This window comes from Sceloporus occidentalis, unplaced genomic scaffold (genome assembly GCF_023333645.1).
Source record: "Sceloporus occidentalis isolate IW3139 unplaced genomic scaffold, rSceOcc1.0.p SCAF_2, whole genome shotgun sequence".
Classification (NCBI taxonomy): Eukaryota; Metazoa; Chordata; class Lepidosauria; order Squamata; family Phrynosomatidae; genus Sceloporus; species Sceloporus occidentalis.
This window is the reverse complement of record NW_028316982.1, coordinates 38,484,381-38,728,751: the sequence shown is the minus strand read 5'-3', so window position 1 is coordinate 38,728,751 and position 244,371 is coordinate 38,484,381. Positions and strand designations below refer to the sequence as shown.

General features: G+C 40.6%; 3 protein-coding genes across 13 annotated transcripts; 1 reads left to right on the top strand and 2 right to left on the bottom strand.

Annotated features, from left to right (window-relative positions):
• Nucleotides 1-13,572: 13,572 nt before the first annotated feature.
• LOC149318178 (E3 ubiquitin-protein ligase TRIP12) lies at nucleotides 13,573-154,518 on the bottom strand. 5 transcript variants are annotated; one of them, XM_089509148.1, is made up of 42 exons: nucleotides 154,041-154,518; nucleotides 131,023-131,169; nucleotides 112,760-112,885; nucleotides 110,988-111,796; nucleotides 101,040-101,145; nucleotides 94,128-94,264; nucleotides 92,015-92,098; nucleotides 90,931-91,026; nucleotides 89,520-89,668; nucleotides 81,577-81,612; nucleotides 72,717-72,812; nucleotides 70,710-70,802; nucleotides 70,393-70,554; nucleotides 69,973-70,041; nucleotides 69,716-69,881; nucleotides 64,836-64,953; nucleotides 64,547-64,703; nucleotides 64,145-64,298; nucleotides 61,485-61,713; nucleotides 60,756-60,874; nucleotides 59,482-59,689; nucleotides 57,957-58,057; nucleotides 53,814-53,988; nucleotides 51,636-51,777; nucleotides 50,446-50,637; nucleotides 49,682-49,833; nucleotides 45,752-45,924; nucleotides 43,672-43,745; nucleotides 43,384-43,583; nucleotides 41,801-41,928; nucleotides 41,480-41,631; nucleotides 35,820-35,962; nucleotides 34,163-34,319; nucleotides 33,002-33,100; nucleotides 25,873-25,987; nucleotides 24,736-24,890; nucleotides 23,175-23,339; nucleotides 20,313-20,477; nucleotides 18,785-18,898; nucleotides 18,048-18,142; nucleotides 17,789-17,892; nucleotides 13,573-15,696 (listed from the first exon to the last, which is right to left on the bottom strand). In XM_089509148.1, the coding sequence occupies exons 2-42, from the start codon at nucleotides 131,118-131,120 to the stop codon at nucleotides 15,500-15,502; spliced, it is 6,210 nt and encodes a 2,069-aa protein (XP_089365274.1). In that variant the 5' UTR covers nucleotides 131,121-131,169; nucleotides 154,041-154,518; the 3' UTR covers nucleotides 13,573-15,499. The 5 variants fall into 5 exon arrangements, with proteins under 5 accessions (XP_089365274.1, XP_089365277.1, XP_089365278.1 ...); XM_089509151.1 differs by having other exon boundaries at nucleotides 45,752-45,909; XM_089509152.1 differs by having other exon boundaries at nucleotides 69,716-69,866.
• Nucleotides 154,518-205,625, top strand: LOC149318177 (F-box only protein 36-like). Of its 2 annotated transcripts, none has more exons than XM_089509154.1 (4): nucleotides 154,518-154,911; nucleotides 194,511-194,619; nucleotides 199,879-200,024; nucleotides 205,208-205,625. In XM_089509154.1, exons 1-4 carry the CDS (start codon nucleotides 154,816-154,818, stop codon nucleotides 205,397-205,399), a joined length of 543 nt encoding a protein of 180 aa, XP_089365280.1. In that variant the 5' UTR covers nucleotides 154,518-154,815; the 3' UTR covers nucleotides 205,400-205,625. The 2 variants fall into 2 exon arrangements, with proteins under 2 accessions (XP_089365280.1, XP_089365279.1); XM_089509153.1 differs by having other exon boundaries at nucleotides 199,852-200,024.
• Nucleotides 205,626-214,683: 9,058 nt separating this feature from the next.
• On the bottom strand, nucleotides 214,684-243,680 carry SLC16A14 (solute carrier family 16 member 14). 6 transcript variants are annotated; one of them, XM_089509143.1, is made up of 6 exons: nucleotides 243,595-243,680; nucleotides 228,889-229,062; nucleotides 228,216-228,492; nucleotides 222,337-222,480; nucleotides 217,806-218,807; nucleotides 214,684-215,961 (listed from the first exon to the last, which is right to left on the bottom strand). In XM_089509143.1, exons 3-6 carry the CDS (start codon nucleotides 228,475-228,477, stop codon nucleotides 215,810-215,812), a joined length of 1,560 nt encoding a protein of 519 aa, XP_089365269.1. In that variant the 5' UTR covers nucleotides 228,478-228,492; nucleotides 228,889-229,062; nucleotides 243,595-243,680; the 3' UTR covers nucleotides 214,684-215,809. The 6 variants fall into 6 exon arrangements, with proteins under 6 accessions (XP_089365269.1, XP_089365268.1, XP_089365270.1 ...); XM_089509142.1 differs by lacking the exon at nucleotides 243,595-243,680 and adding an exon at nucleotides 243,113-243,184; XM_089509144.1 differs by lacking the exon at nucleotides 243,595-243,680 and adding an exon at nucleotides 243,113-243,184 and having other exon boundaries at nucleotides 228,902-229,062.
• Between the last annotated feature and the right edge of the window lie 691 nt (nucleotides 243,681-244,371).

Here is a 244,371-nt window from a genome sequence, read left to right as displayed (position 1 = left end):
ACAACCACAACCACCACAGCAAACACTCGCATCCCCAGTCAACGTGGGCTGCTGAGAAACAAGTCGCACCAGACTTAGTCTGGCATGATTCCCTTGGGAGAATGAGCTAGAGAGGGAAAGAGCTGTAGGGGGATTGGATGGGGAATGGGATAGAGAGGGGAAAAAGAGTAGGGAAACTATTCAAGTAAGGAGGTCCATAGGGGAACAGTTGTATAGGAATGAGGTGGATAGGAGAATGCTTATAGGGGAACAACAGTATGGAGAATGAGGTAGAAAGAATGGAGAACATATGGAGAATGAAGAAGTAAAGGTTCAGGAAGATATTATTTCAAGATGTAGCACACAGGGAAAGTATTTTATTAATCAAGTTGGTCAAGCAGAGGGATTTTACTGTATTCATTTTATGACATGGATTTTTTAACATGGCAAACAGGCCAGCAAAGCTTTTTTCTTTGCACTGATACCTCCGTACTAAAGCTGTAGCCTCCATGAGTGTAGCTTAAAATATAAATGTTGCATATAAAATTTAATGTAGAAAATGTTAATGAAAGAGACTTGCACACAAAAGAAAGTTGTGTGCTTTGTCTCAGAGAGTCTTTCTTGTTTCCTCTCACTGTCAAGAAGTTCCTCCTAATGTTGAGGTGGAATCTCTTTTCCTTTAGCTCCAGGTCCCTTTCTATGGAGCAGCAGAAAACAAGTTTGCTCCATCTTCAATGTGACACCCCTTCGAAGGAGGAGGTGAAGTGGGATGGAGTGTAAAAAAGAGAGGAGACTAGGAAGATTAAAGAGTAATAAAGAAAGAAGAACAAGAGGAAAGGATGAAGAGTATGTGAAGAGAATGTAAGATCTGTAGTTTAATGTTTGTGTGATTGTTTATTGAGATATGAAATATTTTATAAATGAAATTAATAAAGAAATATTAAAGCTAATAAAACCTAATGTGACACCCCTTCAAGTACTTATACAGGGCTATCATGACACCTCTTCACCGCCTTTTCTCCAGGCTAAACATACCCAGCTCCCTAAGTCTTTCCTCATAAAACATGATTTCCAGACCCTTCACCATTTTTGGTCACCCTCCTCTGGACACGCTCCAGTTTATGTGGAAGCAGAGGATGATCTAAGTGGTGCACAGGCTTCTTTTCTTATGGGCAAACCCAACCCTGTGCACAGAAGGTTGTACATGTGTATGTCTCTGCATTCCTTTGTCAGCTTGCCCTGAAATGTAGGCAGGCAGGCACAGCCTGCGGCATTTTGCTAAGATAGTGAAGGACAAAAAAAAGAAAGAAAAGAAACCCCACCGGTAGTTGAGTACTTCAGTCCTTGTAATGGCAAGGTTTCCTTCCCTGCATCTACAACAGTAGAAAGTACAAAGTGGTCCACATGGCACTCAGTTCTTTCTTCCAGCACCATTGTGAAGCTCCCATCCACTTACCTTCTATCACCTGAAAAGGTTAACTAATTTGGCCTTTTTAGTTTTAGTGCCATCCTCACATTTTTGTTATTGGGGTGGAGGTACCGTATTTGTGGCTCCTGCATTTCATCATTCTATGCAAAGATTTTATTGGTATTTAAATCTATGTAAACATAATTCATGAGTAGCAGTAGACCTAGCTCTGACAGGTACACATATGTATGTAGAGTGAAAAGGCTGACCCAGGCTGCTTTGCCGAATGGGAAGTCAGAAGAGGAGTTGGACACCTCCATGACCTCCATATCAACACTGACTCTGATCCAGTGAGAGGAGCCACAGAGGAAAGCTAGGTGTTCAATAGACCCAGGTGTCCTTCTGCTCACCAGAATAAAGAAATTGTCAATGATGGTGTAATCATTCCTCCCTTTTTCTTGATTGTGGAGTCAAAGCATTGTAGCTGGAATGAGGAACCACAGAAGAAATGAAACTCATCTGTGAAATGAAAAGTATTTGTGAGATGGAACTGACGTTAGATAAGTTACATTTTTAGACTACAACTGCCAGAACCCCCCAGCCATCATGGCCTTTAACCATGCTGCTTCTGATGATAAGAACTTGTAGCATAACACATCTGGAAAACACCAGATTGGGCAAGGCTGGCTTAGTGATCACATATCTACTTTACCTGCAGAAGATCCAAAATATTCCTCTGAAGGACTGGGAAAGACCTCTCCCTAAGAACCTGAAAACCAGTTGCTAGATACACAATTATGGGAGAGGTGGACCAGCAACCCAACCTGACTCAGTGAAAGGCAGCTTCATATGTCCATGTTGTTATGTCCATATAATCACAACTTTTCTGTGTGATGGAAACTGGATTTGCTTGCATTTAGCCAAACAGATTGCTCAAAATGAACATGTTAAATAGTTTTCTCCCGATGCAGTCCTGCATTGTACCACCAAGTTGATGTGAACAACAATGCAGTTTTTTCTCTTACATCTTAAATACTTTCACTGCTCATCTGTTGAATTTTAATGCTACACACTTGGTGCCTTACTGACTCCCTCTGCTGGCTGTATGGTATCTTTAAAGCACATACCATATACTGTACATGTTTTCACTAAGCCTCTATCTGTTCCTAGTGCCTGCTGTCATAATTCCTAGGGGGGGGGGGGGAATGGAATATAGATTTACCTAATCCAAAATTCTTCAATAGGATTTACTGCAGTCTCTCTGTTCAGCATTATTTTCTTTTAAATGTATAATATTCGAAATGAAACTACTAATATGAACTAATATGAGCCTTCAGGATAATTCTTGTAGTTCGTGAGCAGTCATGTAATGACAAGACTTGACATCCAAGCAGTCATTGTGACAACCCCCAAGAAGAATCCAAAAATGCAGCTGGTGTGGAGATACAGATCAAGAAATCAGTTCTGGCAGCAATCCAAAAGGAGTGGGTCTTTTGTAAAGCTAATATGTGTAAACATTCAAGATATAACCATGTTAGTCTGTAGAATCAGTATGTAGAGAGATCTTGTAGCACCTTTGAGACTAACTAAAGAAAGAGATTGGCAGCATGAGCTTTCATAGACTTAAGTCTACTTCCTCAGATGCACCTGAACAGCAATTTCAGCTTCATTTATTTATTGCTTCATACAACACTAAGCAGTCTCTAAGCAGTTTACAACTGTAAACTGATTTCTCCCAACAACCTGGATACTCATTTTAGCGACCTACGAAAGGATGCAAGGCTGAGTTGACCCTGAGCCCCTGGCTGAAATTGAACTCACAACCTTGTGATTTGTGAGTTAGTGGCTGCAGTACTGGCATTTAACCACTGAAGGCAATTAGTCACCTGAAGAAGTAGACTTAAGTTTATGAAAGCTCAGGCTGCTAACTTTTTTCTTTAGTTAGTCTCAAAGCACATACCATATGTATGTGTAGACATATTTAAGAAGGATAAAAACAAACTGGAGCACATCCAGAAAGTGCCAAAGATGGTGACTATTCTGAAAAGCAACACTTATGAGGAACAGTTGGAAAAAAGGAAGCAGATTTCAGTTAAACATTAGGAGAAATGTGCTAAAGGTAAGAACTGTGTTCAACAATGGAACAAGCTGTCACAGAACATGGTGGACTCTCTTTCTGCAAGAGTTATTTAAACAGACTGGGGAGCCATCTGTCAGGAATCATGTTGTTTCGTCCAATGTTGCATGTCTTGCTTCACACATCCTGCATTCAATAGGAAATCAGATTATAACCTACAAATCCAGCTCTATTAACTCGTTTGATACTCATAGAATTATAGAATCATAGAATCGTAGAGTTGGAAGAGACCACAAGGGCCATCCATTCCAACCCAATTCTGCCATGCAGGAGCTCTCAGTCAAAGCATCCCCGACAGATGGCCATCCAGTGTGTTCCACTGTCAAACAGCCCTTACTGTCAGAAAGTTCCTCCTAATGTTGAGGTGGAATCTCTATTCCTGGAGCTTGCATCCATTGTTCCATGTTCTAGTCTCTAGAGCAGCTGAAAACAAGCTTGCTCCCTCCTCAATATGACATTTCTTCAAATATTTAAACAAGCCTATCATATCACCTCTTAACCTTCTCTTCTCCAGAATAAACATCCCCAGCTCCCAAAGTCTCTCCTCATAGGGCATGGCTTCCATTTTAGTCGCCCTCCTTTGGACACACTCCAGTTTCTCAATGTCTTTTAAATTGTGGTGCCCAGAACTGGACACAATATTCCAGGTGGGGCCTGACCAAAGCAGAATATAGTGGCACTATTACTTCCCTTGATCTAGACACTATACTTTTATTGATGCAACCTAAAATTGCAATGGCCTTGTTAGCTGCCGCATCACACTGTTGACTCATGTTCAACTTATGGTCTACTTGGGCTCCTAGATCCCTTTCACATGTTGTCTCCTTAAGCCAGGTGTCCCCCATCCTATATCTGCGCATTTCATTTTTCCGTCCTAAGTTTATGATTTGTGTTGTATCTAGAGAAACTGTAAGCATTCAGTCTTTTCTTTGTTTCTACTTTGATAGATACTTTTATTAGTAAGTATGTGTTTGCAAAGCTGAATCAAAAGGAATAATCAAGTAAACGCCTGATATGAGTTAAATGAACAGAAAAATACCTCTTTTTCATGGGAGCAAAACCTGCTTCTGGCACAGGTAGCTTTTTCCCCCAAGTGCAAAGTATGCAACATGGATTGAATAAATGTGTGGGCTGAAATGGAATTAATGAGAAAATAAAATCGCATTTGAGGAGTATTTGGAAGACAGAATGTAAAACTGCTATCTATAAAAAAACCCAAGTCAGAAACCAGTTGGGTGTAAAGTTATCAATAGTTCCTATAGTTCCTTATTATTTTACTTAACTCACAGAGTTTATTTACCTTTTGCATGATTATATCTTACGCATAACCTCTCTTTAATGGTAAATGCAGATAACTGTAGGAGAGATTTGGGGCAATTAGCCATGAACATATTTATTCATCCTATATTCATCCGGGAGTCAGGTTTCTCCCTTTATTTACACTCACTTGATTTTCCAATGCATTATTAGTCTAATAGCTCATTAGTGCAGCTTGAATTGCTGACAGTCTTAACCTGATTTCAAAGAATTATCCATATCCTAGCAGCTGAAAAAATGAGAAATCATTCTGCTTTGAACAAACAACAAATAAAGGTATTCTAAAATCCCCCTAATATCCTCATGGAAATATCCGTAGTCAGGCATTGCTTCCTTCAGTGAAACTATGTTAGAACATAAAATGTGGATGCTGTGCATTTCACACTCCTTTGAGAGACTCCTTTGACTTAAATATGGATTTTAAATAGACATATCAGAGCATAAGGCTACGCTCTTAGAGCTATACAGGTTATGCCTATCTGCAAACAATGTAATTTTCTAGCCATCGGCATGTCTAAATCACTTCATTATTAATACTCTTCAGAGATGGCTTGTATTATACAGATTGTTTCAGCATAAGCAGAACAATTGAGCTGTTTTCCTCATTGTATGTCTAGATGCTCCTTTTCTTTAATGATGGCCAGTAGGGGACCGTGTATGTAGTTAATAGGTCAAGCAGTCGCAACTAAAAAATGCAAAAACCACTCAGATGTTATTTGGTTCTTTGTTTCTGTTTTATCTGCCGATTTTAAATGTTGGTGGATCTATAAAAACAGTGGCAGAAAATGACCTCCAAATGGCTCCCTGAGGTGAGGAGCCACATATTAATGTTTTGAGTATATATGCATCTTTTACTCAAGTAATGAGAACTCTGACTAGTAAAATCTAAGCACTCCTTTTAAAGATAGATGCATGTAATAATCTCTCAGGATCCAGCATCTATAGTTTTCCTGCTTCATTTGCATGCTGTTTTCTTACATCTGACCTACTCCGTCAAGAAAGAAATGGATGGGGGTTGAGCTAAAGGAGAACTCACTCTGGAAGATGGCATCCTTGTCCCCGCAGGAGAATCACAGGAAAGTCTCCATACATTGCCCAGGAAAGAAATAGCTATGGAGAGTCTGCTTCATCCTTTCCGTTTAAGAATATCTATAATGCCTTGAGTCCCTATGTTGAAAGAAAGGCAGGATATAAGTACTGTAAGTAAATAAATGAGAACTATGTATTTTTTAAAGTCCTCTTTCCTTCTTCCTTTCTAGTACTGTCACCTCTGTGCTGAATGATTTAGATTATAAGCCTAAAGTAGGGCTCTATTCTTAGTAATCTTTGTAAGCCACACTGCAATTTTTCTTTGATTCAACAGTGGGATGGCAATATTTCACATAAATAAACATGAGGTTAGACTCCTGTGAAAACCAATCAGCTTTCCTATCAGGAGACAAAACATTTGGGATTGCAAATATCAATATAAGAGATGGAAATTGTGTAATTGTGTTTTCACCAGCCCTCACCACCATAGCCAATGATGTGGAATACTGGGAGTTGTAGTCCAAAATAATAATAATAATAATAATAATAATAATAGATGTGTTTTATATTTAGGTGGGTGGAGGGCTGGGGATTGCTACAATTTATGATTTATTGTATTGTATTTTATTCTGTATTGTAACCCGCCTCTATCCATAGGGAGAGGCAGGCTAGAAATAAATTATTATTATTATTATTATTATTATTATTATTATTAAATTATCCAAAGGCCTTCATATTTCCTTCCCCCAAGGTGTATCTAGCCACACATTAAGGAGAGCAACACTTTGTCTGAGGGAGATAGTAGTAGGAGGATTTATCCTTCAGAAGGCAGTATGGATACACCAGTGTCTCTTGTACTATATGCAAAGCATGAAGGGGACACATGAATTTCAGATACCATGCAACTGTGTTGAACATCCAACAAGGGCCCATGTTTAAGAAATATACTACATTTTTGGACACAAATGCCTAGTCGTGCTTACTATGAACATTGTCATGCATCATGAGTGGATGAGGAAAATCATGCATTTCCCCCAAATCCATTTACATCTTAGCTAGAACCAGAATTATGTTACATTTTATATGGGGCTTCTTTAACCTGCAGGCATGTGCCTTGTAAGATCAGATGCCCTAAAAGTATATAGAACTCAAATGTGTCCTTAGGTTAAAAGAGTGCACCTTCCCCACTATTCATTACTGGTTGCTGTGTGTATCGCTCACATAGACAGACACAGTACCACCACATAAAGACAGAGGTAAGCTACAGAAACCATTTTTCAGTAACATGTGTTGCTGCTGCTGTTTGTTATTGTTATTGATATGTATGTTTACCTGTTCCCAGCACTTGCTCTAAATATTTTAGGTTCTAAACATTATGTCATGGAAAAGGAATGGTGTGCTAAGCCATTCAGCAGAAAGAATGAAAAGATTTAAAATAGTTTTTCATGGGCTTTTCAGGCTATGTGGCCATGTTCTAGAAGAGTTTATTCTTGATGTTGCACCAGCATGTTAAAAAAGATTTAATGGATTTTAACAGAAAGAATTAAAAGTGTAATGTGATGAACCCTATGGAGTGATAATAATATTGCATCAACAGTCCTTTCTTACCTGAAAATCAGATGCATCCAACTCAGGATATTGAATGGCATTCAGTATTTGATTAGCTCTTATAGCGATATAGGAAAGGGGATTACATCGGATCAATTGGTACAACTGGCGTCGAATCTGACAGCAGTATTTGGACAGAAGTCTCTGCCATCTGTAACCCACTTATCCTTTTAATTGGCAAGATCAGAGATTGAACCAGAAACTGTATGCATGCAAATCCTTCTTTGAAACAAGCATGGCAGGAACTGAATCTATGACATCTTGCATACAAAACATGTCATCTGCCACAGAACCCCCATCTTTTCACTTTTAAAAATAGGGTACTGGAAAGAAGGTAACTCCTCCAACTGGGCATTGCCTAGGAAATTATCATATACCTGTATTGGCTCACACTATTTGCTTGGCATACAAACCACATGTTCTAGCAGTGAATTGTGGTCTTCCTCCATACAAAAAGATCTAGAAGATTAAATTCTGTATCTTTTCTACTTAGAGCAGATTAGAGAGTCAGCATGGTGCAGTGGTTTGAATGCTGAAAAAGGACTCCAGAAGAGCATGGTTTGAATTCCTGCTCAGCCATGGAAATGCACTGGAGCACCTTAGGCAAGTCGTAATCTGTTAGCCTAAGAGGAAGGCAATGGCATATCATCTTTGAAGAAATCTTGCCAAACAGGGCTGTGGAGTCAAAAGCAATTTTGAGTGGAGTCAGAAGAAACATACCAATTTGTTGCATATACCTCTATAGGAATTTAGGACATTTTTTCTTATACAGAAATTTTATTCAATTTTATGTTCTATCAATATTTTATGTTCTATCAATCTAAATAGCCTGGTGGTTAATGTGGTGATGACAAAATGCCTCATCCTGCCAATTTTCCTAGTCTAAATAAAGTATTGTGTGTATGCATGTGCCTTCATGTCACCTGTTGACTTCATTATTGTAGGGTGTTCTTAGGCAAGGAATACTCAGAGATGGTTTTGTTATCTCCTTCCTCTGAATTATAGCCTAAAGCACCTTATATTCATTGGCAGTTTCCCATCCAAGTGGTAACCCAGGCTGACCCTGCTTAGCTTCCAAGACAAGATAGGATCTGGTGCCTTTAGGCTACTGAGGCTAATTTAAATAGTGTTATTACTAATTAATATGTTTAATATATTAAAAAGGGTTTGTTTACCAACACTACAGTCCTATTGCCAAGAAAAGCCTATGAATGGGTTGCCATAAATCAAGATTCAATTTGAAAGGACATAAAAAGAAAAAGTGGATTAACAGAAATCAATGGGCTAAATCCAACTGTTAGTTCCAATTAGAAAAGACCAATGAATGGGACTTAAAACTTGTATATGCCACAATGATTCAGTGATTCTTACTATTTAGTTTAGCTTACCAATACAGTACTTATGTCATTTAGAAGCAACACATTTATTGCAACTATACTTGCATTGACTGTGTTTTTTTTAAAAAAAATATTAGTCTTGTGACACATAAACTACTGTGAATTACAAAGTTTTCTTTTCTAGATATTGGTGATAAATTCAATTGTACTGAACATGTAAGTGTAAATATAAGTGCCTTTATTATAAAAGCAATATACATTTGAATATGGTACATCGTTCTTTATGTTTATTCATATCTTCCACTCATAATCTTGGTCTGTCACTTACTACGGCTCTATTAATTTTAATGGGTTGATTCTACAAGGCCTAACACTGGATTTAGGACATAACCAGCCACTCATAAAAACAATTTAAATCAAAATAATATATATATATATATATATATATATATATATATATCAAAAAGGGAGAATTTCACAGTAAAGTTTGAAGAAACAACTTTCACAAGACATGTTTGCCTGTAATGCCAGACTATTCGTATCAAATTTAAATTGAGACTTCACAAACTGCGATTTTCACATGTCAATTGAAATATGTGTTTATGGTTGTGGTATGTACAAGTCCCCAGAGAGATAAAGTGAGTAGCAGATTCTGCTCATCTAAGCCAGTGGTTTGAGTGTTGAACTACAACTATGGAGACCATTCCCAGCATCACCAGGAAACCCAATGGGTAACCTTGGACAAGTCACATTCTCTCAGTCTCAGGACAAGGCAATGGCAAACCTCTGAACAAATCTTGCCAAGAGAACCCCATGATACAGTCGCCTTAGGGTCACTGTAAGTCGGAAACATCTTGAAGACACACAACAAACAAAGCCACTCCAACTTTATAGTAATGATCACACCAAGGTTTTTGAAGCATAAGACGACATGGGCAACAGGCTTTAAAACTGTGAGCAATATTTGCTTTCAAAGAAATCTTGTGATATTATTTATAATAATTTCCAGAATCCAGTCATCCAATGCTCTTTTTAAGGCACCAAGATTGCTTGCAACACTTTGCAATAGCCTGAATGTTAGAGCAAGAGCATTGGCTTGCTCTTTGGACTGAAGGTTCAAGCCGAGCTTATTTGTCCCTTGTGACCCTAGTATTCTAAGTCCATAAAGGGATTAAAAAACAGACACACTGGCGCTCTAAAAATATGCTCACAGAATGGTATCTGAGAAATTAGACCTAGTCAGAATTACTATAGCCTTTGGCTTACCTATCAAGTTTCACACACCCTCAGCATTTCAGCAATTTTAAGCAAGGCCTTCTAAGCAGCTCAGGGTACAACTGTTTGTTTCAGTTAGGAACATCCTGATAATTTATCAACTAGGATAATGATAATCAAACTTCCTTAGTTTACAAATCATTTTAGAATAATATGGTGAAGGGAGGCAGAAGACAACTGCCTTAGCTTTTGTAACATTCAAGAGGACATTTCCATTTCAGAGCTAGAATTCAAAATAACTTTGTCAAACCAAGTGACAAGCATAGAAACGAACGGTCCGGATAGCTTTCATACTTTTTACTTTGATATTTGAAATACAACCTTTGTCATTTAAAGTTGTGTATCTGCAATTTAGATGAAAAATGCAGCCAGTTATACAACTAAGCCACATGCTGTATAGGAAGCGAGCATAAAATGTTGAATGGAAGTGTTGTTAACTGCCTACGAGTCAACTTTGACCCATGGTGACCGCATGAGTGAGACACCTCCAAGCCGCCCTTTCCTGAACTGCTTGGCTCAGGGACATGGCTCCTTTGAGGGAATCTATCTAATATGTGGCCTTCCTCTCTTTCTACGTTTCCTAGCATTATTGTCTTCTCCAGTGAGCCATCTCTTCTCATGATGTTGCCAAAGTACGACAGCCTGAGTTTGGTTATCTTGGCTTCTAGGGATTGCTTAAGCTTGATCTGTTCTAGTACCAATTTGTTTGACTTTCTGGCTTTCCACAGTCATCTCAGCATCCTTCTCTGATTTCAAATGAGTTGATTTTCTATCTGCTTTCTTTACTGTCAAATTCTTGCATCTGCATATGGTGATAGGGAAAAGAATGGCTTGTACTATCCTTACTTTAGTGTTCTGTTTTATATCTTTGCACTTTTGAGATTTTCTAGCTTTTTCAGAGATGAATAAAAATGAATAAAAATCCATGCAGAGAAATTTTAAAAGGATTGTGCTAAACTAGACAAGGAGCCAAAGGAGAGTCCAATGAAAAAGATGCCAAACCATCACTAGAATAGCAGCTTAGGAAAGTAGTGGTGACAGTTGATTTTTATTTTCTACAAACCCTTTAAAAACTTCAAGGATAATGTAAGGATGGAAAAATAAGATTCTGTAGAGGGCTTTAGCTTCAAGTAACTAAATAAACAAATGGCAATTGTGAATGTGAGGAATCTTAGCAAAGGGGTGTAATTCTTCACTACGTTTCTTTCTCAAGGTAGCAGTGAATAATTTCAGCAATTCCTGCTGCAAGGAAGTTCACAATTTGGGACTTTGCCCAAAATTTGCACAAGGTTGCTTTACACAAAAAGCAGTATTATTTACATGGAAAATATTTCAATGCAGAAATATAAATTCCTGCACAGAACATGCAGTTTTCTATACAAACCAACCATGTGTGAATTTTATGCAGAGTAAATCCCCAATTACAGCATTTTGTGTGATAAATATTTCAATGCAGTATTAATTTCTGCACGGAAAATGCTGTTTTCTATGCAAATCAACTATATGCAAATTTTATGCAGAGTAACTTCCCACATAGCATTTTCTGTGCAAGCATTTTATTATTTCTGTGTTGAAACATTTTCCATGCAGAAAATGCTGTTTTTTGCACAAAAACACATGCAAATTTTGTGCCAATTAAGTCCTGAATTGTGAAGATTCTTGTATGTCCAGAATTTTCCTTGTTAGGTTTCTCAACACTTAAAAAATATTCTGATTGTTTTCCAAATATTTTTTAATATTCTTTCCATCGCCTTTTCAGCATCTTTAAACAGATATTGTACTTTTTAATTGACATTTTTATTGTAGTTCTTTTAATAATTATGTATTATATGTATGTAATGCTCTCACAGTTTCCATTTTTATTTCTTGTTGCGAGCCACTGCGTGTCCTGGTTTGGGAACCGACACTGGATATAAATAAATAAATACTGCTACAAAATCAATGGCAGCACTAATACAAAGAGCAGTAGTGACTCCCTAAAAACTGAGAGTGAAAAGAGGGACCGACTATTATGAAAACAGACAGCAAAGTCCCATTTTGTGTCTGTCATATCAACAGAAAAACCCTACTGGATCAGATTAAGAGGCCATACAATGCAATACTTTGGCTCCACAAGTAGATGGATAGTGAGATGTGTTTGAATTATTTTGAAATTAAATTTCCATTGACCTGGATAGACAAAGGCACATTAATAGAGTTATATTTGATCAGGTATGGAGGAAGAGTGCCAGCAGTGAGTCAAGGCATCCATGGACTAGAATATTATGCATGCATAAAGAGATATTGGGTACAGAACAGCTTGCTGAAAGGCTTTTTTTGTCAGAAGCATTAGTTTCTAGCTCCACAGATATCTGTCAAAGCAGGGGTGGGAAACCTATGGGCTTCCAGGTGTTGTATAGCAGTTTTTCTGTCCCAGTCAGCATGTCCAAAAAGAACTGCCAGTGTTCAGATAGCTCCTTCAAAACCAAGGATGGAATAGTGGCCTTCCAGACATCAATGGACTAAAATTGCCATTGCATCCAACATTTTCCATGCCCCAGGTTGCCCCACCCAGGCAATAAAGTGTGCTGTCAGTGCCTGAAGCCATAAAATGAAGAGTGATTTTTTCCCCCTGTGAACAGCAGAAACAAAATTACAATTGTCTCTTAAATATAGCATTCAAATTAAACTGTATAGATTAATCTGATTTACAATGTTTTGCTTAGCCTAATTTTCAGAATCAGCTGTGCACACACAAGAAAAATCTTGTACATCTGTTTAATTTGCACACTAAATTGATTTTGCTTGGGCAGAACTGAAAGTCTTTACTTTTGTTGAGGGATTTTGTAACGCCTTTGAGACTAAATGAAAGAAAAAAGTTTGTAGTATGAGATACAGACTCAGACTAACTTCCTCAGATCAACACAACTATTGTCCTTTAATTTATATTGATTTTTATATTTTATATGAAGTCCTTGCTGGATGTATTTATTAAAATGACAACTAGGAGCAAGGAAGTAGCTATCCACTACTGTACTTCATATGTTACAGCTAAATTATAGTACTTTTATTCTGGAAACAGTAGCAATCAGCTACAGAAAACTGTTACTGTGACAACTCCATGATCTCTAAAGCAGTTTTTGTTGGTCAACCATTTATTAGCTGACGATGTGTATCATTCAGGTTATGCTGCACTATTTCTCACATTACACATTCAGAAACCAGTCTGTCTGTTGTATTCTATAAAACTTCATGATGCCATAGTCAAGATACTTCATATGCTGTTCTATATGATATCTTTTATACGCACGCACGCACACACACAGAGAGGCTTAATGTATTGCTTAATAGTTCCATGATCCCAAAGAGGTATTTTTTGCTGTTCTCAAATGGCAGCTCCCCAAGCACATGGACTTTCAGGCACCAGTATAAACTATTTAAATTTAAGAACTACAAAACAATCAAAGCCAGATTCTATAGGGAGACAACATAGTAAAAAAATATCAATACAGATGATATTTTAATACAAAATATTTTTTACATAAGTCAGTCTTTTTAAAATATAGAACCTTAAAAAAAGAACAAAGTTGCTATCAACACACTATAAACACGAGTCATTGTGCCGAGTTTGATAGCATTATCAGAACAATTTTAAATACCAGTCCATACTTTTAACACTGCCTTTATGTTTCTAAGAAATACTAGCCATGTTCTGCATGACCAATATTATGTCCACTGTGAAGCACTTCCATTCAGGTCTAATCTGACAGACTGCTCAGGGTCTTTGCACAATGATTTCACATTCAGCTTCTCATCACAGTTCAGTGGTGCACTGTATGGCCAGTCCAATTAACTTAAGACAATGTCAGTTACATGTACTGAAGTACATTGTGTAGTTACAGGTTCTTCATCTGAAAAGGAAACTTGTTGAGGTTTAATATATGTTCTACCCTGATCATCCAACCAATTAAAACAGCACCCAAGTGTTTATTTTGATTTCTCAAAGTTGAATAAAGTAATCTGTCAGATTTTCATTAAGAGATGAACTATATAGCATGAACATCTCGGGAATGTTTTGGAATAGACTGTTTTTGAACTCTTATGAAAATAAAAGAATACCAGATCTTGCAAACTCTTGTTTTAATGGTAAATCATCCATGACAAAGTGGCTAGGCAGCCAAAGAGATTTAAGATGATTTACTTGCATTGGAATAATTTACACAATTGAACTTATGCATACAGTACAGAACTATGAACAAAAAGGTGAAGCAAACTTTATTTATATTCAGGTAAAAACATTAACCTGATGAAGTAAATTATTGCAGATTTGAGAAATCAGCACAGAAAACAAAATGGACAGAGCATTGCTTACAGGTGCTTTATCTGTGTCAAAAGAAATGTTGAACTGTTTTGATCCACACCAGTGTTGGGAGACAAGGTGGTAGGGGAGGTCAGAGGAAAGGGAGGAAATACAGGGGGGAAATACCACCCATGAACTTAAAATCAAGGAGGAAGGATTGAACAAGGCAGGAAAATACTAATTTGACTTTATATAAAAAACTTTACATCAATTCAAAATGCTCTGGCCACACAATAAATATTGGCCAGACCAATCAATTGTTGAGTTTTTCAACTACGCAAAAAAGAATCAATTCCTCCTAGCCCCTGGTTAAGAGGCTGTTGCCTAAATCACTGTGTGAACAGTTCTAGAATATCTTCTGGTAAAGAATGTTGCCAATATATCCTACTACTACAGTAAAACTAAGCTATAAGAAAGAGTCTACCTACTTACAAAGGCGGAATTATTGACAATATATTTAACAAAATTAAATTATTTCTTAATTTGAGAAAACATGGAACAGTAAATGCCCATGTCCAAAATGTAACAATTGTTGTGAGTGGAGCACACAAAGAGAGCCATGTGGATTGCACATCAGACAATACATGAGGGAGGGCAATTGGGGGCAAGTGATGGTACACAGAACTAGTCTACTTAACTAGATGTGCCAATACATGTTTTCAATTTCTGTACTTATGTACAAACTTGTCTTTGGGAGGAAAAAAATTGCAGACTTGGCTAGATGGATACACACAGCCCAGTATTAAACTGCACAGCAACATTTATTGTTCCAGCCTGAAAAAAAACATCCCTTTTTAAATTTCACACAGCAAAGCAAGTTAAACTTCACTCATCGATAAATGATAATTTAAAACAAGAACTTGCTAAAGAAACCTTGTCACAACAACTTTAGGGCCTGATCACTTTTAAGTCCATGGGGCCTTTAATGAATATCAACCTAGTGTCTTTGTTTATAATCTGCAAGCCGTTTCTACAAGGCGTAACGTTTCCTCGACTCAGATGATACATTTAGAAAAGAATCATGATTCTCTTTTTGCTGTAACAGGCAGACATTGCATTTTTCATTGTGATCAGGAAAGATGGAATGACTGCTGCCCTTCTCTTGCAGCTATCAAGAGTTTTTCACGCATTATCTCAATACTTGAATAGTCTGGCAATTTGAGATAGTTTACACAGGTCATTACTGAGGGTAAGAAGTCATCTGGATTTTCTGTAGACTCAAACGTCTTGCGTACAATTGTAAGGGGAGGATTCAAACTTCGGAAACCTAAAAAGCACAAAAACAACATTCACTACAAATTTATTGTGAAACTTAACACATTAAGTTATCAACATTATTAAAATGTTATTTTACTTATTTATAGCAAAAACAATGCTGAATAGAAAGGTTAAAAACAATAAAGCAAACTAATTAAAAATATAGCACACCCTATTAAAAGATCCTTTTGCTACCTTCAATGAAAACACAAAGGCCTATGAAACCCCTTTTGCAAAGATTCATGTAGGCTCATCAAATAATATAGAATTTTTAAAATTAAAAAACAACACTTTGACCCATGCTTGGAAAAGTGTGAGTTATTATGGCCAGATCTGACATACCCAGGATTGGATGCTACTGATGCACTAGCATTAACTAGTGCACCACTAGCAAATGCAATCCAGAACACCACTGAAACCCTGGCATCAAGACTCAGAGCTGAATCCAGGAGTACACTCAAGGTACAAACCTGAGATTTCAGGGAGAATGTAACCTCATCCAGCTCAGACTGAAACCCCTTTCCCTGATCTGCCTTACAACTAACCAGTAAAACCTGGATAAAGCTTCAATTGTGTGGCTTTATCCACTCTATTAATGACAACAGACATTGGTTTAGTACTGAAATAGCTTGCTTGGAGTTGGATAAAGAAGAGATACAGTCATGTGTCACTGTCTTACTGGTAAAATCAGTATGACACTTAGGCAATTATTAAGGTGACACTGAGGCAAATACTGTATTCTTCATGCTGCTTTAATATCATTAAGCGGCTATACAAATGGGCAGCATGCAGCTGCCCCTTTTCGCCCCGAATCAGTGCCACGGCAACCACACGCAGCAGTACTGATCTGGTCCCTGAAGATAGCAAAAAGAATCTGCGAACAGCGGCTTCTTTTTAGCACCCTGAAAGGGACATCATAGGCACGCCGTCATAGGCACTCCTTTGATGCTGCGCTGTCTAGAAGGGTGCATGCCAAAATGGTGCCTGGACGTCATCGTTAGGGCTTAGAGCGTGCGGACATTCTACCCTCACCCCGCCCACAGACTAGTACAAAGTGCCAGCAGTATAGCCCCTAAGGCAGATTAATGTTGCTATCCAGAAGCTGGGCTCCAACATGAGAAAAGATGTATCTGTAGATTCTGCAGTGCTGACATTTCATATGATTAGCAGTGTACTTCTTTCTAATGCACAGACTGCTAATATTAATGTAATGTTCTTCATGCCTCTTTATCAGATAAAAGCTTTGGAAGCTGCTTTCAACATTAAAGCATAATAGAAAAAGAAAGGTGCACGCAGACAAGCATGTGTATACATCACTTCTTTTCTTCCCTCAGTAGCCAAGAATGCTAGCGTCTTAACAGAGTAACTGACACAGACAGTAACCTAAGGGCCACTATGATGGTTGCATGTGCAGATGTACTACTGATACAAGATGGAGATGTTTGCATGGTGATATCAGCCATTCACCGCAGGCAAGTAGTAAGCATAACTATAATCTTAACACTCTTCTTTTTGCGTGTGTTAACAAAATACAGAGCAGCTGTGCTTTCATTATAGGTTCCAGCAAGCATGTCTAAGGCTGCATCTGCACTGCAGAAATAATCCAGTTTGACACCACTTTAATTACCATGGCTCAATGCTATGGAATTATGGGAATTGTAATTTGGTGGTGCTAAATGTCTCATAAAACTACAATTACATAGGACTGAGCAAAGGTGGTTAAAGGTGTGACAACCTGGATTATTTCTACAGTGCGGATGCAGCCTAAGACCATAGTCCAACACATACCTATCCAGCAGTAAGCTGTACTGAATTTAATAAGCTTTACTTACAGGTACAATCCAAGTAGAATGAAATGAAAGATTGTTTAAAGACAAAGCTTTCATATCTGTTAATAATTAAAAACAGCATATAGAATTGTAGTTTACAGCATGGGCATGATCAGTTTGCAGCTAAAGATTTGTTGGGGGATAATGTAAATAAAGAATAATGTTAATAAAAATATAAATCATGTTAAATAAAGAAAATATAGAATATTTTCGAACACAAATATGTAGCGCATATGTGTGCACTTTAAGTCAATACAATAAAAAGATACTCACCTCCTACTGGCAGTCTAGGACTACCAGTCACAAACTGGAGAAATAATCTTTGCTGCTCACTATCAAAACTACTGAGAATTTCAAACAGGAACTTCACAGCACGACTAGAATTTTGTTAAAAACAAACAAACAATTAGAAGCTTTTTAAAGACACATCCATTAAGAAATAGAAGAGTCACAAATTTTATGTAGCCACAACAGAACAAGTTGTTTGAAATATTCTACAAATTATCACCACTTAGTGACCAAATCATAATACCTGTCATGTGTGTAACCATGATCTGGCCTGCAACATTCCATTAATGTCTTTGCATCCCAAGTATCTGTTTTGCTACCACACAGCAACTGATCCAGCTGTAATAAAACAGAAGGCAGAGAGAAAATGCGAGGAATGATGAGAGCGAAATCTTAAGTCAACTTTTTTAAACAGAATGATGATGCAATCAATGCAATTAGTTGTACCTTAGCTATGTATCACCACCAAACAAAATCTCAAGAGATTCAGTTTCTATTAATCTTTTCTCCTAGTAATGAAATACTTTAACCTAAATCCTAACATTTGATGGTCTCTTTTTTACCATACTAAGAGCCTTCCATTATTTTTTCAAATCCTTCATTTCTAACAGTTCTCAGTCTGAAGCTCAGTAATTCTTACTCTACTGAGCTTCAAAATATATTATCTCCAGAATAAAACTCTAAGATACAGAATTGTGCAATATCCTGTTAACAGTTGTCCTCTCCTCATGCATGGACTGCATGTTTCTTTTCCTTGGTACAGAGAAACATATGAGCATAAGTAGTACAAACATAAAACTATTTTAAATTTCATGACACCCTCAAGAAGCCTCGACATTTTAGTTGGTTGAGAATGTGAAATTATTCCATTAGAGATGCCTAAGCCCCTTTACAGAACAATGATTCCTTACATTCAAACAATAAAAGTAGAATATACAGGCATGAGTGCAAAGTTACTCAATTTCTCATGAAGGTACTAACCTCCTCAGGATAGAAGTACTGAAGGTGACTAAGGGGGAAGACAGATTCAAATCCATCTCTGAAGGAATCAAATTGCCTCGAAACACCTTCATTTAGTGCCCAGAATATAACTAGCTACAAAAAAAAAACCAGAGAAAATTGTAGAGTTATCACATTATTCAATACAGTATTAGCAGCATTATGTAATATGAAGCTTTGAGTGGATCCATGAATTAAACTATAGGCCAGAAAAGGCTACAAAGTTAAGAATTTGCCATTTAAGCTAATACTCTCATTTATTTTTCAGTCACTTAAAGATACAAAGTTAGGAAGAACCAGCAATTTCACAAAGCCTAACTGTTTATTAGGTGGCACTAAACTGGTTTATTGATGTAGTCAAAGAGTATGAATGCATTTTAGATACCCATATTACAGTGGTAATTTGATGATAAACTTGTACAATGGTTTTATGCACAGCAGATTATAAACCAAGCAAATCATAGAATTGTAGAGTTGGAAGAGACCACAAGGGCCATCCAGTCCAACCCCTTGCCACCAAATATCAATGAGGTATCAGTCCTAGAGGTACAAACTGGTTTAATTATTTGTCCAATAACGTCTCCATATTCTTTATGCCAAGATACTTCAACACAGAGGCTACATAATCACTATTCAAAGACAAAAAACGTGCAAGTGTTTGAGCTCCATTTCAGAAATAATGTTTTAATGAAAATGCTGAAGAGACCTATTGCACAGTGTTTACCCATTAATTAATTTTATCATGTTATCAATATGAATATATGTACTGTCTTCCTCCCAGTATGGAACTCAGGGCAGCTTATGACAAAGATTAAAACAAAATACAGGTAAAATCTAATAATGAAGTATAAAAATAAGAAACAAATTTTCCTGTTGGTTTCAAACACATTTAAAATATTGCTGTTTTTGTTGTGTGCCTTCAAGGAAATTTCAGCACTAAGGAACATATCACACAGGGTGGTTTTTTTTGGCACATTTCTTCAGGGAGAGTGGGGACTGTGCCACTGCCATTCTCTGAGGCTGAAAGATTGTGCCTTGCCCAAGAACACCCAGTAGGTTTCATAGCTCAGCAGGGATTCGAATCCTGGTCTCCAGAGTCATAGTCCAACACACAAACCATTACACCAGTGGCTAAAAAGTGCAGTACACCCCATTTTTTAAAAAAAAACTCCTCTGCTACATCCAGCTGTCAACCAAAGCTTTTTTAAATAAAAATGATTGCTGGAAGATAGTACAGAGGGGTCCACCTGAACCTCTCATGTGAGTGAATTCCAAATCTTTAGAGTAATAATTCGATTATACATCCCAATTATACATCCTTCAATTTCAGTCATGTAAAATTGCAGTTTTTTTTCTACATAAATTTTATTTTTTAAATCACCACTTTAGCTTCACCTCATTGAAAGCAGTACAAATTATGTCACAAGTGTAACACATTCTAAATATTTTCAGTTTTTTCATTGAACAACAAGGAGTAGTCTATGTCCAACAAGAATCCTGTGTCACTTACTTGAAGATATTCTTCTAAGTTGTGGATGGTGACAGGTATATCTTTTCCTCCTTTTTTCAACTCAATGTTTGGGAATCCTGGAAGTGTGAAATCCAATCCTAGATCTTCTACTGAACAACCATTCATGGTCAGGGTTTCCAATGCATACTGTAGACTCTCTTTGGTCTAAAAATAAATATGGATGTTAGTAACAACTTGGAAAATGTTAGGCTTAAACTATATTTTAAAAATTAATGCTACATTCTGTAGGTTAAATTCTGCTTAAGAGTACCATGTTCCACAAGTTCTCAACAAAGGTAAGTGGAAGATATTTTAATAAATGAAACGCCTTTGCTCCACCTGCCATCCTGAGACTGAAGTCTATATATCAGGAACAAAAATCATATGGAAGTGATAAACTGTTGTATGTTTAATGACTGCATTTTAAACATGAATACATGACATGCTGCAGTCTCATACAAGGACATCTTTATGGATAAAGCTATGAAAATTAAAACTGATGAAGTACTCATCCAATGTGCACTGGTCTGGTTTAGACATCAAACAGAACACATACCCAATATACGCTGGCATAGTTTGCTATTACCCATTTATTGGATTTATAAACTGCTCATCTTTATTTTCACATGTCAAGATATGAAGAGCAGGACAAAGGCTTCTGTTTATAGACTGAGCACACCTTTCTGACACAGCCAAACTCAGGAACTGGATTTGTTTAAACTATGAGAGACAAGTCATCATGTGATCTTGGCATACTCTTATTCCACAGTTTAATCTTGTTTTTTTCCTCACTAACTAAATTATAAAGAAGCCACAATTCTCAAGTTCAGCTGTCACAGGGATCTTCATCCTGCATTGTGGCATGCAAAGCAAGAGCAGCATAAGTCCAAAGCTTATGCAGACTTATTTATATAAAAGGAAATAATGGGCTTGTTTCTTCCAGGGCGCGCAATGGGCTCTTCTGGCGCGGCTGCATAAAACACAGGCGCGCTGTAATGTAATATAATACAAATGTAAAGTGGAAGTGTTGTTGCTGTTGTTGGTAACTGCCCTCGAGTTGACCTCAACTGATACTGACCCTCTGGATGAGACATGCCCAACACTCCCTATCTTCAACCGCTCTGTTCAGGTCCTGCAAGCCCAGGCCCATAGCCTCCCTAATTGAGTCCATCCATCTGGCATGTGGTCTTTCTCTCTTTCCTCTGCCCTCTACCTTTCTTAATATTATTGTCTTTTCTAATGATTCACGCCATCTCATGTTGTGGCTAAAATACAACAGCCCCAGTTTAGTCATCCTGGCTTTCAGCAGGAGTTCAGGCTTGATCTGTTCTAGAACCAATTTATTTGTCTTCTTGACCATCCATGGTATTCTTAGCACTCTTCTCCAGCACCAAATGGGTTTATTTTCTTTCTATCAGCTTTCTCTCCACTGTCCAGCTCTCACATCCATACATGATGATGGGAAATACAATGGTTTGGTAGATTCTAACTTTAGTGCTCTGTATATCTTTACACTTTAAGATCTTGTCTAGTTCTTTCATAGTTGCCCTTGCTAGTCCTAGTCTTCTTCTGATATATTGACTGCAGTCTCCATTCTGATCAATGTTTAACTGAACTCTTGACTATTTCAATTTTCTCTTGTCTAGGATGAATTCTTATAGATCTTCCATGATCATTGTTTTGGGTTTGTTGTTGTTGTTATGTTCAGCATTGATCCAATCTTGGCACTTTTCTCTTTGACTTTCTTCAGTAATTGTTCTAGGTCTTTGTTTCTGCCAGTAGCATTGTGTAATCTGTGTATCACAGGCTGTTAATGTTTCTTCCTCTTTTCTTCACTCCTTCTGTCCATGAGTCTAAGCCTGCTTCATGCAATGTTTTCTGCATGCAGGCTGAATAGATAGGGTGATAGGATACAGCCTTGCCTGACCCCTTTTCCAATTGGCATCCATTTTGTTTCTCCATACAGCGTGCCCGCATCATACGTGGGCGCGCTTTACGCGGACTTGAGCTTACGCGCTCAAGCCGTGGGGCGCGCACGGGGCGGAAGGGGCGGCATGTCCCATTCATTTGAATGGGCGTGCACGCCCGTTGCGCCCTGCGCGCTGCCGCACTGCCGTGCACAAGCCCCATTGTTTCCAATGGGGCTTGAGCATAGGTGGAATTCGCCTTACGCGGAGGGATCCAGAATGGATCCCCGCGTAAGGCGAGGGCCGACTGTACTCAGTTCTGATGACAACCTCTTGACTGGAAGCAAAAGTTTCCACTATCTTTACAGCCTGCTACAGGAGGCTGGGTGAACACATGAGACCAAAGCTAGTTGCAATATATATTCTTGTAAAGTTAAGCCATTGTTTAGCATTGTATCCAAATACAGTTCAGTTTCCAGTTGTGTTTCAACTGAACTATTGCAACCAGTAGGGATTTTACCAGAACTTTTATTACTCTGAGTAATATCTAATGCAGCTTCGTGGGTAGACATTTCAAGTACAGCAATCAAATGTATAAACAGGGCATGACAACTACCCGTTGACTATTTTTGCTGCACATCTCTACTATTTAAGCAATGGACAGTGTGGCCATGTAAATACAGTGGAGCCTCCCATGTATAACAAAATCCGTGTATGCTCAAGTCCCATTGAATATAGTGACATAGCAAAATGGTGTCCCTTATAAAAAATGGAAAATCAAGGTTTGATAATTGAAATGTATACTTTTTTTGAACATTTTCAAACCGTGTATGCTTGAATCTGTGTATAAAAAAATCTGTGTATAAGGGCTGACTGTATTAACTTTTGTCACAGTTCTAGCCATCATACTAAGGAAAGAGAAGTTTGGCATTTCCTACCCTATAATTACACTTACCTGTGATTTATCCTGTTCAAGTCTTTTTTTCTGCCTCACAATTTCTTCAAGGTGGTACACTGATCTGGCTACTACAGGATCAATATTGAACAAGTCATGAGATGTTAATGATGTCTCCTGCCGTAGCATCCATTTGTAAAAAGGAAGGCCAAGGGGAAGATCCACCTAAAGGCAAAAGCACCATTTTTCTTTAACTGACGGTGTGCAAACCACTACCTCTCTAGGTAACGACTGGAAGAAGATAAATATAATACAGATTGAGCATCCCTCATCCAAAATGCTTGGGACCAGAAGTGTTTTATAAAATAATAATAATAAAATTTTATTTATATCCTGCCCCTTTGAGGTCAATCGGGGCGGCTAACAATAATAAAATACAATACAATATATATCAAAATCTACTTCCCTCCCCCCCTTAAAAAGTTATTAAATCAATCATAATTAAAACCAACAAATTAAAACAACATAACACATACACACCATTACAAAACAGACAAAAACAAAACAGCAAACTTTGGCAGCATTCCACTCAAATTTCCAGAGAGGACCTCAGGGACTCTCACGAGAAGAGGGTTCCTGAGGCTGGGATTATCTATCCAGGAAAGGCTGCCGGAAGAGATCCGTCTTGACAGCCTTTTTAAAGCTGTCTAAAGATGTCAGTTGACAGATCTCGTCCGGCAGGTCGTTCCATAATCTGGGGGCAATAACAGAAAAAGCCCTCTGGGAGGTAACCGAAAGCCTATATCTTTGAGGCTGCAGCAAATTCCTCCCAGAGGACCGGAGTGTGCGGGGAGGATTATATGGGAGGAGGCAGTCCCTGAGATAGTTTGGACCCAAGCCATTTAGGGCTTTAAAGGTGATAACCAACACCTTGTACTGGGCTGGGAAACTAATAGGCAGCCAGTGGAGGGACTTTAATACCGGAGTAATATGGTCCCTCCTCAATGTTCCTGACACTACTCTGGCTGCCATATTCTGTTTTGGAGTTCAGATAATTTATTTTATTCTAGGGGTGATTGGAATACCTGTATTTGCATACAAGTACCTAATGAGAGTTATCTTGGAAATGGGGCCCAAGTCTAAACACAAAATTTGTGTACAATGAATCATCAGAAAGGAAATGTATCATTATCTCAGCCACCCATGAAAAATGTTTTGGTTTTTTGGAGAATATAGTATTTTGAAATTTTGGATAAGGAAGACTAAAGCTATAGTATGAAAAATGCCGGTAAACACCATTTATTTATTTATTTTATTAGAGTACTTATACCCTATGGACTATGGATACTCTTTTTGAAATTTCATATTCTTCTATTAGTACACTACTTACTATGTTTACTAGGCACAGGACAGTTTTAACTTTTCAATATTAAGCTAAGGACTATATCCCTGCATCAAAGAGCTATAACTCTATGTAGCTAACAATCTGATGGTCATAATATGACTTAGCTGCTAGTTCTGAACAGAATGTTTTTTGAAACTGCTACTTAGAAAACAGGTTCTTTAAACTGCAATTTCTGCATGTGACAGAGCCTTCAATTTAAATCTGTTACTTTCTTACCAATCTAAAATCCATGATTGCTTTTGCCATCAATTTCCCAAGAAAACGGAACTTCATTTTAACTTTAGCAATATGGGCAGGTTTTGCCGTTCTGCCAAAGGGAAGTGCAAAGAGGCCTTGAAGATTATGAATATATTTGGTCCCTTCTTGGCTTCCTGTTTAAGAATAAACAAACTGGTAAGAAAATAGACAGTTAGACACAAATCAAATTACTACACTGATGCTCAAAACTACATCCAACTTTGAAACACTAACTCAAAGCATGAAGGTTACAGGAGCATCTAAACACATGGAACCGTTTTGAAATGCAAACAGCTTTTCTTTTCTTTTTAAAAACTAAACAGGAGGGCAAAAATTGTCTTCTTCAAAATGGAGTTCAAGGTTTAAATATGCATTAAGTGTTTTTAAACATTCTTATTTAATTCTTTTTTTAACTTTGGTACACTTATGGTTCAGCATAAACTTTTAAAAATTATTGTAAGGTGAGGTATAATGTCAATAAATATATAACTAAATAAAGTTAGTGGATTGCCCTATGTCTCCAAAATATCCAGAAGACAGGTGTACAGACCAGTCCCAATAATGAAATCTGCTAGCTGTCAGAGGTTAGAAGAAATCAGGTAGCCCCTTCCACTGGCACAGAAGAGTGGGTTACATTTACTTGGGAGGTCCCAATTATGCCTGGAGATAGCTGTGGAAATATATGTATACCGCTGACAGTATTAATGCCAGTAGTAGGGATTCAGTATTCCCCCTGCTTCTCCAGGAGTTGCTCAGGATGATTTTTTTGTCACCCTGGAGCAGAAACAGATCATTTGCTCCACTGATTGCAATGATTTTTTAAATAAAGACCACAAAGTATACTTAAACCCCACCTTCCACCAGGCCCGTAGCTAGGCCTTTAGGGGCCCTGGGATAGAAAGTAGGGCCCGGTAGGGTGGAGTGTTCACACACTCCCAAGTCCTACCACATGCCGTGGGTACCATCTCCGTGTACCGCCATTTGCGCCCCCCTTTGGCTGGGGGCACTGGGGCAGTGCCCCAGACTAGCTACAGGTCTGCCTTCCATTCCCTCACTGCTAGACAGTAAAGCTTTGGAATTTGCTCCAAATCCGCTTACAACTTCTCTCTTTCTTACCTTTAGGATTGGAAAGAGTAACTTCTTCACCTCTCCACAGGCCCAAGTCTGCTCTCTGTAGTTCCTGAGATACAAGTGCATAAAACTCCAGTGTAGGTCCTAAACCTGTGCCAACCTAATAAAAAAAGACTACTTGAGGTTTTATGATTTTGCAAAAAAGAAAAAAAAAGGAGGAAGAGAAAAATGTCTGAACATATTTTCTGCAAAAAATATAATTTAACTTCAGTGGGCCCTTCCCATCCACACAAGTTCAGTTGCAGGGTCCCCTGTGGAAGGGGGAAAATGTGGAAAGTCAAGCCCCATATTACTCAATGGATAGCAATGTATGTGCAAGTGCATTTGCATACATGCGGCACCACTGGATAGTAGTAAAATTTTAGTAAGTAGGCACCACTGGATAATAGTTGGGACTAGCCAACAGAGGATGTCAGCTGTAATTTACTGTTCACCAAACAGAAATGAAAAAGAATCCACATTTTTTTTTGTTTCAGAGTAATACAACTGTAATTGTAACTGTAATAAAAGTACAGAAGATCTACTTTACCCAAATGTCTTTTTGATTTCATACTCTGCCCTACCAGAATAGGACAATAGTCCTAAAACGAACGTTGGGTACTTACCGTGACACGTTCATTTCCAGCAGACGAGGGTCCTGGCATCCTGAATCCTGGGTTATGCACCTCCCATTAGCTCCTGTAGGCAGGGACAAAGAAAAGACCGGCCCCCTATATAAGGAGGGGCTAATCCCCCTTGGGCCTCAGTCAATAACAAGCCAAGCGAATAGCAAATAAACCAAGACCTGGACCTTTACTGGTGAGAAACAGCACAACAATTATGAACCCTAAGGGCCGACTCCGGGGAGTCAGGCCTCTGAAAGAAACAAACAACCAGCAAACAGAAAACATTAAGCAGAGACAGTCAACAGGCTGGGCTGGACCGCAGGCGGCACCCTGGGTGGGCAGGATGCCAGGACCCTCGTCTGCTGGAAATGAACGTGTCATGGTAAGTACCCAACGTTCGTTTTCCCATCAGAGAGGGTCCTGACCTCCTGAATCCTGGGATTTACCAAAGCCCTCTCAAGCAGGGAGGGAAGGTGCCTAGCTAGAACCTGCAGATCCAGCCACCACCTGTTGGAGGACTCTCCCTCCGAAGGCCGCCTCAGCGGATTGGAACACATCCAGCTTATAGTGTCTAATGAAGGTGGAGGGCGACTTCCATGTCGCCGCCCTGTAAATCTCGGCTAGAGAGGCATTGGTGACCAGGGCCGCCGAAGTGGACGCACTCCTCGTAGAGTGGGCCATCACCCCCTCAGGTGGAGCGACATCAAGAGTAAGGTAGCTCTCTTGAATATCAGACCTGATCAATCTACTCAGAGTCGAGGCAGATACCTTGAACCCCAAAGAGCCTGGAAGAAAGGAAACGAACAACATTTCAGATGACCTTAAGGTTGAAGTCCTCTTGATGTAGATTTTGAGGAGTCTGCGCACATCCAATGTGTGCCAGGTCTTTCCCAAGTCCTTCTTAGGATCGGGGCAGAATGAAGGCAGGAGAATGTCCTATGACACCTGAAAGGCTGAGTTGACCCTAGGCACGAAGGTAGGATCTGGATGAAGGCACACTGAGACCGGCCTAAAAATACACAAGTCTTTACCTACTGACAGGGCCCCAGCTCTGTCTGGCGGAGGTAATGGCCGTGAGGAGGAAGATCTTGAGGGAGAGGTGTTTGAGGGAGGCCTCCCGAAGGGACTTGATCGGCCCAACCGTCAGCGCGTTTGAGACCGTGTTCACACCTCAAGTTGGAAAACGATGTCTGGTGGGCTGGCCCTGTTGGAACTCTCCTCAATAACCTATTAATGTGAGGATGGCTGCCATTCTAGCTGCTCTCGTATGGAGCAGAACCAACATGATGGCCGACACCTGCCTTATAACCATGTTGGGTCAAGTCCCTTTTTAATGTCATCTTGGATGGACTATAGCAGGTCAGCCACTGAAAATCTGAAGCTGTTGATGAGAACTTGTCTAAAGCGGTGGATTATGTGATCAATCAGAATGGAGCCTGATCTAATCTGGACCTATGGCAGCTTCCAACCTATCACTGATCACCCTGTCAACTGGTTATAGCAATGAAGGTGATATTAAGGTGATTTAGCTTGTAGCAATTAAGACTTACCACTCTGAAAGAGGAATGTTAATGTCAGACCTCAAATTAAAATTTCAAAACAATGTGCAGTTCTTTACTGGAACATCTGTCAACCTGTGTAAAATAAGACTAATCCCATGGTTAGGCAAAGAAGACACTGGATTAACCTTTATCTCACAGACATTGGTGAATCCATGCAGAAACATAGATGCACTGAAAGAGGAATGTTAATGTCTGACCTCCAATTAAAATTTTAAAACAAGCTGTGCTAGCAGAAAAAACAAGGCATAACCACTAGGAAGTCCATTTCCCCAGCCTCAGAAGGCAGTGGACAATGGTGTTGTTTGGGCCAGACCTTAGCATGAACCTAGTCAGGGATAAGACATTCACCCTCACAGCAGGTAACCTTATAACAATAGAATCATGGAGTTGGATGAGACCACAAGGGCCATCAAGTCCAACCCCCTGACATGCAGGAAATCACAACCAAGCATGCCCAACAATATGCAAAGGAATTGTGTAGCACCCTGAGACCACTAAAAGAAAGAGATTGGCAGCATTAACCTTCATGTCATTGAGCCCAACTCATCATGTGCATGATAGACATTGTTAAAATAGGTCTTAAAAGCCAGGCAGCAGCTGAATGGCAAGTCCATCAGCAGGCATTGTTATTTAAAAAGTAACTATCTAGCCAAGGTAAGAGGTAATTGTGATCTTTGTGGCAGACTCTTCAGGGCTCTGCAGGATGTCTGAATGGGATTTGAAGCAACCCCTTAGCAGAAAACCCTGATTACACTCGTCCCCCGGGTTACGAAATTAATTCGTTCCGGCGCCATTTTCGTAACCCGGAAGTTTTTCGTTAGCCGAATCCCCATAGGCGCTAATGGGGAAAAGCCGCGGCTCCGCCGCGGCTCCATTTTAAAAAGCGCCGGCTTTTTTTCGCAACCCGGGTAAACCTTCGTAACCCGGAAATAATTAATTAAAAGAATTTTTTTCGTAACCCGGAAATTTCGTATCGCGGCGCGTTCGTATCCCGGGGTAAGAGTGTATATTGTTTTAAAACACTCATGGAGGAAGCGGGGGGGGGGGGTCTCTTCCCCATGGAGAGGAGGCTGTTTGTCTGTTTGCTTTGAAAAGAATTTCTCTTAACTCCCTGAATTAGTGAGGGAGAGCCCTCTCATAGAAGAAACTGGTTTTTTTTTTGGGGGGGGGTTATTCTCCTATGAAAAAAGGGAAGGCAAGGGGAGCCACCTCTCCTGAGGCTAGCTGACTGAGGTTCCCTGTGTTTTATAACAGGAACATAACCCTTTGCCAATAAAGTGGAGCTTGGTTGGTCACCTTAATCCAATATATATATCACCTCTCATGAGATGTTTTTACCAAAGATCCTCAATGCATGTAAGCATTAGAGGTCTGCTGAGTGACCAGAGGCCTTGTCCTTGGTTGGGTCACCCTATCTATTAGCATTTACATGAATCTGAATTGTTAAAGCTTATGCTCTCAATGAGAAGTGCTATGGCTGATAACAAAGGAGGTAGAACCATATGGTCATCTTATGTCTTAGGCTGTTCCAGCTAAGGCAAAAAGGCTCTGGCCCCAAGGGAGACAGAGATGGAGGCCCATGAGGAAGGAAGAAAAATCATAATGTTGGCTTATGACTAGCCCCTTTTCTTGTTGAATTAGTTTCCAGGCATCTTCTCTGGCCTGGAGAAAGGAGAGGGGGGGGTGAGCAGAAACAGCACCACTCAGACTTATTTATGTTTGAAACAGCCCCAACTTCAAGCTGGGGTTTATAAGCTTAGCCCTTATTAGCTCAGGCAGGCTTTATAGCAACCTGGCTGCATGACAGAAGCTGGCTTGGTCCTCAACTACCTTCCCACTTGCATAGGTAGCTGGGAAGGGCAGAGGGGCTGCTGTGGGACATGGCCCCCCATTTACCTGAGGTATGTCTGTGTGCTGAGAAAGGATAATCTCTGATGGAAAGGAGAGGCCAAGCGCTCAAGCTGGTCACTCAAGAGCATCATAGTTTGGGGCAGCCAAACATAGTTGGGGCTGAAGGAAACTCTCCACCCATGATATCCACAAGTGGCTTAACCCTTTTTGTTGTTGTAATTTTTTGGGAGGGAACACAGGAGGATTTGTATCCATGTGCTTTCTCATAGTATCCTTGGGTTGGAAAAGACCCCAAGGGTCATCCAGTCCAACCCCATTCTGTCGTGCAGGAACTCTCAATCAAAGCATAACTGATAGATGGCCCTCCAGCCTCTGTATAGAAGTGGGTGGCAGAGGCCATGCTCTCTCTGGGGAGGACATGAAGCCACTTTGTGCTTTTTTGTGGGGTGCTCTGTGGCAGCCAAAAAAGACCATTTTAGAATTGGAAGCTTCAGCTCCTGCTGGGCCAAGTCTAGCTTCCTTACAGCCATGCGGCTGTACAACATAGAGGAGGAGTCCTCTGCCTCCTTATACACCATCTCATTATAAGAATTCAAAATGAAAGTGCAGGAGCCCTGGCAACACCACCATGTGCTTCCCAGTCTGCAAAGGGATCCCCCACACCTGTTGGGGTCCTGGGTGCTATTGGGGCCAGAGATGGGAAGGAAGGGGGAGACCAAGGGTTTATGCCCCCATCTGCCCTCCTGGCAGAGTCCCAAACCTTATGCTAGGCATAGTGCCTGCAATGGCCAGGACAGAGGCCTCATGGCAATGCCTGCCCCGAGCGAGGGCATTAGATCTGGCAAAGGTTATTTGGTGGCTGGAGAGAGCGGGCCCCTGGTACTCACCTTTCTCCTGTGTCTTCTGGCTGGCTTGTCTCTCTGACCTTGGCCCTGTTTGAGGCTGTGCAGAGGTGATGTAGAGAAATCCCTTGCTTTTGGCTGGCTTGTCCTCTGTAATCTGACCCCAATGGGCTGAGCAGGGATGTTGAGAAGGGAAGTTTCCATAACTTCCGGCCAGTTTCCTCACTGATCCCTGGCCTTAAACAGGCTGGGCAGAGGTGATGCAGAGAAATCCTTTGCCAAGGCTTTGGCTGGCCTGTCCTCTGAACTCTAGCTGGGCAGAGATGCTGAGGAGGGAAGGTTCAATGACTTCTGGCCAGTTTCCTCACTGATCCCTGGCCTTAAACAGGCTGGGCAGAGGTAATGTGGAGAAAACAGAGACATGGCGGGGAAACCCCTCACCATCTGTTCCCACGGCTCCCATGTGCTGCAAAGCTGTTTGCAGAAATCTCCTGTGCTCCCACCATGAGAGGGGGGCAGCTTGGAGGAGAGGGAGAGTCATTGGCAAAGCCAAGACCTTTCTCCAATCCTGGGAGCTCTTGCCATATTAAGTCCTTCTTCATGCTCCCAAGGCAGCATGAGAAACGAAGAGAATAAAAGGACTGGAGTGGCAATAGTGAAGAAGCTGCAGAGCAACAGCAAACACATCCCAATGAGTCTCCCTCTGAAGCCAGCTCCCTCTGTTGAGCTGGCAGACCCTGAGCTAGGGAAGCCTGGGTTAAGGATGGCCCATCACCCATGCTCTCGAGGTCCTCTGCCATAGCCACCACCAAGAAGGGGGGAAAGGCAGGAGAAAGGAGAAGGGAAGGCCAAGAAAACTCTCAAACCGCTTTTGGAAAAGGAAAAACCTTGCTGGCTCGAAGAGACACCTCTTGTAGGAGCATAGGCAGACCTGCCTTGCCTGGGAAATGTCCCCCAGCCCCAAAAGCTCGCTGCCTCGCGGGTGAAAATGGCCCTGACAAAGTCACCTAGCTCCCAGTCCGCACTCACCTCGGTGAAACCAGCTGGCGCCGGGGCCTCTTCTATGCCTTGGGGACCTGGGAGGCCCGGGTGGAAGGATGGGGCCTGATCACTGCCATGGAGGGGAACCCTCTCCTCTGGCTGGCCCTCTACCTCTCCCTCTGTCGCCAGCTCTCGCTGCTGCGCCAGCAGACCCTGAGCTGGGGGAGCCTGCACTTGGGGAGGCCCTTAACCCATGTTTTAGGGTCCTCTGCCATAGCCCACCACCAAGAGGGGAAGGGAGGCAGGGAAGAGGGAGGCCAATAAAAAACAATACTGACCGCTTCGACGAAGGAAAACGTATTCGCTGGCGAAGAAGTATGTCCTGCTAGGAGCTTAGGCAGGAACAAGACTGAGGCCCAAGGGGGGTTAGCCCCTCCTTATATAGGGGGCTGGTCTTTTCTTTGTGCCTGCCTACAGGAGCTAATGGGAGGTGCATAACCCAGGATTCAGGAGGTCAGGACCCTCTCTGCTGGGAAATGATATATTGTAAAGGAAAAGTAGCAGCTTAATGCTTTAGACACACACACACACAACAGCTCATGGCTGGTACAGATAGGCATGAAAAGCCGGCTTCCAGCCAGCTTGGAGGCATGGTGTACGCACAACCCCATGACGTCCAGCTGCCCACATGGCAGCCAGCTTCCAGGCACTCTGACGTTTAGATGCCACATGCCGCCGGAGTACCATAAAGCTACAGTGAGGCAGGAAAAGATGTCTTTTTGTGGGTGCAAAAAGAAGCTACATTTTGCTGCTTCTTTTGGGGGTGGCAAAAAGGCAGATTAGGGCCATGATGTGCAGTTGCTGCGGCCCCAATCTGGATTTCTGAATGGCGCCTCCAAGTGGTTTGTTCCATCTCTAAATTGGTGCAGTCTGCACTAAACCATCCTGAACAAATCCCATCTCATCTGATTTCAACAAAGTACAGTGGAGACTGGTTAGCATTTGGATACAAGACCACCAGTAACCTACGGAATCTTGCTAAGGCTAGAAAAGAATTCTGCCTGAAATCCTGAAGAACTACTTGCTAGTCAGAATTGATTATATTGTGTTGAATGGACTAATGACTTGAATCAGTATAAAACATCTTCTATTTCTAATGTATGAGTTGAAGAAGCCTGCACACTCAACCCACCTCTTTTATGCATGTAGTTCTTGGAACTCAAAGATAAAGATTACAAAGGCATGCAGAGGCAGTTCACCTGTCATTACTTACTTCATTTTCATACTGGATTTCCAACATCGCTCTTGAACTGCCCAGATCCTGCATCACCGATTCTGCTTGTTTCAATAGTTCCTCTCTGTTCACAGTGCGCTGTACGTCAAAGTAAAGTACAATTTTTTTTATTTTTTGCAATCTAATCATAACACTGAAAGCCAAAGCCACAGACGGGAGTACCAGTCTATTGCATTAATCACACCCCAATCTATAAAGATTGTATTGCAGGAAATTTAACATAATACAGTACTCATATTAGATATTAATGTGATTGCCAAAGGCAAGGAAGCACCTTTCCTTCTGCATTACATATAAAGCACTTTTAGTATTTAGTGTTGGTTACAAATTCTTGTCAGACTGGGGGCTAAGGTTTTATAAACCTGGCTGCAGACAGAGTATAATTGTAAGAAGAAATGTAATTCTTTTAAGAAGGAGCCTCCCAAATTATACACAGCCTCCCAAATTATGCTTGCAATTTATCTTAGATCTGCAAATTTATTTGAAACTAGAACCAACTAGGACCTCATGAATTAATTTCAGCCCACAGTTGAAGCCCCAGAGGGCGTTCAATGCTTTGGTATACATCAGCATTACTAGTGAGTACTATTTATATAGCCTAACAATAGACCCATTTATTGCTTCAGAGTTGTCATGAAAAGGCTTCAAGGTATGCCGCCTAGCTTGAGTTTGATCACAAACTGCAAATGATTTTTTTGTGGGGTTTTTGGGCTATGTTCTAGAAGAGTTTGTTTCTGACGTTTCGCCAGCATCTGTGGCTGGTATCTTCAGAGAATGTTTGCCTGGAAAGGTCTTGGCTGTATATATTGTGTGATCTGGAAAGGCAGGAGTGATTTGCATGTGTATTGTTGGTTGCTAATGGCACAGATGCTGGCAAAACGTCAGAAAAAAACTCTTCTAGAACATGGCCACGTAGCCCGAAAAACCTACAAAAAACTATGGATGCCAACCATGAAAGACTTTGACTTTCACAGTGCAAATGAATTCTTATTAGCCAGGCAGGTCAATCATCAGAAAGAAAAAGCTGCAGACAGAAACAACTTCCTAAAATCAACATATGTATGTTGAATAGAATAAGCTTTTTCAAAATCTTGAAGGGTTTAGGTGAGATCATCACTTCCCCTACCGTGATATATTTACCTTTTTCCTATCCAGACGTGGTGCCACTCTACTATCCTGAGAATCAGACTGGTTGATTTCTGGATTGGTGTCCAGCAGTCTCTGCATGGCTCGATCTCGATCAAATGCAGTTACATAAAACAGCATTTGCCGTGTGTCAAATGGAAAGAAAAACGGACTGTAGAAAGAGAGATCAGTGTTACACTGCAAGGTGAGCAAATCTAAATGTGAACAAAGTCGTTAACATCACCTAGTAAAAAAACATATCCCATCATAGGATACAATGAACTTTAAAATGATTGTAACAATACAACACAAAACAACAATCACAATAGAACCTTCAAATTACCTTACAGCAGGAGTGGGCAACTGCACAGACGCTAATTTTTGTCCTCCCACCCCATGGCTGTACCTGTCCAACTGGAACCCCAGTAAGGTCTGCTTTCTGTTGTATCTCAGTCAAATTGGTCATCTAACCAGAAGTGAAACACTGAAAAGAGATATAATTTGGGAGCACTGAGGTTCTGCTATGGGTTGAAAGATGTTTTTACCCATTTTCAATGTTCTCGAATGATTTTCAAACAGCACCGGGAGTTGGGGGTTTTGAGAAATTGATGAGGTGTTCCCAGGGCCACAAAAATGGTCAGAGGAGCTGCAAATAACCTGTGGGCTGTAGTTTCCTCATCCTTCATTAGAAGCCATTAAGTACTAAGTAGGCATTAAAACTGGTCTGAGACTGGTAAGAACTTGAGAAAGTTTTATCCCTGGCAGACCCTGGCCACAACTTGAGATAGGAGTGGGCAAAAACAGGCCTGTGGGTCACATACCACCCTTGGGATCCCTAAGTGTGGCCTGTGAAAACCCCAGAAACCCCTCACAAGCCCACAGACTGTTACTCCCAGGTGATTTTTGGGTGATTCCCCCCCCCTCCAAACTGCCTAAAAAGGCAACAGTTTGCTCCCTAACCCACCTGGCAATCAGTCAAAATAGCAGCCGAAAAGTGCCGTCCCATCACTTTGGGGTCGCTGACATGCACTGCAGCAGTTTGCTGGGTAGGTGCAGGAAGGCAAAATGACTCCCTATCCTATTTGCAGTTGCTCACCCCTTACTTAAGACAATAAAAATTGGGAAAGTTCATATGGAAGCAGATAATATTTTGTATACTCCAGTCCAAGATCATTTAACGAGAGAGAGAGAGAGAGAGAGAGAGAGAGAGAGAGAGTTAAAAAACAAAGAACAACCAAAACTAAATTGAGAAATGCCAGCAAATGAAGTTGCTCCTATTACATGAATTGCTTTACATTCTGGTATGTGACCCAGTGACTCAAAGCAGCCTCTCTTTCCCTTGGCTTTGTTTATATAAACTAGCATGCACATGTATGTGTGCATGTGCTGGTGCATACACATACACATGTATAAAGCGTCTCAGTCTGAATACACACGCATAGAAAAAATCCATGTATATGTGCATGTACATGTATCCATGTCCATGTACTGGCCTTAGTCAACACTGGCTGCATCCTTCAGGTCTATAAAAATTGGTCCATAAAGACTGAACCACCTCATTTACAACATCTGGTCATTTACAGCATCAGAGCCCAATGCCTGAAGCTAATGCCTAATCGTCACAGTGCTACAATGATATACTATAGTAAAGTCTATAGTCAAATTCCCATACCATGATTTTCCAAGCTCTGTCAGCCACGTTGGTATGTTTCCTGTCATTATCACCAAGGGATCTTGAAGTTGTCTGTTAGCCTTTGCTGTTAGTTTACTGTTGATAAATTCTGAAGTTGGAATAATCTCTTTACAGCTCGCATTCTACAACATCAAAGAGAAAGGTATTTCTATTTAGAAGAACTTGTGCACTATGAAGTCATTTAACATTTCTGTCATATTGATGCAGAAAAAAATCAAGTGTAACATGACCTCCAGGTGTAACACTGGTTTTCTGCAAAGCAAAGTTTGCATAACCAGGATCCAACATGGAGCACACATGCTTCTGCATCCTCCCCTCTGGATTAATCTTTCTCTTTCCTTCTCAGCATCAGCCATGGCACACATGTAGTGGGAAGTTGCTACAAACCATTCCTGCTGAAGTTATGGTCACCTCGCAAGTTAGACATTACAACCCTGGCTTGAAAATGGACTTAAAACCATGATCTGCCTTGTAATGCAACAATGCAAAGCCACAGTTAATGCTGGGAAGCAAAGGAAATGAGAGGTTGCTAAAGCAGTCCACAACCATTGGCATAATCCCTCGCACTAGGAGATCAACTAATCTGTTGCCCCTTTCTCTCTCAATTTTATTATATAATCTTGCATGCTGCCAGCTTTGAAAATCACGGCAGATGAAGAATTAAAGTAGAAAGAAAATGGACAGATAGCTTCCTGCCCTGGCTTAAATTTGTCCACTTTATAATGTTGGTGGCTTTCCCCATCCTTCTGCTTTACATACTTCTTCCAATGAAGATGTTACTCTGAAAGCAACTGTAATTGCCATCAACCTTGTTGAACAAGCCCAGACTTATTGTGATCTTGGCATGTGTGAAGTCATAGTACAAATAAATGCAACCTTTCAACCGTCTCAAAATCATTTATTTAGTTGCCTTGAAATGTAAGGTTCTCAGATTAAACTAAATGAGTCATGCCTCTGTACACATAATTGATCTACAGTAGTTCTTTCAGTATTAATCTGCACAGTTCTTATGACATGCAAGGTATGCTACCTTCTTTCTAAGACATGTTGAATTTAAACAAAATGTCAGCAGTTCTAATGTCTGACCCATGTGCAAATATGACACAGTTTTTGAAAGGAAGGAGGGTCAACAATCAACCACAACATATTTCTTTCAAATCTGTAGGTTAGGGTTTCTGAAAGTGACACCTTTCTGACACCTGCCTTGCTTTTGTAATCTCTTCTATAAATGCCACAGTTCTTGAAGCGACTCAAAAGAAGATCTTGTTAAAGTGTTCAGAACCAAATTCAAGACAGAGAACCTGTCAGTGGTTGGTCAACTTTGTAAAGTTGCCCTCTTCAAGAACCACTTGACATAAGGATGAGTTCACAAAAACATTCCAATAACTAACAGCACAGATGACAAAGCTGCAACCTGCCTCTTTAAAGTACTGGGCCTCAGTCTTTTATATATTCCACTCTATAAAAAGGACAAGCCATCACCCATCTATATCTCTTCCATTATAACTGATTTTCACTCACATCACTTCTGGAAGGCCTTCCAAGTGGTCTCATACATTGTGTGGATTGTTCCCCAGATGGCAGAATTGTATTCATCACTGGTTCTGAGTACCACCACTTTCTTAGGCTTTTCTGTGCAATCTCCATGTGGTCAGACTTAACCATTGTGGGATGGTGTGATAAACTGACCTTGAATCTGCTCTTTGAGGTAAGTGGTATGGACTTTCTACTGACATTTTTATTAACAGGGGATACCATGGTCTGCATGGTCAGAGAGGCAATCACTTCTGCTCTCTCAACTCTGATTTTTATAAATACCCTCTCTGTATTATTGGAAGTGGAAGGAATGCATAAAATAGATGTTTTGTCCAATGCAGTGCTAGTGCATCATGTCTTTTCACACCTGTGTTTCCATCAACTGAAAAATATCTTTTTCCAGTTGCAAAACGGCTCACCTAAATTGTTGAATATCTTCTGCTCAAACTCCACTCTCCTGGTTGTATTTTGTTTTTGTTTAGGTAGTCAACTGTCAAATTCAAAGCCTCTTGACTGCTGTCAGTGATTTCAAATATTTCTCGGCTCAAGCCACTATTCTAGTTCACTACTTGAGCAGTCACTTTCCCCACTGATTGCAAAGATATGCTTTTACAGTGATGCTGTCTATATACATATAGACATTCTTGTTTTTTATTTTTGCTTGCAATTTTTGACACTGCTAATCTAACTGCTCTCATTGCCAATAAATCAAGCCTGAGTCTTTTCTCTGACTCTGTCCATTCTCCCTCATAATGGGCACACCATATATAAAGACTTGCATTTGTTGTCACTGCTATTTTGTTTTGTGGCACAAATGAAATTTCTTGATCCAATTTGCCTGGTCTGACTGACCAAAGCAAATATCTCTTTATGTACCTTGATATAACCAAGGTGATATGTTTTTTTTCCTTATTATCCTCTCATTAAAACTTGCAACATCCTTGTGCAAAACCTTGCTAATGGGACCAGCTGTATTGTTGAAACTATTAATCCTAGTACTCTGTCCAGATGTATTAGGTCCACCATTTTTACCCTTCTCAGTCTCATTATCGCTCCCTTTATAATGTACTTCATCTCCCTGGAAAGGAAGACACATCCCTTCTGTACATTTACCTCTGCCCTCAAATGTATTATAATCTTTGTGGCTCTCAACTGACTCTTTTTGGAATTTATCAAAAAGACATAATTCTGTAAACACTAATGTCAGACCATAGTCGTGTATTGCCTTCTCTCTGTGAGCAGTTTTCAGCAAAGTAGTATCTATATAGGGGAATAACTGAATCCCATTGTCCCAAAAATGCTGTCAAAGGAACTAATACTTGGTTGAAAACCCAGGGTGCAGAAGTCAGGCCGAAAGGTAAAGTCCTTAATTGGTCGTGGATGCTGCTGTAATTGGGTTTTAACATTTTTCTACAGTTGTAATGCATAGGAATATGCAAGTAAGCCTCTTGAAATCTTTCCATAATAAGTAATCATTAATCTCCAAATTCTCTAATGTGGTTTGTAAAGTGTCCATCTCAAACCTGGGGCCGGACCCAGTCCACCTTGAAGCCAGCCAAAACTCCGGACCCAATCCACCTTGAAGCCAGCCAAAAAAGGAGAAGCAAAGATCTGTTCCTTTTTCAGCTGGCAAAAAGCTGGCTTTTCCCATCCTATCGCAGCCCCATTGTGGCTTCTTGATGCTCCAGCTCTGTGCAGCGTATAAATGCCGTGCAGCCAGTGTGATGAAGCTGCCTACATCTGGGCAGCCAGATGGTGTCAAAACATCTTTGGGGAAGCCAGCTTTTAGAGCTGATCTATTCCAGCCCTGAGTTTATTTCAATCAAACTCCCTTTCTCTCTCTGGAGAGACTGTGTTGGTAGGTCTTTTGCTTTTATTTTCTCTCTATTCTTAATCCTTTTAAAAAAATTCTTTCGTAAAGAAATTAATTCAGATCTTACTACCAGTGCTTTTTTCAATCTGAGCACTGATGAAGAGAATATCCCACATTTTGTTCTCACTTAACATGAAAATATTATTTAAAATGGATTCTGAAGTCTGATCAAAGGTATGTCTCTCAGCACACAAGTGAATGGCAGAAATATTTTTATTTATACTTTCCTGCTCTGTATTTTACATGCCTGCAACCATTTGAGCTGTTTTAGTGGAGCATTCCTCTTCTGGTAACTTTTCTTTTTATCTGATGGGGCATGAAAATCTTCCCTATCTGAATCTGAGTCAGAAGTATTGATGTTTTTGTTGCTTTTTCTTTGTCATGTCTCCTGCCGATGCCATTTTCTATTAGCCATTATTTTACACTGAATTAGTTTTAGTTTTAGTTACATTTTTGTGTGCAAAAAATTGAGAAAAATTCTCAACAATGTGGTAAGGCAGAAATTAAACATTTTGGAATTTTGGTCTCCTGCCTTGATAAGCTGGTGTGAGGGAATATTTCACTGTTTGTAGGTTTTTCCGTCAGTCCCCTGAGAATGGATCTGCTACTAGTCAGAATACACAATATTAAGCTAGTGGGACTTGTCTGACTCTGTGGGTATACATAAGCAATCATTCTGCATGAAGGGAGTGGGGCAGGACATCAGAGTATCAGTGACTCAAGGCTGCCTGCCTACCAAAACATTTTCAGCTAGAAAACAATCTGTTAAAATCGCGCATCTGGAGGATCAACCTGAACTATGTGGACAATGCATCTGCTAACCACACACAGCCTGAAGCACCATCAAAGGCTACCTGATGTTAAGCAGCTAAGAAATAACGGATCACCTTTTGTTTCATGGAAAGGACATGTCAAATACAGTGTGCCCGTTCCATATGTGGCTTCCAGTTTACGCAGAAGCCGTGTGGCAATTAAATGAATGGCGCACAGCTTTTGGTTTACAAGGAAGCCACACAGCAATTAAATGAATGGCGCCTGCTGCAAGCACGAGCCCCATTATACTGAATTGGGCTCAAGCATACACATTATTCACCTTATGTTGGGGGGGGGGGAGTCCAGAACGGATCCCTCGTATAAGGCAAGGCTCCACTGTATTAAATATTGAAATAAAATCCTTTTATGGATGAGTTAATAGCTTAATAATCAGCTATATGCTGTAACCACTGAACAAAAGCTATACTGAGGAGTTTGCCTTCTGAATATCAGTTTCTGAAACGTAAGTTATTTCAGAAGACTTGATCTTTTCTTGTAGAACACCTGGAAGTATCAGGTTAACCATTGTCAGAAAGAGGATGCTAGATTAGATGGTACCTTACTCTGATACAACAGGGCTCTTATGTACTTAACATCAAGTTAGATATAAAATTAGGCAGAGGCACCTTCAGTGACCTCAGCCCTTCAGTGCTAGGAAAACACATCCTGGATCCAATCCAATGAGGTGCATAAGTAAAAGTGGGAAGCAAAAATGGCCCTCCCATTTTAGTGTGCAATTTTAATGGCTGCTTTTATAGGTTTTATGTCTGTTCCTTTTAAATTAACTGGAGTCTGTGTGTATCTTTAGACTATGTTTGTTCTTCATGTTGTACAACATTTTGGACTCTTTGTGGTTTTTAGCTGTAAGCTCATTACTGCTAAGTAAGATCTGATGAAATAATAGATGGAATTTTTTTTTTTAAAAAAAGAGTGTTAAGTGAGATATGTCAGCCTATGATACTAAACCAAGTAACTTCTAACATTTGAAATAGTCTTGAACAAATACAAGTTCTGTACTACTAGGCAACATTCATAGGAATTGAAGTTCTGTATTAATACTCTTTTTAATTCAGTTGAGGTCAGTTTATGGAGAAACAATGTGACTGATTTTATGAAAAGGATACATAGTTCCAAACATTAAGGAAGGACAGATTGCTTACCTATAACTGTAGTTCTTTGAGTGGTCATCTGTGAATTCACACAAATTGAGTATCCTGCGTGGGCGCACAATTACCTATTTGTGTGTATTCACAGAAACCACGAAGAAGAAGTTATATACCACCACTAAACTTCAATGGACAAGGAAAATGTGTTTAAAGTGCATCAATTCACCTTGTGTCAGCTGAACGCTGTTATGCAGGGAAACCTAACCAAAGATCAGTATAGCTTACAATGCAGCAGTAAAATGTGTACTCACATCATACAGGTAATACCAGTAACGACTGATAGCATGTAAAACTCTCAAAAGAATAACAACATCTAACGAAGGGTCTTCAAAAGTTATATTTTCAGGCGGCGAAGATATAAGATAAACTTCCAAAGGATTTGAGATGGATGGACATATACCATCTAAAAACAGAAAGGTTACACCAGAAATAAATGATTTGAGATATTTTCATTTTATTAATGTTAAAGAATGCTAGTTTACAGGAGAAATGTTAATGAAGTGCAATAAAATACTTTACTTGAAAAAGTATGCAGTCTTTGCTCCACAGTTGCAAATGAATGAAACACTTACCATGCCACAATTCATCGTGTTTTTTTGCATTTCTAGGGGATGTTTTTGTAGGGGCAGTCTGTGCCCTTCCTCTTTTACCACCAACACACTCTTTATTGCTATCTTCATCTTCTCGTACCGGCTTGTACCTGAAAGCAATATTTTACTGTGACTAATGCACCTGAAAGTAGAATCTAGTACAAGAGCAATAGTTCTTCCTTGTGACAAATCAGAAAGAAAGCAAAAGGGTATGTCAAATTCCATACTAAATACATACTCATAAAATTTTAAAAGGAAAACTTGTAGGGGAAGACTATGAACCAAACTACACATTACACAGGAAATCCACCCACTGCTCTCTCAACTCTTCCCAACACAAAGTGTTTGACACAGCAGAGATCAAGTTACTTTGTCTTCTTGTGCTATCCCTTACAGGGAAAAATTAATCCAACTCCTGTATTTTCTCTCCTCCATCTACAAAAAGCATACCAATTGGAGATCTATAATATAGACTGTAATTTGATCCTCAGGGTTTCAATCAGACATCTCTCTATCTGGTTACTCTCAATATTATCAGGAGGAGGCACAGAGACCCCACCCACACTTCAATATATGTATAAATGAACATATCTATAGGGACATGTCATATATACAAAATCCACCTTTCCAGCCTTACCAGTAAATACTTCACTTCACAGTGAAGTTATCATTATGGTTCAAACCCATTATTTTCTGAAAAGGCTTAAGCAGTCTCCTCATCTTCTTTTATTAGCAAATATAACTTGAGTGCACCCACTATTTAGCCTCCTGATGAAGTGTAGCAAAACCTATTTTCTTTCCAAACATTGACACACAATTGACACATAGGATTGTTGTAGTACTTCCTTGAAAATAATCTTCATTTCTCTATTTCTAGTAATTAAGAAAGCTAAATAGCATTTATAAGATAGCATATAACTCTGTAAAACAGAAATTACTGTATATACTCGACTATATGTCGACCTCATGTATAAGTTGAGGGTAGGTTTCGATGCCAAAATTATGGATTTTGATCTGACCCGTGGATAAGTCGAGGGTTAAACTTAGGGGCATGTAACAAAGCATGTAAAGGGTGATGCAAAGGAAAATGATGCCAAAGAACTTACACAATTCCGGCAGGCATAATTAATTGTATTCATATTAAAGGCTGGATGGATGAGAGAGCAGAGGAGATTCATGCTTCTTTTTGTGCTCCCAGGATGGACTAAGCTCTCGCCTTTTACCACTCTGTTCAGAGAAAGGGGATGCCCCCCCTCTCTCTACTATATATATATACACACACACACATATACACACACACACATGAATTAAAGTGAAGTACTTACATTGACCCATGGATAAGTTGACCCAAGTTTTTTTGGGTCATTTTTTTTAAACTAAAATTTCTAGACTTATACATGAGTATATATACAGTAAAAACTGTGTGCATGCACCTGTCTTCAACTCAGCCTGTCAAATAACACATCAACAATTAAAAAGAGGTTTGAGTTCAGTAAGTTAAACACCACTATATTTTTGTAATACTTAAATGAACATTAATACTTGCCCCACTCTTATTGACTTACCAAATAGTATGAGTTTTAGTCCAAATGCCAGCCCTTCCCAATGGATTACTTTCATCATCAGTGGACTCCCTTTCCTCTTCAGCTTGCAAACTGAACTGTCTGACTGCTTGATAAACTGTCATGTTGTATGGCAGAAGATGATCTCCAATGTAGAATTGAAGCCTGTGCCTCACATTCCCTGAATTTAAGAACTGAGCGGCCTACACAGAGAAGGGGAGAATAAAAACCGAATTAACAGCAACTCTTCAAATTTCAATGCAGAGAGATTACTACTGAGTAGCACCTCACCAAAGATTCATCTATTTCCTCATCTGATCCATCATCATCACTGTCTTCATCATCTTCTCGCACTCTGCCATAGCCTAAAACAGACAAAAGAGTGACAATGTAAAGTCGAAGATGCCAGCCACAGATGCTGGCGAAACGTCAGAAAGAAACTCTGCTAGAACATGGCCACATAGCCCAAAAAACCCACAAAAAACTACAAAAGAGTGACAAAATATTATTATCATTAGGATAAAGTATGGGGGAAAACAGACCAGCACGAAGGGGCGACCTGAAGCCACCCCCATCCAAGATGCCTTAGGACTGCAGCAACCATATGCTGCAAGCCCAAGTGCGCCCTCCAGTGTGGGCCCAAATGGAGCAGGGGGGAAATGTTCTTTTGGGCTGGCTTTCCACAGCCTGGGCACAGCTTCACAGCACACCTTGGGGGCATGCATCATCTAATTGCCATGCCCCCAAGCCGTGCAGAAGCTGGCTTTTTCTGCTTGTCTGTTTGGGCCCTACGCTTATAAAATATTTACAGACAGTGCAAATGACATACTTTTGTTCCAGACAGGAAACATCAGTACCTAAGAACAGTTCTGAATGAGTTGTACCAAGAATATAGCTCAATACACAGGCAGCATTAATAGCATCGTAAGTACAGACCAACAGAATAAAATCCAACACAAAAGTAGTCTGCACTGACACACTATCTTCATTTAAATAAAAAAGTAACAAAAACAATCACCTCAACTTGTTTTATTTTCCCTCTCCACCAGAGAGAGAGAGAGAGAGGGAGGGAGGGAGAAAGAAAACAATGCATGAACCTGAGAACTGAGCACATAATGCTAAACTGAAGTTTAATTATATAATCAAATGACGCCAGTGCTTCAAATACAAACTGGTTTCTAAGAACCTCCAAAATCCTATAACAAATTTTATCATTTCTTTCCCTGAATACTCAAGCAATCTACACCACTTTGCCTGCAATTTAGATATTTAGATTAGACCAGATTACCAGATCTATTGCTATTATAAAAATACTGATAGGAAACTTTTATTATACATGCATAGATATGTTATACTAATAACACCTTTAAGATAAGGAGGATGATTACTGTGATTTTTATGTAGTGCAATAGGATATTCACAATTTGAAGCAATCCAAACACATGCAAAGAGTGATGTCAACAGCTGTTTGATAGTTCTCTCCTACCCAACCTCAGAGCACAGAGAACAGCATTGATAAGCAGTATAGAAATGTACTTGCTATTGCTATAAAAGGACTGACAGCAGACCATGGGTTAAGAATCTAGTGCTAGCCTGCCAACAAATAATTAATAAATAAATCCTAGTCCAAGATCATCTTCTGGTAAAACTACTTTAAAATTATTAAGCAGAAAAGGATATTGAACAGAAAGGATTTTTGCTTAAGTCTAAGGGAAGGGAAATGTCTAATTTTAAAAAATGTAAGCCCCTCTGACAGCCTTTTGGCTGAAGAGTGGGCTATAAATACTATAAATAAATAAATAAGCTGATAATGTGTGTTGCTGTTGTGTGCCTTCAAGTCGTTTGTGACTTATGCCTACCCCATAACAGGGTTTTCTTGGCAAGATTTGTTCAGAGGAGGTTTGTCACTGCCTTTCCCTGAGGTTTAGAGCATATGACTTGTGGGTTTCCATGACTGAACAGGAATTTAAATCCAGTTCTCCAGAGTCATAGTCCAACACCCAAACCATTACACCACATGGACTCTCTTGGTAGCTGGTATACCAGTTGTTCATAGTCAAGCCAATACAGAAATTAATGTTCAATGTCTGAACTACACAGGGCAGACAACACTTTCAGCTTGCACCACTGAACCGGTGAATCTATATTAGAATGTGGAACTACTACAATAAGATATTTCTAAGATATAGACTCAGTATATTGAAATTCTATGCAGTTTATTGAACTAGATTTTATTTATAAATCATTATAGTGAAGGGAAGGAGCTCCTAATGAAGTGTTCCATAAAATTTAAGTTGTATAGCTGGATTCATATACATAAAATGATAATGCAAATACAAAGCTATCAGCACGCTCTACAAGAAAAATGTACCTCTAACAACAAGATATCGTTCAATGGCTTGTACCAACGCCAGGGGATCTATCTTCACAGGTCCACCTTTCCACTGTTTCACATTAGCACAGTCTGGATGCCTTTGCAATTGGCATTTTAACTGATGGGTGTTGAAAAATTTTAAAGCCTGGGATCCTCTGTTAAGAGAAAAACTCAAGATAATTTATGAAAAAACGTTGCTACAGTTATTCTATTTTCAGTTGTATATAATCAATACACAGCAGTCACTGAAATAGGTGTTGTCTTTTGCATTCGCTTTACATACTAAATTGTTAAGAATGCATGCATTTTAGAGTCTACATGGCACCATGTAATGTCACAGATTGAAATGTCAAAATTATTACAATAGTTGCAACTCAGGCATCTTAGCTGATCAAGGTGGTAATCCTTTGCATATCTACTTTGCATAAACCTCACTGAACAGAGTGGGTCTTATTTCCAAATAAAACTGGAGAAAGATGCACTTAGTAATGTCATTGAAATTGAAGTAAATTACATGTTGCACAACTCCACTGTGTTTCTCACTCTAGATGTTCGTGGCCATCTGCAATTGTGTATATAAGATACTAACCTGCAACTACCTCAAAGGATTCCATTTATTTTGTTCAAATTATAGAATGGCTCTATTTCTGTGATAATCATATCTGTATTGATTTCATTAATGTAGTGTGAAAGCAACACAGTTTCCCACTGCTTCAGAAATATGCAGATGCAGTCAAAAGATACAGGATCAAACTTTTCAACACAAACAACACCCATTTAAAAACGATCATTTCTCAATAATTAGCAGTGCACATTCTTTTCTTGCTGAGACATCCAAAGGAATCACAGTATAGTCTCAAATATTAATAATAATAATAATAATAATAATAAAACTTTATTTATATACCGCCCTTCGAAACATCAGGGCGGTTAACAGCAATAATAACATACATCCAATACAAATTTAAAACAGTGCAATTAAAGCAATACAATAGTACAATAACACTAAAAGAACTTGTGCCAAATCACAAGCTACTAACAGAGGGGGAGAGGACTCTCAGGGCAAAGAATCAGGGGTAAGCCTGCTTGAAAAAGAACGTTTTCAACCCCTTCTTAAATTGGGCCAGGGAGGTTGCTGAACAGAGCTCAATGGGCAGTGAGTTCCAGAGGGTGGGGGCCGAGGTGGAAAAGGCCCTTCTAGTGGTGTTAACTAATCTAGCCTCCAGCACTCTTAACAGATGCTGCCCGGTGGATCTGAGTGTGCGGGGCGGATTGTACGGAGAGAGGAGGTCCTTTAAGTACTCTGGGCCCAAGCCATTTAGGGCTTTATAGGTTATAACCAACACCTTGTATTGCGCCCGGAAGCGGATAGGCAGCCAATGTAGGTCTTTTAAGACCGGTGTTATATGACTGGTCCTAGGTATGTTAGTGACCAGTCTTGCTGCCATATTCTGCACTAATTGCAGCTTCCGGGTATGGTACAAGGGTTGCCCCATGTAGAGCGCACTGCAGAAATCCAACCGAGAGGTTACCAGAGCATGTACCACTGTTTCTAGGTCCCCCCAGCTCAGGTAGGGACGCAGCTGGCGTATCAGCCGAAGCTGATAACAGGTGCTCCTGACTGTCGCATCCACCTATCTCCTCATAACATAAGACATTTTTTTCATGTTAAACCTCAACAACAGCATTTGTTTTAGTTAGCAGGGAATAAATACCCAATTTTTACACAAATATAGTGGTAGTCTGAAGGGAGAAAAACCAGAAACACTCATACTATGTTTCAGATACTCTTACTCCAGAGTTTTGGTCTGATATTTAAGTGGGAGAGGGTCTGTATGTGTTTCCCTCACATTCTGTATAGCGTTTCATAGATCAACTGAGAAAATAAAATGTATATGAAGAAAGCAGCCATTAAAAGGATGTCCTGATTTAAAAGCTAATTTGACAAGAATGGACATTGGATGAATTATGCATATTAGTATTAAGAAAAAAACTATTCTAGAACAGCAGTCCTATTTTATGGATTTCCTCTAGTGAGCAGGGAGTTAAGTGCATACCCAGGGGCAGCTGTGTTGGCCATAAAGCAAAGTACAGTATTATCCAAAATCCACATAAAAGTGATACTTTTTATTTGGCCAACCAAAATGCACATTATACAAGTTGCAAACTTGCCACATGTATAATGTGCATTTTGTGGCTGAAACAGATGGCCCTGAAAGAGTGGCTTAAAGCTGGCCCTGATAAAGCAGGGCAGGGGCTGTGGCAACTGCACGTCACGGCCCCAATCCAGCCAGCTTCCACCTCAAATAGGAGCAGGAAAAATTCACTCCTATTTGGGATGGAAAAAAGGTGCCCCTTTGCTGCTGGAGCTGGCTTTTCGCCGGCTCCGGAGCAAGTGGCATCTATATGCCATGCCCCCAAGCTGGATAAAAGCTGGCTGGTGTGTAATCACCAAAGCGGTTTCTGTCCTGCTTGGGGGGATGTGACGTGTCTAAACACCATGACCCCCAATCCAGTGTACAGCTCGACGTTAGGGCCATCTGTTTCAGTCCTTGGTTGCACCTAATAATGTTATCACTGTTTTATGGATTAAGGAGTTGGAAGGCAGGCTAGTCAAACTTCCAACATGTCAGCTTGATGAATAGTAACTTCACAGCCAGACCTTAGATCTACTTTTTCAAACTACAGTTCCCTGAAAACCACCTTGCCAAGCTCTGTTCACTTCTACCCCAATACCCAAGTGGCGCAGTGGTTAAATGCCTGTACTGCAGCCATTCACTCAAAACCACAAGGTTGCGAGTTCAAGACCAGCAAAAGGGCCCAAGCTCGACTCAGGCTTGCATCCTTCCGAGGTCGCTAAAATGAGGACCCAGACTGTTGGGGGCAAATTAGCTTACTTGCTAATTAGCTTACTTGCTGTTCACCGCTATGATCTTTGGAATAACGGTATACAAATAAAACAAATTATTAAAAACAAATTATGTAATTTTTGTCCTGAAATAATACCAAAGGAACAACTGGGTGAAAAAAGATTTGATTTTGCAAAACAGTGATTTTATTAGTTTTCTTCTCCGGATATAATAAAATTCTATTGATAGTTTAAGTATATTTTAAATTTTGTATGATGTAAAATTTTAGCTGTATGTGAAGTCAAAGGCTTTCATGGCCAGCATCCATAGTTTTTTGTGGGTTTTTCGGGCTATATGGCCATGTTCTAGAAGAGTTTATTCCTGACATTTTGCTAGCATCTGTGGCTGGAATAAACTCTTCTAGAACATGGCCACATGGCCTGAAAAATCCACAAAAAACTTTTAGCTGTATCCTTTTCTCAACCTTTGGTCCTCTAGATTTTTGAGACTTCAACTCCCAGCATTCCTGAACAATGAACATACTGACTGGGACATCTGGGAATTGAAGTCCAAAGCATCTGGAAGCTCAAATGTTGAGAACCACCACTTGAGGCAAAAACGAACCTCAAGGTCTTATTCAATTAGCTAAACTCAACTAGTCCTCCGGGGGGGGGGGGAGGATCTGGAGGACCTGCTGGGGTATATAGCCCCATGTTGTGAATAGAATTCTTCAGATTGTATTGTACACTGAACAGTATTTGGAAACAAGAAGTCTGTAGTAAAATGTTAAACAAGGACAATGTTGACATAAAATAATTAAAAATGCTTATATCAATTATATGCTGAAGTGAAGATATAAAGACAATTTTTATTAGGTTAGAAATACCTACGTATGGCATTACAGTATTTAACAGAAGTCAAATGCTACTTTAATAAAGGTTTTTGCGCTGCTGTGGCTATGGTGAACTGTACACTGGACAGTAAACATAACCTGGTGGGCTATTTTAGTAGCAAAAAAACCTCAATGTACTATAAACATTCAGGAAATGTACGGGTTTACCTGAGCATTAATCCTTACCTGCTTCCTGTTCCATTTCCACTTGGAAAGTCGTGGACTTTAACTGGGAATTGCTCCATTTGACTAAGACAGTTATTCATTTTGTGGACCAATGCCAACAAAGGTGCATTTTCTAATGGCTCTAATCTTTCAAGGGGTTCTTCTCCAGGAAGCTGAAATAAGTTGTGTTTCATCATTCAGAAGTTAAAATGCTTTGCCAAGGGATAATTTAGGAATTCTATGAACAAATACTGACAAACACACACAAGCCAAGTATGCTCTAGTTTCACTTCCTGGAATCTGAGGTCTTCCAGATGTGCTGAACTACAATTCTCAGCATCCTAAGTCATCAAGTCCATTACCCGCACTTGCTAGTGCTGATGGAGTTGTACTTTAAAATACCAAGAGAGCACCAGACTGTGGAAAGCTGTTATAAATGTTCAGGGGAATGCCCACCAAAGATATTTCATTAGGAGCACTGTAGCAGTATGACAAAAAAATCACTTTCACAAACATGATACTTCTGTCTAAGCCTCAGTAAAGTTTGCACATAACAATACCATTATGACATTTTTTTACAGTGTCATATTTATCTTCAAAGTATGCTGTAGTAATCTGCTTGTGAAGCTTTGGAGAAAGTCATAGCTAGTTGCTGGTGACTTATGCCTTTAATACTACCTCCCTTAGATTCCTGAAAGTGTAGATAAATGATATCAGAATATAAACTGAAGGGAAAGAAACAAGAATTGTATTATCCCTACAAAACTGGAGCTACAAATACTTACAGGAGAAGAAAAAAACACATGAAGGAATCTTTTCAATCTGACATCCCTGCTCACAGCATCTTTTTCACTATTAGATGTCAAATAAAGCAGTAGCTGTTTCATGAACCCACTATGCTGGATCTCAAATGAGGAGACATCAGACTCAGAGACTATACTACGGATTTCTAGAAGGCACTCAACTCCACCATCCACCTGAAATAAACAGATGCTATATGAGGAACAAGTATCAGTAGTCCAAGAACACATGTAGAAAAATCATGATACAAAAGTAAAGCTAAATATAGTATACAGTGGGGTTTGGTTCCAGGACCCCCTGGGAATACCAAACTCTGTGGATGTTTAAATCCCATAATTACAATGGCACAGTAAAATGGTGTCCCTTATATAAAATGACAAAATCAAGACTTCCTTTTTGTAATTTATATTTATAAAAAAACATGTTCGAACCCTGGGTACTTGAATCCATGGATAAAGAATCCGTGCATATGGAGGGCTGACTGTACATAGCCTTGATTTTGGCATATACCCTCCATTAAACTGAATTTTTACACAACATAACCAAATCTGCACCAAAGAACCAATTCTGAAACACTGTTACATGATAGCATACTCATACAGTGCATCACATGCAAAGAGAATGTATACTATGAATATGAAAGCAATTTCTCATGTATTTTCAATGAACTCCCACTTCATGTGAGTAATGTGATAATCTGGTTTTACTATGCATGTATGTTTGTGTGGCATTATATCCACACTAAGGACTGTAGCCTTAATTTTCATACAGTTTACTGTCTTTAAGTGACAATATTTGAAATTTACTAATTCAGTTGAGTTATGAAGTTAATTGTAACAAAAAGGCAGTGTAGTTTTAACTGTATCCTAACTCAATAGTTTGTTTACAAATATATTTGAAGATTGTATCAACAAACTACTATATCCTTTCATACAGTCAGTATAACAGCGAATAGGAGAGTGCATTACAATCACTAATTTAAAATCAACAACTATGAAAATGGATTCCCTTTGACACCTAGCTATAATAAACATTTTTGTTTAAAATATAAGAAAAGAAGAAACTTGCAACATTCACTTATACATTTTTAGCTGTAATTAACTCAATGTCATTTCTCTGGAAGGGGGGGGGGGGGCGCTTGAAATTCCAAAACAGATTAAAACTATATCCTAACCTGAAGGTTGAGTTGTTCAGTTGCAGCACAAAGTCTCTGTAGCACATTCAGTGCAGGGTTACTTCCATCCATGTTCTCAGAGCTAAAATAACGCTCTACAAATTTGTGAGCTTGCTCTTTAATCCAACCCTTAATTTTCTCTCTAGAAAAAATGCACAGTTAATATATTAAGCACCCAACATCTTTGTATATGTACAACTGTCATGCACAATATTTGAATACATAACGATAATAATGCAGACAATTCATAGCATTTGAGAGGTACTGTATATACTCGTCTATAAGTCGAAAAATTTATGCAAAAAACCTGACCCCAAAATTCTGGGTAGGCTTATATAAGGGTCAATACAGTAATAGGGCTGAGAAAGAAGTTCTGCCCAACACACCATTCCCCTTACCTCCGCAGCTGCTGCTCAGCCAAGAACAGTTTGTGAGTGTTCCTCCTTTCCCAGGGAAGATGGAAACAGCCCCGATTGGTTTTGCAAGGCGCTCACGTGTGAGTTGTCTCCCTCTTTCCCAGGGAGGAGGGAAAGAGCCCCATTGCTTTTTGCAAGGAGAGAGTGTGTGTGCGTGTGCGCGCGTGTCTCCCTTTTTCTCAGGGAAGCGGGAAAGAGCCCTGATTGCTTTTTGCAAGGAGAGAATGTATCTGTATGTCTTCCTCTTTAACTCCTTTTCCAGCGAGTAGGGAAAGAGCCCCATTGCTTTTTGCAAGGAGTGTGTGTGTGTGTGTGTGTGTGTGTGTGCGCGCGCATGAATGTTTCACTTTTCCCCAGGGAGCAGGAAAAGAGCCTCCATTGCTTTTTTCCCCTCCTCCCTGGAAAAGGAGAGAAAGAGGAAGACACGCAGCCTTGCAAAATGCAATCAGGGTTCTTTCTCTGCTCCCTGGTAAAGAGGAAGACATATACACATGCACATGCCTACAAAAAGCAATTGGGGCTGTTTCCCTGCTCTTTGGGAAAGGAGGGAAAGAGCCCATATCTCCCTCTTTCCCAGGGAGGAAGGAAACTGCCCTGATAGCATTTTGCAAGGAGAGCATGCATGCATGTGGGGGGCTTTGTCATTTACATCCTTTGATAAATGCCCCTAAGTTGTACCCTCGACTTATCCAAGGGTCATATCAAAATCAAAAATTTTGTCCCCAAAACCCGCCCTTGACTTATACATGGGGTCGACCTGTACATGAGTATATACGGTAGTTCACCTGAGCAGTTAAGAGATTTCTCTTCCCACAATAGTCACAACAATCCTATTTCAGGTTTATCTTACTATGATTTCAACAGTTTCTTCTCTGCTTTTCACCTATGTGCCTGGAATTCCTTATTAACAGGGATATTAACAAGGTAGCACATGTCTAAAGAGAAACAATGAATGTAATACAGGATCCGCAAAACAGCCCCTAAGAGGCATGGCTGTGGGACTATATTCAGCCTGGTAAAGTTTAAGAGATTATATGACAGATATCTCCAAATGTTTAAAAGAATGTGGAAGATAAAGCACATTTCTTTTCTGCTGTTCCAGCTAGCAAGACCTGAACCAACGAATTCAAATTACAAGAAAAGAGACTCTGATTAAATACAGTGCACCCTCCCTTTACGCGGGGATCCGTTCCGGATCCCTCCGCATAAGAGGAAATCAGCGTATGCTGAAGCCCCATAGGAAGTAATGGGGCTTGCACCCATGGTGTGCGGCAGCATGCGCGCCATGGGCGCATGCCCCATTATTTCTTCTGGAGCGTGCAATGGGCTCTTCCAGTGTGGCTTTCAGCATGTGCTGAAAGCCGCGTATGGCGCGCCCGTGTAAAATGTGGGTGCACTATATTAGAAAGAATTCCCCGATTGTAAGAACTCCCAGTATGCTTTCCTTTGTTGGAGGTTTTTAAACAGATGTGGGATGACCATTTCTCAGAGAAGGTGTATAGCTGTGGACTTTCAGAGGGAGTAGCTGGACTACATAACCTATAGAATACCTTTTAGCTCTACAACTGTATGATTTTATAATTAATCAAATTGACTACATGCCCATTCTGCTCATACTAGGAACTGTTTATTCTCCTGTCTCATCAATAAACCTTCAAGCTTGGCTGCCATAAAAAAGTCCAAATATTTATGTCAAAAGATCTACACACTTTAAGGTCGGTAACATTCAGTTCAGCATAGCTGGATTTATACATGATCATACCTGTTGTTTGATATCGTGTCTTTTGAAGCAGCCCTTGCCAGACCACTCACACCGGCTGTACGAGCTGGTTCAATACTGTTGCTATTGGACTGTGTGCTTAATCTTCCCCATGTTTTAGGATTCAAACTTGCCAAGAAAGAAGATTTGGGTGACTGAGTAGCTGTAGGGCTTTTTGCTTTTGGAAAAACGATACAGAACAAAATTATTATTATTATTACATTTTATTTATAAAGCACTGTAAATGTGCATAGCGCTGTACACAGAATAAATAAAACCGATAAGAATAATAAAACCTGCCAGTGGTGTACAATCTAAAAAATAACAATGCATATAAACAGAATTATTGACAGTTGGTGAATGCTGGTTTTCATTTTTCTCTCTCATTAGGGTAGTTCCAATTAAAATGCAAAACACATTTTTCCCTATCACTAGTCTCAAAATTTACCATTCAGAGTTGAAATTGACTGACATCAATATTCTGATATTTTTTTCACATGTATGCTCTGTTATAAACAATTATAGCTCCTAATTATAGAATGAGCCAACGTGGTGCAGTGGGGTTTGAGCACTGAAGTACAACTCTGGAGATCAGGGTTCGATACCCTGCTTGGCTGTGAAACTGCTGGGTAACCTTGGGCAAGTCCATGCTCCAGCCGCAGGGGCAGGCAACAATGGCAAACATCCTCTGAACAAATCTTGCCATGAAAACCCCATGTTATGTTCACCTTAGGGTTGCTGTAAGTCAGAAACGACTTGAAAGCACACAACAACAAAAAATTGTATATCCTGCTTTTCTCCCAATATGGGACCACCCAATAACTGAGACTCCACTACAGTCTGCACTTCCCACGCGTCAAGACGTTTCATCCTCTTGAGCAAGTCACATATCTCAGCCCCCCAAAAAATCCCATGATAGGGTTGCCTTAGGGTTGCAATAAGTCAGAAACTACCAGAAGGCACACAACAACAATTACAGAATAAAAGTCATAGCATGTCATGAATCTTCAAAGTGATTTTAAAACACTGGGACCCTTAGAGTTTGTGTGCTATTTATATAACACTCTTAAAGCTGCTACCTATATCTATTTCATCATATTGGTAACACCTAATCAACATGTATTCAATGTAGGACCCCAGCCCAATTTGTTAAAAACATTTAATCCTACCATTATTAACACTGTGGTCACATTAACATACATGCTTGTGAGTGTAGAATTAAAAAATACAGCTGTGTTAGCCTGTAGAAACAGTATGTAGAGAGATCTTATAGCACCCTGTGCAACCTTCAAACTGCCTCTCAATTTATGGTGACTCCATAAATTTCATAGGGTTTTCTTAGGAATATTCCAAAGTGGTTTTGCCAGTTTCTTCCTCTGAAATATTGCCTGGAGTATTTAGGGCATAAATACCCTAAAGGTACCAGATCCTGTCTGGTCTTAGAAGCTAAGCAGGGACAGCTCTGATTAGTACTTGAATGGGAGACTGTGATTCCCAGGTGCTGTAGGTTATATTTCAGAGGAAGGAACTGGCAAAACTACCTCTTGCCTAAGAAAACCCAGTGAAATTCATGGAGTCATGATAAGTGAACAAGTGACTTGAAGGCACATCCACCCACCGCACTGGTATTTACAAACCAGAACTGACCCTACTTAGCTTTCAAGATCAGACTGGATCTGGTGCCTTTAGGGTATCTAGGCCATCTTACATACATACATTCATATATTTATATCCTCTTATCTAAAGATCTCAAGGTGGGGTACAATAAAATTAACTTATTGTAAGGAGGATGCTGGTCCATGAAGCCTGTTTGCTCATTTGCAATTCTCTACAGTTAAACAAACTGGAGAAGGTTTTTTTTTTTCCTTAGCATATTTTCTAATAGGCTAGGCTGCTTTTTAGATATCTGTTTGCCTCATTTAAGCTTTTGGAGACGTACTGCAGAGTTGCATGTTATGAAAACAAATGCATGTTTGCTTCTGAAAAGAGGCCAGCCTAAGTATAAACAAAGATATGATGAAAGAGATAGACCTGTAATAATGGCAATACTGACAGTACAAGGTTACTGACCTAGTGCCAGCAAAAAGCAAAACAAAAACAATATATACATTGGCTGAAACAGGTAGAATAGTAATGAAACCTATTTTATCCCAGATCCCCCTTTTGTTTGGAGGCTGAAGAGGGTATAAAACAGAAGGTCTCTGAGAAGCAAAGCACCAAAGTTTGCTCTCAGAAAAGCTGGTTCACTTTTGCTGCCGCCACCAAGTAACTGCTGATTCAGTTCAGGTAACCTGAACTTTTGATGTAATTACCGTATTTTCTGGTGTATAAGACGACTGGGCGTATAAGACAACCCCCAACTTTTCCAGTTAAAATATAGAATTTGGGATATACTCACTGTATAAGACTACCCCTCTTCCAACACACACCAAATAAAAATTAAAAAAACATCAGATTTGATTTCAATATGGTAATTTTAATTCAAATGACATGCAGGTCCTTAGCAGGAAACCTTGTTGTATACAAAGCCTGCTTGGATTGGTCAGCTCTCCCTGCCTGCCCAGCCCTCCCTGTCTCCAAAACTATCAAAGCGGTAGCTGCTTTCATACGATCGTTGCATATGGTGGGGATGCGGCTGCAGCCGTTTTTGAGCTCCCCCCACCATATGTGGAGACCGCAGATTCTCCATTCCGGCTCAGAAGTTTCAGCACCTGCCCTATAAGACGACACCCGGTGTATAAGACGACCCCCAACTTTTGAGAAGATTTTCCTGGGTTAAAAAGTAGTCTTATATGCCAGAAAATACAGTATTTAATACCCAACCAAAATGCCAGTATAGGTTAAACTGACACACTAGGGTCCAAAACACACTGCAGGAATAAATCCAGTTTGAGACTGCTTTAACTGCCTTGGCTTAATGCTAGGGAATTATGAGAACTTTAGTGTTGTGAGATATTTAGCCTTCTCTGTCAGAGAGGTTTGGGGGCACAATAAACCACATTCCCAGGATTCCCTAGCACTGAGCCAGAGCAGTTAAAGCAGTCACAAACTGGATTATGTCTGCCGTGTGTTTTGGACTTAGAAAAGAAGGCATAACACTTTGCTACATAGTTCTAATTGTGCCTAGACTGATTCAAGATCTCTGTAAATCGTACAGCTGAAAACAGCATGTTTATCTGTGCTGTGTTAACTAGAACCTAATATAAAAGTTGCAAAATATTTTCCTGTTAATTTCCTGATTCATCAAAGTTTAAGAATACATAAGGGGATAACTGATGTCAAACTGACTACTGAACAGGACTAAATTCTGCAACCTTAGGGAGCTTAGGTGACCAATATGGCAATTCCTAGAAAGCCTGAAAAGATTAAGAGCAACAAGTATAAGGCAAAGAACCTTCAATTTTCTACAAGATGTAGGGGTGGAGGAATCATTCCTGTGTCAGTTTTCTGAAATGGAAAGCCTAGCTTGTGATTCTTTTACAAGCCAGATTCACAAGATAGAATTTCTTGATTGTTCATAAACCCCATCATATTTGGTAGCAGCAATCCAGAATCTAGTTTTTACAACATACCAAATAAACCATTCCCAGCTTTTAGTGTCCATGGCAGAAGGGAAGAGCAAAATAGGAGCTAATGGAGCTGTGTCACAATAACCCAGGAATCTCCAGAAACTGGACTTAAACTTCTCATGTATTTCTTTAGTTTTATTATACTTTTGTAACTAAATATTCAGAAATCATGGTCTAAACACAATTGCTGGTTTCCAATACTGTAGAATCAATGGAATTTATATAAATGTTGACTTATAAATTTCCAATGAATTCAATGGGTCTACGCTAGTTGGGACAAATAATTGGCTGTAGGCCACTTACAACACAATGGCATCATTATGTAAAATAAAAGTAAAACAAAAGATATTTTAGATTATGTGTTTTAACTTTTGAATGTTTTAAATCTTAATTTTATACTGTTTTATTTGGGTTATTTTAACTGTCTTTTAAAAGCTTGTTTATAAGGTGTTCTGATTTTGTGAGGTACCTTGGGTCCCTTTTTGGGAGAAAAGCGGCATAAAAATGAAATAAATAAAATTAAAATTAAAATAGATTTTACTGACATACTGGTTATGCAATTTGAAAATAAGCTTACCTTGATTGTCTACTTTGTCATCATCTCTGGGAGGTGAATACTTTGGCCGTCTTGGCCCACGTTTTGGCAATCTTTTTCTCTTCAGAACATCACTTAATCGACTATCAAATTAATAAAACATATATCTCATATCATCCAGATCATTGCTGTGATGCATTTTAACTAATTCGTATTGCTTTTAAAGAAATCTGATTTTTAAAAATATTTCATTTGCTACAAGGTTGTCAGTGATCAGGTAGTCCTAAAGTATTTCAGTGCCTTAAATCCATGTTAGTTCCAACTAGGGTAGTCATATTAAATCAATGGAAACTTGATAAGCCAAATCTTATGAAGCTTTCACTGTTTCAATGAGCTTATTGGAACTAATAATTAGACTTAAGCCTATGTAACATAATGATTTAAACAGCAATTCTTACCAAAGTTTAACTAGGGCCAAGCAACTGTTTTCAAATAAATTTCCAAGTGAAAAATGTATTGAAAATTATTATTTGAGAATCCATTAGCAATTAAAATCTTTCTAAGCTAACAAAAACTTAGACTACATAGTATTTGAGTTTCATTTATGAGTTCTTAAATGAAAAAATCTTTTTATTTATATAGAAGATAGATCTTGGCTCACTGTTCACAATGTAGGCCATATAGTTTGTATAAGCTGCTGCTAGCTACTACAATCTATGACTGATGCAAACTGTCAAACAGAACAGATTGTCAAGCACAAGTTCATTAACCAACTGACTACTACCAGTTCTTTTTATTCTGTACAGAGAAAATGGAGAATAGACCTATTTATGTTTGGGAGAAAATCCCAAATGCTACTAACAATCCTAACTAATACTCCTGCATGTTGACAACTTTTCTATGCATAGAAAATGCATCTACACAACATAATTTAAAAAAAAAAAAATGTATACTACAGGGTGCCCTTGCCTTACACAGGAATCCGTTCTGGGCCCTGCCACGTAAGGCAAGTTCCAGGTATGCTTGAGCCCCAATGAAACTAATGGGACTTGTGTATGCGGTGCGCGTGCCATTTGATTGTCATGAGGCTTTCAGAATCAGCTAAAAACTGCATATAGTGTGCCTACGTATGATGCAGGTGCGCTGTAATCTTATTTATGTATTCCATAAAAGGATGAATGCACCATGCAAGGAAGGTAACATGCTTGCTCCATCTCTCCATCATCACTTTGCTAATGTGAAAATGAATCAGAACTACTGAAGCTCTAGTACACATGGAGGCTCTCTAAGAGATTGTGAACCCTAATTTTCCATGGTTCTAACTCACAGAAAGGGCTTCAATGGACTGAAGAGTCTCTCCTCACTAGACTCATTACTTTTCACATAGGAAAAACCACAATGGAAGGTACAAGGCTTGTGTACACCTTTCCTTATATGTTCCGTTAAATATTTAATCTTTTCACAAAATGCCTGAACAGTGCTATTAAAGGCGTTGTTCCATTGTTGAATCATAATTCGTAACAGGCTGACCAACATTTGATTCTGAGACCAAGACAAGCACACTCACCCCTGTGGACTTAAATCCAGAGAGTCTTCCCTGCTATGCTGTAAGCTTGGAGAACCTAAATCTGCTGCTGCATTGCTAGCAGCAGTGGCTGTTCCAGTGCTTATTGTTGTTGTAGCACCCAGCGTTCCTGAGCCATTAGTGCATGCTTTTGGGGGACTTGTCAGCAAAGTTTCTGATTCAGCGAGATTTTTCACCTGATGCATCACACCTGGAGAAAAGAAGGAAAGACAAGAGGAAAAAGAAAAAAGAATTAACTTCAGGGTGGCAGAAACTCTACTCTCAAAAGACACAATTGAATGAGTGCTCCCTCCACAGCCTCCTATGCACCCCACAACCTACACTAGAAGGTTGGGATACGTTTTAAAGCAAGTATTTAGGCATGAGATCTAATACAGGAGTCCTAATGCTAGTATGAACAAGACTGGATCTAACTCACCATAACTTACAAGGACTGTTCAAGACATACTAACTATAATCAATAGATGTGTAAACAAAATGTGGACTAGATCAGCTTTTGGTTAGCCTAACATGATTGTTCTTATATATACTTTAACATGAGGCGTAATCCTATGCACATCTAAATGACTGCTAGACACACAAATCTGGTAGTATGAAGAGTTATTTTCGCTGGATGAATCAGTGTTAAGGGAAGCATAGGAAGATTTCATAGGGCACTGGAATTAAATCGTAGTTTTAGATTTTGGTTACCTATAAAAATCATACAGACTGAGTATCCCTTATCTGGAAAAAAGGTATCTTAATATGCATTTGCAAATATTCTAAAATCTGAAAAAATCAAAACACTTATGGCCCCAAGCTTCTTGGATAAGGGAGATTCAACCTGTATTCCAAGACCAGAAGTTACTTCTGGACACTCCTTGTTTTGGAAAAAGGCCTCTCTTGCATCTAAATCAGCCAGAACATCAGAAAAGTGACACAAATACCATATGGGGATATTTTGAGGGTTTTTTTAAAAAAAATTGAAGAGGCACCCTGAGATCTGGCTCTGGACATATTAAGTCCCTAGGCCTTATGTAGCTGTCCACCCCTGTGCTACAACACCATGATATCTAAAACATAAGTATTTCTTAAGTGCAACAAGTTCTGAATAGAAATTTGAAGACTTATAAACTGAAACACTGCATCATGTAAAAACAAGTTTCCAGAAGTTCTGTATCTCATAGTGTTATTTCATTATACTTCCACATACTAGTGAACCTATGTCAGAGTCTTACTGTGTCAAATACGAGTATCAGACAGAAAATAAGCATTACCTTCCCTCCTGAAGTAAACACTAAAAATGTCTGGTAACTTTTGCATTAAGATCTCAGCCATCTGAAGGGCACCAACAACTATCTTAAGGTCTTGACTTGACAACATGGAGGCAATATGACTGCAACAGAAAAATACAGGTTATTTTGGCAAACTGTTTAGCAAAATTAAAGCTGTATCTATGTATGGTTTGCACATGCAATTGAGAACATCTTCAATATAGGGCATAGTATAGAAAAAAGTATGTTAATGCTCATGGCATTGTCAGGGCCATTTCACCACACTACATGGTGGCACCCTGAATTTAGCCACTTGAGATATAGAAGAGTAGGCTGCCTCCAAGATGCTTTGGCATTCAATAGCTTTATCAAGCTTGTTTTTTCTAGGGTCCACAAGCAATCCCAGTGTCTTGCAATAGGCACTTTGAGAACTATCTGCCTAAGAGGTCATGCTTGGGGTTCGCCACTGTAAGTCATCCTTCCATTTGCACATATTATTCATTACATATTATGTATTATTATGTAATGAATAATATTAAAAATATAGAAGTGCATTTTGTCTGCATTTTCGTATTTAAAAGAATGTAATATCTATGCTATTGATAACCAGATCTCTTAAGTGGTATTTTTCACTAAGACTCTTACTCAAAATGAACTTCTAAATTAAGAATCATACTCCTCCACAGTATCATTCACAGCGAGTTTTATGTAAAAATGTTTATTCACAATTACCTTGATACGGCATGATTTTTCAGAACATCTTTTAGAAGTTCAGCATCAGCAAAATAAATTATCCTAAGAATTGCTCTAAGGCACTTGTGTCTGACAGCAGGTCCAGCTGAAGAACTGTATACTTCATAGAGAACACCAAATAAAGTTTTAATGAAAGATTTAGCCAGTTCTGGATCTTCTTTCATCAGCTGTGCTCGAGCATCATCCTTCTTTGATTCTGGATGTCCACCTATAACAGAACAGGTTGATTATCAAGACCATTTCAAATGTTTAAGACATTTTTAAATCGGCTTCATCATGTACAGGGTAGTTTACTTTGGCGCTTTATAGAGCTTTATAGAGTACTTTTTGGCGGTGTGTAACCCGCCTAAGGAAGATAAAGCACATAATGGTATAAACTGACAAGCAACAACATTGATTAAAAACCTTTAAATAAACCAAACATGTATTTGTTTATTTAGAGTATTTATACCCTGATCTTCATCCACAAAGGCTCTCAGAGTGGTTTACAGATTGCTAATTTGAGAGTTTCCTTCCCTCAGGTTTACAATCTAAAAAGACATGACACAAAAGGATAAGGGAATTGCAGTGGGGATGAGGATCAAGTCCAGCAGCTTTGCTTACAAACTGAAATTGTTACAGATCCATTTTACTTGTTCAGATTTAGGTTTATATATGAGAAGCTACCTCTAAAATCACTTGGAAAGCTTTAAAAAAAATTTTTTTGGTTTACACAGGCATATAAAGAAGGTAATAATCAGAGGGCCAAATCCTCTGGTTAGCTAAAACTAGACCAGATGCATTGAGTAAATGAGTCTATTCTAATTGGGAGTAACAACTGGATTCAGCCTGTAAATTTCCTTGTGTTATACAACTTCACTGAACACAGATTAACAAATTCTCCATCTTCCTGTAGAACTATGCTCCTTTCCTCCATATTGAACTGTTTCACCTTAAATTTGAGGTTTACATGGGTGTATTGATGGGCAGGGAAATGAGGGCATTGCTCCTCATATGAATCCCACCCTTCTGGAATTTTCCTTCATTGCAGTTGACGATTCAGAAATAAAGTTTAGGCATCCAGAAAAAGAGAGAGGATATGACAGAATCCTGCAAAACCCTTCCACTAACACTTACAAAAACACTGTATATGTTCAAAAAGCTTTTCCATGCATGTAGAGTTTAGATACTGTAGGATTCACCTTTGGTGCATCTACAGCTGTGTGAGAAAACATACTGTGTGAGAGTAATGCACTTGAAAGAATTTGGATCATTTCTCTGCAGGTTTGCAGAGAACACATGGCACTTGAGACTTTACTAAAAGTTCAGATCGTTATGCACAAAATTATGCAAAATATTAATTTACTTCTTATTCAATGCCATTGAGTTTACAAAACTATTTTGTATATGGAAAATATTGTATTTAAAATTGATCTGTTTTTTTGAAAGCTTCACAACACACTTTCTAATTCAAATGTATTGATCAGCGGGTATTTTTTCATTACCTAGGAAAACCCTTTCCCATAAAAACCTTTTTACACTGACTGATGCCCAAACCCTACTGCCCCTCTAATTTTTGTCTCTTTCTCCCCTCATGAAAATTCTCTTACACCTGTGGAAATATACAATCTTAATGTGAAAAGTGAGTGGGATATTAACAGACTAGCACAAGCCACACTATACCTGAGTAACCCAAAAAGTATCAGAATTACATCAGAAACATATGTACAGTTTGTCACATATGTACAGTTTGTCACTTATAAAAAAGCCCTGTAAAGGCTATACAATAAACTTTCAGCTATGTTCAGACTATGTTAGCTGAACCTCAGTCCCACTAATTTCAGTAGAAACAGGACCATTATTAACTTGCCCAACTGATTTCACTGTGACCTAAGTACAGCTTACCAAGTCTTTTTTTTATTCTTTATTTGATTAACAGATAAAGAAAGAACAAGAAAAATAAGGTAGATGGATACATATAAGTGAGGGAGTATGTACATGCACACCTGTGTGCATTCATGCATGCACACACACACCTAATGTTCACTCTACAGAAGCCATAAGGAAAGGTAGACATGTATTACGGCAGGGGCGATGAGACAGGATAGCAGGTGAGTTGCAGCCTTGACACACAGCAGGTTGATCAACTTTATTCTTTCCTCAGCCTCCCTGGCTGGGAAAGGAATTGGGGAACAGAGGCAGCTTGGGACACAACCAGTTCCTAGAAGAGCCCTTTCACCCACCTATCTGCCATTTTAGTTACTATAATATATGTGGTTAACAAAGCCAGTGCACCTTTTGATTAGTGACAGGAGGAGCATGGAAAAAGGCAAAATGGGCCAGGTGACATCAAGAGGTCTGCTCCGGAGAGCCATGTCCTCAGTGTCATCCAGTCCTCTAGTAATGTGTCAATACAACAGACAGATACAAGATTTTTTAATGGGTTTTTCAGGCTATGTTGCCATGTTGCTGGCAAAACATCAGGAAGAAACTCTTCTAGAGCATGGCCACATAGTCTGAAAACCCCACAAAAAACTATGGATGCTGGCCATGAAAGCCTTCGACTTCACACAGATACAAGAAATTACAAAAATTAGGACAGAAAGCAAGCCTTAGTGACAACAGGCAAAGCTGGAGATTATTTTTAAAACAGTACTTACTAGTGTTTGTATTGGCTAAAGGATTAGGTTTTCTCTGAATGGCACGTGCTGTTCCAGTATCCTCATTGATCTGCTGCATAGAATTAAAGTCAATTGTATAAACACGCCCCAGCGTAGACAGACTTATTTCATCTTCACCAACCTGATGAGCTGCCTAAGGACAAATATACAAATCTTAGATACAGTTATAGAGTGGTTTATAATATTCTCCTTGACCTTACATAAATGAAGATACCAATGACTATTATTTGGGTAAGAAAGAAAAAGGATCCACCAACTTGTACGATAGTGATATTTATTAGAACTTGTCAAGAACCTTACATATTTATGAAAGCAGCTTTTAAGTGATATATAAACTAGATGTACAATGCAGATATATATGGAATATACATAAATTAATACCTCAATTATCCGGCTATCAATTCTGTTATATGGATGCCAGAGGCCTCTATCATCCCGCCACTGCCATATTGCACCATCTGTATTTTGTGTGTTTCCTTTCTTTAGCATAGTGTCAACAGCAAAAATTCCTTCTTTAGGGAGGCATGGCATCAATTCACTGAAAAGAACAAATCAAATTTTGCCAACAATACCTTTATCCATTTGGAAAATCCACAAATAATTTAATTTCAATATACTATAAAATGAAATCCCAAGTGTATTCTGGAAGGGAAACTTGCAGAAAACATACCAGATAAGTGAAGTAAGCTCATACAGTTCTTGAGGACTTCTTGGAACTAGGTCTATTTGTTCTTGACAACTTCCATTTGAAGCTCCACAAAGAAGAAAGTGAAGAGTTTCTGCAATATCTTTATATATTAAAAGAACGAAACACAATATTACTCTGCCATGTTCTATACACTCGTCCCTCCACATTTGTGGCTTTGACTTTTGCGGATTTGATTATTCATAGATTTTATTAATATGTTCTCTCTAGGAATATCAAAGTCCTCCAGCACAATTCTATGGTCAACTTTAACCAAAGGTCACACTGAAGGACCTAGAGATTCCTAGAGAGAACACTCCACTAGGCATTTGTAGCTCCTCCAGTGCAATTCGATGGTCAGTGTCTGGCAGACGCTGACCACAGAGTTGCACTGAAAGATCTAGAGATTCTTAGAGATGTGTTCTCTTGGTTCAAAACACAGTGTTTTTGTTATTTGCATTTTTTCCACATTCACAGGGGTCCTGTGCCCCTAACCCCAGCGAATGTGGAGGGATGAGTGTACTTGGTGTTCTTAAGGTTCTCAAAGTGTGGGACAGGACCCTCAGGGGGCACGGAAGGGAAGGTGTGAAACTTGAATACCCTGATACTTCCTCCGCCAAACTTTTTATGTATAAAATTTACATGTGCATTGAGTTGTAAAACTGTTCTAATTTGAACAATGTTGCCTTGCAACATGTTAAAATATGAATATCCATAAATGTGCAAATGAAAATATGTACACTAAATACAAAAAATATTCATATAACATGTTGGGGGGGCGCGAAACATCTGTATGTAGATGTAAAGGAGGAATCCCCAAGAGAAATGGTTTGAGTACCACTAGTTTACATAATCAACAATTTGAAGCAAGAAGCTTCTATTGTTGATAACAGAATGGGAAATATTCCAGCTGAAAAAAAGTGAAACAATTTGTCTTGGAAAAGGCATGGATTTTCAACAACTTTGACAATTGTTTATTTAAAACAAAATAAACATATCATCAGTGCCAATGTCAGATCACTGCTTTTTATGAAATACATTTATTGTTTTTTATCTCTGAGGAAGCAATTAGTATTTCCAATACAGCAGGAGCAGTGACTGAAATTGATGCCCCATATATAGATGTCAACAGTTATGAAATTATAGAGATGAAAAGGTGTTGTATATGAACATCAAAATATGTAATACAGTAGAGTCTTGATTATCTGACATAAACTGGACCGGCTTGTAGTCGGATAACCGAGTATGTCAGATAATCCAGACTTCCCCCCTCCCCTTCTCCCCGCGAGTGCTGGCGCTGGAGCAGGCACCGCGCAGGGAAAAGGGAAGGGGGCGGGGCTCCCTCCTTTCCCTTCTCCCTGCGAGTGCCAGCACTGCTGCAGGCACCTGCGGAGAGAAGGGGATGGGGCGGGGCCTCCTCCTCTCCCTTCCTTCCCGCAGGTGCAGCCACCCACGGGGAGGAAGGGACGGGTGGGGGCCGCCTTCTCTCCCTTCCTTCCCGCAGGTGCAGCCACCCGTGAGGAGGAAGGGATGGGTGGGGGCCGCCTCCTCCTCCCCCTTCCCTCCCGCAGGTGCAGCCACCCGCAGGGAGGAAGGGATGGGTGGGGGCTGCCTCCTCCTCTCCCTTCCTTCCCGCGGGTGCAGCCACCCACGGAGAGGAAGGGACGTGTGGGAGCCACCGCCGCCTCCTCTCCCTTCCTTCTCGTGGGTGCAGCCACCCACGGGGAGGGACGGGTGGGGGCCGCCTCCTCCTCTCCCTTCCTTCTCACGGGTGCAGCCACCCACGGGGAGGGACGAGTGGGGGCCGCCTCTCCTCCTCCCTTCCTGCGGGTGCAGCCACCCACAGGGAGGGACGGGTGGGGGCCTCCTCCTTCCTTCCTGCGGGTGCAGGCACCCACAGGGAGGAAGGGACGGGTGGGGGCCACCTCCTCCCTCTTGTCCCCGGGGCTGCCAGGCAACCGCGGGGAAAAGGGGACGGGACTGCAAGCCCCAGCGGGCCTCGCAGCCGGAAGTCCCGCCCCTTTCCCCTCGGCGACCTCCCTAATTGGTTGGGAAGCTGGGAAGGGGCAAGACTTCTGGCCACAAAGCCCCCTGGGGCTTGTAGGCAGCCGAAAGTCCCGCCCCTTCCCAGCCTCCCAACCAATCAGGGAGGCCGCCGAGGGGAAAGGGGCGGGACTTCCAGCCGCAAGGGGAGGCAAGCCAAGGGACTTTTGTCCCCAATCCGACGTCCCATGCTTCTTCTCACGAAGAAGCATGGGACATCGGATAATCCGGAGTGTCGGTTAACCGAAGGTCGGTTAACCGAGACTCTACTGTAGTTGTAGATACTGCCATGCTGTGCTAGGATGTTCAAGATACATAGGCTGCAATGCTGAAAAGAGCAAAACCTCTTGATCAGACTCTGAATCCGTTGTAACAATTGGAAAAACCAACAAGTGTAATTCATAAATGTTTGTTAGGAAGCATTAAATTTGGTGTCAATTAAGTTAGAACTGATTTGATAGTAATATTGCTCCAATTGTAATACCAAATATCTTTAGATTTAAAAGTGTGCTTAGTTCAGTAAAAATGGATGCTTGGGGCATACTGGACCGCTTCACATCCTTTTAGAATAAATTGGTTGTGTCAGCTAAATGTAGATTATATAATATACATAATGCTTTCCTTGTGGGAGATATGTGAGCATGTCCACTGGTGGTTCCTTTTGGGATGTATGTATTACAACAAGAAAATATTTGATATTTGTACATGTACTTTTAAACTTTACTCCTTCAATCTGATGGACATTATATAAACAATTTGATGAACATTCAATCTGATGAACAATAGTACTCTAAAACAATATTGTTAAAACTAGCTGATGTGAGATTCTGACAATTTAAAAAAAAATATGCCAGGGACAAAACCCTATTTGTAACTACACTAAATTATGTATTCGACAGATGCCACATCTAAGTAATTTTTATAGTCAGATTATGTTAATGTAAACACCTAATTCACAAGAATATTCTTTGTACTTCTATTTCTCTTGTTTTCCTTCTCCCCTTTTTTAAAAAAACTTGTAGACCAGAGCATTTTCATAAGAATACAGCATCTTGAGAGGCAAGAAGCAGTGACTATATGAGAATAAAGAAGATGGCTTCTTGATAGCTGCTTCTCAAAACCATCACTCACTTTTCTACAATCTACCTACTCAAGTACATTAAAAAAGTTAAGGAGAATTTACATACATAGCTTAGTATGGTGTGGGATTTGAGAGATCACTGGTCAAGCCACACCTGCGTTAAACAATATCCTCTCCATTAAAAAAAAACATTCTCTTATACATCAGCCATACTAGTGTCCTTCTAAATAACCTATGGACTTCATACTCTGCTACTGCTCCTCTAAATCTTATCGTGTGGCCCCAACAAAATATCAAAAATTAACTTGGAATTAAGTGTGAAGATGACTGGGTATTTTATTCTAAAGAACAACTGCACTTCCACATTCATCTGTAGGCATGAAAAAGGTAAGAGGCCTACATAATGCCCATGCATCTCCCATACCAGCTATACATTCTGATTTCTCCATTTGCATACAAAGCTTTTACTTGGTTTTATTCCCTTCTATTGTTTTTATACTGTCTATGTATACTTTTATTGTTTAACTGTCACTGCATTTTAAATTGTTTTATTTTTTTTTTTAGTGAGCTCTACTGTGAAATTACAGCATGGCCTATTATGTACTCTCCAATCACCCCACACAGCAGATTGTAAAATACATGCTGCGGTAGCTTTATTAAACTTTTAGAAATATCCTGGCACTTCTATATATCACATGTGGGCAGTTACTGTGAGTTGGGGAGGAACACTGTTTCCCTTGGGACCCAAGGAGCTATGTGGGGCAATATTTACTATATATACTGAATTATAAGTCGAGAAATTTGTGCCCAAATATTGACCCTAAAATCTGGGGTCGAATTATACAAGGGTCAATACAGTTACCATGGCTTGAGATCGACTGGAGGACAGTTAACAACAACAACAACAACAACAACAAACAGTAATAATGCCCATAAAGCTCCTTTAAAAAGTAGCCCTGATTTCCCACTCTCCATGCCTCGGCAGCACTTGCTGAAAGAGCTGCGAGGCACCAGTGTGAGTGTGCATGCAGTGATTCCCTTCTCAATCCTATCTCCAAACTTTTCTTTCTCCTCTTTGCATTTCCCCATTTTCCCTCCCTTTGCAAACTGATCTCCAAACCTTGCCTCTTCTTTGCATTTCCCCGTTTTCCCTCCATTTGCAAGCTGATCTCCAAACCTTTGCTTCTCTTCCTCCTCCTCCTCCTCCTTGCGTTTCCTCTGAAAACCAAGCTTCTCTTTTCCCCCCTCCACTTCCAAGCCAACTTTAAAATCTGTCTCCTTAATTCTGCCCTCAACTTATCCACGGGGCATATCAAAATCCAAGATTTTGATCCTAAAACCTTCCCTCGACTTATACATGAGATCGACTTGTACATGAGTATATATGGTACTTTTAAAAAAAACTTCATCTTAAACCAAAAAAGCTCCCCTACACCTACAGGGATCATGAAAGAGGCAACACCACCACGCTATAAGCGTTCAAGTGTTCACTCAACTATATGGAACCACATTTTCAGTGACTATAACTGAAAATCAGCTAAGAAAATAGATAAAATAAAAATTTAAGAATTGTCAAAAACATTTTAAGGGTCCTTCTGTCCTCTCCACAGGGTTTAAAAACAGCTTAGGAGAAGGCCTCTTGCAGTCCACAGGCCACACTCCCCCCCCCCCCCCCGTGACAGATGACAGCAAACAGAACTTGAAATGAAAAGTATGCACATCCACATCCGCACATACTTACTTTGCTTCATGAGTTGAACTGCTAGTGTAGGACAGTTGGAGCACATTAGGGAAAACATGCGCACCACCATGATGAACATCCCTGAGCTCAGAATTGGAGGAGTCACTACAAGGAGCTGCTGAATATTTGTGAGCAAGTCTTTCGAGGCAACCTGTTGAAGCAAATTCTTTTTTAAAGAAAAGAAAAAAAAGAGACATTTAAGGATCACCTGATCAAACCTTTTAAACACTGTGTTAAAGAAAGAAAATAGATGTTACCTCTTCATGTTGGAAGTTGTCCACTAGACGTGCAAAACAGAGGCAAGTGCTTTCTACTGACTTTTTGTCCTATGAAGTTTGAATACAAATATTAGGTTTCAATATACAGTGTTTGGCATGTCAGGCACATCAAGAATTTCAATCCTGGAACTATCCTGTTAAGAGTTTTGGTAGGCAACAATCTAGGAAAGAAGCAAAACACCTCTCCCACCTTTGAAACCCAATCCAAAATCACCACCCAAGGAACTGGGGCAATCTCCACTTCATTTGGGCAAAAACCCCTGTGATATTAATTAACATCTCCTCTTGTGGGATGTACTTTCACTAAAGGGTATTGGAAACCCTTCATGCCACAAATAGTTCCCTGTACAAATTCACAGAAAATTTCAGAAGACATATTTATCCCCAAAGGCTTCTAACCTGGTGGGTTAATCTTTGTGTAAGCAATGGTAGAGAATCTGCAACGAAGTGAAACTCATCAGGAGTGATGCTCTGGCAGCAGTTGGCTGCAATAGCTAGTGCATTCCTCTGGGCATTTATGCTGAAAAATTCCAGATACAGCAGACAGTCTGCCAAGCCACCCTATAATAGAGGAAAAAAGACACCAAAACACTTCAATCAAAAAAGGGACTTTATATCACCAGGAAATTGCAACGTTTTCTGGGAGTAATTGCTTGGGCAGAGGGACTCTAGCAATAATCAAGACAAAAATAGTTTTCTTTAATGTAAATACTTACTGCCTGTAGAATAGCTTTACTATGTCTGCGTGATAACATCTCCAAGGCAGTCAGTGCCTGCTCTGCCACATCAATACACTGAATAACTTGCAGCTAGAATGAAAGTGATTTAATTAGTTTGTTTTTAGAGCAAGATGAAACTAGATTAGTTACCCATCTAAAGTGTCATTCATTTGCAAAAGCTCAGTCTTCAAACTGTAGTTTAATAGCTTCTGTTACTTCTAAATCTCCATGTTTTAATATTACTAACTTTTAATTCAACCCACAAATGCTTTAGTTTTGTTCACCATTTAGAGAGATTTCTTTCCAACTGTCTCCTATATACAGCGCGCCCGCACCATACGCGGGTGCACCTTACGCAGCCTTGAGCATATGCGCTCAAGCCGCGGGGCGGCGCGTCCCATTCAATTGAATGGGCGCGCGCGCCCGTTGCACCCTGCGCGCGCCCACACCGCCGCGCACGAGCCCCATTGTTTCCAATGGGGCTCGAGCATAGGCGGAATTCGCCTTACGCGGAGGGATCCGGAACGGATCCCCCGCGTAAGGCGAGGACGGACTGTACAACACATCCACATTAACATACTTCATTCCATTCCCTTCGTTCATCATAAAAAGAAAAATGTCTGGCCAGTGTATTTAAGAAATGCAATAGCAAATTCATTCAGCTCTAGCTAGTAGCATTTTTTCCCTGTGTTTTTGCTTAAAATGAAATTTTAAAAAAATATAACTCTAGACCACAGCGAAATGATGGTTAAGTGCAGTTCTGATACTAAAACAAATCCCTGGGCTGAGCATGTACTCTAAGGCACCATAACTTTTATTCTAAAAGTATGCCATTTGTCTCTGCCCTCCTTTTTTGCCCCTGATGGACCTCAGAGTTCCAGTTAAAAAAAAAATTCAAGACACCTCCAGGGCAAAAGCAGTATCTAAATAATAAATATCATTCATAAACATGAACACAGCACAGTACCATGTTTATCTGTGAATAAATCAGGAAGCCAGTAATAAAGGAAACTAAAAAAAAAAAAAAAAATGCCAGGAAGAGACTAATCAATCTGCTAATCTTTTAAAACAGATGTTTGTGCAAAAGTACAAAAGAATACAAAAAAGAATACAGAAGAGGAAAGGCCCAGAGAAATTATGTTCTCAAACAACTTTATTGGCAACTGCTGGTAGTTGAAAAGCTATCAAGTTTTTTAAAAAAGAAGATTTAGTGTATTGAATTAATGCTGGGTCATCTTTGTATTGTTGTACTTCAAAATTCTCATAACTATTTTTATCTACCAAAAAGATTTTGCTTAAACTCTACCTCACCTCCAAAATGCTATTCTTCACATCATACAAATGAATGGGTAGCCATGTTAGCCATGAGACAAATTCCAATGCCCATACACTGCTAATATCTGCTAGATTAAGTAGAAAGGGCACAGATTTCACATTGAACAAAGACATTTTAAAAGCACACAGGAGAAGAGTAATGCAGTCTGCATGTTATCCTTCAGATGGTAGGCAAGAAAGGAACTGTTGTTGTTGTTAACTGCTGCAGCCTATCAAATTATTTATTCAATGCTCTGGGCTGGCTAGGAACAACATTTGGTTACCATGTGTGAATAACCACCCTGCACACAAAAATTCAAAGAATTTTGTGTTTGTTTGGTTGGTATAATTGTGTAACACCATAAAACAAACTTTAAATTGAGTTAATAAAGTTATACTTAATGAAGAAAGACACTTTCACATACACTGGATTTCTCTTGCTGCTCCACAAAACAGCAGATGGCTCTTTTACATCTCTGAAGTGACAGTATCACTATCTTAAGCTTTAAGATATTTAATAAAAATATTAAATAGAAAATATTAAATCAAATATTAAAGAAATCAAAATAAGTCCACAACTCTGATACCACAGATAAATCCTTATTAATGCACAGCTCCTAATGTGAAAATTGTTTCAGAAGACTTCTATTAGAACCAATTCTAAATTAATAATGCTAGTAACAGTATTACCTTTTCCAAAAAAACAGGAATGGCATCTACCACAACAGCAGATGATCTTGGAAGTGCTTCCATCATATAGGTTAAGGCCCGACAAGCATGATTCATCTACAAAAACAACATACGAATATAAGAAGAGTCCTGCTGGATCACACCAAAAACTATTTAGTCCAATGTCCTCTTTCCTATACTGGCTAATGAACAGGATAGACTGCTCATTGCCAGTTGTTTCCCAGCAAAGAAAATCAGAGGAATGCTGCCTTTGATTGTGAAAATAACAGGCAGCCATCATGAGAAACTGTCATTAACAGACAACTGTCAACATTACCTAGAATATGCAAACTATTAAAGCTGTGAACAGGTTGCTTACCTGTAACTGTGATTCTTCAACTAGTCATCTGTGAACTCACACAAATGGGTTTTTGGCATCTGTCCAATGTATTTTTCATAACCTTCTAGATCAGTTTACAAAAGTGTTTTGGTGATATCCCCGTTAACCTCCTGCACAGCTAACTTCCAGTATGTTTCCTGCCTAAACCCTCTAATCTCTGGACACTGATGCAGCAGCCATTATAGCTAAGCAACCTGTTCTTCTTCTTGTGGTACCTGTGACTCACACAAATGGGAGACTAACAAACTACTCACCATAGGAGGATGGGACTCTTGTAAATGAACATGGCTTTTTCTCTTTGTAATATGACATTGTAGATTTCAATAAAAATGGGAGAAAAAAACCTATATGAGCCTGGAGAGCCATGACACACGAGAGACGCACAGGCCTTCTAAATACAGCCTCTGAGTGCATCCTGGCATCCAATCTATAGTATTATATGGAAGTTGAAGGCTGGAACCACATGGAAGCCCTACAAATGAAATGAAAATAGATGCCTCTCAAAAAGGCTGTTGAAGCTGCCAATGCTCTAGTTGAGTGGCTCCTCAGCTGAGATGGAGGTTGCTTGCCAGCCACTTAATACACCAACTGAACAGTATATGCTATCCATTTGGAGAGACATTTGAATCGAAGCAGGTAGTTCTTTCTTGCTCGATGAACAGCAAAGGAAAAGTCTCTGTGATTTCCTAAAAGAAGAGGTTCTAAGTAGAAACCTAGTGCTCTACGTATGTCCAAAAAATTAAGCAAACATTCTGGGACAGAAGTACAGTGGGCCCTTCCTTTATGCAGGGGATGGATAGAGGACAACATTCTTTCTGGAAACACAGGGAAGACGGATCAAACCTAAGGGTACAAAGTTCTCCTGCTCATCATGTACAAGTAATCACAATGGGGAAATTAGTTTTCCATGTAAGTAACATGAGGTCACAAGAAACCATAGCTTTTAAAGGTTTTCTGGAAAACTGAGAGAGGACTAGCTGCAAGTTCCATTGAGCAGTAGGATCAAGCACTGGTGGTGCAAATTCTTGTATCTGTTTAGGAATTTATTCACTAAAGGGTCTAAGAAACAAGATGATTTGCCAAGACACTGAAAGTATCAAGAAATGGCTGATAAATAACATCTAACGCATGACAGAGTCCTTTATCTGAAAAGGAAACAAGGAAATCCAGGAGATGCATAGTCGATGCATCAACTGGAACGATACTTTTCATCTGAAGAAATTCAAGAACCATTTGTAAGACTATAAAGGTCATGTAGATGGCTTGTGTGCTGCCACGATTATACATCTAGCCAAAGCTGACAAAGACATCAGAGGCAGATCTTCCAGAGGGCTAGTTTCAGTGTCTGCAAATCAGGACACCTACTTTTACTCTTGTAGATGAAGAGGAGACAAAGACGACATGGCAGGCGAAGATACTGTTCTTTGGAGAGGTGAATCAGAGAGGGAACCATGGCTGCCTCAGCCACCTTGTCCTTGTCCTAATTTTGGCAATCACCCTCATAACGAGAGGAAACAGAGGAGGGCCATTCCAGCGGAACTGGAGTGCAGCAGTAAGTGATTTCCCTGTGGTCACTGGAGCAGGAGATTTGGCACTGCTTGTTTGCAGGTGACGGCAACAAGGCTACTGCTGATATGCCTTAGCTACTGAAGATCTTGAGAACAGCACTCCGATGCAACCTCTCTTATTGACAGGACACAGAGCATCTACTAGGGCATTCTGTTCTCTGGGGAGGTGTATTATGGAGATCCAGATTTTCCACAGTACACACCAGGTCCAAAAACACTACTGTGAAGTGTAATAATGCCTCCTTGTTTGTTCAGGTTGTCAAAAATATTGATGTTGTCTGACATGATATGTACTGCCTTGCCATACAGGATTTACTGGAATGCTTTCAAAATAGCTAACATCTTGATGGTGTTTATACAAAGTGTGTTCTCCTATGTGGATCAATGCTCCTTGACAGTCAGTCAATCCAAACATGTTTTCCTTCTTTCTAAGGATGTGTCAGTGGTGACCACTCTTAGTGGTTGTCAAGGCAGGCATGGCATCCTTGCCTGGATGTTGAGTGGGTCCATCCATCATCTATGAGAAAAACATTCACTTTGCAGGGTCATCAACATCTTGAAATGAGAGTCTGAAAGAGCAATAGACTTCAACAGAAACTATGCCTGAACAGGCCTCATTCCTCAACCAAGCATATGGAATTAGTAATGTCATTGAAGCCATGAGACCTAAAAGGACTCAAACTTTTTGGGCCTGAATCTGTCAGGTGCGAAGGCATCCCCTGGAGGCTTTCTGAAAAGCACAGACTCTATATTCTAGAAGAACCAGAGCCTATGCTCCCAAATCTAACATGGCTCCTATGAAATGCACTTGTTGCATAGGCTCCAGGTGAGATTTCTCAAAGTTCACAATGAGACTGAGAGCAGTGTGGAGTTGTGACGTATATTTGAAAGCAGTTGCTCTCTTGTACGAGCAATAAAAAGCCAATTGTTGATATGGGGGAATAGGAGAGTGCCCTGTTGTCAAAACAAGCTGCCACCACTGCCATGTGCTTGGTGAACTCACAGAGAGCAATGCATGGACCAAAAGGCAAGACGTGAAAGCCTTTCTTTCCACAGCAAAGCACAGGAATCTGCAATGACAAGGTCAGATCACAATGTGAAATTATGTGTCCTTCAAATCCAGCATGGTAAATCAATCACCTTTCTGTATCAGGGGGAGAATAATGTTGATGGCTACCACCTTGAAATACCTGGATTTGATGTAAAAATTGACATCTCAAAGATCCAAGATGGGACACAATCCATCACCTTGCTTTGAGACAGTGGACTAACCAAAGAACCTTGATGCAACTGGGACAGAGGGACAGGCTCTATGGCTCCTTTGAGGAACAAATTGGTTACCTTTTGTTTGAGCATGAGTGAAGAAGAAGCCACCTGTACGTGGCATCTTCCAGAATTCCATCGCATAGCCCCTTTTGACCATACCGAGGTTCTAAAAATCCAAGGTGATAGAACTCAAACATATTAGTATCTGCTGAACTTGATGCCAGAAGATGGAATCATGGCTGGAATGGTGATGCCACAATCCATGACAACAATAGGGCAACTGTTCTGAAAGAAGTCAAAGATGCCACTTATTGGAGTCTTCATACCTCTTCTTGTATTGGGGAGGCCTGATCCTAGGATGAAGCCTTCTAAGAAGTAGACGACATGAGAGGATTGATTCTGCTAATGGCCTGAATGAGTAGTATAGGCATGTCTAGCAACAGGGTAAAATCTGTGGAAATGTGAATGAAAAAGTTGTGATTATGTCTGGAAGTCAAGTTTCTTTGCCATGAATATAATTTTATAATTATGCTCCAACTTCTGACTGGTTGCAGAACTAAACAGGCCACCTTTGATGAACAGGAGATTTTCTATTGTTGCCCATGCCTGCTGTGATAATCCTGAGGACAGCAACCAAGTATGGTGACAGAGCACAATCTACCGCATGGTGTGCAGTAGTAATCTGTTGCAGAGCAAACCAATACACCTAAACATGCAACAAAGCAACAGCCTGTTCTATCTTCTTCTGAGAGCTTACCCAGGAATGTTAGAATTCCTCCCCCCCCCCGACCCACAAAAATTGCTGATAAGTGCCCATGCAGGTACAACAGTTAGCAATTCAGAATATTAGTGCTGATATAGAATAAAATTTGTATGATAAGCTCTTCTCCTTTCTCGTCTGCTGGTACAGAGTGTAACTTTTACAACAAACAAGACTGAGTAGCATCAACAATTATTGAATGGGGTGCTGGCAACCAAATCTGAGGCTAACTCCACAAATTTATATAGCAATTCAATCTTCTTTGAAGGAGAAAGAATAGAGAAAGGTATTGACAATGATTTTTGGGCAAAATGCAAAATGTAAAGCAGCAAGGAAAGAGAGCCCAAAGATGAGGCCTGGTTCTGTATGTGCTGGTATACTGGGTGTTGAATGACAGGTTTGGGTTGTTAGGCCTGTAAACTAAGCAAGTGAGCCATGCACAGTATTTGGTCTGCGAAGGACCTGACATTGTCCATTGGCAAGATAGGGTCACATTCAACAGGCTTCAGGAGAGACTGAATTCAACTAACAAATCCAAGGTGGAGGTGGAAAAATCATCTGATGGTGAAACCTCCAGGGAAGTCTACAATTGTTTACTTTTTTGAAGAGTCACAATAAAGGATAGTGATGGCCCAACACTAAAACAAAATGAGAGGGCTTAGCTTTCAAATCAGTTTCAGAAAAGTACTGGAAGGCAGGCTGTATGGGATTGAGATTGAACACTAGGCAAAGACCTCATGGAAGTGGCAGAAAGGGCATTCAGAAGAGACTGAGATGTAGATCACCATGGTGGAGGACAGAGCAATAGGATGGCTCTCCTTGTTGTCAGGAGGGGTAATAAAACTCCTCTGGGTACTGACAATACCAATAGTATTTTCAGTCTTGATGACACTGACAGTCTGGTGAAGGAGAAAGCTCGGAGTATCAATATGGGAAACCTCTCCTGAGGATCGAACATAGAGTCCTCTCTGTTGTAATATCATGAGGTGCCAAAAAGCATAATGAACCCATAGGTGGACTGTGAACCCGACTATAAGGGGGCCGAGGATCAGCTACTGAAAGATCTGGACAAAGCTAAAGTAGAAGTCTCCCTACAATGCTGACAAGCCCAATACTTCTCAAGCAAAAACTGTATAGGTCTTATTCTGCGAAGAGATGGTACTGGTGGAAGAGGTTTGCTCTGAGCAGTAAGTCTGCACTCTGTTGCAACAAAAGAAACAGGCTGCTTAACTTGTGGGGAGGGATCAACTATTTCTTCAGTCCAAAGTAGTTTGTCGAGCCATAGGTTCAGATGATTTCACAGACAAAGTAGTTATGGGATGTGTTCATCTTTGTTTGACTTTCTTCTTTTTGTTTCTTGTTGCCCTTTTGAAGCTGGAATTCACAGCCAGAATGGATTTGAGAGACTTTCTTCGGGTTGATACAGCCTCTCTCATTGAGTAGAAATGGTCTCTTTTATGGGTTCAAGAGCTACTGGTTTTTGTGAAACCAATCAAAGCCTAGCACCCAGTTCAAAAACCAGTCTTTCTACAGAACGATGCTTGGTAGAACCCATCTCCAACAATGAATTTTTTGATGCAAACCGCATCAAAGCCCGATGCAGTTGGTACCAACAAATGTCCAGATGGAACCTGCGATTGTGATGTTGCAACTGTAACAGAAGTTTTATGGAGCACTCTGTTCTAACTAGTGGTATCGGATGCTCTCAAAGTGCTCTCCCACGGAACAGCTTTCAATCTAGAAACATGATTTCAACAGACCCTGCAAGGTAAAACTTGGCATTGAGCACAAGTACCAACATTACGACCCTCACCAAGACAAAGGATGCACTTTCTGTGACCATCCTTTTCTGATATTTTCCCCCCACAGGAGATACAGCGCTTGAAGAATGCAGAAGATGCCATAAACCAGTAAGTCTGGCAAAGATGAAAACCTATGGAAACCAACACAACAGGAGGCTTACACAGTAACTGGTCAAAAATAGGAGAAAAATCAAGCAATAGGTATACTATATATCACTAAGTACAAATGTTCTTAAAGGAATGTGAATGTCTTCTAACAAAACTAAATCTCCCAACATGTAAGACCTAAGAACAAGCTGAATTGCATAACGATATTCCATTACATACAGTAATATGAATATAGTGAACAATGATATGAGAAAATGATACAATGTTTCAATTGAAACATGTTCCTTTAAGAAATGTTACACATGAATAAGCCACCTGCAGAGTATTTCAAAGTAAGCGTATATTAGCACTACTAGTTACAATCAGTTTATACTAATGGATTTTGTTATATGCATGCTGAAATTGGCCTAAAATATGGGTATGCAGTTTATATGTGTAAGGAATGATATACTGGTTGTTTTCTTTGTGATAATTGCATATTTTTCTGTTAATGTATGTTAATTTTATATATATCTTCCTGAATTGTAATCTGGAATTGAAATATTATAGCATTACTGAAGATGATGATTGCCATATATACTCGACTATAAGTCGAGAAATTTATGCCCCAAAAAGGACTCCAAAATCATGGGTAGACTTATATAGGGGCAATGTTAATGCTATGTATAAATTTCCTGCAAAAAGTGCCTACCTTCCTCTGTAGCCAAGAATCTTGTAACAGCTCCCCATTTTGAGTCCCTGGCATGCTCTCCTCTCAACCTCCCTCTCCATGTGTGTGTTATCCCTCAGCCTTCCTGCGCAGCCAGAGCTAACAAGCAGCTGCTGAGTCAAGAGGGAGAGACAGTATGCCCAGGCTTGGACCCCCTTCTGCAAGCTATGAGCCTGGAAATCCTGGGTGAAGAGAAGAGAGAGGTCTGTCCCCTCTTTTGGAAGCCATTAGCCTTGGGAATCCTGGGTAAAGAGAAGAGAGTGAGAGGAGTATCTACCCCCCTTTTGCAAGCCATAAGCCTTTGGAATCCTGGGTAAAGAGAAGAGAGAGGGGGGTTTGTACTCCCCTGTTGCAAACCACAAGCCTTGGGAATCCTAGGTAAAGAGAAGAGGGGGGAGTTTCTACCCCCCCCCCTTTCAAGCCATGAGCCCTGGGAATCCTGGGGTGAAGGCAGCGAGGGGGGGAGGGTTCTACCCCATTTTGCAAACCATAAGCATTGGGAATGCTTTTGATAAAGGTGTGTGTGTGTGTGTGTGTGTGTGTGTGTGTGCTGAGGTTTGTTTCCCCTTTTCCATGCTGAGACTGTGACCCTTGGGAGAGGTCTAGAGAGGAAGATGTAGGGAGGGACGTGGTGCTTTGTTTCCCCCTTTAGATCTTTTGTAACATGCCCCACTGTTTGACCCTTGACTTACCCATGGGTCATATCAAAATTCATGATTTTCGCCCCAAAAACTGTCCTTGACTTATACATGAGATCGACTTATACAGGAGTATAAATGGCCTCAAAACTCCAGATGTAGCCATCTGCTACCAGTATTAGTATCAATGCTACTTGCATCAATGCCACCAGTGCTTCTTCTACCATTTATATACTGCTACCTTGATTACCAACAGTTTGGAAGTACCATGACAATGTAATCTTCGTAAGGTGACTTATCTTGGTTCTCTGGGACACTGCTAGTATTGCCAGGCTTCTTATTGAATTAAAATTACTGGGATATTCACCTTACATTGACAGCCATGAAGTCACCGGAGTAAACAGAAGGATTGGTTATCCCAGCACCATATATCCTTGCAAGGTGTTTTTTGGTTGAACTCTTTATTTACAATTATTATTCTCCTACAGTCAGCCCTCCTTATACACGGATTTGCCATGCGCGGATTTGGGCATTTGCGGATGGCAAACCCGGAAGTGGTCCCTAATGGCGGCGCACGTGCACACGCGCTGCCATTGAGGACAGAAGTCCCTCTCCTCCCCTCCTCTTTCCCTCTCCCCCAGAGGCCTCGTCCTCCTCGCTGCCGCCGCCACTGCTGCAGAAGGGCCAGGTGGCGGCCTGGAGGCCTCTTGGCCTCCAACAGCACCACCCGGCTTTTCCAGCAGCGGTGGCAAGGGAGGCCGAAGTGGTGAAGAGGCCAGGTGTCAGTGCTAGAGACCTTGAAGGCCTCTGGCGCTGCTGCTCTGCCTCCTCACCATCGCGGAAGGGCCAGGTGGTGAGGAGGCGTAGCAGCAGTGCTAGCCCAGAGGCCTTCAAGGCCTCCAGCACGTCCGCCTCGACCTCCTCGCCACCGCTGTGGGAAAGGCCAGGTGGTGTTGGAGGCCAAGAGCCCTCCAGGCCACTACCCGGATCTTCTGCGGCGGCAGCGAGGAGAATGAGGTCAAGCTTCATTCTCCTCGTCGCCGCTGCCACCACTGCGGAAGGGCCGGGTGGCTGCCTGGAGGCCTCTTGGCCTCCAACAGCACCACCCGGCCTTTCGTGGCAGTGGAGGCAGCAGCGAGGAGAACGAGGCTTGGCCTCCCAGCCTCCTCACCACCGCCGCTGTGGGAGGAGGAGGCAGCGGTGGCAGCGGGGAGAAGGTAAGCAGGGAGGCAGGGAGGGAGGGAGGAGAGGGACTTGATAGTCCAGTTGAAAAGAATAAGACAGAACACAAAAGAAATATCATAGTCTGTTAAGGGGAAAACCAAGTCAAACTGTAAACCAAGTCAAAACGAGTACACAGATACAAAACAGAGATGGCTCTGAAATGACTCTCTTCCTATGGTAAACAAAAAGGAACTGAGGGTTTAGGTGGAAAGCATGCCAGATACTGAGTAGGGAGTGGGCAAGGCTACTGCAAAAACACTTATGCAACTGATCTATAAGGTTCCAAAGCACGCACTGACCAGATGCAAGAAAGACATTTGTGTTGAGTCACAGAGACCACGAAGAATAACTATAAGATTTACAGTACCTGAAGCTGCATTTAACAAAATGAGCGTGAAATACTTACAATGTCAAAGTTGTGCTCCATCTGCAGCAATGTTATCTATAAACAAAATTAAAGGATTAATGATTTCACACCATAAGAAAACAGATTTTATTTAAACAGGTGACATTATACCATGCTCATTCTGTTAAGCTGTGGAGGAGTTTGGATAATGTTCGGGGGGGGGGCTGGTTGGATAGTACAAGAGAAACATGTAAGTACTGTACTCCTAAGGCCACTCCAGTTTTGCACATTCAGGTCCAACAGCTATAGTAGGTGATTTCTCTATTTTATAACACTCAGTTCAACATGCATGTCAGGCCACTAGGAAAAATCATCCAGGAATGCAAATTACATACTGTATATATAGATCGCAGATGCAGTTTCCTTTCCCTATCTATATGGCTGTTTATCTGTCCTAGCCATAATATGGAAGGCTCTGGATGTCCTGATGGCAATCATAAGGGTTTTCTTGTCTTCCTGAGCTTTCAGGGTGTCTGCCTAGTCTTTGACTTAAGACAGAAGAGGAAACCAAGGCTGAAATGGAGGCATTTGGAATTTGGTCATGAGTTTCATGTAAAGCTTTCTAGCTTGTGAACCAGGATTCCTGGATGAAGCTAATTTAACCTGTTTTTGTTAATTATTACCATGAAGTGATTGGGGAGTTGCATCTGACTGGCAGCCGTGTGGCTGGACAGTTTGAAGATCTCCTCTGACCCTTCAGGTAGGTCCAGGTCTACAGGCTGGGCTAGGATATCTGGCATCTCATCACTGGTACCTTAATTGGTACCTTAGGGAGCCCTGGTGGCACAGTAGTTAAATGCCTGAACTGCAGCCACTCATAGCCGCAAGGTTGTGAGTTTGTTCCCAGGGGTTCCAAGATACACTCAGCCTTGCATCCTTCGGTAGGTTGGGGAGAATTAGCTTACACGTAAACTGCTTAGGGAGTGCTTAGTTCACTGATAAGAGGTTTTGGGGGGGGGCAGTGATCAATAACCCCATTCTCTTATTTCTTCAAGTGTCCACAAGCCCCTTAATGACTCTGAGGCTGAGTGAAAGATGTACTTCTCTAAGGCAATTCACCACTCATTCCACATGGAAAGGTCCAAGGAAAATGGGTTAAATCTGTTGGTAGGGCAGATAGGAATTATGTTCTCAGTCTTAGTCACTCCTGTGGCTGTGGTTTCTGAGAGTTCCAAAGGGAAGGGTTTGGCAGGAAAATGAAGGAAATATGATAGGTGGAAGAACAGACAAGTGAAGCCCCTGTACTTTTTTTAACTGGAGGATGGAAGGTAGAGGTTGGAAAGAAAAGAAAATGATAGTCAAAGAGAGCTCTTATTGCAATACATGAACAAAACAGAGGCAGGCAGTTGGCTGGAGAACTACTATATTGCCCTTCTATGGGAATCAGCAGCTATCATTTCTTTCACAAGGACGGAAAAGAAAAACCACCCCAATCAAAAACCAGCTGGAGTAGTCCTATCTAGCAGTGGATGGGGAACCAGTAATATTGGGGCAAGACTCCAGTTGCTGAAATAATCCATCCTATGCAAGGTGTCTGGGTGGGGTGATTCTGGCCTCTCTAAACTTCCCCATTTTTGCCTTTAAAATACTTCAAATCCGAGAAAGACTGGGACTTAAAAAACCCTCTCACTCAATTTTACCCAGTAGCTAACTTGCAGCCAATGCATTTTTTTTTCAACACTGGTATAAAAATGCAACTACAAAAGTTGGACTATTGAGTTTGATTTAACATGCATTGATGCATCTAATAAAAATAATACATACACACTATCATATCATAAACCAATTTTAACAGATCAAGAGAAAATGAGAGACAACATACAGAACAGTTACCATATTCTCCTGCAGTACAATTATTCTGTATAAGGCAAGTATGTACATTTCCCACAATTTCTAGCAGTGTTGGCACCAAACCCTAAATCTTCCATTCCATATGTTCGTTAATTACTTAAGACTAGAATAAAACAACTGAACTCACTGGTTATACACTTTCATGTAAAGTAACTACAATTTACTTAGGAGCATAATACATCTCACCAATCATCAGCTCCTGTGTGCTTGCAAAAACAGCTCAGTCCATCTATTGGCCAACTTGGGCCAACCAAACACCTTGCTCCTCAATCTGAATCTATAGCTTTCATGTCCGGGTAAAGCTCCAAAAAGTATTTTAGAAAATGAAAAGCCCCCATATATACAGGTTGCTCACCTGTGATGGTATTTCTTCGAGTGGTCATCTGCGAATACATACAAATGGGTTGTACTGCACCTGCGCAGTGCTGCTCAGAAACTTCTGGAATCCCTGGGCAAAGTTAACGTTGCAACTTTTTGGAAGTAGCCCCGTCCATCCCTGTCTTCCCGCTCTTTCCCCAGTTCCAAAATTTTTGTTGCGTAAGCGACATAAGAATGAGCCAATGTAGAGCAGGACACTGAGGGGAAGATGGATGGGATTTGTATGTATTCGCAGATGACCACTCGAAGAAATACCGTCACAGGGGAGCAACCTGTCCTCCTTCTTCGTGGTCTCTGCGAATCATACAAATGGGTTAGACTGACAAGCTTAGGTCAGTGGTGGAGGGAGGGTCATGACAACAAGTTAGGTTCAAAAAAAGCTGTGTTTAAAAAACCACACAATAAAGATCTTTGAACCAAAATTGTGTTTGCTGTACTTAGTGCTTCAATAAATAGTACTTTAAGTCATCAACAACCAAAGGATCACATTATGAAGCATGTTCATGTCATAAGGCACATTTTTCAACATATTAACTAATGAAGGACTTGTATAAACCATGTCAAACTTGTGTAAACCATGCCAATTCTGGCAATTAAAGACATTCATTGTTGACAGCTTGTAACAAATAGAAATGCAGTGCAAAATCAATGTAAACCTGAAAACAACACTGCCCTCCCAAAAGCTGCGTCTTGTTTGGCCCTGGTGTCCAGCCTATAATGTTTGATGAAAGTCAAGGACTGGAACAAAACAGCAGCTTTACAGACATCCTCCAAGGGGACCCCAATCAAAAAAGCAGAGGATATCGCTACTGCCCTAGTTGCATGGGACCAAACCCTGGCAGTGAGAGGTCTACTTGACAGTTCGCAGCAGAGGTGGATGGTACCAGCCACCCATTTGGAAAGTCTCTGCTCAGTCACAGGCAGTCCGTTTTTCGGTTCTGAATAGCACTGGAACAGTCTCTCGGAACGGCTCGAACCCAAAGTTCTGACCAAATAGAAGGCCAAAGCCCTCTGAACGTCCAAGGTGTACAAGTGGCGTTCAATATCGGTGGCTGTTGAGAGTGGTCACAAAGAGAATGACCTGTGGAGTTCCCCACCGATTGAGAGGTTGTCGACCGTTTCAGGATGGAGCATCCACTCATGGCACGCAGTGGAAGACCTTCTGAGCTGGTCAGCCAAGTCGTTCTCTTTTCCTGGCAAGTGGATTGTTTGAAGCAGAATGCTTCGTAGAGTGCACCATTCCCAGATGTGGAGCATGATGTCGAGCAAAGTCCGTGACCTGGTGCCCCCTTGTTTGTTGAGGTAGTACATAACTGAGGTGTTGTCTGTCAGAAGAAGTACTACCTTGTTGGACGAATTTGTCTCGAAAACTCTCAGGGCCTTTTCTACAGCAAGCATCTCGAGGGAACTGATGGGGAGAGCTTGTTCATCCAGAGACCACTTGACTTTGATGGAGAGGCCTGACGTGTGGGCACCCCAACCTTCCATGTGGTCAGGGTGGGCTGAGGAGGCAAAAAAGGCACGCTGATGCAAATGTTCTGGGAGTCAAACCACCAGCGGAGCGAGCAGGAAACTCGTCTCAGGACTGTGATTCACTTGGAAAGGGGTCCGTCACTGGATTGAAGGCCAACAGGAACTGTGACTGGAGGGGCCGAAAGTGCAGCCTTGCCCACGGAGTCACGAACGTCGTGGAGGCCATGTGTCCCAGGGCTATTTGGACATCACTGGCCCTTCCTCGTCTGTGGGATAGACAAGTCCTGACCGTAGTGCAAAGAGCCTGAAATGGTCCTGAGGGAGACAGACAACGCAGTCTTCGGAATCGAGGACGGTGCTAATGAATCTGATCTGTTTGACTAGGGTGAGATGTGACTTCTCCAAGTTCACCCGGAGTCCGAGGGACAAGAGGAGCAACAAGGCGAAGCTGACGTCTCTCCGTAACTCTCCTTGGAGGGGGCTGCAAGGAACCAGTCGTCCAAGTACAGGAAGACTCTGGAACCTTGCTGGTGAAGGTAAGCTACCACTGTAGCGATACCCTTGGTGAAGACTCTTGAAGTTACGGAGAGGCCGAAGGAAAGGATATTGTATTGGTACAGCGCTGTGTAAATTTACAGCGCTTCATAAATAAAGGTTAATAATAATAATAATACATGTCGGAACCAATGGCAAAGGACAGGAACCTCTGGCGACTCCCGAATTCTCACATGGAAGTATGCGTCCTTCAGGTCAATCATCGTGAACCACAGGCCCTGCTGTTATAAGGGCAAAATATTGGTAAGAGTTACCATGCAGAATCGACGATAGGCCAAATAGGAGTTCAGGAGTGGAAACAACAGCTCCAGTTGGAGGGAGCTCTTCGAACCAGAGGCCATAACCCCTACATACAATGTCAAGGACCCAAGAGCTGGAAGCCACAGTGGCCCAGGTGTCAGAGAAGAGCCTCAAAATGTCACGGAAGGAGGAGGTGGAGGAGACGATAGAGCACACAACAACCTTTCAGGATCTCTTCTTGCCCTGTTTGGTATCCTGTCTGCTGTAATTCTTCCAGTACCGAGCAGTGGGCTGGTGGTGGCCAGAAGAAGAAGTGGACTGGGATGGGTAGCGCTGCCTCTGGTGCTCTTGTTGCTGGTATTGGCGGTCTTGTTGAAAAGGCCACTGGCCCTGGCCATACCACTGTCACTGACCTCCAAAACACTTCTGAAAAGAGGATTGAGAAGGCATGGACATACCGTGTTTCTTGGCAGCCACCTTCATACGGTACTTGAAGCTGAGGCGCTCATCCGTCTCACGATTGAACAGGCCTGTGTCGTCGAATGGCACGTCCTCAATGGTGGCCTTTGTGTTCAGGTTCAGATCCAAGGAACGAAGCCAAACGTGTCTTCTCAAAGCAATGGCAGCCACCATAGACTTGGCTGAGCAATCAGTGATGTCGGGCTGAAGTTATTAGCCAGCTCCCAATAGAGTGACCCTCGTCTCTGATCTCCGTCAGGATGGCCTGAATGTCATCTGGGACATCCAGAAAGACAGGGCAGATCCTTTCCATCAAACACTGTATGTATGCTCCCATACAGGCATTGTAATTTGCCACTTTGAGTCCAAAAACAGAAGGGGCATAGGCTTTCTTCGCCAGGCCATCAATTTTTTTAGCCTCCCGGTTAGTGGGTGACGTGGAAGTCTTCGGCGTGAAAGACTGCTAAGACCCTTCGACAATAGCAGAGTTCTGCTTGGGGTGGGCAAACAACCAAGAAGATTGGGTGGAGAAATCCTATATAAGGATTCAATCTTCCTGGTCATGGGCGCCACAGAAGCCAGTGCGTCCCAAGAACGTTTGGCTATCCTTTCCAATGAAGGCAGTAGTGGGATGGAAGCTGGTGCCGGAACCTTGCCGTGGACCCGCCTTTCAATAGGGTCGGCAGCGTCATCCTCCATGTGAGTGATCTGCAGGTCTAACGTGTTAGCCATCTTAACGATGTGCTCCGCAAAGGTACAGATGTCATCGGTGGAAGACGAAGCACCTGGTTGAAAAAGCTCCCGAGGTGAATGCTGGGCGGCCTCATCCAAGGAGCCCGAGTCAGCGTGTGACGCACAAGAGTCTTCATGCTGGAACACATCATGGTCTGATTCCAAGACATCCTCATCCATCACCGCTTGAGAAGACAAGGGTAACATCTGGGTAGCAGTGGCCACATTGGAAAGAGATCTCGGTACCGAGATAGCAGAGGGTACCGAAGCCGTTGGTGGTAAAGTGGATTTTGTCACTGGTAGAACAGTGGATTTCTGGTCCAAGCAACGACAGACGGTATCGTGACTAACAGAGACATAATACTTGTCCGTCTCGCTGTCGTAGAAGTAGTCGGAATCTTCCTGTTGAAGGAAATGAGGAGGCTAGTTAATCTCTGCCTGGTGGAATTGAACCCGAGGAACCAGTGTGGGAGACCGACGACTTTGGGAACAGCCTCCACGGGGTGACATGGCTGGCAGAATGGCAGCACCAACCCCTTTGTCTGAGATTCGGTGGAAGGCCAACATAGCAGGCGGGGAGGAAACCGAAGCCAAAACCAGTGTTCGACGGGCCTGGAGAAATTCATGTTTGACCCTTACCGACGAGTTCCGTCTGGGTACCGAAGAGCCCAACTGAGTGCCATCAGGAGTCTTGGTGCATGCCTTCTTGGAGTGAGAAGAGCCATGAGGAGAACCTTCTCCTGAATCCAAAGGCCTCTTTTTCAAGGAGAATTTAGAGCTCTATTCCCTTAGGGAGCTCGAATACTTATCATGGGTCGAATCCTTCCTGGAGCTCGAGACCTTGTGTTTAGTCTTGTTCTTTTTGGAGGACTTAGACATGGACTTCATCTGGAATGCTCCTTCGGACCCAACATCCCTTTCAGGGACAGAAACGGCTCAGTGGAGGAGCTCTAGGCCACAGAAACATCCCTTCCAGGGACAGAAACGACGGTGGCACTTGGCTCAGTGGAGGAGCTTTGGGCCACAGAAACACCCCTTCCAGGGACAGAAATGGTGGTGGCACTTGGCCCAGTGAAGGAGCTCTGGGCCACAGAAACAGAAGTCGTAGGTATCTTCTCCGAAAAATCAGGTGCAGAAGCAGAGCGGGAGGCTGACAGAGGCAAGAGAGCCTATTGGTACAAGGCAGCCTTAAGGTGAGAGTCGTCATTCTTTCTGGCCTGGGGAGTCAAAGACTCGCAGAGGGCACAAGTCTTGGTGCTGTGACCCTCACCGAGGCGGAGAAGGCATGAAGAGTGGGGATCCTGTCCAGGGATCTTACCACCACACACGTCGCACTTTTTGAATGGAGCCGGAGACATCGTAAGCTGTATCAAATCCAAATTGAAGTTGAAGAATGTATATATTGATCAACAATACATGGGGGGGGGGGGGGGTTCAGATCAAGAATGGTCAAGAGCCGAGGTCAAGATTTTCAGAAAATAACAAGCGGATTCCATAGCGAAGTTCCTAAGCAGCTAACGCGGCAGAAAGAAGGAACTGGGGAAAGAGTGGGAAGACAGGGGACTTATAAGGGATGGGCAGGGCTACCGCCAAAAAGTTGGAAAGTTAACTTTGTCCAGTGATTCCAGAAGTTTCCAAGCAGCACTGCACAGGCGCAGTACAACCCATTTGTATGATTCGCAAAGACCACAAAGAAGAAATATATATATATAAGTTGAGGGCAGGTTTTGGGGCTGACATAATGGATTTTGATGTGACCCGTCAATTAGTTGAGGGTAAAACTGAGGGCTATGTAACAAAGGATCTAAAGGATGAAGAAAAGGAAGACAATGCCATAAAAATCTTACAAAATCCCAGCAGTCATAACTGTCTGTGGTCATACTGAAGGCTGGCTGGATGAAAGAGAATGGGGGGGGGGGGGGGAAGAGTGCTACCAGAATAGACTGCACTGTTGCCTTTCATCAGGGGATGGTTCCTTTTTATAAATAAGAGTTAAAGTACAGATTTAAATTGACCTGTGGATAAGTCAACTCAGGTTTTTTGGGTCAATTATTTGACTAAAATTCCTGGACTTATATACAATATACTTATGAGTATATACAATATTTTTCTTTGTGCATTAACTCAGCACGTTTATGAAACCTTGCTCCAACACATTTATAGATGCAATGCAACTAGTGAATCATTTAATTCTTCATGACAACATAGTGGACAGGGCAGGCTGCTCAAACAAGTACATGAATATTGACCCTCACCAGAGCTGGCACAACACTCTTTACTGGAAATCCTCCCAAGGTTTCTTCATTTCCCATAACCAACAGCTGACACATTTCTATCACAGACTGTAATTGTTGACTTTCATCAGTAGCCTGGAGACCCTGTAGAAGTTGCTGAGCTTTAGAACCTGTAAAAACAGGGCATTTTAAAAGCTTAGGTCTTTTACATTCTGTAACATGAGTGTCTGATCAGAAGCTAATCAAGACAAATAGTATGTTTTCATTAGTGCCCATCATAAAGCTGAACACAGAGGACCAAGAACCCTTTATTTATATATGCATTTCTATCACTCTGTAAACATTACAGGGCACTTGTCAAATACACCAGCAGTATTTGACAATATTTCATGACAAAGATGCACTACAATATGCAACAGGAATTGCAGACTGATTCCATCTTAATACAGAAGATGGAAACAAACACCACCAAGCTGGAAGATCTGGTGCATTTCATTCATCACATTACTCTTTAAAATTAGACTGCAAATGTGAGTAACCACAATCTAGTGTGCAACGTCTTTTCACTCCTGATCACATGATCCAATGCTAATATTCTACAGTTCAGACCTTCTGGTGATTAAGTAGTGCCAAGTGGCAGATGCATCCCTGGAGGATAATAGCCTATATCAAGTATAGTTTCCTACTACAGAATTGTGTAACTGTGCCTTTTCATTATACTATATTACTGTGTCACGATACTGAAAACTGATTAAGATTAAGCAGTCAGAATTGTTCTCCACAAGTTTTGATAAGAACCAGGATGATATCTTAATACTGCAAAACAGAAATATTCTTTTTTTATCAAGGTGAACAACTGTGCTTCTGAGCTGCACAAGAACAGTAGATTTCTGGTAAATATTTTAAAAACATGATATAAATTGGAATGTGCATAAGTCACATGTTGGTGCCTGTTGAAATCACATGTCACTTGCTAAAAAAGAGCCACCAACTAAAGTTCTGAGGACAAGATATACAGACAAGGTTTGCTAATTCTTCAGGTTTTACTACATTTTCAGAAACGTTTTAAAAATTTGTATGACTCTGCTCAAATGGAATGACAATCACTGCAAGAATATTATTTGATGTTCATTGTCAGCTACTGTGAAGATTAGAAAGAAATAGTTTTCTTAAAAGAATAAAAGACTTGTTATATATCCTGTTCGGAACAGAGTAATAAATTAAATCAAGTAATCATGAGCAAGACTGTAAACCTGAAGACTATGTTTGACCAAGTCATTTGTCAGGTTGCTGGAACAAGATGTGATTATTGGCAAAAGAAGTGATTTCTCTATGAATTTAATATTTAAAAGCAACCCTAAAAAATGGTGGTTTCACAAGAGTGGGAGTCTGAATTACTGAGATTCTAAAGCATGCAACTTAATTTACTTACTAGCTCCACTTCCAATTGTCCGATGGAATAGCTGCGACATTCGAGGACCAAGAGGACCAAACAGATGTGGAGGAAGTCCCCTAGCTTCCAGCAGAGCTAGAGAAAACAAGTTAACATATCTCTGTGAAATTCACACTCAATATTAAAACCTATAATTCAGATAATAGGCACTTTCAGTTTCAGAACACACATTATTCAGTGATTAAATCTTATGTTACACAATTTCACCACAACAAATTCTCATTCAGATTTAAGTGTAGGATCCATTTCATTTTTGCAGAACTTAGGCTTACAACAAATTTTATTAGTCTCAGAACTTAACCCTTTTTCATTATCTGGGCTGTAGATAGCTGCTGATAGTAATGACATATAGGGGTTTCCGCTTCTAAATGCACTGTTACTACACAAATCCCTGAAATGTATTTAATGGTTTACAATAAAAATACTGCCTATCCAAGCTAACTAACAATTATCTGGTTAAGCCAGATAAATTCCAGGAAATCCACTCTTTTTCACAACTGAAAATGGAAGTTTGGGCACCTGTAAATGGTATCCACTAAAATGAAAAAAAGTGTTGAATTCTCTCTATCTTTCTAAAGAAAATAGTAATTTAAAAATGTATGGACATCATGCTGCCACACAAGATGTCTATAAAGTGGTAAATACTTAAAGGAGAAAAGTATCAGGTATCCAGCAGATGAAAACACTAAACTATAAAAGAGTAAAGTTTTCTGAAAAGCTGTGCTTTCTAAGAGTAGGTGGATTTTACAAATACAAAAATAAAGTTGTTTAAATTACAATAAAATTTCCAGCCTATTTATTTTATTTTTATTTACTTTGAATAGATTGTTATTGAGGATGAAAACTGCTGATAAACCATCAGCAACCAGAGTTAACTCAAGGTGGAGGGGAACAATATAAAAGTGCTGAAACATAATTTTAGTTGAGGAACACATTTTCCTGAAAGTATTTGTTATTGTAGAAGAACTTTAAAAAGCTTAAAAGAAAGAGCTCAACATTTCAGAAGTCTAAAGGCTGTTAGATATTTGCAGTTGCAATGAACATAAGGAGCCTTAGCTTGTACCTTGCAATCTCCCCATCTCAGAATCGTCTGATTCACTTTCACCAGAGGTAGTCATACCCACTGCCCCAGCTACAGAACTAGAAGCTATAAGAGAAGAAAAATTAGTAGTAGTATATTAGTATGTCATACAGTATACATACTTGTTAAACACTGTTTAATATTCCTTCAGAAGAAGTCAAAATAAAGCCTTTAATGACTCCCGTAGGAAAAGGAACGAGCATACAAAAAACAACAACATCCCAACATCAAGTTTATTTATAGTCTTGACCTACACAGTATGGAAAGACTGCACTTGAACACAAGGTCAGTTTAAAGTTCCAGCAACACATGTGATTCAAACATTCTCATTTTTGTTCAATTAAACAACGTACTGAAACCATAGGTTCAGGGCATCAAATGACTAATTGCAGAAAGCAAACAAACTAATAATCAGGGCTCTGTTTACTATGCTCTCTGTAACAAGCATGTTTGTCAGATCTCTATTAACTCCATTTGTAGGCTGGCTTTGAGTGTAATAGCAGCTTAGTAGCTGTCAAAAACACAGTGAGAAATAAAGCAAATACTTCCTGGATTCTTTGAACAGATAAGATATGAAACAGTCTTTAAATTTATCAAGATGCTTGCTACAAGAAATTATTGATTAAAATGAATCCTGTGCATGTTTACTCAGAAGTGATTACATGTCTAAGATAGTAGCCACAAACAACAAAGAAAACAGTAAAAAGATGCAACTCTCTTTAGTTTACAAAAAAGGTAAAGGCAAAGGTAGTCCCTTGACATGAATGTCTAGTCGTAACCGACTGTAGCAGGCGGTGCTCATCTCCGTTACTAAGCCAAAGAGTCAGCGTTGTCTGAGGACTGCTCTGGTGGGTCATGTGACCAGTATGACGGCTCCGAACGCTGTTACCTTCCCACTGAGAAGTGATACCTATCTATCAGCTTGCATTTGCATGCTTTTGAACTGCTAGGTTGGCAGAAGCTGGGACTAGTGGCAGGAGCTCACCCCATCATGCAATACCTGGGCCTCGAACTGCCAACCCCCCAATCTTCCAATCATCAGAACTGGCATTTTAACCACTAAGCCACCACAACTCTTATTTATTTATGGTATTTATTTATTTATGGTATTTATACCCGCCCTTCAGCCCTAAAGGGGTATTTACAAAACATCTTACTAAAGTACACTTGGTAATCGTATGATCAGGTACAACTTATGTTAAACTGGAGCCACTGAAGATGTAATGTCTTTGTAACCACATTACATTTACAAGGAAGACAGAACTTGTCCTGGGAGCTGTTCCTTGCCTCTCTCTTACATCCTTAAGTACACTTAAAGGAGCATCAATGCTCACTTTAAAACATAATGAATAATCATTAGGGCAGAAGTTCTCAAACCTATTTCCTACAGTTGTTTCAGATGTCAGATCCTAGAATTTGTGACCACTAGTCATAGTGGTTGGGACTTCTGGGAACTGAAGCCCAAAACATCTGGAGGACTAAAGGTTGTAAACCACTGTATCAGAATTCCTGTTTTAATCAGAATCTGAAACAAATACTAAAATGTCTTCTACAGATTATATACTTTTAGAAGGAGAATCAAAATTTGTTATCAATTAGCTACCTTTAATGGTAAAGTAGCTAACATTAAAAAGGAAAAGAAGTACAATCCCATTCACACGGTCAATGGATATTGTTCAGTTTGTTCACCTAAGTCAATACAGGCATATCCAACAAATGCTGAGTGGGCTTTTAAAAACTTTTTTCCTATTTTGAAAAAAATGTCATGCCACAATTGGAAAGTATCTTCAATTGAAAATGAGGTTTACCAGCAGACGCAGAGGAGAATTTGGCAAGTAATACAAATTCAACCTACACTTGTGCATTGGTATTGCTCTATTCTGAAAAGAAAACTGAACCATACAGCCAGATAACCTGGGATTTCCAAATAGTCTCAGTTATTCTCATTAGTATGTCTAGGCATACCAAAAATAACCACATCTGCTCAAAGTTGCCTAGGACATCTCATTTCTATACTGTCTGTTGTAAACATGTTAGAAAGCTATACACAGAATTTCATTTTATACCTGTATTCCGTGTCATTACTTTTCCTTACCTGCAGCTCCCTGTGGAGCCTCATCTGTTCGTGCAGCTGAAGAATTAACTCCATCCTGGTTGTTATCAGGATCAGCCATTTTCTCCTGTCGGCGAGCTTCAGCTGCTCCTCTTTTGCCCAGGCCAGAGCCTCGCCGACTAGAAATTTAAGTATGATCAGAAATCTGCCATGTTTAACCTATATATTTAATCTACAAGTATTAGTACTCAAAATAAACCACATGGAGATGGAGTAATGAGAGAACAGCTAACAGACATTTGAACTATACGTAAAATTCTTTTAAAAGAAACCTTAACCAAACTTGCAGAGAAGACAAGACAGGCATTTTAAGAATAAAAGATGCATGAATAACATTGCACACATGTTTAGCTGACTTCAAAAATGACTAAAGTTCAAGCATGACAGGACTGCCTAGAAAATATTTGTTCTTACTTCTATAATTTTTACAGCACTGTGCAAGTTCCATATTGATTGAAAAAGTCAATGAATCACAAAATGTCTTTACAAGGATAAATCCTAAATATACTAGAATTCTGAACACGATTAATAGTATTTCAGATTCAAATGTTTTCCTTTGTTCCAAACAGAATTTTATTTTTTTTAAAAAAAAAAAAAAAGGGGGGGGGGAGAAAAACAGCTGCATAGGAGAAACGTTTATCATAGTCCTCTACCAAAAATGTTATTGTATTGTGGGTGTGTTTGAGAACAATCAAAACTACAAAAAAGGGGGGAGAAGTGGGGAAGTGCACTGAAACACCTTTGGCTACGATATTCTCTTCCTCATACATCAATAGAATGAAATCACCATGTAGCATCTTTCAGAGATGTATCATGGGGGATAATATAGCTGTCAGGTTGTTTAGGGCAGTGTTTCACAGAGTATCTGATGGGGGGGACCAGTTTTTTCTCCCCTAATATGCCAGGAGCTTGTACCATATTTCTTTCCATTAGCTACAATTGCAGGTTGCTCACCTTAGCTGTGGTTCTTTGAATAATCATCCACGAACCCGTACAAATGGGATCATCTACACTTTCTACAGCTAAGCTATCTTTCAGGCAGAAGCATCCCTGCTCTATCATACATTACTCTGGTACGAATCTGTCAAATAACCTCAGTTCTGGTCTGCCCCATATGTTCAAGCATTGGGAAAAGGCAGGACAGGATCAAGAGGGGAGAAGAAAGGAATGTGTGAGTTCATAAATGACCATTCAAAGAACCACAGTCATAGGTAATCAATTTGTCCTGCTTCTTCGTGGTCTCTACAAATCACAAAAATGAGAAAGTAACAAGCTATGATCTGGATGGTGAGAAGAAATTATGCTGAAGCCAAGGAAAGAACTGCATGTCCAAACAATGTCTGATTCCCAGACTTCAGATCCCGACCGCATTACAAAATAAGTATAGAAGGTTGAGACCTGCAGACTTTCAGCAAAGAGATACCTCCTAGAAAGACAGAAAGCACTGCCATAGTTGGCATACAATTGCTTCTGATTGCTGGAACTGGACACTTGGCTAATCGGTATGCTACACAGATGGTGGAAGCCATCTATTTAGACTGGGACAACACAATGCAGCCATTCCTGCAATCACTCTAACAAATGAAAAGGGAAGAAGTTTTCCATAAAGCAAAAATCCACTGAACATAAGAACAAGAGCTTGCTAGACATTTGTGGGATGGAGAAATCTCTCAGTGTCTGAAGCAGGGCTCAGGAAGAACGTAGCAAGTTCTACTGAATGGGACAAGTGAAAAGTGAAAACCATCTTTAGCAAGAATTAAATATTAAGCAAAAGAGAAACAGGTTCACAGTGAAACTGCAAGAAAGGTTGAGCATCTGACTGGTCCAGCTCCCTGAGGTAACAGTAATCAGAAACGACATCTTATATAACTTGCAGGTCACATGGAACAGGAGGTTCATAGGGAGTCTTCATGCAATATGAGAGTACCACTGACAGCCTCCAAGATGGTATCAATGGCTAAACAAAAGGATGGAAATTCTGAAATCCCTTCAAGTATCTCTTCACAAGTAGATGAGCAAACCAGGAAATATAGCCATGTGGCTGGATGCAGCAGAAACTGATGCCACACAAACCTTCAGAGGAAGTAGCAATGACAACTGGAAGAAAAGTACATGGTGAATGTCATGAGATACGGTCAGGTGCTGTAGGAAGAAAAAAACCTCTGCCATATCATGACATATCCATCCCTTGGTGGAAGTACTTCTGGAATCAAGCAAAACACCCTTCATTACTGCAGTGTTTCCTCAAATTTTGATCCTCCAGGTATTTTGGACTTCTACTCCCAGAAGCCCTAGCTAGTTTGGTGAATAATCAGGAATCCTGGGAGCTGAAGCATAAAACAGTGAGAGGAGCAACGTTTGGGAACCACTGACCTACTGCAAGAGCACAGAGAAAGCTGAATCCACCATGTTGTGAGAGTCAATGTAAAACCACCTAATCAACCTTGTCCTCCCGCTAAGCGAGAAAATGTGGAACCCGTGGCAACCACATTACTCTTCCTCTAGCTAGACTGAAAGAGTAGAAAACTATGACTGGTAAGGCCACCATGGAGAAATCAATGTACAAATGACATGATCCATGATCTTGGCAATCACACAAGTCAGGAATGGAAATTGAGGAAACACATTATATGCACTTTCTGCTCCAATCTAAAAGAAACATGTCTACAAGAGCAATTGGTGTTAGCTCGAAAACTGTTTGCTGTGTTTTGTGGCAAACAGGTCTACAAGTGGGAATCCCTAGCTATCAAACATAGTGTGGAAAATGTGCTTGTTGAGGCACCACTTGCAAAGTGACATCTCAGCTCTGCTGAGGGCATCTGTCTAGTTATTGTCTTGGTCCAGCAGGTGAACTTCCAGCAGTGAAATATAGCAGGCCAGAAACCAGTCCCACAGATGCAGGATAAGATAGGCTTGGGATAGGGACTGAGTGCCCCCATTTCTCTAGATAAAACACCATAGTTGTATTGTCAGACATCACCAGCACTGTTCAGTTCCTGAGGATGGTTTCAAATTCAAAAAAGTCTTTTGATACACCTGCTGGAGCTCATGGTGGTTATGTGAAACTCACATTTGAGGGGCAGACACTTGCCCTTGATGCAGTATAGGCTCACACGAGCTTCCCATCCTAACAGAAAGATGTCTACAATCAGCAGCATCATACCTCTGGATGGCATAAACGGCATGTCTAAGAACAGACTGGACTTGCTGAACCTGTTCAAGAAGGCAGCTGCGAATCATGGGAAACTGAGGAGGTGGCTGATCTCCGGTTTTGATGAGGCCTCATGCAAAGCTTGGTCAAAAGAATGACAAAAGCAGTGAATGCCATCAAACTGAGAAGGACTTGAACCTCTCCAGCTTGCACCCTCCTTCTGTACCTCAGCATCCATCAATGGTAAATGAAACTCTTGGCTCTGCCCTCTGGAAGAAAAGTTCATACATCTCTTAAATCCAAAATCATACTGATGTAACAGATAGCTGAACTTTTGATGATTCACCACCAAAGCCAAGGTCATCCAGAATAAGTAGGTTTGTGTGGATATGATGACAGAGATATTTCACAGAGTTTGCTACCAGAAGTCAGTCATCTATGTAGAGAAATATTGTGATCCTCTATTGATGAATCAATAACTCTGCTATTGCAATGCCCGTCATAAAGAGTACTGGAGCTGTGGAGAATCAGATTGGTAGAATAGGGAACTGAAAACACCTGGATGAGAGAGGAAAATGTAGAAACTGATGATGGAATTGTCTTGACCCCAAGGTGAAAATATGCATTGCATAGATCTATTGTGGTAAACCAGCATCCTCTCCTCAACATGGGGAAAATCACAATCATCCATGAAAGCATGACCATCCAGAACGTCTTCAATTTGATCAAATGTTTTACTCAGAGAAGGTCTGAGAGGTAGACTTCATCCTTTTTGAGTACAGTGAAATATCTCGAGAAGAATATCATCAGTTTCTGAGACTTGATTGTTCTGATGTCTCCTTTCCAATACCTTTTCTCAGATTTGCAGTCACGTGTGCCGATGAAGTGACTCACTGAAGCAATGTTTCAAATTTGATCATACCTATAATGTATAACATACAATACCCCAGTCATATATTATCACACGCCAAGCATGCCAGTGGTGCTAAGGTCTGTCTTTGAATAGCGCTACAAAGGAGGGAAGACCGATGGACAGCTGGGTTGGGGGCAGCAGAGCTTGAGTAATACCACTTGTAAGAGAATTGTACCTGTCAGAAGAACAAGACTTTTTGGAAGTTTAATAGACCTGACATGATGGTTTTGAATGTTGAGGAAGTGGAATGTGTGGAAGTGCTGCCTATAGGATAGAAGTGCTGCCTATAGGATGACTGTTTAGGCTTTGAACCAAGACGAAAATGAAGTTGGATAGCGTATCATAATGCAGGCCACAAATGACTGAGGAGCAAGATAGCACCTGCCATCGATGTTTTTCATCTGCTGAATGGCTAACCCATTAACTTCAAAGTGGAAAACGGAGGCAATCTTCTTGCCTCTGAATACCACTACAAAGGAGGGAAAACTGATGGACATCTGGGTTGAGGCAGCCAAGCTTGAAGCGATAGGGCCAGGTCATGTATACCTGAGTCAAGAGTGCTACCACTCAGCAAGGAGGCATGGGAAGGGTGCAATCTTGTCTCAGAAGTATTGATTTATACCCATGCAGCCCTGGTAGTTTGAGATGCTTAACAAGAGGGAGGTCTTGGAGTATGTGTTCCTAGTCCTTCTACCAAGCTCTTATGTTCCTTATCCACTGGCAATGAATGAGTTTGTGTGAAGGTTTGCTCTGCATCAACCTGACAATAATGGAGACTGGTTGTGTATGCTCAAAGTGGAGGGTGCAGTGGTCTTCTTCTACCCTATATAAATACATGAAGCCTGAGATGTTGATCATATAGCTGTTAATGACTTCAATGCCTCCCTGGCAACCTGCATGGGAGAAGAGGGCATCAGTATTGCTGCTGGCAGTGCCACTTGAGACTGAACCATCTTGAAATGCAGATCCAAAGTATGTTGTTCGAGTTGTTTGCATTCCAGCAGTAGTGCCTTCACCATCCACAGGATCTGGTCTACATAAGGTTTTGCTCTCCCACCTGAGCTTATGGAGAAGTTAAGAGCAGAACTATTATTATTATTATTAACCTTTATTTATAAAGTGCTGTAAATTTACACAGAATGAGCCTCCTCCTCCTCCTCCAGCAGCAGCATCCTACCACAGAGTCAAGGAATCTGGATACAGCTTTGGGACTGGAGTAGAAAGATCCATTGCTGAAGTACATCATGGCCCATTGGATCTGAAGTAAGGTCCATCATAACTGTGGAGTCTCGTGATCAGTGGGCACGCCCATATTAAAGACATGTAGTTTGTGTTTCACAGGGATTGGTTCTTTGCAGTGTTTGGTCTTACATTTTCCTAGTTGATAGATTCAATGCCTTTCCCAGGGAGCTTGGTATCAACACAGTTTAACTTCTGTACTGTTGTCCTCTGTACTGAAGATGGTACTTGTTGAAGAACTTTTCCTGAAGCAGAAGAGAATGACCAGGTTTCTTCAGCACACTCCATCAATCTTCTACTTGAGCAAAGAAACAGTGAAGCCATAGGGCTTAGTTTGGACTGCAAGCTTGCAAGGCATTGATCCTGTCTTTTCACAATAATGCCTTGAACTCTGTTGCATAATTCTTCCTAGCCTGAGGGATGAAGAATTGAAAATGGCTACTATTCTCCACTCCATAATCCTCTTCCATGCAGATAAATTAGTGGCAGTGACCATCTGATTGGGGGATATTCTGACTGTAGCTGAGGCACTTTACGAAGAACCCCATTACTTCCTGAGTAAACAGGAAAAAAAGACTTCCACATCAAGCTGAGAAAAATTAACCAAACAAAGGGAAAGGGGAGAAATAAAACCTAAAGAATGAAAGAGAAGAAAAATAACCTTGAAGATAACCTTGAAGAATGAGTTTGCAATGTTGCTGGTACTGCAGTGGTAAACAATTGAGAAAATTAAGTGGGAGGGACCAAGAGCACGTGTGATTGAGGGAGGGGCTCCCACCCAAATGACAGCTTAGAAGTTTCCAGAGATGTAGCTGTGCAGGTGCAGGATAACCCCTTTTGCAGAGGGATTGCAGAGACCACAAAGAAGAAAATCTTTCTTTCCTGGAAACTTTCTGCAGGCTGGCAGCCCATGGCTTATCGACCAGCAACAATCCAGGAATCACCACTTTGAGTAGCAATGATTTAACAGAGAAATGGCACTGTGACAAAAAGTGTAAAAAGGAGAAAAATCTTTCGCACAATTTTTCTGGTCATGTCTTTGCCTCTTCAAAAAACTTTTATTCTTCTCTAGTCTCTTAAGCTACTACAACTTTCCAAGCCCTCGCCTCAAAAAGCCCTGTAATTTTGGCAAAGAAGTTCTGTGCAGAACATTCAGCTGAGCTGTACTTTAAGTGCAATTATCTGTTGATTCTACCCCAATAATGGAGAACAATGGTTGCCTGAAGACTTCCCAGTTTATTAAAGCATTCTCAGAAGGATAGGGTGAAATGAGTCACATCAGTATTAAAGACATGAGCAAAAAAGGATGTTTTTCTCTTAGATTATTACACCAAGTTGTATCTGGACTGCACCATTGTTAGGGCAAGAGCTAAACATTTTGAAAAATATACAGCTAAGTTTTCTGTAACTTGTCTTTGTCCAATATGATTTTTTTTTTTGCCTATAATCAATGAGATCAGTTGTGCATTGTATTCAAACTATCCCAAAGCCACCAGTTCATCAATAAAAATGTGCATTCTAAGTTCATTAAAGTTCTATAATGCAGAATAAGATTGTGAGTCATCTTAACATTCCAGTAGTTCAATAATACCTGGTACTAGCACAGGAGCCCGTGGTCTTTTGCCGTGTGCTCCGCCTCAAACTGGGGAGCTCAGCAGGTGGCGATTCACTGCGCTTTTTTGTTGATTTTCTCAAGCCTACATAGACAGAAGACAGTCAACATAAAGCCATATTTTGTGTGCAAACACTAAAAAGGTAGAGGCGGTGGGGGGGATTGAACAATTAAATTGTTTGTGCGCAGCCATTCCATAATTTCTTTCCCTTCTTCTACCACAAGACAACAGCTTCTTGATTCAAAGCTGGATTTAAGAAAAACTGTGTCAGGAGAATAAATTGCAGGTACTCTGTACCAAACAAAACGTCTCCCATATTATATGCATTATTGTGGCAATTTGTATATTAGCATAACTGTGGCCTGGAATGCATGGGCCAAATGACATGGATGCCGGCCGCATTTGAGGTGTAGCGTTCAGACAACGCACATGTGGCCAGAAGCCGCACCAACACTGTGCCATCCAGGAAGAACCAGGCCAAGAAGGAACAGGTAGTATCAGCTCCTGCTGGCCGCCCTGCCCCCCCAAAAAAACAAAAACAAACAGCTTCATTTATATACTACTTCATACTGAACAAACAGTGTCTACGCGGTTTACAACTGGGTACTCATTTTAGTATCCTCGGAAGGCTGCAAGACTGAGTCAAGCTTGAGCCCTTTCGCTGGTATTGAACTTGCAACCTTATGGTTTGTGAGTGAGTGGCTGCAGTATAGGCATTTAAACACTGCGCCACCAGGGCTCCTGGCCCAATTCAGGACCGTGGCGGTGGCCCAGATTGGGGCTAGGTGTGCGCAGCTGCCATGGCCCCAACACAACTGGTGCCAATGTGATTGCATGTCATTCTTTTGGACCGGTCTGATTCAGGGCTATATTATGCTCTGAATCACTCTTAAAGTTGTCTTTCACCATGTCACACATTAATTTTAGCCAAAGCTAGTATTTATCATAATTTTAACCCACATTCTACATCAGAGCTTAATTTAGTTGAGATCAGTTCAGAAGGACTTCATGATTCCCCCCACTACCAAAAAACAAAAAATATATACAACTACGATTGGGTGTTTGAGGAGTCCTGATTTTAGAATTAAAAATACATACACATGAATTATGGCTCCTACAGTTGAATCAAAGCAGAGATGCTTTAATTTACCAAGTCTTAGAACAGTGGAATTAAACTTTTTATTCTTCGGGACCCCCCCCCCCCCAACCTCTTTACATCTACATGCATATGTCACATATCCCCACTCAATGAAGGATATAAATAAAATTATTTTGTTTATTTAGTGTGTATTTTCATTTGCATATTCATATATAATCACATTTTAACATTTTATAAGGAAATAACATCATTCAAATTACAACAGTTTTATTTAAGTAAATTCAATATTTAACTCAACACATGTGTAAATTTTACACAAAACATTTGGGAAGAAAAGCAGCAGGAGGAATTAGAGCCTCCAAGTCCCCCTCCCCAAGCAACTCCTCCACCCCCTCTGGAGGCTCCATGCTACTACTTGAGAATCAATGGCTTAGAGGAGCACGATGGCCCCCTGCCAGTGGAGGCTAGACAACCTTTGACTTAAAAAAAAAAAAAAAACAGAATACCCAACCCACAAGTTACACAGAGCAATTTGTGATATTTCTGGGCACCCTGCACTGTTTTAGTTCCAGGAGAATTTTATCTACCCAGGTAGTGAACCACAAATGAGCTTCTAGTTTACTTCCTTGCTAATTAAGAGACCTATTTTGGTTCTATAAAAGCATCTGGGATCTAGCAAAATAGCCCCTACCTGCCCTGGAAGTCCTTGGGGGACTGAAACTGACCCACAGGCTGCACTTTCCTCACCTCTGAATTGTACACTGTGGACAAAACTCTATACCAGTGATGGTGAACCTTTTAGAGACCAAGTACCCAAACTCAAAGATGTTCCCACACACGGTGTAACTCAGGGCTGAGGGGCAGGACTTCTGCCTTCTGGGGGTGGGACTTCCAGGGACGGGACTTGCCCAGAGACAGATGAAGACCCAGGAGGGTGGGGGAAAGGAGGAGGAAAGGGCGTGCATCTGTTCCTCCTCTTCCCCTGCCCTCCCAGGCCTTCAACTGCCTCCCCAGAGATAGCTGAAGGCCCAGGACAGCCAGGAAGTGGAAGAACAGATGCACGACTGTTCCTCCTCCTCCCTCTCCACCCTCCCAGGCCTTCAGCTGCCTCTTGGGAGACACTTGAAGGACTGGGAAGGCCGGGAAGAGGAAAAGGCACACACCCGTTTTTCCTCTTCTCCATCCTCTGTGTGCCCACAAAAATGGCTTCGCGTGCCATCTCTGGCAGGTGTGCCATAGATTCACCACACAGTGCTATACATTTTGGAACATTTCCTGAATGCATAGCTCTTTCTGACAGATATAACACTCTTGGGAGCAGGATTTCTCTTAGACTTTCCATAGGATGTGTCTATTTTTCAGGTGAATTCAAAAAAATATAGAATCATAGAATCACAGTGTTGGAAGAGGCCTCACCAAGTCCCTGCTCAGTGCAGGATCTCCAGCTTAACCACCACCAGCATGTAGCTGTCCAGCCTCCTTATGAAGACATCCAAAGATGGAGACCCCCAACACCTATCTGGACAATTAGTTCCACTGCTCAACCACCCATACTGTCAGGAAGTTTATATTATATTATATTTGTTTTATTATATTCAGTCAAAATCTACCCTCCTCCAAGTTCAATCCATTAGACCTGTTCCTACCCTCTGGGGCAGCAAAGAACAAACCTGCTCCCTTCTCTCTGTGACAGCCCTTGATGTATTTAAAGAGCGCAATCATATAAAACTCACATTGGTTCTGTTAGTTAAGCTCTATGGGGAAGTTTAACATAATTTCATTAGCTATGCCTATCACCAAGAATATGATTAAGAGAACTGATGTGATTTTTATGAGTACATGACAATTCAAAGTCAATGGCCAACTTCAGAAATCACAATTTCAGTCCTATGAACCATGGTTTATTCGTCCTAAAATAAACTTTGAACTAGTTCATTTCCTTAACTTCTTGTTCATTCATTTTTGACACTTCTATGCTAGATTAAATCCTTATTTCATTACCCAGTAAAGTCTATGACAACCAAACAGATTTCACATAAATGTGTTTTCATGGGAAAAGTGATGAACTCTGAAACACGAGTCCAAGAGAACACAAGCAAACACATAGCTTGTTCTCAGGCTGAAAAACATAGTTTATTTAGCCAGGACTGCAATGTCTGAACTGGTCCAACAATTATTTCTGCCTCTCTGCTAAAATAAGCCACAATACTATCAAGGACCTCCATCTCCAGGGGACCTGAAAGGAACAAGGCACAATTGAAACAGAAGCTAGAAGTATTCTAAACTGAGAGAAAAGATGTAAGGCTGAGCAGCAAGGAAAGCCTAATTTTCAAAGACAGAAGGCAATTTCAAATCCATATGATCATTTAGAATATAAAAATTTTCAGATGTGATTGGAAAATGTATCTATATCGAAAGGTTTTTCGTTTGTTTTACTGTGTTTATTAGAGAGTTATCCTACCATAATGGATTGCCTTTCCCTCTTTTTTTACAATCTTTACAGTCCTTTAAAAATTCTAGGTACTCTGATAATAGAACAAACTTACTTTGACTCAGTAGTCAGACAAGCAGCTTCACTCATGGACTGTTTATTAAATTTAACCAATCATCAGTACAAGCTGTATGTTTGAGAATATAAAAACAACCTGTTGCAAGGTCAATTTGAACCTGTTCTAGCTGGTCAATTGAATAGAAGCATTTGTATTGTTTACTACTCAGGAGACATTTCTCTCACTAATCCATTCCTCAAGACTCACAATGTTCCTAAATCCTTCCATATGCTGGAATTAAGGCTGCAAGATGGAACAACATTATTGTGTCAGGTGCTGAACTGCAAAATTTATTATCAGTCACGCTTGTATCTAGAGTTATTCCACATAATAAGGAGTAAAACACTAAAGATACTGAGAATTAAAGATGGAACCTACTACATAAAGAGCATATGCAATATTAATGAGGTACAGAGGGTAAATTAAGCCAAGAAGTTTTGTTTAAAAAAGAATTTTGGAAGATCAAATTTTTTGACCTTGAGTGAAGACCAAAGACAAAGCATAAATCACCCAATCTCCTCTGAGGAAATAGCTGAGGCCATTAGAAAATTAAAACTTCAAAAAGCTCCTGGTCCTGATGGCCTCCCAGCTATTTACTATAAGATGGAAGAGGTACTTTTAGAACCATTAAAAGAATCTATAAATGATATCTATTTAAACGGGATACCGGATTTGTGGAAGATGGCTTACATCTCCCTAATCCCTAAAGGGAATTATGTGAAACAAGAGACAAAATTTTTTGACCAATCTCATTAACCAATACAAACTACAAAATTTTTGTGTCAATCTTGGCAATTAGATTAAAGAAATTTTTAAGTTTGATAATAAAGGATGATCAAAATGTCTTTATACCAGGAAGACAAATAAAGGATAACATCAGGACAGTTCTGAACTTCATAGAACACTACGAACACCATAACAAACGGAAATTTGCTATGATTATGATTGATTCAGAAAAGCAGTTGACAGAGTTGATTGGGTTTTCATGTTAGAGACATTTAAAAGGATGGAACTAGGAGAGACGTTTCTTAGATGGATTTCTGCAATATATGGGGAACAAAGACCTCAGATCTTAATTAATCAGGAGCTAACAGAGTGTATACCAATAGAGAGAAGAACTAGACAAGGGTGTCCATTATCACCCCTTTTATTTATTTTGGTATTAGAGTTACTCAACAATAAGATAAGAAACGATCGTGAGATAGAAGGTGTTCAAATTAATAAATTTAATTTTAAACTTAAAGCGTTCATGAACGACTTAATTTTTTTTAGAAGACCCAAAAAATCTGTAAAACAGTTGATAAAGGCAATTCAAGATTATGGTGACGTTTCAGGTTTCAAAATTAATGTAGAAAAAACATCAATGTTAACTAAAAGTATGTCAGAGGTTGAAGATCAAGAACTGAACAAACTTTCTGGATTTAAAATAGTAAAAAACGTTAAGTATCTAGGGATATACTTTACAAAAGGAATAGTGACTTATACGACAACAATTATGAGAAACTATGGGGAGAAGTGAATAAGGACTTGTTAAAATGGTCAAAGAGGCAATTTTCTTTTTTGGGAAGACTTACAATCTTGAAAATGAGTGTTTTGCCTAAATTTATTTATCTATTTCAAAATTTACGTACTTTGACAAAGGAATCTTGTTTTGAGAAATGGCAAAAATTATTAGCTAACTTTATATGGCAAAGTAAACAGGCAAGAATTAAATGGAAACTGTTGACAGAGGAAAAAAGAAAAGGTGGTTGCAATCTACCCAATTTAGAGCTATATTATTACACGGCCTGCCTTCAGTGGATCGAAGAATGGATATTATTAGAAAATGATAAGTTGTTAGAACTGGAAAGCACTAAAATAAATGTAAAGTCAAAGGCTCCGGCATCCATAGTTTTTTGTGGGTTTTTCAGCCTATGTGTCCATGTTCCAGAAAAGTTTCTTCCTGACGTTTTCGCCAGCATCTGTGGCTGGCATCTTCAGAGAATGCTTTGCCTGGAAAAGGTTGGTATATATATAGTGTGTGCGCCTGGGAATGCAAATAAAATTAGGGTTTCATGCATTTTTATGGTATGATAAACTTAAAGTTAACATCGATTTTTGCCATCATTTTATAAGAAATTAACTATTTAAAGTTTGGGTTAAAATCAAAAGACAATTCTATAGACAAATACCACTCTGGGTTTCTATTCAAGAAGCTTTTTACAAAAGAACAAAAATTGATGGCCAGAGATGGTTAACATACAGAGATCTGTGGGTTTTTTGTGGGTTTTTTGGGCTATGTGGCCATGTTCTAGAAGATTTGTTAACACAAGAGAAAAACTTTTTAGTTTTGAAACCTAGTGAGGAACTAGAAAATGAAACCAATAAGAACTGGGGTTTTTTAATAGGCAAATACTTGAAAAATACAAAATTGATAAAAATATATATGATATCGCAAATGAGAAAAATGAATTAGATACTATAATTTTGATCAAAAAAAGGGGACACATTTCAAAATATTATAGGTTATTAAAACAAAGAGATTTAGAAGCCAAAAATATAAAACACCGTATGATCAGATGGGCCCAAGACATAGGGGCACAATAGAAATCTATCTCTGGGAAAAATCCTGGTGTGATTCTAATTCATTTACACTCTGCCAAAACTATAAAGAAAATTATATTAAAATGATGCATCAATGGTACCTATCCCCAAATAAATTACACAAAATGTACAGGGTTGGAAGCGGAAAGTGTTGGAAATGTAATAACCATAGGGGAACTTTCTTCCACCTTTGGTGGAGTTGTATATAGGCTGCAAAGTATTAGGGGAAAATACACACTTTGATCTCGAAGAATTTATATATTATTATCCATTTAGTCCATTATTATTTCTACTAAACATGACAGGTATAATAGAAAAAGAAATAGAAAGGAAACAGACGTATTATTTTATATATGATTATCAAAGCTAGAATTGTTTATGATAGTTATTGGAAGCAAAAAAAAAAAAAAGATCCCGACAGAAGAAGAATGGATATATAGATTAAATGAAGCAATGGAAATGGATATATTGATGGCATCTCTAAAAGATTTGAATAAGAAAGAGACAGAGAAAGAGTGGGACTGCCTAAAAAGATTCAGGGGAAATATTTAGCTAAAAATTATATTATGTCTTAAAACACAATTCCTTAATCATAGTCTCATTTCCTTTTGGGAAGTGAAAGACCATTTATTTATAAATTTCTATTTAGGAGATATATTTTAGTTACTTATTTCCATAAGAAATGCATTTACTTTGTGGAAACCACTATATAGTTGATTTAAGAAGCTCCAATGTTCAAGATATATGTGGATTTTCAATGTGACTTGTCCTTGTTGTATAGTTTTAATGTTGGCCTTTGTTTGTTTAAATGTTTAATATTGGTATACGTATATGTTTGTTAAAAAAAAGAATTTAACTCAAAAAAACTTCTTTACACTTATAAATGGGCATATCAAATTAAAAACTTTCTTCAAGTAGCTGTCCATGACACTTTATCAACCACATGCTGACTCAGTATTTTGGCAAGTAGTTTCTGATACCAAGGCACTTCCCTGCTGCAGCACCTTATTTGCAAAATGCCCTCCTCTTCAAAGCCCAAGTGGCACTAGCTTCAATTTTAATGACGTTAAAATATGGCTTTTTATCAGTGCCTTATAGAATCTAATAATCCTGTCCAAATCAGGTACATATGTTTAAACTGTTTTAATCTGAATTAAATTAAATTTGAATTTTTAAGTGTCTAAAGAGCATTCAAAAATAAAAAACAGCAAGGAATAATTTGAACCTTTATTTTATTGCTTTTATTTGTACATCTTCGGACATGAGGCAGTGAGTGTGTGTATGCTAATAATCAAGTGTAAGAAAGGAGCAGTTAGGGTGTGCCCAGGTGGAGGGAATTGGGAGACCTTTCTGGTAGCTGATCTCACAGACTTCACAGCACAGTGGTTATGGATTTCGGTTTCTGGATGTCATAAAGGTTTAGTTTATTACATAAAGAAACATTTTCATTTCATGGCAGCTTTCAAACTGTTGACCATGTATTTGCCTTTGGAATAAGATTTGAGTGCACTGTTTTACTTGAGAAGATGGCAGTGATAGACTCTTTCTCACCACCATGGTCATTCACCTATGGAGCTCCCTCTGAGTTCTGTCTTATATCCCATCCTGTTTACCATACACACAGAACTACTAGGAGAGTTTGTCCAGAACATTAGCATTTAGTGCAATGTGTGTTGATAAAAATATATGAATTACAAAGTTAAAACCTGATTTTAATGAAGTCACATTTTTAAAAAGTATTTTAAAAAACCAATTCAATGGTAGAGAATGGTTTTCATTCCAATTTTATATTCCTAAACAAGAAAGTTCACTGATTAATGTTGATGGAATAATGCAACAAAATGTGTAATTGGTTTAAATTACCTGAACTATATACAGTGAGCCCTTGCCTTACGCGGGGATCTGTTCCGGACCCCCCCCCCCCCGCGTAAGGCAAATTCCACCTATGCTCAAGCCCCATTCATTTGAATGGGGCTCGTGCACAGCAGCGCGGGAGTGTGCGGGGCGCCACAGGCCTGCGCCCGATTCATTTGAATGGGAGGCGCCGCCCCTTGCGCCCTGCACACTCCCCGCAACTTGTGCGCGTATGCTCAAGTCTGCGTAAAGCGTGCCCACATATAACGCGGGCACACTGTACATCTGAATATTCTGAAGTTACATTCTGCCATACTTTTCAATTTAGTAGCTTTGAAAGCTGTACGCTAACAAATCACTGCTCTTCTACTATGATAAATTTACTACAGGGAAAGTGGATTGGCTCTTCATAAATGTTTCAGTGGACAAATAAGGAACCCTTATAAAGGCTGGGATCCTGCATCATACTTGTGAAGTGTAGATTTCTACTCATATAGTTACATGGTGGTTATATTACACCAGCGTGTTTCAACCAATCTAAAAAAGGGGCCAGCAATGTTTTTCCTCAATGTGCCAGGGATCATTACCATAGTTGTGTCCACTGACTACAACTGTTTAGTTTCTTCCTCTCTTCTGGAAACTCACAAGAGGTCTGAAGCTCATGGACCAGCACCACTCCATGGAACACCACTTTGAATAGCAGCATGCTCCACAATCCTTCTGCTTATACCAACATTGTGGAACTCAATCTGTAGCTAATCTAACTGATTTTTGTCCCATTATACAATGAGAAATGAACTGTGGTGATTTTGTAATCCCAGTAAATACAGTGGTAGATTGCCCTTTTTACAGTCCATATTATAAAGTATATCCAATATTTAAATCAGGATGGCGAACGTGTAGCAATGTAGGTGTTATTTAACTGCAACTCCCATCAACCCTTATCACTGACTATGCTGGCAAAAGCTGACCAAAGTTGCAGTCCAACAACATCTAAAGGGCCATAGCCTTCCTACCTTGAATTGTATACTATGAAAGACTAATACAAGGAAGGAAGGAAACCTTTTTAGATTCAGAAAGCTAACATTTCTAAGTGGTTAGTCAGAATGCTCTCAACTACAGTTCTCCCTCTGCATTCGCGGATTTAACATTTGCGGTTTTGATTATTCGTCAATGTTAAGGTCAGTGACCAACACTCCTCTTCCCCCTCAGTCTTTTACCGTGGGAGAAAAAAAACCCAGAAGGGAGAGACCAGCCAGGAAGAGTGCACACTTGTACCACTTTCCCTCACCCTCTTGTCACTTTAACTGGCTCCCAGAGTCAGTTAAAGGCACAGGATGGGCAGGGAAAGAGCGAAGCAGGTGCATGCCTGTTCTTTTCCCTCCCCATCCCATGCCTTTAACTGGCTCTCAGAGCCAGTTAAAAGAGGGGGAGGGCGGGGGAAGAGCTGGGCAAGCTCCCTCCTGACCCCTGCCATGCCTCAGACAGCTGTCCCAGGTCTTGGAGGGAAGGTGGGTGGATTATTCGCAGATTTTCCATGTTCGCAAGGGTCTTGTTGCCCTAACCCAGGAGAATGTGGAGGGACGACTGTAATACTGAGTACCCCTCCATCCATCCATCCACACACACACACTCCACAGGGAAGCATGCAACCTCCCCATCTATGGCCTGAAGTAGTAAAAATACTTTTTCCTTAGCTATAGTAATTGTCCAAACTTACTCCCAGTGATTATCTCTAACAGATTACTTTTTATGCGGATTCATAAAGATCCTGCCAAATTAGCATATTACAAAAGGTCAGTTTTCATGTTCCTATACAAGTAACATTTTCAGCAACTCACTTGCTAGTTTGGCCTGTAATCCTGAAGGCCCAGGTTTTGATGCCTCCGGCTTAGAAGACCCTGGTAGAGACAGTTTTGTTTTAGGCAGGCTGACCTTGGGGTTGAAACGAGCAGCCCAATCAAACTTTGAAGAGCCACCTATTTTATTCTGTTCTTTATCCCTGCTACTCCTCCGTGGGCTGGGGCTAGATGCAGATCTGGAACGCCTGGCCTTACTCTGGTCTTTTCCCTGTTTCACTCTGGCACCCTGAGGAATACCAGATGATGCAGAAGCAACAACAGAAGAAGAAGATGATGTTGAAGCTGAAGAGGAGGAATCTGTGATGGTGCTACACCCAGCTTTGGCTGAGCTCGCTGATTTTGAAGCCAGCTTGGTGGGTTTTGCTGGTTTCTCTTCACTGCCCGTCGATTCAGCTGCTGGACGACTCTTTACAATAGGTGAGGTCTCTGTCCTTTTCCGTTTCTGGCTTCGGGAGCTACCAGTAGCTCCACCCTTTCTGGTATGAGCTTTGCTTGTTGATGGCAATTGTGAAGACTTTGACTCCTGCTCTTGATGCAATTGTCTTTTCTTAGACTTTGTTTGTGGCTTGTTTCTTTCCAAGTCTGAGGAAGAATCAGCGTGCTGAAGTGCTTTGGTTTTTTTGGCAGGGCTAGGAGAATTTGTCTGGTTGTAATCTGGGCTAGCACTGCGTTTAACTCCTCGAGGACTGTCTTTTTTAGGCACCTGCCCGGGTTTTTGTCGCTCCAAAGCACTTTCTGTTTCCAGAGCCTCTTGTTGTGGAATTATAATAGCAGATGAGGTACAGCCTCTGAGAAGGCCAAAAAAAGAAAAAAAAAAAGAAAAAAGTTATTACTACTTAACAAGAAAAGCATTCCCCTCAAAAAAATACAACAAATCACACACCTACTTAAGTCACAATTTTCAAAGAAAAGAAATGAATACTGCTTTTCTGTTATAAGAATTGGCTTTCACAATAAAGTTTCAAATCAGATTTTAATAATGAATGAGGAAAATTTTTAAGCAGTGATGATGAAAATGTTTACAAAAGCCTGTATTACTAATATGCTCAATGCTAAGATATACTGAACAACAAAAAATGCTCATGTCACAATTGCATTAATTTAAAAAATGCATTAATGCATTCAGTTTAAAAACTTGGATCAGTCTCTCTCCTGGCTTGACCTACCTCACAGGGCTGTCATGAAGATAAACATGGAAGGAGAGCTATGAGCTGACAGCTAATTAAAGACATAACTGATACCAATAAATAGACAAACTGGTTTTTCCAGGAAATATACAAAAAGGATATGATTCAGATATTCAACTCCTGCAAGCTAAAAAATCAGGACCTATCCTCCATTGCAATGCTTTTGTTACTTTTTAGACTGTCAAGTATATTGTCACCCTAATGAAAAATTTCATTTTGCTGAGAGCAAATAATGCCAAGCTTCTACCATGGTACACTGTAATTTGAATATACGGAATTGGCCCAGATGCGTAAAAAACAAGTTGGTGATTTGGCCAATGATACCCAACCCTTGATCCTTCAGATGGTTTTGGACTTCCATTCCCATAAATCCTGAGTATGGGCCAAATTAGCTGGGGCTTCTGGGACCTGAGGTCCAAAACAAATGGGGGACCAAAGGTTGGAAACTACTGACTTAAGCAAACAGGGCTAAATGGTACCAAGATGTTTTCTAATAATGTGAAAATTGCAACATATATTGTTGAAGCTACATTTGAGAATTCATAAGTATAAAAAAACTATTACCTTTTAGAAAAGTGTCCCTTGGGCTGTTCAGGGGTAGTACTGGACTGCACTTTGTGTGCCTTTGATATGGATTTTCTACTTTCAGTAGGGCTTTGAGCCTTATGTTTTGCCTGCCCTGAATGTGATCTGTCAGCAGAAAGTAAAAAACATAATGCTATTAATAAAAATGGAATAAAAAAAGAAATGCATACAAAGGTATTTACACATTGGATTTTTTATACGTCCCAAGCTTTTCACCAAGCTTACTAAAAGAATTAAGGGAAAAATAATATGTCAGATACCAATTCTCTCCCCAGAAATTATATATCAAGAATGTGTTAAAAAGGGTTTCCTGGTCACCCACTGTTCAAATCTTTAATGTTAAACAGAGTTCTTTCTTCCTCAGAACAACACTCAGTCAACTATTTAAGAGCAAGTGAGCAGCTAGGTGCTTAATTTTTTGTTATTCAGTCTCTGTTAAGATTAGTTGCTTCAGTACAGAAATAAATAAATGCAGAAATTTCGGAGGCCAACTTTCAGCTACTTGAATCTTTAAGGCTTTACCTAGCCATTTAAAAAAAGAGAGAAGATTATAAAACTGGAAGCGATTTCCAGTCAATCTCCTGTTCCTTTTCTTACTTTTTGTTTCCATGGGGGGGTGGGGTTTGGGGGCCCAACAATTCCAAACATCACAAAGTATCTTGGAATGGCTGAACACCTTTTTAAAAAAAATGGAAATAGGGGAGGGGGGTGGGATAGGCTGCAGTGTCCCTATGCTGTAGTCCACAGTCAACCCCCACACCCATCCCCCAATTCAAGAGAAGTCTGTCTTCTGTGATGATGCCCACCAGCTGAAAAACTGGCATTCTAGAAAATTACGGCCTATCATTGCCTATGAATATGCCCAATGTTTTAGGAAATATTCATCTAGAAGTAAAAGTGAGAACAAGTTAATTCAGACTAAGAACAAATGAATATCTGATTAGTAATAGTTTACCTATTTTCCCCTTGTAATTAAATGGAGCGTGGAGAGATGGGCGGGGAGAGAACAGACACTGTGCCCATACTATCCAGAAGTTTAAGAGATGTGCATAGATAAAGTAGAGGCACAATCTGCCATATATTCTGTAAACATAATGCTGAAGGGGATGTGTCGAGGCAATAATATGATCAGCAACCAGAGACCATCTCCTTCCTAATTCTGCAGAGGAAATATTTGATATGACCTGGCCATGTGAAATACTTTACTCAATATTTTTGCAATCCCTGTCAGTACCTGAATTAAATCTGATAGAGAAACTGTGACCATTTCAACACAAACCTAGTCAACCATACTGCATCATTTCAAATTTGACCCTGAGAGAATACGCTACTTATCTTGCTATACAGTATATCTGGAATTTAGAATCACTGGTTTTAGTTCAAAGCATGATGGTTTGATACAGAACCCAAACCTGGTGCATGCATCCTACAGTTTGCTGTTAGCAGATCCACCCTGCAGGGGTGAAAGAATTATAAAATAGTCTCCCCTCAAAGATTTATGGAATCTGAAGGATTCCTGAATGCTCTTGAGGATTTTTCAGCTGATAAGTGGCAATTCATTTGGGACTCTGGTCTCATTGCGGAATGGAGATGAAAAGGACCACTGATACAATCACTCCTACTTGCCTAATCAATCATGTGCTGTGCAGCCTGGAATTCACTTTGGTTTATAGAAGACCTACAGACAATGACAGAGGCTGGATGATGGCTAGAGTGAAGATGGTGTGGTTCACAGAGCAAATGGGAGCATAAATCCATCAAGACTCTTCACTGTAACTATTATACACCAATGAAGCCAGCAAAATAAATAAATAAAATCTTACTATGCCTTGTTTTATCCTCAACATGCCACTCAAGGGTTATAAATAGCTTAGTGAAATCATGCTCAAAGAGGCAAGGAGTTGAACATTCAGTTGCCTGCTATGACAAATTTGCTAAGCACTTTGAGGAGAAAGTTGCTGGCATTAATGCAGAACCTGACCCAATACTTATTTCAGAGCCTATGGATGTGTGTCCAGTGCTCCATCTGGTCAGCTTTCTTGAGATTAGTTCCAGGTGTTCAGGTGTGGTAATATGGACAAGATGCTTGAATCAGTTTGGCCCACTACACTGAGACTTGCCTATTAAAGCTGGTTAAATATAGTAGAGGTTAACTGATTAGGTGGGTCCAATAAATTTTAAATGCCTCACAGTGTCAGGGGGAGATGTCTGCTACCTTGAAAGATGTGGTGCTTTACCTGCTCCTCAAAAGAAATTTCTTGGACCCAGAGGTATGTGACAACCACTGTCTTATTGCAAATATCCTCTTTTGGAGAAAAGTGCTTGAGCATGTGGTGGCTGGGCAACTTCAAGTGTTTTTGGAGGAAACATTATTCAGACACATTTCAGTCTTTTTCAGGCCAAGGCATGACACAGAAACGGTCTTAATTTTACTGACTGATATGCTACTTTAAGGGGAATGCTACCCTGCTCATCTTCCTGGATCTCTTAATAGCTTTTGATACCATTGATCATGGTGTTTTACTGGACCAGCTCTGTCAGACTGGAGTAGAAGGTACTGTGTTAACAATGCTCCAACTCCAATCTGCCAGGTGAGGCAGACACACTGCTGCATTACTCTTCACTCCCATGACCGTTAAGCTGTTAGGTACCACCAGTATTCATCTTGTCTCCATTATATAATTAAATATTGTGTAACTCATTAGTGGTCATTATTTTTGCTTTCTTAATGTTCAACTGTAAATTAAACCTGCATTTGCACTTTCTTAATTATACAATTGCAATACTACATAGGGCTGCCCTTGAAGATGATTCAAGACACTGCAGCTACTTTAAGATGCACCAGCTAGACTTCTGGCTGGAATGTCATACAAAAACCATGCAACAACAGTTCTGAAACAGCCTGGGACTTTAATTCTTCAAGGATTCCCCTCCTCCTTGCATTATCTGAGGTTTCAGGTCTTCTGGGGGAGCATTTCTGTGTGCCCAATCAGTCAGGGCAATATAGTAACTTCTCTACAGACTACTTCTTTAAACTAAACCTTTAAATCAGAATGCACAGTACATGACTGATTAGGCAAGTAGGAGTGATTGTATCTATGGTCCTTTTCATCTCACCACTGCATAATGAGACCACTCCATAATGAGAAGAGGCCCTTCTCTGCTGTGACAACCCAGTTATGGAGCACCATCCCCTTGGAGGTCCAATTGGTATCAGCATTATCTTTCAGGCCCTAAGTGAAAATATGGCTCTTCTTTAAAGCTTCTGGGGCCTAACTGATTTTACACATCCCCTAATATGAACATAGCCGTACATGGTTAAAATTGGTTTTAAGCTGTTTTAAGCTGTTAAAACTCTTTAATATGGTTTTCGTCTTTTAAAATGGTTAATATTTGTACTGTTTTAAATTTGCTAGATTGGTTTTACTCTATGCCACCCAAGAATTTCAGACAGAAGGCAAAATATAAACATTTAATTAATAAACAACAGTCAGCCCTCCGTATTAATGGATTTTGCATCCACCAATTCAACTATCCACTGTTTGAAAATATTTTTTAAAAAATTCAAAAATTGATTTTGCCATTTTATATAAGGGACACCATTTTACTACACCATTATATATAATGCAACCTAAGCATTTACGGATTTTGTTGTCTATGGGGGACGTGGAACCAAACCACGTTAGATAGCAAGAGCCGACTGTCATAATAAATGGTAATAATGGCCTTTAGAAGTGTTGTGAATAGTATGGATTTTACATAACTGGACTTGTCTGACTCATATTAAAAGAACAACTCTGATCTCTCTGCTGGAGACTAAAATTAAGTGATAACTTGGTTACAAATCACAGCCTGCCCCTGTAGCCACAGAAGTCCTTAGAAATGCAGGTGAACACATCTGTGGAGTTTCCTGCCTGAAACAACTAAAAGCAGAACTGGTTAATACTAAAATCTCTTTGGAATAAATGAAAAATGACTACCATATATACTTGCCTATATGTCGAAAAAATTATGCTAAAAACCTGAGCTCAGAATTCTGACTCGGCTTATAAAGGGTCAATACGGTAATAGTGCTGAGAAAGATCCGCCCAACACACCATTCGCCTTTCTTCCCCTGCTGCTGCTCAGCCAAGAAGAGTTTGTGAGTTCCTCCTTTCCCGGAGAAGAGGGAAAGAGCCAGTGTTGCCAATTTCGTGACTTTCACGCGAAAACGGGGACTTTTCAGAGCTTTTCGTGTGATTTTCGCGCCTGGCTCTTTTTCAGTGCCTTTTCAGCAACTTTGGCCCATTTCAGCTCCAGCCTGAGACAGCTGCAGAGCAACCAACCCTGGGCTGGAGAAAAAACTCTCTCTCTCTCTCTCTCTCTCTCTCTCTCTCTAATGACTCCCTCTGAGAGCCAGGACGGAGCAAGCCCAACCAACCCCAACTGTTTGGAGGAATAGTTCAGCCAATCAGAGAGAGGACAGTGATTGCCCCCCCCCCCCAGGCATTCTCAGGCTCCAGGGGCAAAGCACAGTGGCTGCAGTGCTGGAGAGAGAGAGGCAGGGAGTGAGGGATCTTGGCTGGCTTAATCCCAATTGCCTTGGATTTCCAAGTAAGAAATAAGTTTTAAGGCACACAAAGGCAATACTTGATCATGGTATCATGGCTTGATGTTGTGGACTTCTGTGTGTGCCTTAGAGTGACATTTGAATTTATGAATTCCTGAGCTTGGGCAGAGTGCCCCAAGCCTACCTCTCAGGGTCGTTGTTGTACTGTGAGGACCATTTGGGTTGTGTGATGTGAATGTGATGTCCCTGAGTGTGTGTGTAGTGATTAAATATGCCTCTGAGCATGGGCAGAGCACCTGGTCAGTTGGCATCCCTGCCCTGTCTTCCCAGAATTTTGTTTTGTGGCTCTCTTTTCGTTCCCTTTTCCATTGCCATCCATACTGCAGAAATAATCCAGTTTGGCACTGCTTCTAACTGCAAGGCTCCCTGCGATGATTGGATTCTGGGCACAACAAACCACCAAGCCCAGAATTTCATGCATGGAGCCCTGGCTGCCGGTAAAAGCAGTGTCTCAACATGTCACAAGAAACTACAATTCCCAGGATTCCCTGGCTGAACAAGGGAATTGCCTCCACGCTTCTATATCACAGCCCTAGAGAATGAGTCTACAGGATATCAGTGTTGCCAATTTAAGTCCAGTTCTTCAGCTGTATTTGGATTTAATAATGATAATAATGGTGATGATGATAGAGAGATCTTGTAGCACCTTTGAGTCTCACTGAAAGAAAAGTTGGCAGCATGAGCTTTCCTAGACTTAAGCGTATTTCTTCAGATGCATGGGAATTGTAGTTCATTGTGGCACCAGAGCTCTTTCTCACAAAACTACAATTCCCAGGGTTCCCTAGCACTGAGCCAGGGCAGTTAAAGCAGTCTCAAACTGGATTATTTCTGCAGTGTGTCTTGGACCCAACTCAGGCTGCATCTTCACTCCAGACTCCAGAGACAATCCAGTTTCATACCGTTTTTACTGCCATGGCCCAGTGCTATGAAATCCTGGGAATTGTAGTTTGTTGTCACATCAGAGTTTGCTGAGAGAGAAGGTTAAATGTCTCCGAAAACTAGAATTCCCAGGATACCCTAGCACTGAGCCATGGCAATTAAAAGGGTGTCAAACTGGATTTATTTCTGCAGTGCGGTTGCATCCGAACACATTTCTATTTGGCACAAAGCTTCCTGAACCCCCTTCATGTCAAAATAAATATCTTAAAAGGGCTGAAAGATTCTTTTTTTTTGGTTCAATGGTGATTTTGAGAGTTAAAATAAGTTACAATTATTTTTATTCAATTATGTTTACGTTTATTTGCAAAACATCTGCCGTTTTAACATTATGGGAATTTTCCGGGAATTGTGACTGAATATTCCGTGTGATCTGGGGGATTCAGCGGGTTTTGGACAAACATTTCCGGGAATTATCTCCGAGGCTTGTTGGCAACACTGGAAAGAGCCCCGATTGCTTTTGCAAGGTGCTCATGTGTGTGTGTTGTCTCCCTCTTTCCCAGAAAGGGAAAGAGTCCCTACAAGGTGTGTGTGTCTCCTTTTCCCAGGGAGCAGGGAAAAAGCCCCAATGCAAGGAACGTATGTGTGTCTCCCTTTTTCCCAGGGAGAGAAAGAGTCCCCATTGCTTTTTACAAGGTGTGTGTGTGTGTGTGTGTCCCTTTTTCCTGGGGAGGGAAAGAGTCCCCATTGCTTTTTGCAAGGGGTGTGTGCATGTCTCCCTTTTCCCCATGGAGCAGGGAAAGAGCCCCATTGCTTTTTTCCCCCTCCTCTCTGGAAAAGGAATAAGAGGGAGACACGCAGGCCTTGCAAAAGCAATCAGGGTTCTTTCCCTGCTCCCTGGTAAAGAGGAAGGCATACACACATGCACATGGCTCACAAAAAGCAATTGGGGCTGTTCCCCTGCTCCCTGGGAAAGGAGGGAAAGAGCCCTGATTGCTTTTTTTTACAAGGAGAGAGAGTGTGTGTATGTCTCTCTCTTTCCCAGGGAGGGGGGAAACTGCTCTGATAGTATTTTGCAAGGACAGCATGTGTGCATGAGGGGGGCTTTGTCATTTACATCATCTGTTACATGCCCCTAAATTGTACCCTCAACTTAACCACGGGTCATATCAAAATCCAAAATTTTGTCCCTCGACTTATACATGAGTATATACGGTATTTGTTCTAGTACAGACCACTTTTAGTAGGCACGTGCCACTGAATACTTGCTCAAAGACATTATGGTTAATATTTCAAACAAAAATAATCAAAATAGATGTCAAAATTCTAAATCCATAAGTCACAACTAACAAAAATGTCTTTTTATTTTCCTGGGCTTTTAAAATCTTGGTGTGACTTTTATTCTGCAAGGTGTTTACATTTATAATGTTCTTTTAAGATTCTAATGCATTTGCTTTTAATGAAATCTTGTAGGTCCTCAAGGGGATTTATAGAGCCTGAAGGAGATATAAAATATTATGACAATTTAACAACCTAGGTGTGAAACATTCTTCCTACTCTTTGATTTTGCCATTTTATATAAGGGACACCATTTTAGCACAGTAGTCTTAACTGAAGAACCAAAATAATGTGGTTGCAGTGGAAGCAGGAAGCTTTCTCATGAAGAGAATATCCATGCACAATGTTCACAACTTCACAAGTATTCAGGAACAAGCTGACTATGGCGCTTTATAGACAGGGCCTTTTGGCCGCCGTCATTATGCACGAGAGGCGACGCTTCCTGACGCTCCTTGCCCCTCGCACGTAACGAGGGCGTAAAAATGGTGGCGCCCTATACTCATGGGTGCCGCCATTTTGACATGACGGACGCCTAGCGTCCGCACGTCACAGCGCCTTGATGCTGCAAGTGCGCCATTGGCGCCTTGCAGCGTCATAACAGTGCCAGAAAAAGAAGCTGCTTTTTGAGGCTTTTTTGCTGCGCGGGGGAGCCGCGCGGTTTGTCTGCTGTGGATCCCTCGCGCAGCAAACAAGGGTGGCGGCAGACCACCCTTTTGGGTGGTCTGTAAAGCACCTATGTCAATATGACACTGGGCCAGAGCAGAGAAGCGTGAAAAAGCAGCCCAACTCTGCTCCCCCCAACTGCACAGCTGCATACATAGGGCCACCAGGAGCTGGATTATCCTGGCTCCTTTTTGCTGTGGACCAAAGGACCAGAGTGCGGCTTTGGTGCAGCTTCCAGCTGCTTTGGAGACATGCATCGTTTGAACGTCACTCCTCCAAAGCAGCCAGAAACCGCTTCATTTGGTCCATCTGTTCCGTGCCAAAGAAGTGTGGGAAAACCTAAGAGTACAATTTTTAAATCATTCTGTTGTACATTAGTAATTACTCATAGTATTTCTCAACAGCATCTCTGAAAGATCAAGTAGAGAAAGTTAATTTAATTGCAAGAGTGAAGTAGTTGGATTTGTCCTCTTTGGTTCTGCTTGTAGTGTACCCAGATCTATCTAGGGAAGCGGCTCCCAAAAGACATTTAAAGCAGACTCAAATTTTATAGCTATGCCATGTTTTGCCAACACATGATTTCCCATGAAGGCTGTCAACAAGAGATTTTTACCAGGGGAGAGAAAGGAGTCTCACACTATATACGGTTAATTTTTTTTTTTTTTGGACTGAATCTGGATAACTTTTTAGACTCTAAGTCCCACACTAGACCATATGTGTGCTTAAAAGGCTACAGCACGAACGAACACAGTTTCCTTCAGAAGAGGCCAATATCACGGCAAAAGCCAGCATGAGCAGAACAAGATATTGAGCAACTGCAAAGGATGGGGAATGATTACTTGCTCTGTATTGTATTTATGTATTCAATTCATTCTTAAGTCATTCCAACAATCTGCATGAAACACAATTTGCAATTCAGTTCTGCCAAAATCAACTGTTATCAGTTTATTCTGGAATGAAATATGCTTTAAAAATACTGAATCTCAGGAGATTCGAAGTGATATGAAAGAAGTAGAGATATCATTCCCCACTTTTCCATGAAAAACAGTTCTATCTTATGAACAATCCAACTAATAATCACATTCTTTACTCATATACAGGACCATATTTAAACATTTGTTCCAAATCAATCACTAAAAACAATAGACATGCCAATTTATTACGGACTCTCTAAGACATCTAGAAACCCTATTGTCTAGCTAGGCAACAAATCTAAATGTGACTTTCCCTACAAGTTAATTATGGTCAACAAATGCCAAGTCAAACATCTTAAATCAGTTGTATATATAGGGTTACCATTTGTCCCCAAAGAAGTGGGGCAGTCCTGGTTTTGAAGCTTGTACAAATGTCCCAGCTGGTTGGAGCTGCATGTCCCAGTTTCCAAGGCAGCTGAGTCAGTAACATGCCAAGAAAACCATAGAGTAGGTTTGTGGCAACAACTTGAAGGCACACACAGCAACTGGAACTACTACCGTATTGCAAGGGGGGTGTTCACTTTTTTCCTATTCCTGTGATAAAGAGAGAGGCTGCCTTTCTCCATTTCCTGAGGAGCATGTGTCATTTTGTGACAGCATCTCACAGGACAGCCATAAAGCAGGCAGGCATGCAGGGGCATGTCTGGCGGTGGAAAAAGCAGCAGGCAATGGGTTCCTGCCTGTGCGCACATTGGACTTCTTTGTCCTCCTTTCTCTGACCGCTTCTCTTCTCCAAAAAAGACAACCCTCTGTCACTCTCTTTTTTTCTCCTTTCCTATCAGACAGATAGCAGCTAGACTAGACTGCATTATGTTGAAGCAGGGGAAAGTAGAGGAAAACCCTGGCATGTTGGGGCACTCTGAACATGAGGACCGGATCACCCTCATACTGCAGGATGGGACCCAACAACAACTGGAGGACCAGCAGGAGCCCGTTTGGAATAGTCAGAGGAAGGATATCTCTCATCTCCATGCTCCCCCACACCCTGCTGTGAACATCTTCTCTGGGACTGGGAAAGGATGGCATCTTCAGAAGCTTCTCAAAGGTGTGTGAATACACCAGTTCTAGTTCTCTCCCAGACCCAGGCCAACTGAACTGCCTCCTTGATATCCATGCAGGCGGCTGCCATCTCCTCCCCAGCCTCTTCCTTCCTCCTCCTACTTGGGCTTCTCAAGCACAGCAAAACCCCAGACTCGCTGTGCCAATACACTGCCTCAGTACTAATACAATGCACCCACTTTATACACGGGCACGTTTTATAAGGCTTCCAGCATACACTGGAAGCTGCGACGGAAGGGAGGGAGGCGCACGCTGGAAAGAAACAATTTATTTGAATGGGGCTTGAGCATCCGCGTTTCTTCCCTTACGCAGGGGGGTCTGGAATGGAACCCCGCATAAGGGAAGGGCACACTGTACAGAGAGCCCCAGGATAGGCCCCTTATGGACCCCACAGCAGGGAATCCTCCTCCTCCCCTCCTGCTTCCAGTTCCTCCAGGGACCCAATCCCCATTGTGGAGAAACACTTCCTTCCCTCTAATCAGATGAAGGCGCAAAAAAACAAAAAAGAGGAGGGAAAAGCCCACCGCCAGTTCTACTAGGCTAAATCCTAAGCACAAGATAAGAACGCCACCAACTGGTCATCAACCTAAACCTAATGGGTCTATTGTTGGAGTGCCAGGTCTCCCTGGGGATCTCTGACCTCTACCAGTCGCTGGGGGTGAGATGCAGGGCCTCAGCTGAGGAAATTCGGCGTGGGTACTACAAGGCTTCCCTTCAGGTCCACCCTGACCGCACAGAGCCCTGCCACAAGGAGGAGGTCACCGCCCGCTTTCAGGTACCAAGGGACAGCAGAAGGCCAGCTCAGGGAAGGAGAGTGCTGGGTAGCAACACAGCCCCCAGGGGAGAGAACTGACAAGGTTTTGTGGTGTTGTCGCTGTGTGCCTTCAAGTCCTTTCCAATGTATGGAAGGAGTGAAAAGGCAGGCCCAACTCCATCAGGGCTAGCCTCAAGAAGAAGAGCCTTCCCTCCATGCCAACTGTCATCATCTGGCTTGAGAGTGAGTGGAAAGGCAGGGTTAGCTCCATCAGGCCTGAAGAAGAGCCTTCTCTCCTTGCCAACTGTCATCATCCAGCCTGGAGTGAGTGAAAAGGCAGGCCCAACATCATCTGACCTGAAGAAGAAGAGCCCTCCCTCCATGGCAACTGTCATCATCCGACCTTGAGGGAGTGAAAAGGCAGGCCCAGCTCCATCGGGCCTAGCCTCAAGAAGCAGAAGAGCCCTCCCTCCAGTGCATCTGCTTTAGTGGTGCAGGCCTCAGAGGGAGAGAAGAACTGCTGGACCTGATCCCCTTTCCCCCCCACCATTCCCTTCTCCTTTTGTGTCATGTCTTTTTAGATTGTAAGCCTGACGGCAGGGAATCATCTAATTAAAAAGATTGTATGTACAGCGCTGTGTAAATTTACAGCGCTACATAAATAAAGCTTAATAATAATAATAATAATAATGGCGACCCTATCACAGGTTTGCCTTTAGCATCCCCTGAGGAGGCTGAGAGAGTGTGACTTACCCAAGGTCACCTAGTGGGCTTTCATTGCCAAGCTGAGATCTGAACCCCCGTCTCCCTATGTCCTAGTCCAATACCATGCTGACTTTCTGCTATACTTAAAAGTACAGTACTCAGTTGTTGTTATTCGTTGCTGTGTATCTTCAAGTCGTTTCCAACCTATCACTAACCTTGGAGATTTGGGGTGTGTGGATTGTTGATAATATGTCACGTTGGCCGGAGAGGAAAAGCTACATTTCAACCTTCTGTCCAGGAAGAATGTCAAAATCTCCTCCATTTTGAGCATGACTGAGAAGCATGAATTTATATTAATGGGTTTTTTAAAAAATTATTAATATTTTTGGCTTTTAGTTGGTCACATCCTCCATTTTTCTTGAATGTCCTACATTTTGTCCTGGTTTTGTAGAAAAGAATTATGGCAACCCTACACTTGTAAGATGTTCAGGCTACCACTCTTATCTGTAAAACCGTGAGTGATCCACAGCACTCTTGTCTTGGGTAAACACTCAGCCTCTAGAACCTCTGCACTTACTGCCAATACAGTGGACCCTTATTGGTTTTGGTTCCAAGATCCCCTGTAAATAACAAAATCTGTGTATACTGAAGTCCCATTAAATACAATGGCATAGCAAAATGGTGTCCCTTGTATAAAATGGAAAAATCAAGGCTTGACACTTGAAATTTATACTTGTTTTGAATATTTTCCAGCCGTGTATGCTTGAATTCGTGTATAAAAAATCTGTGTATAACGAGGGCCAACTGTATATATATTAAGAAAAATCACTTTGTACCACTTTCTGAAACTTCACACATAACTCAACTTCTCCACTCAGACATGCTTGCACAGACACAGAGACCAAGAAGAAAGTTAAAGATATAATATAAAGGACCATATGTGCATTCCTGTATGTACAAATAGACTTTCATTCATCACTGTAGCCTGAGAATTTGCTACTCAAAACTGATGGATTCTTTAGAGCAGTGAACAATGTCGAATGCCACTGTTTGAACGGTTGTAGCCTGAAAGAATTATCAACTTCTTTCCACTTCGATTGATCCATGAGAATGGACAGATCACAGACCAATCTTACTAAATGCAAACTCAACTAAAATATATTTCTAGTTACTACCAGAAACTAACTGTAGCTTAATCAGAGAATGGACTTTATTTACCGTGCCCCCGTGTCATACGTGGGCACCTTTTACAAGGCTTTCAGCTTACGCCAAAAGCTGCGCAACAGGGTTACAATGGCGTGCACACACACTGCACCACGCGTCATACACAAGCCCCATTATTTTCAATGGGGCTCGAGCATACGCGCTATTTGCCTTACGCAGAGGAGTCTGGAACGGATCCCCGCATAAGGCAAGGGCACACTGTATTTTTAAAGTTATGCTGTGAAAAGGAAAGGTTTACCTACTGAAAAACTAAAAAGTCATTCCAAAATTGAATTCTGGACCCCTTAGCAATAAATTCCATGACATCATGGAGGGGATATAATGTACAATATAGAAATGTTAATTTATATCTACTAATGAATAAATGAAATTTATTATTTTTATCACTGTAACTAAAGTTTTATTGGTCATTTAGTCAAATCGTATATTACTTCAGAGGCTAATGGGGTAGGACTTTTAAAAATATATTTTTATTGAAACACTAATGTTGATAATATAGAATAATAATAATAAAATAATAAAACTTTAGGTGACTTGCGCAGAAATTTCTGTGGGGCTGGCTACCCCACATGAGGTTAAGGAACAGAAGTTTTGCTGATGCATTAGGTAGTTGCTGATAGTTGTCTTGCTGCTAAGTCTCAGAGTGAGAGAGAGAGAGAGAGAGGGAAATAGATATACTGTATGACTAATATGAGAAATGCTATCAAGTTTTCAAAGGACCTCTTTTGACTTCTAACTTAAGTTGTTTCCGAAGGAGTGAAAACTTTTCATTAATATTTCAAGTACATCAGGACAAGAATTGCAATTTTTGTGATTATTCACAACCTTCTAATATCTAGAACACACTTGCCTGAAAGGCTATGGATGTTTAAAAATAATGACTTTTCCTCGTTTTTGTTCCTCCACCATCTTTGTATCAGAATCACTAATACTGTATCACTAATACATAATTACTGATACAGTGAGCCCTTCTCTTATGCAGGGAATCTGTTCTGGACCCCCACCCCCGTGTAAAAAAAAAGCATAAGCTCGAGCCCCACCACACGGCGCTGTGTGCATGCCACGACTACGCACCCCATTACTTCTTCTGGGGTGTGCAAGGCTTTTTTCCAGCACAGCTTCCAGTGTATGCTGGAAGCCGCACATGACGCGCTCACGTATGACTTGGGCGCACTGTAATTACAGAAGACATTAAGGAATTGGGACAGTTAATAAGGAAGGTCAAAGAGGAAAGTACAAAGGCAGGTCTGATGCTGAACATAAAGAAAACAAAAATAATGACCACAGAAGAAATCTAGACAACGAGGAAATTGAAACAGTTAAAGAATTCCTATATCTAGGATTAAACACTGACCAGAATGGAGATTGCAGTCAAGAAATAAGAATAATAATATTTAATAATAATATTTATTTGTATACCGCCCTATGGGAAACCAATCCGGGCGGTTGACAACAGTAAAATATAAAATACAACAATTAAAAACACTTTATCCCTCCCCCCCCTTAAGACAGTATTAAACTGTATAACATATTAAAAACACAATATCAAAACATAAAAACAACAATTAAAAACTAAAACCCCTGATATCCCTCTGTTGATCCTCAACCATCACTAAGATGGGGCCACGGGAGGAATGAGGGAATCAGGGAACCTGGGCCGGGATGGTTAATCTGGAAAGGCCTGCCGGAAGAGATCCGTCTTGACAGCTTTTTTAAAGCTGTCTAATGATGTCAACTGACGGATCTCATCTGGCAGGTCGTTCCAGAGTTTGGGGGCAACAGCAGAGAACGCAGAGAATAAGAAGACTAGGAATGGGAAGGGCAGCTATGAAAGAACTGGACAAGATACTGAAGAGCAAAGACATACAACTGAGCACTAAAGTCAGAATCATCCTGGCCATTGTATTCCCAATTGCCATGTACAGATGTGAGAGTTGGACAGACAGAAAGAAAGCAGACAGAAAGAAAATCAACTCATTTGGAATGTGGTGCTGGAGAAGAGCATTTAGGATACCGTGGACAGCCAAAATAAACAAATGAGTTCTTGAACAGATCAGACCAGGGCTCTGTTTGGAAGCAAAGATGATCAAGTTGAGACTATCATACTTTTCTAATTGAACTGCTAAAATGCACAGACACAAGCAACTCTAGTGCTAACATGTGCTAACAAGTAGGGAAAACAGAATGGTGGCCAACAGAATGGAAATGATAAATATATATTGGAATCCATAAAAAAGGAGACAAAAAAGACTGCAGCAACTCAAGGACCATAGCATTAATCTCCCATGCAAGCAAAATTATGCACAAAATACTGCAAAAAAGACTCTAATCATGGAGAGAGTAATCCAGAGGTGCAAGCAGGGTTGAAGAATGGAAGAGGCATCAAAGACCACATTGCAAACATACAATGGCTAATGGAGCGTACAAAGGAATTCCAGAAAAGCATGACCATATGCTTTATAGACTATAGCAAAGTATTTGACAGTATACATCACAAAAACCAATGGAATACTCTAGAAGACATGGGAGTGCCAGTACATTTGATACTCTTAATGAGAAATCTACACCCAGGATAATAGGCTACCATCAGAACAGAATTTGGAAAAATAGATTGGTTTCCAATTGGCAAAGGGGTCAGGACAAGGCTGCATTCTATCACCCTACTCATTCAACTAGTATGCAGAAAACATCGTAAGAAAAGCAAGGTTAGACTAAGAAGGAGTGAAGACAATAAGAATGAACATCCACAATCTAAGATATGGCAATAGTATTTACATTTCTATACACTTCATAGTGAACTCAACACTCATGGAATCATAGAGTTGGAAGAGACCACAAGGGCCATCCAGTCCAACCCCCTGCCATGCAGGAAATCTCAATCAAAGCATCCCCAACAGATGGTTATCTAGCCTCTGTTTAAAAACCCCCAAGGAAGGAGACTCCACTACACTCTGAGGGAGTGTGTTTCACTGTCGAACAGCCCTTACTGTCAGGAAGTTCCTCCTAATGTTGAGGTAGAATCTCTTTTCCTATAGCTGGCATCTATTGCTCCGGGTCCTAGTCTCTGGAGCAGCAGAAAACAAGTTAGCTCCCTCCTCAATATGACATCCCTTCAAGTATTTAAACAGGGCTATCATATCACCTCTTAACCTTCCCTTCTCCAGGCTAAACATCCCCAACTCTCTAAGCAGTTTACAATCTGTAATACGACTGCCCCCAGCAAGCTGAGTATTCATTTTACCAACCTACTAAAGAATGGAAGGCTGAATCAACCTGAGTCAACAGTCAACAGTTGTGGTTGCAGTACTGGCATTTAACCACTGCGTCACCAGGGTTCTGAAATGCGGATGACACAATACTAGTGGAAGACATCACAGAATTGGAACAATTACTCAGGAAGGTGAAAGATGAAAGTGCAAAGGGAGGCTTAATGTTGAACATTAAAAAAAACCAAATATAATGAACACTAAATATATAAATTCAACCTAGACAATGAGGAAGTCGAAATAGTCAAAGCATTCCATAATCACAAAAAGTCAACATGAGTTTCAGAGAAACAAATCATGCCAGACAAATCTGACCTCTTTCTTTGATAAAATTATCAGCTTTGTAGATGAAGGGAATGCTGTGGATATAGTATATCTTGATTTCAGTAAGGTCTGTGACAAGATTTCCCATGACATTCTTGCAAACAAGCTTGTAAAAGGTGGACTAGACAAGGTACCTGTTACATGGATTTGTAATTGGTTGACTGGCCGAACCCAAAGGGTGCTCAACAATGGCTTCTTTTCATCCTGGAGAGAAGTGACCAGTGGGGTTCCACAGGGCTCTGTCTTGGGTCCAGTGTTATTCAACATCTTTATCAATGACTTGGATGACAGAATTGGGGGCATACTCATCAAATTTGCAGATGACACCAAATTAGGAGGAATAACTAATACTCCAGAGGACAGGATCAAAATTCAAAATGACCTGAATAGACTAGAAAGCTGGGCCAAAGCTAACAAAATGAATTTCAACAAGGAGAAATGTAAGGTACTGCACTTAGGGCAGAAAAATGAAATGCAGAGATATAGGATGGGGGACACATGGCTGAATGAAACTACATGTGAAAGGGATCTAGGAGTCCAAGCAGACCACAAGTTGAACATGAGTCAACAGTGTGATGCGGCAGCTAAAAAGGCCAATGCAATTATAGGCTGCATCAATAAAAGTATAGTGTCTAAATCAAGAGAAGTAATAGTGCCACTATATTCTACTTTGGTCAGGACCCACCTGGAATATTGTATCCAGTTCTGGGCACCACAATTCAAAAAGGACATTGAGAAACTGGAGCGTGACCCAAGGCGAGTGACTAAAATGGTGAAGGGTCTGGAAACCATGTCCCCTATGAGGAACGACTTAGTTAGCTGGGGGTGTTTAGTCTGGAGAAGAGAAGGTTATAAGGTGATACGGTAGCCTTGTTTAAATATTTGAAGGGATGTCATATTGAGGAGGAAGCAAGCTTGTTTTCTGCTGCTGCAGAGACTAGGCCCCGGAACAATGGATGCTAGCTACAGAAAAAGAGATTCCACCTCAACATTAGGAGGAACCTTCTGACAGTAAGGGCAGTTCGACAGTGGAACACACTCCCTCAGAATGTGGTGGAGTCTCCTTCTTTGGAGGTCTTTAAACAGAGGCTGGATGGCCATCTGTCAGGGATGTTTTGATTGAGAGTTCCTGCATGGCAGGGGGTTGGACTGGATGACCCTTGCGGTCTCTTCCAATTCTATGATTCTATGATTCCTATATCTTGAGTCAAACACTGATCAGAATGGTTGACTCCCTAAGGAAATAAGAAGACTGGGAACGGGAAGCACAGCTATGAAAGAACTAGACAAGATGCTAAAGCGTAAAGATATACATCTGAGCACTAAAGTCAGAATTATACAAACTATTGTATTCGCTATCACCATGGACAGACACAAAGATGGAGAATAAAGAATGCAAACAGCAAGAAAATCAACTCATTCGAGATGTGGTGCTGGACAAGGCTACTTAGGATACCACGGACTGCCAAGGAGACAAAAAACAAGTCCTCAGCAGCTTCTTGAACAGATCAAGCCTGAAATCAACTTGGAAGCCAAGATGATCAAATTGAGGCTGTCGAACTTTGGTCACATAATGAGAAGGCATGGATCACTTGAAAAAACAATAATGTTAGGAAAGGTAGAGGGTAGTGGAAGGAGAAGAAGACCACACACCAGATGCTTAGTCTCAATCATAGAGGTAACAGACATGAAATTGCAAGAACTAAGTGGAGCAGGGGAGGGCAGAGGATATTGGAGATCTCCCATCCACAGAATCCCCATGAGTTGCAGTCAACTTGAGGGCAGTTAATAAGCTTACCAAAAATTGCAGACGCATAAGAGGGTGAATTTTTATCCAATTCCAGTGCTATAGTGAAGTAATTTTTCCAATAAAGTTGGAGCCTGAGCATCTTGTATAATTGCTGTAAAAAATACTGCACTGAGAATCAATCAGTTTATAGTTTTCAGCTAATTTGATTTTCAGGCTGATGCTCTACTATGGGAATGATGGAAACAGGGGGAGAGAGAGACGCAAGACTCTGCTTATCTTAATAAAACCCTCCCCTACATGGGTTTTCATCCACCCACCCAATAACAAGCAACTGTGGAGGATTTTTCAGCCCTTCAGAGAAAGTTTTGGGAATACATAACTAGTTCTGTTGATGGAATGAGATTCATCAAGAAAGCTATGCTTTTTGGTTTCTGAGCACTGCACTGAGCAGCTGTGCATTTCATGCTACCCTTTGTTTAATTTTTACATAAAGATGAGTAATCCAAAATTCTGTGTAAATACTGTATAGATAGCCCTCCTCATAATTTAGCAGTTAACTAAGAAGCATACATTTCAGAGACCATAAATAAAAAATTTAGTTAGCTGATCTAAATAAATTTTAAAAAGTTTCCTTCCCAAATAACATAACTACTGTATTTCGTGAATTATTGATTAGATGCTTATAGATAATTTGCCATACCTTCCTCCTACTGCGTCGTCTTGTGGTTGGGCCCCGACAGTGTTCCTTTGTGAACGTCGCAGTGACCCCCCTGGACTGTTATTAGGCCGGTTGGACATTGGCACCTCTCTCCTGAAGGGACATACCCTTTCTAGACACTACCATTCACTGCAAGACAAAAAAGCATTTCATTTAATCATAAAGCAAGATCCCTACCAATGTATATATACACAGAACAGTTGTTTTGTCTAGCACATCTCAAATGTCTTGAACATTTAAATCGTCATCTAATTTTACACAATTGACAGACTTGCTATCTGGCCTCTTTTACCATACTTCCATTTAATATTAAAGGCTACTTTAATACCACAATACATTACAGAGTAGCAGACAACAAGCCAAGTGTGAAGACTAAAAGACTATCCATCCCATCCAGTCCATAAGAATTGCTTTTTCAGTAACTTATCTACAATAGTAACCCACAAAAATGTGACAATGTTGTGCAGTTGTCCAGCCCACTATCGTTACAAAAATGAGGAGAAGAAAAAAAGCCCAACAAATCACTTGAGATCTACCTAATTTGTTGAAATACAATGACTCTAAAAGGATCAGAATGAATTTAAACGGGAGTGTGAAGTGAAACAATACCAATTGGCTTATGTTAAATGGAGGGAGACACGCAAGACTGGTTATCTCAAATTAATAAAAGATCAGTATCCTCTTACATGGATATCAATATTTAAATGTTTGCCTTACCACTATTTCTTATAATGCTATTCACTGAGGTTGGTATCTTCCCAAAGATGAGACTGGCAGTCCTGGTGTAAAACTAAGGCAGTGATAGTCTTTCAAAATGTTTTCAAAGAAAAAGAAGCTTTGATCCAGAGAACCAGCCAAATGCCCTTTAATTAGAATGTTTAACTGATTAAAAGAAAAGAGAACTCTTTTTAGCTTCCAAAGGTAATTATATGCAAAGGCCTTTTTATACAATACCCCTGGTCAACTATCCTTGTATTCCAAAATTACATGCCTCCTTTAGATAAATCAATCACCTGTTAATGATAACTAAAGTTATTACAAGAGATCATAAACTACCTTAAGATCTAAGTTAACCACAAGCCCTAGTTACGATCAATCTAATGCAAACCAGAAAGGGTAAGTGTGGCGCATTACAGACTGCCCCTTTGGGGAGGCCTGTAGGCGCGCCTTTCCCCGGTGTATCGGGGCCTCAGCGGCCAGAACAGCAGCCACTGAGGCCCCAATCCGCCGCTTTCTGGGACGCGGGGAAGCGGCAAAAGCGATCCTTTAAATTTTTCACCAGTAACAGGTGTTAGAACTGTGAGACAGAACAGCAAATTACAACATTTATGAAATCAATCTTTCCCATGTTTAAGAGCACTTAAAGTCAAAACTTTTTGCTGAAGGGACAGAATACTTTCACATAGAAACTTCAATGTATTAAATTAGTTCTGCTTAGCCCTTGGTTTGCAGATTTCTGAAAGCAGGACTCAATGCTAACAGTGTGACTTGCCCAAGGTCAGCCAGTGGGTTTCTACGGCTGAGCAGGGATTCAAACCTTAGTCTCAAGAATCATAGTCCATTTCTCAAACCACTACACTACATCACCTCATATGAAAAATATTCATTTGATCAGACATAGCCCAATGCATTTCACTGAGCTATGTCTGGGACTTTAGGAGGTGTGAGTACATCATTTGGAGTGGCCCAAAGTTATCTGTGGGGTTCATGATTCATTTTATTTATAAAGGTCACCTAGGTCATCCATGTAAGTTGTGCAAGTGATGGTTTTGACTGAAGGGATCCCGTTAATTCAGAGGGGCAGTCTGAAGTATATATGAGGCAATCCAAAACTAACCAGAACATACCAATTTTGAGATCTTAGTTTAATCCCAGATCTTTTTTGAAATTTCATGAAAACAAAGAACTACTGTATATACTCGTGTACAAGTCAACCTCAAGTATAAGTCAAGGGAAGATTTCAGGGTCAAAATCATCGATTTTGATATGACCCATGGATAAATCAAGAGTAAAACTTACAAGGCTATAACAAAGGATGGACTACATAACACCACTTCCCAGGTACTGGAGGAGAGGTTTTAACAATAGGTTGAGGAGGACAGGAAGTGAAGTTAAAAGGGATGTTTCTTTGATGGGAAGAGAAGGCTTTCAAACTGGTCTGGGAAGGGAAAGAAGAGAGGCTAAAAGGGGTATTTGATGGGAAGAGGAGGCTTTCAGATCAGACCAGGAAGGGAAAGAAGTGAAGCTAAAGGGGTTGTTTCTTTGATGAGAAGGCTTTCAGATTAGATTGGGAACCTCTTTCACACACACACTCCTGCTTCAAGGCACAAAGAGTGGGGCATCAGGTGGTGATTTTTTTCAGGATCTTTCTATGCAGTATTAGTGTACTAACCCATCTATAAGTCAACCCAGGATTTTAGGGTCAATTTGGGGGCATAAATTCCTTGACTTATAGTCAAATATATTCGGTCAGCACAAATATCCAACATCAGTAACATACTGAGTTCTAAGCCATCGTGCAAGCATTATACTGCACTTGAAACTTAGATTCATTCCTTCTATCCCCAACATAAATGTTAAACTGTCAAAAAAAGTATAGAAAGTACTAAAATGCTTTTATAATAAAGATGTCTTTCTATATTTCTGGTTTGGATGCAGCATTTTTCTTCTCCACTGTAAATGTTAAATGGTAACTCTGTTTCCAAGCAGCCTTTTTTTTCATTTTCATGCCCCTTTCTATTTACTGAATAACTGTTTACTATATTATTATTAGTAATTATTTCACAACCAAGTTGATATACCCAGTTTCTCTTCATTCCTACCTTCAGCTCCTAAATTCACATGCTACAAGGGACATTTTTTAAAGAGAACACATTTTTGTACATGCCCCTTTTGTTTATGCAAAAGCATAATATGCAGATAGATCAGTAGTGTACATGTGGTGTTTATGAACATGTGCACATGTCTGATATCTCAAGATTTTGTGGCAGAAGGGAGTCATGACAAGATCCATTTTAGGACAAGACAGAAAATTTAGCTAAGATTAAGACAAAGCAATTTGGTTGTCAAGATGCATGCATGCTGTGCTGCAAACTCTACTGAAATTATAGTCCTAGGTAAGTGTACCTAATGTCATGCTGCACAAGTCAATATCTGCAAGAGGCATTTTTCATTTTGAAATGGGGGTGGGGGGGAGAGGCTTTCTTCCCAAGACATTACTTCAAAATTATGGTATAATTAACTCTTTTCCCTGTTCATGAACTTCTAAATACAGAGCTGCTTTTAAAGCAAAGCAGTTAAAGAGTATTGTTTTAAAAGCTTTTAAAAACACAAGGGTAGTTGAGCATAGCTTTGGCGGACTTAGGCGCGTTACAGACGAGCCCATGAGGCACCATCATCGCGCCGTCATTACACGCGAGGGGTGGCACTTCCTGACATGCCTTGCCCCTCGCGCGTAATGACGTCAAAATGGCAGCAGCCGTTCCACACGGCCGCCGCCATTTTGACGTAGCATCCACACATCGCGCGGCGGAAGTGACGCTGCGAGTGCACGACTAGCATCTCGCGGCGTCTCTTCTGGGGCCAAGGAAGGAGAGCGATTTTCACGCTCCTTCTTTGCTGCGTCCGGGAACCGCGCGGTTTGGATGCTGCGGTTCCTGGACGCAGCAACCAGCAGCAGTGCGAGACTGCCCCTTCTGGGCCATCTGTAACGCGCCTTACTTACAGTATAAGGCCTCATTACCACCTTCTAATTCAGTATTTGCCATCATTCCCATGAGAAAAAGTAATAAGTGTCGTTATCTTTCTCAAGTAAATGGTGACAAACGGTTAATACAATATTTCTATCTCAATCTAAGTATAAATACTTTCTTAGATAGCATATTTATATCATTCAAAATGTGTCATATGTACCCTTTCCAGTAATATGCACAAACAGTTCTATGATAGGCAAGAACTTCATTAAAGACCCAAGCAAGTCTGTGACTATGTTCTGAATCTGAGATGATCCAAGTAATAGATCACATGCTTTTTAATTAATCACAATTTCAAGGTCAAGTTCAAAAGATGCCAGCCAGTGTTTTAAGAATCTCTGATTGAGGCTGCCTTATACCAAAACATGAAATTGGAAATAGAACAGGGGCAAGGAAAGAAGTGTTAGGTAAACAAATGGTTAGCACTTAGCGATCCAATGAAAAAAGGAAAGTCCCTCAGACTTGCCTATGCATGTTAAAGGCAGTATTTGTTAGTCCTATGGACATACTGGGTAGTCAGCTCAAAGTGTTTCCAATTTAGAAGTGTATTTGGACTAGCTCTCCCCATGGCTCAAAGTGCAATCGAAGCTGAAAGTGGATCCATAATAGGGTGCATACTTCTCTAGAGGCAAATTATGACTTACCCCACAATATAAGCTTTAAATTCCAACTTTAGTTGGAATTTAAAAATAGGATGAATGAAAAGACAGCATAACACTGTTAAAATACTTTATCATCTCAGTTATATATACTAAAGGTATTTTTGCAGGAAATTTAATTCTATGTCTCAAGTACATGAAAGAAACATTGTGTATAGATTAAAAAATCAATTCACTTGCCAAGTAGATTTATATAAATATGAATATGGGAGGCAGGGAGGAGGAGGGGGGAGGGCAGAGAGAAAGACCACACTTTTAAAAAATATTGTTTTCAAGCTTGCAGTGTTAAACTATTTAGGATTTTAAACAGGAAGAGACACTACCTGTTCTTTGTTTCAGTTAAGACAGAATCTGTAGCTCTGAGTTCATTGAAAAAATACTGCTGATGTGAAATTGATGGGAATTTAACATTAAGGTATATGAATGCTTCCACTACCAGTCAAATGACAAGGCAATACTCAAAAAAGTAAACCTTCCACCCTACCAAATGCATCTGAGAAAGTAGACTGAAGTCTATGAAAGCCTTGTTGCCAATTTCTTTCTTTCAGTTAGTCTCCAAGGTTCTACAAGATCTCTCTACAAAAAGTAAACCTTGTTATGGTTTTTTGTATGGGAACTCAGAAGTTTCTGGATGAGGTAGATTATCTAGTTACATTTCAGTCTGGCTTCAGGCCTGGTTATGGGATGGAGACAGCTTTGATTGCCTTGGTGGATGACCTAGACATGCAACTGGACAGGAGTATATCCATCTTGGTTCTGCTGGACCTCTTAGCAGCTTTCAATACCATCTCCCTGGGATGGGACTCAGGGGTACTGTTACGCAGTGGTTCCAGTCTTTCTTGGAGGGATGAACTCAGAAAGTGGTGTTGGGGGGGCTCTTGTTTGACTCCCTGGTCATTGGCCTGTAGAGTCCCACAGAATTCTGTTTTATCCCACATGTTATTTAATATCTACCTAAAAGTGTTGGGAGAGGCTATCCCGAGTTTTCAGGTGCAGTGTCATTGGTATGCAAATGATAGTCAACTCTATCTCTCCTTTCTACCCAACTCCAAGGAAGCTGTCTCTGTACTGAACCAATGTCTGCTGTCAATAATGGATTGGATGAGGACAAACAAATTGAAACTTAATCCTGATCAGTTGAAAGGCAAATGAGGGAATAGGGACTTTGCAATCCCCCTGAAATCTCAGGTTTGCAGCTTTGGTGGCCTCCTAGACTCAACTCTTAGCCTGGATGCCCAGGTTTTAGCATTGGCCAGGAGTGCATTTGCACAGCTAAAACTTTTGCATTCATTCCTTGAGATGTCAGGGCTATGGTGACACATGATATAGTGACACTTCGCATTTGGACTACTGTAATATGATCTAGATGGGGATGCCTTTGGAAACGGTTTCAAAACTTCAACAGGATCAAAATGCGGTGGCCAGAACATTGATCAGGGCCAGTTATAAGGACAACTCCCTTGTTGAAAGTTTCACTGTCTACCAGTTCATTTCCAGGCACAATTCAAAGTGCTGGTTATGACCTATAACACCCTATACAGCTTATGTCCAAACTATTTGAAAGACCCTGTCTCCCCATATGATCTGCCAGAACCCAAAAATCTTCAGGGGAAGGGCTTTCTCTTGATTTTGCCACTATCATAGGCTCACTTGGTGAAGACACCAGAGAAAGAGCCTTCTTTCAGTGGCTGCTCCCACAAGAACTCCTTCCCAGAAGAGGCTAGGCTGGCTGTTGTCCTCTGCTGTCTGATAGACAAAAACGTTTCTTCTGAAGCAGACTTTAATATGTAACTGCAATCAGGGAGTGATAAGAATAACAACCCATCCAACTGGTGTGTTCGCTTAGTATGTTTTTAATGATTTTATATTGATGTGTTGTTTGTAATTTTATTTTTAAAACTGTATTTTTAAAGTATCTTTTGTGAGCCACCTTGGGTCCAATTTATATAAAATAAATATATAAAATAAATATATATATATTTAAAATATTTTATAAATATATTAAACAAAGTTTTTCTGTAAATAGTTTTGTTTTTCAGCTAATATAGTCATACCACTTCACCCAGGTCATCTTTAACCCAGCTTTTGCTTTTTTTACTTATTTCATATTATACAATAGTTACTGAAGCAGCAGCATTTAAACAGTCAGTAGACGGTAGGTACCTGGCTCAAAATGTACTATTAAGTTAGGCAAATTTTCAGAAGGAAAATTTAAAATGAAAGTGCAATACAATCCATGTATCACAGTGGGATACATTCCTGGACATACATGGAAATGTGAAAGTGCAAATAATAGCAAACCCTACTGAAAGAATGGCTTCCAGCAGAAGTTGACCACAGAATCACGCTGGAGACCCTAGAAAATGTCTAGAAATAACATTTTTTGGACATGGGTAAGTGAAATTGCAGGTACCAATCCTGCATATACAGGTGTAATACTATAGTTTTATAGTCTGTTCTTGGCAACCACTCTCTTAAAGAAACATTGTTTTCTTACACATAGCAGGGCTCACTCTGTTAACTGCATTTTTCTAAAAATGCTACTGATTTTTGTTCTGGCAATAAGGTTTGGCTATTATATTGGTAAGTTTGACAGTCAAACTGTTATTTGCAAAAGCAAGATGGTGAATTAATATACTCAGAAAATAAAAAAGCAAATAGAACCCATGCATAATTAAGAATATATCTCACAGTGCCTACAACAATACACACATACTATCATCTAAAAACTGATGAGCCTGTCATTCCTCAGAACCATTTTATTTCTTTGTACATTTGCCTGCTCCACTGAATAAACTACATGACCTATCAACTTTAAATGAGGTGACAGCCCAAAATTTTCACAGACATGACAGATATGTTATTCCTTTCCCCAGTTTCTACATTTGATTGAAAAATATAGAGTGAAAATTAAATCAGTGAATTCTAACAGCTTATTCAGCAACCCATCCTATAGAACAATTCGTTACCACAAGTAACTTAATTTCAGTGTGACAAAAAATAATCTGACTTTGATTTTATTTGTTACCCCGACCCCCCCCCCCCAAAAAAAAAACATTCTGGTCTCCCCTGCTTCTGCCTTCATTAAGACCCTCCCCTCAGTACTGTGCCAATGAAGGGGAAATTTCTGCACCCAACTGAGAAACACTATGGGCCCAAACAGATGGCCTTTTAAAGCCACTGTCCAGGCAGCTTTGGAGCACAGCGTTTTGACTCTGCATGTCACGAGGCCACACTGAAGCGACCTAGACATCAGGCAGCTGCCCAAACATGGGTAGCAGCTTCATGACACTCCAGCAGCACAGTGTTTACATGCCACATGCCGCCAGAGCATCATAAGTTGCTATGGGGCCTCAGCGGAGCCAGCAAACCCAGCTTTTCCCCAGCCAAAAAAGGAGTAGATCTTATCCACTCCTTTTTTGGCCAGGTTCAAGGCGGATTGGGGCTGCAGAGTGTGCTTGCCACAGCCCCAACCCATCTTCAGAAAGGATGACTTCATGCTGTCCTTTCAATCCCGTCTGTTTCCCCCATGTCTTCTTTACACTCTTTAGACTCTTAACACACAATTCGCAGTCACTATCCCAATGCAATAGCTTACCACTTAAATACTATACAAGGAAAACAAAACAAAAAGCCTTATCTTTGTTCACATCAGGTCATATTAACTATGCTTCACAATTTGGAGATAAATCATCCCCAGCCTATTGATCAAATGGCATTGAAAATAAATGCTTCTGCATCTCATCTCACAGTCTTGACACACTGCCAATATGCCTGAAGAGTTCTGCTGGTATCAAGATACTATCAACATGAATTCAGATCACCATTTTGCTATGCAGTGTTTATTCAGATTCCTTTTCAAACTAAAAATATGCAAGAGCTTATAAAAATTTCTTTCTGGGCCATTAACCATGTTTAGCCAATCCCTTTCCCACCAAGATATGCCAACACTGCTGCCTCATACATATATTGTAGAGAGAGTTTGTGATGGCGTTGTGGGTACCTTTTTTCTTAACATTTTTTTGTAAACGGAAAACAAAACACAAACCTGTACAGATGTTGCATTAGAAATATACACATAGCCTACAAGCCCAGAGAAGAATGTGGATACTTATTTTGCTCTGAACAAGCAGTTATGTGCGTTTTCCTAAAAGCTTTGAAATGGAATATCTTCTACAAAAACGTGGTGCTTTAAGTCAATTGGCACCTTATCTAACATGTTTAATTTTGAATACTAAATATGTCAAAGCAGTAGACTATGTTCATGCAACACAGCATAGCACACATAGAAACAGATCTACCATACCACTGCTGTTATCAGTGGGAATGTCATTGGATTCAGTGGACACACTGTATGTAGTATCATGTGAACAAGAAAAATGTACTACAATAACTTGAGCACTTCCTAGGAAATACTCATTGACTTTCAACTGCTGAGCATTCTAAATTATATTCCGCTGTTTTTGTTATCCACTTTAAAAAAATTGTTTTTTATCCCTGCTGGATTTAAAGAGTTTGAAGCTAAAGCTTCATACCCATATTAACCTGGGATTAAAGACGGCTCAAAATGAGTATAAAAGATAAACATACCGGTGTAAATATCACTCACACAAATGGAGAATGACCATATCTGAACTGTAGAAATAATGCAGTTTGATACTGCTTTAACTGCCATGCCTCAATGCTATGGAATTCCGGGATTTGTAGTTTGTTGTGGCATCAGAGAGCTCTGACAGAGAAGGCTACATATTTCACAGAACTATACTATAATATATTATGGTACCCAAGAATTTCAGCTTCTCATCCAACCATTATTTATCAAAATTGGAGAGAGTCAATTATGACAAAAAGAACTGCAGCTACTACCTGAAAAATGGGGAGAAAGGTGAGCTTGTCATTCCAGGCATTTATTCTGATGTGATTTTTTGTTTGGTGTCCCCCAAAAACTAGAAATGGGTCTGGAAAAAACAACAACAACAATGTAACAGATCACATTTAACAGTTTCAACTGGAAGACGGGGAGGGGGGATGAAAATTAAAAGTCAGAAATGGCTAGGAGAAACTTTTTTGAAGATGACTACCACAACAAACTTGGATAGTAAATGGAGGAACACTTCCCTTACATGGGCTCCCAGTGATTTCTTGTTACTGATTAGATCTAAATACATTTACTGTAGTTTCAAAAATGTTGCAGCATCAAGTCTTCTGGACAACTCACTGAGCCAATCTCATCAGAGATGTGTTATTATATATTTGGGATTAGCTAATCACACATCCCACATTTACAAAAGTCTATGCATACATCCTAAGAACAAAAAAACAACCTAGTAACTGTTTATTTGCTTGCTGATCTGGAGCATCCCCTATCAGGTAATGAATTCTTCATCCAGAAGCTACTAACTAGCCAATGCCAGGCATCACTATCACAGAAAACAACCACCATTTTGCTAACTAGACATTGATTCTCTACTAGCAAAGCAGTTCTTTTGTGGTACACTTGTGTAGGGTGCCATGGACTGGTGCCACTTCAGGGAATGAAAATAATGCTAGAGAATAGTCTATATTGGTCATGAATTACTGATTCATATACTTTTCATATACAGCTTGAAAGTATGCTGATGTATCATTTTATCAAAATATGTTCATTTTTATCACTGACTCTTTGGTCCAAAAACACTGCCGAAATAATCCAGTCTGAGACCGCTTTAACTGCCTTGGCTTAATGCTAGAGAATTCAGGGAACTGTAGTTTTGTGAGACATTTAGCCTTTTCTGTCAGAGTTCTGATGTCACAATAAACTACAATTCTCACAATTACCTAGCACTGAGCCAGGGCAGTTAAAGCATTCTCAAAGTGGATTATTTCTGCAGTGTGTTTTGGACCTTAGTGAACTCAACATAACACCCCAAGCACATGGTATGAACTTTTCATGAACTACACAGGAAGTTATCTATTTGTGTAGAGTTGGAAAAGTTCCATCTTCCTACAGTATGTAGTGATAATTTCTGGGGGCAAATTATCACCACCAAAAAGGATTGTGTTCTTTAATGGACTGTAGCTTTCTGTTCCTTTCCAAATATTTAAGAAACCAAGGAATTACTAACTACCTTGAAAGCAGCACTATTCTACGCCTTAGAACATACAACTTTGTTTTGTTTTTTAAAAATAGGTTATTCAGATAGATAACCAGATAGATAGACAAACAGATAGTGTGGCTATTATTACTGCTTCCCAAATCTCTTACTGGAATAACAATGTTTGTTTAAATGTAAACATTTTAGCTTTAACAGTTGACTGGCAGCTGTGCATTGTTAAACCAGTACATTGTCTCAGTTGTTTCCTTTAAATCACTTCATTTTACAGTATAAGAAATGTCATTCAGAAACAAATCCTTCAATTAATATAAGCTCAACCAAACCATATAGGCTTTAAAAGAACAAAATTTTAGAACAATTATTATTAAAGCTGGTGGCCATAATATCTGAATTGCATTTTGCTACATAATTTTCTGATTTAATCCTAGATGCCTATATATAAACTACCAACAAGTCAATATAATTTCTAAAGTTTTACTGAAAGATGCAAATCCAGCAACAACTCACTGCAAAGGCAATCACAGAGAGGGTAAGCTGGGAAGAGGGGAGAGCCTTAAGGAGAAAATCAGTTTCATTGCACATTGTGTATGACAAAGGCAGCCTTGATTACCTCTTTCAGAGAAACACCACCATGGTGGCAATTTCTTCCCCTTTAATCCCTCCTCAAACTCTGAGATTTTGTTTATTTTGTTGGGAAAACTGGATTTTAACCCACCTCTCTTTTTACCCTTTTAATCCTGTTATTTACCCTTAAATTTTACTCTCAACTTATCCACGGGTTGTATCAAAATCCATAATTTTGGATTCAAAAACCTAGATGAATATATGTGGTACTTCCCCAAGAATCCTCTGAGTAATAATTAATCATTTTTCATAACGTTGCAGGGGCCACCCCCTTGCTATATTTTTCAAATATAGAAGTATATTTTTGGTCTCTACTACTATGGTATTTGTTTGGTCATTTTTCTAATCAAATGCTCCAAGATACAGAAAGTTGCTTACCAAACTAACTGCATTTGCCCATTTCTGATGTAGTTCTTTAGTGAGTCATGCTTTCAAAACTCAAAATAATTTATAGTAAATTATCATAGTATTAAGAAATATTGCTTCACAGAATACAAATACATTCTCCTATTACAGCCTACTACAGAAATTTCCTCTTTACACAGAAGGCTGTGGTTTTTTTTTATAATCATTGGCTGTTTGATATGAAGGATTATTCACAGTAGCCAAAAGAAAACTCTGATTGAACAAACGTCACCTCTTTGTTCAGCAGACTTGTAACTGCAGTGTGCAGATCCAATACCTTTTGAAGAAACTATCTTACCTTTTTATTTTAGGAATTTTCAAAATGATTAGAAGAGAAAACAGAACTTCTTCCAAAGGTCAACTTCAATGCAATGCAAGCAGCTAGTAGAAACCTTTTTCCACCCTATACCTGGCCATCTCAAAGAAAGGCAAAAATAATAACAAAAAAAAGTTCATGTGAAACACAGAACTCACCTAAGAGCACCATCAGATGACAGACTTAAGTGCATAGGAAATAAAATTATCAGCAGCAGGTAATTTCAAACTTTAAAATATAGATAACTGTTTTAAAAAAATCACCAGACAATCTAAAGTGTACACAAGTCAGCATTGACCGATTATTTATCTATATTCTATAGATATATCCTCATTTTACTCATTTTAAGGCCTTTCCTAATTCCAGCACTCCATGCCTTACAAGGCAACCTATTAGGTAAGCCTTCACTTCTGATAAGACCCTGTTTCTAGTCATCCACCCACCAAACTTTTGATGGTTCAGACACGAAGAGGAGCTTCTGATAGCTATATAAAAACTAGGAAGATTCACCTTGGATCAGATAGTCCTATAGACATCTGGAGAAGAAACCACTGAGCTTTATAGACTATATAACAAGCACTTTCACCTAAGCCCAGAATTGGATGACAGTATATTTGTTTGCAGCATGACCCAACCAGACCGACTCATATTCTGTCAGGAGTACCTTGAACCAACTGAAGTTTCTGAATAATCTTTAAATCTCAACTGGATATTACCAGGATATAGGTCAGGCTCTATTCAGAAAGCGCAATGACTGGTATGCCAGCCTTATGCAATAGAAGGCACACTGTGCTACTGAAGGCACATGGACATCTAAGTGAGAGATGGATTTAACAGTAACGCTATGAAATGGGCTATGATCACACTAAGAAATGGGTTCTATAGGAGGAATACAATCTTGTCCAGAGCGAGATGAGTATCTATATCATAGTCACTCAAGCCAACTATAAAGTTATTTTACATTAGACCACCTTAAGGATCTCTTGAAGAATTTATTATTTCAGTAGACTTGTGTAGATTATAGGCTCATCTTTTTGAATTTGTGACTATCAGGATCTTTCCATTAGAATAAATTGATCTATATCTACCATATATAGGTTCATACTATTTCATCATTAAAATCTTTATTGACTTTATTTAGTCAAAAATCAAGAGAATTTAAGTTCAAACTCATCATCTACTCTAAATATTAAATCTGGAATACAAAATACCTTTTTTGGAATAGCAAATTTACATTCGATATTTTAGTTTCTAAACAGAACAAAAAAATCAAATTTTGAAATACAGATAGCTAAAAAAAACACCAGTCAATCTAAAGTGTACACAAGTCAGCACCGACCCATTATTTATCTATATTCTATACATATATCCTCATTTTACTCATTTTAATGTCTTTCCTAATTCCAGCACTACACTCCATGTCCTGTGGCAAAAGATTATTCTTTGCCCAAGAAAATTATGAAATTCATGGGGATCACCATAATTCATGTAACTATGCTCAAATTGGATTATTTCTGCAGTGTGTTTTAGACCTAAATTTAGTCCAGTCTCCCATTATATCTTGAGTAGGAAGTAAATAAAAAGCAATCAAATAGTACTTTAAATCAAATAAGATTCAGAAATTTCTTGTGAACAGCTCGCCCCAGGTTCTGTCAGGTGACGATCCCACAATAAAGGTGACTGAGCATAAAACAATATCAATAGATGCAACTGAAGCACTACTAAAATGTCAATGCCAGGCCAACCAAGAACCAGATTATTAGGAAGGCCTAAATACCTTAAAGGCATCAGATCCTGTCTGATTTTGGAAATTAAGCAGGGTTATCCCTGGTTAGTACTTGAATGGGAGACCACCAACAAATACCAGGTGCTGTAGGCTGTATTTCAGAAGCAGGAAACCACCTTTGATTATTTCTTGGCAAAAATAATAATAATAATAATAAGAAGAAGAAAGCTACGAAATTCATGGGATTGCCGTAAACCGACAGTCAACTTGAAGGCACATACACACAGAGAGATCTCATTTTATCCAGCTGTCCCAAGATGCAGGGAAGCCTCAAAGAAAGAAACATTAGATAAGGATGTCAAAGAGCTCAGCAATTACTGAACTAGTTTGCTGTTGTTCCGCCGTGACTGAACAGCTTTGAGACAATGTGGCACCCTAATATTAAGCCAGATATCAAAAGTTGTAACCAGAGGATTAGGATAGGTCTTTTTCTCTAGAAGCTTACCCAAGTTAACACTTTCAAGGAATAGCCCAGCTAAGGCGAGATAAACCAAAGCACCTTAAATAATCACTTGAAACTGATCAAAGATTGCGGTTTACACCTTAAATCATAAATGCAATTTAATTGTGGGGGGCAGACACCTTGGCCCAGTAAAGCCAGGCCAACACATGGTTAGTTCAAGTATATTCAGCAAGTGATATATTATACCATATTTGCTGTCGCTGTTAGCCAAATTATTTTTCAATCCTTCAAAACAAAGTTAAAACAATTAAATGGCAAAAGAGGACATTGAAAGGGACTATGTCAATAGCCAAGGTCAACCAGTATCCCCATAGCAGTCACAGGGCCTTAACAGGCAGGCCAAAATAAAGCTGCTTCAGGTCACTTTGGAGATATGCTGTTTAAATGATGCATGCATTCTAAGAGGCCGTAAGCCGTGTCAAAGCCACGCTCCAGTCCTAAGGACTGGAACGCTGCGTTGGCACAGCCTCTGGCATCTTAAGATGTGTGTGTCATTTAAACAGTATACCTCCAAAGTGACCCGAACCAGCTTTATTATGGCCTGTCTGTTCAGGCCCACAAAAATGTTTGAAGAGAAATCCAGAATTCTACTGGTTCCCAACATCTCCAGGGACATGCATGCTCATGGTGGATCTAGGAAGTTAGGTATATGTGATCTCACAAGGACACTTAATCTTAAGAGTAGTGATGCCAAGTCATCAGAATACTCATGTACAGAACTATATATATTGATAGCTGGAGTCATATCAACAGATCAGCTGGCTTTTCCAGGCTTTATATGGCCCAATACAGTCAAAATGACCTATGCCCTAGGCAGTATTTATCTCCCCATCAGAACTTCAAATTCCCTAACCTTTTTTTCCCTAGGTCCCATTTGGCCCACTGTAAATTGTCATATATTGTGGTCTTTGTCACCAGGAGTACCACTAAGCAACAGAACAGTCACACAAGGTAACAGGCAATATCTATAGCCACTTAAGAAATATATGATTAGGAAATTCTTACCTTATCCTATGTATTTAACATGACAGCTAACTCCCACTCTAAAACATTTCCTGCTCTATATCTATGGATACTTGGATTTCTTAAGGTTTCAGGTCAAATACAATCAGTATTTATCGTGTCTTATTTATCAAGTTATATTTGGCTAAATTAAAGCAAAAAGACCAGCAAAACAGATGAAAGACTAGTATCAATAGCTGATTCACATACAGGCTATTTTTCCACTTACAGTCTAGGTCTATAACCTAGGGATTGAAGCAGTGACATTATTGCAAGTAAACAAATAAACAAAATAATGCTTCCTGACCAAACCAAACCACTAAAAGAAAAAAAAAAAGTACAGTTGACACTAACCAAATAGTATAAGGTCGTTCAGAAACAAGGAATTAAAGCATCCTTTCTCTGGTTTAGGTGGAAATGCTTCAGTTCACATACCTTTGCCAACCACTCCAGCATAAAAGATACTGGTTAATTCTGTAAGTATGTTAGTATACAGTCGGCCCTCCAGTTTCGTGGGAGATCTGTTCCTGAAACCCCTCATGAAAACAGAGACTCACCGATATTCAAGCCAATAGGCTTGAATGGGGCACGTGCCTGCCAGCGTGCACAAGACACACACCACAAGGACGCATCCCATTGACAGTAAGAGAGGTCATTCCTCCATGAATATTCAAGACAGCAGACCTCAAGTCCGCAAGAAAGGTGAAGCAACTGTATTTACCAAAAATGAATTTTTGTAGCTCCTTAAAGCTAATAAAATATATTATGACCCAAGCTTTCATGGACTTGTTTATCAGAAGTAATTACAGTAGATTTTTAAGCAACTCCAAACAGAATTAAAAGGGTGAAGATGAAGACTTTCATGGCTGGCATCCATAGTTTTTTGTGGTTTTTTGGGCTACATGGCCATGTTCTGGAATATTTTCCTGATGTTTCGCCAGCATCTGTGGCTGATATCTCCAGAGAATGTTGGCATGGAAGTGAGTCGGGTGTATATACCGTGTGACTCTTGGTTGAGACGAAGTGATTTACATGTTAATCTGTGTGTTGGTCTGTTGTTGAATGGCAAAGCCTCAGGGTGTCTATTTAATTAGTGATCCATTGTCTGCTGGGGAAAACCCTGATCCTGGATGATTTTCATTTGCACTTGTTCGGTCTTGATTTCGGTGTTTTTCAGGACTGGTAGCCAAGTTTTGTTTACTTTAAGGTTTTCTTCTTTCCTGTTGGAAGTTGTCTAGGTCTTTGTGGATTTCAATGGGTTCCCTGTGCATTCTGACCTGACAGCTGCTAGCATGGTTCAGAATTTCAGTGTTTTCAAATAGCAATTTATGCCCAGGATGGTTTATAACATGTTCTGCTACTGCTGAAACAGCACCCCAAAAGCCCACAACATGGTTCTAATATTGGATGACATTTTTACCATTTGGAGCCACAGAGAAGATCTGACCGTGTTTCTGAACCATCTGAACAGCATCCACCCGAACATCCAATTCACGATGGAAAAAGAAAAAAAAGAAACATTACCATTCTTGGATGTCCTGGTCATCTGCAAAGTGAACCAATGTTTGGGCCAAAAAGTATACAGAAAACCTATACTCACGGATGGACACCTACTCAAGCACTCCAGCCATCACCCAGGACAAAAAAGAAGCACAATAAAAACACTGGTAAACTGCACAAAAAGGAGCTGCGGACCCCACTTCCTAGAAGATGAACTCAAGCACCTAACTGGGCTTTACAAGTTAATGGTTACTCCAGCTCAGACATCAGAAAGGCTGCCTAACCCAGGAAAACCCATAGGAGTGAAGACAAACAACCGCCCAAAGGGAAGGTATTTTTATCATACATCAAAGGAGTCACAGACAGAATAGCGAAACTGGTGAGGAAACACAACTTCCAAAAGATCTACAAACCGATCAAGAAAATCCAGCAAATGCTATGCCCAGTGAAGGACAGGAGAGACCCTCCCACAGCCGCAGGAGTTTACCACATACAGTACCATGCAGAGAAGTCTACATAGGGACCACCACACGCAGTGCTCAAACACAAATCAAGGAAAATGAGAGACACTCAGCCAGAAAAATCAGCAGTAGCAGAACACATTATAAACCACCCTGGGCATAAAATGATATTTGAAAACACTGAAATTCTGAATCATGCCAGCAACTATCAGGCCAGAATGGACAGGGAACCCACTGACATCCACAAAGACCTAGACAACTTCAAAAGAAAAGAAATCCTTAAAGTAAACAAACTTTGGCTACCAATCCTGAAAAACAGCAAAATCAAGACCCAGCAAGCAATGGATCACTAATTAGACACCCTGAGGCCTTTCCATTCAACAACAGACCAACACACAGATTAGCATGTAGATCACTTCCTCTCAACCAAGGGCTGCACGGTATACATACCCCATTCACTTCCATGCCAGCATTCTCTGAAGATGCCAATCCCAGATGCTGGCAAAATGTCAGGAATCAACTCTCCTAGAACACAGCCACACACACACACACACACACACACACACAAACCCTAAGAATTAAAAATGGTTATCAATAGCAAAAGCCACTGCTTAGGACTAGGGCAGACAACGATACCATATGCCAATTTTCACCCTTCCAATGAGCTTTACTTACATGCTCTCACTGATCAGAAGTGATATGTCATTTCTGGATACTTTCTGGCTCTTTAGGAGCCTTCAGGAAATTTTTAAATATTTCTGGGAAAAATAAAAATAACAAAATTAAAAGTGGATGATGTCTTAAAAAATAATGAGGGATGGAATATGCAGCAAATGAGCCACACTTTCCACACGCACCACTTAGGTGTAGGATCTTGGATTCAATTAAGGATAAAAGATCACATTTTCAGCCAGCCTAAAGCGACACATTGGACAAGTATCCACTGGGGTTTGGTTCCAGAACCCACTGTTGATAACAAAATCCATGGGTGCTCAAGTCCCATTATACACAATGGCATAGTAAAATGGTGTCCCTTATATAAAATGGCAATTTGTTTTTTGGAATGTATACATTTTAAAAATATTTTCAAACCATGGATGCTTGAATCTGTGGATAAAAAAATCCGTGGATACAGATGGCTGACTTTTTGTTGTTCTACCAGTATTTTAAAAATATTTACTAGTACTGATGATCTTTTTTAACCACTCAGATATCCAGTCTTAGCTGGCATGGACTTCATGGGTATGGAGCACATATACTCAGTTGGCATGAAGTCATCCATTAGAGACAAAGGAACTACAGTAACAAAGTGCCTGCAGCAATTCTCTGCTATTTCATGCCCAGTCTGGAAAGGCCAGCATTCATATGAAACACAGACACACTCAGTAAAATTCTTGTATCTTGATTGTAAGAATGGAGAGTTAACTGAGGACAAGGTATTATTACATGGATTCAGTCTATGGACACCAACCTGCTACCTCTTATACAGAAAACTGAATGAAGTTCTTAGATCAGTAACCACCAGTATGTCATCACCTTTTCTAAGATGGGTATTTGAGGTTCAACACTCAGTTCATTCACACAATATTTGGTTAAAGCTTTTTATATGTAAGCCTAATTCAAAAAAATTGCTGTCATTACTATCACAACACAATACAGCTACTCAATTGTTTATTTAATTAAATTCATCAGTAACATGTGAAAGAAGTGTTAGTTTTATAATATGTAACTGAATGTCTCAGTCTTCTCCTCGCTCCATGTAGCAGCATCCATGTGTTGGACCACAATTCCTAGAATCATCTGGCACTAGTCATGCCAGCTGGAGGATGATTGGAGTGAAAGTCCAGCACATCCAGAGGGTACCAGGTTAGCACAGATTTAGCATAACTTGTGGTTTTCTTCAAAGACTCTTGGGAAACATAGCTTAACAAGAAAATAAAGAATGTCCTGAAGATGCCTATATGTAATGTAAAAACACATTTATTCTTAGAACTCAAGTATTGCCCTCTCTGCAATAGCCTACATAGCTTCAAGGCCCCAGGCATACTACAGTTGTACAAGTATACTTAATTGTTTCTTAAGGTTAAGTATATAGACATCTGCTAAGTATATGCTATTAACATAAAGCAGATTCAGATTGTTGAAGAAATAGCAAGGTTTTTTTTAATGAAAATGACCTCTTCATTCATGTCTTTGATCTTTGATATTCTTAGTGGGTGCCATCCATTTCAGAGTATCCTTTTATATTAAGTTCAAAGGAGAAATTCTATGTATATATCTGCTATTTAAACCATTTTAGAACCTCTTCTTTGCTCCCTAGCACAATTAGTCCCTATCAGACATGTCTCCCACCAGCCAAAGCTCATGAGAGGAAAATATTTATTCGGAGTTGAACAGGTTTTCTACTTCCTAGACATCACCTCACTATTGAAAGGTAGCAAGGGACTCAAGATAGTCTGAGAGGTCAAAAGCCTGTAAGATTAGCATTAACTAAATCCAGGGGTATATTTATTGTAGATTAACAATACTGCTTTGTTTCACTTTCCACAGTTTTCAAAATATCCTGAGTGTACCAGACTTCTTATCTGGCATTCTCCTTCTTACTACACTCTTGTATCGCATTTCCATAGTCCTAGCCATCCTCTGTCACTTCGTTTACATTGTATATGGTTAGAAGATGTAGACCTTACACTTAGTTTAACCAAGTAACTAAGATGTTGTACTGTATTAATGTATACAGGCTTCTGGGTAGCTGCAGTTTCTTTTGCTTAATACACACAGAAGAGGAGAGACTGGGGGAAATAGCAGAGAAGGGTTTAGAAGGTGCAGTAGCTTAACACCTGTTGGCATATATCAGACTTGTACTCCATGACTGCGCTATAGACAATCCTTACACATGCACTCCCTTTATCGTCTTAGCTTCTAAGAAACCAAGTTGTTACATTTTAGAAAAGCAAGACCCAGATTTTAAAACCTGTGTTTAGGAAACAGCATAATCTTAGAACAGAGGTACCTACCACTGCTATCCACTGGAGCATATTCCCAATGCACAGAATTGCAGCTTTAATGTAGAACTGCTGAGCACAGAGACCACTCACCTGCATTTCTTTTTGTTAAAGATAGTGTTAAATGAACATTCTTAATTAATGTGGAAGACTGAATTCATATAGTATACAAGGCAAGTCATTTAAATATTCTGAAAGTTATTACTTGAATATATAGGTTGAGATCCCTCAGAGGCATACATTCATGAAGGCAAAATACTGAGTAATAAAATTAAGATTGGAAACGCAATTTTGCTGGACAATATGGCAACAGAACTTACCTTCCCAGTCCCCAATTCCAAAGGCGAAAATCCTGATGGCATCTATGTCCACCGAACATAAATACCACCAGGAAAAGGAATTTTACTAAATATTATTTTGAAGGGAATGCCTCATTAAGGATTATTTTATGAAGCTTCTTTTATTAGAAAGGATCTAAATCAGTAACTCCTTTTACCCTCTACTAAAATTTTTGACAGGCCTTCCTGTCACAAAAGACATTCGCTCTCTTCACGGAAACATAGGTGGAGAAACCACTTTTGTCAAAATAAAACCAGACCCGGCTTTAAACCTGTATCAAAACAATAACTCCGTTGACGAAAAGGATTAAGAACAAGCAAAAGTGACAGTTTACACTGGGGAAAAACCGAAGCAGCATTATTAAGAACACGGCCATGAAACCAAAGGGACCAAAAACAGTTCTGGAATGAGTGCCAGAGACCGAAAAGGTTAAGACTTAAGGCCAACCTCTTTCTTTCTTTCTTTCTTTGCCCTGTATAAAATGCGACACAGGCCTAACGTTGAGGCCTCTCTGAAATACAGACAAGACCTTTGTTCCATACATGGATGCCTGCTTTTTCCCCTAAAGCCCTTGATAAAACTTTCCACTCTCCCCGCCCCAAGGTTTCCTTGTCCCCTGATCTAAAGTTTTCTCAGATCCCTGAAGCCTTCCCACCAACCCTGACAGGGAAGAAACAACCCCACCAGGGCGACAACGACAACAGGGCTGGCCTTTAGGAGGAAAGGGACAATAAAAAGTTGCACACAAGGCAGGCGGAGAGGCAGCTGGGCCTGCAGGGCTGGCAGAAGCCCCGAGATCGCTTTGAACGCTCTCCCTGCAGCAGAGAGCCCTGAGGCTGTTGAGGGGGGAGGAGGAGGAGGAGGAGGAGGAGAGGTAGACAGACACTTATAGGTAGATGGGGGGGAGATATGTGGATCTCTAAATACCAGGCGTTATGCAAACACAAGCAGCAGCAGCAGCAGGAGGAGCCAGGCTGGCTTGTTCTGGAAGGCACCAGCAACACAATCTTACCTCTAAAATTACAATCTGCTCCGGTTTGGGGGGGGGGGGGGAAGGGTCTCGATTGACAACCAATCCTCCCCCTTCAACCCTTTTAATTGGGAGGCTAAGTGGGCTACTGTTTCCCCTTCCCTCGGCCCCAAAAGCCAGGCCAATATGGAGGCAAGCGATCGTTTAGCTCCTCTCTCTCTCTCTCTCTCTCTTTTTGTATTGTTGTCGACGTCGCCGTTGTTTGGGCAGAGAGGGCTGTCTTCTTCCTTTCCCTTTCAGATGTATCCGAGGGAGATCGAGGCCCAAATACCTATGAATTAAGGGAGCCCTCCAGAGCCCAGCCAGGGCCGGATAGGACCCTCTTCCTTTTGTATCTCGGGAAAGAGGAGGAGGAGGCAGGGAGGGAGGGAGGGAGGGAGGAGGAAGCGGATTAAGGGTAGGCCCGAGCCACAAAAGGCGGGGGGAGGCGGTGTTTCTGGGGTCCAGGGCTTCTCCCCATAAACAGGGGGCTCAGGTTCAGCCCCTGAACAGAGAGAGAGAGGGAGAGGGAGGGCTGGGGTTCGGGGGAAGGGAGAGGAAGGGACGGAGGAAGGAGGAGGAGGAGAAGGGCTGAATCACGGCAGGCTCCCAGGCGCCGCTTGGCCATTTTGTCAACTCCATTTCTGCCACCTTGGCCTCTCTTTCGCCACCATCCCGCTCCCTTTTCTTCCAGGGGAGGCTCCGAAACAACAATCACCACCACCCCCCAATATATATACACACACACACACACTTAATACACAACCCCCCTTCCTCAATTACTTCCCAAGCCTTCTGCTTCTTGGCTTCTCTCCCCCCCCCACTTTTCCCTTTCTTGGAAGGGAACCCTTTTCTCTTCAACAACCTCCCCCCCACCATATGGATGTGTGTCTATAAACACACACTTAATACACAACCCCCTTCTTTCCTGAAGCCCACCTTCTCCCCCCCCCCCTTTTCCTGGAGGGCAACCTCTCCCTCTTCAACAACCTCCCCTCCGCAACACACACTTTAATACACACAACCACCCCCTTCTTTCCACCGCCAGCACCCCCTCGGGGCTGTCTTCTGCCACCTTGGCCTCTTGCCCACCCTCTTCCCCCTTTTCCTTTGCTTGGAGGGAGCCTCTCCCCTTCAACAAACCCCCCCCCCAGACACACACACATCTATGTATGTGTATCACAGACATGTATTCGTCTGCCATTAATCTGGTATTCCTGGTCACTGCTCACCAGAGCAAAGGGAAAAGTGGACATTTGTGTATCTATGTTCACACAGAGACACACACATACGCCACATATACATACAATACACACACAGACACTCATATACATACCTATCTATCTCGCTTAGTAGACACAAGCCCCCCGCCTCCCTCTCCGAGGCACTTCCTTCCCGAGGCCTACCTTAGGCCTGGGGCCCCTCCGTAGAGCCTCCCTCGCCCCCCCCCTCCTCCTCCTCCTCCGCCATAAAAAAGAGCGAGAACAAAAACCCCAAAAGGGGGGGGGGGGTTCTGGCAATAGAAGGAGAAGCCCAAGGAAGCCCTTGGCGAAACCAGGCCCACAATCCCTCGCAGAGGCCCACCTAGTTTCGTCCCGACTCGGCCTCGTCGTCGTCGTCCTTCTTCCTCCTCCCCTTCTCCTTCTCCTTCTCCTTCTCCTTCCTGCCTTCCTTCTCCTTCTGCGTCTCCTTTCCGCCCGGCGCCGCTTCCCTTCAATTATCAGCTGAGCCGCAGCACCGACCAGGGCGACGTCTGCCTCCGCCGCCGCCGCCGCCGCGTCCCCTTCCTAGTTCCCTAGTTCCCTTGCCTCCTCCTCTCCTTCTCCTTCTTCTTCTTCCGGCGGCGCAGAGGCGGAGGAGGAGGCCGGGGACTACTTTACCCCCAAAGGGGCCCGGGGGCCCCCCGCTCTCTCTGCGCCCCCTCCGTCGCCAGCAGCAGTAGCAGCGGCGGCGGCGGCGGCGGCCTCCTCCGCAGAGCCTTCGGCGGCGGTTCTATCCCCGTGGCCCTCCGCTCCTCTGGAAGAGAGGCCAGAGAGAGAGAGAGAGAGAGAGAGAGGAAACCGGAGAGAGGGATCCCTCCGCTGGGGTCGTCACCCTTGAGGTGCGCGCAGGCGTTTCCTGCCCCTCGGGGTCGCCACCGACGGCGACGCTGCCTCGCTTTGACGGTTAGGCCGCCTCTCTCCCTTCTTTTTTGTCCTCCTCCTCTTCCTCTCTGCCGCTTTATTTTGTTTGTCGACTCGAGGAGGAAACAGCGCGACGTCTCCTTTAAGGGCCGGGGGCGGGGCTTCTGCCGTGACCTCTTCCTTAGCCACGCCCCTTTTTCTTGGTTGCCACGGCGACGGTCGGACGGCGTCCCAAAATGGCGTCGCTGCTGAGCGAGAACCTGTTCGAGGCGCGAGGACAGGCCCCGGCGCCCAGCAAGGACTTCTACCAACTCATCGTCACCAAGAAGGAAGTGAGTGCGGCGGAGGGGCGCCTGCCTGCCTGCCTGCCTTCCTTCCTTCCTTCTCTTTCGGTCAGGTCCCGAACACGCCGCAGAAGACAGGATCCATTTTGAGGCCGCTCTTTCACTGCCCTGGCCCAGTGCTACGGCATGCTGGGAATTGTAGTTTATTTGTGGCCCCCTTCAAGGACTTCTACCAACGCATTGTCACCAGGAAGGGAGCGAGTGAGTGCAGTGGGACACACACTCCTTCCTTCCTTCCCTCCTTCCTTCTTTCCTTTTCTTTCTCTCAGGTCACAAACACACAGCAGAAAGTATCCATTTTAAGACCTCTTTCTAACTGCCCTGCCTCAAAAACTAAGGAATCCTGGGAACTGTAGTTTTTTGTGGCACCTGAGCTCTCTGGCAGAGACTACGGTTCCCAGAATGCCCTAACGTTGAGCCAGGGTAATTATTAAAGCAGTCTGGATTATTTCTGCAGAGTGTTTTGAGCTCTCTCTGGCTGCATCCACATTACAGAAAACAATCCAGTTTGACACCACTTTAACTGCCCTGGCTCCGTGCTATGGAATTCTGGGAGTTGTAGTTTGTTGTGGCACAACTTTATGGACTCCATTTTATGGTTGTTTTATTTTGAAATTAAGCAACTATGTATGGATCAAATAAGGTAAAGGCAATGTTAAGTGAGATGTACAGTTGGTTCTAGGTAGCCAGGCAGTTAGACTAGGACTCTGGAGGCCAGGGTTCATATGCTGGCTTAGCCATGTAAACCCACTGGTTGCCCTTGGGCAAGTCACACCCTCTCAGCCTTGGGGATGGCAGTGGCACACTCCCTCTGAAGAAACTAGCAAGAAAGCCCCATGATAGGGTCTCCATAAGTTGGAAACGACTGGAAGGTACATAACAAGGAAGCAACACATTATTATTATTATTATTATTATTACATGTAGGGGTAAAGTCAGAAAAGCTAAAGCACAGAATGAACTCAGGCTTGCTAGAGTGGTTAAGAACAACAAAAAGGGCTTTTTTGGATATGTCCGCAGCAAAAGGAAGAAGGAAACGGTAGGGCCACTGTGAGGAGAAGATGGCAAAAATGCTAACAGGGGACAGAGAAAAGGCAGAATTACTCAACACCTTCTTTGCCTCAGTCTTCTCAGAAAAGGCAAAGGGAGCTCAACCTGAGGATAAAGGAGCAGAGGACAGAATAGGGGAATTTCAGCACAGAATAAGTAAAGAGATAGTGAATACCTTGTTAATCTAAATGAATTTAAGTCTCCAGGACCAGATGAACTACATCCAAGGGTATTAAAAGAACTGGCAAATGTAATATCAGAGCCATTGGCAATAATCTTTGAGAACTCCTGGAAAACAGGAGAAATCCCAGCAGACTGGAGGAGGGCAAACGTCCTCATCTTCAAAAAGGGGAAGAAAGAGGATCCCAACAATTATCATCCAGTTAGTCTGACATCAATACCAGGAAAGATTCTGGAGCAGATCATTAAACAGAGAGTCTGTGAACATCTAGAAGGCAATTTCATAATCACAAAAAGTCAACATGGGTTTCAGAGAAAGCCAGATAAATCTTATCTCTTTCTTTGATAAAATTACTAGTTTGGTAGATGAAGGGAATGCTGTGGATATAGTACATCTTGATTTCACTAAGTTCTTTGACAGGGTTCCTCATGACATTCTGGCAAAGAAGCTTGTAAAATGTGGGCTAGACAAGGCAACTGTTAAGTGGATTTCTAACTGGTTGACCGGCCGAACCCAAAGGGTGCTCAACAATGGCTTCTTTTCATCCTGGAGAGAAGTGACCAGTGGGGTCCCACAGGGCTCTGTCCTGGGCCCAGTGCTATTCAACATCTTCATGAATGACTTGGATGACAGAATTGGGGGTATACTTATCAAATTTGCAGATGACACCAAATTAGGAGGAGATGCAAGTTCCAGGAAAAGAGATTCCACCTCAACATTAGGAGGAACTTCCTGACAGTAAGGGCTGTTTGACAGTGGAATAAACTCCCTCAGAATGTGGTGGAGTTTCCTTCCTTAGAGGTCTTCAAACAGAGGCTGGATGGCCATCTGTCAGGGATGCTTTGATTTAGATTTCCTGCATGGCAGGGGGTTGGACTGGATGGCCCTTGCGGTCTCTTCCAACTCTATGATTCTATTTCCTTCCTGTCTCTCTTCCAGGCTCAAGAGGTGGTAAAACATGTTAAAATACAAAACATAATTTTAAAAGCATATAAAACCAACAGGTACAAGTCAGTACTCTAAAACCATTAACATACACTCACGTAAGTACATTCTTAAAAAGTCATGATTTAAAATTGACAGGGTAGGCCTGCCAGAAGAGATAACAAATAATTGGGTAGACAACTAATACTTAATTATAGATTTTTTTTTTTATGGGAACAGAAAGAGGAATAGCATGACAAATAGGAAAATGAACAAATAAGTAGAGATTAGATAGTGAGGATAGAAAAGAAAACTTGCAGGGATTATCATATATACTCGACTATAAGTCAACCTCATGTATAAATCGAGGGCAAGTTTTGGGGCCGAAATTATGGATTTTGATGTGACCCATGGATAAGTCAACTGAGTTTTTTTGCGTCAATTTTTTGACCTGAATTTCTAGACTTATACATGAGTATAGACGGTACATTTTTATTTTTAAAAAAACAATAAAAATATTATTTTTAAAAAGATAAGAAAGGGGGGAATATTTATTATTTCTCTTCAGGATGATTTATGTGCCTATGGGAGGAGAAAGCAGAGTTACCAGACGTCATCCTTTTCCAGGACATGTCCTACATTTCAACCTTCTGTCCAGGAGGAATTCCAAAATGTCCTCCATTTTGAGCATCACTAAGAAGCCCATTGAGTAACGCCACGTTTGCTGGTTCTCCTTTGAGAAATGTATCACTTTGGCAGCATTTCCTTATTGCAAAAAGGGGGATAGGATAGATCCTTCTTACATTCTTCTTTCCTAGGAGCAACAGCAGCCAACAAGACCTCCCCCCAAAGCTCTGTGTGTCTTTGTTTTTTGAAGGGAAAAGGCAGTGGGCTGCTTGAGGACACAATGCAAATGTTGAAAGGTTTTTCTCCTTAATTTCAGTACAATGGACAAATGAAAATAATAATTAGATGTAGACTCAGTCAAGGCTTTGTTGCTAGTAAAGTATAATTTTAAGCATTTGTGTTGCTCAGAGTACTATAAGTATATTGTAACAAGGTAAGTTCATCAGAAAAATATGGTTAAGCACATAATAAAATACATTATATGTGTTATCTAGCTGTAAATAAACCATATGAAATGAATTTATAGTATTTTCAGCATTTATCTCAAAATACCCTACATTTTTATTGACTGTCCTACATTTTGTGGTGCCTTGTCCTCCATTTATAGTTATGACATCTGGTCATCCTGGGAGAAAAAATGCATGGGAAAATCAAGCTTAGTTAGTACGGAGAATCTGTACTTCAATAGTTGGTGGTTTGAGCGTTGGGGCTTGGGCTCTGCAACCAGGGTTTGAATTCCCAGCTCGGCCATAAAACCCACTTTGGACAAGTCACAGTCTCTCAGCCTCAGAAGAAGTCAATAGCAAACATCCTCTGTACAAATCTTGCTAAGAAAACCCCACGATAGGCATCCTTAGGGTCTCCATAAGTCAGAAATGCCTTGAAGGCACCCAACAACAACAAAGAGCATATTGCAGTGCTGAACCTCTCTCCTAAATAGGGGGGAAAGGAGGGGGTAGAAATCTAGAAGCACCCTTACGACTACCTTGATTTATAATTTATCATGGATACTATTCCACTTCTTTATATGCAACACAGTGTGATATTAAAGGCTGAGGTTATCAAGTATATATATACAGTTATGGGTATGTGATATCTCTGAGAGACTGTATTAGGATGCAAAAAGATACAAATTGTCATCCTCACCCTAAATCTTCAAAAGCCTGCGTGAGATAATAAAGTCGGCCTTTATAGTAGTTTGCAAAGGGATTTTGTAGCACCTTTGAGACTAAGGTCCAAAACACACAGCAGAAATAATCCAGTTTGAAACCAGTTTAACTGCCCTGACTCAATGCTAGGGAATTTTGGTAACTGTAGTTTTGTGAGACATTTAGGCCTGTTACAGACAGCCAAAATAAAGCTGCTTCAAGTCACAGTGGAGGTTTGGTTTTTCAATGATGCATGCGTCCTAAGAGTCCAGAAGTCGCACCAAAGCCACGCTCCAGCCCTAAGGACTGGAGTGTGGCTTTGGTGTGGCTTCTGGACTCTTAGGACGCATGCATCATTGAAACACCATACCTCCACTGTGACTCGAAGCAGCTTTATTTTGGCTGTCTGTAACAGGCCCTAGACTTCTCTGTCAGAAAGCTCTGGCGCTGCAATAAACTACAATTCCCAGAAACCAGGGAAGTTATAGCAGTCCCAAGCTGGATTATTTCTGCAGTGCCTTTTAGATAAAAAAAAGAAGAAGAAGAAGCTGGTAACATAAACTACAATTACCAGATTTCCTTAGCACTGAGCCAGGGCAGTTAAAGCGGTCTCAAACTGGATTATTTCTGCAGTGTGTTTTGGATCCAAAAAATAAAATAAAATGGGTAACACGAGACTTTGTAGACTTGAGTCTACTTCCTCAGATTCATGGGGTCAAAATTCTTTTGCATACTGATGTTCCAGGTTGTCTTTGAATTCTATTTTTACAGTAGTTAATATTGCTGTGTGAAAGCGATAGTACTCCCTGAACTGTATAGCTATGCTTATTAGTAGGAGGCTTTAATATCACACTCTGTTGCTTCTGAAGAAATTGATTAGTGTCAACAAAAGCTCATGCTAAAATATAAGTCAGTGCTAAAGGTGGTGCTAGATTTCTTCCCCCCCTCCCCCTCTGTTTATTCTGTAACAGACGTAATAAGGCTACTTCTTTGAAAACTGAGTAGTGAGTTTTCTAGAAATCATTTCCTCTGAGTTAATTGAGCTCTATTGCTCCCTTGCTTCTTGTGCCTATTAACTGCAAGGAAAATTCACGTTCTACATGCTCCAAATACCCAACTTTTAAAAATTTTGATTACACGTTTTAAAGCTGAGCTTTGGTACAGAAATGCATTTTGTGGCCACAGCCTGATGAACTCTGGTTCTCATTAAGATCTAGTTAAATAAAAGTATTTTGCAATTTGTAACACTTCATTGGTATACAAATATGACACATTTTTTAAAAGTACTATTTGTTCATAATGGCCTGTCTAACTCCAGTAAACAAAGCAGTAAATTGAAACATAAACTAAAGTGTGCACCCTGCTTTAAAGAAGAGTAAAATCAAACTTGAAAATGTATTCATTAAATTAATATCTCGCCTTTCCGCACTCAGTACAATAATACATCCAGATTTGCAACCGTCTTAACTTTAAAAATACAAAAACAAATAAAAAGTTTAAACAGTGTACAGCAATAAAAGAAATAAAGCATCTACTGATGCCAATGCCTGCCTGAATAGGACAACATATTAAAAAAAAAAAAAGACGTTTGGGGGCCTGAGAGCAACTACAGAGAAGGCCTTCTACTCCAGTACCACTAAACATGCCTCTGATGGCAGTGGAACTCAAAGAAAGGCCATCCTCAAATATCATGAAACCTAGGCAAGTTTGTATCAGATAATGTGGTCCTTTAAATAATCTGCTCCCAAGTCACATACAACTTTATAGGTTATAACCTTTGAAATGTGGCCAGAAACAGACAGTAACCAGTTTCTTCAAAAAAGAATCTCAGACTCCTTGTAATTGAGCTGCGGTATTCTGGACCACCTATACAGGTATTTTCCAAATAATTTTCAAAGGCAGTCCCAAACATTGTGTTATGATAGTTCATACAGGATGTAAACAAAGGATGTGCCACTCGTTGTGTCCATTTCCTGAAATGGGTGTAATTAGCATGAGGCTCAGGTGCATTCCTGCCAACTGTTAAACCTGGATATCCAAGTTCTTGCTTTAACCAGCAGTACTCCCAAGCTGTGAACCTCAGTCTTCAAAAGGGTGATAAACAGGTAGTGCATGCTGAAACTTTTTTTCTTACATACCTGTCAATTTGCTCTGGGGTGGAGGCATCTTTGACTTGCCTAGATTAAGCTTCAGATGTTTTACCCTTATCCAGACCATTATTGGCACCAGAACTAGAACGGCTTCCTTGGATTTCAGTGTAAAGAAGAGATTTGAATGTCTTCATAATAGTTGGACCAAACTCTAGATAGCCTCTCCCAGTAGCTTTATGTATGTATTGAATAGGTGGGGACAAATACTGCAACATTCCAGTGACTAGCAGCATATTCTGAAATTTCCTCTTGAAGATGAACCAGCACCACTTTAAAACTATACTTTTAAGTTCCATCTTAGATAGATGTGTCAAAACAATACTATGGTCTTGAAATCTACCAAAAATGCTACAGATCCAGCAAAGACTCTTAATCTTTATTTATTCTTTTAACAGAAATAAAGCATTCAAAGGTTAGAGGGCACCAAGTATTTTTGTATAAAAAGAGCTAGTTTGGAAGATAGAAGAGTTATAATTGCACAAACGTTTATCATGTTGTGCTTCAGCACAGTTGTGTTACAGCAAGTTAAATACATTTACTTATATATTTCCAGTTTAGAACTGAAGTGTTGTAAACTATGCTCTTCACTTATTTTTTATTTTTAATGTGAAGGTTTATTTATTTAAGCATTTCATCTTTGATTTAACACCAAAACCACATCTGAGAAGTGTCTTCAACATCTGTAACTCCAAATGCAATGCAAAATAACAACATGCAGAATAAAGTATTGCCTTGGCATACATATGGCATGAAATCATGGCTTAGTATGCAAAGGGATTTTGTAGCACCTTTGAGACTAACCGAAAAAAATAAGCTGGTAGCATGAACTTTTGTAAACTTGAGCCTGTTTCCTCTTAGGGGTTGTCTGCATGGGCCAAAAGGCCTGGATTCTCCCCAGTCTCATGTTGTCTATTTCAGACAACTCAGGCCAAAACCCTAGGGACAAGATTGGGCTTGATCATGAATGTCCAGATGTGGATCCAGAGGATCCAGCCTGACACCAGGGTAAACAGCCTTTACCCACAGAATAATTTACCCTAGGTTTTCCACTGAGCTTCTAGAAAACTGCAGCAAAACAGGGCTGTTCAGCCACGCACACACCATGCTCCTTACTTTGCTGGCTGTCACTTTCACTGAAAAGCTGCTGGTTGCTGTGTCTGATGCAGAAACGGGAGGATCTATCTGCACCCATGTGGCCAGGTGCCCCATTTCTGCTTCAGATGCAGCAATGGGGGGGGGGGGGGGCTTCTGAGTAAAAGCAACAGCATAGCAATGTAAGGAGCACAAACCAGTTGCAGGTCCCAGCTTGGCCCAAGGATGGGCATGTAAAAACCCACCTCTCCCCACACCAACACAGGAACTGACCTGGGTAAGTAAGCACCGGGGCAGGAAAGCATGAGCTCAGACTGCTTTCCTGGCCCGTCTGCTCAGCCTCATTCTTCCTACTTCTTTCTTTCAGTTAGTTTAAACAGTGCTACATGATCCCTTTGCATACTGATATTCCAGACTAACATGGCTGTGTCTTTGAAATCATGGCTTAGTGTGTAATATGAATTAACTTTGAACCTACATATTACTCCCTCCCTCCTTGTGTTTCTATCCATTACTCACCATCATAGATCCCATCCTGGAAGAAAGCTGGAATATAAATTCAATAAATAAATAAATATCCTATCCAAAACAAACTATAGGTTTTGCTCCCAAATCATTTTGTATTTGAGAATGCCTAATTGACATGGAATACAACATAAAGGGGATTAATATTCCCAATTTTCATGTTCTCGTAATTATTGGAGCTCCCAGTTACATTTTCAAAGTAAAAATTAAAAATGTTGAAATATCTGATCCTCCATTTTCAGTGGTTCTTTGACTTGAATCCTTATTCAGAGAGAGAAGTTAATGTAGATTTCTGAATCGTTCAAGGTCTTGAGAGGCAAGTTAAAGTCCCATTCACTCTTTGGTGTAGTGCTTACTAGGTGAAGAATCATTTTAGCAATAATAGAGGTGTCACTACATTAAAAAAATACTAGTCATTAAATTTAAATTTGTAGAGTGAATCTTGGGGAGCACAAGGGTGTGCAGGGGATAGTTAAATGTCAACCTCTCCCCACTTCTCTTCTGCTGGTAGAAACAGGCCGAAAACAGATGGCCCTAAAGGGGCAGCATCACTCCCCCCTTTGTGCGCCACATTGGGACTGTGGGAACCGCACACTGTGCCCCGATCTGGCTTTTTCCCAGCACAAAAAGGAGGGGCAGAAAGCTGCTCCTTTTTGTGCCGGGCAAAGGGCGCCTTTGCCACCATCTAAATGTCACACCGCTAAAACGCTCCTCACCATCTGGTTGGGCAGGTGGTGAGATGCTGCCTTGGGGGCAGACTCGGGGGTGTGCATACGCCACGCTCCCACGCCACGCTGAAGCCTGTTCTTTTTGCTGGTCTGTACCGGCAAAAACTTGGGTTCCCAGCCATGACATTAAAGTAGCAAAGAACACTTCATTACCTCCCACCCACTGTTCTTGATTCTGATATGTTTTATGCAAGTGAGCAGCTGGAGTCATCCTGCTGGTAATTCAGCAATTTGGATTTCTGTCCTCTAAACTGTAAATTGACCAGCTGTATTGCACTTCAGAGTATAGGCCAGAAGTGCAATTTAAGTCTTAAGTGTTGCAGGTTCAGGGCTTCAGTTTACAAGTCTTGCTCAAGCATTGCATGAGATGCTCTGTTTCCATAGTCTTCTCTTTGCAGGTAACTTGTCCTGCTACTTTGTGGCTCAGTATTTCTTAGATTTTAACTAGTATCTAGGGAAAAGCCCTCAGCCTCTCTGGCGCTCTCAACAACACTCTCTTCTGCTGCACAGCCACTTAAGATTTTCTCAGCCACATTCTAAATAACCTTAATACTATTTTGGTAAAATAAGATTACATCATCTCTTAAATTTACAGTATATAAATAGAGCCTTCCTAAGACTGGCTGCAGATCATAAAATTGCAGCATTAGAAGAAACCATAAGGACCATCCAGTCCAACTCCCTTCCATGCAAGAATACACAAAGTGAAAAGGCTTGTATGCATGACAGTGCTGCTTCCTCTAACTCATCAGATAGTTTCTTTTCTTCAAGTCTTACACAAGTCTTGCTTAATTCAGTGGGATGTCTTCCAGTTAAGTATTGCAGGTGTGTAGCATAATCTGTGTAAATTTCCACAGAAACAAGTACTGATGATCAATAGGATTTTCTGTAAATGAGGACATCTTGAATTGCATGTGTTCTAGCCTAGTCTTGCCCATATTTACACAGAGGAAAGTCCCACTGATTCCAGTAGAATTTGCTTTCACTTAAACTTGTAACCAGTTGTTTGGTGGATAAAGTTTGATAAATTTATATTAAACAATTTAGTATTTGTCAAATTAATTACATTTTATTATTGAATTTTGCCAAATATAATAGTAAGTCAGGAGTTTTGCTGTGTTTCTTTTTCCCTTATGTACTGAGTTAAATGGAATTTACTGACAAAATAGACTAAGGCCATATCTGCACTGCAGAAATAATCCAGATTTACATCACTTTAACTGTCATAGCTCAATGCTGTGGAATTCTGAGAATTCTCAGCTCTTCTTTGAGGGAAAGCACCAAATAGCTGCCACTGTCACCATTTTCCTATTTAGGCATCCAGAAAGGTCAGAAGCAGTGCCATGTAAGAGAAAGTAGAGGAGGTTGGTGCTTTTTGTTTTTTAGGTACTTCCGGGATGAACTAAACTCAAGCCTTTCACCACTCTGCTTAAAGAAGGGAATGGTTCCTTTTTTTGATAAGAGTTAAAGCACAATACGTACGGTGACCTGTGGATAAGCCAACCCAGGTTTTGGGGGTCAATTTTTTGACTAAAATTTCTAGACTTATACATAAGTATATACAGTAAACAATATCCTCAAGTTGTAAAAATATATCATTGAATATCTAAGTCAGGGTTGCCTATGTCATTGTATTTCTGATTTCATTGCATGGTTGTTAAAAATGGACAGTGAAGAAAGCTGATAACCCAGCTCTTTTTAAGTGTGCTGAAGGAGAGTTCGGCAGATACTGTGGACAGCCAAAAAGACAAATACAGGTTGAATATTCCCTTCCAGAATTCCAAAATCCAAAGTATTCCAAAATCTAAAATTGTCCACATGCATGGCTGAGATAATGATACCTTTGTTTTCTGATGGCTCAGTGCACACAAATTTTGTTTCATGCACAACATTATTTTAAATGTTATGTATAAAATTACTTTGAGACTCTACAAGGAGTATACAAAAGATGTATGAATTTCATGTTTAGACGTGGGTCACATCTCCAAGCTATCTCCTTATGTATATGCAAATATTCCAAAATCTGAAAACCCAAATCCAAACACTTCTGGTCCCAATCATTTTGGATAAGGGAGTCTTAACCTGTATATGGGGCAAAGAGCAAATCAAGATTGAACTTTCACTAGAGACCTAGATGACTAATCTGACATACTTTAGACATATCATGAGAAGACATGACTCATAAGAAATGACAATAATGATTGGTAAGGTGGAAGGCAGTAGGATGTGGGGGAAAACCTCATTACATGTGGATAGACTCAGACAGGGATAGACTCAATCAAAGAAGCCATGGCCCTGAGTTTGCAAGACCTGGGCAATGCTGTTGATAATAGGTCTCTGTCATAGGGTCACCATAAGTCAAAGTCTACTTGACAGCAATTAACAACAACTTTTTCCCCAAAACCAGTACTCAAGGTAACTTACAAATTAAATCGAATATAGTTAAAATACTTGTTTATTTATTTCATTTTATGCTGCCTTTCTCCCAGACGGGATCCAAGGTGGCTCACAGACAAAAACATGTTAAAAGCATCACAATAACATTCAAAACAATTAAAATCATCTTTAAAAATTATAAAATTACATTTAAAATGTACAAAACTTAAAAAAAACATAATTAAATAACTCATATTTCATAAAAGCCACCCTGGTATAATTATATGTGTAATGCCTGCTTAAATAAGAACGTATTAGCTTGCTGTCGAAAGACAACCAGAGATCGGATTAGCCTAGTTTCCCCCGGAAGGAAGTTCCAAAGTGTGGGAGCAGCCACTGAGAAGGCTCTCTCTCATGTCCTCACCAAATGAGTCTGTGATGGTGGTGGGACCAAGAGAAAGCTTTCCCCCAAAGATCTTAGTGTTATGGCAAGTTCATATGGGGAGATACGGCTCTTCAAATAATGTAGACCTAAGACATACAGTATACAAAAGATCAACAGTGAAATAGAATAAACTGTCAACAACAATATAAAACAATTTAAAATATACAGTTAAAATGAAAGAATTTTTTAAAAAATGTTATGTTTAATTGCATTTGACTATTCAGTTGAAGAAATAATTTGTGTTATTCCATTATCACAGATTTCAGCTGAAGAAATATATAATCAAACGTAATTGTGTTCATTTGTTAGTCTTAAGTAAACACTGAGCCTAGAAAAGAATGGCTTTTGCTGCAGTTCATTTTTGTAATAAGAGTTAGCATCTTAAAGATAAGTAGATTTTTATTGTAAACTTTCACTTTGAATAAAAAAAAGTTGAAGTTATGTGCAGAGTGAAGCAACTGTTTTCACATCTTAAGTTTCTTCATTTGTGTGTGTACAAGTTGAGTCATTCATTAGCGCATCAGGCAAATGAGAAGCAGTTGGATCTGAGACTGTATTCTAAAAGCTTTATCATCACATTACAGGGGCAGTGTGGCAAATTCCAAATATTTGGCAAACTCTCTGATTGCATATTTACATCATACACCTGAAAATATTATGTATTAAACAGATTAAATTACTCTTCCAACATCAAGTTTTAGTGTTGCTTGTTGCCCTGAGCTTTCAGGATAAAAAGTGAGGTATAAATATTTTAATAAAATTAATTCTTGTTCAGCAACCCAATCAAAGACTATAGAAATAATATTAGTCGTAACAATACCAGATCTCAGTTGTGGATCTAGGGATTTCCTGCAAGGTGAACTGGTTGTTTAGCAGTAGTATCATTTGAAAATGCTTTTTAAAATGTTTCACACTTTGGGAATAATAAAATGTTTCCTTTTCCACTTTCGATTTTTGCTTACATTTCAGGGAAGCAAGGAAGCAAATTCTAAAGTTTAAATCAGATTGCTTGCCATACTAGAGCAGACCCACTGAATCAGTCTGTTTGATAAACATGTAAACCTCACTGATTCAGTGGGTCACCTCTACTTGGGACTATCCATTGAGATTTAGGCCTACTTCTCCCCCTCCTCCCTTTTTCTTTGGCCATTCATATTTCTAAGGCAGCAGCTATCTCTTTAGCAGGTATCACACAAAATCTTCAGATGTAATTGTTTATATACAGTTTATTTCATTTAGGGAATTATATACTGCCCTTCAGCTAAAAAGGCTGAGAGCACCTTACAAATTGTTAATTTGTCAATTCTCTTCTTTCAGCCTTGTAATCTAAATACAACAGGACACAACAAGGAAAAAGGAATGACAGTGGAGGAGGGTATTAAGTCCAGCAGATGCTGGCTGCTGTGCTGTCCCTCAGAGACTACAGCAGTGGCAGTTGGGATGGAGTGAAGGTCTTTCATCAGTTTCTGGAATCATAAAGATGCTGTGCCTCACTGCTGTTTTCTCTCTCAGAGGTGAGAACAATGGTGGTTGTACTGGAGGAAGGGCTTTCTTCAGCTGTTAGAAGCAAGGCAGGATGGTGCTGTGCCTGGTTGCTGTTCTCTCCCTCAGAGACCACAGCAATGTGCTCTGAACAAAAGAAATCTGTGAATTGTGGCATTACTTCAGTCATAGCATTAGAAGAGAGCATTGTGAACTTCTTCCTAAAACCAGCTAGCCAGAAAAGAATAAATGATAGACAAATGCAAATGGCTACCAAAGTACCCTGCCTTTCTGCATCTTCCACAATGTTACTATTTCAGTAGCTACACAGTGAAACCTTTAATAATTTAATAAATGCCTTTACAGAAAAAAGCAGAGATATGTTTTAAGAAGCTAAAGAAAATACCTTTAGCATTCTCTGCTGAAACACACTTCTTTCCCTGGCACTTTACACTCCCAGTCTCCAAACATGTTATCCTTAGTTCCCGTGGTCCTGACTAACAATGTCAAAATCATATGTCTGCCTTACTCTGGTGTTTTGTTGCTCTGTTTTAAAGACCTACAATATCACTTTCCTGACAAACCGTTCATCACTGTCTCCTAGTTGACATACTCTCTGACCTTGGGTTCTCAGACTCTGTTCTCAACTGGTTTAGATCTTATTTGTCAGACAGATCTTTTGCAGTGGTTGCAGGTGGTCAGACTTCATCTCCTGTTCCCTTATCTGTTGGAGTTCCCCAGGGCTCTGTTCTGGGTCCCCTTCTGTTTTCACTCTACACACTGTCCTTAGGTAAACTCATCAGCTCTTTTGGTTTTTCCTACCATCTGTATGCCGATGACACCCAGTTGTATCTTTCCATCCCTGACCTTTCTCCAAGGCTTGAACAGCAAGTCTCGTCTTGCCTCAAAGCTGTCTCGCAGTGGATGCGCCATCGGCGTTTGAAGCTCAACATGTCCAAGACGGAGCTTCTTGTCTTTCCTCCTAAGTCCACCCTTCAACACTCCTTTTCTGTCTCTGTGGACAACATTTCTGTTCAACCAGTCCAGCAAGCCCATAGTCTTGGTTTTTATCTTTGACTCTTCTCTGTTGTATATCCCTCAAATCCAGACCACAGCCAAGGCTTGTAGATTCTTTTTACACAATATTGCCAAAATCCGACCATATCTCTCCGCCTCTACTGCCAAGATCCTGGTCCATGCCCTAGTGATCTCACGACTGGATTACTGTAACGTCCTCCTAGCTGGGCTTCCTCTTTCTCACCTCCGTCCTCTAATTTCTGTCCAGCATTCAGCTGCACGCATTATCACATCCTGACCATATCTCTCCTGTGTTGGCATCCCTTCACTGGCTCCCCCTCCCTTTCCGCATTCAGTATAAGCTCCTGCTGTCGATGTTTAAAGCCCTCCATGGGCTGGCCCCTCCTTACTTATCAGACCTTCTTTCTCCTCACCTTCCAACTAGGGCCCTCCGTTCTGGTAGTCAAGGTCTGCTGTCCCAGCCCAGGATTTCCTCTGCCCCATCTCGAATTCACCCCTTTTCACTCACTGCCCCTCACTCCTGGAACCTTCTTCCCCCGTGAGCAAGAGCCATCACTTCTTTAACCAGCTTCAAAACGGAGTTGAAAACCATCCTGTTCAGAGAAGCCTTCCCAGGCATTGCATAATTGTCACTTGCTATTTGATGTTCTTTTGTTGTCTGTTTTATTGAATCATTTCCTGTATTGCTATGTATTTTATATGTATTATCCTACTAGAAAGGCCCCTTCCCCACCACCACTCCCTTCTCCTTTTGTGTCGTGTCTTTTTAGATTGTAAGCCTGAGGGCAGAGAACCGTCCAATTAAAAAGATTGTATGTACAGCGCAGTGTAAATTTACAGCGCTTCATAAATAAAATTTAATAATAATAATAATAATAAAACCTTGGTAGCCACCCCACTTCAACGTTTCATTTGAACATAAGCAATAAGTAATGCATGTTACTAAAAGAGATTTTTTTGTACACGTTTATGTAAGGCACCCAGCTTGTACCCCCTTCCCCAGGAGGTTCTCTGGCTATGCAGCCAATAATTAGCTGGGTCCCTGGGACAGTAGTCCCAAGCAGGCAACAGTCCACCTGGAGCACTTACAGTGGTTGTCATAAAAATTTATGGAAGTAAAACATATCTTTATAATGTTTATCTTTTTTATCAGAGGCACAGTATATCCAAAATAAATGAATATACACTGAAGTCAATACTTCACAGTAGACAAGATTTAGGACTCTCAGTTTCAATTTGGCCAAAACTGCAGTTTTGATTGGTCCAACTTTCTGTTTAGGGAAGAACTATCAACAGCAATGGGGAGGATACCAAATTAACTTCCAAGTCATGTTGTAATACATTTTTAAAAGCGTCTAAATATGACATTCAGCTGTTGATCTCCTTAAATTTTGTGCATAAGTGGAGATAAGTCATGTATTTTGAACTGTCTTTTCACTGAAGCCAGTGAAAAGAGAAAGTACCACAATCACAGGGCAGATGCTATTGGGACACTAGTCTCTCTCTGGCCTCCAGACCTCCCATATATCTTCTAACTTTTCCCCCTCTGCAGAGGTCTGTGAAAGATGAGAGCCTTGACATCCCAAGTTTTATTAGTAGTTTCACATTGCTTGCTTTAGCTTGGTTTTCAGATCTCAGAGAACTTAAGTCTTTCCTCCATTGAAAATCTAAACAAATCCTGACCTCCTATCCCAGGATCCTCTGACCCATCCAGACCTAGACGTCTCTACCTTTATATTTGGAAGCTGAGCGCTTACACTTTCTAGACTGCATATGTCAGAAGGTATAATCAATACCATCTCAATCTTTATGAGATCTTTCACAAGTTAAATTCTGTCAAATGTTGTAGGGGTTCTTCCTGAGGTGATGCAAAAGAAACAAGTTTTCTTCTCCTCACACTGCTATCAGAAATACTAGGTTTCCTGCTTGTCTTTTGAACAGGAGCTGGCTCCAAACACCCTAGATGCCATGTGGCAACATAGTCTCCTAGGATCAGTGGTTTCTTCATATCCAGTCTTACATTTTCTTGCAGGGAATAACCCTTATCTCCTTTCCCATGGTGTATCTATTTCCTATGTGGGATCTTTACCTGGTGCTATGAGCCTTCGCCAAAGTACCTTTTCAGTTAATATGATCTGTTCCCATGGAGGAGGGTTGATCTGGATACTATCTGTGACATCTCTTTTTCCCAGCTGGACTCATAGTTCCAATCCTTGAAATCCTGCTACTCATCTTGCAAGTCTCCCCACATCCCTTCTTGAATTGGGTACTTGGGTCACAGAGCCATTAAATGAGGACATGTGACTGTGTTGCTGTGGTGGGTTCATACATGGCGTGACTCCTTATCAGGCTTGATAGAGACAGAGACAATTTTAAAACAATTAAAAAAACAGGCTAATCAATTTACTCTTGAACAATGTACTCTACCATGGCTCTCCAGAAAAGAGTAGGTTCTGCCTTCTGATAACAGTTATGTCTCTATGAAATCCGAATCCTACCTATGTCAACTGTCTCCTCTGTCAGAATCCAAAGCTCTGGCTGTCTCAGATTCAAACCTTGTCTACTTCTTTCAGAGACCAGCTTCTGCGTTTCTTACATTCTGTTCACCTGCACGCCGCTTCATAGAACCTCCTGATCTGCTGGAGAAATACGTACTCTGTCAATTAGGGAGAGCTCTGTGCCATTTTTCTGGACAGGATGTTTCTCCTAGTTAACCAGGATTTATTCCGAAAGCAACCTTCACAGTCCATCATACAGGACAGAGTGCCCCAGTCTTTCTCATCCTTAAGAAGAAATGTGGCATAAGAATGATGTAGAAAGGGAGCTTATTACTTGTGTCAGAAGAATACATAGCATTAAGCATTCAAACAGCTGCTTCATCATGCAGTCTTGCGGCTCAAGGTTCTCAGGTTTCCAAGAATACCATCAGCTACTAGATGACAGAGTGCATTACTTTCACCTACCATTTCATAAACAAGACAGTCACCACTCAGTTGTGGGTAGCATCTGTCATAACCAAAATGCCTCCATAGAGGATCTCTGGGACTGCTAATTGAACTGATCAATTGAACTTGTTGCAGTATTGCAAGATCAATAAGTCTGTGTTGACTTGGGCATCTTTAAATTCCTCAGTGTTGCAACAGGCCTTTTGACTCAGCTTGCCTACTTATAAGGTACTACCCTTAGTTGGCTCGACTCCTGTGCTGATGGGTTTTATTTTTCACTAGACACTTCTGGACTTAAATATATATTCATTTCAAAAGTGTTGTCTTCATGGATTCATGCATGCACATCTTTCAATTTATTGGCAAGTTGAAAAGAAAATTCATATCAGATTGTACTGAAGTATAGTGAAGAATATGATAGCTAGCAATAACGAAAAGCAGACAGAACCAAGGGAGCTGTAAATGCTAAAATGGGTAGGGAGTGTTGCTGGATAGGTAGCTTGTGCTGAATCTAAGGAGTTGGAAAAAAATAGATTACAAGGCAATTAATGCAAGGAGGCCATTCCAGATGGCACAGTTGGATAGCAGCATCATTGTGGGTGAAACAAGGAAGAATGACTCTCCCCTTATGACATTTAAGCTTTTTAAGCAATGGAGTTATGTTTAGAATGGTTAGAACGGTAATAATAGGAGTGTAACCAGATAATCTTTGAATGTGTAATTAATATTACATCTGTCACCCATTTGATTTGACCTGATATATGGTTACTTACTATAATGTTTAAAGCATATACTTATGACATATGCTGTTTTTTTTGCACAAATTTCCAGAAGGTAGTTTTGTTAATCAATTGCAGCAGAAGTAGCCAAGTCTTGTGGCATCTTAGACTAATATATTTGCTTTTATGCAGCTTTTGTGGACCAGAACATGTTTCATTCAGATGGATCTTTTATAAAAGTTTATACCATTATAAATTCGTTAGTCTGTTTGGCACCTTAAGGTCTTCATGTGTGTACATTTTGTCATGCTTTCTTAATTACATTTGAGCTTTAAAAGTTATATTGATGAAACTTTCTTTTTCTGTAAGAAACTTTCTCCCAGGAAAATATTATTTTGGAAACATTCACGTATAAAGATAACTAATGTATTTCACAGCTAAGACTTCTGTTGCAATTAGCTGGATTATTCTACCTACTACTCTTGCATATTGTTCATGAATCTTATCCTAATGGTTAAATGAATTGTTGCTCTAAATAATAATAATAATAATAATAATAATAATAAATGTATTTATATCCCCCACCTCTACAAAACGCAATCAGAGAGGCTTACAACATTAAAATATACATACCCAATTTTAACAATGAAATTTTAAAAATGTCCTAAGCTAAGATTATTAAGCATTGCAGTGTCAGACTCTGACCTTATAAATTAAAATAATTAAGTTTTTTATCACTATGTAGTGATTATTACTGTCCCACTGAATGGCCTCATTCAAAAATAATGCTAATAACTTTCATGTTGTTACATGAATAATTGTGAGAGACATTTTTGCCTTGAATCAGCCCTCTTATGGCTATGAGGAAATGGCTGGAATGTGTCTAAATCCACACAAACTGTGATGGATTTACTTGTTTCAGTAAACCATACTTAACTTCAAAACACTGTTTATGAAGTATGTTTCAATTAACCAAAGTTTGGGTTTGAAAGTAAAGTTGAATTGAACTAAATTGCAAGGGGAAAATCAAAGTGTCCAGTATAGTGATACGTGTATTTTGTAGTATGTATGTGTAGTAATACTAGTGGTAGTAGTAATAGCAATATCAGTACCTGACTGATCTCTCTCAGATTTCATTGAGTGGTGTACAAAATCCTTTACGTCTTGCTCCTCTTTCTAAGCATGGGCATGTGAGAGTGACTTCATCATACAACACTGGAAGTCTTTTATCTTGGCCACAAATACTTCCATGATTTTGGAAGGGTGGTTTGCAAAAAAGTCGGGAAGGATTTATGGGTTGGATCAGTCTTGACCCTTAATAGTACAGTGGAACCTTGTTATACGCTGGGGTTTGGTTCCAAGATCCCCCGTATATAACAAAATCCATGTATGCTCAAGTCCTATTAAATATAATGACATAGCAAAATGATGTCCCTTATTAAAAATGGAAAATCAAGGTTTTATATTTTAAATTTATACTTTTTTTGAACATTTTCAAACCGTGTATGCTTGAATTCGTGTATAAAAAATCCGTGTATAAGAAGGGCCGATTGTATATTCTGTTTGAATGTAAACACTAATAATTTCTAGGACCTAAATCCATTTGCTAGAATAGACCTACTGAATCAACTGTTGAATAGTAAATCAGTACTTACATAAATCTCACTGAGTCTGTGGCTCTACCCTAGTTGAATCTAGAAATTGGGTTTAAGCCTCACTTACACTCTCTTTTAACAGGGGAGTTAAAAGTTATATGGTTTCTTGATGCTGTTAGACTCCCAGCATTTTTCATTATTGGCAGCACTGTCTGGGGCTGCTGAGAGTTACAGTCCAACAGCTGGAAAGCTACATGATTCCCACCATTGAGTTAGAAGAGTATCAGTATCAGTATCAACTTCATCTATACTATGGCATTACTATATTTTTACTTGTATTGTTTTCAGTCATCAGTTACTTTGATGCCATTTTGCATCCAAATATAAACCAGTTTGGGTTTTTTAAAAACTAATTATTATTATTTCTAAAAAAAAAAACCAAAACAACAAAAAGACAAGATAACAAACTGCAACACAGTCAACCACGTAATACAAATATTAATTCTCAAATCAGCTGTATACATAATGAGTACACAAAATAACTTTAATAACATAACAAACCTAAAATGATAAGGCCCAGAATGATCGCTGATGTGACAGTGGACCACCTCACAGATCTTGCTCAGTTAGTAGAGCAATAAAAGGAGCCCAAACTGTAGCAAATATCTCTATTTTAAGACACATTTTTGGCCATTTCAATTCTACAGGCCAGTTTTTCTTTCTTTTCTTTTAACTTTCATTGTAGGATTTGTTAACGTACAGCAAAGTTACTTTCATCAATAGTTGCAAGTCATTTTTAGTGTAGAATAAATTTGAGTCTCTGTGCACACTCTGCTCTGTGTGTGTGTGTTATCCCCTCAGCCTTCTCTTGCAGCCAGAGCTAACAAACAGCTGGTGAGGCAAGGGAGAGAGAGAGAAAGAGAGAGAGAGAAAGAGTATGCTGAGGCTTGTACCCCGTTTTGCAAGTCATGAGCCTTGCAAATCCTGGGGGGTGAAGGGAAGAGAGGGGGGTCTATGTTTTGCAAGCCATGAGCCTTGGGAATCTTGGGGTGTAGGGGAGAGAGAGAGAGTTCTGTACCCTGTTTTGCAAACCATAAGCATTGGGAATCCTGGGGATGAAGGGAAGAGAGAGTGTGTATGTGCCAAGGTTTGTTTCTTCATTTTCCATGCTGAGACTGTGACCCTTGGGAGAGGTCCAGAGAAGGAGAAGTAGAGGTGCTTTGTTTCCCCCTTTAGATGTTTTGTAACATGCCCAAGTGTTTGACCCTCGACTTATCCATGGGTCATATCAAAATCCATGATTTTAGCCCCCAAAACTGCCCTCAACTTATACATGAGGTCGACTTAGACATGAATATATATGGTAGCTATGGGCTTTTTCCAAGACAAAATAAAATTTTTAAAAATAACCATCCACCAAGCACTTGGAGACATCTCCCTTCCCCCTGTGGATTCAATTAAAGTCCACATACGTAATTTCCTAAGAAATATCAGGCTATGTTGCTGAGTGCTACATATCAAGCAAATTTTGTACATATCAAGCAAACCTATGTCCTTTACATAAGTGTAAAAAATCATCGGGAGTTCATTGTATTTTTATCTATTGTTCTGTGTTTTTGATTTTATTGCTCTTTCTTTTCTATACTGTTACCCACCTCGATCCAATACAGCGAGAGGCGGGATATAAATAAATACTATTATTATTATAACCCAAATTTTTGTCAAAAAAATTGCATTTCTACACAAGGATATGAGTTAATATCAGACTATTTTTCCTAATATCTTTGCATATTGAAATGCCTTAATTAAAATTCTGCACACAATGTTTATTCTGTTGTAAAATGTGCACAGAAGAACATTTGGTTCCATTAAGAATTTGGCATGTTTGTGGGCCATGATGCTATGAGAATTTTGTTTATGGTTAGCAGAACTGTTAAGTTTTAACAGCAGTTCATCCTCTTAGCTTGTGTTGCCTGTAAGTTTGCGTAGTCTGAGTCTCACTCCTACTGAGTCTAGTAGGTCACATTTCTCAATAAGTGTGCTCAAGATTGGCCACTAGATATTGTAAAAGATATCCTATAGCATACTTCTGTAGATGTAGCTTTTCTGTCTCTCTAGAGAATTTTGTTTCACTAACCTTCTTCTAAATCAACATGGGAATTGTGCAGTCCTCAGGATGGTGGTGGACTGCATATCCCAGCATTCCTCTCAGCCTTGACTGTTCTGTCCTGGGGTGCTGTAAGTTGTTATCCAACAGCATCTGAAGGTCTGCACAATTCCTACCCTTGTCATAAATGCAAACATGTATACAAACCATTTTGCTATACAGTTCATCTATAAGGCCATTAAGAGTGGCTTGCACTCTTGTAGATTTCTAGAAAAGTGATTTTGAACCTTTTCAAAACCATACTATCTTAAATGTCCCCAAAAGGAGATATACAGTCCATGGATTCTGCATTCATGGATTCAACCATCCCCGGCATGAAAACATATTAAAAAAAAAAATCCAAAGAGCAAACCTTGGTATGCTTTGGTATATAATGGGACTTGAGCACCCATGGATTTTGGTATTCATGGGGGGTCCTGGAAACAAATCCCAGCAGATACCAAGGGCCCACTGAACATGTATTTCATGCTGGACTGGCACATGTGTTTGTGTCAAAGTGTGACATAAGTGTGGATCCTAGCTGCTTGAAGATGTGCTCAGTTCTCAACATTGAACTAGAATTTGTATGCAGCATGGCTTATCCAGGTGACCTTTGTAACAAAACCAACACTGCCAGTCATTCTTGATAGCCAGACATATGTGCCCGAATCTGGATGGAGGATATACCTGAGCAGGGTAGGAAGATCTATAAATGAACTGTGCAAGTGATACTTGTATAGGATTTAATGTATGTATATTAAAATTGTGAAGATCAGTCTAGTATAGGGAAAATCTGCTACAATTTTAGACTCAGGAATTACAAGCGCATTTTTGTAAAATCAGTGACTTGCAAAACTGCAGCAGCTTCTTCTGATGATTTATATTTTAATTTTAATTCTCAGCTTTTGACAGGGAAAGTCAGTACCTGCTTTAGCCAACCTCCACCCCAGGGCAACCTGAAAATTCTAGATGCTTAATATAAATTCTTCTAACATCTTCAGATTGTGTGCCAAACCAGCCTATCCCAACCTGTGGTTTTACCACACCTATTGCTTTTGTCCTTTAGCAAAGCAGTTCTGAATTTTCTGCTAGTTTACATAAACTAGTAGGTGCTGTTCAGTATTATAAATGCTTCATCAGTACTAGAGGAATTTGCCAAATGGTTCATTAGGAGCACAGAAACAGCACAGGATTTATCTGACTAATCACAAATCAATGCTTTCTGGTTTGTTCACATGCACATACATTTTAAATTTTAATTTCTGTGATTCTGTTTGGCTATGTTTGGCTCACAACCTTTCCCTTGCTAGGGAAGTTGCATGCCTCTGAGGTAAAATCTCACCAGCGTAATAAGGTTAACCCAGTCTCAATTTCTCTCAAAGTGTCAGACCTGAGTGGCACTGAAGCTATTTTTATATTTAGTGTTGGATCAGGATACAGTTTAGTGTAGCTTTTAACTCCAGGTACCTGTGAATGTGTTGGCACTGGAAAATGAGTAAGGAAGAAGGAGTGAAGAGGTGTTGTTGTTTTTCCAACTCTGTATGCTACCTAAATTTGGTTGCCAATCAGTATTCCACAGGGGTGAAACCCACAGGCCAAATAAAGCAGTTTCAAACCACTTTGAAGGCAGGGTGTTTAGATGATGCACACCTCCAAAGCAGGTGGAAATCAAATTGAAACCACGCTACGGGGCTAAAAACTGCAGTAAAAAGAACCCAGGTATTCCGACCTAGCGTGGACAATGCACACCTTTGACCCCACATATAAATGCCTCAACACAAGAATGGTTTTGAAAAAGCAATCCATCTAATTCTAACCCTAAAGCTGCATATAAATGCACTGGTGCAAATGCACATTTAAAAAGGACAGAGCTGTGTGGCAATGCAAAAATGTGAAAGTGTGACACCTCCAAAAGATATAAGTACAACATACACAAAACAGACAGTCCAAGAGGGGGCATGAGGTGAAAGGGGATGAAGAGCATATCTGGGGGGCCATGATTGTGCTTTGCCACTGATGCTTCCATGCCCTGTACTGGTGGAGGATTGCAGGTGTGACTGTATGTCCAATCAAAGGGGAGGCCAATCAATGTGATGGTATCTTCCTTTTCTTCCTCCTCCTCTCCCTCCTCCTCTCCCTCCTCCTCCTCGCTGCCACCACTGCTGCCTCCTCCTCTTCCTCCTCCTCCTGCTTGCTGCTGTCACTGCTACATCCTCCTCCTCCTCCTTCTCTTGCTTGCTGCTGCTGCTGCCCCCTCTTCCTCATACTTCCTCCCTCTTCCTCCTCCTCCTCTTCGCTGCTGCCGCTGCTGCCTCCTCTTCCTCTTATTTCCTCCCTCCTCCTCCTCTATCCTCGCAGCCATGCTGCCACCGCTCCCTCATCTTCCTTCCTCCTTCTCTTCCTTTTCCTTCCTCCTCCTCTTCCTCCTCTTCCCACCTCCTCCTCCTTCCTCCTCCTCTGCCACCATCCACAGATGTGGAGGGCCGACTGTATTTGTTCTACCTGTTATTGTACTGTGCCTTCTGTGCTTCATTATGTTTGTTGTTGTTGTGTGCCTCCAAGTGGTTTCCAACTTATGGTGACTTTAAGGCAAACCTATCTTGGGGTTTTCTTGGCAAGATGTAGTACTGGCAGAAAGGGGGCATGATGGTGAGTTTTAAAAACCAGTAGATGGGAAAGGCTGTTTCCTTTCTCCCACCAGTCATTCTTTTGGCTCTGACTGCCCTCGGCTTCCAGGATCCTTCAGGAGCCTTGCTGGCCTCAGACGCTGGTGCTACCACCACTGTCCGAGAGGAGGCTTGCAGCCTGGGTATGAATTAAGAGAACCAGCCATTTTTGCCATTGCCATCATTTGACTTTGTTACCAAGGTCACCCGGTGGGTTTCATGGCTGAGCTGAGAATCAAGCTCTCAAACTCAAACCACTCCACCATGCTGGCTCTCTATATTACATATTTGTTGTTCTTATTATTGTCATGTGCCATCTGTGCTTTATTACATTTGTTGTGTGCCTCCAAGTTGTTTCCAACTTGTTACCACCTTAAAGCAAACTTATCCTGGGTTTTCTTGGCAAGATTTGTCCAAAGGGGATTTTTGCCATTGCCATTACAGTGCGCCCGCATTATATGCAGCTTTGAGCTTATGTGCAAAGCCATGCGGGAGCACGCGGAGCGCAAGGGGCGGCGCGTGACATTCGGATGAATGGGGCGCTGCCGCATGCATGAGCCCCATTCACTTGGATGGGGCTTGAGCATGTGTGGTATTTGGCTTATGGGGGGGTCCAAAACGGATCCCCCGCGTAAGCCAAGGGCATCCTGTATTTGAGGCTGAGACTATGTGACTTGCCCAAGGTCACCCAGTGGGTTTCATGGCCTGGCTGTACAGGAGGGATTCCAAAAGGACCTCCATTTTGAGCAGGGCTGTGAAGGATGGAGCAAATATTTATATGAATGGCTTTTTGATTTGTTTTTGTTTTGAGCTTTTATTTGGTCAGGTCCTCCTCTGGGATTTCTCTGTCCATTATGGTTGTAAAATTTTGAGCATAATTTTGTTTGCATGGGAGATTAGTGCTACAGTACTTTAGTTCCTACAGTCTTTTGTGTCTCCTGTTTTGTGGGTAGGGATGTATATTGATCATTTCCAATCTGTTGGCCACTGTTTTGTTTTCCATATATGTTGATATATTTTGGTTAGCACTAAAGTTGATTCTTTCAGTGTGGATTGTAGCAGTTTGATTGGAATATCATCTGTTCCTGGTGATTTGTTTTTTCCCATTTCTCATTTTGCCATTTGCCATGTTAGCTGTTACATCTCTTTGGATGTTAAATTGGACAGAATCCAGGATTGAACTGCACCAAAGTTCAACACAAAGATAGCAGAGGAAGGAGATGACGGCAAATGGAGTATAAATGTTTGTTCATTTATATGTACTTTGTTCAGTGTGGTATAGTATTTTAAGTGATAGTGTAGGACTTGCAGATACCAGTGTTCAAATTGCCACTCAACCATTGAAACCTATGGCGGGTTACAGACCACCAAAAAGCGGCGGCCTGCACCCGCCCCTTTCCCCGCTGGATCGGGGCCTCAGCAGCTAGAGCGGCAGCCGCTGAGGCCCCGATCCGTCACTTTCCAGGCTGCGGGGAAGCGGCAAAAGGCCCCTTCCCCGCAGCCTGGAAAGGGGTGTCCTTGGGGCCTCAAGCCCCAAGGACACCTCACGGCGGCGGGGAGGAGGAGGAAGGGGCCGCTTGGCCCCTTTCTCCTCTGCGTCGCTGGGCGCAGCCATCTGAAGGCTGCGCCCAGCGATGCAAACAGAAAAGGAGCTCCATTTCGGAGCTCCTTTTGCGGCTGGGGAAGGGGCGCACTTTTCGCTCTAGCGCGACGTGACGATGTCACGTCCGCGCTGCCCCGTATAGAGGTGGCACGGTCGTGGCGTCATAATGGCGGCCGTGTGGAACTGCCACCGCCATTTTGTGTGCGCTCTGCGCGTGCTAGGGTTGGGAGCGTCCAGAAAGGACGCTCCTTTCTAACCCTAGCACGAGCAGAGCGCGCACTTTAAGGCCTGTCTGTAACGGGCCATTGAGTAATCTTGGTAAATTCAGGCTCTCTTAACCTTAGATGAAGGCAATGGCAAACATCCTCTGAAAAAAAATCCTATCAAGAAAAACCTGGGATCACAGGCTGTACTTCAGCTGGAGCAATTCTGACTGATTTCTTCTCTTTTTTTCTAGCAATGATGAGATACTTCAGTTAGCAGACATTAATTCTTTTTGTTGGTGTATAATTAGAAGGCAGTTTAGAGTTTGGGGCTGCTTGGCTAATGTATTTTGTTTTGCTATGCTTCACAAATAGTTCAGTGTGATTTATTCAGCTAAGAGAAGGATACTTGCTAATGCTTTTCTGTTATTAGTAATGTAATTTCTTTGGTCACCTCTTTTTAAACAATACCTTAAAAAAGACAAGCCTGAAGTCACTATAGTATATTTGAAGGCTGCCAGTAGAAGAACTGTTTGATTTGTCGGAACTCTGGGAATGCTAGTGGAATAACAAATCCACTGTTGCCATGACTTATATGCCATTGAAACACATCAGATACACTAGTGAAACACTTTACTGGTGGATCTGTTCCAATTGCCAAGATCTGTCACCAGAATGGCTGGAACAGGGCCAAGTCATGTGCAGGATGTGAGTAGCACTAGCACAGGTAAGGAGAAGACTTGCAACATGACTGGTATCTTTTCAGTATAACACTTGCCCCTTTCAGTAGCACAATGAACTCTAGACTTGGTGCCCCAATATAATTATAGTAGGGTATAGACATGATGAAACTCGTCACCCAGTCATGAAATAGCATTATCAGTATATAACCCCATCCCAATTAAAGTTCAGATGACTCTCTCCGACCCTTTGTCATGAATATGAACTCAAAAGTAGGAAGCTGGTGATAAGAAACACAGAGCAGTAGCATCTCTTACTTCCACTCCAGCATAAGTCATGTGAAGGATTGCTCTGCATGAGTCTCCAATATATTCAATAAATTACTGCTATTTCTGTGTGTATACTAATTGAAAACTAGCCAAATGAATGAGCCAAGGTTCATGAGTCACAGTCTGTTATGTAGTTAGCTCCTTTGTGTTCATTTTCTTTGTGGATACTAGTGAATTTTCCAGCCACTGAACAGCTAATTTAAGCAGACTTGCATTTTAGTAAAATGTTGTATTTGACCAAATTTGTATGTCCTTTACTTTATCTTAACTGGCACAGATCTAAATGTATTCACTGTGCTGATTTGGTAAATGGCTTGTTTCTATAATATATTTTATACTTTTTCCCTTTTGTCATTAATTGTAACAAAACTGGTATATTTCTTATTATGTAGTAAGAATATTTTTAAATTTCAAAGAATCATTCAAACAAATTATCAGCAAGCACTTACTTTAAAATGTTTAGTATTAGCAGACTTCAAATCTCTGGCGTTTATTTAGGGATTTTAAAAAAAGACTTGGTACTTATTTCTCCTTTTCCCCTACCATGAATAATGTTTCCTATTTCTTAAAATTTACTGCATCAAAATAACTTCCTTTTTTGTTTGTGCAGCCTGGATATGTGAATGTATCAGCTTCACTTTCTCCTATATTTGGATGTTTTAATCTCAAGTTCTTTCTTCCCTATCTATGTTGAAATGTGTGCATTTTAGTTCTTATTTTTGAAAAGTATGATACAGACGAAAAATGTCATCCACCTGCACTGGCTGAATTCAGCAAATGAAGCTTTCTCCAGCATGGACCATTGTATATTTCATGGCTGTATAACTGTCAAAGATAAAGAGGGTGCTTTAAAAAAGGAAAAATAGAGGTAGCAACCCTGATTCAGCACCAGAAACTTGAATCATTACCTCCAAAGCTGAATGTACTTAAACTTTGAGGACCTAAGCACTCATAAGTCTCTGTCCAGATGGATAAATTGGACATTTTGCACTTTCACACAAAAAGTTTTTAATCTCAGCTTCTTTCTATTCTGTTTATAAAGACTGATATGATATTTGGTTTATTGTTATCAGGAAACAACCTGAACAAAATTCTCACACATCTCTAATGTGGAGAGACTTGAGTTGCTTCTCTATTGAATATACAGTCAGCCCTTCTTATACATGGATGGTTTTATGCATGGATGCAAGCATCCACGGTTTGAAAATGTTAAAAAAAGTATAAATTTCAAATATCAAACTGTGATTTTCCTTTTTTTTTTAAGAGACACCATTTTGCTATGTCATTATATTTAATGAGACTTGAGCATCTACAGATTTTGTTATCCACAGGGGATCTTGGAACCAACTCCAGCTTATGAACTTCCTCCATTGAGAAGAACTAGAGTAATATTAAAGCTCTGTCCACTAGGAATCTCTACTTTCCACATATGTACAAATAATTCTGGGACTTGTTGTTCTTAATATCACCTTAATTGAATCATGTCAAATAAAGGAAAATAAGTCTGTTTCTCATTCTCAAAGAGTCCTGATTTAACTGTGCAATGATACTTTCTGTATTCTAAAGAAGTGCCTTTGTCTGAGGCCAGACCAGGGGATCCGACAAGCTCAGTATGACAGTTAAGATATATCCAACACTTCTGACTGGACCCAGTGAATCTCTCAAGTTGTGAAGGTGTTGATTGTGATATACCCATTTTTGATATATGTGACATGGGGGGCTAACGTCTTTTGTGGGAAGGTAACATTCAGAGTGAGCATTGCACAGAAGGACTGTATCTGAATTACTCCTAATATATATACATGAATCAGCATATTAATTCAAGAATCCGTATACATATTGCCCCCAAGTCAGTGAACCTCAGAATTCCTCCATGCTTGTTAGTCACTTATGCTGTATCTGCTTTGTTTTGTATTACGGGTGATGGAATGTGTCATACCTTTGGTAATTTTGAATGGAAAGAATGTTTAAGGAGCCCCAGTGGCACAGTGGTTAAATGCTAGTTCTGCAGCCACAGGGTTGTGAGTTCAATCCCATGCGGGGCTCCAGGGTCCACTCAGCCTTCCATCATTTCATAGGTCAGCAAAATGAGTACCCAGCTTGTTGGGGGCAACTGGCTTACACATTGTAAACCACTTAAGAGAGTGCTAGTTCACTGATAAGCGATATAGAAATGTACTTGCTATTGTTATTGCTATCTATGCTGGAGTTGGTTAATGCACAGATGTCATGGGGAGGTAACAGGCACCAGGATCTGTTAAGGTCAGTTTCCTGGGAATGCCTGGTTCAAAAAGAAACAACAGAGCTGTCCTGGGAAGAGGGATGTTTTTATTTGCAAATGAATGAGGTTTCTGCATGCAAAAAGGTTTGAAATGCTTTGCGTTTTTAATATACTGTGTATCTGAAATTACTTTAGTCCTAACAACGTTGCCATACTGTGAACTGCTTTGGTTTCTGAATAAACTTTTACACAAAAGTTTGGATTTATGTGCCAAAGGCAGCCAGCAACAGATCCTTTATTAAAAGATTTGGACACTCTTTGAGACATCTGCAATATACTAGAAGTAAATATATGTTAAGGCCAAGTAGTTCTGCTTTGCAAAGTGTCATAGCACTCTGAGGATCACCTTCTGCAGTTCATTTTCCACACTTTCTGGTGGATGTTTCAGATCTTTGATAATGATATAGTCTTGCCCTGCAGAAATCATGTATTTCAATTAGCATATGTATTCTTGTTTTACATTATGGGAGTTTCGTTGAATTCTTAGAGAACAGTTGTAAACTACTTTGGAAATATGTGGGATGAGAAAGTGTATGTTGGTTCGTTAAAAGTCACAACATTAGCCTATATATACTCACAATAACTGTATACAGGATACATTTGTTCAATCAACTCATCTCCTAAAAGAAACTGAGGCTTTCCAGACAATGGAAATGTCTGTGGAATTAGTTTGACTGAATGTTTTTGTGCAATAGCAAAATATAAAGTCATATTGTTGTCAAGTGGCAGTATCAAATCATTCCTCTCTCCCCTCCCCATAGAAATTAGTTTACTTCAAGATGATTAAGGCCTTCATTGGAGACTATGTCCCACTTTCATTCCTCTTATATTTTACAGAACCTTAAAATCCATCATAATTGTTACAATGATCTGAGGGTAACTTACTGAATTACTCTTTGCTTTTCTGGGGAAATGTCCCTGAGAATTCATAAGACACTGGTGTAAAACTGTTAAAAAAGCTCTTAAGATGCATTTTCCCATCTGATGAATTGTCTTCAAGTCATCTGTATATTTATGATGAACACATGAATTTCATAGGGTTTTCTTAGGCAATACTCAGAGGTGCTTTTGCCAGCTCCTTCCTCTGAAATAAAAATAAGTTTTATAAAAATGTAACTCGTTACACCAGTGCATTAACTTCATTGCTGATTATGCTACTTTTGATTCTGTCTTTCTTACTGATACTATGTTACTTTTGCCCTCCCTCTGGCCACTGATTCTTTTAAACCTGGATTTATGATGTTCATACACTCAATAGAGAGGTTCTATGGGCACTGTTTGTTTCTGTAATATTTAGATAAGCTGAAACAGGTTTGTTCATTTGTTTGTTTGCCATGACTTTTACTGAAGAGCATCATTCATTTATAGTCCTGCTGGGTATTGTTTATTTTACATCTGCTTGTAATTTCTGAGGTTTGTTTTACCTGTTTATCTTCTTGCCAGATTATGATATCTGTTTACCTTCTTGCCAGAGTCATTAAGGTTAAAAGATGGGATATGGGTATTTAAATATGTTCTGCTCTGGCATGATGCTTTACAGCTGGTCTCCAGATGTTTTAGACTGCATACCTTACTGTTGGTTGCCCTGGCTAAAGCTGGTGGAGCTGTGATCCAACAAAACTGAGAGAGCCATAGTATCCTATACCTTCTTCACAAGCACATGATAGATATTTGACTTCAAATAAGATGAATGAAAATTCCTTCAGGTTGCCAAAATAGGATGAATTTTTAAATGACACAGGGACAGAGCAGACAGTCAGGAAAAAGCAGCTCAATCCTGGGTTTTCTGAAAGTGGATCGAATCCCCACTGTCCGCCTGGCCCACTCCCAAAGTAGGCCAAACACCTATGGGCTGTCCACACCACATAACCCCCAGCTGCACTGCATTTGTTTGTTTTTGTAGCCTCCCCACAATGCATGTGTACCATCACACTAACATCTTTGACCACCAGTTATTTCCTCCTTCCGGCCCAGATGCCTTTCCATTGAACGTTCACCTGTATGATTGGCCTCACAGTCACACTTGTGATGCACCACCTGTACAGTGCATTGGTGCATTAGTATGCGCAGTGATACATTGGCAAAGCACAATCATGGAGGGCCCCATACATGCCCCCTTCACCCCATGCTCCCCTGTTGGGCTGTCTAGTTTGTGTATGCTGTAATTACATCCATTGCATTATTGCGACCTGCCCTGTTTGACATACTTTTGCATTTTTGCTTTGCTGCAGTCCTGTACTGGCACCATGCTGTTTATATGGCAGTGAGATAATGCACATTTTTTGTCTTAAGTTGGAGTATCAGAGCTTCTTTTTGCTCCAGTTTTTAGCCCTGGAACACAGCTTCATTTTGCTTTCCACTGGATTTCATCTTGTTTGACCTGTGCAGATGACCCCTTAGTTTTTAACCACCATTTACAGAGCACTGAGTGTCCAAACTGAATTCTGATAATGAGTATTTTACCTAATCTTTTGTTAATTGACTCTTAATGTTAAAATTTTGCAGAACAAACTAAAGTGGCTCATGGAGTGCCTAACAGCCTGTTTAGTTAGTTTCCCCCTCTTAATAGGTCAGTAAAAGTAACTGATTAGACATACTAGAACTACTTGCTATATTTTTTAGTTTTATAATTGTTTTGTTTATCATATTCAGTGTAGATTGTTTCTTTGTTTCTAATTAAATAAATAAAGGTTAATAATAATAATAATAATAATAATAACAATATGAAAACAATCAAATGGCATGCTGACATCTGATAATTAACTGATGGCATTCTACTACTGGAGTTGTGTTAACATGGCTTCTAATCATTCTGTATTCTGTTTAAAAAAGTATATCAAAATAACACTTTTATAAACTTTCTAGATTGCTTAATTCTTCAACACTACAATCAGATGCACATTTGCTTTGAAATAAGTTCCACAGTGTTAATTAGCATCCATAGAAGTACAACCTTAATTGTCCAAATATATATCTTTAAATCTAAGGATGGTTACCCTTTACTATCACAGTCTCTGGTCGATAAACTTACTCTTGATTTAAATTGTTTACAATGTTTGCCACAGAAGCTTTAAGAACCAAAGAAAATAACAGGCAATAGAATAGGAAATAACAAGCAGGATGCACAGTTAGAAGAGTAAAAAGCATTGGCATTAATTTTATTATTTTGTTTATTTCATTTGTATGCCACTTTTCTCCCAGAAAGGACCCAAGGCAGCTCACAGACAAAAACATTTTAAAAAATTACAATAAAATTTAAAACAGTATAAAATTACATTAAAATATACAAAAGTGTGTATACCTCCCAGCAAAGTCATCAACTGCAGACTTTGGCCCTGATTAAAAATTTTAGACCCTGAAAGTGTGCTCAGTGTTTCTGTATGACAAGGTACAGACCTAATAAACGTGATCAAATGACAGTTTAATCCAGGTCAGAGTGATGGCTTATATTTCAGGTCTGCTAGGGGAAATTACTGTGTTATTCAGAAAATAAAATGATAATTATTATGCATGGATGAACCTCACTCTTTATTCAAAGCAGCAATCTGTCCCCTCAAGGACTCACAATAGGTATCTGAAACGTACTCAGGGGCATATCATTTGTAATGTAGTCTGTTTTGTTCTCTTTTACCTTGGGGGAAAAATCTTCCAGGAAATGGAAAAAGCAGACTGAAAATAGACCCAACTGATTCTTCTTACTTACATGGAATTCTAAGCACTAGTTCTCTGGAAGCTATGACTGATCAAATAGTTGGGTGGATGACAGAGGGAAGCTGGTACAAATTACTAGGGCCTAGTGCTCCAGAAGAGGTCTTGGGACCCAACGATACTGCAGATGTTTTGTCTTTCTCAGTCCTGTCATTATTTATCAACTGTAAATTTGATTGATTTCAAATTGATCAGTTTCAAAGAAAATAACAAAAATATACAAATTCTGTATTATAAAATACTAAAGATTTTTAGACTCCCGGGCCCCACCCTTTCTGAGAAAGAGCAAGACTTCAGCCTAAGTGAATGAAAGTAAGCTGTGGATAGGAAAAGAATGCAGCATTTCCAGTTAGTGGGAGGAAGAGCGGGCAAGAGAGAAATTTAGCGAGAAGCCATGGGTACAGTGCAAAACCTTTGGCAACAGCTGGAAACAGAGATTCAGAAGCAATCATGCCACTTTGGTCACAACTTCCCAGAGGAGGAAGAGCATCATCATCATCATGTATAACTCCATGGTCTGGGTGAGTAGCTCTTTCAGTTCTTCAGAAATTCCTTTGCTTTTCAGAGCAGCTCCCAAACATCTCCAGGCTGGCTTAGACTGGCTGCCACATGATGTGAGAATGGAGGCAGCCTTTCAGTGTGGGTTAAAGAATGAAGTCAGGAAGATGGCCTGGGGAACAGGGTGCTGGTTGTAGTTGGCAGTGACTGTGTTCCCCTCTTCCTTCCCACAAGGGGAACTTGAGAGAATTGAAGTAGACACAAAATCTGTATAAATAATAACATTGTTTAATTTTGATGCTGGATAGTCAACTCTGAACATATTTTCATGATGAATATTCTAGTATGGCATTATCAGTTTGAAAGGTGGAAAGGTGGAAATGCCACTTTTTCCTAGCAGGGCTCCTATAACTAAAACATAACAAGAATTTCTACAAGGTGTAGAGAAAGTGGATAAGAAGGCATTTTTCTGTCTCTTAACTCTAGAACTTGTGATCACACAGTAAATCTGAATGGTGACAGATTCAGGACAGTACAATTTCTGCACAACATATATTTAAAATAAAGAATTCACTACTACAAGAAATATTGGCTATCACTGACTTAGGTGGGTTTAAAATAAGAGTAGGTAAACTTTTATCTTTTATTTAAAATCTTTTTATAATATATTTTAGTTACATATTATATGGTTTTACTCTTGTGCTTTAAAGCTTTTTGTGAATAATGTTTTTATTTATATACTATGTTTTTTAAATCTTTAGAAGTCTCTTTCGATCCTATATTAGGAGAAAGGCAGAATATAAATTAAATATATCTTTGTTGTTGTTGTTATTCTTGGATGATATGGTTATCAGTGGCCAGTAATCATGATGATTATATTTCTCTCCAGATAGAATGATAGAATTGGAAGAGGTCTAATGGACCATTGAGTCCAACTCCTTACTCAGTGCAGGATGTCCAGAGGAAACATCCCCAGCAAGTATCTGTCCATCCTCTTTTTGAAGACATCCAGAAAAAGAAGCCCCATCACCTCTTTAGAGAATTGGTTCAATTGCCAAACCACTAATGTTCAATCAAAATGGATTATCCTGTAACTTCAGACCATGATACCTGGTTCTAACACAGACCTAGAAGAGAACGGGCCTGCCCATGTCTCTGTGTCAACCCTAGAAGTATTTAAAGAGTACTGGCATGCCACTCCTCAGTCTTGTCTTCAGCAAGCTGAACATGCCCATCTCCCTTCAAGCTTTCCTCTTGTTCTTTGTACCTCTTATGATTTTTGTTGCCCTTCTCTGAACCTGCATTAAAAATACATAATTTTAATATTAAGAAAAATTCCAGCAGGTGAAGCTTTCACTGTCATTACACATATTGAGGTAAAATTTAACTGTGGATTTTTGGTTTGTTATTGATAAAGGAACAAAAGAGTTTTCAAAAATATAGAATGAAAGAGCAAGCCCCTGAGGGAAAAATCTAAATGTAACTGTAAGGCAAATAAGACTCATTCTCTCAAGTTGTGTAAGCTGAATCTTCTTTTTCCTCCTCCCCCCCCCCCATTTGAGATGTTTGTCAAGTCTTATCTTCCACTTTTTTTGTAAAAGGAGGTGACACCCATCCTTCAGAATGAAATTTAAGTCAAAATTGGATATCTCTTCCCTTCTGGTTTTGATTTCTTTAAACAAACAAACAAAAAACCATTTCTGTGTCTTATACTGCCTACAGCAGATGCTAGCAAAATGTGGTTCTAGGGTTGGCGAAATCCCACCCCTTTAATGTTTAAATGCTTTGACTGTGGCACACCACAGCTTAACAAGCAGCTCATCATCAGTCTGCTGTTTCCGGCAGGCCTTTCCTGAATAATTCTCTGGCTATCAGAAGGAAACCTAATTGCTGACCTCTGACTTCAACCACAGTTATTATATTGTTTTTAAGAATGTTTTATGTTTTAAATTATACATGTTTCATTGTATTTTAAGGGGGTAGGTGGGTTGAGGGATTTGGACTGTATATTTTAATCTTGTAAGCCGCCCCAATTGCATTTTGTAGAGAGGCGGGATATAAATAAAAATTATTATTATTATTATTATTATTATTATTATTATTATTATTATTATTTGCCATCAAGCAAACTTAGACTTATGGCAGCCTCCAATAGCTGTTGTTTTCAACTGCCTTGCTCAGTTATTGCAAAGGCTTTGGCTTCCTTGATTGAATCAATCCACTTGTGGTGCAGTCTTCTTTTTCTTTTCTTTTTCTATTGCCTTCCACTTTCCTGAGCATTATTGTCTTTTCCAGTGAGATATGTCGTCTCATGTTATGTTCAAAGCATCACAGCCTCAGTTTAGTCATCCTGGCTTCTAGCAAGAGTCTAGAGCTGCTTTCTTTTTGGATCCATTAATTTGTCTTTCTAGCAGTCCATCACATCCACAGAAATTTTCTCCAGTTCCACATGCACGTCATTTAATGCTGGTTCACTGACACAAATTATATTACAAATTACCTTAAATTGATGCTGCTGTTAAGACTTTATAATTTATTTTTCTGAAAGAATATAAGTAGCTTAGTAGTACTGTTACTGAAATCTCATAACTTGGGCATGGCACAGTAACTTCCAAAGCAAAGTGTGCCCATGGTAACAGGAATTATATTTTTAAAAAAAATGAAGTAAAAGGAGATCACTTCAAAGATGGAATAATATGTGGGTGGAACACAGCAACTATGCCCTAATATGCTGTGAAGTAGTGCGTTGCTGCTCAATAAATGGATCATGACCTAAATTGTAGTACCTCTACAGTTTCCTGACTTCTTGGAGGAAAGAAGTGACGCCTGCCTGCCTGCCTGCCTGCCTGCCTGCCTGCCTGCCTGCTGGGGGAGAAAAGCATAGGCATAATTGTACATTTAACTGATGTTGTTTGTCAGCAATGCTCAAATTTTTTACCCTTGAGACTCCCTTTTACAACCTTATGCAGACCCCCCCACCCCCCACTCGCTGCACCATTTGAGAACCACTGTTCCCCACGTCGATGCATGGGGAAAGAGGGGGTGGTATAGGAAATACATTACTATTATTGTTAGGTGGCTGACAAAAGACCCTCCCTCCAGTCCATCTGCCTTGGTCCAGGCCTCAAAGGGAGAGAATAACCACTGGACCTCATCCCCTTTCCCACCACCATTCCCTTCTTCTTTTGTGTCATGTCTTTTAGATTGTAAGCCTGAGGGCAGGGAACCATCTAAATGAAAATAATAATTGTAAGACGCTCTGATAGCCTTTAGGGCTGAAGGGCAGGGTATAAATACCATAAATAAATCAATAAATAATGTGCTAGTTTCTTTCTGATCATTTATTTCTGCTGAGATGAATTTATTGCCACTAATTGCTAATGCAAATGACATCTTTTGATTGTTTCTGACACCTCCATTAGGAACATAGAAAACTGCCTTATACTAGCTAAGATCATTGGCTGGTCTAAGCTCTTTATGGTTCATATTGACTGTCAGTGGCCCTCTGGGGTTTCAGGCTGCAGCTTTCCCAGTTCTACCTGGATGTCAGGGATTGAATTTGAGACTCTCTGCTTGTAAAGCATGCCATGGAAGTTCTACCACTGATCTGCAGCACTTCAAAAACTTTTCTGTATGAATAACCCGTGCTGGGATTTAACTTCATCTAGTTATGCCTGATGTTCACTGAGTTATATAATCTTTGTATAATGGTAGCTAAGTGTAATGTTGGTTTTTGTGCCTTTGTATAAATAAAAAAATATTATTCTTCATTACTGGAACATGTGACTCATTTGTAAACACATCCTTATTTTCTACACGTATCTACAGATTATAACATTTACAAATAAATCGTATAACAGGAAACTTCAATACTAAAAATAGTTGTTTTAGTATGCATTGTTCTGAAACACTTTCTCTATTCAGAATGAGATGTGTTTCAAGCTATTTGTAGTTTTTTGACTACATAGTCAACTTTAATTGGAACCAACCAACAGGGCAGTACGTACTGTATTATCTACTCAGACCATAGTTATATTAGCCCCTGATTCATTTTTGATGAAAAACTGTCTTCCTTACTGTAACAACTGCATTTAAGCCAAGTTTAGTGATCACAGGATAGGGTAGAGAGATTTCCCAATCCCAATCTTTGCACCTGCAGTTCCTTCTTTTACCAAAAAACTATACTGCCACTTACCAGCATCATGTTCAATTTCCACAGAGGGAAGAGAAGTGGCAGGAATTGGAACATGTATGCTGTTGAAACAAAACCTGCTCTAGAGTGGCAACTTCTTACCAAATGGCAGATGAAATGGGCACACAACCATCTCCAGTCAACGCACTGCAATTCCCAAGTGGCCTTACAAGAATTTGCAATTTTTATATTTTTATGATTTTAACTGTACAGTTTTAACTTATATTTATATATGTTCGCCACCTTGGGTCCCATTTTGGGAGAAAGGCGGGATAAAAATAAAATAAATAAATAAATATGCTGAAACATTTAATGCAAGTTTAGGACTCTTGAATCTAGTTCTTAGAAGGTTTGATAAAATTAGAATCTAATTAGAGACTTCATCAGAAAAGAATTCTGCCACAAGGAAATTGCTAGTTTTTAAAGTAACATTAGATTCCTTTCTGTTTTATTTTCCTTACAGCAGAGTAAAATATGTGCTAGATTTTGGCTCGATGAATGTTAGGACAGAAACAAATCCTATCTTTTGATCTGTGTTCATAGTATCTCTGTTGGAAAATTGGATATGGTCCTAAACCAGTGTCTGTCATCAGTAATGGACTGGATGAAGGCAAACAAGTTGAAACTTGATCCAGACAAAACAGAGATGCTCCTGGTCAGTCAGAAGGCAAATCAGGGAATAGGGATTCAGCCTGTGTTAGTTGGGGTCACACTCGCCCTGAAGATGCAGATATTCAGTTTGAGAGTACTCCTGGACTCAGCTTCGTACCTGGAGGCTCAGGTTTCAGCAGTGACCAGGAGTGCTTTTTCACATTTAAAAATTGTGCACCAACTCCACCTGTTCCTTGAGACACAGGATTTGGCCTCAGTTGTACATATCTTAGTTACATTCCATTTATACTACTGTAATGTGCTCTGCTTAGGGCTGCGTTTGAAGAGTGTTTGGAAACTTCAGCTGATCCAAAGAGCTGCAGTCAGGCTGATAACAGGGGCAGGTCATAGAGATCACACAACGCCCCTGTTGAAACAGCTCCACTGGCCGCCAGTTTGTTTCCAAGCACAATTCAAAGTGCTGGTTATGACCTATAAAGTCCTATATGGTCCAGGCTATGTGGCAGAACGTATCTCCCTGTATGAGCCGACCCAGGCTCTGAGATCCTTTGGAGAGGCCCTTCTCTCTGTCCCGCCACCATCACAAGCATGGTTGGTGAGGACGCGAGAGAGGGCCTTTTCTGTGGCTGCCCCTGGACTATGGAACTCCCTTCCCAGGGAGGCCAGAATAGCCCCTTCCTTGTTGGCCTTCCACCGACAGCTAAGACCTTTCTCTTCAGACAGTCATTCAAAACAGAACGTTTTTAAAGAACGGGTTGGAGTGTTTTATTGTTTTAATGTGTTCTGAACATTTTTATCTTTTTAAATTATTTGATATTTTAACATGCAAATTGTTTTAATTATTGTAGTAATTTAATTCTGTTTTAATGTAGTATATTTGAATGCTTTTAATTGAACTGTTTTTTAATATTGTAAGCCACCTGTGGTCCCAGTGTTGGGAGAAGTGTGGGATGTGGGATGATGATCATGATGATGATGATGATGATGATGATGATATTAAATTGCTCGTATATACAGTATACATATCTAAGGACTAGGTCTTCTGGAGGGTTGCTCCTGTCTTCCACAAGTGGAAGCAATACATTATGTGGAAACACAGAAGAGGGCTTAGAATGCCCTCTCCTTTGGGGCTCAATTGACTTTGACATTGACTTTATTTTGGCGTCCAGCTAAAATGCAGCTCTGTTTTAAACTGCTGTCTTGAATGAATCCTGATTGGAAATCTAGGTCAACATATAAATATTGTTATCATAATTACCATAATTCAACAATGTATGCAAATTGCTTGCTTAAATAAGATACCTGTATCCCAAGCTGATAACAGAATAAAATGCATCCTATGGGCCAATGAGTTAAATGGAGCTCCAGCACTAGAACTGCACATTAAATCGAATGTAGATGTGTATTCCCATTCAGTCTTCTGTGACACATGTGTGTGTGTGTGTGTGTTTTTTTTTGGGGGGGGGGGGGGCTGCTCCATATGTGACTTCTTTCAAAATAAGCATGTGTAGGCTTTCAGGCTTTGGATCTTAAAATATTTGTTACTAAATTAAAAAGTGCAAAGCCAAGCATAAATAACCTCTACATTCTGAATTATTTTGAATACATTATCCTTTAATACTTGCCTTTATTTTTCATTTATAGGTAATTTTCAGGTGGTGGAAAATATCACTTCGAAGTGAATATCGTGAAGCAAGACCTGGAGAACTTAGAGAATCTCATGAAGACTTCCTTGATGACCCCTCTCTCCAAAGTAAGATACAGGAAAGGTGATTTTAACATGAAGAATATGCCAATCATCTGTGTATGTAAGCATCGTTGATAGATTATAATGGAACAGTGCCCATTATTTCCTGATAAAAGGTGGTCTAATTTCCCGTCTTTGGCCAATAAATAAATAAATATTTTTTTGAATTTTCAGGATATCAAAAGAAATGTCCATTATTTTGAAAGGGGGGAAATTCCAGATACCCCCTTCCACATAACAGATTTATATTCAGTTTTGGAAACACAGAGAGATTTTGATTAAAATCGATTTAAAATAACATTTTGGGGGAGTATATCCTTAGTTTCTGAAAATTTCAAAATAGTCTCTCATATTCTTAACGGAAGCTGAAAAGTTCAATATGTTAACTTATTTATTGAAATCTGCTGAAGGATGATAGTAATCTGAAATGGAAATTGAGATTTGACTCTCTCTCATGTAAGAATTAGAAAGTTTGTATTTTCCATTTAGATGAAGCTGTAAGTGTGCCAAATTTAATTCTTTTTATCTGTATGGAAAAATATTTAAATTTTTTATAAATGATCATGCATGGAAATACTAGGTATTTGTAGGATATTTTTCTTGGGAGGCTTAGAAGACATACCAATCAGGAATCAAAGCAAGAAAATGAATTGCCACTTTCAAACCAAAACAGAATAATAGCTTGACGGCACCCAGACTAAGTGCAGTGCCACCTGGAGACTGATATGTAACACTATCCATAAAAAGATTATCAAGAAGAGAATATATGTGTCATGGAAGATTGATGTTTATTATTATTTACTTAATGTATTTATGAACAGCCTCTCAGGTCTATGCCTCTACAAACTGAAATCTGTGCCTTTACAAACTTTATAAACTGAAGTTTACCTGTCTTGAATTCCATTGAGGAGAAAGGCGGGATATAAATCCTGGAAATAAATAAAAGAAATAAAAGAAAAATACATAAATACTCTATATGCCTTAAATTAGTATATATTGCTATGAGACAATGCTTTGGCATTTTAGATTCAAACAATTGCATAAAGGTTCTAATAAATAAAAACAGAATCACATAAATCCAGCTGTACAAAAGCATTCTTAAGGGAAAGATACCCTGCAAGAGATAGATTGTAATGTCTGTTTCAATCCTGTACTATAGTAGCCAAGCATAATATGTATTCATTGGGCTACTCCCACAATGGCCTGGTATACGCTTACCAAATTGTCTTAATAAAAGACATAAGAGCATGACCACTAAAGCTGATCTTAAAGTATGGGCAAAGTTCCACAAGGAACAATGGTCCTATAACCTGCACTTAAACCATTAGTTTACATGGAAATCAGCTGAGATTGAGGCTACCATCCTCTCCAACACCTTGTCCAAAAAGCAAGGCCTGGATGAAATTTGTCCAAATTCTAGAAAAGTAATAATAGTGGGGGGTTTTGTGGGCAAAGAGAATTACACCTTGCACCAAAGAGTCATTCTCTAACTCTGAAGTCAAAGTCCTCTCCCATCCTGGTTCTTTTCAGTACTCATGATGGGCAAATAGTCATCCAGTAGATAGTCAAACTCCCAAGTATTGTGACTGTTTCAACCACAGGGTAAGCTTGAAAATGACCTCTTACTTGTATTTAATCATGCTCAAAGCACACTACTCAATGACTCAGCCATTTTATTCCAGTCAGCTACTCAGTACAGCAAAGATCTGTTGTAGCCCTCTTCCTCTGCAGAGGTTACAGGGATCCTGGAATTTGCTCATATAATCTGTCCATGATAGCGGAGCCATTGCTGGCTACCTACCCACAGGTCTAGTAAGATCACTAGATCCATTGTGTGACGTGTGACATCTATGGAGCCAGAAATTATTTGATACAGTTCTTTGCTTGTCATGTCAGCCATGAAATTCCAAGTCTTTTTAGTCAAAGCAACTCTGGTATGGTTACTAAAATTCTCTAATACTTCTAAACTCCACCTCCAGGACTTTTTCTGCCAGATTAGGAAGGTAAACTGTTAAGCAGCCAGATAGAGCCTTTCTCAAATTTCTAACACAGAGAAGGCATTCACAACTGACTTTTCTATAACCAAGTTCCTCAAGAGACAGGCTGGATATCTGTAGTTCATCGCCCCATCACTCAGGATAATTGATGGTAACCATTCTGGCATCCTGGCTGACTAATCTGCCATTCATATACAGCAAAGATAGATAGACATCTGCTATCATTTGCAGTAGATCAGCAATGTTTTTTTTAAAATTTTCAGTTACTTAAATAGCCACAATTTGTAGATCAATTCCCACATCTATCTAAATTATTCTGAAGTGATAGTATATACAGTAGAATCACTTTTGGCTGATCAAGGCTATGTAGCAAAACTGAAGGGGGATTGGAGTCAGCAGTTAAATGTAAAAGAATTCTAGATTCCTGCCTATGAATACTGGTGCAAGACAAAACCCATTAGCTAGTGGGTTGCTCTTATACAACTCTGAGAATGAGCATTCATGTCAAGTCCCAAGTTCTCATTCTGTAAATTCAACTAATTTTATCTCTGATTGTTAAGCAATATCAATTAATGTTTTTCTCTTGCCTCTCCATAGTTGGTTTCCATGTTATAGATTTTATGTGTCTTACAATGCTATGAAGGCATTCAGAAATATCCTGTTGTAAAATATGTTCTTTCCTCAAACAAAGATAAAATAAAATAATGTTTGTCAGTAAAACATTATACCCATCATTATCCCACATAGGTGCTTCCAGCTTTTGATAGAATGCTTATAGAATAAACATTTTAAGTAATCAGGAACTTATAATTGCTTTTAAATGTTTGTATTAACATATAAACATCAAACAGAGAAAACCAGCCAAGTTCAATGGCAGTCATATGCTTGCCAATTTATACTTGGTTTCAGGGCACTGTCATGCTATTTAATTTGATTTTGCATTTGATTGTCTGTCTATAAGCCTTGTGAAATGTTATTATTCTCAACACATTACCATTTCATTAACATTCAGGTAGCTGTGTACTCTTTTCCCCCCTGTATGTATATAGTTCAAATTTGAATCATTTGTGTGCTTGTAGGCAAGATAGGTAAGAATTTTTTTAAAACTTAGAGTGTACCCAATAAATCATATAGGTTGTATCTGAGCATCAGAAGAAAAAAATCAATTATTTTTTTATCATCCTAAAACTGATGATACAAACATATTTTATGGAATGTAATCCTGATCTCTGATTGTTGACAGAGTGGGTTTAGAATAGAACACAACTGCTTCTCCTTCAGTGAAATGTTCTGCTGATGAGAAGGGGGCACATCCCCCAAGAGGGCTAAAATATTTCTGTGGGCATAGATCTCCATCAATACAGATCCTGGAACAGGGTGTTCGAGGAGCATGTCAGAAATGTTTGAAAGGCAGCTATGGATCTATTCGATTCCAGGTTCATTTGTTTTCATGAGAGGCCCCAGGATTTAGTCTGTTAACTACACCAGCCTTCTGCTGACAGATAGAATGGTCTTGGATAGGGCAAGATACGAAGTGGAACTCAACAACCTACTGTTTCCAGTGCCAGCCAAAGCCAGTCTTCCTACAGATCAGTCTGACAGCTCTTTTTTCCGGGACACCCTTTATTTCAGTGAAGGCAAAATTAATGACACTAGCTCGAGGAAGCGTAATCAGCAAGAGAGGTCCTGGTATTGCTCTGGGCAAGAAAAAGGCTTTGGAACGGGGCTGCTGCCACCCCTGTCCCTTGAATGCTCTGTTCTTGAGACCTACTGATGGCAGAACACTGTGACTGACAAACCCATCTCTACGGAGATTTTTATAAGCATATCAAAAATTTCAACAGCAGACAATCTCAGCAGCAGCAGCAAAATTCTTTGCTTGAAAAAGGACATTTCCATTCCATCCAATCACCCTGCCAACAGCCATCCAAATAGGATTATTATTACTACTACCATCACTACCACCACCACCTTTATTTATATCCTTCCTTTCCCCAAAAAGTAGGACTCAAGATGGAACCCGTAGTTTATCCTGTGCACCACCATCATAAGGAAATGAGATCCCTCAGGTTCTTTTGTATGGCAAGTCTATGTGCAGACGCAAACCTCTTTGCACCATTCCTCCCTAGCTAATATGAGCTAATAGTACTTTGGAGGTGGTATATTGTCACCCACTATCCTGCCCAAGGGCAAACCTTTAAATGTCCACACAGACATGAGTCCCATTCTGATCAGTGTGGCATGATCCTTAGTAAGGGTGTTTAAGATTACAGCCTTCAATAGTAAACTGCTGCAAACTATGGAGTATTTCTGTAAACCAGTAGTAGATAATCTAAGGTCCAAATAATTAATAGTCATTAATACAGTCTGACCTTGGTATCTGCAAGAGATCCGTTCTGGACACACACACCCCGCAGATACCAAAAAAAGCAAGACCTGAAGTCCCATTCTCCCTAATGAAGGTGCAATTTGTATGCAGCTGCTTGCATGTGCCGCCATGGAGACAACGGGGGCTTGTCGTGTGCAGATGCTTAAAAAGGCTTCCGTCTACTTCCTCAGATGCTGCTAACTTCTTTCTTTCAGTTAGTGTCAAAAGTGCTACACGATGTCTCTACATACTGATTCTACCGACGAACACCGCTATATCTTTGGATTCTCTCACCCTTAATGTTCTTACTAGCTTGAAATTACAGGCGCATATGGATCATTTTAGCCGGTGGAATAAGACCAGAATGCACAGCTAATAGGTACAAAACAGTTTTATCCATTTTAAACTACCACAAGCCTTTATGCTAGATTAAATTATAATTTACCATTTTCTTATAAATTTTAGTTAGAATCAATTGCATGAATAATCAATAGATTTTTTTAAAGCTGATTCAGCAACTCTCCAGTGGCCCTGCAGCCGTGAACATACAAAGGAATGAACTGGTGTTCTATAATGTTTGAATTGCTAATAATATTTCTTTTCAATGTTTACCATTAATACCAATAGTTTGATCCTATTGATGTTCAACAGAATGATTAATTTTTCATGCTTGGAAAAAGTAAATAGCTTTAGATGTGTACGTTCCACATTGAATATTTGTAGGCTGCACCATGAATGGTTAAATATGTTTAAGGGTCAGCTTGACTTTTCCTAGTTTTGTAAAACACATTTTAATTAGCAGTACATATAAAAACCCTTTGTGGCACAGAATAAATTTATTTGGTTTTTCTCATATATATTTTTAAATCATAGTTCAAATAGCCATTATTTTTGGAGCAGAGACTCTGGATCATACTTTCAATATGTGTCGTGGAAAATTTGATTTCCTGGTGCGACTTCCTGACCCATTGCTTCTGCATATCATGTCTTATTTGGAGCTTGAAGATATTGCCCGACTTTCTCAAGTGTCTCACAGATTTGAAACGGTAATTTTAAATATGTTAGCTTTCAATTCAGTTTCAAAGCAAATAGTTCTGGAAATATGTGTGTGCCTTCAGATAATGTCTGTCTAATGACAGTCAAGTCTTCTAAACCTATGTAGTCATCACACAGGCTCAACTTGTTTTGCTAGATGTTGTGCACACGCATGCCCACATACAGAAAGATATTAGGATTTTGGTGGATCATAAATGTTACAGTCAGGGCCGGCTCTAGGTATTTTGCCACCCTAGGTGAGAAATATTTTGGCACCCCTGTCGTCCCTCATAATTATTTTCACCCTTTGATTTCTGGTGTTTCGTTTGTTAAAGCTAAACATAACCAGAGCTCTCCAACAGAGAAGGCTAAATATCTCACAACAACATTATCTGCATTTAATTCAGGCTGCTATCACACTGGAGAATCAATGTTGTTTAACACCACTTTAACTCCTTAATGCTAGAGTTATGAAATTTGTAGTTTGCAGTTGCACCAGAGATCTCCAACAGAGAAGGCTAAATATCGCTCCTTTTCTGCCTGTTCTTAACTGGGTGGAAAGCATGCCTCAGGGCACACAGGTGCTGCTGTCACATCAGAGGAGGAGGAATAGAAAAGGGAGCTTTGCCTTTTCTCCCTTCACTTTCAAAGCAAAGCCAGGAGCATTGCAATGGGTGCCCTGGCATTTGCCTGGGGCTGTGCACACGCACGCTCCAGGCAACCACCCTTCACTCTCCTCCTGAGCAGTAAAACCAGGAGGAGAGCAAAGGGCGCCCTAGTGCTTGCCTATGAATGTGTGCGCGCACGCTCCAGGCAAGTGCAGTGCCGCCCCTAAACTTTTTGCGCCCTAGGCAACTGCCTATGTTGCCTATATGGGTGAGCAGGCCCTGGTTACAGTGGGCCCTTAGTATCCACAGGGATTTGGTTCCAAGGCCTTCACGTGGATACCAAAATCCGTGGATGTTCAAGTTCCATTAAATACAATGGCATAGTTAAATGGTGTCCATTATATAAAATGGCAAAATCAGAGTTTGCTTTTTGGAATTTATATATTTTTAAAATATTTTCAAGTCATGGATGCTTGAATCCGGGGATATGGAAGAGTGACTGTACTTATATTCAACAATGAATGATCTGGTCTGTTGCTCTTGTTATGTGTCTTCACGTCATTTCTGACTTTTGGCAACCCTAAGGCAATGCTATTATGGAATTTTCTTGGCAATATTTGTTCAGAGGGAGTTTGCCTTTGCCTAAGAGAGTGTGATTTCCCCAAAGTCACCCAGTGGATTCCTATTGCCAAGCAAAGGTTTGAACCATGTTCTCCAGAGTTCTAGTCCAAGGCTCATACTGCTACACAATCCTGGTTTACTAGGCTGAAAAAAATAGTTCATGATAGGGACAGTTTTATTATATTGACCATATCCAGTAAAGTTCTTTAGTATAGCATTTTGTATCCTATTTTACCCATGACCCTGTTAGAAACAGACAACCTGTTCTGCACGGCATTATATCTATGTGCCTTGTATTTCCTTCTGTAGTTAATGTTATTGTTGTTGTTGTGTGTCTTCAAGTCTTTTCTGACTTACGGTGACCCTTGGGCCCCTATCATGGGATTTTCTTGGCAATATTTGTTCAGAAGAGGTTTGTCATTGCTTTCCCCTGAGGCTGAGAGCATGTGACCTAGTCAAGACCATTCAGTGGGTTTCATGGCCAAACAGAGAATTGAACCCTAATCTCCAGAGTTGCAGTCCAACCCAAACCCACTATACCACACTGGCTCTCTTACTCACCTGTACTAGACAGACATTGTTATGACACATTGTTGTTGTTGTTGTTGTTGTTATTGTTAATATCATTTATTATATCGCCATCCCACCAAGAAAGATAATGAGGATTTATTGTATTTCTCACTTAGTTTTCATGTTAAGTGAATTAAGTATTCTGTGCTTTCACCAAATGATTGCATAGATCTGAGATAAGCAAAATGCCACCAGAGGGAGCTAATACCTCATACAAAATAGAAATTGAAATAAGGGCACACTGTTCTTGCAGTAGCCATACAGTCATATAAAACACTAATACTGGATTGATGCAGTAATTATTTGGGCTGCAAATACATGACATTTTACTTCTTTCTGTAAATGTATTATTTTAGTTATATTTAATTTGCAAAATGCCAATCAAATCTATAATTTTTTTAAGCAAAAATTACATTTACAGTACATTAGTTATTCAATATACATTCCAATCCCCAAGAAACAGACACCAGGGATTTCTGTAACCACAAGACCATTGCATTAATTTCCCATGCAAGCAAAGTAATGCTCAAAATTGTACAACAAAGATTTTCACCATATATGGAGCAAGAAATGCCAGATGTGCCAGCTGCATTCAGGAAAAGAGAGGCCCTAGGGATCACATTGCAAACATGCATTGGATAATGGAGTGCACCAAAGATTTTCAAAAGAAAATTATCCTGTGCTTTATATTATAGCTAGCTAGCTAGCTAGCTAGCTAGCTAGATAGATAGATAGATAGATTATAACAAAGCCTGTGATTATATGATGAAAAACTTTATCATGAAACTTTAATTGTGGAAATCTATGGATTGCTCTTAAAGAAATGGTTAATGTGTAGTCTTATCCTGATATGTAACCTTTATTCTGGACAAAAGAGTACCATCAGGACAGAATATGAAGAAATGGAATGGTTTCCAATTGGCCAGGGGGTCAGGAAAGGCTGTATTTTATCAACTTACCTGTTTAACATGTATGCTGAATGTCTCTTATATAAAGCAGGGTTAATCTCAGAAGAAGAAAATGTGAAATTTGTGGAAGGAACATCAAGAATTTAAGATATGCAAGTGACACCATACTACTAGCAGAAAATAGCAAAGACTTGGAACAGTTACTGAAGAAAGTTAGGGAAGAAAGTGCAAAGGCAGGTGTACAGCTGAACATTAAGAAAACAAAAATAATGACCACAGATTATTTACACACCTTTAAAGCAGACATTCGAGACATTGAAATAGTTCATGATTTTCCATATTTTGGCTCGGACATTAATCAGAATAGAAACTGTAGTCAAGAAATCAGAAGAAGATTAGTACTTGTAAGGGCAGCTATGAACAACTAAACAAGATCCTGAAGTATCAAGATATATCAATGAATAATAAAGTTAGGATTGCCCATGCTATTGTATTTTCCATTTATATGTATGGTTGTAAACACTGGACAGTAAAGAAAACTGATGGGAAGAAAATCAACTGATTTGAAATGTGGTGCTGGGGAAGAGTTCTAAAGATACTGTGGACTGCTAAAAAACTAATGGGTCCTAGAGCAAATCAAGACTGAACTCTCCAAAGAAGCCAGAATGACTGAATGGAGGCTGTCAGACTTTGGCCATATCATGAGAAGACATGACTCACTAGAAAAGGCAATAAAGGCAAGATAGAAGACAGTAAGAAAAGAGGAAGGCTGCATTCTGGATGGATAGGCTCAACAAGATCATCACACTATAAAACACTGCTAGGTCACTTTAACTGTTCTGACTGCCTCCTGTTGCATTTTGGGGTTTGTAGTTCAGTGAAGCTCAAGAGCTCTCTGGCTAAATATTCTAAATGCCCCTTCCTAAACTACAAGTCCCAGAATACAACAGGAGGCAGCCAGAGCAGTTAAAAGTGACCTAGCCCTGTTTTAAGACTGTAGTGCGATAATCTAGCAAGGCAAGGAAGCCATGGCCATGAGTCTATAAGACTTGAGTGGGACTGTTAATGATAGGGTGACTTGGAGGTCTCTCATTCGTGGGGTTGCCATAAGACGAAGTCGAACAACAGCAACAAACAGTTATATGCTTACTTAGAAGTAAAGCACATTGATTTTAGTTGGGTTGGCTTCCAACTTAGCAAATACAGGATTGACACTGTAGGGAGCAGTACATCCCGCTTACTAAGGCTGTAACTAAATCCACTATTACTATGTAGCTGTATTATATTGTAGATGAAAATACACACATTTGCTATGCCATTTTCAGTTTTCTTTTCTGCAATGAAAGGTAATGATGTTTTCCATAAAGCGATATCTCGTTTTCTTACATTATCAGAATCCAATGTTGATAATTTTAAAGAAAATAAAGCTACATCAGCATTTTAAAGCTGTAATTTTAAATAATCTAGTAAAATCGCTGTTTAAATTTAGCTTCCCATGTGATGTTTTTTTAAAAATTCAAACAAGCATTTAATGATTAATTGTTTGCAGGGAGCCTTATGGTTTGTAAGTGCTATATTTTTAATATTATTGATAAGTTTTAAAATGATTTTACACCTTTTGAAATTTAATGGTATTTTGGTATAACATGTCTGTGTTTTAACATTTGTATCAGGTTTTTAGCTTTTTCTTGTTTTAGCATTTTTGTAAGCTACTTTGCGTCTAAAGCTGGGAGAAAGGCAGGATATAAATTAAATAAAATATATCCATGCCCATTGCTTGAAATTATAATGAAAATTGGTTAATTAATATCTAAGCCTGAAATCCTCTGGTTCCTGGAAAGGCCAGAAGGCCATAGGATGAATCAGCCCTTCCACACCAAGGATAAAGAGAGAGGTCCACCACTGGAGAGAGAAATCAGATATCCCTCTATCCTGATATTGTGGAAATGTCTCCAGCAGGTCTTTTACTAGGTTGGAACTCCAGGTTTGGAATGGAAGCAGTGCTCTTCTAGATCTGCAGTTTTTCGGGGGGGGGGGGGGGGACCCAATTCAGCTTCAGATTCTACAGCAGTTTTAGAGCTGGTATAATTCCTGGCCTGTGCTTTCAGTGAGAGGGATATCTCAAAATAAAATAAAAAGCAGCCCTGGAGAGGGCATGGAGCAAAAAATGCTGTTCTTCCCTCTCTTCTGCCCTCTTGTGCTACTGCTTCAGAATTGTGTCATGTCCCTAGTTGGAGCTTCAAGTGCCAGAGCTCACTACCACTGAAGGTAGAATTGCCCTACAGGCAAAACATCCATACTGTCTTGAACATATTTGTCAGTGCAGTGGTGTATATTTTTGTAAATTAAATTATTCACGCTCATTCCCAAATCAAATAGCCAGGTAAATACATGGTTCAAATATATGTTTTCCTCCTAATATGAAGAATGGAATTTCATCTGAATAGTATCTAAGGTTTACTAATACCTTTGTTTCTTTACAAATAGTTCTGCAACTCTGACAAACTATGGGAGATGATTGTGCAAAATTTGGCAGGTAAAATTACCCCAGAAATGAGATCACTGGCACAAGAAGTGGGCTGGAAGCAATTCTTCTTCAATAACAAGATTCAACTGCAGCTCCAGTTCCGAAGAAGGAGAGAGAAGAGATCTGATTCATCAGAAAGCCTTTCAGATTAAAGGAATGTTATACCAGTTGGTGCCAACTATTGTGAGGTGCAGATTGGCTTGGATATGAGTGCCTTGTTTTGCTTTCTCAAAAAGGAAATCTGTTCATATGATTTAGATTAACATTAACATCTTTTGTTTCATTTTTCCATGTATTTTCATTGAGTAAACACTCAGTTTATTACAGTAAATTAATCTAGCTATGTGTTTGTTTATAGTAAATTTGTTTTAAAATCAATCACATTTATTTCATCTTTTGCTTTCTTGGTTGGGGACTGTTTTTCTGGACAGTTGCTGGCAATTTCCTTTCTATTTTCCTAGGAAGGCCTGCATGTTGTGTTGCTCTAGGAAACTGATGTGGCCAGGAATGGCATTATGGTTCCTACAAAAAATGTATACACTATGAAAAACTACGGATTGCTCTTTTTAAAAAATGGGTGTGCCACAACATTTTATTGTTCCAATGCATAACCTGTACTCAGGACAAGAGACTACTGTTAGGACACAGAAACAGAATGGGTTTCAATTGACAAAGCTGCATTTTATCACTCTATCTGTTTAACTTGTATGCCGAATGTATCATTCATAAAGACTTGGAGGAAGGAAGTGTGAAAATTGGAGGAAGGAACATCAACAGTTTAAGATATGCAGATGACCCCATATTATTAACAGAAAGTTGCAAACTTGGAATGATTACTGAAGAAAGTCAAGGAGCCTTATCTCACAAGAAAACTAAGTGCAAATGGCATCAGAGAGAAGCGGCTTTCTTCATGCCTTAACTCATGACTTCATAGCAATACAGTTCTCTTCCAACAGGAGACAGTTGTAAAAGCACTTCTTTTTTCTAGCTGGGAAAAGGCCATTTTAGAGCCATCTGCTGCAACAAGAGAACTGAAGCAGTACATCATCAAGTGGTAAGGCAAAGAGAAAGCCGCTACTCTCCAGCATTGTTTCTACTTTGTTTTTTTTATGTGATAAGGTTCAAGGAAGAAGGTGCAATGGCAGTTTTACAGTTGAACATTAAGAAAGCAAAAATGATGATCACAGATGATTTACACAAGTAGACAATGAAGACAGTCCTGTCCCTCCCGATTGGTTAAAAACAAACAAACAAGTATACCCCCAACTACTCTTTACAGAATATTAAAAGAATTCATATTCTCACAGTACCTGTAATTAATAGAGAAAATTTCTGTTTCTACTTTATTTCTGGGATCATTTTAACATCTGCTGATAAGAGGTTTATTATGATATGTGGTTAAGAGACATTCTTGTCTTATGGACACTTGTACATAACCTCAGTGCCATTGAATTTGTCAGTAAACATACTTGCCAACTCAAGATTATCAGCTCCATGATATATGGTGACCGTGTTAAATGCCAAAGATTCCCAGCATCCCACATTATTCTTCTATAAATGTATACACATCTGGAATGCAAGACCAAAATAAATGAAACGTGTTTGTGTGTGTGTTCAGATGCCAAACTGAAAATGGACAAGAAAATCCAGCATATGGTCATAAAGAGGAAATGTAATTTTTGTAAGCAAAATTACCATTAGATTAACTTTATAAATTTGATAATGTGTGGTGCCTTGACAGGTCTGATTAGCTACACTATAATGGATCTTTCAATTGTATAACAGAAATTAAATTCTGAAAAAATAATCCCAATGCCTATAAACAAAATTTTAAGTACAGTCCATCTGCCTTGGTCCAGGCCTTGGAGGTAGAGAGGAACTGCTGGACCTCTTACCCTTTCCCTCCACCACTTCCTTCTCCTTCTGTGTCATGTCTTTTTAGATTGTAAGCCCGAGAGCAGGGAACCGTCTAACTAAAAAGATTGTATGTACAGCGCTGTGTAAATTTACAGCACTTCATAAATAAAGAATAATAATAATAATAATAATAATAATAATAATAATAATAATAATAATGGCAGATTCTGTGGAATAGCCCTATTTCTTCCCTAACCAAGAATCATACATTTGCACAAATGGCTAGGCTAGACAAATGTCTGCATTAACCCTGACTATAGCTGTCAAATTGTCAGTAATTGCTAATTACATTAGCCAAGGACATGCAAGTAAATTTTTCTAGCTTTGCATGGGGTACTTGGTGTTGTAGTTTCAAAATAATTACCTTTTTGAAACTGAGGCGTTCCTAAAAACAAATACAATTATGTTTGTTTGATTGATTGTTTCAGTGCCTGTTTTTAATTTTTATTATCAAAATACCCATAGTTATTATTTAGCTTAGCATGGTATTTAGTAAATTTGCTCTTGATATCTAAACTTCTGTAAAATGTGCTATATGGAATTTAGACCTTACAGTTACATTTGCAAAGAGCTGATTAACTTTTTTTTTAATGTTCAGGTTTTCCTATGTCATTTTATGGTCTATAGATTAAACTAAATCATACCTTCTAGTTTCTTGTAGAAACAAGTGAATATTCAGTATTATTTTTTTAAAAAAAAATCTCATCTGTAATTTCTTTTAAAAATAGAAAATAAAAGTTCCTAATTATTTTGTAAATAATTCAGAAACAAGTTCTATGTTTACTGAGGTGCTTTTCTAATTCTTAAAGCTTTATGTTTAACTTTACAGTCAGCCCATGCCATACTCGTATTTCCTTTACAAAGCCGCAGTGTAATTAAATGAATGGTGCATGCACCTGTTTTTTCCGTTACGCAAGCGGGGGGGGGGGGTCTAGAATGGATCCCCCACGCAAGGGGAGGGCTGACTGTATTTTAATTTGGACTTTGCTAGTGCTAGACTTCTGATTATTAATATTGTCTGCATAAAAACCATTCTATTTATGTGAGGCCACTGCCTCATTACAGAATTAATGCAGTTTGACACAGCTTTAACTGTCATGGCTCTGTCCTATGGAATCCAAGGGTTTGTAGTTTGTTGTGGCACTAGAGCTGTCTGACAGAGAAGGCTAAACATCACACATAACTACAAAGCACAGAATTCTGTAGCATTGAGCCATGGCAGTTAAAGCAGTGTCAAACTGCATTAATTCTGCAGTGTAGCTGCAGCCTTAATGAAAGCATGTAAGATAGTAAACATTATCTTTGGGAATAGGTTCACCATTTAGCTTCTAGTGCCAACAGAGCCCAACCTTGGAAAATGTAGAGCATATTTAGGGGCCAAAATACCAACAAGTCAAATATTTGTAAAGCAACCATTGACACTGCTGCAGTCACAGCATTTCTTAAACTCATTGCTAATCTGCATGATCCTCTTCCACCAAAGCCCAGCAATAAGTCCTGCCTGAACCTGCTGTGACTGTTACAGTTAGTTCCAGAAGCATCTGTGGTTCTTGCATGACTAAGGAACAGTGTGATTTCCATTCCTAGGTATACCTGAGATTTGCTGGTGTTTGGCTGTTTGGCATAGTGATAAAAAGAGAGTTACAGAAACACATTTTTTATCCATACCACTGCTTTAAGCAGTTTTTTGTTCTTATTTTAATGCAAATTATCCTGAGTTTCCACATATGAGTGGTACCATTTGTGGAATGCTCTCCTCTTCGAAAGCCAGTTGGTGCCAAAACTGGCTTCACTCCAACCCCTTTCCTTTGTGACCAAATTGATTTAATAAACGTAATAATAATAATAAACTTTTATTTATATCCCGCCTACTCTGATTACGATTGAGGCGGCTTTCATCCAAATCTGTATATCTGCATGATTTTAAATTTGTTTTAACTTGTTAAATTGTTCTTATGCTTTTATTCTGTTTAAATAATATTTTAAAATTTCAAATTTTAAATTGTTTTAATTTGTATGGTTTCTTGAAATCATGTGATATAGCATGGCGTACCAACACCTTTCTGTGCCTATCCAGAATCATGGCCAATTACCATTTTCACTAGCAGCTCAGATTGTAAATTATTCTAGCCTTTCCCTCTTTTTTATTGCAGTTGGAAAATTGATATCATTAATAATAATAATAATAATAATAATAATAATAATAATAATATTTTTATTTGTATACCGCTTTTCCGTCTGATCAAAGCGGGTCACAATACCGTACAGTACAATACAAAACAGTACAATAATCAAGCAGTACAATATATCAACAGTTACATCAGCAATATTACACAGTTCAATAAAAGTCTCATAGTAAATACAAATCAATTTAAAAACAATCGGTTGTGGTTGGATATCCGGATCTTAATTAGGGTATTCTATCTCTAAAGAGAGTCAGGGAGGTATGCTATCTGAAAAAGATGCGTTTTCAAAGCCTTCTTGAAGGCTTCCAGCGTGGAACACAGCCGGATCTTTTCAGGGAGAGCATTCCAATGAGCAGGAGCTGTCGCCGTGTAGGCTCTCTGATAAGTTTTTATTAACTTTACCCTGGGGTATTCAAGTAAATATGTCGCAGATGTTCTGAGGGTGCGGGGGGGATTATGTATGGAGAGGCGCTCCCTCAAGTAACTCGGGCCCAAGCCATATAGGGCTTTAAAGGTAACGACCAACACTTTGTATTGCGCCCGGAAGCTAATAGGCAGCCAGTGGAGAGATTTTAATACAGGTGTTATATGGTCCGATCTTCGGGTACCCGTGACCAATCTGGCTGCAGCGTTCTGAACTAACTGAAGCTTCCGAACCTGGTACAAAGGTAGCCCCATGTAGAGCGCATTACAGAAATCCAAACGAGAGGTTACCAGTGCATGTACTAGTTTCAAGGTCCTTTCGATCCAGACAGGGACGCAGTTGGCATATCAGCCGAAGCTGGTACCAAGCACTCCTGGCCATCGCATCTACTTGAGATGATAATTGTAGAGATGAGTCCAGGAGTACTCCCAAACTGCGAACTTTATCCTTTAGGGGGAGCTTAACCCCGTCAAGGATAGGGTGACAAATTTCCCTATCTGGATTTGGGGTGCCTATCATGAGTACCTCTGTTTTCTCTGGATTCTGCTTGAGTTTGTTTTTCCTCATCCAGCCCATTACTGACTCCAGACAGGGGTCCAGAGGGGAGGTGCCGACCTTAGTCACTGTATCAGTCGGAGACATGGAGAGAGAGATCTGGGTGTCATCAGCGTACTGATAACACCGAGCTCCATGCTTCCGGATGATCTCTCCCAGCAGCTACATGTAAATATTAAATAGCATGGGGGATAGAATGGTGCCCTGCAGAACGCCAGATGTCAGCTCCCTTTTATGAGAGCAGCTATCCCCCAGCCTCGCCGACTGGAACCTTCCCAAGAGGTAGGACCGGAACCACTGGAGCGCAGTGCCCCCGATACCCAGCTCTCCCAGGCGTTCCAGAAGGATACCATGATCGATGGTATCGAAGGCCACTGAGATGTCTAAGAGCACCAACAGGGTCACATTTCCCCTGTCAATGCTCAGACGGAGATCATCAACTAAGGCGACCATGGCAGTCTCGACTCCATGTCCCGCCCTGAAGCCAGTTTGAAATGAGTTTAGATAATCAGTTTCATCCAAGACTTCTTGGAGCTGAAAGGCGACTGCCCTCTTGATCACCTTGCCCAAGAATGGTAATAGGGAGACCGGTCTGTAGTTGGTCATTAACAGGGGATCAAGGGTTTCTTCAAAAGAGGTTTCACCACTGCCTGCTTTAAGGGCAATGGAAATACACCCTCCTGAAGAGATGCATTTACTATAAGATGTGGTGCAGTTTTTATAGCATCTCCCCCCTGGACGGTCAACCAAGAAGGACAAGGGTTGAGAGGGCACGTCGTCCTGTTCACCTGACCAAGGAGCTTGTCCACGTCCTCGGTACTAACAAACTCAAAGCGATCCAATATAACCTTGTTTCCAGAGTCACTGGACGCCTCTACTTTAGGATCTGTCAAAAGACTGGCGTTAAGATCGGTCCTTATCTGAGAGATATTATCAGCGAAGAAGTCATTAAAAGCGTCACAGCAGGCTATAGTTGGCTTTAATAAAGGGTTCAGGGTGGCCGGGGGTTGTGTTAGTTCCCTAACCACCCTGAACAGCTCTGCTGGACGAGACTCTGCTGATGAAATCAGTGCAGCACAGAACGAGTTCTTTGCTGCATCGATTGCCTCTCTGTAGGAACGCAACATCTTCTCATGGAGAGTCTTGTCAGATAAGTTCCCATGTTTCCGCCAGTAACACTCTAGTCATTGCGCAGCCCGCTTCATCTGGCGAAGATCTTTTGTGTACCAGGGTCTTTTATTTGGAGCAAGCTGGCAAGGACGCTCGGGAGCGATACTGTCTATTGCCCCGGTAAGAGTCCTATTCCAGTTGTCGACCAGGGTTTCGGCAGAATCACCATTGAATCATTGAAGTGCTGTAGAGCTTAAGACAGTGTTATAAGCTTATTTTTTAAAATAGTGAGTAATCATATGTTCCTGGTGTGCACAAAGTATATGACACAAGGTGGAAATGGTAATATTTTAGGTATTGCAATTAAATATGAAGAGTAATAATGTGATCAAAGAGAAAAATAATTAATGTATATATTACAAATTTGAAGCAAAAGACTGATATTCATATTTCTGCATACCTATACAATTATCAGATTTGTGAGAGGTCTTTATGAAAATAACCTTTTATTATTACCATTACAAAAACAAAACAAAAACAAGACAATCACTAAAGAATTGTCATTTTATAGTTTGTCATTGTCATTAATGGTCTTAGATTTTCATATGAATCCAGCACCGTATTTTATATTGAAACAAAAATGTGGTTTGTAACTAAAAAAAAATTAACTGCAAAAATTTAGATATGATAAAAGATCAGAAAGTACCAAATGTTAGGCCCTGTCATTTATCTGGCTGTGTGCCCTCTTTATCAAATGCCTAAAATAATATGTTGTAAGTGCATGCATGTGTAATCTATTCATACTTTCTTTTTTTCCTCTTTCTGAAGGGAAAAAATTGTGCAAAATCAGTCTCTTTGTGGACTGCCCATGCCATAACTTACCTTAAGTCAGTGTTTCTCAGTATGTAATACAGCCTTTCTGTGGAAGTGTAGGAGGACTTTGAGGGATTACAAAGCTACAAGGGGGCATAGTATTCTGAAGCAGGTCATGCCTTCCACTCTCCACCAGGATCTGGGTAAATGGGAACATCCCCTGGGAGCCAACCCCACTGTTCCATCATTCCCGTGTCATTTGGAAAGAAGAAAGTTCAGAAAAAGTTCTGCTTTGATCCTGTATATCACTGGATATGGTTTTAAAAGGAAAGATAAACTGCTTTCATCTTCTGTTGCCAAGTGTGGAATTAGTATTCCAAGATTCTCCCATAAGAAAGGGATACATGTGTGTGAGCATTTCTGTATGCTTACCTATAGAACAAGCAAAGGATGCTAGGCTGCTGGCTATAGAAAACAGAATAAGCTTCAGACAGCGGGAGTTTAAGAACCAGTGCCTTGAGTGCATGAAGCTGTACCTGATCTGCTATTGCATAAAGTAGATAACCAAGTTTTAAAAAATGAAGCAGTACATTCTGTGAATTAGATTAAATCAGTTCATCCCCATCATATTCTCGGATGTTTTGATGTTATTAAAGTAATACCCTTAACATTTTTGCTGTGCTGTCTTGTACAGATATGAAGACACCACAGTATGGGAAAGATGTCTTCAGATTTGCACTGCATATGTTCTGTCCTCACATAGGTTTCCATCAGACATTTCATGTTACGTTCTAAGAAGTTAATTCTACAAGATACATACTTTTTAACATAGATCATCCAGTATTGTCCTGTCCTGTCCCTGAGATACTGATTCCATAAGAATCCACAATGGTTTTTAAGATAATAGATGTTATAGACTTCTAAATTACTACAGCTATAAGGCAGACAGAAAGTTAAGAATGTCTCTGGAAGTATTTTCTGGGCTGGAATACCTTTGGGAATGTTGTAAAACTAAGGTATTACAGGCAATTAAGTACTTCATTAAAAAGATTATTTCTGACTGGCACAGAACTGAGATTGTCTTTGGCAAGACTAATGAGAATTGCTTCACATCTGCACAGAACACTTCTGTACAGTAGTAAAAGGCAGCACACTAAGGTCTAAATTACACATTATACATACTTTTTCTAAGGCAATTCAAGGAGCTGGCATTGTAGTCAAAAAGCACCAGGTAGGAGTGGGAGGTAGCTGCTGATCTCTTCCATCTTGTTTCTGTTTTAACTCTTCCCTTCCTCAGTGAGGCTACAGTCATTTATTTGCCACAGGCAAGACAAATGCTTTGAGGATGGAACTTATAGCTGTACACCAGAAGAAGACTGTCCTATTACTACAGCTTCTCCTCTAGAAACTGTCCTGTACAAAAGCAATTTTATGTAGAAAAATTAGCCTTTATTTTTAAATCTTGTTTTAATGTGTAGTTCAAGAGTAGTGTGTTTTACTGGAGAGAGCAGGGGGACCTAAATATTTTAGCCCTTATAGTCTAATTCTGCTTGTACCACACAGTGGCAGCAGAGGCTCTTCAGGTGGTCAACTGTGAATTCACACAAATGGGAATCCCTGTGCCTGTGCAGACCATCTTTGGAAACTTGTAGAGCTGGACCTCTTTGGCTGAGGACTTCTCCACCACACTGCACATGCTCAATATAATTCCCACTCAAACCTCCTTAGTTCTCTTCCATCCACCATCACAGCCACATCATAGAGAACTTGCTATGTTAGCTACTCTTCTTTGGCTTGTTTTTTTTCTGACTCTTCTCCTGTTTATGGTGTCTACAGCATACTTTAAGAGGTATGTCTCATGTGGAAAGAAGATCCTCCAGATGGACAGACATTCTAACTGTCTCCTTTGCTTGAGGGACGCCTGCATTGTGAATAAGTGCTCCCATTGTAGAGCTTTTTCCCACCAGGCCTGTTGGAACAGGGCTTTGAATCTTAAAGCCCTTCTCTGGGAGCTGGCTATTAATATGGCTGATCTCACTACCCCAAACAGGTCTCTTTTCACATAATCCACAGGGATTACTTCACACACTTTGATACCATTAGGTTCACCATCTATTGTACCAAAGGATCATGCTAGTACCAACAAGACTTCTCTTACTCATCAGGGAACCGTGTGCTATCAACTTTGGATTCAGCTTGGCCCAACTCGAAGTCATTGATGCTGCACAGATCTGTGCAGGCATCATGTGAAGTCTCTGCTGCTCCCAAGAAGCAAAAGAAGCATTCTGATTATACAAGTGGACTGTTGTCTTTTTGGATGACTTTGTTTGAAGATATCCTGGCCTACCCACAAATCTTTGCTTGTCTGAAATAGATGTGCTAATGGCTATCCAAAGATGGACCTGCTCACCATTGCGGACAACCACCTTGCACCCAGGTACAAACCATCTGTCAAATAGCTACTTGGGCTCAGTCACTTTTGTGAATCACTATAAGCATGATGTTTGGCTAGAGATTCTACTTGCTTTCTATGTTTCATAGATGACCACTTGAAGAACCAGTTACAGGTAATCAACTTGCTTTTACAGCACATAATGTAATAATTACATGAAAGAAGACAGTCAGACTTATCTGAGAATGAGGTGTGCTTTGATCTGTATACCACATACAGACAGTACATTTGTGTGAATTTCAATGATGCCAATGCAGATAATTCTGACAGTTTTTAATAACCCTTATGAGTCAAAGTGAATAAAGTCTGTTGATTAATATTGCACTAATGTATTATGGTGTGTTGATGCAAGCAAAATTAAAATGGTTTGGCTATACCTCCCCACTCTGCAAGCAAGAACTAAAGGCAGCTGTCCATCAAAACCGAATGAAAATCTGCTGACCCTGTCAAGCTTCCCACAGCCAGTAGCTACCTCTAGTTAAGCACATAAGAAATTAGCAGCCTCGCCACTGATCCTTTAATCCCAAGAATCAGGGCACATCTTCCCATCTATAATCATTTAAACCTTTTAACATTTGTCACCATGGTACTACTTTACTGTGTTTGCATCTGAGGGTTAGTTTAGGTGGCTTGAACAGAATTACTTGCTTTGTGGCTGCAGGCACACATGATTTATCCTATATTTGAAGCCTAACTTACTACAATTATGAGATTCGTAAAGAAGAAATTGTCATTCATGTGTTTACTTATTAATATAGATGGACATTTGGCTTCTGTTCAGGAAGTCATTATCAGTTGGAATAGTCAATAGGAATTATTTTCATTTCACTGATTCCTGATGGGACAAATTCCCCCTCCCCCAGTATAAATCAGGAGCAAATGAATTCCAGGCTGTTGAGCGATGCTTGTAAAAAGAACATCTACCAATACAACTGCCATCTAAAGGGTATTTTCCTTCAGTCCATTGACAATGGCAGTGCAAAGTTTATTTAGTGTCCAAATTTGGTATAATTCAGTCCATGTTGGTCGCATCAGATATAATCTGAAATTTTCTCAGGAAATAGAAATGAAACAATGACAGTCCCTCTAAAAACACTGAACTGTCCTATACTTTTCCATTTTCAGTGCTTTTCTCTGGCAATGGCTTTTTCTTGCCAATACAAGGCTGAATAAGTAAAGTTAGTATTCCCAACATGTAAAGCAGGCCACATATATAGAAAGAAAAGTCATATTTTTGTGTGAGGTCATAAATCCATCCTGGAAAACAAAACAAAAAAAGGTGGTTATCAGTAGAGTGTGATGAAATCAGTGAGGTCACACCTAATGCTGATAGTTTTAATAACAGAAAAAGCAGTGCTAGATGATACCATTGTGTTCTAGTTTCTTTCCCCATCCAGCATGATGCTCTTAGAAAACTCAAAATATTTAGAATCGGGTAAAATATGTCTGGTGATGCAAAGATCTGCACCTAACAACCCCAGAGGGGTTCATGAGGGGCACCTTTTCTCACTCACTCCCTTTAAAAAAACATTATATATCTTAACAGCACTGCCTCTAAGAGCTCTTTTCTGTTTTCCCTACCTTTTTTTAAAAAGCTCAGGTATCTTAGCAGATATACTCTAGCCATCTCCTGTTTTCTGCCAGTTTTTCCCACCTTAGGAATTTTAGAAGTAGTTTCCCAGAGAGCCTTCTATTGTTTTCCTTTTAAAAAATTCCTAGGAAACCCAATTTGGAATTTTGACTTGAAACTAACCACTGCAACTTTGTGACAAACCCGAACATTATTTTTGAAGCATTCACTATTATTTCCTCAAGGGTTATGGCTGGGACTGTTTTTTGCTTCAAGCAATCCTTCTATTTGCAATTTCATTTTAAAACTTGGCACTGCAACTTTTCAGACAACAGACAAATCCAGTCTTGTCAAATTTTGAGGCATCTGCCATGGTTTCCTGAAGAGTCATTATTGTTACAGGCACAAAGGCATTCTCTTTTATATATATATATATCATAGATATATCTTCAGGGTCAAAAATAAGTAAAGAATCTATATCAATATACTTTTCACAACTTACATTATGTTGTCTTTTCTTTTATGACTCTTTATTCCTGGAACCACCTACCAGAAGATATCTGTGATGTTATTTTGTCAAATCCAGCCTCAGAAAACATTCCCATTAAGTCTTTGGAAATTCCTCCTAGGTCCAATATCCTACTGTAATTAAAGCTTAAGATATACATTCTACCTCTTTTCTTCTTTTCTTCTGCTGTCTTCTTTTTAAATCAGTTTTTAGACTATTATGTTCTACAAGATAGGGACTAGACTGCTTATGATTAGTAGCAATGTCATATTAAAAAAAATCACCTATATGTCTTCTGCATTTTGCAGATTATGTCTACTAAAAGCATAATGGGAGGCAACTCTCACTCTTCAGTATTAACACTGTTTATGTCTAACTATTTTGATTTAAACTGAATACTAATTCTTTAGACTGCTCAATTAATAATTGAAGAACTACCTACTGTGGTTCTGATTAAAACAAACAAGAAGGTATGTGTGTAGCTTATGATTCACTGTTCCAAGCAGGGTTTGGTTCTAATTCTTTAGGCTGACAGCAGTTTTAGATTACAGTTGTGTCTTAGAAATCTCATATTGCCTTTCACCTATGCTATTTTTATGGAAACGTTTACACAACCCATATTTATATGGCTTTTGATTGGTAATTCACACTAATTAGAATCTTTTTTACTTCATAATTGTGTTTTAGTACACTAACACTTCCTAAAGAGAAAATCCATGTGGCAGGTAGATGAATTTGTGAGAGTAAAATTAGTTCAGAAGAAGTTTTGCTAGCCAATGAGATTAGGCAAAGCAAGTTCTGCCTGCCATTCAGTTTTCTGCCAGGAGCCCTGTGATGTCTTTTCAGCAACTTTTAGAGCACCAGGAGCCTTCTTTTAAATTTTAGTGTATCTTATGAAAAGCAAGGAGGGCATGTCTATTAATAGTTGTTAATACAGGGGATGGGTTTGAAAGTAAATGAGAGTAAAGCATATATAAATATACAGGGTTGCCATAACGTCAGAAGAACAGAATATTTGTTTACCTGCAAATGGAGGCCCCAGCAATGCTGATATCCCATTGGCACAGATTATGATTCCATAGGCATTTGCAAGATGCTTAATTCCTACTAAATCTTCTGTTACAACAGGCATGAGTGAAAAATACCCACTGGAAAATCCTATTAGGGCACAGACCACAGCCAGTCCAACATATGTGTGCATTAGTGGCAAAATAAAAATGCAAGAGACAAGGATGAAGTTTGCTGCCATGAACACATTCCAAGCACTGATACAGGAGGAATCGGAGATGATGCCTAGAATGACCTTTCCAAAAATGTGAACAATTGCAATAATTGAAGTCAATGGAAAAATATCATTCTGTGCAGATAGGTGATACTGTTTCACTATTTCTGGGAGATGGATAAAAGGGATCACAAAGGTGCTATAAGCAAATAAGGCCCAAAAAACAAAGGCTGCAAATTTCCTGTTGGTAAAAAGGGATGCTGCTCCAAAGTAACTAGAATACCACATCCTGAACCCTTTCTGGATTGTAACCATTAGTTGGCTCATTGTCTTCAAAATACAAAGAGCATAGATATTATTTCCATGTCCAGTTACATCTTTGTTTTCCAAGGCTGGGAGGCTGCCAAGCTTTTCATCCTTACCTTGTCCTTCTTTTGTCTCTTTTTCTTCTTCCCTGATGATGCCATTAGATGTCAGTGTTTCTGCAGAGCAGGAGAGAGCTTTTGCATGACTCTTTCTTTGGTAGCTGTTTCTCTTGCCACTTTTTTCAGCAGCTTCCTCCTTGTAATAAATGGGTCTCATGAGTGCTCCGCAAACACACAGGTTCAAACAGACTGCACCCTGGATGAACATTGCATTCCGCCAGCCAAACTCCATGCAAAGATATTTCAGCAAAAATGTCATCAGGAAAGTACCAAACCCTGTCCCCGTAGTGCTCAGTCCCTGGGCAAGTGCTCTTCTCTTCTGAAAATATTCTCCTACCATGACAACAGCAGGCAAGTACACCATGCCACTCCCAATACCTGAAAAAGAAACACTCCAGGCTTACACCAGAAACAGTAGAAGTTGGTCCATTGAGCAGTGGTGGTTGGTGGCTACCATATCACTGAAGTAGTGGATCCATTCCAAGTTTTAACCCAAATTAAGGTTCTATATAAGGTGTGGAATCTATTGTGATGATAGCATCCAGAACCTTGGATATCTTTTTTAAAACTTCAAACTAAAACCCCTAGAAAATTCACTTCCCTATTAACATGGAAACCACTGCAAGTGGAGCATCACCCCTCCCTACTCAGGTTACTCCCAACCAGCCTAATTGTACCCTTCTTCATATTTACAGACACTTCATTAGGTGGCATGAGCAGCTTTCTTCCTGTTAAGGCAATTTCTCAGTATTTACAAAGACTCACAGACACAACCTACCCTAAAGGCACGAGAGCGTTTTCTTGGGTAGAGAGCTTTCTGTTCATAAAGAAGCAAGTCAGACTGAGAAGCAACAGTAGCAAGAAAAAAAAATGACAAGCTTGGTTAATAGAATCTTGGGAAATCCATTGGCCTATCAGACTGGGCTCTGCCCAAGGCCCAAAAACTATGATACTGTACTTACAACTGGGTTGAGAGAATTGCTAGGTGCAATCTTGCATTGATGCCTAGAGATTTTACTGTGTAGTTCATGGGTGTAGAACAGGTAGGAATTGTGTGGCCATGGGCCACATGCAGCCCCTGGAAACTCAGTGAGGCCCCTTGGGGAGGTCCTTTGAGACCACCACCAACCCTATCAAGCTCTAGCATGCCCAAAATAATTTTTCGGTAAACCCACCTGCTCCTATTCCCAGATGAAAAATGTCTTAAGTGCTACAAAACAGTAGAATATGTTGTTTGGGGGTCCCCCAAAAACAACAAAACACTCTCCTTCCAATAGCTGAAAATGATAATTAGGTGGCATCAGTTCTGTTGCCAAAATGGTGGCAAAAAATGGTTCAGCTGCAGCTTTTCAGAGTGTTGAGAGCGCAATAAAACAAACAAACAGCTAGTGCATCCCTCTGGGCTCCAGAACATACTTATTCCTGTTGTAAACAAATGGAAAGCTGCTATTGGGTTCTAATTTTATTCTTCTTTGGTGTGGAGAGAAGAAAACATTTGAGGGGGGTTGCAATGTGTTTGGGAGAAACCAACAGTGGCCACACTCAAAATATCCTGTTATTCCTCTAGGAAGTAGGGGGAAATTGGGAGAAGGCTGTTTTAGTCCCAGGAGAGAAGTTCTTTTAAAAACAAGATGTGAGTTCCAGTTCACTTCCTGGTCCAGAAAAAGGCTCTCTTGGGCCTAAAACAGTGTGAAGGGGCAAATGTGTCCAAATTGCTCACACATGAACTCTAAAGAGGCTGGGGCATTTTTAGTAAATAAAATAAGATAAAATAAACAAATGGGGGAATAGGGGGTGCAAGTCTTCTGAGATTGGGTGAGGTATGTATGCAATCCTCAGATTTTGGGCAGTTGCCCATCCCTCTTTTATACTGAAATTCCACAGACCCAAATTTTGGGGTCTATGTAATAAACTATGACTGACTGACTGACTGACTGACTGACTGACTGACTGACATATACTGAAGTTCTAGTAAACAAATGTGTTTGCCATTTCACAAGGACAATACTTAGTCACAATTATGATACTGTTGCCATGATCAAACTCCCCCACCCCAACTGCTTTATCTGCATGAGGAGAAGGTCCATTCTACTGGCAATCGTGATAAAATATACTGGGAGAAAATGGTAAGCCAATATGAGAAACCAGTAAGAGGAACCAGTCTGAAAATGTCATGCCAATAGAATATAATGGAAAAATGTATGTATGTCTCCCTGCCCTTCACTTTAGTTCTTAAAGATATAGCTAGCAACCTTTTGTTAAATGGCCAACACAGCTATCCCTGCAAGCTAGCAACCTTGTTATTGTCAGCCTGACAAGAGAAACAAAGAATGGAATGCAGTGAGTAAGTGAAAAAAGCAAAACTACAAGGTCCAACTGAAAAGCAAAACAGATAACAGGCTCCAGAGTTTAGACGAAGCTTCATACATCTTGGATGCGTTCCAGAGTTATACAGAGTTCCTGAACCCTGATGGCTTATTGGCACCATAAGCCCTAAAACACACCAAAAGGTACCCTCCTCAATTTCTGACTTGCTAGGCAATGCAGGATCATTGTGGGATGGTAGTTGTGACTTGATTAGTATGCATACTCATAAAATGTGACCTGCTAATTAGTGACACTATGGCTACATAGAAAAAGAATGCTGTGTGGTTATCTTATGGAAAAGTATATATTGATGAATGTCTGTTCTGTTCCTTTGTGTCAGTCTTTTGGGTCATGAGATTTGCTGTAGCAAATAAAACTACAAATTCTCCTTCCCCCTATGTGGACATTGGCTTAATTGCACTGGGGCATGAACTCATATTTTTATGTCAGTCGGAACATGGATGAACGTTTCTATCAGATTTGTGGGAGCCAGGTCAGGAGAGGTTACTTAAGTGTATTTATCTAAGTACCTGATACAGAATAAAGCAGGGGTAGGCAATCTTTTTGAGCCGGGGGCCGGGTTGCTGTCCCTCAGACAACTGGGGGGCCGAAGCCAAAAAATAAATAATTAAATAATTTTTTAAAAAAATTAAATATATAAATAAACCAGGACAAATGTAGGACAAAATTTTCAAATGGAAGACACTTTTTTTAAAAAAATGGAGGATACGTGAAAAAATTTGCTGATTTTTTAAAAAATGTTAATATAAATGCATGTTTCTGAGGCTTCTATAGACAGTTGCCCCCCAAAGGCCCCGGCAGCAATCGGCAGCAGGACTGGGCTGGGGCCGGTCCCAAGGCCTCGCCGGGCCGCATCCGGCCCGCGGGCCGCAGGTTGCCTACCCCTGGAATACAGGCTATTATATCTACAGCTTCTTCTTCTTTTTTAAATAACTACAGATTTTTTTTTTTTTAATCCCAGTCATGATCTCTCACGAAACCACTACTGGCCTCTCATGGAATTCTAGGATTCCAAAGAACCCTGGATGAAAAACCCTGGTCCATATCTTTGAATTCTTTCCATGAAAAATAAATAGGATGTAAGACTTTAAAATGATGTTGCTTGCCTTATTCCTAAATATAATAAGCAAAATAAAACATTTAGATTAGCTGTCTCTCTTGCTAACCTGAAAACCACTCCATACCAGAATCTGACTTCAGTGCATACAGCCTGATGACCATGCTTAGATCTTGCATGCACATGTGCCATTGGTGTAATTGTTGACCTTGCTTTGTACACCCAAAAGTGCCTGCTGTGTTCAAGTGAATTAAAAAGCCCTGATAGGCTGAGGAATTTTGCAGGAGTTTCTGTAATCAGAGAATGGTACATCAGTCAAGAGTGTGTAGCCCTAAACTTGAAGGCCTCCAGAGTTGTAGTCCAGTGCTCAGCCCGCTTAGGCTTGCTCACTTTAGCCACTGCTCTTAAGAAATATTTACATTTATGCAAATAATCATATGTTCCAAAAGAAATCATGCTTACCAGCTGTCACGCCAAATGTAATAAAAAGGTAATGTACATTTGAGGCATAGGAACTCAAAATCCATCCTAAAGCACTCAAGATTCCCCCAGTTATTGCAGTCTTCCGGCATCCACAAGTGTTGATGAATAAGCCAATAAAAGGACCTGTGACAGATCACAATGAATATATCGATTTCATAACACTTTCTAATTATAATGAGACCTGAAACCAACTATATCAGTTACAAGATCAGGAGATAATGCCCACCCAAATCACCCAAGGTTAAAGATTCAGAGTTCAGAGATCTCCTGATCTAAGTTGGACATACTTTCCAAAACTCAACTGGTATCTTCAAAAGTTAGATACATCAACTCAGAAACCTAAAATGTCTTCACAATATGTCATCACACTGTACTGTGGCTGGCCTGATAGAAAAGAGTGGTCCATAACCAATGAGAGATTTGTGGAGAAGTGACTGAGGCTAGATTTCTCTCTCATCCTGAAGCACTTCTGAAGATAATAATCTCTGTTTCAGTTTTAGTTCATGCTAGAGTCTTGTTTGTACATTCCCACACAGGGCAGAAAAGGTGATTTATATCTATGAATCCAAGCTTGGTATCTAGACCCACACATGACCAGCTCCAAACACCACACTGTAAACACACTGTGACTATCACAATAGTTTTATTTGGATAATTGCCATATGAGCATGGTCACTTGTATCTGTAACATCACTGTATAAAACAGTATTTCAAAAGGGAAAGAGCCTGAACATATTATTAATTAAAACAAGATAAAAATAAATTAAAATTTAAAAAGACTAGCTGCTACTCAAAAATCTTTCCCAGTAGAATTGACCTGCCAATATGTGAATGTTTTTAGCTAGCAATTTCCCTTCTCCTATCTTGAAGTGAGTATGTACTGTATCTTTAAAGATCTTTTTAAAGCATTAACATTATATCTTAAGAGTGAGGTTGTTCCATGCTGTACATTATACAGGTATAGAATATCACACCGTTACTGTTGATGAGACTAATACCAGTATAAATCTAAAAATAGCATACTGTATTTCTTGTCCATTTTCCTAGTTTCTCAAAATGCCTTCATGAAAGAAAAAGACACTTAGCTCTTGCCAGACTTTAGTGACCTGAGAACTTTCTTCTTTCCTAAATTATCTTCTTTGTTAATAATTAACAGACCAAAAATGCTGAGAACTGTATACAGTCTCTGGAACATTAGTTCCATTCTTTCCTAATTATGCTAAACTGGTGTGATAAGCTAAATCATGGATGGGCCAGAGCTCAGAAAAGTTATTTTCTCTACTACAACTACCAGAATCCCTTAGTTAGCAAGGCTATGCTCTCTGGAGGACCCTGAGAGGTATAGTCCAAAAAGGAATTTTTCCAATTTCTGGAACAGAGAGAGGTGACTGGCATTTCAATGATTTCCCTTGATGTGAAAGGGATTTTCACTTCCAGTTGTTTAACAATAGCAGCCATTTAAAGGCTTCTCCCTAATAAATAATAATAATAAACGTTTTATTTGTATACCGCCCTTCCATAAGATCAGGGTGGTTTACAGCATTTAAAAATACACAAATTCCATTAAAAACCATATCAAAAATTACATAAATACACTACAACATAAAGCAAAAAACCAAAACAAAAACAACAACAAATGCCCCCGGGTTAGCCAAACCATTGCCTGTGCGGCCTGTGCGGCGGGGGGGCCTATAGGGACTTAATCGGGGAATGCAATTTGAAACAGGTAGGTCTTCAACTCCCGTTTGAATTGGGCCAGGGAGGTAACTGAGCGGAGCTCTATGGGCAGCGTATTCCAAAGGGCCGGGGCGGCGATGGAAAAAGACCTCCTAGAGGTAGAGGATAACCTCGCCCCGGGGACCCTAAGGAGTTGCTGCCCAGATGTTCTGAGGGTGCGAGGCGGAATGTACGGGGAGAGGCGGTCCTTCAGGTATCCTGGGCCCAAGCCATTTAGGACTTTATAGGTCATCACCAGCACCTTGTATTGCGCCCGGAAGCAAATGGGCAGCCAATGGAGGTTTTTTAAAACCGGTGTTATATGGCTGGCCCTGGACATGCCAGTGACCAGCCTAGCTGCCATGTTCTGCACCATTTGAAGCTTCCAGGTTTGGTATAAGGGCTGTCCCATGTAGAGTCCATTGCAGAAATCCAGTCTCGAGGTTACCAGGGCATGTACCACAGTTTCAAGGTCCCTCTGGGCCAGGTATGGGCGCAGCTGGCGAATAAGCCGAAGCTGATAGCAGGTGCTCTTGACCGTCGCATTCACCTGAGCAGTCAGGCGAAGGGACGAGTCAAGAAGCACCCCCACATTGCGCACGGAGTCCTTCACAGAGAGCGTGACCCCGTTCAGGACAGGTGGAACCACTGTCATTCCTGGACCAGGGGAACCTATCACGAGTACCTCCGTTTTCTCTGGATTCAGCTTGAGTCGGTTTTCCCTCATCCAGCCCATTACTGACTCCAGACAGGCCACGAGAGGAGAGACGCCATCCTCAGTCACTGCATCAGTTGGAGACATAGAGAAGATTATTTGGGTGTCATCAGCGTACTGATAACCCCGCGCCCCATGTCTCCGGATTATCTCTCCCAGCGGTTTCATGTAAATGTTAAATAGCATGGGAGACAGAATGGCTCCTTGAGGGACCCCAGTTTTAAGGGCCCTCTCATCGGAGCACACGTCTCCCAGCTGCACCATCTGGGACCTCCCGGAGAGGTAGGACCGGAACCACTGGAGCGCAGTGCCCCCGATTCCCACCTCTGCCAGGCGCCCCAGAAGGATACCATGGTCTATGGTATCGAAAGCCGCTGAGATGTCCAAGAGCACCAACAGGGACACGCTTCCCCTGTCGATGCCCAGACGGAGATCATCGACCAAGGCGACCATGGCTGACTCAACCCCATAACCCGCCCGAAAGCCAGTTTGAAATGGGTCCAGATAATCCGTTTCATCCAAGACCCCCTGAAGCTGGATTGCAACCGCCCTCTCGATCACCTTCCCCAAAAATGGCAGCAGTGAAACTGGCCGATAATTGTTATACACCAGGGGGTCGAGGGAGGGCTTTTTTAATAAAGGTCTTACTAGGGCCAATTTAAGAACAGATGGAAATTGCCCTTCCCTCAGAGATGTATTAATTATCCGGCGTAACAATGAAGTTACAGCCGGTCCCCCCTGGGCTGCTAGCCACGAGGGACAGGGATCGAGAGAGCAGGTTGTCTTCCAAACACTTCCAAGGATCTTGTCCACATCCTCGGTACTAACCAAGTCAAACCGATCCAGCTTAACTAAGTCCACGGAGGCCCTGGACGCCTCTACGCTAGGTTCTGCCTGAATGTCGGCGTTAAGACCTTCGCTTATCCGAGAAGTTTTATCCACGAAAAAGTCGTTAAATAAGTCACAGCAGGCCTTAGAAGGTTCAAGGATCTGGTTCAGGGCAGGAGGGAGCTGAGTGAGCTCCCTGACTACCCTGAACAACTCTGCTGGACGCGACTCCGCGGACGCGATACGAGCACCATAGAACGAATTCTTTGCTGCTCGTATCGCCTCTCCATAGTCCTCTAACAGTTGGGCTAGGAGAGTCTTGTCGTCTAAGCGAAGGTGTTTCCGCCAACGGTACTCTAGCCGTTGCAGCTCCCGCTTCCTTGCCCGGAGATCTTCCGTATACCAGGGCTTGCGTTTGGAAGCGGGTCTGAGAGGGCGCTTGGGAGCGATACTGTGTATAGCCCTCGAGAGACCGGTATTCCAGATACCAGTCAGGGCATCAACAGAATCGCCGTCGCTTCCAACCATGTGTCCCTCTAGGGCTGCCTGGAACCGGTCAGGTTCCATTAGCCTTCGAGGGTGGACCATCCTAATAGGTCCACCACCCCCGGGAGGGATCTGGGTAGAGACCTTGATTTTCACCTCAACCAGGAAGTGATCCGTCCATGGCAAGGGGGAAATATCAGATATTTCCACCCACGGATTTTCCGCATCCGAACAGAAGACCAAATCGAGAGTATTACCCGCGCAATGCGTAGGACTCTGAATTAGCTGGGACAGGCCCATGGCAGCCATGGTATCCATGAATTCGTGAGCCGCACCGGGTGGAACGTAGCTGGCCGTGAGGAAGATGTTGAAGTCGCCCAGGACAAGTAGCCTGGGCGTCTCCAGCATCAGTTCAGCGACCAGCTGTGTCAGCTCGTTAAGGGAGTCCGTTAGCGCACGGGGTGGCCGATACACCAACAGAATCCCTAGACTGTCCCTAGCTTTAAGGGTCAGGTAAATACACTCAATATAGGACGTCTGTCTGATGTGGTTCCTAGTGAGGGACACGGTGTTCCTATGTATCAAGGCCACACACACACCCCGCCCACCTAACCTGGGCTGGTCCTTCACCGAGAACCCGGCAGGCAGGGTTGTTAAGATAACTTGGTGTGTATATTCCTGTCACCTGTCGACTTATAGAGACTCCATTAATTTCATAGAGTTTTTGCATGCAAGGAATACACAGAGGTGGTTATGCCTTTTCCTTTCTCTGAAAGTCTACAGCACCTGATATTCATTGGTAGTCTCGCATCCAAGTACTAACCAGGTTGACCCTGCTTAGCATCCAAGATCAGACATGATCTGGTGCCTTTAGGGTATTTAGGACATGCTAAAAAAAACTTGGAGGGGAAACCAAGCACAGCATTATTTGTGGAAGCACTATGAGCTCAGTTCTGGTACTGAAAACAGATTTCTGAGCTGAGCATGGGCACAAAGCCTTGTTTCTCAAAGATCCAAATCTTCGCTGAGATATATATTTTCATCTCGTAGCATTTGGTAAACCTCAAAGTCTAATTCAGGTGTGAGGAAAGTGTGGCCCCTGAACCCCATCTTTCCAGTATGTAAAGTGTCCTGCCAATCCCCCAAAGCCCTCTGAATCCTCTTTAAAATTGCTCTGATGATTTGGAGTGATTTGTCTTGGCCTCAAATTGAGGGAAACCATCAGCAAATATGGTGGCTTAACTCCACTATGCCTTTGACTCCCCAAGCCCCTGAAATTAATTATTTTCAGGCTTAAAATTGGCCACAAATTGGTGTGTTTCTGCTGCATGAAGAAATGGAAATGCAATCCATGGAGTGGGGATACTAGAAGCAAAAACTAGCCCCCACACCCTAGAGACCGTTGCCCACTCCTGTTTTGCAAGTTTACCGCACAGGTCCTCCTGGGTCCATTCTCAGAACGGAACGGAAGGAGCAGGAACGAGTGCGGAAAAGATTTTACCGCACACTCCAGACCCTCAGAACAGTTCTCAAAAAGCATTCTCTCTGGAATGGAATGGGAACAGAAGAGAGGGGGAACGGAACGAGTGAGGGACTGGAATGTGTGGTAAAATCCGTCCCCCACTCGTTCCGTTTCCTGCCGGGCCGTTCTGAGAACGTCCCAGAAGACCTGTGCGGTAAGCTTCTTAGATAAAAGACAAAGATCCCAGAAGCTTGAAAGCGTCAGGTACTGTGCTAAACGTTCATGTGAATCTAGTTCCCAATGCTGAACTGGGAATTACCAGTATTTGGAAACAGTTTTCAAACAAACAGTTAAAACAGTATCAGAATCACTTTGTGGGATATGTTCAACAGCAAGTTTACTAATTTGTGAATCAGTAGTACAATGGTTTATAAACTGATTCAAAGCCTTGTAGAGGGGTATTATTTCTTACAGTTTGGGGGTTGGTTCCAGATTTAGTCCCACACAACTTGGACAATAGAAGCAGACTTTCTCCTTCTTTTCCTCCTCCCAGCAGCAACTCCAGCCCCCAGAAATGCTACTTTATATATTTTTATTATATATAATGCTATTTTATATTTGCTGTGTAATAACAGGACTATAGGGCCCTACCTACAATCAAGGTAATGCCCATACTGAGGGAGCTGACCCATGCTGTCAAGCCTCGACTCTGGCTGAATTCTTCAAGCCATTCCATGTTGAGAATCCCAAGGGCCATTTGTGATCCCATGACAAGTACGTGTACAAGGAAAGAAGAAAGTACAACCATCCATGCCCATCCTCCATCAATGTCTGGATTTGATTTAAGTTTCTTCTCCCGCTCTTTCAACTTATCTCCAAATTCATAGCCAATATCTTCATGGCTGGCGTACATCTTCTGTTGAGTATTCTGCGGGGAGAAACAGATAAAATGTGCTCACTGATCACTAAAAATAAGGCTCAAACCTGTTTTTCATTATACTGTAGTTTTTTCCCCATTCTATATTCTTCATCAACTTCAATAAAAATTTGAACTGCCTCAGCTAAATTTTATAATTTGCTAGATCTGTTTGAGCTGTAAGAGACAGGTGCTGTGTTGCAACCACCTGTCAGTATAATCAAGCTATAAATTTTCTGGGAATGGCCACCTGTGACAGAACCAAGGAAATTTTGGACTGAGATGTTTCTAATGGTTCATTTAAATTCAACCAGTAGCTGATGTTGCTCAGTTATTTTATGTTTAATGAATTTAGTATTTAAAATAACTTTACTCTCTCACTTCATACATATAACATATGACACGTACACAGAGACTTCACCTGAAGTTGACTAAACCACAATGAAGGATCGGGGTGTATGTTCACAAGTCTTTTTCCAATTTGAAACAGTTACTGCAACCTTTCAGTGGTGCATGAAATGATGTCTCTCTCGCTTGCCCATTGTTGTAATTATATTTTCTACTTCAGTTTGTCCAGCTGACCTAAGGAAAAACAACAATGATCACAAGCCAAACCAGAATTAACCCACTTGCTGATTTCAGTGGCACACCCATCTGCACTACTTGTTTACCATCTGTTGCTTATCCAGAGGACCCTGAAACATACTCTCTGCCCTGAATCCCACCAAACTAAACTCTCTCAAAGATGCACTGTGTTTTAATCAAATATGCATGCTGCTGGACATTTACATAGTATACTTTTGTATGTGCAAATAAAGAATCTGTAGCACAAATAATGTGCTACTTTCACTTACAGAAATACCAGTAACAATGGCTAGGACAGGGAAAGAATTTTGTTACAGCCCATTTTTGTAATTTCCTAAAACCACACATATCCTCCTATTTGGCCTAGAAGAAACTTCATATTTATTCTAATGTGAAAGAAAGTAAAATTGACATATTTATCCATCCAGACCAAGAGCTTTGAATAATTCTTAAAAGCCTGGGATTTAATTCCTAAGTATTTGTAGGAAATGTGAGTTGCCACTTCTTTTTCCTGAGGTGCTTTTCATCTTTGAGGACCATATGGCAAGAAAGAAGAATGTGGTCTTAATGCCAGGAAAAGCTGTACTTCCCTGATTTGGATCATGTAAACAGATGACATTTCATTTCAATTCATTTTTGAATACTCCTTTTTTTAAAAAAAGTGGCTTTCTTTTAAAAAGGAACTTCTTTGTCTGGATGGAATGTATTTCAGATTTAAAACATGTAAAAGAGAATTTGAAAGTTTCTCTCATCTTTACAACCAACTACAGAGTACTCCCTGCAATGGACAAATAACAGATCCATCTAATTCATGGAACTGATAGAGACGCTTCACTCAGCACCTGTTCCATCTTCTTGCACTTATCTTTCACTATCAAGATGGATATTAGGTGACGTACAGCCATCTCAACATCAGTGGGTGTTAGAAGTCCCCTTTAGCAGAGCATGGGAGCCACTTTTCTCGGATTCCCCCCATTATTATCAGCATGTAGGCAAAACCAGTTGTGCAGACCAACTGTTGCCTCGCTGGAGTCAAAGGCAATGAAGTGGACAGAAAGCCATTCAATTTGTTGGGGACTGATAACAGCAGTGCCATGGGATGAGTACAATCAATATAAGACCATATTCTCACATACAAACTTGCCTAGGCCTTCCATCCCTGCATCACCATGGTGGTTTGCACTGGCAGCTCATTGGCCATATCTGCCACCACTGTGCGTGCCTGCGGGTGCCCAGAATGAGGTGCCAAGCTTGTGGATATTGCTGGGCACCTCATTCAGTCCTCAGAAGTGAGCAACTTGCAGTGGTGGTGGTGGACACGCCAGGTGATCTAGCGGGATGCCTTGGAAGACAGCCACCATGGTGCAAGGACAGATGCCAAGGTAACAAGGGGGAAATAGGACAACTGGGAGGCCAGGATACTCCAGGTTGTCCCTACAGTATCCTTGCCAGTGCAAACAAGGTCTCAGAAGATTCTCTGAGGTTGTGGTACTCACAACACCAAGGAATGATAGGCTGGACCCTCCCTGTTGCCTTGTTAATAGTGTGCATGTGTTGTGTGGCTTCAAGTCACTTCCAATTTATGGTGACCCTAAGGTGCACCTATCATAGGGTTTTCTTGGAATGATTTTTTCAGAGGAGGTTTACCATTGCCTTCCTCTGAGGCTGAAAGTATGTGGCTTGCCCAAGGTCACACAGTGGGTTTCATGGCCAATCAGAAACCGAACCATGATCTCCAGTCATAGTCCAGTACTCAAACCACTATGTCATGTTGGTAGGCAACCTTTTTATTCAACCCTGCCTTTGGTAAACAAATCAATGTGTTCTGGAGGAGTTCTAAATCATATAGGTGCCATTCTTTCTTTTACTGAAACAATTTATGTTTTGATTGTATTGGTTTTCTTGATTTTATCACTAGTAATCACCTTGAGTAATTATGACAGAGTATAAATCCAATAAATAAAGTATAAGTAGTAGATCACTTTTTGACAATAGAGTTTGGAAAAGCTACTTTTGTAACCACAGCTCCAGAATGCCCCCAACCAGCGCAGCCATAGGCAACTGCCAATAGACAAATATAACCCTCATTTCAGCTGTTATTTCCTTCACTGCTAGCAACAGGACTAGGAATCAAAATGTTTACTTTGCTCTTGTAGGAACTGAACTCTTGGCCATGAATACTTTTTATGTTGTAACCCACAATGTATTTTATCTTTGGATATCACCACTGTAAATACATCCAGAAATAAGAAAGGTCACTTGTCAAAAATGTCCATATGCTTATCAGCTGGATAGAGCTAGGATAGGACACATGTCCTCACCTCACCACTGACTCAGAGTAGCCTTGACCTAGTGTCAAAGGCCTGTTACACACTGCCAAAATAAAGCTGCTTCAGGTCTCTTTGGAGGTATGCTATTTAAATGATGCATGCATCCTAGGAATCCGGAAGCTGCACCAAAAGCTGCACTCCGGTGCTTAGGAATGGAGTGTGGCTTTGGTGCGACCTCCGGACTCTTAGGACCCATGCATCATTTAAATAGCATACCTCCAAAGAGACCCGAAGCAGCTTTATTTTGGCAGTCTGTAACAGGCCATAGTCTTCATTCACTCACTGGCCAGAATGTTGCTCCACAACCAAGTATCATGCAGCACAGGGATACCAGAGAACAATCTTTACTAGCTAGGTTAAACAACAATGAGAGTTACTTGTCCTTAATCCAACAAGATAAGCAGGTCCCATATGCTACAATGCATATTAACAGACTCTCTTCATATTTAATTCATGAGTGCATTTCTGGAAATTTATTCACTACACATCACTATAGAATACACTACAGAATTACGGTTTCTGTAGAGCCAGTGTGGTGTAGTAGTTGGACTGTTGGACTATGACTGTGGAGACCAGGGTTCGAGTCCCAGCTCAACCATGAAACCCACTGGCTGACCTTGAGCAAGTCACAGGCCCTCAGCCTCAGGGGAAGGCAATGGTAAACCTCCTCTGAGCAAATCTTGCCAGGAAAACCTCATGATAGGTTGACATTAGGGTCGCCATATGTCAGAAATGACTTGAAGGCATACAACAACATGTTCGCTCAGCATGCAATCAGTATGTCAGTTTTGGCATGAGGTTCTTAGGCCGGGCACTATAGCCCTAGTCAATGAGCATATGTACTACACATGGAAAGAGATGAATATGCTAGTATCCTCTCCCCCCCCCCCCCCCCGCCAAGTCTGTCATCATTTTTCTCACACAAAACTAATATGTATGAGGAGGAATTCCTGTTGTATCAATGTAGGCTCTCCATGCAAACCAGAATCTGGAAAAATTGGGGTTCTGGTTTATGTGGACAGATTTCATAGATACAAAAGGCCTTCTTCATCAGACATATTGCTTTCATAAGAGGAACAAGATAAAGGATGAGACTGGGCTAGCATGCTCCCCTCCTTGCATGTGGCATACACACACACACACTTACTAAACAGCTAAATAGGGGTTATGTCTCTTCCTTTCCTATTTGACAGGGTTTAGGACACCCAAATGACAAAGAGGTGAACTGGTCACAGTTGTCATGCCACTTGTTCTGTGTCTCGCTATGTATACATATTATTTACTTGGGCATCCTTCAATTTTATGTGACCAATTGTTCTTCACCCAGTATTTTCTCTGTCTTTACAATTACTGAACTTACAATCAATCTGTTAGAACAGAAGACAGAGAAACAGAATGGTTCCCAATTGGCAATGGCGTCTGGCAAGGCGGCATCCTTTCACCCCTTCTGTTCAACTTATATGCAGAAAATATTATACAAAAAGCAGGCTTGGACACAGAAGAAGAAGGAGTGAAAATAACAAAAGTTAAAATGGTACAAGTAATTGTATTCCTCATTGCCATGTATAGATGCAAGACCTGGACAATTAAGAACCCAGATAAAAAGAAATTCATTTGAGATGTGGTGCTAGAGAAGAGTGCTGAGGACACCATGCACAGCCAAAAAACAAATAAATGGGTCCTGGAACAGATCAAGCCTGAAATACCCTTAGAAGCCAAGATGATTAAATTGAGGCTGTCATCATAAGAAGGCATGACTCAGTAGAAAAGACAATAATGTTAGGAAAGGGTGAGAGAAGTAGAAAGAGAGGAAGACAACATGCTAGATGGATGGACTCTTTTAAGATGGTTACAGGTATGAATCTGCAAGAATTAAGGAGAGTTGTGGACGTCAAGGAGCCTTGGAGATATCTCATCCACTGGGTTGCCATGAGTCAAGAGCAACGTGAGGGTGGTTAAAAACAACAACAAACAGTCACAGAATTTGAAGGGACTGCAAGGACCACCTAGTCCAAATCCCTGCTATGCAACCATATACTGTACAATGAAAGCATTCCCAAAAGATGGCCATCCAACCTTTCTTTAAAAGCTTCCAAAGGAGAGCCCACCATCTTCTAAGGCAGTCTACTCTACTGTAGGACAGGGGTAGTCACAGTCAGTTCCCTACTGTTATCTCCAGTCCTTATGAAAAGACTGAAATGGGGAGTCTGTCTCTCCAGCCATTTATTACCAGTTTCCCCTGTTGGAAAGTTAATCTATATGGAAGTGGGTAATCTCAGTCATCTCCAATCAGTGATTCAAGATAACTGCAGATTTTTGCAAAGCACCCCTTGTTTTCCCATTGGGAATGCCAACAGCATGCAGAGAAATCCCTTTGGGTTGGTAGGGAACCCAAAATGGAGGGCACACAGAGAGACGGGGGCAGGGGAAGAGGAGGAATGCACCTGTTCCTCCTCTTCCCCTGCCCTCCTGTGCCTTTAGCTGCCTTCCCAGAAGTCCCAGCCCTGGAAGGCAGAAGCCCAACCCCAGGAAGTCCTGCCCCCCCACACACAAGTTCCGCCACCAGCACCGGGTAACACCTGTGCCAGAACACCTTTGAGTTTGGGCACTTGGTGCCTAAAAGGTTCACCATCCCTGGTCTAAGGGATGGATTTGTGATCTTCCCTCATCCCTGATATTGGCTATTTGAGTCCATCAACATTGAAGGAGGGAATCACAGGTTCCCCTTTTTCCAGCAGGAAGATCCAAATACCACCTGAACACAAGATTTCTAAGCGATGGTGTGTTTGCCAGGCCCATCATTTATCTAAGTCTGAAATCACATTTTAATAATAATAATAATAATAATTTGTTTTATTTATATACCGCTATTCCAAAGATCATAGCGGTGAACAGCAAGTAAGCTAATTAGCAAGTATTAGCAAATAAAACTGTGTCTTTCCACTGCTGTCTTTGAAGGTAATACTGTATCTCAGGGTTGCAAAACAGGCTGAAGCATAATTGCACTGTGTGCCCTACATATTTTCTAAAAAGCAAAAGGCAAAACAAAATGTGAAGGGCTTTTCCAAATAAACACACATGTCAGACACTGTTATGCCTTTCACCATTAGCTATCTCTTAAGTAACAAAGGTTTGATTTATGTGACTGTTCAGACAATTGCAAAAGATAGGCAGTAGCATTTTTGTGTGCCTTGTGCAGATGAAGATTGGAAAGTGTTTAACTCAGTAGTCTGTGACATTATGTTCTGCCAGAGTTCTCTTTCCCTTAGGGCTAACTAACATATAAAAGTCCTGTGGGGCCAACTCAAGACATTTTGCTGCCTAAGGCAAAACAGAAATAGCACATTTCCCTGCAAAACCACAATGCTTAGTTTCCAAGGCCAGACAAGTTATTTTGCCACTTGAAGCAGAAAATTCCAAAAGCACCTCTTTCCATTTCCCTGGCATTAAAATTAGAACAATAATAAACATAGAATCATAGAGTTGGAAGAGACCACCAGGGCCATCCAGTCCAACCCCCTGCCATGCAGGAAATTCAAATCAAAGCATCCCCAACAGATGGCCATCTAGCCTCTGCTTAAAGACCTCCAAGGAAGGAGACTCCACTACACTCCGGGGGAGTGTGTTCCACTGTCAAACAGCCCTTACTGTCAAGAAGTTCTTCCTAATGTTGAGGTGGAATCTCTTTTCCTGTAGCTTGCATCCATTGTTCCGGGTCCTGTTCTCTGGAGCAGCAGAAAACAAGCTTGCTCCCTCCTCAATGTGACATCCTTTCAAATATTTAAACAGGGCTATCATATCACCTCTTAACCTTCTCTTCTCCAGGCTAAACATCCCCAGCTCTCTGAGTCGTTCCTCATAGGGCAAGGTTTCCAGACCTTTCACCATTTTAGTCGCCCTCCTTTGGACACGCTCCAGTTTCTCAATGTCCTTTTTGAATTGTGGTGCCCAGAACTGGACACAATATTCCAGGTGGGGCCTGACCAGAGCAGAATATAGTGGCACTATGACTTCCCTTGATCTAGACACTATACTTTTATTGATGCAGCCTAGAAATGCATTGGCCTTTTTAGCTGCCGCATCACACTGTTGACTCATGTTCAACTTATGGTCTACTTGGACTCCTAGATCTCTTTCACATGTACTTTCATTCAGCAATGTGTCTCCCATCCTATATCTGTGCATTTCATTTTTCTGCCCTAAGTGCAGTACCTTACATTTCTCTGTGTTGAATTTCATTTTGTTAGCTTTGGCCCAGCTTTCTAGTCTATTCAGATCATTTTGAATGTTGATCCTGTCCTCTGGAGTATTAACTATTCCTCCTAATTTGGTGTCATCTGCAAATTTGATAAGTGTGCTCCCAATTCTGTCATCCAGGTCATTGATAAAGATGTTGAATAACACTGGGCCCAGGTAGGGTTGCCATAAGTGAGGACCTCCAAACCAGGACAAATGTAGGGCAACATTTTCAAATGTAGGACACGTTTTCATAAAAATGGAGGACGCGCAAAAAATTGAGGTTTTTTTTAAAAAAATGTTAATCTAAATGCATGTTTTTTAGGCATGATCAAAATGGAGGACATTTTGGCATTATTCCTAGACAGATGGCAGAAATGTACTTGCCCTCGGGTTCAACTGTACTTCTCAGAAGTGTGTACTTGGGCAAGGGACTGTGGTTTTTCTTCACTGTGCATGAGTTTGTAAAAATCATAGCAAGTTACATTGGCCGTGCCTCAGAGGCTTGTTGATATCAATATCACCATCACCATCACCATCATCATCATCACTATAATTGTCCAGGAAAGGCAGACTTGTTAGCATTCAAAGCGCCATAAATACACAGAAAATGCACTTGCATATATTTAATAATAAAAAATAATGAAAAAAAACAAGGCAGGGGTGTATATATTTGATAATAAAAATTGTAATAAAATAAAAACAAGCAATAATAAAAATTAATAAAATAAAATAAAAAACAAGTAATAATAAAATTAATGAAATAAAATAAAAACAAGCAATAATAAAAATTAATAAAATAAAATAAAAACAAGCAATAATAAAATTAATGAAATAAATAAAAACAAGCAATAATAAAAATTAATAAAATACAATAAAAACAAGCAATAATAAAATTAAGGAAATAAAAAATAAAAAGCAATAATAAAAATTAAAAAAATTAAATAAAATAAGTATTTTATATTTTTAAAAATAATTAAAAAGCCCCAAAATACCAAGGCAGACCTAATGGCCACAGATTCAGCTTTCCTCCTCCTCCTCCTCCTCTCCCCCCTCCTCCTCCTCACGATGGCTGGCGCGCGCGGATGGAAGCGGGGCAGGCGCGCGCGCTGCCACTGGCCCCTGCTGAGGCCTGGGCGGCGCGCGCCGAGGAGCCCGTCCTCTTTGGCCAGCTTGCCAATGGCTGGCTGGCCTAAGCAAGGGACGAGCTCCTATTTTGGAGCCCCACGCGCACGCAAGCCCTCACACTGGAGGTGCGGTGGCGGCGGCGCTTCTGCCGCCGAGGAGGAGGAGGAAGGTGGAGCCGGAGGAGGAGGTGAGTTGGCGCTGCCCACCGCGAAGATGATGAGGAGGAGGTGGGTTGGCGCCGCAGCAGCCGCATTAGCAGCAGCAGCGGCAATGGCCGAAGCGGGCCCCCGAACCGGGAACAAGGCACGGGTGGGGGCCCAAACCGGACCGGGACCGGGAGGGGCCCCCGAAACCGTGATTGTCACGGGGGCCGCCGGGTTATGGCAACCCTAGGCCCAGGACAGAGCTCTGTGGGACCCCACTGGTCACTTCCGTCCAGGAGGAAAAAGAGCCATTGTTGAGCACCCTTTGGGTTCGGCCAGTCAACCAATTACAGATCCATTTAACAGTTACTTTGTCTAGCCCGCATTTTACAAGCTTGTTTGCAAGAATATCATGGGAAACCTTGTCAAAGGCCTTACTGAAATCAAGATATACTATATCCACAGCATTCCCTTCATCGAACAAGCTGGTAATTTTATCAAAGAAAGAGATCAGATTTGTCTGACATGACTTGTTTCTCTGAAACCCAGGTTGACTTTTTGTGATTATGGCATTGCTTTCTAGATGTTCACAGACTCTCTGTTTAATGATCTGCTCTGGAATCTTTCCTGGTATTGATGTCATACTGACTGGACGATAATTGTTGGGATCCTCTTTTTTCCCCTTTTTGAAGATGGGGACAATGTTTGCCCTCCTCCAGTCTGCTGGGACTTCTCCTGTTCTCCAGGAGTTCTCAAAGATTATTGCCAATGGCTCCGATATTACATTTGCCAGTTCTTTTAATACTCTTGGATGTAGTTCATCTGGTCCTGGAGACTTATATTCATTTAGATTAACAAGGTATTCCTCTACTATCTCTTTAAACATAAATAGCAAATTGCTGCCTCTTCATAACACCCTAAACGTGTCTGCTCTCTGGCTGATTCTGTTTAATAGTATGGATGGTCCTGTGTCCTGCACTAAAGACTCTTCTGGGTAAAATTTAATATGGAATTTATTCATAACTTTTTAGAATCCTATATGACTTACTAACCAGCACATATGACAGACATTTCACATGCAGTCTATGTTAATTCTGGCAAGTTGGAGGAATTGGCATATGAACTTGCCCATGTTTTGAAAGCTTTTGAGGAGGCTCTTCTTTCTGTCCCACCACCTTCACTATCTTCCACATCTTGTGCAAACATGTGAGAGAGCAACCTCCCATAGATTGCTCCCAGGCTCTGGAATTTTCTTCCTACAGAGACTAGAATGATACCCTCCTTGTTAACCTTCAAGTAAATACTTTTTTTGTTTCAGTAAGTCTTTAAAGATTGATTGTTTATGGGAAAAGGGCCTTTAATAATGTGCTATATTGCCTACCCTTTTTGTTTTGTTTTTTAATGGACATGTTTTTACTTCTACTGATGGTTCAAGAATATTTTAACTTTTGTATGATGTGTACTTTTAGTTGTAGTTAACTTTTGGAAACCATCTCCAGCCCCAGGGCTGGGAAGAAGGAAACACAAGATATAAACAAGCAAGCAAGCTTGGGAACATTACTTTTGGGACTGCAGCTCCTAGAATTACGCCATGCTGGTTGAGGGATTCTGGTACTTGTAATCCAAAACGTAACATTTCCAGGTTCTGCAAATTGCTTTCTACACAGGAATTAAGTAGCCTTTATTTATTAAAGATAAATAGTGATGCAAGTGTCTAGTAGAGTCTCAGGGATTTAGTAAAACATATTATCCCTTTCCTCTACTTCTTTCACTCTCCTTACAATGGCACAGCTCCAAGATAATGAACAAAATTGCACCACTAAATGGCTTCCAATTAAATGTTATGTCCTGCACATGTAATTGCCACAGTGTCTGTTTCATTTAGAAAACTTCATTTATTTCTTATTTGTTTATAACATTTTATTTTATTTGTTCGATAGAAACTCATCAAAAAGTCAAGGAAGACTAAACATGTGATCTTATACATGTTTATTTGACAGGGTGCTTCAAATTTTGGATATTTGTAATAAGTCTTGAATCAAAGGATCATAGGAGTTTATCACACAGGAGGAAATTGAAAGTTTAAACAGTGTTTATCCTGTGAAAATCATGTGGTTACTATTAAAGCGCGATTTTTTCACACACGGCAGCCATTATGCTGGGAATAACCAGGGAATAACCGGGCAATAAGCAGCAACAAATCATTCACAGGATTTCCCCCTAAATGATTTCTTGCTGTTTATTGCCTGGTTTTTCCTGGGTTAATGGTGCTTTAATCACTTTTGATCGCGATGTTATGTGAAAACCTTTATTACAAATGTGTGCAATTGCACGATTTTCACAAGATATTCCCAGGATAATGGTACTTTAATCACGACATCATGTGAAAATCTTAATAGTCAATGTGCGATTTTCATGGGATAAACCCTATTTACAGTTCCAATTGTCCCCGTGTGATAAACTCCATAGAGTTGGAAGAGACCACAAGGGTCATGAAGCTTCTGCGATACAGGGATACACCATGAAAGCATTCCCAACAGATGGCCATCCAGCCTTTGTGTTAAAATCTCCAAAGAAGGCGACTCCACCACTCTCTGGGGGCAGTGCTGTTCCACTGTCCAACAGCACTTACTGTCAAGAGGTTCTTCCTAATGTTTTGGTGGAATCTCTTTTCCTGTAGTTTGAATCCATTCAGTTGAATCCTATTCTATGGAGCAGCAGAAACCCAGCTTGCTCCATCTTCAATATGACACCCTTTCAAATATTTAAATGTGGCTATCATGTCACCTCTCAACCTTCTCTATCCTGAGAAGCTTCTAGGCCTAGGAGATTAGGAAGCAGGAGATTATTTAGGAATAAACTAAGAAACTGATCCCGCTCCCCATCTCAATAACTCCTCAGCAACGTGACAGTCTGGGTCACAACTCATTACACTAGTTCTCTTACAGAGCAATCCTAAGCAGGTTTGGTTAGAGAAAAATCCCATTAGAGGGTGGGGATTCCCTGAGACAAAGCAGGCCTACCAGTGCAGGAGGTCAAAAGCTAGAGGATCTGGTTTATCCAAAGCCCTACCCAGCTCAAGGTAACAAGGCAGGAAAAAAGGAGAAACAGTTCTCTTTTCTTGAATTTATTCATGATTTCTTTATTTCATTCCCATTGGTTGCAACGGGAAGGAGATATTCTCAATTTCCTGTAGCTCCACAACCTTTCCCTGAGCCATTCCAGACACACCCAGAGAATGCACTCCCCTTTTTAAAAAAATCTCTCCTGAGAGCAGAGCTCCAATAATAGAGAAGCAAAAGCCATGTGGTGGCTGAGAGGAGATTTGCAAGACTGGTTCTTCCATTCCACAGTTGAACTACCCTTGCCAACCACAAAGAAGGAGATGGAGAAACACCCAATGGTCCCTAGGAGGCCATCTTTGGAAGTGTTTAAGTCCCATTGAGTCTTGTAGGAGATATCAATGAGTAAACACCCAAAGGAGGATATTGCACTTAATATTATCAGTCACTTCAGTCAAGTTGGCATACATAAATGCACACATGGAATAGGTCATTTTGTGTTCCAGAAGTGGAAATAAGGATGTATTTTGTGTGTGTGTGTGTGTGTGTGTGTGTGTGTGTGTTGTAGCTAACAGAGATGGGGCAAAATGAGGGCACTGGCCCCAAATCAGAATTTTGCCCATCAATTCAAGTTTTGTTCTGTCCCCAAATTTCTATGTTGGGGTAATTTAAAACTTCAGTGGAGCATTTAGAAACAGACTTTAGGCATCCTAAGAAAAAAGGGCAGGGAACGTTAGTGAGAACCACAAGCCACCTTGAGTCCTTGTACCAGGAGGAAGGTGGGATATAAATAAATAAAATAACAATTATATAAGAGTCCTTAGGTATGAATGATTTTCAGTGTCTCACTTTCAGCAATGCGACTAATATGGGGTTGCCATTGTGTATCTTAAAGTCATTTCCGACTTATGGTGACCCTAAGGCGACCATAGTATGGGGTTTTCTTTGCAAGATTTGTTCAGAGGGGTTTGCCATTGCCATCCTCTGAGGCTAAGAGAGTGTGACGTTTTTGAAAAGCTGAATTTTTTGAGGGGACAATGACAATACTCTCATCCCCTTCCCTCAAAACTCCTTAGGAGACTTCTCTCAAGCACTCTGTGGGCATTTCTTCTCCCCCCAGGATTCCCTTCTCCTGCACTCACTACAGCAAACCACAGAAGGCCCTGGTGCATTGGCTGTTCTCGGTAGTAATACCAATAATAACAGTAATACCAGTAATAACAATAGCCAGATTGCAACACTTTAATAGCTCCAAATAAACCAACCCTGACCTTCAAACCTTGTCAAGCTGCCCTACAAACCTGATGTCCTTACCATGTCAAGCTGCCCTGGGTTATGTTTTAACACGACAGAAGAAAGGGAAATGACAGAATGAAGTGTGAAATGTGCACTGCTTGGTGCCGTCTAAAGGTCTGTTTGACAATGGAACACACTCCCTCGGAGTGGAGTCTCCTTCCTTGGAGGTCTTTAAACAGAGGCTGGATGGCCATCTGTTGGGTATATGTACTTTGATTGAGAGTTCCTGCATGGCAGGGGTTGGACCAGATGGCCCTTGGGGTCTCTTCCAACTCTTGGATTCTATAAGGCAACCCTGAGGCCATAGTGTTTCCTTGGCAAGTTTCATCAGAGCAGGTTTGCCATGGCCATCCTGAGGCTGAGAGAGTGTGACTGGCTCAGTGGGTTTCATGGCCAAGCTGGGATTTGAACCCTGGTGTCCAAAGTAATAGTCCAATGCTCAAGTCACTACAGCACACTGGCTCTCTCAAGCGGGTATAGTGGTCCCTCCACATTCGCTGGGGATAGGGATGCAGGACCCCTGTGAATGTGGAAAAACCACAAATCAAAACCTGCTATTCTTTTGACCTAAGAGAACACCTCTCTAGGAATCTCCAGGTCCTCCAGTGCAACCCTATGGGCAACATCTGCCAGAAGGTGATCACAGAAACCATGCTGGAGGAGCTACAAATGCCTAGAGAAGCGTTCCCTCTAAGTGTTTCCTTGATTTTCCCGCACAACTCTATGGTCAACATCTGTCAGAGCTGCGCCAAAGGACCTAGAGAGAACATATTAACCAAAACCACACATAATCTAATCCGACAAAGTCAATGCCATAAGTATGGAGGTCCAGCTGTAATCCTGATGCGAGCAATTGGGGCGTAGTGGTTTGAGCATTGGACTAGGACACTGGGGACCAGGGTTCGAAACCTGGCTCGGCCATAGGCACCCCACTGGGCGACCTTAGGCAGGTCACACTCTCTCAGCCTCAGAGGATGGCCATGGCAAACCTGAAGAAACCTGCCACGAAAACTCCATAAATCAGGAAAGGCTGGGATGCACACAAAGCCCTCTCCCCCTCCCTCCTCTTCGGCTAAGCTGCAAAGGCCTCCCCAAAAGCAGCAAGGGAACAAGGCCACTTCCAGAGTCCTCTCAGGCAGGAGCTCTTTTGAAAGAGGGAAATGCTGGGGGAAGTCATCTTCTGAGGCGAAATAGGAATGGGTTTGGGAGCCATGTTTCCCCCTCAAAGACGAGACCCCCAAAAGAGCGGAGAGGAGGAGGAGGAGGAGGAGGAGGAGGGCTGAGCCCTGGCGGCCCCAGGTCCGAGGGAAAGAAGACCAGCCTCAGGGGAAAGGAGGCCAGGGCAGGACCAGGAGAACAGCCACTTCCCTCACTCCTGCGTCCGCACTGCAGGGATGAGGCGGTTTGGTGCCCCTTGAGCTGCCCTGGCTCCAGGCTCTCGAATCCTAGGAAGTGCCAGAACCAACTCCCCCTTCCCAGAATTCCAGAGCATGGAGCCAGGGCAGCTCAAGGGGCACCAAAACCCCTCATTCCCGCAGTGCGGATGCAGCAGCCTCAGCGCCCGCTCACTGCCTGCCTCCTCCTCCTCCTCCTCCTCCTCCATCCTCCACGGCTGCTTCCTCCAAGGTCCAGGGCTGCCTGGCCCCGCCGCCGCCGCCGCCGCCATCGCCTCCTCAGCCCAGCCTTCCTCTCGGGCCCCAGGGAAGGGCAGCGGAGGGCAGCTCGGCAGCTGCTTGGCTTCGCCCCGGAGCCTCTTCCCGATGATGCCCCCTGGCTGCCCTTTTGTCCCCAGGACAGCCCTCGCCTCCCCTCAGCCACCCCCCGCTCCTCCTCCTCCTCTTCCCCTTCTCACCTCTTCTTCTTCTCCTCCTCTTTCTTGCTCCTCCAGCTCCCCGCCTCTTCCTTTCCTTCTCCTTTTCTTCATCCTCTTCCTCTCTTCCTCCTTCATTTCCCCTCCTCCTCCCTTCCTCCTCCTCCTTTCCTTCTCCTTTTCCTCATCTTCCTCCTCTATCTCCCTTTCTCATCTTCTTCTTCCTCCTCCTCCTCTCCTCCTCTATTTCCTCTCCTTCTCTTCTTCCTCTTCTCCTCCTCCTCTTCCTCATCCACCTTCCTTTCCTTCATCTTCCTCTTCTCCTCCTCTTCCTCTCTTCCTCCTCCACTTCCTCTTCTTCTCCTTCCTCCTCTCGGTCTCTATTTCCTCCTCCACTTCCCCTTCCTTCTCTTCTCCTTTTCTTCATCCCCTTCCTGTCTTCCTCCTCCCCTTCCCCTCCTTCCTCTGCCCTTCTTCCTCCTCCATCCCTCTCCATCCCACCTGCAGCCCTCCTTCTCTCCTACCTGCAAAGGCTGCTTTCCCAGAGGAGAAGAGTTGCTCCGAAGCCCCTCTGCTCAGCCGCTGCACCCAGGAAACGCGAGTGTGCTAGGAAGGAAGGAAGGAAGGAAGGAAGGAAGGAAGGAAGGAAGGAAGGCTTGGCGAGTGGGGCCGGCTGGAGCAGGGCAAGGGACGCCGCAGGCCTCGGGTTGCTCTGCACAGCTGGGCCCTGTTTGGTGGAAATGGGTGGCTGCGGAAGCCTTGAGAAGGAGGACGATCAGGAATCTTGCCAGAGTTGCAAGCTTATTGCAACCAAAGCCTTGGCCAAGGTCCACTTCCAGAAACTTTGGCTGGATCTGCATTGCAGCAGTGACCCTGTTGGACAGAGGTGCCACAACAAACTACAATCCCAGAATTCCATAGCATTGAGCCCTGGCAGTTCAAGGGGTGTCACACAGGATCCTTGCTGCGGTGCAGCTCCAGCCATTCACAGCTGCCTTACACTCTCTTTCAGGCGCATCATTCACACCAGAGACTCATCCCTCATTTACAGCCTTCAGGGCGACTTCAAAAGCATGGCTGGCCTGGCCAGTGGGGAAGGCTGGGAAACTCTCCCATGCAAAAATAAACGTCTTGCATCTTAAAGGGTAAGAGATCCAGGATGGCGTAGTGGTTTGAGTGTGGCACTCTGGAAACCAGGGTTCAGTTCCCAGCTTGGTGGTGACCTTGGGCGAGTGACATGCTCTCAGCCTCAGGAGAAAGCAATGGCAAGCCCCCTCTGAACCTCTTGCGGAGAAAACCCC

Excerpts from the sequence above, each read along its gene's own strand:
- SLC16A14 (XM_089509143.1), bottom strand. The coding sequence starts at position 228,477 with ATGTACGCCAGCCATGAAGATATTGGCTATGAATTTGGAGATAAGTTG. Across the intron at positions 218,808-222,336 it reads TACATTTGGCGTGACAGCTG|GTATTGGGAGTGGCATGGTG; the intron begins GTAAGCATGATT and ends TTTCTTTTTCAG. Across the intron at positions 215,962-217,805 it reads GCTGGGGCCTCCATTTGCAG|GATGGATTTATGACCTCACA; the intron begins GTAAACAAATAT and ends TTTGTTTTCCAG.
- LOC149318177 (XM_089509153.1), top strand. The coding sequence starts at position 154,816 with ATGGCGTCGCTGCTGAGCGAGAACCTGTTCGAGGCGCGAGGACAGGCC. Across the intron at positions 154,912-194,510 it reads TCATCGTCACCAAGAAGGAA|GTAATTTTCAGGTGGTGGAA; the intron begins GTGAGTGCGGCG and ends TTTCATTTATAG. Across the intron at positions 200,025-205,207 it reads TGTCTCACAGATTTGAAACG|TTCTGCAACTCTGACAAACT; the intron begins GTAATTTTAAAT and ends CTTTACAAATAG.
- LOC149318178 (XM_089509148.1), bottom strand. The coding sequence starts at position 131,120 with ATGTCCAACCGGCCTAATAACAGTCCAGGGGGGTCACTGCGACGTTCA. Across the intron at positions 58,058-59,481 it reads CTGGATTTAAGTCCACAGGG|TCGATTAAGTGATGTTCTGA; the intron begins GTGAGTGTGCTT and ends TTAATTTGATAG. Across the intron at positions 45,925-49,681 it reads GGAAATGGAACAGGAAGCAG|TTTTTCTCTTAACAGAGGAT; the intron begins GTAAGGATTAAT and ends AATTATCTTGAG.